General features: G+C 42.1%; 1 protein-coding gene and 1 non-coding gene across 12 annotated transcripts; both read left to right on the plus strand.

The window, feature by feature from the left end:
* Positions 1-25,703: 25,703 nt before the first annotated feature.
* sox5 (SRY-box transcription factor 5) lies at positions 25,704-217,760 on the plus strand. 11 transcript variants are annotated; one of them, XM_042335601.1, is made up of 16 exons: positions 25,704-25,912; positions 39,971-40,028; positions 94,314-94,548; positions 103,197-103,407; positions 144,149-144,235; positions 148,810-148,982; positions 152,260-152,328; positions 170,920-171,049; positions 174,173-174,261; positions 186,616-186,762; positions 188,656-188,836; positions 190,343-190,515; positions 204,519-204,633; positions 205,390-205,563; positions 215,064-215,280; positions 217,015-217,760. In XM_042335601.1, exons 3-16 carry the CDS (start codon positions 94,315-94,317, stop codon positions 217,319-217,321), a joined length of 2,307 nt encoding a protein of 768 aa, XP_042191535.1. In that variant the 5' UTR covers positions 25,704-25,912; positions 39,971-40,028; position 94,314; the 3' UTR covers positions 217,322-217,760. The 11 variants fall into 11 exon arrangements, with proteins under 11 accessions (XP_042191535.1, XP_042191534.1, XP_007895490.2 ...); XM_042335600.1 differs by lacking the exon at positions 25,704-25,912 and adding an exon at positions 26,230-26,310; XM_007897299.2 differs by lacking the exons at positions 25,704-25,912; positions 39,971-40,028 and adding an exon at positions 64,990-65,008.
* On the plus strand, positions 172,986-173,058 carry trnav-uac. Its single transcript has one exon. It is a non-coding gene; the product is annotated as a tRNA-Val (tRNA).
* Positions 217,761-288,358: the final 70,598 nt, after the last annotated feature.

Here is a 288,358-nt window from a genome sequence, read left to right on the forward strand (position 1 = left end):
CACAGCAATGTCCCACAAACAGTCGTGGATTGAAAATGACCAATTTAATTATTGTTTTTGGTTTTGAAGGGATTATTATTAGGCTCTGTGTGGAGTAAGGAAACTTGCCCAAGGTTTCGCCCTCTGCCTGGAATTGAACTCAGGTCTCTCTCTTGCAAAGCGAGTGCTCTAACCACTGAGCTACAGGACTCCACGTCCTGTGGAGTCCTTATCACGTTATTCAGATGTCTCAAAGCGCTTCACAGAATATACTGTAAAGGGTAGTGACTGTGTATTTTGCGGGCGAAAGGTAGACTGTGTGATTTGCTTTGTCGTGATTTGTACCGAGTTTGGAGCAGTATGGATACAGCTAGTGACTGTTTTAAGAATGGCAAATTGCCATGGATTTGGCCTGCATGGATCGAGATATCACACAACTTAAAATTGTCAGCAAGCGTTCATTGATGGTTCAGGCTGTCAATGGATAGCAATATGTGACCAGACCTATTCTCTGACTTCCAATTGCACGGAGGATTAAAATTTCCCTTTGGAGACCCAGCAATGGAGTTGCCAATTCCATTAAATTCTCTTTTAAAAAAAATTCCCCCCGTGAATCAAAGGAGCTTGGATCCCTCTCCTCTGGTATCAGGAATAAGTTACGGAAGTCACACCATGGATTTCTGTTGCTGTACTCGAACATTTTCCACAAAATATCAGATAGACATAGAAAAACTAATGTGTCTGTCTGTTTTTTATGTGCCAAAATTCTCTGGAAAGTTTTTCGTTGTGGCTATAAAGCGAATGCTGGCAATCACCTCAGTAAAAAAAACTACAACATACTTTTTATTAAAGCTCACTTGATTTAAAGCATTCTTAAGTAAACAAATAGTTTTTTTCCCCCCACAGAATTCATTGCACCCAGGGAACAATATGGCGTGTCCCTGATAATCATGTGATGTTGTCGGCCGCCTTCTCTAAACCGCAGCTGCTTTCAGAATCTTTACCAGAGAGGGTTTTACTTCCTAATAAGCTGCAAACACACAGCAAACCCAACTTTTTAAAAAAAAAATTAAACTAGCCATTCTTATTCTATGTTTTGCTGTGCGCAATTGGCTGCTGCATTTTACCCATACAATACAGTTAATTCACTTCACAGTATATTCTGTGAAGCACTTTGTGACGTCTCGACGACGCGATAAGGCGCTGTATCAATTGCAAGGATTACTATTACAGAATCCAATAAAAATTGAACTAAACATGAAGTGATCTTATGATTCATAATAATAATCCTTGCATTTGAAGTAGCACCTTATCACGTTGTTGAGACGTCTCAAAGAGCTTCATAGAATATACTGTAAAGTGTAGTGACTGTATAATTAGAAGCCCCAAAGGAAGATAAAATAGGATATATACCTTCTATATTGTAATAATTGTTCTAAAATACAGTTTATATAATGATAAACGATGCGGATGAATGCAGACTTTTATATCAACCTGTACACAACTTGTCTTGTAAATTCTCCATTTGATACACTTTTCATTGACTATCCTGTGGGACAATAAAATGTTGGGTTTCAATGGTTTACAAAAGCAGCTTAAAACATTATTAAACTTTCAATTATCCTCTTCTCCCCAGTCTTTGTTTTAGTATTCTTGATTTTTAAAATTTTTTTGCATTAAAAAGGTTATTGGATGGCTCACTGGTTTGGTTTTTAGCACCTAGACAAATTAAATCCACATCAAATGCAAGAATATAAGAGCTGCTGCTATTTCTTATTTATTTCATGGCCCGAAGTTCACAAGGAGAGCCAAGTTTGCAAAATGGGAATATTTTTGTGTTGCCACATATAACAGGGAAAAGCATTATATTGACTTGTCGAGACATAAAAGAAAATTGCAACGGTAGAGCACTCGTTTTAGAAACAATATTTAATGTGTGCATTTGTTGCTTTTATCGCTTATATTGTTTGTTTTATGACACATTAGGTGAATGTCTGGCCTGTGGGATTGGGTTTTATGCAGAAATACTCAGTCTCTGCAAATCCCAAAGATACTAGGTGCAGTGTACGAGGTAAACAAATAGCTCTTTATGTTCAATGTAGTGTTGACTCAGTATTCAGTGCTCTGGGAATAGAACGGGCCTCTCAGAACCTGAACTAGCAATAAATTCATGTCAGTGTGCTAGAGATTTTGCTGTATGTTGTCCAGAGAAATCTGTTTCAACCCCCTCTGAGAGTGACTTCAAGTGGTTATGGAAATCAGCTTGTGTCTTGATACAGGTTTGAATCAGCATCACTCATAGTCGATGCATAAACGAGAATCATGGCAATAAAGTTTCAACCCGTTATTTCTGGTAACACATAAGGTAGTTAACAAAGCTTCCCAAGGTTGCTTCACCACTGTTTCTAAACTTCTTCTGTTGTTGCCAATAGTCTTGCAAATGGTCAGTGTTCCAGGGCACTCACGGCTGATAATAGCCCAGCCCAGCCTGGCTCATCAGGAGGTCTGGGAAGGGCTGACCGTTCACTGGCAGGGAGTCATCTCACTCAACTCCTGCTAACCCACAACCAAAGCCCTAATGATAGAGTGGTCCTAGCTGGACAAGCAGCGGGAAAGCTTACCAAACAGCAATATCAATGGCAAGCTGTGTGGGTTTAGCTGGTTAGACTCCGGCAGTTTCCCCAACACACACTCTGGGCTCCCCCCAAGCCTTTAACAATTGGCAGATAGCTTCACACAAAGTCCTCCAAATCCAAGTGCAGAGCAGAGCAATGTATAGATAGCGGGATAACTCCAGGATACCAGCTTGCTCTATATTGAACCAATATATATACCAATTAATGGAGGCCTGTAGCTCAGTGATTAGAACACTCGCCTTGCAAGCGCGAGGAGAGGTTCAATTCAAGGCAAAATGTTAGGCAAGTTTCCTTACTCCACACGCCTCTGTTTATCCAGCAGTAAGTAGGAACCTGGTTGTTAGTCGATTGGAGGATCACTTTGGTCACTACATCTATCACGGTTTGTGGGACACTGCCACATTTCATTCACAAACCACTTAATCACCACACTCTACAGTATATTCTATGAAGCGCTTTGAGACATCTAAATGACCCAATAAGGCACTATATCAAATGCAAGGATTATTATTATTATTAATTAAAAGCAAGGGTAGTAAAATAAGATTCATATTGCCCCAGCACCATTGGCACTGTCTAGATCAAAATCTGCTGCCCCTTATAATATTACTGCTGTTAAAAAAAACGTATGTATTATTTATAATATGACATGAGATTCAAAAGCATGTCACATCTGGCAATTTTATTTATTTATAATTTCTTGATATAAGTTTGGCAATTTTGTAACCACAATATTTGCCGATTTTAATTGTAGATCAGCATCCAAACCTCACAGTAGTATTGTGTTATTAGGGTGGAATTTTGATTCTTAATTACTACTTGAATGGACTGTGATTAAAAGGTTATTCATTTCTACAGTTGTGTATGAGAGAAGGGGGAAGTAGGAGGGGATGAGTCAGTGTCTAGTGAATGCTGGGGAGTAGACGCAACGTATTGGGTTCATACATTTGTAAAAGCATAACAGTTTGCAAAATTATAATTTCAAATGTAAAATCCTTTCCTTGGCTTGTTTCCATTGCACAGTACTTCAAGCTCATCACCTGGGCTAACACTCCAGTGTATTGCTGTGGGAACGCTGCAGTGTAATAATAATATTAATAATAATAATAATAATAATAATTATCCTTGCATTTGATATAGCGCTTTTCAGGTCTTCTAGATGTCCCAAAGCGCTTCACAGAACACACTGTAAAGTGAATTGACTGTATATTTGTGGGTGAACGCGGCAGCCAATTGCGCACAGCAATGTCCCACAAACAGTCGTAGATTGAAAATGACCAATTTATTATTGTTTTTGGTTTTGGAGGGATTATTATTAGGCTCTGTGTGGAGTAAGGAAACTTGCCCAAGGTTTGTCCCTGACCTGCCTGGAATTTAACTCAGGTCTCTCACTTGCAAAGCGAGTGCTCTAACCACTGAGCTACAGGACTCCAGGAGATAGGTTTCAGATTACTGTGCCACAAATCCACTATTCTGCGCGCGTGCGTGTGTGCGTGTGTGCGTGTGCGTGTGTATGGGGAACCTTCTGATCTCTGGATCTCTGATACACTTGAAGCTTTTCAACCTGAAACCTATCGCTTCCAGTTCTGCTCTGATGGCTTTAGTTAAATAGCTTGCTTACAACTACACCATCATCTTTACATTATCTTTACTTTTCATTGCAAGGTAAAGGCTTTCGAGACGTGAAAGATCGGGATCGTGTCCCTCCTCAATCACTTTTCTAATAAGGACGAGTAAGGACTGTGATCCTCTGCTCATAACCTGCAGCTCCGAGTCCCGGTCCTCTTTGTTGTTCATCTCTGAACTGCCTGCGATGCCTGTCTCGACGTTCCTTTGTCCGGGTGCAAAACACTGCATTCCCAAAACCGGCCATTCACTTTATGGCTGCTTGTGACAAATTGCTGTGTCCAAATTGTCTGCTCAGTTTGCCTACAAAATATAATGGTAATAATAATCCTTGTATTTGATACAGCGCCTTATCACATCTTCCAGACATCTCAAAGCGCTTCACACGATATATTGTAAAGTAAATTGACTATATTTTGTGGGCAAAACATGGCAGCTGTCTGGAATTTTCTTTCCTATTTCCTTTTACTTTTTCCAATAATCCTTTTAGTTAATCTGGACTACCTTTATATTATTCCCATATCTCTCCTTTGAATGAGTGGATGAATGGATGGATAAATAATCCTTGCATTTGATACAGTGCCTTATCGCATCATTGAGACGTCTCAAAGCGCTTCACAGAATATACTTGTGTATATATATGTGTGGGGATATGCCTTTATTGCACACACCAAACTCCACACACACCTCATACGTGGAATAAATATCCACACAAATTTCAATCATTGCTCTTCCTTGTTTAGTGTTTTCCCGCAAATTATCCCCCTCCCAATTCTCAGCTGAATGGGACACTTGTTATGGAAACCTCTAACAACTCAATGAGGTATTAAGATGTCCGTGGCAGCCACCGAAATAGTCTCTCCCTTTGTTCTGTGACTTGCTCTTGGGTGTTTAACTAAGCTAGAACCATGTGGAGAATTCAGACCACAAATCTAGACTCCCCCACTCCAAAAGCAGCAAGAAATATAGCAACAACAATTTGGATTTACACAGCCCCCCCCCCCCACACACACACACACACGTCGAGCCGGGGAGCTGAGGGGGGGGGGGGGGTGACCAAAGGCACGGTCGAAGAGGAAGAAAGGGGCAAGGCAGTGGGATAGTGTTCTAGAGTTTTGGAAAGTAGCGGCTGAAAGCGCGGCCACCGATGGTGGAGCGGAGGGCACGAGGGACAAGCAGGAGGCCGGAGCCAGTCGAGCGGAGGCTGCGGGTAGTGGGTTGGGGAGTAAGCAGGTCGGAGAGGTCGGGATAATTTTACATTTGAACAGATTAACTACTTCTCTTTCTATCGCAAGGAAAATAAGTTTTGAAATCCCTGTGGAGCCGCTGAAGCTTGAAGACACTGAGCAAGCTTACCTTGAGATGAAAGCGATTTTATCACAGATTGTCCTGATGAAGGTTAGTGTCTTGGCGCCGTACAAAAGGTAGTTATATTCGTCCAGTCTCAAAACAGAATAGAGATGAAACATGTTTTTTCTCCGCAAACTATCAAGAGACGGCCTGTGCACCACAACTCAGGGACCACAGCCTCACTAAGAATTCCCAATTGACTTTAATGATGGTGTTGGGGCTGTTGCCGAGATCAGAAGGATGTAAAAATTGGAACAGTTGCACTGATCAATTATTGACTAATGAAACTTGGTGTTCGACATCCATCTGATCTTCGGGAGGTCCCACTGGAGTCCAGCTGCCTCTTAAACTCATTGGAGAGATTCAGCAATGCTGCCAAATGGAAGCGATCTGTCTCATTTCAGTAAAGTGTCTATTGCATCATTAATAGCATTGCATTGATTAGGTCCACACACAACAGCGGTTTGGAGACTCTCACTCCGTCTCTGCCTGAATTGACTGTTTCCTGTCCATCGAGTAATCATACTTCTTCACTCTTGACCGCTTCACAATCGAAAATTATTTTGCCCACAAAACACACAGTCGCTACACTTTACTGTGTAGGCTGTGAAGCGCTTTGAGACGTCTCGGAGATGTGATCAGGCGCAAGGATTATTGTTATTATTATTCAAGATCTTAACAGTGCTTAACATTTGACCAAACTTGAAACAAACAAAAGCTGCATGTTCAGAACACCAGAGAGCTACACCTGTACAGAGATAGCCACAAGTCTGGTCCATTTACCTTTCCTTTACAAGGAATAATGATTGTGTGAATTATTTCTCAGCAAGTCTTCAGTGGAACGCATTGGTCATTAATCCTGCAGTCTGGACTCCTCCAATTTGCTTGGAGAGTAAACACAGCACACAGAGAAGCATAAGGCAATGATATTGCAGGTTTAATCTCAGTTAAGTGAACTCAGCATGGTGATGAGTGTGTGTGTGTGTGTGTGTGTGTAAGAGAGAGAGAAAGAGAGGGAGGAATAAAATTGCATCCAATGTCCCCACCTTAACAAAGAGGGAAAAAGCAGCGAGATATAAACAATAAAAACAACTTGGGGGTCCTGTAGTGTAGTGGTTAGAGCACTCGCCTCACAAGCGAGAGGACCTCGGATCAAATCACGAGCAGGGCGAAACTTCACACGCCTCTGTTTCCTAGCGGTAAATAGGAACCCAGTTGTTAGTTGATTGGTGAATGAATAATAATAATTTGGTCATTGAACACATGACTGTTTGTGGGACGCTGCTGTGTGAGGTTGACTGGCGCAAAATACACAGTCAATTCACTTTACAGTATATTCTGTGAAGCGCTTTGAAATGTGATATGGCGCTATATCAAATGCAAGGATTATTATTATTATTATCCTGCATTTCTGCGAGTATCACCTCACGTGTGAACAATGATTGCATTGGTAATTAGACACGCACTGAAAGTTGTTTCCACTGCAAAATCTGCCTTCATCTAAAAATAAATAACAGACACAAACAAATCATTCCATTGCAATAAGCTACTAACTAGCTGGATACAGGTAACAATTGTACATTTTTAATAATAATAGTGATAATAAATCTTGCATTTGATATAGCGCCTTATCACGTCTTCGAGACATCTCAAAGCGCTTCACAGGATACAGTGTAAAGTGAATTGACTGTGTACTTTGTGGGTGAAATGCTATTTTTTATTTTAATTTCTCCTTGCCACAATACAGGATTCACTATACTTGACAGTCTAGCCTGTGAACCTCATTGAGACATCTTCCCAATGGGAAAGGCGCAAGATCAAATATAAGTATTATTGTTATTATTAGTGTGATTTCCATGTAAATGTTTTTCTCTAACTGTTCCAGGAGAACTGTGGTTAATTGAAACATCCCTACTGTCCCCAAACTGAACAGAGACGGGCTTGAAACTCACACTGTTCAGATTTAACACTTCAGTTACACTCTGTGGTAGTATTTTTAGGGCAGGCTATTATAGATATAATTTTTCTATATTATCTACCCACTTTAACATTAATGATTAGTAAACACACTGAGAGATCCATTTCCTCTGTTTAATGACAGATGAATCCAATGCAGTACACTTATGTCCCATTTCGCCCACAAAATATACAGTCACTCCACTTTGCAGTATATCCTGCGAAGCGCTTTGAGACGTTTCGATGACATGATAAGGCGCTGTATCAGATGCAAGGATTACTATTGTTATGAGACGTCGTCTTCAGGAGAAGAGATAAAATCGGTGGAGAAAAAACTATGATTCTGTTAAGGGTCGAACAAAGAAAAGCTTGTGCTATTCCTCTATAATACAATACCTGAAACTGAGAAATTACTTTGAGAAACGGTTGATTTGCTAACAAGTAACCCATTTGGATGAATTATAAAATATATTTGAATCCAAAGGTACTCGTGGTGCACAGTATTTGATAACATTTTTATTCGGAAAAAGACAACTTCTAACATGCATACATTAAAGAATTCAAAACTCTGAGGATATGAGTGCTACAAGTGCCAGAATACTTCAGAAACTGAACATATTAGACAAGGGAAGAAGTGAAAGGGGAATATATCCTGTGTGCTGCACTGAGCAGCAGGGTTTATTTTTTAAATATGAAATTGTAATTGGCTACCCACATCAAAGGCAAAATGGCCTGGATGTAAGAGTGGTGAAAATTTATAGTTTTTTTTCACAACTCTTCAAATAAAGTGAGATAAATAAATAATATTTTTGCATTTCGAAGCAGATTTTAGAACAGTGGTTCACGTTATGGCTAAAGTATATTTTTAAAAATAATAATAATTATTATAACGTTTGCCTTATCGCGTCGTTGGGACGTCTCAAAGCGCTTCACAGGATATACTGTAAAGTGGATCAACTGGGCGAAATGCAGATAAATCTACAAAATATAGAGAAAATAGGGGCTGTGAGATGCAGGTGGGGGCAGAGAGGCTGAAGGCCTGACTGCCGATGGTGGGGTGGGTCGGTCGGGGGACGTCTAGCAGGAGGGAGGGAGCAGACAGATCTATATAGAGTTAGCAGGTCACAGAGGAAGAGGGGAGCAAGACTGTGGAGGGCTTTGAAGGCAAAGAATGTAAGCAGTGCCCTAGAACCTCGTGGGATTAGCATGTACAGGACAAAGGGTAAAAGAGCACAGAAATACACTTAGATGTTACACAGTGCACAAATTATAAATAAAAGTTGTTCTATTATTATTTTAAAAAATCTAATGTTTATTTCATTAAAGCCAAACAAAGCTTCCCGTACAGTTAGTTGCACTGATATACTTTAAAATCAATATTACTTTTAACCGTAAATAGATGGGATGTTAAATTAATTCCTAAAAGTCCGCAATCCGTATGTTTTTAAAAGTCCACTGTAAAAATTATCTTTAATTTATAACATGATCTGGGAGGTTCTGGCGCTCAGCCAGGCCTTCTTTTGAGACATTTTTGCTGAGTTTTTCCCTTGCCCAATGACCCCGCTAGTCTCCATCCTCCAAAAAGGTTCTTAATAAATGTTGCATCTTGTAAAATAATTCCCCTTTTTTCAATACTATCTTCTGCAGTGCACAGCAGATTAAATTAAGGTTTTGAAGCTTAATTGGGATCTGGTCTATATTGCTGTGTGCTTCCCAAATGCTTCAAACAACAAGATCTCTGTAATAAACTACTCGGGTCCTTTATTCTAAGTTGCATCCATCCACGAGTCTTTTTCGACTGAGTCACAGATCTTGTGCTCATATTCTTAACTGGAGTCAGGCGCCCAGAGACATAGGGTAGGCATAGCTTACCCAACACCGAGTTCCCCTCCCAGGGATCCATTCCCATTATCGGGGCACGGACGCGCACACATTTTCTTTTTCATACCATCTGCAATTATCTGCAATTTGAGTGAAAAGGAAGCTTCCCTCCTGTAGCTAGAGATTGCTCTTTTGGGAAGAGAGGATGGGTCTAAAAGCTACGAGGAAGGAGTCTATAATCTGAGTGAAAACAGGTAGCTACCCTGTGACGTGACATTCAGACATAGTCTACATTCATAACGGTGGCCGTCAGAAGCTTTTGTTGAGTCTAAAAGGCCATGACTATAGCTATAAATATAATACTATTATATAATGCATTATTTCCTTGCTCACAGTGCAGTATTAACTCATCTGAAAATTCTGTGCAATGGCCTATGGCGTGCTGGATTGTACTTGCATTATCATACCAGGTTATAAGGTTATACCAATGGATTTCCATCACTGCACAATATTAAGAGTGGTCAGCATGGACTACAAAGAGCATCGCTCAATGCGAAATGTAATTACTCAATACTATTTGTGTCTGGCTGCTACAGCTGGGAGAGAATGTGACTTGTTCATTTGGCAAACAGCTGTGTGTTGGTATCTCTGCTCAGAGGGCCCTGGCCTGCTCCACGTCCCCCCGCCCAGCTCCCCCCACCATCGGCGGTCAGGCCTTCAGCCTCTCTGCCCCCACCCTTTGGAACTCCATTCCATAGTCCCTTCACCTCATCCCCTCCCTTGCCTCCTTCAAGGCATGTTTCAGGACCTTCCTCTTCAACCATGCCTTCTTATACCCTCCTACCCCCACCCTCCCTGCCCTCCACCCCTCCTGATCCCAACCCCCAGCTCGGGTCCAAATCACTGACTGTTCAGCGCCTTGGGATGACCTACCGACGTGAAAGGTGCTGTGCAAATGTCATTTATTGTTGTTGTTGTTGTGATCTAAGTGCCCCGTAACATGATTGTTTGCGGGACGCTGCTGTGCGCAATTGGCTGCTGTGTTTCACCCACAAAATACACAGTCACTATACTTTACAGTATATTCTGTGAAGCGCTTCAAGATGGCCCAATCACATGATAAGGCGCTGTATCAAATGCAAGGATAATTATTATTATCATAAACTCTTAAGTGCTAAATCTCATATTCCTGGAAAGTCTTGTCAGTGTAAAAAGGCATCTCGTTCTTCTGTTCTGTCTGTACATGAGGTGCAAACATGTTTCCCAGAGAGCACAATAACATCTTGTACAATGGCAGTGCTGAAGATTCATACTGTTAGCTAATCCAAACACTGCATCAAATCATTCATATGTCAACACCACGCACAATACCAGGCAAGATCACAGCTTATTCATTGATCTATCTGTTGATTATTCACATAAAGAAAAACTCAAATGTTACTTCAATGTTTGAAGCATTTTGGTGACAACAGGAAAATATGGAGCTTTGATCAGATCCGCACTGCATTTCATAATAATAATAATAATAATAATCCTTACAATTGATATCGCGCCTTATCACATCATTGCAACGTCTTAAAGCGCGTCACAGAATACACTGTAAAGTGTAGTGACTGTGTAATTTATGGGCGAAACGCGGCAGCCAATTGCGCACAGCAGGGTCCCACAAACAGCCGTGGAGTGAGTGACCGATTGTTATTTGGGGGATTTGTTGGCCAGGACACCGGGACAGCTTTTTGAATCATGCTGTGGGATCTTTAATGTCCAGGAGAATTCAGGACCTCTTTGAGACCTGGAAACCGTAAGAGATGCTTTAACTTGCTCCATCAGCGTCGATTTTCCAATTTCTTACATCAGGCGTTCACATGGCCGGCTGGGCTGAGTTACATTGCCAATTTGTGATGAATTGTGACTTGTTTTGTTCTCGGAATCAGTGCCCATTAATAACTGGCTTGAGATTCTCCAGACAAAATTACACTTCAGGACATCAAGGCCGGCAGAGAGAGAGAGAGAGAGAGAGAGCAGACTGTCATCTCAGTGTTCTTAGTCTGGATCCAAGTTAAGTTCCCAGAGGTACAAGTACAATACGCTGTGTTACCCAGTCTCTTACTTTGCTTCTATACATTTTACAATCTTACTCTACCATTTCTTCCAATTACCCGCCTTTGCTCCATATCCCTTGAGGGGGATACGTGGGGGAGATGGGGCAGGAAAAGGCAGCAAGAAAATGAATTCCCCAAAACGTGCAGGTTTGTGTCTGCAAATTCCTATATAATGGAATCTTCCTCTCAGGTACGCCAGTGGAGGGAGCTGCTGGGTGCAATTTCCCACACAGCAGAGCAGGCAAACATCTGTTCCTGAGTTTGTCTCTCCTGCCTTTCCCCTACATATCACCAACTCAAGCCTCAATCCAAAGTTACACTGGACCATATTAGCATCTTTCCCACCTGGGCCGTTGCTCAGAAAAGGTCCTTGCACCAGCGAGACCTAAACATGAAGGGAATGCAATACAGGACGAACCAGGAATATGGCAGGCCAATATAACCTTAATTAGAGCTTGGTTAATTAGTTTTTTTCTCTTATTAATAACAAAAATAATCCGTGCATTTGATATAGCGCCTGATCACGTCGTTGAGACATCTCAAAGCGCTTCACCGAATATGCTGTGTGAATTGACTGTGCATTTTATGGGCGAAACGCAGCAGCCGATTGCGCACAGCAGCGTCACACAAATAGTCGTGGATTAAGTAACCAAATTATTTTTTTTTTGAAGGGATTATTGCCCCCAGAAAAGTGATCCACCAATCGACTAATAGGTTCCTATTTACGGTTAGGTAAACAGAGCCATGTGGAGTAAGGAAATTTACCTAAGGTTTCATCCTGCACAACAACTTGCATTTATATAGTGCCCTTCACACGAGGTAGAGTCCTGGAGTGCTTGACGTTGGCAGGGTCTGACACTGAGTCAGAGGCAGATGGAGTGGGGAGGTGACCTAAAAAGTCTGTAGGCGGGCCCTCTCCCTCCTGTAATGGAGGGAGAGGGCAAGGCGGAGGATCGGGCGAGAGAGCTCCAGAGTTTCGGGCCGTAGTGGTTGAAGGCAAAACAACAACAAATTACATTTGCGAAGTGCCTTTCATGTCTGGAGGACGTCCCAAGTCGCTGGACAGTCAGGGATTTGGAACTGAGCTGGGGAGTTGGGATCAGAAGGGTGGAAGGCAGGGAGGGTGGGGGTAAGAGAGTGGCCAAATGCGCAGTCGAAGAGGAGGGTCTTAAGACATGCGGAGACAAGAGAAAACACCGTCAAGAGTTAAATATGAAGATTTCATGGTTGCGATCACACTGAGAGGTACCAGCTTTGACTTTAAGAAATGTGTAGGGCATTTGAAACTGAATGTTAAAGCTGTGCCATTGATGGTGCCACCTGGTACCCTTGTCTGTTTCTATGGTGATGGGTATAAAAAAAATCACAGCAATAAGGCTCCTGACACCTGTAACTCTTCTGCCAAATTTTATTCTGATTGTAATGGTACATTTCGTCTCGTGTGTTAATATTGACATCAACGGCTTCACATTTCACCATTGTGTTGATCTCTGATATAGGGGACCAATGTATAACCCAGTGATCTAATCATACGAATGTGAATCAGGGATGAAAAAAAGGCCATTAGACCCAGCGAAGCTCGTCCCTCCAGTCCATTAACTCTTCCATCATGAATTTCATTGCTTGTTGAATAACCCCAATATCTTTGCCACTATTCCCTTACTTGCTCGATTATCCAGGATTGAACACTTTTTTGGGGGTTGTATTTTTTTTCCCTTGACTGTGCTTCCAGGCCGGTGTGGAAATTTACCAAAATTTATCAATTGCCTTCGAAACATCCAATTAAATTTGATTCATCGTCCATCCACCTTTCGTTCAACGGTTTAGCTACCTCCTCAAAGAATTCCAGCAGTTTTATGAGGCATGACCTATTGCTTCTAAAACTATGCTGACTGCCACTGACTACACTGTTCTCTTTGGATGAGCATTTATGCTGTCCTGTGAAATTCTCTCAAGCGTTACGTTCACTATAGATGCCAGGCTGGCTGGTCTGTAGTGTTCAGATTCAGACTTTACTTCCTTCTTGAATAATTGAACAACATCCACCATTCTAAAAATACACGTAAAAAATAATTTGGTCTCTCAATCTACCACTGTTTGTGGGACGCTGCTGTGCGCAATTGGCTGCCGGGTTTCGCAGCACAAAACATTACCGTCAATTCACTTTACAATATATTCTGAATTGAGTGACCAAATTATTATTTTTTTTAAAAATTTATCCCTAGTAAAGTGATCCATCAATCGACTAACAACCAGGTTCCTACTTACTGCTGGGTAAAAAGCGACGTGTGGAGTAAGGAAACTTGCCTAAAGTTTTGCACTGCCTGGGAAACAGACCCGGATCCTGTCGCTTGCAAAGCGAGTGCTCTAACCAATACGCTGATTTGTTTTTACCAATTTGCTGTTTGGTTATATCTTTTCAAATATTTCTGTTTGGCCGTGAGGTGAGTTTCAGCTGCTTATTCAATCATTATGGCTTGGTGTCTCTACGTTTCTGTTTACTCTTTTTTTGGTAATGTATTTTTCTTCCCAGCTCCTTTAAAACAGGCTTAAAATAATTCAATTCATTTCTCTGTTATTTTTTGTCTTCTCCCTACTTTAATCCTCCCCGGAACTCCTCTGATTGCTCCAAAGTTGTCCCTCCAAACATTTATTTCCCTGTTTTTTTTTGGCCTCAGCTTTGAACCGAGGGTCAAATCGGACTGTTTGTCGATGCACAAACTTGACGTGTTCATTTGCTTGTTTCTGGGTTTCTGATCATTTGCTTGCGATGCTTGGTCCCCTCTTGCTGGAGGAATAACAGTCACAGTAATTACAGGGAAAAAGGGAATTAGTAATGTAATTAAAAGGAATTAGGTCATCACTAGTTGCCATTTAATAATTTATCAAAGTTTGCTAATACTGTTTGACGTATCGTAGCGTTTCTGTGAAAGGGATGTAACAGATCTCAAAGGAGCAAATTTCAACTTCCTGGACATTTAAATATCAAAGCCCGCTTGCAAATCTCTTTTAGTTCCAATACCTGAAACATAAGTTAGCAGCACAGCAATGCATTAACCCATTCTGTTAGTAGTTGTAATAATAATAATCCTTGTATTTGATAGTCTTCTTGACGTCTCAAAGTGCTTCACAGAATAAACTGTAAAGTGAATTGACTGTGTATTTTGTGGGTGAAACGCAGCAGCCAATTGCGTACAGCAGCGTCCCACAAACAGTTGTGGATTGAGTGACCCAAATTATTATTTTTTAAAGGGATTATTATCCCCGAAAAAGCTATCCGCCAATCGACTAAACAACCAGGTTTTTACTTGACGCGAGGTAAACAGGTAAACAGGTAACAAAACTTCCCTGTTATCGCTCAGCCGGGGAATCAAACCCAGGTCCTATTGCTTGCGAGGCGAGCGCTCTAACCACTACTCTGCAGGACTCCACAGTCTGTATATATACAGCATATGCATACACAGTGATTAAGTAAAAGAATTAGTACAAAAGAAAAAATGGAAGGTTTACCGACAAATAGTTTGACTTTGCAAATCAGTACTTTTCACCACAGTACAGTGAGTCCTCTCTCTCTGTGTCTCTCTCTGTTTCTCTCGTGATCTGACCTGCGGCTCTGACCTGGAACAACACCAGTCAAACCATATTGGAGGTTTGGCCATACCTCAATAAGAGCCTTTGATCTTTACTGGCTATCCATTGTGGTTAGAGTTGGGGCTTGAAAGGACTCATTCAATTTGAGGTGTGAAAGAACATGACTATTGTCCTTGGCACCATGTCCTCGACTACGATAGCTTTCAACATATTCGGACGTGAATGGACATTCAGAAGACAATGCTCTTTCAAACATCTTCCAGACATCACAAAGTTGTTGACTGCTGGATTGTTGTTTCATACTCTTAGTGGCTTAATAGCTTACAATTGAAATATCTATCACATTCCTCAGGAGATTCTTTCTTAGTCACTACCAATTTCGAGTAGCCACACCCGGCTTTTGCAAGTCAACTCGCAGTGTGTGTTGTTTATGTAGGTAAATAAGGATAATAATATTTATATTTGTCGTAACGCCATTCATGTTGGGAGGGTGTCCCAAAGTGCTTCACAGGACATTCTGTAAGGTGGAGTGACTGCGTGTTTTGAGGTACAGAAAATTAGAAGCTCAGACAAATCGGGCTGGCAATAGGCACTACTCTTCACTACACACCTGTTTGTGAGACGCTGCTGTGTGCAATTGGCTGCTGCATTTCGGCTACAAAATACCCAGTCAATCTCCTTCACAGTACATTCTGTGAAGAGCTTTGAGACCTCTTGAAGAAAATAGTGATGTTCCAATGAGAGAAATGGGAAAGAAATCGAAATAGGTGTAGAAATTGATAACAGGGCAACTACGGCCCAAGTTGTCGAGAATTTTAGTTTAATTTAAAACTGCTTTTTGCATTCATTTCAGTAGCACAGAGATCAGTATTGCTCAATAATAAAACTATTTTCACCAGTATAATGTGCGTTTCTCTACATCGGGAAGGATTGTAAAATAAAACAATGCATTTCTTGTAAAATACTCAAAACCGCTGGTAACAAGAGAAACGTTACCCTTGGTCACGAGCTCCCACCACAATGGAGCACGGAGCCAAACTCTGTGACAAAGTGCTTTCCCCAGTAAACCGTGTTTTATGACATATGTGAGAAGTGTATATTCTACGTGCTCTAACGTTCCAGTGTGAGTGAGCTGCATCAGAATCCCCACATTGCTCCTTAACGTTCAGAAAACAGTAACGCGAATGAAACTATGAGTACTATGGTCTCCGTAAACAAGAGAGCTGCCGCACAGGGACTTTAAACGGTGAATTGCCACTCGATTGTCGACACTTTGTCAATTGTGAGGCTGCTGGGTTTCCATTTGAGTTTAAAAATGGCTCTATATACCTAAAAGGCACGCTGCCTAAATTTATTGGCTGTGTTTTTTTTGTCGTTCTCAAAGCTGCTCAATACAGTACTTCTTTTCACTAAAATCCCTTGCGTTTCAAATAACTTGGCCATGTCTGTGGTGTGAGCAAGGCTGAATAACACCGGGCAGCCTTCAATGTGGCACTGTTGACTTCGAGGACTGACTGAAGTTATTAAAATGAACACATGCTGTCATGCTAACTGTATTTGAAAGAACAAGCTCTGGAACCAGTAGGAGATTTGTTTGTGACACTTCCCATCTTGTGGAGTCCCATGGCTGAATGCTTAGAGCACTTGCCTCGCAAACCAGAGGACCCGGGTTCGACTCCCAGGCAGGGCTAAAAAAACCTTAGGCAAGTTTCCTTACTCTACATACCTCTAATTACCCAGCAGTAAGTAGAAATATGGTTGTTAGTCGATTGGTAGATCGCTTTTCCAGCGATAATAATTCCTTCAAAAAAAATTGTTCACTCAATCCACCACTGTTTGTGGGACGCTGCTGTGTGCAATTGGCAGCTGCATTTCATCCACAAAATACACCGTCACTCCGCTTTACAGTATATTCCGTGAAGCGCTTTGAGACGTCTCAATGACGTGATCAGGCGCTATATCAAATGTAAGGATTAATATCATTATCTTCCTCTCGTTTTCGTTTTTGTTTCATGCCACATTAACTTCTGTGTTCCTTTTTTACGGGGAAGGTGGGAGGAGAGGAGATGTCAAACAAAGAGGGTTTTTCAACTAATGCTGAGTTTAGACTCAAGGTTTTATTCAAGTGTAACACACTGAAAACCTTGCTCCTTGTACAGCCCCAACACTCGAAAAATTCAGATTTTGCTTGTTTTGTTTCTGACGGTGTATGGAAACATTGACGTCAAGTCAACGCTGTGTCAATATCAGGCAACTTTCTTCTGGGACTTTTTAATTCATTTCTGCTGCCATTATTTAGGTCAGGAAAACTATTGCCCAAGTTTCCACTGATGTCAGGAATATATGACGCACACACACACACAGGGTGCTCGACACAAAGATGAAGAAAGGCCTTTAAAAGTAAAAACCCAAGGACGACACAAAGTGCAAGTCCAGCTTTCTCCCTTAAGCATCAATCCACACGTTTCTGTTTACCTAACAGTAAGTAAGAACCCAGTTGTTAGTCGGTTGGTGGATTGCTTTTCTGGGGGTACTAATCCCTTCAATTTTTTTTTAAAAAATAGTAATTTGGTCACTCAATCCACAACTGTGTGTGGGACGCTGCTGTGCGCAATTGGCTGCCGCGTTTCACCCACAAAATACACAGTCAATTCACTTTACAGTATATCCTGTGAAGGTCTTTGAGACGTCTCGAAGACACGATGAGGTGCTGTATCAAAGGCCAGGATTATTATTGTTATTATCGGTTAGCGTTGCACGGAGTAGAATTGATCTGCCACCTTCTTTTTATCAACTAATTTATCAACTAAACCACTGGAGAGACTTCCCGTTTCATCCACAGAAGTAAGGTGCGTTCATTTTGACCTGCTGTGCACTGTTTATTCAGGTACAGCATCTCTCCTCATTCCCGCAGCACTTCCTTCGTGAAGCAATGTGTGTGTGTGTGTGTGTCCATCGGCAATATTCAGCCTCAGTCTGACACGGATGCTGTATGACAAGAGGAGGCGGAAAATCAACAGCGATTGAAATAACCCTTTGCACACGAATGTGATTTGCAACCATGTTGGACTGCCAGCAGGAGATAGTTGTGTGATATCACTGCACAGTCAGAGTGCAGCTCACGACACTTTACTTAGTGAATTCTAATTTGGATCTGATGCATATCCGATGCAGAAGTGAATTAGCAGCAGCAGTAACAGGGTCTAACAACCCATTTAGGCTCCCACTTGCCCTGAAGACATTTTGGATAATCCATTTTGAAGTGCATTACTTTTTTTCTCGCTGACCTCTTTCTCTCTCTCTCTCTCTCTCTCTCTCTGCTCTGTGAGGAGGAATCATTCATTCATCCAATTGCAAGTTCTCTCTGTCTTATCCAAACAATCTGAGAAGCCGAGCCTGGGGCAGAGATTCCAGCAGTTTGTATTTTGCCCCCCCCCCCCCCACCCCCCCCCGAGCGAGTGACAGAGATTCGTGTGGAATTTGGAATTGGCCAAGTGTGGAGTCCTGTAGTGAAATGGATAGAGCATTACGCAAGCGAGAGGACCTGGGTTCGATTCTTAGTCATCTTTTTGCACATCAAAATTGGGGACACGACGTGTACAAGCGACTGCCAGGATGGCGGAAGTCGAACTTGGATGGACCTTGGTCTTCTTTTGCCCAGCAAGTCCTTATGTCCTTATAACGTACGTGAATTAAATCCACAACAAGTCGGTCATCGTCGCAAAGAGTTTTAGAGATGAATGGGATCACACATAGCTCCTTATCACGTCTTCGAGATGTCTCAAAGTGCTTCACAGAATAGGTTTTGTCAGTCCATCTAGTCAAACAATCTAATTTCCCATAGAATTTTCATTAATGTCTCATCAGTTTTTCTCTCATTCTCTCTCTCGCTCTCTCTCTCTCCTTCTGCTACACTGTTCTCTAACCAAATGTGTGCATGAACCTGCTTGAAAATACACCATGAAACAATTGTTTTGTTAAAATATTCAGGAAATAGATAGTTATTAACTGTGATTAATTAGAACCAGCTTTCATCTATCACTAATACTGTATCATTTGTAATTGTTTGCTGTTTACCAGCAGTAAGTAGGAATCCGGTTGTTAGTCGATTGGCGATCGCTTTCCAGGGGTAATAATTCCCTCCAAAAAATATATCTAATTTGGTCTCCCAATCCAGGACTGTTTGAGGGACGCTGCTCTATGCAATTTGCTGCTGTGTTTCACTCACAAAATACACAATCAATTAATTCACTTTACACTATATTCTGTGAAGCGCTTTGAGACGTCGCAACTACGTGATAAGGCGCTATATCAAATGCAAGGATTATTATTAATTGCATATCCTTGAAATTTTCTACATAGTTCAAAACTACCACTAAACGCCTGAAAGTAATCAAACATTTTAGTGTTTATGTAATTACATTTTTCCTAAAGTATATTCTTCCCCCTTCACCATGTGTTCTACATTAACATCGGTCAGATATCTCTCTTCAATGTTTTCCATACAAAGCTTTGCAATATTCCAGGGCTGTAAAACTATCCTAAAGAGCTCACTAATAATTTCATGGAATGCTAGTTGGAGAAAATACATGGTTAGATTAAACCCACCACATTTGGTAGCAAAGTGAATAAATTGAAAACAATTACAGGCTTTGCATGTGTTACCGAGGCTTTCAGTTCCTTTTGATTAAAAAAGAATTTAAAACCACACACAGCACATCAGATTCTAACCAGTGGGATCTATGAATTGAATTATACCCCCATGAGGTTAAGAAATGTGTAAGGGGGTTTTAAACATAAAAGCTGAATTGATAGCAAATCCATTTCACGTTTGGAAACATTTTAAATTGGGGTTTGACATATGAAACAATCGACAGAGACAACATGTGCACATTAGGGTGGTAGCGCGCTAGAGAACAGTTTAACAATTTCATGGGCAGAAACATGTTCGACACAAGTCCTCCTTATATATTCGCTTGTCGTGCGGATGCCTTACTTGGCAAACATTTTATAGTACAACTAAATTCAAATACAGTAAAACTCGCCCACTAAATACACAATCGATCCACTTTACGGTGTATTCTGTGAAGCGCTTTGAGACGTCTCAACGACGTGATAAGGCGCTGTATCAAATGCCAGGATTATTACTATTATTATAAGTCTGATCTGTATAAATCGTATTGTCGCCCAAGTCCCATTCGAGAGTTTATATTTTACCAAGTTTGACATGACTCACACTTTGCACAAGTCATATTAAATGATACGACTTACGCGAGGTTTACTGTATAAGTGAAAAGATTATTTTTTCAAAGGAAAAGGGAGCACAGATAGGTCAAACACCACTTCTCTTAGTTCATTAAATGATTAAGCAAGCTGGCTTTATCTTCCTTTTGCACAGAAACTCGCTCACAAAGAATGTTCTCTCACCTTGCTGTGAGGAGGGACAGACTATTGTATTCTCAACAATCAGGTTAGCCATCAATTGAATGCAACAGGTTTCAATATTTTCACTAGAATTGAAGGTAACGCTGTAAAAATTCTCAAAAATAATAATAATTTGGCCACTCAATCCACGGCTGTTTGTGGGACGTCGCTGTGCGCAATTGGCTGCCGCGTTTCGCCCACAAAACACACAGTCAATTCACTTTACAATATATTCTGTGAAACACTTTCAGACGTCTTAACGACGCGATAAGGCGCTATATCAAATGCAGGGATTATTATTATTATTATCAGATATTACTTCTTACAGACCCTTATTTTCTGCCCATTTTACATCAGTCGTAATGAATTTTATTCCATTGTTCAAAGTCGTGGCTTCTGTTTTCTGTTAGTGTCACCATGTTAAGAGAATCTCATTAAGTGGCATCAAGACTTAAGCCATACAACCACAAAGTAACATTAGTATCACGTCTTTCACGTCGGGAAGACGTCCCAAGGCGTTGGACAATCAGTGTTTCAGAATATATGCAGCTAAAGAGCTGTTCGAAACCAGATCCTATATCTGCAGGGCTCACACAGCAGAATAGAAACTCAATTGAATTTTGAAAATATATGAGAACAGGAAATGCTGAGCTGTGTCAATCAATCAATCAATCAATCAATCAATCAATCAATCAATCAATCTTGCTTCCTTTCTTTCCTATGTTAATAATAATAATCCTTGCATTTGATATAGCGCCTTATCACGTTGTTGAGACATTTAAGCACTCTGGGACACTGCCCTGCATGAGAGGAGCTATATAAATGTAAGTTGTTTTTGTTGTTGTTGCGACACCTCCAAGCGCTTCACAGAAATACACTGTAAAGTGAATTGACTGTGTATTTTGGGGCGAAACCTAAGGACGGGATATAGCTTTGTAGTGCCAAGTAAATAAAATTAGTTGCTAGTCAGGAGAGGTTAAAAAGAGTTGGGGTGGGGGAGGTGGGGGGGTGAGGGGGGAGTCTGTCTGTGGGGCTGAATGTTTCAGGGCGGTGCAATTAAATCATGTTATTGTTGGGACTCAAACAGGATGCACCGCCTGAACTACATTTCCTTCATTGCACTTGGTTTAGCTGCAAGTATTTCTGTGTCTAGCAATGAGAAAAAAGTTGTTCCTGACCCCGGTTACATCTCACAGAGGCCGTGTAATCAGTGTGTGCGGAGCATTAGCAGAGAGGTTTAGGGCGAAGGCATTTTATTTCAATCAAAAGAGGAATAAACCTTGATACAGCGCCTCATCACCTCGTTGAGACGTCTCAAAGCGCTTCACAGAATATACTGTAAAGTGAATTGACTGTATGTTTTGTGGGCGACACACGGCAGCCAATTGCGCACAGCAGCGTCCCACACACAGCCATGGGTTGAAGGAACCAAATTATTATTATTTTCTATTGTTTATATTGAGAAGAGAGGAGGGAGTCAGGAGTCAGTAACACACACACACTCACATAGCTGTGTGTTGTGCATTGCGTTTGTTAAACAAAAGAGGAGTTGAAAGGAACAATGAGTGTTTACACTAAAATAGGGAACAATAACAACAGATTGATTTAGGGAGAGATTGTGTATGGAAAAACACATAAAATTAAGTCTGTTTTAATAGCATTTATAGAGGAGTTATTGTTGTTGCACAAAATACCAGATTGAATGAACGATACCTGGAGGGAGAGAGAATTTTATTTTATTTCCCTATTTTTTGCCCTAAATTCCTTCCCAAGACCTGACCCTTCGTCTTTCCCATCGACTTACTAAGCAGATTGTGTTGCTTTTGATTTTATTGGATCTTGTTGGGGGGAGTGAGGGGGGGGGTCGGGGGGCAGAGAAAAAAGAAAATAAATTGTTCAATGGGATATCTCATTATTTACAAAAAAATCTAATAAAAGTTTGACCCTGCCTTCAATAATAATCATAAAGTCCTGTAGCTCAGTGGTTAGAGCGCTCGCCTCGCAAGCGAGAGGACCTGAGTTCGAATCCCGGCAGGTCAGGGCGAAACCTGGGACAAGTTTGGTGACTCAATCCACGACTGTGTGTGTGACGCTGCTGTGCACAATCGGCTGCCGCGTTTCGCCCACAAATATACAGGCAATTCACTTTACAGTGTATTCTGTGAAGCGTTTTGAGACGTTGCAATGACGTGATAAGGCTCTGTATCAAATGCCAGGATTATTATTATAAACTACAGCTATCGAAACGATTTGCAAAGAAGCTTTACTTATCAAGAGTTTGTTTGCAGAGAGAGAGAGAGAGATGTATGTGTAACACAAACGTCTAGAGAGAGATTTATTTGCTAAAATAGATTATAATGAACAGGTGGGGGGTGTCTTGAAGGCAAAAGAGAGACAAGATTGAGAGATTGAGTGGAGGAACAGAGTTGATGGAAGGTGATAATAAAATATTGAGTGAGTGAGTGATGGGAGGAGGGAGAGAGAGACACACAGAGGGACATGGAGAGAGAGAGAGAGAGAGAGGGACAGAGAAGCAGAGGGAGAGAGGGACATAGAGAGAGTGAGATAGAGAGGGACAGAAAGAGAGAGATACAGAAAGGGAAAGAAGGATAGAAGGGGGGACAGAGAGAGAGAGAGAGGGGGATGGGAGACAGAGGAAGATAGAGAGAGAGAGAGAGGAACAGGGAGAGAGGGAGGAAGCCCATGTCAGAGAGAGATAGAGAGGACAGACTTGGCTCATGTACTGTTCTGGGTGATCAGAGATGGTTTAGGGGAGAGCTCATGTCTGGCTGTGGTCCTCTGACTCTCTCTCTCTCCCCCCCATCAGCTGATGGAAAAATGCCACACACACACACACACACACACACACATATATATATATACACACAGACCCTTCTCTCAACCACAACTGACTGGTCATTGATCTGCTGCTGTTCTGATGCTATTACTGTGGGAAAGGGTTTGAGTGCCCTGTGACATGGCCGCTGCCAACTGATGGCTGGTCCTGTCTTTGCCTTTGGGAAGAGAATGACAACCAGGAACACAGACAGACAGACAGACAGACAACACAGCAGCCAGAGACAGACAGACAGACACACAGACACAGACAGAAACACAGAGACAGACAGACAGACACACAGACAACACAGCAGCCAGAGACAGACAGACACACAGACAGACAGACACACAGAGACAGAGAGACAGACAACACAGCAGCCAGAGACAGAGAGAGAGACAGACAGAGACAGAGAGAGACAGACAGACAGCACAACACAGCAGCCAGAGACAGAGAGACAGAGAGAGAGACAGACAGAGACAGACAGACAGAGAGACAGACATACAGAGAGAGACCCAGAGAGACAGACACACAGAGAGAGACAGACACACACAGAGAGACAGACAGAGAGAGACAGACAGACAGAGAGACCCAGAGAGAGAGACAGACACACAGAGAGAGACAGACAGAGAGAGAGAGAGAGAGACAGATACACACACACACAGACAGAGACACAGACAGACAGAGATAGAGACAGAGTTATCAGTCTCTCTGGGTCCCCTATACACTCTCTCTCACTCTCAGGCTGTGCCCACTGTGTGTGGGGGTTCTGCCCACTATTTGGCACCTTCACAAGGACTCCTTCCCACCCACTTAGCAATCTCCCCCCTCCTCTCCCCCCTATCCCCTCCTCTCCTCTCCTCTCTCCCCTCTCCTCTCCCCCCTCTCTCCTCTCCCCCCTATCCCCCCCTCTCCTCTCCTCTCCCCCCTATCCCCTCCTCTCCTCTCTCCTCTCCCCTCTATCCCCTCCTCTCCTCTCCCCTCTCTCCTCTCTCCCTCCTCTCTATCTCCCCTCCTCTCCCCCCATTCTCTCCCCCCTCCTCTCTCTCTCTATCTCCCCCCTCCTCTCCCCCCATTCTCTCTCCCCCTCCTCTCTCCTCTCATCTCCCTCCTCTCTCCCCTCCTCCCCTCCTCTCTATCTCCCCCTCTCTCCTCCCCCTCCTCTCTATCTCCCCCTCTCTCCTCTCCCCTCTCTCTATCTCCCCCCTCTCTCCTCTCCCCCCTCTCTCCTCTCCTCTCTATCTCCCCCTCTCTCCTCTCCTCTCCCCCCTCCTCTCTATCTCCCCCTCCTCTCCCCCTCCTCTCCTCCTTTCTCCCTCTCTCCTCTCCCCTCTCTCTCCCCTCCTCTCTATCTCCCCCCTCTCTCCTCTCCTCTCCCCCATTTCTCTCCCCCCTCTCTTTAACCCCTCCTCTCCTCTCCCCCCTCTCTTTAACCCCTCCTCTCTATCTCCCCCCTCTCTCCTCCCTTCCCCACTTTCTCTTCCCCACTCTCCCCTCTTTTTAACCCCTCCTCTCTTTCTTTCTCTCTCTCTCTCCCCTCTTCTCCCCCTCTCTCCCCCCTCCTTCTCTCTCCCCCTCTCTGTCTGTCTGTCTGTCTGTCTCTCTCTCTCTCTGTCTGTCTGTCTCTCTCTGTCAGAACACTGCGCAGAGTTGTGTGAGTGTTGCTGTGTGTGTGTGTGTGTGAGTGTGTGTGTTGCTGTGTGTGTGTGAGTGTGTGTGTGTGTGTTGCTGTGTGTGTGTGTGTGTGTGTGTGTGAGTGTGTGTGTGTGTTGCTGTTGTGTGTGTGTGAGTGTGTGTGTGTGTGTGTGTGTGTGTGTGTGTGTGTGTGTGTGTGTGTGTGTTGCTGTGTGTGTGTGTGTGAGTGTGTGTGTGTGTTGCTGTGTGTGTGTGTGAGTGTGTTGCTGTGAGTGTGTGTGTTGCTGTGTGTGTGTGTGTGTGTGTGTGTGTGTTGCTGTGTGTGTGTGTGTGAGTGTGTGTGTGTGTGAGTGTGTGTGTGTGTGTGAGTGAGTGTGTGTGTTGCTGTGTGTGAGTGTGTGTGTGTGTGAGTGTGTGTGTGTGTGTGTGTTGCTGTGTGTGTGTGTGAGTGTGTGTGTGTTGCTGTGTGTGAGTGTGTGTGTGTTGCTGTGTGTGTGTGTGAGTGTGTTGCTGTGTGTGTGTGTGTGAGTGTGTGTGTGTGTGTTGCTGTGTGTGTGTGTGTGTGTGTGTGTGTGTGTGTGTGTGTGGTGTGTGTGTGTGTGTGTGTGTGTTGCTGTGTGTGTGTGAGTGTGTGTGTGTGTGTTGCTGTGTGTGTGAGTGAGTGTGTGTGTGTGTGAGTTGCTGTGTGTGTGTGTGAGTGTGTGTGTGTGTTGCTGTGTGTGTGTGTGTGTGTGTGTGTGAGTGTGTGTGTGTTGGTGTGTGTGTGTGTGAGTGTGTGTTACTGTGTATGTGAGTGACTGCAGCGTTTAAAAGGCGAGAGAGCAGAACAGCTGCTCTTTAAAGTGACTCCAAAAAAGAGAGAGAGAGAGAGAGGAAGAGAGAGAGAGGAGAGATGTGAGTGAGTGAGTGAGTGAGTGAGTCAGTGACAGCTTAGCCCTGGCTCTCTGGATACTAAGGTAAGGAGAGAGAGTGAGTGAGTGAGTGAGTGAGTCTCTTTCTCTCTCATCTCTCTCTCTCCATCTCATCCCTCCCTCTCCCTCTCCCCCTCTCTCTCTGTGTCTGTCTGTCTGTCTGTCTCAGTCACACAGGGGCTCATTGTCCCCTCTCTCTCTCTCTCTCTCTCTCTCTCTCATTGTTGTTGCCTTTTGTTGTGGCTCATTGTTGTTTGTCTCAAACCGCCTTATGACCATCTCAGGGATTTCACACAGTCCTTGACAGAGGCTGAAGCTCTCACACACACCACACACACAGCACACACACATCTCTCTCTCTCTCTCTCTCTCTTTCCCTTTCTCTCTCTCTCTCTCTCTCTCTCTATTCGCCACGTCGAGGGAGCAAACATCAACCCTGGCAGGTAGGAATCTCTCTAGAAACTGCATTACTTTTTTTTATTTCCAGTTATTCCATTTCTTTTTCCTCTCTGCGTGTGTGTGAGTGTCTTTCTCTTTCTCCCTCTCTCTCTCTCTCTCTGTCTCTCTCTCTCTCTCCCTCTCTCTCTCTCTCACATATCTGTATATATATATATTTAAAAAAAAGCTGATCCAATCACTGGGAGACAGACTGAGAAATTCTCTCTCTCTCTTTCTTTTCCTAAGACAAGTTGCTGCTGGTGTTGAATCTGTGGGATATTTCTGATCCAGTCAGTACTTTGCTTTGCTCTCCTTTTAATATCTCTCTCTCTCTCTCTCTGATTATTGCTGTTTCATTTACAACCCTTAATTTTTATTCTATGTTATTTTGTTTGTGGGTCACTGAATTGCCTTTCCTTCCCTCTCTCTCCTCTCCCCAAACAGTGAGTGTGTTCGTTAGTGATTTTAGACCCTCTTTATACCCTCTCTCTGTCTCTCCGTCTGTGTGAGTGTCTTTCTGTCTCTCTCTGTATCTTTCTCTGTGTGTGTGATTTGTCTCTATCTCTCTCTCTCTCTCTCTGTGTCTCTGCTTCTATCTCTCTCTCTCTGGTGTGTCTCTAACTCTATGTGTGTGTGTGTGTCTCTATCTCTGTGTGTCTCTATCTCTATGTGTCTCTCTCTCTGTCTCCATCTTTATGTGTGTCTCTGTCTCTATCTCTATGTGTCTCTCTCTCTGTCTCTATCTCTATGTGTCTCTCTCTGTCTCTATCTCTATGTGTGTCTCTGTCTCTATCTCTATGTGTCTCTCTCTCTCTGTCTCTATATCTCTATGTGTCTCTCTCTGTCTCTATCTCCATGTGTGTCTCTGTCTCTACATCTCTGTGTCTCTCTCTGTCTCTATCTCTATGTGTGTCTCTGTCTCTATCTCTATGTGTCTCTCTCTCTGTCTCTATCTCTGTGTGTGTCTCTCTCTGTCTCTATCTGTGTGTGTGTGTGTGTCTCTCTGTCTTTATGTGTGTCTGTGTGTGTGTCTCTCTGTCTCTATGTGTGTGTGTGTGTCTCTATGTGTGTGTGTGTGTCTGTCTCTATCTGTGTCTGTATGAGTGTCTCTCACAATCCTTATTGATTGAGATCTGACTGACTCTGTTTCTCTCCACATTACTTCTGTGGCTAATCCGAAACAAAACAGATGTTTGCACAATATTTGTCGCTTTCTTATTCCATCTTATGAACTGTGTCCAGTTTTTTAAAAGGGTTTTTATTATCATTATTATTATTATTATTATTATTAAGTACAAATGTTCTGATGTCTTAGCAGTATCCCAGACTAATGTTTGAAGTGTAACATTTCCTGACACACAATGTATCCTATATTATTATTATTATTATTATTATTATCCGGATATTTTTAAATCAGCAATAACAACAATAAAATAGTTTCATTTTAGTTTCATTTTCCCCCACTCCTCCTCCAGTGAGGATTTGATAGGATAGTTTAAATATGCTTTAAATATGATTCTGAGAGTTTTCTCCAGTGTTTGATTTGAAAATGTGTGTGTGTGTGAGAGAGAGAGTGAGAGAGAAAGAGAGAGTTTTTTTTCAAAGGAAAAATAAGTTGATTTCCTCCCCCAAAAAAAACTCCACAAAAAAAAACACAATTTTGCCCCATTGGCTGCTTTTGTATGTACTGATAATAGAAAAGGACTGAATGAATTCTAGTCCTGACAATGGAGCTGGAATAGAAGCACAAAGGAGGGGAGAAATGAAGTATTTTGAAATAGAATATTATGTAGTGTTGGGGACGTAAATGAAAGGTCAGACACTGGCTTTATAGAAGAGCTATTGTGTAAGAGTTTGAGTTTCATTCTTTCATTTATTCCCTTCAACTCTCAAGACTTGGTATCTTGTATCCATTTGCGAAGTCTTTTATCTTCCCCATTACCAAAGCATTTGAAGTCTATGTTAGTAAGAGTGAGTCGCTTTTCTTCAGCGTTAGAAGGCGCCGGTGCAAACTGGTCGGTAGGTAATATATAAGCAAATGACTTGAGAACCGAAATAAATATCGTAATAATAATAATAATAATCCTTGCATTTGATATCGCACCTTATCACATCTTCGAGACGTCTCAAAGCGCTACTGCAAAGTAAATTGACTGTATTTTGTGGGCGAAAATGTATTGTCATTATTAAGACGTGTGTGGATTGGGGGAGTGAGTTCCTTTAATGCCAGGACGAGTCAACAAATTCCTGTCGTGCCCTTACTTGTTTGGGTGATAAGTTTCATTTTGTGATCTGAAATACCTGCGATTTATATGAGAGAGAGAGAGAGAGAGAGAGAGAGAAAAACAAACAGAAGGGAAAGTGCTGGGGATATCCTTTGCACCGACCGCTTCGTATTATTATCATCTGGTTTTAAGCTCCGAAAAATACCCTTCAGGGATTTGCGTTATAGCAGGAAGAAAGTTGTTAAGTTGCTAACAGTAGAACATGCTGTTTCTTGCGATTTCAACTTTCCTGGAAGCTTCTGTCTATGATTCAGATCTCTTTGATCAGAGGATGTTATTTAAGACACACAGATGGGGACAAACTTTTCCTTTATTTTTTTGATGGGGAGTGTGGTGGGGGGGGGAAGTAACTCATTTGTTTGTTTGCCTTGCAAAACCTTCTCCAAATGCACCTTTTCTGCAGTCACCCTGGAGTGAGGGAGTGAGTGTTTGTGGGGTTTTATTTGAACATCTCACACAGAGTTAGACTGCTCTCTGCCTGATAGGCATCTCTGTCTGATCTCCCCCTTTTCGCATGCTTTCACTTTTAAGATCTCGCCTTTATTATGTAAAAAAGGCAATTAGACTTGTATCTGTTTGTTTAAAACAAAATGTCTGTTAATTAGCGTGATCAAAAACTCTTCCCTTGTAGACCTAGGATTATTGCTTTATGTGGACTCCAATTGCCAGACTAATTTGCTACCGCTTCTGTTTGCAACCTGGATTTCATGTTGTAGCCTTATTGCTTCTGTTTTCAGGATCAAACCCGTGGTCAGACCTATTGTTTAATGACATTCCCTGGTTTCTCAAACTGCACCACACTGCTGCTGTTTACACAGGGAATCTGAATTAAAATAGGATCAACTCGAAGCGAGTGGGTTTGAATTAAATTCCCTTCGCTCGTTTTGACTTAGTTTTAAGCACTCTTGCCTCTGGGCTAAAAGGTTGTAGGTTCCTGTTCCACCTTAACTTTACAGTGTAGGCTGATACTTTGGTGTGTGTGTGTGTGTGGTGGGGGGGGTGGGGGAGTGCTGAATTGTCTCAGAGTGCTGTCTTTTGGACGAGATGATAGACTGAGTGAGGTCGTAGGAATCTGCCTGCTCAGGTGGGCGTTAAATATCCCGTAACACAATTCAAATATGAAGGAAATTTCTTCCTGATTCTTCCAGGTTAATTGATCATTTACTTTCATAGGCTATTTATGGCAACTTAACAGTACATGTGGCTGCTACGTTTTTGTACAACAAAAAAACTTCACATCACATGATAGTAATTAGCGGTAAAAGACTTTGAGATATTTCGGAGGGTGATAGAATGCTGTAAAAATCCAAGTGTTTTTTTGTCTATTGAGGCGTCACTTCCTAAAGCTCTTCACCCAGTGATCTGGTCAAGAATTAACAAAGTTTATCCACGGCTGTTTGTTGAACGCTGCTGTGCGCAATTGGCTGCTGCATTTCGTCCACAAAATACACGGTCAATCCACTTGATGGTACGTTCTGTGAAGCGCTTTGAAACGTCTCAAAGACGTGATAAGGTGCTACATCAAATGCGAGTATTATTATCATCATTATTATTATTATTCCATTTGTGGCAGAGGTTTTCAGGTGACTGTGTTCATACCAGCCCTGTGAAGAGGTCAGTGATTTGTGGCAGAGAATTAATCTCGAGGCCAGTCTGAGATCCTTTTCGCAGCTCCAAAGATCAAGTCACTAGACTCTAGTGACCACAGGCCAGTCACCTCACCAGAACATGCGTCAGCAGTGAGGACAGACATAGAGGTTTTGACATCATGATGCATCCAAGAAAGGAAAGTGCCAGTAACCTCTAAAGTGACAGGAATGTTTCACCTCTACTGTAAATATATTCTCTCATTTTCAAGTGAGGAACTCTGATCCTCTCCTGTCACAGATAGTAAGAGTAACCTGATGGAGTCCGGCTCGCTGACTCTCCCACACTCCAAAATAACATTTAGCGCAAGGACTCGAACCTGCTTGGGATGTTCGTATTCCCGTGGATGTCAAATTAGTATGTTTTATCAAGAGTGCACTCAGTCTGATCAGCCATGTTTCTATTGCCATGAAAAATCTTTCCTAAATAGCGATTTGAGGAATGCACATTGGTCTCTCATAATTTGTCACTAAAACATAATCGTATGGGAACTCCAGTCCAGTATTGTATCTTAACTCTCCTCGAATATCATAGCATCACAGACTCTTCCAGCACAGAAGGAGGCTATTTGGCCCATCGTGCCCGTGTCGGCTCTTTGATAGAGCTGTCCAACTAGTTCTGCTCTTACCCCATAGCTCTGCACATTTTTCCTTTTAAGTCCCTATCCAATTCCCTTTTGAAAGGTACTATCGAATCTGCTTCCACCGACCCTTTCAGGCAGTGCATTCCAGATCGTAACAACTCTCTGGGTAAAAAAATTCTCCTCGTCTCCCCTCTGGTTCTTTTGCCGATTATCTTAAATCTTTGTCCTCTGGTTACCGATCCACCCACCAGAGGAAACAGTTTCTCCCGATCGACTCTTATCAAAAACCCCTCATCATTTTGAACACCTTGATTAACCCAAACCAATTAGAAAAAAAAACTATTAAAACGTATTAGTTAGGAACTGTTCTGTGGATGTATTTCTCTAGCTCTATTTTCATATTTTCTATTTTCAGCGTTAAGAAATATTAAGAGAAAATCATTTTAGCAGATGGTGTAAGTTAGGAAATGATTGCGCATTTTGAAAGGTGCAAAGACGTTCGGTCCTCGAACATTCGCGTTACCTTTATTCTCACTGCATCGCTGGTGTAATTTGAAATGGGACCGTCCACTCACACACACATACGCTTGGAGCAAGTCTTGTATGGCTCAACGCAGTCACCTCTGGGATTCTCGTGGGTGAACGCTTCAAAGTTTTCAGGTCTGCTTTCAAATGAAGACTGCATCTCTGAGATATCCCCATTCACTGGGGCCAGCACACAACAACAACAACTTGTATTTACACTGTGCCCCTCACACGGGGTAGTGTCCCGGAGCGCTTGACATTGATCCCCGGCCGGGAGTGGGGAGGTGACCGTAGCCATGGTTGAAGAGGAAGGAAGGAGCAAGGCAGGGGGATAATGTTCTAGAGTTTGGGGGCCTAGTGGCTGAAAGCACGGCCTAACTCGATGGTTGAACGGAGGGCACGAGGGACAAACAGGAGGCTGGAACCAGTTGAGCGGAGGCAGTGGGTAGTGGGTTGGGGGGGGTAAGCAGGTCGGAGAGGTAGGGAGGTGCCAGGGCGTGAAGGGATTTGAAGACGAGCGAGAGGATGTTGAAATCGATACCTGAAGATTACAGATCACAAACCCTCTCTCTAAGGGGTGTGTGATGTGCTGCTTTGTCCTTTACCACAGCATTGAACTGGGAGTCGAGGGTTGAGGATTAAATGGTCATTCATTCCAGTATCGCTCCAAGCTTCATACTTGTGTAGAAGTCATCATGACATGCAACTATGCTGGTCGTCAATGTTTTGCTTTGACTCTGTTTCGCTCTTGTGTCTACACTTCATATCAGAGCATGATTTATAGTGTAGGAGGAATTCTGGCTCACACTCAACGAGGACTTTTCATTCTCCATTTGGATCTGATGTCTATATGAACACCCAGTGTTCTGCCTGACTGAGCATTATACGTTCAAACTTGCTGGAGTTGTCGGACATCACTGAATGCACTTTTGGGGGAAAGTGTGTTAATCAATCAATCAATCAATCAATCAATCAGTCAATCAATCTATGTGTCAATCAATCCATGTGTCAATCAACCCATGTGTCAATCAATCCATGTGTTAATCAATCAATCAGTCAGTCAGTCAGTCAATCAGTCAATCAATCAATCAATCAATCAATCAATCAATCAATCAATCAATCAATCAATCAATCAACCAATCAATCAATCAATCAATCAATCAATCAATCCATGTGTCAATCAATCAATCCATGTGTCAATCAATCAGTGTGTTAATCAATTAATAATAATAATAATAATAATCCTTGCATTTGATATAGCACTTTTCACGTCGGGAGGACGTCCCAAAGCGCTTCACAGAGTACACTGTAAAGTGAATTGACTGTATATTTGTGGGCGAACGCGGCAGCCAATTGCGCACAGCAATGTCCCACAAACAGTCGTAGATTGAAAATGACCAATTTATTATTGTTTTTGGTTTTGGAGGGATTATTATTAGGCTCTGTGTGGAGTAAGGAAACTTGCCCAAGGTTTCACCCTCTGCCTGGAATTGAACTCAGGTCTCTCGCTTGCAAAGCGAGTGCTCTAACCACTGAGCCACAGGACTCCACAAATTAGCCAGTCCCGTCAGCCATCTTCTAAGTAGCTATAGAACATTCTCCACCAGGTACCTTCCTCAAAATTCGACAGACGTCACCTTTCTCACAGTAATTAAAAGGTCTCTCACGATAAAATGTGTGCAAAGGTTAGCCTCCGCGAGTTGTTGTTGTTAGTTATTCACTTCATGGCACATTGTGGGATATCTGCACAAATTGGCTGCTGTGTTTGCCTTCGAAAGTTTGCCACAGTCCCTGGAGTTTAGAGTAAATCCTGTCAAATGTTTTGAGACGTCCTCCCAATGTGAAAGGCTGGGTTTCACCCACAAAATATACAGTCAATCCACTTTGATGCGTTTTGAGACGTCTGGAAGACGTGATTATGCGCTATATCAAAAGCAAGGAATATTATTAGTATTGTCATCAAAATAGGGATTTGTTTCTAAATGTTCAAATAGTAGTAAAAAAATGGCCCTGGAACTGAGGCAGTAACTAAAGCAGTTTAATTGCAAGGGTGCAGTTATAGACTTTTCCAAATGTGATGAATAACACTTCATTCACCAAATCAGTCCCATGGAATGAGTCTTTTCCGTGTTATTATTGTGGACAAGTTCTCAGTTAGAGATGAAGTCATTCCAGTATAATTCTGACTCAGGACTTTAAACCGCATTCGAGTAAGACAGCTGGATAGATCACTAGGTTTGTGTAAAAAATTTAGAATACGCTTACTCAACATTAGAGGGACTGAGGCTTTGCTTCAAAGTCCCTGGTATCAACCACACACGGAGTTTGGCAACCTCATTTGTCTCTAGATTTACACTTGTTTCAATTTCATTTGATTTACTCTGAAATGTCACTTAAATGGCATTGATTAAGCTTCACGGCAGCCATCAAGATAGTAATAACTGTTGAAAAAATGGACTGGTGGATGGATGGTCTGTCGGTCTGCGAATCAACACATATGTCTTTGGGAAAGCTTTTTAAACTAGGATTATAAAGTTTTAACAAAAATATGTACATTCCTGGCTTTGATCAAATAAACAATAGCACATAACAAGTTCGTACAGTGTCTCGGAATCAAAGAGCTGCATTTAAATACGATTGGGTTTCATGTCTTCCGTCTGAGAGATTCACTTAATCAGTATTTTATATTTATGTACGAAACAACTTAATAATAATAATCCTTGCATTTGATATAGCGCTTTTCACGTCAGGAGGACGTCCCAAAGCGCTTCACAGAACACACTGTAAAGTGAATTGACTGTATATTTGTGGGCGAACGCGGCAGCCAATTGCGCACAGCAATGTCCCACAAACAGTCGTAGATTGAAAATGACCAATTTATTATTGTTTTTGGTTTTTTTGGAGGGATTATTATTAGGCTCTGTGTTGAGTAAGGAAACTTGCCCAAGGTTTCGCCCTCTGCCTGGAATTGAACTCAGGTCTTTCACTTACAAAGCGAGTGCTCTAACCACTGAGCTACAGGACTCCAAACTTGCAGCAAGAGCAAAAGATTTCTTTAAAGCATTTTCTCCTGAAGGCAATGGATGAGTAATGTTGGGAGTACGTCTCCACAAGTACAGGCCATTCTCAACACCTCACCCAAGCGGTTATTCTTCGTGTTTCAGGCCGGTTAGTGAGTGTTGGCTTGGGTGAGACTGGAGGTGTATCACAGCTAAGCTCCATCCTGTCCTCACCTGGATGTCTGAACACTTGCACATTCAGTCACTCTACTTGCACATTCCAGCCACAGCGACTAGAAAGTGACTCTGGCTGATTTTTCCTATCCTAACTTGGGTCGGGTTACGCCAGTTATAGCACCCCAACGCCACCATGACATTCAACAACAACAAGTGACGTTTGCCTAGCGCCTTTCACGTCGGCCGGACGTTCCAAGGCCAACCACTACGCCCCGAAACTCTGGCACACTCTCCCTCTATCCCTCCGCCTTCCCACCTTCCTTCCCCATCTTCAGGTCACGTCCTCTTTGAACGTGCCTAAAATATTCAGTCACTATACTTTACAGTGTATCCTGTGAAGCGCTTTGAGACGTGCTCCCAACGTGAAAGGCGCTACATCAAGTGCAAGGATTATTATTATTTTTATGTGTGTAATATCTCTCAGTGTCCAGCGCCTTGCGATGTCCTCCTGACGTGAGAGACGCTATATAAATGTAAATGGAAGTCTGAAAACTACTAAAAATATACCTTAAGAAAGATCAAAACTACAGTTATGGAGGTTTCAGTGCTGAAAATTGGCTATTCAGTGCCCCTGTGGTTACAGAACATATATTGTTATAAAGTACATTTATTTAGTGCAGGGGAAAGTTAATTTCTGTGTTATGGGCGTAGATTAGGTTTTAGCACCAGAGCTAAAAATATCAAATTAGCTCACATTCCCAAGACTAAAGAATACAATTTGCTCATTACATTAATTAATTTGGAGTAAATTGGAGCTTTTCCAATATTGTAAAACTAAAACTAATGATTGAGGAAAGGGGAGTGCATTTGATGTTCACTTTAATTACTTCATTTCTATTGTTAAGTCATTCAGTAGTTGTTAAATTTAATATGAACAGCGCTGAGAGACAATCCTGTGATTTTTTTTATAGATTATGAACACTTACAAAAGGCAGCAGCTTTGTAAGAGGTGCCTGGAAAATGGATTGAAATTATGTCGCTTTCTGTGTTTTTACGCTAAGGGACAATAGGTGCGGTTTTGCTAACCTCATGCTGGCTCATGTACCCAGGCCAAGTGTCAGTTTGAAACTGGGAATGAGAAGGGTTGAGTAACCCCCACAAATAGGGTCACTCAACCCACGGTTGTTTGTGGGACGCTGCAGTGCGCAATTGGCTGCCAGGTTTCGCCCACAAAATATACAGTCAATTCACTTTCAAAGTACTTTCCCTTCAATCCTGTGAAGCGCTTTGAAAGATTGCAGTAGGGAATTTATCGAATACCATTTAACACAAATATCACTGTAAAGACAGTAGTGTGACTCTAAGGAAGAGTTTTCACCATTGGGTACTGATCTCACAGCAGAGTGTTAAATAACATAGCTGTACATGGCCTGAACACAACTTAGTTTGTTCTGGAAGTGACTTTATTTGTCAGATGATTTATACGTTGACCTTTTTCCCAGGCAAAAAAGGGATTTGGTACATTTTAAAGTAGTGCTTTGAAGGGAAAGTACTGATACTGTAAAGTAACTCTTTGAAGGCAAAATATTCATTTGTCCTGTATGGAGGGCTTACAGTCACATTCTGGCACAGACTCTTCTAATGTTGGGTGTGCTGTGCGTTTGAACTCGCGTGTTGCTGTGTGTTACCTAACAGAAGCAATGTCACCACATGGGCCTTCTATAGGAGGCCAAGCACGCTGTTCATTGCTTTTTGAAGAACCAGTCTGTCTTCATCCATGGATTGGGATCGTTTGACTTCAGTGATCTGGCACTTTAGGCTGATCGTTAAGCAGAAGCCAGCGTCTGACTGGACTGAGAACGGGCTTGGTTTGCGTCACCTTTTAAGATAAACTAGTCAAATAACTACTTCTGCAAACTGCTCTACCAGTTGTCCATCAATTAACATTACTTCTGAAATATATGCATGGGTAAATAATTTATGTCAGGCTGTAGTTTCATGTTTACTTCAAACACTTTCCAAGTTGTAAATAACACAGTATTGGCTTTTAAGACCCCTCTTTTATGTCTTATAGAATCAATATTGTCTGCCGCAGATGGCAGTCTGACTGTGATAGATGAAGCATTCACTAGCCTCCAGTACCAAAGTTGACTTTCATGATTCTTGGTTGTATGACACATTAATATTCTTCTTCAAAAAGCCTTTTGTAGTTCACACCACAATGCTGTAATGCTGACAACAGACCAATTTCTATGCCATTTATAAATCCTTGTGTAGTTACTCTCTTTTGACCATCTCTTACAGCGACAGCCTGGTAAATTAAGACTTGATTTTCGCACCCATGCATTTGGGAGACAAATGATTATTTTGGAAAGAGTGTCTGAAAGAATTCAGCGATCCTAACGTCTTGTACGCTCATACTATCCTTAGCCCCATACGAGAGGCGATTCATGTTTGATTGCTTCCTTCTTTTTTCTTAACAAGGAGCCGAGTCAATAATATGTCAGTAATAATAATAAAAGTCAATAATAATAATAGTAATCCCTGCATTTGATACAGCGCCTTATCACGTCTTCGAGATGTCTCAAAGCGCTTCACAGGATATATTGTAAAGTGAATTGACTGTACATTTTGTGGGTGAAACGCGACAACCGATTGCGCACAACAGTGTCCCACAAACAGTCATGAATTGAGTGACCAAATTACTATTTTTTATTTTCTGAAAGTGATCCTCCAATCGACTAACAACCGGTTCCTACTTACTGTTAGGTAAACAGAGGCGTGAAGAGTAAGGAAACTTGCCCAACGTTTCACACCCTGGCCGGGAATCAAACCCAGATTGCTTGTGAGGGAAATGCTCTTGACCACTGAGCTACAGGACTTGAAAGTACAATTGTAATATAATATTTTACTGCAAAAAAATGCTGTTGCTGAGAGGATTTTGTGAGGATTAATTCCCGGTACACACATGCATCATGTCATTGCTAAATACATGAGTGATTATGCATGTGCATTGTACAAACTGCTGAATCACATTAGTGCTGTGGACCATTACGACAACCCTCAAGGAAGTTTGGAGGCAAAGTGCTCTCAAAAATTAATTCTCTGACTTTCAAAGTGAAGGTCTTCCACGTTTTTAATTTCTTGCCTCGGTTTTTCAAATGTTTTCTTCCCCTTAAAAAGTCTTCTGTTGCACGCAATTGCCGCAATAATAATTATAATGATAATAATCCTTTAATTTGATAGAGCGCCTTATCACGTCTTCGAGACAGACGTCTCACAGAGCTTCACAGAATATACCGTAAAGTGAATTGACTGTCTTTATTGGGCGAAACGCGGCAGCCAATTAGACACAGCACCGTCCCACAAACAGTCGTGGATTGAGTGACCAAATTATCAGATTTATGTTAAGAAATAATATCTGGGGGTACAGTCTATAGTTTGGGACATGGTATGTGCGTGCGACTGCCAGGATGGTGGAAGGCTAATTGGATTGACGTTTGCCTTCTTATCCCAAGATATTATTGCCTAAACGAAAGACTCCACACTTTCTGCTTCCACCATCTCCCCAGGGAGCCCCTTCCATACATTTACTCCTTGCTCCCTGAGGTAGCGTTTCCGTAGATTTGTTCTGAACTTTGTTCAATCGCAGGCCATGTCTTCTGATTCTGGTTTGTGGAGTCCTGTTGCTCAGTGGTTAAGGTACTCGCCTCGCAAGGTTTGCTTCCTGGCAGGCGAAATGTTGGGCATGCTCCACACACCTCTGTTTATCTAGCAGTAATTGGGAACCCGCTTGTTAGTCGATTGGCGGATACTTTTCTGGAGATAATAATCCCCCACCCGCCAAATTTTTAAAATTATAATTTAGTCACTCAATCCATGACTGTTTGTGGGACGCTGCTGGGTGCAATTTGCTGCTGCGTTTTGCCCACAAAATATACAGTCACCGCACTTTGCAGTGTATTCTGTGAAGCACTTTGCGATGTCTCGAAGATGTGATAAGGCGTTGTATCAAATGAGAGTATTATTACTGTTAGAGCCAGTGCTTCCTTTCCTAATCACTAGTCAGTGCAGTGGGAATTGGGTGTTGGGTAAAGACAAGTTGGTCAAATAACCTTGGCTCAAATAACAAGGGAAGTCACTGTTTGGGTAAGGCACGTGGAGAATAGCTACTTGGGTAAGAAAATCGGTGACTTGAGAAATCAGTCCCTCGGAGAGCAGAGAGGGAAACTCGGGTGGAGTGAAAATAATTTATTCAGTTCTTGCAATACAAAGCCCACAGCTATGTCATTGCACTGCGTTGTACCCACACCTGACGTGATAAGTGAGTAATGTTGGCAATATGTTGTGCGGAGGCATCACTCACCATTAGGAATGGATACTGCACAGACTTTGGAATGGCTTGTTGGGAAATTATACCGGAGTTGGTTTGGACTGAGTCCAGTTTTGCTCGGATGTTTTTTTTCACTCATCAACTAAATCTCCACTGTTTTGCATAGAACTTTAGCATTTCGAAGCAGAGGTTTATTTAGACCGCATCTAAATGAAGAGCCCGCAGGTTAATGAAGCTACTGTTAGTGATGCAATGGGAAGATGGTACAGTGCCAGCTGCCTGCTGAACTATAAGGTCTGTGCCAGAGCAAAGCTGGTGAGGATAGAACGTGCAGACAAACCTCTTCTGTGAAATCCCGTTCTTCAAAACTCCTCACACCGCAGCTCTTCTGACGCAGAAACTTACTCCTATCACAGTGGGGTGCACAATGGCTGGTGCTGGCTGGCACAGCGTAAATGTGGGTTGGGAACGATTCTACATTTTACTTGTGGCATCCGGCAGCAACCGGTGCAGTGGGAAGATGTTCCTGCACTGCTTCAGCCACTGCCCCCCGAAACTCTGGAACACTCTATCCCTCCACCTTGCCCCTCCTTCCCCATCTTCAAGTCACGCCTGAAGTCCTTTCTCTTCGATCGCGCCTACGGTCACCTTCTCCCTCCCCCTGGCTCGGGCTCCACCATTGTTAAGTGCTCTGAGATGCCGTCCGGCGTGGAGGGCAATATATAAATGCAAGTTGTTGTTATAATCAAACCCGTGTCCTCTCGCTTGCGAGGTGAGTGCTCTAACCACTGAGCTACAGGACTCTATGTCTTCCACCTGAAGAGCAAATGAAGTTAGGACTGTATTGCACATTATTCAGAGTAATGCATCTGTGATGATGAAATGCTCCCCCAGAACTGTGCTGGACTGTCAGCTTGGTCTATGAGCTGAAGTCCCAACATGGGGGCTCGAACCCATGTTGAGGCTTGAGAGTGCTGCAAACTGACCCCCAGCTGAAAGAAACCAGTGAAGGTTGGAAATTTGGAAGAAAGTCAGAAAATGCCTCTCAGATTACTCGGTCCCAAAACGAGCAATCTGATGATGCACCTAAAATCCACATTTGTCTTTCTCTTTCAGATGCTGATTGACTTCTTGTGTATTTGCACCACTTCCTGCTTTTATTTCAAGCCCTAAGGTAGGTCTGATTCACTTTGACAATGATCTTGGAACGATGTAGACCATTGCCTGAAAGGGTAGTGGAAGCAGATTCTACAGTAGCTTTCAAAACGGAATCAGATATGTACTTGAAAAGAAAAAAAAATGCAGGGCTATGTATGGGGTAAGAGCGGGGGGAGTGGGACTAGTTGGTAGCTCTTTTAAAGAGCTGGCGCAGGCACGATAATAATAATAATAATCCTTGCATTTGATATAGCGCTTTTCACGTCGGGAGGACGTCCCAAAGCGCTTCACAGAACACACTGTAAAGTGAATTGACTGTATATTTGTGGGCGAACGCGGCAGCCAATTGCGCACAGCAATGTCCCACAAACAGTCGTAGATTGAAAGTGACCAATTTATTATTGTTTTTGGTTTTGGAGGGATTATTATTAGGCTCTGTGTGGAGTAAGGAAACTTGCCCAAAGTTTCGCCCTCTGCCTGGAATTGAACTCAGGCCTCTCACTTGCAAAGCGAGTGCTCTAACCACTGAGCTACAGGACTCCACTATGGGCTGAATGGCCTCCTTCTGTGCCGTAGGATTCTATGATTCTCTATGATCCAGTGGCCACACACTGGAGGCCCAAAATGCCAGCTCGCGAAACATCCATTTTTGTTCTTAACACTTAAGATCACAAAGAATCGTGGAAAGAATTAAATTCTTAATTTTGGAAAGTTTAAAAAAAAAAAATCTTTTTTAAGAACTGCTGCACCTGAGGTCAAGAGCAATTCTTCTCTCAGAGGGTTCTTGAAGAGAAAGCTGCGCGCCAAACAAAAGCGGAATCAATAGGGAGGGATGTTTAAAAGAGATACTTGCAGAGTGGAAGTGTTAAGACTCTTGGCGAAAAGGTGGGCTGGTGGGAATTAAAAGGTCTGCCAAGATCTAATAACTTCACCCACAAAATATAGTCAATTCACTTTACAATATGTCCTGTGAAGCGCTTTGAGATGTCTCAAAGACGTGATAAGGCGCTATATCAAATGCAAAGATTATTATTGTTGTTATTATAACCTGGAACAGGCTTGATGGCTGAATGGCCTCCTGTTCCTGTTTTCCTATGAAAGAAAATACCAACAACAACTTGCATTTATATAGTGCCCTTCATGTGGGGCAATGTATCGGAGGGTTTAACAGGGGCAGAGTCTGAGACTTTCAAATTAAGTGAATTTTTGAATTAAATTGATTTGTCAAGGTAAGGCTAAATGTACGATTTGCCTCAATTTTGCACTCGCACACAAAACAGACTAAGAAGACAGGTTTGAATTTTGCTTTCTACCGCAAACATCTCTCCTTTTCCTTTTTACTGCACCTGTCATATCCGCAACTCTCTCTAACTGCTAAAAAAAAGTCATTTGTCCATTCAGGTGTTGCTCTGTTCACTAGGCATGAAAGAATAAAAATAGACATATTGCCATGTGGACTTATCCTAATGTGCGTTCACAGGCAAACAGAAACAAAAATAAACTAGCGCCTCTCTCTGTATCCCTGGGAAAGGTTTACTAATCCACTCGGGCAACCTAGACTGGACAGAGGTCTGATTGCTGCTTTAGGACTTACTTACTATCACTGAAGCAGTGGAGTTGAGGAAGATATTAATGTGTGTTCTCCCTGAAAGGAAGGTACTCGGAAGAAAAAAACACCAATATGAATTAAACAAAAGCGGAATCAGTTAAACGCGGAGTATGAATGTATTCGTTGACTCATTTTCTTCCATTACACAGTTGTCTCTGGCTCAAATCTGCTCCGTAGAATTAGTCAGAATTCAAAGTATTTACCGAGTTCCACTGATATAAATGAGGCAATGTTTAATGTTACTGTGGCAGAATGTATGATGTTGTCAGCTCGTCTGATGTCTAATTTCTTGCATTGTTAATTGAAGTAGGCAATTGAGTAGCAAATTAAATATTCATATAATTTAATTTAACCATTTGTTTGAGGCTATTAAAAATGTCATGTTTAACGGATTTACTGGCGCTTGATAAGCCGATATTATTGTACTGTGCGGTGTAGCGTGCGGGAAGGGGGAAAACTGCTTATAGTTTTACCAAATGGTCGGGACAAAAAGCAAAAGCTCTCTCGTACGGCAAGGCTCAATGCCGAGTGTTTGGTTTGATGCTCGTCACCAGTTGTTAGTGACCATGGATACAGTTGTGTCATTAGTCAGAAGAAACGGGTGATGTATAAACCACTGAAAGAGCAACACAGCTGTTCTTTATTTATGCTGCGAATTTTATAAAACGGCACAAATGAGCTTTGTCACAGGCCGCCCCACTTACCTTTATTTATACTTCAAACCTATGTCTTATACAGTGCGCATTCATCCGCAGACTTGTGATACGATATGTAGGTGGTTTAAAAATAAGGCTAGACGGAATAATATTTGCCAGGGCATAAATTAGGGGGACTTTTTAAAGCACCTCTTTTCACTCTGATTGTAAAATCATGAAGTCCGTGCTTATGCGCTTAACGTCTGCCGAGCCAAACCCAATTTGGTTTCAATGTTAGTGAGCTTTTAAGGCAAAATATTATCTTAAATAATGTAAAAGAGCTCCCTCCCAATGGTTCAGTGGGCAATTGAGATGCCTGGTGTGGAATCAAGCCATGCATAGCAGGAAAGCACAGGTTCCAACTCTGTAGTGAGTGGGAAGGTGTCTATCCCACATATGTGTCAGACTGGCTCAGTCAATACTCTAGCCTCTGAGTCCCAAGGTTGTGGGTTCGACTCTCATGTCGAGACCAGACTCATAGTCTAGGTTGACAATCCAACGCCTTTTTTTTGCTGACACGTGCGGATACCCATCGCCTTGATTAAGCGTCTCCAAACCAAGCTGAGAATTCCACGCATCCCACCCACACATAGAAATCCCAGAGAGAGATTATTGAAATGGAATGCGCTCTCTCTCTCTCCCGGAAGGGATGCACCCTGTTTACCTAATTCTAGAAAGTATTAGGCGCAGGTTGGCAAGAACCAAGGCTTGAGGCGAGCCCAGAGTGCGCGTTGGGGTAACTGCTGGAGTCTGACCAGCTAAACCACAATCCAGTGCTAGAGAGAGCTACATTGGCAGACTTTTGGATGGCATTAAACCAAGGTCCCATCTGTCTGTTCAGGTGGACGTTAACTATTTAAAAGCAAAAGGAGTTCCTCCCAGTGTCCTGGCCAACAATCAAACAAAACTGGTCATTCTTGGCTGTTTGTGGGACATCGCTGTGTACCGTTTGGGACACAACATCCGAATGCGACTGCCAGGATGGTAGAAGGCGAACACCAGACTCATAGGATTGCAAGGATTATTATTAACGTTAAATTATATTATCATTATCTGAGGCAGTAATATGCGATAGCTGCAGTCTTGCCTCGGTTAACCTGGGCTGGAGAAACGGGATGGTGGGGGTGGACAATCGGCTACCGCAGGTTTCTGCTTGTGATGACTACTGTCGTGAGTTCTGCTGGATATACACTTCATGTGTGAGGTCAGGGTATGGCTGTGATGACCTCTATAATAATAATAATAATCCCTGTGTTTGATACAACGCCTTGTTACGTGGTTGAGATGTCTCAAAACGCTTCACAGAATACACTGTAAAGTGAATTAACTGTGTATTTTGTGGGTGAAACTCGGCAGCCAATTGCACACAGCAGCGTCCCACAAACAGCCATGGATTAAGTGACCACATTTTTGGGGGAGGGATTATTGCCCCCAGAAAGCAATCTGCCAATCGACTAACAACCGGGTTCCTACTTACTGCTGGTAAACAGATATGTGGAGTCCTGTAGCTCAGTGGTTAGAGCACTCGCTTTGCAAGCGAGAGACCTGAGTTCAATTCCAGGCAGAGGGCGAAACCTTGGGCAAGTTTCCTTACTCCACACAGAGCCTAATAATAATCCCTCCAAAACCCAAAACAATAATAAATTGGTCATTTTCAATCCACCACTGTTTGTGGGACACTGCTGTGCGCAATTGGCTGCCGAGTTTTGCCCACAAATATACAGTCAATTCACTTTACAGTCTATTCTGTGAAGCGCTTTGGGAAGTTTACAAGACGTGAAAAGCGCTATATCAAATGCAAGGATTATTATTATTATTATTTATTATGTGGAGTAAGAAAACTTGCCCAACATTTCGCCCTGCTTGCGAGGCGAGTGCTCCAGCCACTGAGCTGCAGGATTCCTCTGTAGCTGAGTGGCCTGCCATCATCCACTGCCCTCGCTCCCAGTTGAAGAATGACCGTTTGGAGAGGGAGCAGAGAGATGCAAGCATGAATCACAGCTTTCCGGAAAGCAGCAGAGAAAATCTGAAAATAAATTGACGACATATAGTTTACAAGAAGTCAAAGAAAAATGATTGTGAATCGATACCCAGTGGCGCTGGGTGGCACTTTAGATTAACGCACCCTCCTATCACCTATAGACCTGGCTTTAAATTTCCTAGATGAATGGGATGAAAGTCTTTGCCTGGTGTTCAGGCTCCTGTGATGTTGCATTGATATTACAGCCTGCATTTTGACAGCAGATGTGTCAATATAAATCAAGTGGCTCTGTCTTCAACCACCTCTGGAGGCTACACACTGCAGACAGGAGCACTGGAAGAGCTTGCTACCATGTTTTACTGGCCACAGGTTGAGAGGTTAGTCAACCTGTATAATAACAATAATAATAACAATAATAATAACATCAATAATAATAATCCTTGCATTTGATACAACGGCGAGTGCTCTAACCACTGAGCTACAGGTCTCCACAGTCCTGTATAAGTCACAAATGCAGTTGATCTTGAGTTTGGAACTAACAGAACTAGACGTGAGTGTTTGTGTGTGTGTGTGTGTGTTTGTGTGTAAACCTGCAGATGTACACTTGTTTCTGAGCTGCTGCTACTGCTGCTGATTGTACTTCACAAAGTAAAAATAAACATTTAAACAAATAATAATTTGGTCACTCATTCCACGACTGTTTGTGGGACGCTGCTCTGCGTGATTGGCTGCCGCGTTTTGCCCACAAAATACGCAGTCAATTCACTTTACAGTGCATCCTGTGAAGCGCTTTGAGACATCTCAAAGATGTGATAAGGCGCTGTATCAAATGCAAGGATTATTATCATCGTGATTATAAAAGAGCTAAAAGTGGAAAACTAGTTCTACCAACAACAACAATTTGCACTGAGCTACAGGACGGAGCGCTTGTTGAGCGCTTCACAGAATATATATTGTAAAAGTGTAGTGACTGTGTATTTTGTGGGCGAAACGCGGGAGCCAATTGTGCACAGCTGTACCCCATAATCACTGAATTGCGTGACGAAATTACCCCCTGGAATGTGATTCGCCAATTGACTAACACCCGGTTTCCTACTTACTGCTAAACTGGTAAACAGGCGTATGGAATAAAGAAACTTGTCTGAAACTGCTTTATAAAGTTAGAATTGTAGCCCGAGCTGGGAAAGATGGGGGCAGTCAAAGTGAGCCGTCTTTAGATGGGTTTTCAATATAGAGAGGGGGCAAGGTGGAGGGATTTGGGAAGAGAGTTCTAGAGGGTGGAGGCAATTTGCAATTTCCAATTGTGGAACGATCTCTGATATAACCATAGCTTTCGAATGAGAGGCATTGAGAAACCCGATCTGTGCTGTTGTAGGTAAGCAAGTTTAATTATGGAGTTTCGTGGTGGTGAATAGAGCAGCTGTAAGGACTGCGGTGTTGAATCCGACACTGTATTACATCTTTAGACCATGCTTGGCAGTAATTGGAGTTTTAGTGAAGGAGCCTGGTAGATTGTATCATCCTTCCAGCTGTTCGGGGAAGGCATGCTGTGTGGTGAAATAGCCCAGGCTGTTGCTCCATTGTGAAGTCTCTAATATACAAACCTTTGAGATCCTTGCTTCACATTAAGCAGCAGTTATGATCTTCTCAAGTCCTGCCTGACTCTTTACTGGAGGTGAGTAAACAGCCTCTTGTGGAACCCAAAAGCCAAGCCAATCAAACTGATAAACCGTGGATTCCTGTAGCTCAGTGGTTAGAGCACTTGCCTCGCAAGCGAGAGGACCCGGGTTCGATTCCTGGTCAGGCCGAAACCTTAGGCAAGTTTCCTTACTCCACATGACTCTGTTTACCCAGCAGTAAATAAATTTAAAAAATTGATTACTCGCTCTATGACGCTGCTGTGCGCAATTGGCTGCCGTGTTTCGCCCACAGAATATACAGCCAATTCACTTCACAGTGTATCCCGTGAAGCGCTTTGAGACGTCTCGAAGACATGATAAGACGCTGTATCAAATGCCAGGATTATTATTATTAATAAAAGCAAGATCGTTTCCTTCAGTGTGTCTCACTTCCAAGCTTCTTGCTCACCATTTGAGCATTGTGGTCAAGCTTCACCACTGCCTGTGCGTGGATATGAACTTGGAAGTAGGTAAGGATTCCAATTCATGCTAAGGCCAACTCTGCACAGATATATGTAGGACAAGTTGTGCCTATTATCTGGCCGGCTGCTTAATCCTGGCATGGCTAACTCACCACAGGGTAAACGTCAAAAACCATCTCAACACAAGATGCTTCCTTTCCTCCAGCTAACATTTGGAGTGGCAACGCTTCCAGATACTGGTGAGGAGCTGATGCTTACTGTTCACTCGTTTTTCTGCCCAAAGGAGACTTGGAGTTGGACAACTTATCGGAAAAACGGGGACAGACGTGAAAAAGAAAGGGAAAGGAAATGGAGGAAAAATTTAATTGATTCAAAAACATCTGGATTTGACAGAATGATCAGTAAATCGATAAAAATCAATGTCGTCTGCTGTCTCTTAGCGACACTGGTTACGGTGTTAATCTCTTGGCCTGGGTCGGTCTGTGTGTGGGTGGGATTTAATGTGAAACTCACTGATTTTACAGGGTTATTTAAAACATCTTTGTGCTAGGAAGATGGGCACCTTGAAGAAATAGTGGCATAATAATAATAATAATAATACTCGCATTTGATACAGCGCCTTATCAAGCCTTCGACACATCTCAAAAAGCTTCACTGTAAAGCGAATTGACTGTGTAGTTTGTGGGTGAAACGGGGAAGCCAATTGCACACAGCAGCGTCCCACAAAACAACAACGGCATATTAACCCATTCCTGCTCACCATCAAATACAGAAGGAACTCAGAGCTAATTAAAAAGAAAATTAAAGATTGTCTTGAACATTTCCGCATAAATTTATAATGAAATGTTAATAATTTACAAGTTCACGATACAGATATCCAGGATCACATGACCACTGGCATCAAATTTAGGATCTTCCCACGAGTTTAAAAATGATGGCTGAAAAAATTGAAAGAAAATAGGAAAATGATCCCAAAGCACAGCTACTCGACTTAGAAAAGTCTGCATTGTTAAATGTGGAATGAATAGGAAACGAGAATTATGGTTTTGATGTTGAAGCCCAAAGACAATTTCCACCTAACACAGAAACGCTCTTAAAAAGCAAAGATTGAATCAGTCAGTAATAATAGATATGAATGTCATTACAATGAATCATTTTGTTAGTGAAACACTACTTATTTTTCGCCACAAAAAAATGCCTAAAAGCTTTCTTGTGTGAGTGGATGGGATGTGCTCTGGGTAAATAGAAGGACGTAGAGGGGATGACGGGTGTGATGTGCAGTTAAAGGGAAGTTGAAATGATTGAGGCTATTTGAAGACATGAGGGTTGCATCCTCCTGTGTGAGTAGGGTATAATTTACAGAGCTGAAAGTGGGAGTGAAATATCTCCTCAATATCTGTGTTTGGCAGTCGAGATGAATGCATACATCAGGAAACAATGTTTACGTGTTTTATTTCCTTATTCTAGCCTGTCAAGCTGTCAGGAGTAGCTAATGGCCACAGAGACAGCAAGCCATGAATGCAAGAATGGGGAGGCTGTAAAAGGGACTTTGAAGAGGCTGTTGTTGTAGTGGCCACTTAATTTGAAAGGAGCTGAAATTACACAGTTTATTAAATTAGATGTGCTTAGATGTGGGACTAGGATTTGGAGACAGAGGCACAGGCCTGCGTTTTAAATTGACCAAACATATGGCGAAGGAGGTTATTTAAAATCCTCTGAAATTATCTGTATCCCATTCAGATTACATGACCCGTGTGCTCTGTTCTCTCTGACTCCAGCGAAGAGAACCCCTGGTTAAAACACCCTCTTGTGAAAAAGGAGCCTTACTGATCTTTTCCTTGAGAGTCGTTATTGGGTGCACAAGTCTGATGGACTAATTTAAGGCTGCTGAGATGTAAATCAAATGTTGCAGGAATAAAAAAAAGCACGCCTGTATATGCCTGTCATTAAAAGATGTCAGAAATAGCTGTACGTTATCATCGTAAAACCTCTGGCTGCAGTTAAAAATGATGAACAACATAATTACAATGCTATTTGTGCCATCATCCTTTTTTCCCCCAGTGGAATCTTTCTCTACTGATTCTCGAGTTTTTCTAAAAAGTTGTATCGCTTGCAAGAGAGAGCGTACTTAAAAGATGGGGCGATCGCTTTTGTCTACCAGCGCAGATGAGGCTGTAGTGACCTTCCTTGATTGATATTGAAGAGAAAGATAATGAATATTTTGTGGGAAGGCAGGAGATCATACCAGAGGCTCTTGTGCACATGATAAACTTACAAAGGGATCAAAAAGGAACTTCCAAGAATGTTTAATTGAATGTCAGTTTCTTGTACTCTATTTAATAATATATTTAGTTTCAAAACGCTGTACAAAGACTTGATTTTCACTGTGTGATTTCTATTTCATTGAAGCCGCACATACTGACTGCTAGTGTGAGGATATGTGGCATCCAGAATTAGCCATAATTGTAAATTAAGATGTGTATTGGTTAAAAATGAGGCTCATTCACAAGTGTTAAACAGATTTGTAATTTATCTGCTATTAAATACTCTAATCTCATGGATAAATTGAAGGATAAATATTCGGGGGAAATCCATTCTGATGTCTGGCATTGGCTTTTTAAATAGTTTTGGAGATCTGTGTAAACTTATCAAACGGAAAGCCACTTTGATCATACAAGTTCCTAAAAGTCTTTTGCTTGCTGAGGTTTCAATAGAATTCAAGATGTTCCATGGTGATGAACAATTAAAACACTGTGCGTGGGTTTGTGTGCATACCTACATTTGGTTTTATATTTGTGTGTGTGTGTGTGTGTGTGTGAACAGCGATCTAGGTAATCATTTATAAATTCCCTTATCTTTTACTTGTGGTCTTTGAAATCTATTGACGTTAAAAGTTTGCAAAAGGCTTGTGGCAGTTTTTATCCTGGTGTGTGGGGGGGGGGGGGGGCGGGGGTGGAATTTGGTTTCTCAATGCCATAGATTAACGATCAGGAATGGATAGATTGACTGAGGTGGATAGATATTTGTTAGATCACGGTATGAAGGGATGTGGGGCAACAACAACAACAACAAATTTACATCTGTATCGCGCCTTTCACGTTGGGAGGACATCCCAAGGCGCTGGACAGATAGAGTTACGGACCCGAGCTGAGGGTCGGGGTGGGGGAGGGGGGAGGGCGGGGGGGGAAGCAGGGACATTGAAAGCACGGCCAAAGAGGAGGGTCTTGAGGTGGGTCTTGAAGGTGGCGAGGGAGGGGGCGAGTCGGAGGGACTGTGGCATGGAGTTCCAGAGGGTGGGGGCAGAGTGGCGGAAGGCACGGCCACCGATAGTGGGGCGAGCGAGGCGGGGGATGTGAAGCTGGCCGGAGCCCACAGAGCGGAGGGAGCGAACAGGGGGTTTAGGAGGTCGGAGAGGTGGGGGGAGCAAGGCTATGGAGGGTTTTGAAGGTGAGGATCAGGATCTTGAACTGTATCCTCTGTGTGATGGGAAGCCAGGGAAGTCGGGTGTGGTTGGGGGTGATAGGGTCACGGAGCCCGGTGTGGGAGAGGACACGGGCTGCAGAGTTTTGGATGATCTGCAGCCCTGTGGAGGGAAGAGTTGGGGGCCGACAAGCAGGGAGTTTGCATAGTCGAGCCTCGATGTAATGAAGGCGTGTAGGAGGGTCTCGGTGGCCTGCAGTGTGAGACAGTGGTGGAGCCGGGTGATGTTGCGGAGGTGGGGGAAGGCAGAGTGGGTCATGGCGCAGATATGAGGTGGAAAGGATAGTTAAGTGTCAAACAAGACCCCAAGGTTCGGGACTGGCTCAGGGAGGTGGACAACCACGGATGGTGATGCTGTCAGTGCCTGAGGTGAGGAGGTACTGATGGGATCCGATAAGGGCAGATAATTGGAGTTTAGGTGCAGCCCTGATCTTATTGAGGGTGACCAAAAAATTGTGATACCATCACAATGTCTAATCAGTCTTAAAGGAATGATGATGTGTATATATATATATATATTTATATATCTATTTAGATGATAGGGTAGACAGCATGACTTTTTGGCCCTGTAGAATGGCGGAAGAGGCTCGAATGGCCTCCTCCTCTGTTTCTATGTAAGTGAGTCACTGAATAGACAGATAGAGCAGGTGACCCTGTGTGAATTGTCATGATTACCTATGAAACAGAAACACTTTGGGGGCTACCTATTCTCTCTTACTGTTTACACAACCTGTGTGGCTGTGCCTTCCCATCTGGTGCTGAGCTTTGGCACCCGGCTAGTTGATAGGGTGTCAAGAGTACTTCAGCTTCAGAAGGTAAAGAGAAAGCCTTTCCCAGTTTTCCCGAGCACAATCCATTTCCGAGCAGGTTTTTCACAATTCTCTGCACATTTGCATCACCTATTGATAGCTGATCTTTAAACTGTTTATTGTGCTCTTTGTTTCCTGCTTGAGTGAAAACAAAAAGCTTTACCGGTCGGTCGCTGCGAATGGGAGGATTTGCATGCGGCTAGCATCACCCGAGGAAAATAATTGCTAATACATATTTATGCGGCACAAATTTGCCATTTGTTTATGCATAAAATTACCAACACCACAGGCTGTATATCCAGAGAAAATGGTGACCTTTTTAGTTCAATAAACAGAAATAAGCCTTTAGTGCTCAGCGAACAGATTTCAGTGTCGAGGGTTGGTGGAGAAATGTAGATTTTTTGCGGATGATCCCGATGTAGCTGATAAAATTGGGGTGGGGGAAAGAATTACTTGACCCTTGTGCTATTGTGCTAATTTTTTTTCCCCCTCTGCAGAATCTAGCGGTCTATTTTAGGGGGCTCTCGAAACAATGAGTGCATCAGGGGCCATTCTGCCTAATTACTTCAAGACAGGAAAGCTAAAGAGGAATTAATGACAGTTGACAAGTGCAATTAATAATTAAAGCAAGGCTCGGAGTCATGCAATAAGCAGATGACAATAGCTGTGTAACTGTACATGACAGCTTTCATCCGTTTTATCCAAGGGGCCATGTGCAGGAGACTGCAACACTGAGCATAAAACAAGTGCCTGTAATCTGGTCACTTGTGTACAGAGAACACCTCCAGCCTCCCTGGTCATATAACCCTGTTAGCTTTCACAATCAGGTGTTGACAAGGCTATTTAATATTCATGTTTTAGATTGGAGGGGGAAAAAAAGTGAAAGGTTGTGGAAAGCTGGATCTGAAGTGGTATTTCCATATCAAAGACAAGGCTTTGGGCCTGAATGGTAATTAAACTGCCCAGATTTGATCTCCCTGGTCTGCCTATGTGAAAAAAATCATGTACGTTTTATATATATATATATATACATATATTTTTGCCCTCCTGTTTTAACGGCCATATAAAAACAATTCATAGTTACAGTGTGCGTTTGTAGAAACTGTTAGCTTTTGATTGAAAGGCAGATATTCTTCCCCCCCCCCACCCCCACGACCCATCAAAGTTCATTTAAATAATTTTTCCGTCAATGTGTTGAAAACAATAATAATAGCCCTTGCATTTGATACAGCGCCTTATCACGGGTCCAAGACGTTCCAAAGCGCTTCACAGTATATACTGTAAAGTGAATTGACTGTATATTTTGTGGGCGAAACTCAATTACCCAAAGCTGCCGTTAATAATATAAAAAGAATTTAACACGCTGCGCACCTATTGTGCTCTTTCATTTGGTTTACAGGGATCGATTTATCAGTGGAGAGAAATTACTCGCTGTAACACAAGACAGAAGACAACAATCAGAATGACATTTATTTTGTACTACAAGGAGGCTCTCTAGTGTGTTTCCATGTAGCATGGATATTCTAGCTGTAAAAAGCCTTGTAACTAGGTTTAGTGCTGTGATTACATTGTCTTACAGCACCTCAGTCTTAACAAGGCAGTTTGCTCTTGTGAAGAGTCTAAAGGGACTGGGTAGGGGGATGTTAAAAGGAAAACAAATGTAGTTTATACATTTAATACCTACATGAAATTTCGCGTTTCGCCCACAAAATACACAGTCAATTTACTTTACAGTATAATCTATGAAGCGCTTTGAAACATCTCGAAGACTTGATAAGGCGCTATATCAAATGCAAGGATTATTATTATTATTATTATTATTATTACTACGTTGCAGACATTTTGGTGTATGTTCACATCGAATTCCCGCAGGGTTACATCTGATATAACCACACTTCATCTACACAATGGTTTTCTCCTGTCATAGTCCAACCCCGTCCCTGTGATATGCTCTGAGATACTGCCCTACATGACGGGTGCTGTACAAATACAACTTGTTGTTCCAAATTAAGAGCCTTTCCTTGATCTGCAAAAAATGTTGCTTGTTGCAATTTTAGCCTTTTGTTCCTATAATAATAAAACTACAATATTGATCCATGCATTTGGTATAGCGCTTTATCAGGTCTCAAAGACGTCTCAAAGCGCTTCACAGGATAGACTGTAAAGTGAATTGACTGTTTATTTTGTGGGCGAAACATGGCAGCCAATTGCACACAGCAGCGTCCCACAAACAGTCATGGATTGAGTGATCAAGTTATTATTTTTTTTGGAGGGATTATTATCCCCGGAAAAGCGATCCTCCAATCGGGTTAATCACCAGGTTACTTCTAGGTAAACAGAGATGTGTGGAGTAAGGAAACTTGCCCAATGTTTCGGAATCAAACCCGGGTCGTCTCGCTTGCGAGGCGAGTGCTCTAACCACTGAGCTACAGGAATAATTGGGCTGTTGGGATCTGCCATATTGGGAGAGTTAGTACACTACACTATGGGTTTTGAATGTGATGGATCACTGTGTCTCAATCTTCACTATGTTCAAAGGCAAAGCGCACTCACAACCAGGTGGGCATTGCCCCCGACCTGAAATAACTTACTCTACACGAGGAGCAGTTAGTGGCTTTATTCCCGAGGGAGCCTTTGCCAAGTTGTACTTCTATTGGAAGAAGGAAACCATGAGTGGAAGGTACCATATTATTCAGCTATTTATTCTATGAATTGCACCATCCAAACCTACTTATTGTGCCAATTGTGTGAAGCAGTATAGCAGTGCAAGGCAGTACCTCACATGTATGTGCGCGCATTTGTGCTCATAATATACCATCTGCTCTCCTCACAGAACAAGGAGAGCTTAGTCAGTATCTGTGCTCCACAGGAGCACCACACCACAGCATGAAGCTTCACCACCTTCACTTGAAACGAGCACCAGCACAGATACACGCACTGTGGGAGATTTGAATTGAGTTGAGGAACACAGGGTGAGAGATTGAGCACTTGTGAGGAAGGGTGTAGAAGTGTCATATGGTGTTGAGGGGACAGCTGGTACAGGGTGAAAGCTTGGTTATGCTGCAGACGATAAGTGCGTACCCATAGCCCATGCAACCGAGGTCTCCATTGTTGAGCCACGGAACACCATTGAGACGTTATTTGGTTCCAGTCAGACAATAATGATCTGGATGTCTGAAGGATTCCAACATTCAGGTACTCTGTACCCCCTCTCACATGGCTAATGCAATTGAACCCTGGTTGATTTGCACCGCAGTCTCTTTTTGAAGATGCACTGAGACTATTGGAACCTGTAAGGGAGACCTGGGTTACATTACGCAGATTATAGGCAATATAGGAAGAGTGTCATAACTGATCCCATTGTTAACATTTCAAGTAAGTAATGGGTCTGTGACAATTCTCTCAGTAACTGGTTAACATTCACCAGCAATGGTTGACCCATCAAAGCACCTCACAAGTTTCCCCATTAAACCACACCACACAGAGTTAGGAACATTTGGACGAAATGACCTCAACTGCAGTAAAACTGGCATAAAGTCTGATCCGTGTAAATCGTTTAATCGCCCAAGTCGTCCATCTGCCCGAGTTCTCGTGAATTTCCTACAACTTTAGGAAGTGTGACATAACTCATTGCTTTGTAGAAGTCATGATAAATGTATGGTCCCAACTGATACGACTTATTGAGGTAAGTTGCCTGGATAGCACATGTACAGCTGATGTGCTTCCTATGACATTGTGTGGTACTGAACAAATTATAGTAGAGACTGTCTCTAATAACATTGAACCCACAGCATCTAAAGCTTGTGACCATCTCTATCCTTTCAGCAGATCCATTAGATACAGAGGCCAACTGTACCTCAATTATACTCCAACCTCCGTCATTGAGGTGAGCAATTAGCAGGATACACAAAACAAAGGAAACATTCACAGGGGCAAATGCTTGAGCAAACCTTGCTAAACATATAAATCACCAGCACTGCAGAACTTAATAAATTGATGCTCATTTTAAAATGTCCTGCGATGTGGCATTTTTTTTTAATTGTGTAAAACATGAATGGGTCAATTGCGGACGATCAAAGCCAACAAAAGATGTGGAGGAGGTGCCAGAAAGCAAAACCATCAAATAGCAGCAGTTCAATGACTGTGAAAAATAAACATGTCGTTTTGAAAATAATATTGCCCAACCAGCAATTGGCAAAAGAACCAGAAGGGAGACCAGGAGACATTTTTTTTTTACCCGGTGAGTTGTTACGGTCTGGAACACACTGCCTGAAAGGGTGGTGGAAGCAGATTCAAGATTAGCTTTCAAAAGGGAATTGGATATGTAATTAACAAAGGAAAAATTTGTAGGATGAAGGGATAACAGTGGGGGAGTGGGACTAGTTGGTATCTCTTTCAAAGAGCCGGCGTGGACACGATGAGCTGAATGGCCTCTTTCTGTGTTGTATGATTCTATGGACTGCAGACCTCACTGGAACATAGGAACAGGAGGAAGCCATTCAGCCCTTCGAGCCTGTTCCGCCATTTAATTAGATCATGGCTGATCTGGACCTCAACTAATCCTTTCAATTCCAATTTCCCACTTTCTCCCCATATCCCTTAATACCCTGAGCTCCCAAAAATGGGAATGTCAGAAGCTACTTGACTCCTAACTGTAATTTGTAGACTTCTGATGTACTATTTACCATCTATCCTGTTTGAACGTTCATGGGGAGAAATTCCATCTCTGTCTATCTAGATTTACTCTTATTTATGTAGCATCTCAGAGCATCCGGAACTTGGCAAAATCTTAAACACAGACTTTAATTTGAGTCCAGTTTTCTGTTCATTCACAGGATAAAGGTAAAGTGAATTGACTGTATATTTTGTGGGCGAAACGCGGCAGCCAATTGCGCACAGCAGCGTCCCACAAACAGTTGTGGATTGAGTGACCAAATTATTATTATTTTATATTTTTTGAAGGGATTATTAGCCCCAGAAAAGCGATCCACTAATCGATTAACAACCGGTTTCCAACTTACTGCTAGGTAAACAGAGGCGTGTGGGTGGAGTAAGGAAACTTGCCTAAGGATTCGCCCTGCCCGGGAATCGAACCGGCTCGCGAGGCGAGTGCTCTAACCAATAACGCTGCAGGACTCCGCAATGCAAGATCATTTCCCTTGCAGATGGACAACTGCACAGTCTTCCGTCGCAAGTGCAATTTGTTTCCTTATACTTTCAGTCAAAATTAAAACCCCAAACCAGCATCGCAAGTGGGAAAAACACAGATGATACTCACCTCCAAAGAGAATAATGGCAATCGTTGTTGTACACGATCTGTTTATGAAGTCTGACCTTGTTGTAACCCAGGTGCATGTTGATGTAAGACAGCCTATTATTTAAGTGCTTCACACAGATAATAACTGTGCAAATAATGTGCAGTGGGGGTGGGGTGGGGGGGGAAACGTACCACCCACTCATCAGTGACTTAATGACAACACATTAGGTAGCGAGTCCCATCACAGGCTGCCCTGCCACTTTCAGACCCGAACTCGGAATTTATTGCGCGTCCTCTTTAAGTGTGTGTGTGTATTGAAACGGCGAAAATTCCATTCCGCGATTGATTCGTTTCAATGTAAAGCCGGGTCTGTCATTGTTGACGTCTGGGGGGGGGGGGGGGGCGGGGGTGGGGGTTGCGGGGGGGGGGCGGGGAGTTGTGGGGGTGGGTGAGAGAAGTTAGAAGAAACTGCTTCAGAGTTTTTTTTTAACTCGAAACCTCTTAAAAGCATTTAAATCTGATGTACTGTCCTGTGTGTAAAGACTGTGCATTTATTTGTATGTGAATGTGGCTGCCAGGTTTCCACACACAGCAACGGACTACAAACAGCCATAAGGTCTATGGCCGATTATATTCCCAGAATTGTTGTCCAGAACACTGGAGGGAAACTCCCTTCTCTTTTCAGGTAGTGCCAAGGAATCTTTAACGTCCATCTCAACAACTCAGGAACTTGCATTTACACAGCGGTCCTTGCGCAGGCGCGCGACTCACAGGGCGCTTGACAGTGGTGAAACACGAAGCTGGGGGAGTGGGGAGGTGATCTTTGTTTAATATCTTATCCGAAAGGCTGTAGGGCACCTTCTGATCCTGTGGACCTGTAAACCAATATGACTCACTACCTTCAGGAGGGGAGAGGAGGATATTGCAGGGAAAAAAAATCTCCTAATGTTTTAATTGTATGGTCTAGTTGATTTAAATATATCAGGTTAACATCTGATTATTTACTAACTACTGGTGCCCAGCCCTTGTAAATATCATACTTTTAATGTCTTTAATTGGATTCCCTTGTTACAAAAATTAAAGAGGATGTTTTATAGTTTAGTTTTCATATGACCGCATCCTTTATATTTACTTCCCTTATGAGTATTCTTCAAGTCTTGTGCATAAAATAATAATTTGGTCACTCAACCCACGGCTGTTTGTGGGACGCTGCTGTGCGCAATTGGCTGCCGTGTTTCGCCCACAAAATATACAGTCAATTCACTTTACAAAATATTCTGTGAAGCGCTTTGAGACGTCTCAATGACGTGATGAGGCGCTGTATAAAATGCAAGGATTATTGTTATTATTATAAGTTTGATTGCTCACTTTGTGAAGTTCGTGAAGCTAGCCATACAACGCCGCAGGCAGGAACCAAATGAAGGGAAATTGGCCTTGTTGGAGACCTGCATACTGGACAGCTAAAGGCATTAGAGATTAGAGGAGAGGGGTGGGAGTTTATGGGTGAATATCCTTAAACAAATACCTCTTCCTCAGAACAACTGCTACGAGCTAACGCTGTCCTTTCTGTTTATTTACGATCGATTAAACCATTGCTCATGGCGTGGTGTAGGTCCGGGAAGACAATCCAACATCATATAATTGAAATAATTAAGCTATTATTTCTTTTTGGTCAGCCGGGTGTCTGACACATGCTGAAACCCATCGCCGTGCTTAAGAATATCCAAAACAAACTGAGAATTCCATGCATCCCACCTACACGTGGAAATTCCTGTTTTTAGTTATTAATTAAGTGGGTTTACGAGATGGTCATAGTCTAATAGGAGAAAAAACCTTTCTTGAATTGATCAATTTTTATGGGTTGTTTTCCACACTACATTTCTATTTCTCAGTGTAGCCTGGACTCAATTAATCCACCAAATTACTGTCTGCCTTGCAAAACTGAACATGTTTTTAGTCAATAACCTTAAAATTAATTCCATTTCTTATTCCGTAATTGGTTGATTGGTTAACTAGTCCTTTGGACCTGTTTGTCAAAATATGCTAAACAAAAGCGCCAAATCTGCTAATTTTCAGTTACTTAGCAAGAAAAATGTCTTGTAGAAAAGAGTTAAATATTTATTGGGTATTAATGAAGTCAAAAATATTGGCCATTGAAGCTGGATTCAGACCAGCTCAAAGTAAGTTAGCTTTAATGGGAATGCTATGTTTGTTTTGCTCCATTGTGCATCCTCTGCAAGATGTGAGAGGCACAGCACAGCCCATCCCTGGGTGAATAGAACAAGTTGTGAGTGAAGTGAGATTTCCATCAGTAGCACTGAAACCTTTAGAGAAGAACGACACTAAATAAAAGGCTGTTTCCTAGGCAGTCACGGGTCAAGAAGCTGTACAAAAAAAAGATGTTTTAACATTTGTATCGTGCTTGAATATTCAATTCCATTCATATTTACAATAGAAAAGAAATGGACTGCCTCGTAACCTGTAAAAATTATATACAGGCAATTCTGCATTTGCTTTTACAAGCACAATTACTCCTAGAGCCTGCTTTTATTGGTGCAAGGCTCCTGCTTTTGACGATACCTCACTCAGCCTGTGAATACGCCATTTGATGAATAGATTGATGTGTGTAGAGGTTACGCATTTTGTTATACTCCAGACAGGAATAGACTGACTGTGAAGACCAAGGGACAACAATAATAATAATAATCCTTGCACTTGATACAGTGCCTTACCATGTCTTCTAGACGTCTCAAAGCTCATCCTGTAAAGTGAATTGACTGTACATTTTGTGGGAGAAACACGGCAGCCAATTGCTTACAGCAGTGTCCCACAAACAGTCGTGGATTGAGTGACCAGGTCATTCTTATTTATTTTTTCCAACAATCTCACTGTTGTTGGTAAAGTTGTGGAAGCGCATGATAAATCTGTGCCCCAGAGTCCCAGCTGAAAATCAAAGCTGAGCGAGAGTATTTACGGCTATTCTACAACAACAACTTGCACCCTCCACGCAGGGCAGTGTCTCAGAGCTATTCTAATCTACATTAGCGGGCAAATTATTGAACCCGTGACTGGTGGTTGGCTGGTGAGTGCACATTTAATCCCTGTTAAAAATGTGCATTGTACAAACATTGTTCACGTTGTAAAAAGCCGTGTAATACGGATTCTAAAAGGGGCCACAAAGGTGGATAATGGCTACAGTCTATGAATGTGCAGGTCCTATTGTAGCAATGGGGACCTCAAGCTAATTAAAGTACTCCGTTAAAGTCCCTTGGTTTAATTGGGGTCAGCCCTGTAGCTCGGCACAGAACCTTTGGGGTCACACACTACAGCCATATTGAAGAGCGATTCAGGATACTTAGTGTGAGGTAGCTTAAACAAAGACAGACGGGGAATGACACATAACTAACTGGTAACGGTAACTTTTTGGTGTAAAAGAACTGTCAGCGAGGAGTTTGGCTGAGTTAACTCCCTGGAATCAGAGGGTTTCTGGTCAAATATTGGAGGGTATTAATGAATTGTTCCTTGAGTAGATCATCCCCAAATCAGCCACCCCTCTCTACTGAGCTCCTTTGAACAACTTCTATTGCAATTTTCTTTCATTGTATATTTTTTTTACCAGAATAAGGTAGACCTCATGAATATACCTCAAGGTTCACGATTCTTCTAGGTTTACTTCCAGAATGTTTCACCATCGATGGCAAGTGAGTGCAACGACATCTTTAACCACCAGCGGCAAATAATAATAATAATAATCCTTGCATTTGATACAACGCCTTACCACGTCTTCGAGACGTCTCAAAGCGCTTCACAGGATGTACTGTAAATGGTATTTTGTGGGCAAAGGGGGCTGACTGACTGATGTTGAGATTTTGTTCCTCAATAGAAGCTCATCAGGTAGACTATAGAGCTAGTGTAGTTACAGGAAGCAACAGCTGTGGTATATTGTATTGTGACAGCCTGTGCTGCCATATGATATGGTAGAAACAAATGTATGGTGAAGGGTTTGCATTGTTTTGTATTTTTACTTATTTTTGTATTATTCATCAAGCACAATGAAAGGCACACACCATTTTTCTACATAACAATGGGCGGTATTCTCCACACGCCAGTATGTCTAACGTTCTCTGACAGCATGCATGCTTAATGGCTTTTCCCATCTATAAGCGCACAATGTCATAATTTACCAGCATGCAGAACTTCACTAACAAAGTATTATATCATCAACTCAAAGCGTTCCATCAGGCTATTGGCAGGTTAACAATTTGCGCTATTGTTAATGCTGACATTATGTCGATATTGAGTATTAGAAGTCTTAACTCCTAACGATAGCAACTGGAAGGTTTGATCTTGCATACGCAATTGATATTTAAGATGTGATTTATCATTTACCTCAGCAACGCAGCTGTTGTTTTCCCAGAATGAGATCTAACATGTACTGAATAAAAAAACAGATTAATTAGAACCATTTGGAAGTAAATGACATCTCAGTAGACTGTGTGAGTGATAAGCTGCCGAAATAAAAATGGGGTTGGTTGAAATGATTATATTGGAATGGTCAGATATATGTCCTGTAGTTGAGTAGCTCAGTGGTTAGACCACTCGCCTCGCAAGGCGAAAGGACCTGGGTTCGATTCCCGGGCAGGGCGAAATCTTGGGCAAGTTTCCTTACCTTTCCTTTCCGGTTGTTAATCGATTGGCGGATCACTTTTCTGGGGGTAATAATGCCTCCAACCCCAAAAAATTATACTTTGGTTACTTAATCCACAACTGTTTGTAGGATGCTGCTGTGCGCAATTGGCTGTCCCGGTTTGCCCACAAAATATACAGTCATTACCCTTTACAGTATATTCTGTGAAGCGCTTTGAGACATCTTGAAGATGTGCTAAGGCACTATATCAAATGCAAGGATTATTATTTATGTCTCTGTCTATGTTATGATTTGGGAGAGAATTGAGCACAGAAAGCCACATTTGAACTGACAGCAGGGACTGACCTGGTTGATGTTGCCTATTAATTTCAGTTTATGTTTCAATTCTGAGTCCAGAGATAAAAAAACACACTTGTCTGACCGCCATTGATTACTGAACCTCCCGAATTTATTTTAAAAATGAAAACAAATGACTCCCACTGCAAATGATCATCACCGAGGTAATCTCAGGCATGGCTTTTGGTTGGGAAGGATTTTTTGGGGTCAGCCAGGTGTCTGACAAATGGGGAAACCCATCACCGTTGCTTAAGAGTCTCCAAATTAAGCTGAGATTTCCAATGCATCCCACCTACACAAGGAAATCCCAGAGATAGATTGTTGGAATGGAATGCTCTCTCTCTCTCTCTCTCTCTCTCCTGGATGGACACATCCTGTTTACCTAATTCCAGAGAGTGTTAGGCGCAGGTTGGCAAGAGCCAAGGCTTGGGGGGAGCCCAGAGTGTGCGTTGAAGTAACTGCTGGAGTCTAACCAGCTAAACCCACATAGAATGGCCATTAAGAGTGCTGTGTGGCAAGGTTGGGAGGGAAGAGAAGGGGAGAGAAGTGGTGGTCACTAAATAGCATTTCTAAAACTTGTAACTATTGTGAATGAATAGAAAAACTGATATTGCTTATCCAGGTGCACTCACTCTTTAACAACTGTCGTTTTATTGAAAGGAATCTCCCTCTAAAGTCAACTGCTTTACAATGCTCCTGATTTTGGTTATTTCAATAGACGATCATCAGGTGGACTATAGATCTCGAGCAGCTGAGTGTCGAGATTGAGCCAGGACCACTCTATAATCCACTGGGAAGCAAGACAATGCTCTCGAGAATGGCCTGGTTAACTCACCAGCCAATTCATTGTCTCATCCAGTGAAAGATCCTCATCTCTTATCAATGTGTCCCAACAATGGCAGGGAAAGATTGACTTGGGGAGTGGGAAATCAGAGCTCCTATCTCATGTCTGACTGTTCTGAGTCATTGGATCCATCGCCACATCTTGCGGCTCTGTTGCTCATTCATCTCCCGTAAAAATAAAACGGATTATTGATTAGTTATTTAAAGCTGCTTAGTCCGTAACTATTTAAAGTTTATAGGTCTCGGGTTCGATTGCTTCGATTATTTTTACGCTGTTAGCTGAACTCAACTGGGATGACAGTGGGGCTCTTCAAACGACCTCGGCACCTATGAAGTAGGAAGGGGAATAATTCAGACAGTGTTCCCACTCCACTGATTGCTATTCAACAAGGCCTGTTAATAATAATAATAATAATCATAATCCTTGCATTTGATACAGCGCCTTATCACGTCTTCGAGACGTCTCAAAGCGCTTCATGGAATATACTGTAAAGCCAATGGACTGTATTTTGTGGGCAAACCGCAGCAGCCAATTGCGCACAAACAGTCGTGGATTGAGTGACCAAATGATTGTTATTATTTTGCGGGCGGGGTGGGGGTTGGGCGGTAAGGGATCATTAACCCCGGAAAGCGATCTGCCAATCAACTAACAACCAGGTTCCTACTTACTGCTAAGTGGAACTAGGTAAGGAAACTTGGCCAACGTTTCGCCCTGGCTGGGAATTGAACCCGGGTCCTCTCGCTTGCGAGGCGAGCGCTCTAACCACTGAGCTACAGAACTCCACAATCACACATTGATATTGGCTTAGGATTAGAGAGAGTTTTTAGGCTGCATTGTCATGTAGACTGGCAACACTTACTACCTACGCTCACTCACAGAGAGAGAATCGTCACGTGGGCGATGTACTGGAGGGCAGTTGGTGCCGTGAAATAATTGAGTTAGGAGAGGAAATCATGTTTTTTTGAAGAAAGAATTGAGCAAATTATTGTATTTCCTTTTGCTACGGGGACCCAGTTTCCTTTCCTCTCGTGGAGCTGGTGATGAATGTTGAGCTGGCACAGAAGCAATTGGAAGGGTTTGGCTCAGGATATGGCACTCCACGCGGTTTGATCATTTCTATGAAATTGAAAGGAAAGGGAGTCCCACTCTCCAAGAATAACAAAAACAAATACATTGAAATAATTTAAACCTTGCAAACAAACAAAATGGGGAGAATGGCTGTCAGGCTTCATTGTGCTTTCTGCTGGCGTGTCCCGGAGCCAACAACAACAGCAACAACTTGCAGTTACACAGCGCCCCCTCACGCAGGGCAGGGTCTCAGAGCACTTGACAGTGTCGGAGCACGACACCGAGCCGGGGGGAGGGGGAAGGTGACCGTAGGCACAGGTCGAAGAGGAAGGTCTTCAGGCCCGATCTGCAGATGGGGAAGGAAGTGGCCAGGCTGAGGGATAGAGGGAGAGTGTTCCAGACTTTGGGGGCGTAGTGGCTGAAAGCGCGACCACTGATGGTGGAGCGGAGGGCACGAGGGACAAGCTGGAGGCCGGAGCCAGTCGAGCGGAGGCAGTGGGTAGTGGGTTGGGGAGTGAGCAGGTCGGAGAGGTAGGGAGGGAGGTGTCAGGACAGGAAGGGATTTGAAAACAAATATATAGTAATCACACTGTACTGAATTTCATATTAACTGAAACTTTGGTACTTTACATCATTCATTTATTGTGGGATTGTAATGTTCAAATGATGACACATCATTGCACCAAGTTTGTGCTGGAATTTGCACGTGTGAAATCGCACCCACTCTGTGCATTATTGCAATAGATACAAACCGGGGGGGGGTGGGGGTGGCATTGGCTGGGAAGCTGTGTTGTGTGATTGATGTCTCCGTGACAAACTGTCAGAGACTAACGCCCTGTTTATAAGGCAGAGAGACATACTCTTGATCTCTGATACAAAACATCACATCCCACCCTACAGAAACCCGTTCAAAATCTAATTTCTCCGAAGCAATCAGGCTTAATTGTGAACTTTAAAAGCTCAAATAGTTGATTACAGGAGAGGCACTTGGGACTGGATCTTTCGAACACAAAGTACCTTCTCTTGGTATGCGCTTATTATGCAAATGCTCTTCCAATGAAACATTCACCGTGACAACCATTATTTTCCTTGGGTCACTTCTGGTGGACACGGCTACTCGTACTAAGAAGCAGATTGCATCCATCTACCTCGGCAAGATGATAGGAAATCAGTATTGTAGCTGTGAAAGATGTAAGATAATTAATAATAATGATAATTTGCTCATTCAATCCACGGCTGTGTGTGGGACGCTGCTGTGCGCAATTGGCTGCCGCGTTTCGCCCACAAACTGTTCAGTCGATTCGCGTTACAGTACATTCTGTGAAACGCTTTGAGAAACGTCTCGAAGAGGTGATAAGGCGCTAAATCGAATGCAACGAATGTTATTAAACTATAGCTGATGGGGAACAAAATCCTAGAATAGAATCTCCTCTGAAATAATGTTTGTGTGTCACTTTCCTCTGAAACCAGATTACTTTCAATTGATTTCATCTAATAATGACCCGGGTTAGAAACTAAGGACCCTATTCTGCTTCCATTCTAAGTCACCGGATACAGAATAGACCCCAAAATGGGGATGAGTATTTACTCACGAATCTCCTTTAAAGTGAGCACGATTGAATAATTTTTTTTTAATCAAACTCAGTTGCACATTGTACAGATAAACAGAAAGACGTGAGAATTGGTTGAAAGAGCGAAGTATAGAACAATTCACAATCCCACACATGTGGACAGACTGTATGGTATCTATGTTGCTCAGCCAGTCATAAATTAATTAAAAGTTGAAGTGAACCGCAGTGGAGAGCAGATCCTTTTACTGGTAAATAGCTAATTCTTTTGTGGCACTTAGCGCTATTTCATTTCTGCCATCATTGTCTTCATTGTTATGTTTAACAGAGGGGGTCTGGGCTGGGAGCAGCCGAGGTCTCAGCTAATGACAGGAAGTCTTTAAAGTTTGCACTGCATTTCATCTTCTCAACAGGAGTTTTTGGACGCATCTATCGTTTGATCCCCACAGTGCGAGTATTGCTGTAGTTAATTAACAGATCCCTATTACTTGCACTCATCTGAAAGCATAGAGAAAGCCTGTGGATATTAATTCAAGGCCATTCCAGTTGATAAACGCTCACAGGCAGAGGGTGGATTTTTGTTGCAGGACAGATGTCCAGGTAATATTGCTGTTCATTTCGGGGGCTTTTGCCTTGCTTTGCTTCGCTTTGCTTAGCTTGGTTTAGCTTGCTCTCAGGGAATGGGAGAGGGGGGCTTGTTAAAGAGTGTGTGTGTGTGTGTGTGTTGTGTGTGTGAGGGAGGGAGGGAGGGAGGGAGCGAGTGAGGGGGGCGGTAACTGCTGTAAGGGTTAACAGAGAATGTTAGCATCTCGGCAAACTGCTGCTGTGTGTTGAAGTCCACACATGGCTCTGCTCTGCTCTGTCTGATTCACTGCATCTCGGGGTGAAGCTGATTTTATTCTTGAGAAACAAAACTGATTTGTCTTTGAAGCGCTTTGAGATGAACTCCCGACGTGAAAGGCACTCTCTCTCTCTCTCTCTCTCTCTCTGTCTGTCTGTCTGTCTGTCAATCAATGTACATTGTTGTTGTTGAGGTGACATCAGTACATTGTTGTTGTTGAGGTGACATCAGTACATTGTTGTTGTTGAGGTGACATAAATCCGTTTTGGCTTCAACAATCGAAAGTGAATGAGGAGTGGAACAAATCAAGATTTTTTTGAATAACCTGTACCCTCCTACTCTTATCTCTCCCCCCCCACAACCCCCAACCCCCTCCTCTCATCCAGCCAGGCAATGCAAACCTCGCTGACAATTTGTGCTGTTGTTGTAAGCAATTAATGAAGCAAATAATTTCACCAAATGAAACGAACTTGCAGTGAAATAAACCGAAGTGGGGATTTAAATACAACTTAGCCTTCGCCAGAGATCTCAGAGCTGTAATAATAGCTTTTCTAGTGAACCAGGGGCCGTGAGGTGGGGGTGGGAGGGTGGGGGGGGGGGAGGATTGGGGGGTGGGGGCGTCAGTGAAAACATTAAAGGGCATTCTCATCTGGTAAATTGTTTTGTGAGACAACTTACAGGGTTAGTAAATGGAGTGATATGTTCATCGTGACACCGTCACCCATTCCATCTGCTGCTTTAAATACATTTCTCTTTCTATTGTTTTGATTAAAAATACGCATGGGAAAGAGTCAGGCGTGTGGCCAGGTCACAGATAAGGATTTTTTGGGGGTGGGGGGGGCGGGGGCGAAATAAAAAGCTTTTCCCCAACCAACTTATGTCTGAAGACTTCCATTTTCCCCTTGCCTGGCCTGGAAATAAAGGTGCATGTATCTGACTATAAACAGGGAGTGGGGGTAAGAAAAACTCTGGAACACTCTCCTCTGTCCCTCCGCCTTGCCTCCTCCTTCCCCATCTTCAGGTCATGCCTGAAGAACTTCCTCTTCGACCGGGCCTACGGTCATCTCCCCCCTTTGCCCCAGCTCAGTGTCGCGCTCCGCCACTGTCAAGCGCTCTAGGACGCTAACCTGCGCCAGGGGGCGCTGTGTAAATGCAAGTTGTTGTTGTGGTGGTGGTTGTTGAGGGACACGGACATTAAAAGACTGGGCATTGATGACCGAGTGACCAAATGGAAACAGTAGTAATGTAAGAACGGCAGAAGATTCCTGATGTGACACTTATTTTATCAAACAGTTTTATATAAAACAAACGCTCTCTGGTGTAGAGAGTGCTATAAGCCTGGTCCTCAGTGGGTTAAAAAGTCGATTTACATTTCTTTATGTCAAGTAATGGCCAACGCTTAGTGGATGGAAGAGCAAAGTGAACACTCCTTTGATGTAGCTGTCTGTCCTACCTGACAGCTAAACACTACTGCTTGGGCTCTGGCTTTGTTAGCAGAGTTAATATCTGTGGCTAACAGTGTAAAATGCACGTAGACAACACTTGTGTGAAAGCTCCATCAGTGAGTGGACTTTTTTTCCTGGATTGATTGAAAATAGTCTAAATTATAAGTTGTGCTCACAGCTATGAAGTGCTCTACATAAACTGAATAGGGCAGTTTGTATGAAGGAAGTTGGCCCGTTATTATGCAACGCTTCTGTGTTGTTTATCATTGTTGTTACTGCTTTCACTCTAACTGTGCCGGGAATGCAAATTAACAGTAATTCAATGTGGCACGTCATGTTCTTTCAGGGATATAACAATATCTAACCACCGGCACTCCCTTGTCGAGCGACTGTTTCTGTTAAACGGTGTCAGTTGCCATTGTGGGGCGACTGATGGATAAGGTACATTGGAGTCCGGTAACAAACTGTAGAAAGATGTGTCAGACGATAGCCAAGGCTTCCTTGAATGTTGACTCATCTTGATCACACTTCACATAGATCCTTTGCTGCGGTTTCCCTCCACTCTCCTTCCTCGGTCATCGCTCCGTCTTAAAATGTTATTTCGTTCGAAATAATTGTATGTACAAATGACCCATCTGTATCCAAATGCCACCTGCTCTCCTTTGTCAAAGGCTCAAAGGCTGCTTAACCTACTGGGTTCAGCTGGCCTGTTGGCCGGTGTCCTGTAGCTCAGCGGTTAGAGCACTTGCCACGCAAGCGAGAGGACCCGGGTTCGATTCCTGGACAGACCGAAACCTTAGGCAAGTTTCCTTACTCCACACACACGCCTGTTTACCCAGCAATAAGTCGGAACCCGGTTGTTATTTATCCGATGGGTGGATCGCTTTTCTGGGGTAATAATCGCTGTAAAAAAATAATAATTTGGTCACTCAATCCACGACTGTTTGTGGGCAAAATTGATAATGCTGCCGTATTTTGCCCGCAAAATATACAGTCAGTTTACTTTATGGGAAGCGTACTGAGACGCTACCCCGTGTGGAGAGCGCAATATCAGTGCAAGTTGTTGCTGTATATCCTGTGAAGGGCTTTGAGACGTCTCGAAGACGTGACAGGGCGCCGTATCAGATGCAAAGATTATTATTAATAATAATATTACTGCAGAACCTCATAGCGTAAAGTTAACCTTCATAGATGAGAGGAGTTCCTGGCAGGGTACTGCAGTCCTGACAGAAATTGCCATGTGTAGGTGGGGATGCATGGATTTGTCAGTTTGGCTTTGTATACTCTTGAGCACGGTGACGGGTTTCCGCATGTGTCGGATCCAAAAAAAAATCCCTGACGGAGAGATAGACAAGTTGAGGCCGTGTTTGTGTCTGGGTCACATCTGAGGAGCTCTGTGCTGTCGTTGGGGGAGAGAGAGAGAGTCTTTTTTTTTTCTGCGCCGTGCCACCTTCAATCTGCGCAGTTAAGTGATTGAAAGAGACTAGGCTGCTGTAAAGGAAACAGGACCTGATTTGTTCAGGGTCAGTAGATGTGGTTGAAACCATCTTGTTTGTAGATACCTCTTCAAGTTATTAGGCTGTCAGTTTGCTAGTCAGCCAGGATTTACCGCTGTTAGGTGCAGGAGGGAAGGCAAAAGGATAGACGAAAAAAGACTTTGCGGTTGAACTTTAAGCCTGACCGTATTCCTAGTTAGCCCCTCACTCTCGGTTTACCTTTTTACATTGATCCGGCAAACTTAAAAAGGAGATAATTCTGCAAGGGCCAAAGGTTATGTTGATAAAAAAACACACAGCGCAGATAGCCGTAGGATCAGCAAAGCTCTCGGCAGACACACTGAATTCCCTTGTACATATGTAATTGTAACCAGCCGAGTGTGAACAGTGTGGAGACTTCACCGTAAAAGTAATACAATTACAAACGGGAGAGTGAGACCGCTAGTGCTACCAGATTGCATCAATGTAATGAGTTGTTGAATAATTAGATTTAGTGTTAGATGCAAATTTCCCTTCTTTCCGTTGATATCATTATTTCTCTATTGCCACACGTGACTCTTCTGTTGAACTTGTAATAATAATAATCCTTGCATTTCACACAGCGCCTTAACACGTCTTCAAGACATCTCAAAGCGTGTCACAGCATATACTGTCAAGTGAATCGTGGGTGATATGCGGCAGCCAATTGCGCACAGTAGTGTCCCACAAACAAATCACATCCCTGAGACGTCTCAAAGCACTTCACAGAATATACTATAAAAGTATTACCCCCGAGTTATGTCAAACATGCCTAGAGCATAAACTCTTGAATGGGACTTGGGCAGATGTACGACTTAGGTGGTTATATGATTTCTGCAGATCAGACTTGTAGTTTGACTGTAATTCTTCAGCGAACTTCTGTGAATCTGAATCTTATTTGAAAAGAGTGGGAAAGAGAGAGTTAAAAAGCAGTAACACGATCTCATGGTTGAGGTAAAAGTGCATGAATGGGTTTAGTGAATACTCCTTGTTTGCTTGTTGCCCCTCCACCCCTTACCTGTTCAGAATTTATAATTGCCGTACGACATTCTCCTGTTACTGGTGCTAAACTCCGGTTACATTTTCCTCTGTAATGCATCAAAATGAAGAAAACATCAGGATGAGTGCAGAACTAATAATCATTCCCAGCTCCGTTTATAATCTCTCTAATGAACCGTATGGAATCACAGCTGTACAGCAACATGGCTTTATACCTATAAATGCACATATATTACTGCCATCTTTATCCCCCCCTTGGCAAAGGCTGACATTGGCACTGTATGTGAAGTCGATGTCCTTAGCTCTCACTTGAGGTGAAGATCAGGTGGACACCGTTGTGGCTGTGCTCTTTACCTCGTTCGATTTCAAGATCCTCTCACCTTGACACCTCTCTACCTCTCTGACCTGCTTTCTCCCCACTTCACCCCCCGCTGCCTCCGCCCATGCTGGCTCCGGCCTCCTGCTTGTCCCTCGTCCCCTCCGCTCTACCATCGGCGACCGCTCGTTCAGCCCCAACCCCCTGAAACTTTGAAACTCTCTCTCCCAATCCTTCCGGCTCGCACCTCCCTCCTTCCCCTCTTTTAGATCACGACTGAAGATCTTCCTCATCCGCCGTGCTTACGGTCACCTCCTCCCTCCCCCCAGGCTCGGCGTCTGTTAAGCAAGCGCTCCGAGACACTGCCCCGTGTGAAGGTCGCTGTGTAAAATGCAAGTGGCTGTTGTTGATCCATGGAACAGCACAAACATTATAGAGACTACTGTTCTCTTAGGGAGGGAGGATAAAACAATACGAGGAGCTTTGACCGGCAGGACAAACAGAGATATCTGAACGAAAATACATATTTTAGATGTGAGAATTGACACAAAAAACTACAAAAAAAAGATTGAAAGGACATGACTGTAAACCAAGGGGAATAAAGGAGAGAACATAAGAATTTGCTGGCAAAAGAAGACCAAGGTCCATCCAATTCATCTTCCACCATCCCGGCAACCTCTTGACATGTCGTGCCTCAAACTACACACTGTATCTCTGGATATTATTTTCTAGCAGAAACCGATCTAAATTGTTCTTGAAACAAACAACCACTTTACCTGGAGAAAAGTAACAGGTACAATTAACCCTTTAAAATTAGAATTGCCGTGCAAAAACAGATTAATTTGCAATGCTGCCAATTTATTACGGTTCAAGACGACAGTAAACTCCACCTAATACACCTCACTGGGAGTAAAAACACTTTTTGTGCTAACGTTTCGCGACGAGAGTGAAAAAAAACCTGAGTCGGTCCATTAGCTTTGCTTTTTATTAATTCCTCAGTTCCATGAATTGATTTCTCTCCAACTCCCCCACCCTCGCCTTTTATCTGACTAAGTGTTTGTTCTGAACTGCGCTATTGTTATGGCAGACGTCACCTGGCAGGTAATTAAAACCTGAAGCTGCTCTGCTACTGCATTGTAGTTTGTTTGCGTGGCATTCGGAAATCTGTGCCTCCAGCTGTGACTGAGCGCCTTCTGAGCGAGTCTGTCCCTTCTCCCTTCAAGTGACTTTCTGCAATGCAGGGGCTTCATTTACAGGAGGGTTTTTTTTGGTAACAAAGGCTGCCTGATGACACTGTCTTCATTTTAATAATGTTCTCCCTTCAGCAATTTGAAGGTGGGGGAAAGGGTTCTTCTGTCTCTACACTGTACTAATCCTTGCATTTGATACAGTGCCTTATCACGTCTTCAAGACGTCTCAAAGCGCTTTAAAACTTGCCTAATGTTACATTGATGCTGGTACAAGGTGAACTCCAATACACGCCCACAAAATATAGTCAATCCACTTTACAGTATATTGTGTAAAGCGCATTGAGACATCTCTCAACAATGTGTTAATGGGCTACATCAAATGCAAGGATTATTATTATTATTTCTGTAATTTCACTGCGGCGTTAAATAGTGACTGCTGACTAGTTGTGGAATCATATAAGCTATAGAGCGATCTTACATATACCAAATACATTATTGCTGGAAAAACACTGAGCTCGACCCAGTATGAGTCGAGACCCAGACAGGAAAAGGCACATAGAGTGTTATAGTTGTGTTTCGCTTAAGAACAGAAATGATTCTAAATGGACGGAGTGAAATTAATCCTTCTGGGCAAAACTATACCTCCACCAAATGGAGAGGTATAGGTTAGAATAGACCCCTCACTCTGGTTAGCAATATTGTGGTGTCATTTTATTCTCATCAGCTATCTGACAACTAGCAAACATTTTGTGTGCACACAACGTGACTTCCACTGGAGTTTATACCTGTGACCCTACGGAGATATGAGGCTGATGTGATTTTTTTACTGTGCATCAAAGATACCCAAACTTACGCTGTGCTATCCATAGGAGCAATAATTCACCATTGCGGAAAAGAGAAGAGCAGTGTGTAACCCAACTGATGCATCTGAGAGGGTGGATTTATCTTTTTTTGAACTAAATTAGGCCGGGAACCGAGGGCGCTTATTGTAGTACATTTTTTGCAGGTTCCTTGTTTCTGCTGTTAAATCACAACCACAATGAGAGACTGAAGCAGTGGCAACAAAGGTTCAAATGATAGCCTGCTGTTTGCAACTAGCAGCATGGTTCGACTGATAGTCTGGACATCTGGTAACAACAGCCTCTCCTTGTCAGGTTCCACCTCATGCTGTGGTGAGGCAAGGAACAAGAACACTTTTATATACGTTAACTCATTGAATACCTCAAGCGGGTTTACACAGTCTGCGTTCAGTATGTGTATGTATGTATTAGGGTGGGGGGAAGAAATGAGTTGATTTCCGAATATCACAGAGAAGCATTTATGTGACGCCCGCCAAAAAAAAAAATTCAATTTCTAGGAACGAAACTGGACAGAAATAAGATTGTTTTTCTTCTTTCCTTTTCTTTCCCTGAATGTGCTCCAGTCTCACTCACTGGAGAACAGTTGGAAAAAAGATTTGGAATAGATTTGTTGAAATAATATCAGAAGGGAAACGTTGAGATGTTTTTCAGTCAAGAAGTATGAACGAGGTTGCGACTTGTATTTCCTGAAAAATAATAATCCTTGCATTTTATTAATCCTTGCATTTGATATAGCACCTTATCACGTCATTGAGACGCCTCAAAGAGCTTCACAGGATATATTGTAAAGCGGATTGACTGTATATTTTGTCGGCGAATCGAATTGTTGGCAGCCAATTGCGCACAGCAACGTCCCACAAACAGTGGTGGATTGAGTGACCACATTTTAAAAACTCTTCTTTCTAAACCCAAAAAGCAAGTAACACGCACATTAATGATTCCATTTGGTTTTGCTCCCAACAAATGACCGCCTTAAGTCCTCCGTTTCAGCATTTAATACAAAATAGTGTGTGTCATTTCTAAAAAAATATATGTCGCTGGATTCGATCAAATCGCCACATCTATTAGAATATCTGTTGACTCACTCAGGCAGTGGGACTGATACGCACACTTGTCTAATTTTATTTAAAAGCATTTTTTCCTTTTCTTTCCCCCTGTTAACATTGTTGCTTTTGCTCAGACAGTAATGGGCTTCCTGTATGCCCAGGACTGTTATGATCATGTAAATTTATTGGTGCTTAGAAGAACGAAGCTATTAAAACATTACAACAGCCATTACTGTGTGTGTCTGATGTCTTTCTCCTAACGAACATATGCTTCCAACTGAATGCCTAAACTCTTATTTATGGATTTAATTTAATGTGCGGAAAGAATTCAAAATTAAATTTTGTGCCTGCCTCCGGAGAGTGTCAGTGTATAATAACATGGTAATTTTTACACATCTTTATGAGAAATGGGAAAATTAATTCTTTTTGACAAGTTGTAATTATTCGACTTGGAACTGTTGCAGCTGAGCAGTTTGTGAGCGAGCCTGTTGTTTGGTGTGGTGGTGAGAAGGTGGTGGGGGAGGGAGTGGGGAAGACGAGGGAGGAGGGATGGAGAGAGAGAGAGAGAGAGAGACATGTTTGTGTATTGGAGGGTTTATAATATGTGACACACTTCCACTACAAATTAGCGGTGGCTGCGTTTAAAGAGATTGTGAGCTTCCCCCACCTCCCCGACACACCCCACCCCATCATTGAAGATCCCAGAGAAAGTAACACTCCACTGACCCACTTTTTGTGTTCTTTTTGCAACCCTCCTTCCTTTTAATTGGGTTGTGAAACAATTAGGAGATTCAAAGTCCCTTTTCAAACTCCCTCCACTACCACCACCAAAGACCAAAGATTGCCTGGCCTGATTGGGTGATCAGCCTCTGGTTTATTTGCTGGAGGCTTGAGTTCAGATGTAAACATTTTGTCTTATCTCGTTCTGTTGTTCTCGGCCTCTGTTGTATTGTTACATGTTTTTCCTGTGCTTTGATCTGCCGCACACCAGGTGTTTGTGTCCTGAATTACACATGAAAGAGTCCGTTTTCCCCGCTAATTAACTAGAAAAATACTGTCTGTCCGTGTGTGTGTGTTATTGTTTCTCTACGCTCTCATCTCACCTCAACTTAAAAGCAACCAAGTTCAACTGTAAATTAATATTTTGTTGAAAAAATAATCTGTCCGGGAGTAATATGCTACAATAATAATAATAATAATAATCCTTGCATTTTGGGACATCCTCCTGACGTGAAAGGCGCAAGACAAATGTAATTTGTTGTTGTTGCATTTGATTGCAACCTTATTACGTCTTTCCGACATCGCAAAGTGCTTCACAGGATAAACTGTAAGGTGAATTATACTAAAGTGAATCGACGGTATATCTTGTGGGCAAACACGGCAACCAATTGCGCACAGCCATGTCCCACAAACTGTCGTGGATTGAGCGACCAAATTATTATTTTTTATTTGTTCTGCTGGATTGAAAGAATTTGTCATCAATGCCTTTCTCAGTTGTACCAATGGTAAACTTTAATGAAAGGGTGAAAGGGTGGAAGAAGCTTTTGTCTGTCTGTGACCCTTTCTTTAACTCTGCTTCCTCAACTTAATTGTTTTCTGCTTTACCCTTTCCTGGCCAGGGTCCATTCTCATCATTCTGGATTTTTTTGGGGGGCGGGGGTTTGCCCTTAATTAAAGTTGTTAACCCTAATAGGGAAGACTTAATGATCTGAAAATCCCCATTCAATGGCTTCTGCGCCAGGCCTGAGCTTTCTCTCTCTCCCTCAGTTCAGTGGGATAAAAAGAATGGAGTTTGTCATGTGCAAATATGGTGCATGTAAATCTGCTATAAGTCTCGTCCATTGTCCAACAGCTCTGCTGTGAGTGAGTGAGAGAAAGACGGAGAGAAAGAGACATTTGATAGAGTTGTGTAGGCAGGTTGAATAGACATGGATGTCAGCCATTGTCCTGCATTGATCTCATTTTGGTACTGTATAGACCCTCTAATGCACTAACTTAAAGTTGCAACGAAGCAACTTGAACTATATTAAAGATTTCTGGCAAGCAGTTGGTTTCATTTTAACCGTTTACGAGGAGCAAACACAAACAAACATTTAGAAGTTACACAAATGTTAACGCTGAAATGGCATTTTCTTTTTAAATGAAAATAAATAATATCTTTAGTTAATGGCACATTACAGATGTGACTTTACTACAGCTATGCCACACATATGGAAAACAAATGAAACACTGGCTTTATTCATAAAACTGCCTGGGCTCGAGATCTCAAACAAGGGCTTAATTACAGCAAGGTAAACCTCAGTCATTCAAAGCTGGTAAATGTAGGGCGAAACCTTAGGCAAGTTTCCTTACTCCACACCTCTGTTTACCTTGCAGTAAGCAGGAACCCGATTGTTAGTCAATTGGCGGATCGCTTTTCCAGGGGTGATAATCCCTTCAAAAAAATATTAAAAAATGAATAATTATTTGGTCACTCAATCCCTGACTGTTTGTGGGACGCTGCCGTGCACAATTGGCTGCCGCGTTTCGCCCACAAAATACACAGTCAATTCACTTTTCAGGATATTCTGTGAAGCGCTTTGACACGTCTCGAAGATGTGAAAAGGCGCTATATCAAATGCAAGGATTATTATTATCATTATTATTATTATTATGATATAGATCTTTGCAAACAGTACCTGGATTCCGGGTTTCCTTTGAAAAGTCCAGGTGAAGCACATTGATGAGCTATTTGTACTGCTATGTTGCAGGCAGTTTCAGGGTTTGGGCATTTAGGTGCAATTTCACCCTTGTTAGCTGAATGCTTGCAAGCGACTGTTGTCAAGGGGACATAGAGCAGATACATTTCAAACTGTCGCTGTTTAGTGACCCCACAAAGCTCTGCCTCTTCCATAGACTGTTAGCGATAGGAGCTCGGTGTGTATATTTTACGCCAGCCAAAAGTTGCACAGTCAGATTCCGTACCTTCCATAGGTTTGACGACTAGTCGTAGTTTCGTGGCAGTACCTCACATCAGAAATCAAAAGTGGCTCCAATCCTGGGTATGATTTCCACCCCGGAGTGTGGTAAAATCATTATCAACTGTTTCCCAAACTTTGACAAGCACAGGGACAATGGGGACCAGTGTTCGATCCATCCAGGTTCCATGGCTTGTCTGCATTACCCTCCGAAACCAGTCACAATATGTTTGCAGTGAGGTGATGCTATTGCTGGATGTTTAGTGATGAGAGACAAACCATGGAAATGAGAATCAAAAAAAATAGAATCGCTTTTAAGTACTGACCTGAAAATTGCAGCTTCTTTGCTGCTTCTTTGGTCCTATCGAACAATACCTTTGTTTGATTTACTCTAACCTTTGCGATGAGATTGTCTAAACTGTGCCAGTCATATAATTGACTCTCACAAATATATTCTTTTATTGATCATGGACAACATTGTTGTTTGATTTTTATTTTAGCAGATTATTCCCTGAGCCTTTTCTCAGGATTGCAAACCTGTGGAAATAATAATAATCTTTGCATTTGATATAACGCCTTATCATGTCATTGAGACATCTCAAAGCCCTTCACAGAATATACTGAAAAGTGAATTGACTGTATATTTTGGGGGGAGAGTATTACTCCTGTAGCTCAGTGGTTAGAGCACTCACCTCGCAAGTGAGAGGACCTGAGTTTGATTCCCGGGCAACAAGTAGGAACCTGATTGTTAGTCGATTGGCACATCGCTTTTCCAGGGGTAATAATCCATTGAAAAAGGAAACAAAAATTGGGTCACTCAATCCATGATTATTTGTGGGCAACCGCTGTGTGCAATTGGCTGCCACGTTTCACCCACAAAATATACACTCACTTCACTTTAAAGTATATTCTCTCTCAAAGACGTTATAAAGCGCTATATCAAATGAAAGGATTATTATTATTATTCACACTGGTTTTACAATTGTGTCTGGATGGAGCACAGAGCGGCAGATTTCTCCCATGTAGACCGACCGGTGGTAGTAGTTCTACGCATGCTTTGTGACACAGTCTGCGGAGTTTGCCTTGTGTAATTATAGCAGCAGGTGTTGGGGTTTGGTTGGTGACACTCACGTTTAAAACACAGGCCAATGTTTTTTTGGAGTTCGCCATTTGTTTACGATGATTCAGTTTTTTTTAAAAAACATGCTTCCCTGAAACGTGTTGAAAGTCGTATACAGAGGGAATGAGTCCCTTATGTAATAGAGCAGGGTATCGCTGCAACACAAAGCAACTGCTTACTTGAAATATAGGAGGCTCAGTGTGTCGGGGTCGTGCTCAAGCACTGTCAAGCGCTCTGGGACGCTGCATTGCGCGAGGAGCTGTTGTAGTTGGTGTTGTGGCTCCGCACTGAAACTTTATCCTTCATTTCTCCTCTTTCACCTGTAAGTCTGTTCGGCAGAGCCTGGGTGGGAGATGGCTTTCTCTCTTGAAGCACAGCAGCACCTCAGGCCTGGCGACACGTGGCTTCAATGGTGTGGTATGACATTGAACCCAGTGCCAAGTTATGTCTGAAATAGTGACTGGATTTGACCAACACCTACATAACGTCTATAAACCAGGTTAAATCCACTGTGTTTGAGGTCCAATAGTACATGATTTGTGGGATTTTCCCAATCTTCAGTAAATAGTCTAGAACTGGATAGAGCTTATAATAATACTAATAATCCTTGAGTTTGATACAGCGCCTTATCACGTTGTCGAGACGTCTCAAAGCGCTTCACAGAATATACTGTAAAGTGAGTTGACTGTATATTTTGTGGGTGAACATGGCACCCAATTGCGCACAGTATTCATGCATTCAGACTTCTACCATTTTTTCTACCTTTATGTTGAAGCAATCTTCTCTTGTACAATGATAGATAAGGCTGTCACGTTTGACAGACCTGGGTGTAATAATTCACGGTTGGCCCTTTAAGACCGTGTGAAGGAGCCTTTGGATACATGAATAATGTGCAGTGTTACAAGCAAGTGTTTTGGGAGTGGCACAAACACTCCTTGCCTATTTTTATAATGAAAAAAGCTTGGCAAAGTGTGCATTTATGTTACAATGCAGATGTACAGTGCTGATTATACTGTATGTAAATCAGACATTCGGTGGCGCCCACTTAATCATTGCAATGGTCTCATAGAATGTAAATAAAAGTGAACCTTTAACAGTGACAAACGTCAGCTGAATTCATTCAAATCCAGGTTATGTTGGTTTAGACGATAGAACTATCCTGTCAATCCCTTTTTAATCTGAAGTCAAAAGGAAGGAATTTAGTGATTATAAAGTTAACAGCAATTATTATAGACATTGATTGGAATGAAGCCTTGATCAAAAAAAACACGAAGTGTATCGAGAGTTCCGACAGCCTATCTTGGGGATTTCCATGTGTAGGTGGGATGTGGGGAATTCTCACTTGGTTTGAGACTCTTAAATATGGTGATGGGTTTCTGCGTGTGTCAGACAATAACAACAACTTGTGTTTTTTAAAGTACACCCATCTGACCAAGAATAAGATGTCTAGAGAGTAAACAATATTCTCAAACACAGTCCTGCTGAATAACATACATGCTGAATGATAATTATCACACAAGCTTTGGGCTTGTCCCACTTTGACATTGTTATCTGGAAATACTTTGTGGGAGAAAGCTGTAACTTGGTGGATGGGCTGCCAAAGGCAGAGTCCAAACATTGGCTGAATTCTCAAATGACTCATCAAAACACTTTCCTTTGTAACTGATGTGGTCAACAGCTATTTTCATTAGCAATTGAAGTGCCTAATAATTGCCTCACAGTCTTTGTATATGTACTGTATCACTTCCACACAGACTGACTCCATCACCAATCTTTCAAGTTGATATGACTGTGTGCCTCATTGCACAAAGCAGGCTTTCCCAGTAGAAGCCCTGTTTGTAATGGTACATGGAGCAAAGTCCGAACGCTTTATATAAGGGGGATAGGTTCCCATATCTGCTGCAGGTAAAGTTGAACAGGTTCAAGGAACGAGTCAGATATTTCTTACAGAGCGCACACAAAGACATTGAGCTATTGGAAAAGTTCAAAATGCAATAAGGATGACATTGGTGTCTAAAAAATAATTATAATTTGGTCGACAAAGAATAATAATTAAAAAAAATAGTAATGTGGTCGCTCAATCCAATCCACAACTGTTTGTGGGACAATGCCGTCCCCAAGTTGCCCACAAAATATACAGTCAATTCACTTTACAATATATTTGGGACGTCTCAACGACATGATAAGGCGCTATATCAAATGCAAGAAATGGTGTGGTGTGGGGGGGGAAGGAGAATTAGAAAATAAACAGTGAACAAAAGGCTTGGGTTCCTACTTCAATGGATTTGATCTTGTTTTGTTACCAAGAAGAGAGCTAAAGAAATTGGTCTTGATCATGGTGCCTAACTGGAGGAATGCGATGTGTGGTCTCTTCTCTCTGCTTTGTGACAAAGCTGTTAACCATCACTCACTCAGATTGGGAAACAGACACCAGGTTTCACCCACAAACACCAGCGACTGACTGCTGCAATCATTATTCCAGAGACGCACTGGGTCCATGTTTAGACTGATAGCATTCAAGTGTAAAAGCAGCCTTTTTCCCGCTGCTCCTGGCAGGAGCCTTGACGCTGGGTTTACAGCAAAGTAATGTTTTACTAGCTTTCTCACCGGCGGAGTCCTGTAGCTCAATGGTCAGAGCACTCGCCTCGCAAGCAAAAGGACCCAGGTTCAATTCCAACACACACGCATGTGTTTACCTAGCAATACGTAGGAATCCGGTTTTTAGGCAATCGGCTGATCACTTTCCGGGGATTTTAATCCCAAAGAAAAATAACGATAATTTGGTTATTCAATCCACTGCCGTGTGCAATTGGCTGCCGCATTTCGCCCATAAAACACACAGTCAATCCACTTTACAGTATGTTCTGTGAAGGGCTTTGAGACGTCTCAATGAGGTGATAAAGCGCTATATCAAATGTAAGGATTATTATTGTTATTATTTGACAAAATATAAATAAACAGAAAACTGTTAGTGCTGGAAAAGTTGAGGGAGGATAAGAGTGAAGACTACATTCAGGTAAAGTGACTAAAGTTTACTGTAGTGACTGTATTTGCAGGCAAATGAGACAACCAATTTTTTTTGCAACAATGTCCCACAATAAGCCATGAAATGAATGACTATCTTATCTGTAGGATTGCTGGCATGGACATTAGGAGAAAGTCAGTCCTGGTACGCTAAGTGAACAAGAGGTAAAACTAGCTGATGACTGCCTTGCTCTGAACACCACAGTGCCTCTAACTCTAATCTCGCTCCCTCTCTTACCTAGTTCACGACCTGTCTCAAGACCCTCTTCGACCGTGCCTTCGGCCATTTTCCTACCCCTACCCTCCCCGCCCTCCAGCCCTCCTGATCTCAACCCCTAGCTTGGTTGCGGATCCCTGACTGTCCAGCGCTTTGGGACGTCCTCCCGACGTGAAAAGCGCTGTGTAAATGTAATGTGTTGTTGTGGCTGTTGTTGTTTACCCTCAATGGACAACCCTCACCACACATCTTCTCAGCAAATTAGTTTCATTCAGTGTGGGTTAGGTTTAGCAATAAATGAAACATGGGACCCAATGGAACTTTTATATGTTGAGATTCTGGAGCGGAAAATGTCCCCGGAATTTTATAGCCGTGTAATGAATTGACTGAATTGATTAAGTTCCACCAATACCACTTGAGACAGCTTGTTGGACAGGATTAGCGCAGGTCAAAAGAATAACAGATCTGGGGTATCAGCGTGTTTGCTTAGTCTTCCAATAGGCTTCCTAGGCGATGTTTGCTTTTTATGCCCTTGCTGGTAAAGGCTGAAATCTTCAGTCAAAATGCAGTACACATCAAAAGCTTTCACGGTTTATTCAGTTGATAAAGCCCTGGCTTGTGAAATCAAAGTGGTCCATCCTGATGTTCCCAGTTGGCCTCTATGTTCTTGGACCAGCGAGGCTTTAATGGCCCCGCGCTTAAATAATAGCCTTCCAATAGTCAGCACTTAAGTTTGCACGTAAAGAATCTTCTCAATACCTGCTTCCTCTTTCAGCTCCATTCATCATCACCAGTCTCTCCTCTCTCCCCTCTCTCGCTCTCTCTCTCTCTCATGTCTCCTTCTTGTCAGTTTCATCTCCACCGGTTGAGCTTTAAACCACTTTACCACTGTGCTTTGGATCTCTCTGATAATATCTCTTTTTCTCTCTCCCGCTCTCTGTTTCGTCTACAAATCCCTCCCTGAGCTTGTGCGGTTTCAGACATTTATTGGTCTGGGTGGCGGTGGATCAGAATTTTCCTGAAAACGCTGATGTTTTGTTGTTGTTGTTGTTGTCTGTTTAAGCGATCCGAGACTCTGCCCTGTGTGAAGGGCTCTATATAAATGCAAGGTGTTGTTGTCTAGTGCAAAACAGATGAAAGACATAGACAATGATGTGAGGCGGTGCAGTCTGTTCTCAGTAACATCTCTGAGTGAGTTACGGTTGTACTACGTCCTCACTTTGCTACGGTTTTCTAAAGTTAGTGGCAGCTGCAAACACATGATGTAGTTGTTGTGCTAGGCTGAGCCTCTCACGCTGGGCTGGTTGAGGGAACTTGCTCCCGGTATAATTCATTTCAAATACTAGTCACATATTGCTTTTTAGTTTGGACACATCCTAAATTAGGAAGCAATTTGGGTTTAAATAGTCGACGGTTACTTTAATGGTTTTAAAGCCTGAGGTTAAAAACTGTCATCCCTGAAAGCATCTCTGAATGAAGAACAGAGAGAATGACAGGAGGTCAAACTTTCCTGTATATTCATTCCCTGTTTAGGGCTCAGTGTTGGTGTATTGTGTGGCCACCTCAAGTTTCATTGCAAAACAAAGTGTATCTCCCCGTCTCGTGCGTAGACGATAAGTAGGAATTTATCACTGATTTGTAATTTGTACTTGAATATCTTGTAATATAAACTGCAGTCAATTTGCAATAAGTGGGGGTGGGGGGTCGGGGGAGGAGAGGTAGGAGTCTAGTTCATTAAAATCCATCAATTTGAATTAACTTGACCTCTTTGTTTAAGTTGGAAGCTTTATTATTCATTCCATAGTGGCTCCATTTGCCCATGCAAATAACGCTTAACATTTGATGCTATCTTGTAATACTGGGTGCAAGAGTGTACCCACACAACACAGCAACTAGTGTCATTGGAATCGCTCTATTTAATTCTTTTGTTCGTTTACTTGCTCTGGAGGTGCATGTAAACCAAATTCATTTGATGTGAATGCATCCGACTCCATTTACCTTTATAAACCACTTATTGTCATGCTAAGTGACAATAATACAAACTGTCTCCTTTATTAGAGTTTGACGGCAAACCTTTTGACATGTCTTCTGTAAGAAATTTTATTGAAAAGACCCCCCACTCCCCCCATTCGCCGTAACAAGTTGAATAAATAAACATTTTGGGACCATATTTTATGAGCCTGTGGGAACGTTGGCAATGCATGGCCCAAATAAAAGGAAGCATTTGTTTTCTAGTCTACACGTCCATCAGTACAGCTTCAGTCAGGAAAGACTTCATTAGCACTTCCTACACGTGGGGCCCAGATGTGTCTGAGGAGCAATTGAGTGGATTTTAGGTAATAATCTTCCTTTTTGTTTTCTTGACGTTGTGTAAAAAATTTGGCTGTTTTTTTCTCCATCTGCATTTCCCTTTTAAAAAAATATAATTTTGGTCACTCAATCCACGGCTGTTTGTGGGACGCTGCTGTGCGCAATTGGCTGCCGTGTTTCATCCACAAAATACACAGTCAATTCACTTTACAGTATATTCTGTGAAGCGCCTTGAGACATCTCAAGGATGTGATAAGGCGCTGTATCAAATGCCAGGATTATTAATACGATTATTATTATTTCAAAGCTAGTTCACAGACTAAACAGATACATGAACCACATTGACTAGAGTTTGCATCTCTCCCCTTTATTCAATAGTACTAGAATGAATAAAGAAAAGAACAGGACTGATCCATTAAACACTGAGAAGAAGATGGATAATGTTAATTAATCTACATTTTAAATTGTAATTATGTCATCCCAGGAGACCCACAAACAGATCAAATTAAAAATTAAAATGTGATTCAATCTTCAGCAATATGAGATAGGTACGTAGTGGTATCCTTTGCTGTATGAGTTGGGAAAACAGCACTGTTGGGTGAGTTTTAACATTGAGTGGCAGTGCCCGGATATTTGGAGCAGACTCCCCTTGCACACGTAGATCTGATTTGGGCTATAGACGTATTGACTGGCATTTATAACAATAATAATCTTGGCATTTGATACAGCGCCTTATCACTTTGTTGAGACGTCTCAAAGCGCTTCACAGGATACACTGTAAAGTGAATTGACCGTATATATTTTGTAGGAGAAACCCAGCAGCCAATTGCGCACAGTAGTGTCCCACAAGCAGTCGTGGATTGAGTGACCAATTTTTTTTCAAAAGGACTATTACCTCCGGAACAGTGGTATTGACTAAAGCCAATCGACTAACAACCGGGTTCCTACTTCTGCTGGTAAACAGAGGCGTGTGGGGTAACTGTACAGCGCCTTGGGACGTCCTCCCGACATGAAAGGCACTCTATAAATGGAATCTTGTTGTTGTTGTAAGGAAACTTGCCTCAGGTTTTGCGCTGCCCGGAAATCAAACCCAGGTCCACTGGCTTGCGAGGCGAGCGCTCTAACCACTGAGCTACAGGACTGCTGACCGGGTCACAGATTTGTTACTGACGGAGTCCATTTTCAGCTCCCAAAGAAAGTGACCCGCTCTTCCTGTTTTCTGCGGGTTGTTGCAGAGAGAATGTACAGACTCTGCACCCGGTTCCCAGTGGGTTCACTTGCTTGTCTTTTCCCACGGCACCAGGGCTTACAGGTGGAAATAATGCTTTGTTGTTGTGGATTCAGTGGAACTAAATCCTCCGTCTTGATTCTAACGTGGAATCTTGCCTTTTATTTTTTTCCCTCCTCTCCAACTTGAGATTTGCCAGTACTGAGCCAGGCAGCATTTGCCCATTGTCTCCAGATCAGACGGGGATCTTCTTTATGATATTAATTTTTTAACAAAAAATATATGGGGAAGGGGGAGCCGGTGGGGGGGAAGGGAGAGAAATCTGCAGGGAACGTGCTTTTGTCATCTGCGCTAATTAGTCTCTTCTCGAAAAAGGTAGCGACGGTTAGAAATGAACACAATGTGGTCAGTCTCCCGGTCTTGATCACCTTGTTACAGTGGGCAGCTTTCAAACCGACATCTCCTTCTTCGAGTGAATTGATTAAGCGAGTCCGGAAGAAATTGAAATCCTTTGATTTGACCTTTGTCTGGCCTGAGAGGTTGCAATTCACATAACAATTTCCTTTTTGTTCTTTGTTTTAGTTATTAATCCAACATGAGCCTCACATTAATCGGGGGTGGGCTAATGTGTGTTGTTACCTTTCTAATTCACAGCTTCCTCACTGTTTGTGTCGTTTTTAATTAAAGTAGAATGATAGTGCGCCGATGCTGGCCTCCCTGCTCATCGCACAGAGGGAAAAAGCTAAATTGACCAGATGAGATTAGTCTTAGGTTTCACTTAATTGTTTTCTTCCTTTTAAATAAGGTCTGCAGAGCGAACAAGCTAATTCTAGGCTGTGACATTCTGGGGGAGTGGGGAGTGTGGGGGGGGGGGGAAGAGTGTGTGTCTGTGTGTGTGTGTATAGGGGGGTGTTCTAGCCTGTAATGGTTTGAAGGACAGTACATTTTTAATGCTCGAGCCATTTATTAAACCTCTCTCTCTCTCTCTCTCTCCCTCCCCGCCCCCTCTTTCTTTTGCCCATACCCCAATGGTGCCGTTTGATGTGATAAAAGAGAAAAGTGTTGTCTAACACTCTGAAGGCTGTTTAATTTGCACTAACTAGATGAAAACAAATGCAGTACATCATATTTCATTAGCCATCCTGCTTTGCTGCCCTTCATTACTAAGTGCATCCCAGCTTCACTCAGAGAAGACGTGTGATTAGACCAGAAATAATGCCATTTTCCACTTCCATTGTATTGTAAATTACCTTTTGGGCCTTCCAGTCTACACAGAGTCAGGGTACAGGACTCCGTTCTGATACATTTTTGACTACTCTGTATACATAAGAAGAATGGGGATCATTATGTGGCCTGTATTTGAGTCATTTTTATTTAAGATGTCAAACAATAGGCTGTTGATTGGGGGAACAAGAGGAGAACAATAATGTTCTGTGTCACATAATACACCACCATTTTCAAGCTCCGCTTTAGAAGGGCCCTCTTTATTGTTTTGGTATAAAAATGGATCTTAGAAGGAGGAATATTTTCCTGAGGTATGTCATTATTTTGCAAATTTCTATTATCTCATCATGTTGTCTTCATTGTGGAAATGGGGCTAATTAGGAACCTAGTTAGAGCATGGGCTTTGAGGCTGGCCTGTTGAAAGGAGAGCACAGATTACTGCACTACAAGAGAGGAAGGAATAGAAAAAGGAGATTAATCTGGTTACCTTGGCAACCCTCACTTCCATCTGTGAAGAACAATACATTTTTGTTTCCTTGGCTCAGTTCAAATCTGTTTTGTTTGGAGAAAAAAGGTGGCCTCTGTAACAATACTGGATTCTGTCTGCCTGCCTTACTGGGCTCAATTTCGCTGCAACTTAGGGTCTTGAGGGAATAGAAAGATGAAAGAAAATAGCTTGAAGGTTGTCAAAGGTTATGACCTTGCCACACAAAGCCAGCAGTTTTACTCCCAAATCCCTTCTTCTGAAAAGCTCTTAATGAAATAATATACCACGGTTTTTGAACACCTTATAGTCTTTATTAAACAGTGAGGACCCTATGTTTTGAATTAAGATTTTTCCATTATGCTTTACTTCAATCAGCCTTTGACCTGAAAGAATTATACAGTGGGATTAGTTCGAATATGATAACAAACTTTCATTTTAAGCAATATCCCACTTCTTTGCCATTGTACTCCGAATGTTAGAAATTCCTAGCGTTTGGTAAACTATCGATTGATCTCGCTTAGAGGACCTGAAATATAGCTATGCATGGCTGGATTTCTTTTGTCATCTTTAAAGCAAACGCTTTATTGTTTCTAAGGCTCTCCCAACCTGTGCTCTACCATCTGTAGCCCCACATGGTGAACTGATATCCTCTGACAGGCTGCTTAGGTGGCCTTAACCATCTACACGCACAGTGGCATCCACATCAAGCGTGTGGAAAATATGTGCGTGTGTGCGTGTGTGTGTGAGAGACTGGGGGGAACTAGCATGTCAAATGCCTTTGACATTTTCAGCCAGAATGTATGTCTGTACATGGTTTGGAATTGAACAGTATGATTCAGTTCAATCAATCAGTCAACCGCGTTATTAAAGACATCAAGATTCCTTTCCAATACTGTTTGAAAGAAGCACAGAAACTTCCAGAAGCAAGTCCGCACAACTCTTTTCTTCTATTCTTAGCGTTTTTGGTCATTATAAATAGTGTCATGTTTCCGTTTATAATGGACAGTCCAGATAAGGTACCACACATGAAGGGCGAGGAATACTCAGTGAAGCCATTGTATGTGTTTCATTTTACCTGATCTTTCTCTGCTGTTAGTGCAGGTAAAAACCACAGCTTCAGCTTATTCTGGTGTTTTACCCCTATGTTCTTGTTCACTGGTTAGATAGATTTGCATATAATAGTTGTAACAGTAGGATTACAGAGTCTCAAAGCTTTGTACCCTAACCTCATAACTTTTAGTTCATTTTGAAATGCTTTGGTTCCGAAGAAGGTTTTAGTTGCTTTTTTCTATATTATATTAAATGTTTTAGTCCAGCAAAGAGGATGGTGTGCTTGCTGTCAAAATCAAGGTGCTGATTCCAACAACTATAGGTTAATTTTTTACGCATGTTTTGCCTGTTAACACGTCAGAATTAATCCCAGTCTTATCTATTGCGGAAGGTACAGAGAAGAAACCGCTTTACGCTGCTGAAGGTTGATAATTGAAAACAAACCCGCTTTGTGTGTACAAAACTACCAAAACTGCACAGAGTGAACTTAGCAAGTAAAATTGCTTGTCCTTTAGGGGAAGCTTATAGGGGAAAATTATCCCTTATACAGAGTGACCAAAAAGTCGTGACACCATTACAATGTTTAATGAGTCTTAATGAAATGATAATTTTTTTTAGATAGGTATGTAGGGGAAAAATAAGATTTTTTTGGTTACCAAGTATAATATTTATTGTACTTGTGGTGAAAGTGAGGTTAATAACAATCCTTGCATTGGATACAGCGTCTTGCAGACGTCTCAAAGCGCTTCACAGGATATACCGTAAAGTGTTGACTATACTTTATGGGCGAAACAATTTTGTAGTTAAAAGGTTAGGTGCAGGCACAGGCGTGGGACTCTGTGTGTGTGTGTGTGTGTGTGTGTCTGTGCTTGTGTAGAGTATTTACTTTTTAGTATTTGCAGTTGCACTGGAGAATGTTGACGGTGGACAATGAAAGCTTTTCTTTCTGTTGGCAACGGTTACCGTAGCGCCACTGACCAAGAATAGTCAATATTTGCCGAAACCTTCCCAGTAATTGGAAAAGATTCCACTTGTGCACTTTGTAATGGATGGTTTGCCTATTGCGGGGGTACGAACGAAAGGCAAAGGAATGTTTTCCTTTGAACGTAATAAATATTTCCCTGATAAATATGTGGGCAGAGGAGAGGGGTGTACAAATGGGTTGACTTGCCTCAGATCAAGATGGAGACTGCAAGCCTTGTCTGGCTCTTGCCACAACTGGACCTAAGCATTGGGCTGCGGTGTGTGTCCTGTGGTCTGAAAACCCCTTAATGTTGTCCAGCTGCAAGGCAAAAAGTCTGGGTTTTATTTTTAGTGTACACAGTGCCAGCATGGACATGGGCTGCTGAGACTGTTGAGCCATTGTCTACTCGATTTCCCAGAATAGCCGAGTTAATCACTTTGGCTTTAAAGGGTATTTCCTCATGGAATTCTCTGCAGAAAATCTAATCAACTGACCTGCAGGATTCAACAATAAAAGCCTTTTATTTGGGGCGGGCTCTATACTGTAGCCTTTTGTGCGAAATGAACCCTCCCAATAGGAGTGGATAGTTGGTCTGTGTGCGCTGTGTGTGTGTGTGTGTGTATGTGTACAGCCTTGTATGTACTTGTGACCAGATGCTGAAGTGCATTGGCCAATTTAGACTGTGTGTGTGTGTGTGTGTGTGTGTAATCTCTTGTCAGGTTCCATTACCTGATTACCTCAGTCACTAGTCAGATTGTATCTAGAAAACAACGATATTATGACTATTGCATTTTGCTAGCTTTTTAAACTCATAGCTGCACCGTGCTTCTCTCCTTATCTGTAGCCTCTTGGTTAGGAGAGATTAAAGAGATTTAGGACTCAGTTCTTTCTCTCTCTCTCTCTCTTTCTTTCTTTCTCTCTCTCTCTCGCTCTCTCTCTTTCTCTCTCTTCGTGGTACAGTTAACTGTTAAATATTGGCACGAGGGGCTATGCTTTGCCTCGTCGCTGGGATGCTTTTTTCCATGGAGGTCGTGTTTAAACTTGATCCGATGACTTAGAAATCTCTGGCCAGTAAATTCACACCACTCTGTCGAACTTGTCCTCCCAAGAAATAACAAGAAATCGCCGACAGGGGTGAGTGACATGTTGTTTACAGGTTTCCTAGAAGGGGCCTCTGCGATATTTCATCTGTCAAAGTTGCTTTTCTTCTCCCCTAACAATGCCTGATTGTTTTGCGGAGAATACAGGTTCCAAACGCAAGAGAATGCAGAGCTATATTTTCCTGCCAAATTCCTATCTGTGTTTTCTTTGCATACGCTCACAAAGGAACCCGTAACTTACCATCAACTGTGAGCTTTTGCCACAAAGCTCTTCTGTTGCTTGGCAAATAAGCATTTTTGGACAATGAGGAGCCAGCCATCCAGTCAGTGTGTCTGTCACGGTGCTCGAGGTGGTGAGCAAAACTAGTTAGATGTTCGAGCAGTGTGAGCATGTCTAGTAACTCGCAGCCTTGAAGGTCCACAAGAGGCAGCTTTGCAGGCAGTCAAGTCAACAGATTATTTTTATTTTGAGGGAAGGCGGGGTGTGGTGGTGGGGTGGGGGGAGTGTGGAGGGAGGGTTAACTTAACATCTTGCCAACAGGAGCAGCAGATCGAGCATCAGTTACATACAGCGAGGGGTATGTACAATTGATAGATTTTAGCTTGAAGAATTCTTGCTGCTTGTTTTGACAGAGACAAGAGTGCTTTCAGCATGCTAAGTGGCCCTGAATTACCTCAGGAATTCAAAAGGTGAGTTATAAACTTCGGGAGGTGAAAGAACTTTTTTTTTAATAGAACGAATCGTTTCAGAAACGCTGTTTTATTTGTGAGGACGGAAAGGTTTTTCACGCTAACTTTTTTTCGTTTTCATTGTGGGCTTTGAGAACGGAACGGAATGTGTTTTTCAATAAGTCCTTGAATTTCTAGAGTGTTTGTGTGGCTGTGGTTAATAATAATATGAATAATAATAATCATTGAGTTTGATACAGCGCCTTATCACGTCTTCGAGACGTCTCAAAGCGCTTCACACGATATACTCCAAAGCGAATTGACTGTGTATTCTGTGGGCGAATTATTAGTAGAAAAGAAAGCCTAGCCGTTTACTGTCTTTTGTTGAGATTTGCTCATATTTGTCAGCTTTGTGTTGTGTTCTCATTTAAGAATCTGCATTTCGATCATATTACAGTAATAAAAGTCTGTTAGCCTGTGATATTTCTTAACATCTTAGGGTTTGCAGCGTTTGAGTGTGTGGCAAGCTGTTTGGTCGGTCTTGAGGCAGCAACACTGACTTTTGGTGAAAGTATCTGCAGAGAGAAAAAAAAAGAAATGAAATTAAAAAAAAGGACTACATTAGACAATTACACTTGGATCTCAGTCTGTGGTGTCTTCACGTGACCAGACAATTGACCAATGCTGCACGCACTGCGTTTGTGAGAAGTTATATTGGCTGCAGAGCCAGGAATGCTAATGTTAGGAGAGAGTTCCTCATCTTCCTGTGTGTCTACCAATGTTCTATTGATAATTGATGGCACTATGACATTAAGGACTTTGTTCTGGCTGTTTTGTGGGCAAGTTGGACAGGAAGCTAGGCTGGCAACCTCAGCTTCGAGCAGAAGAAAACAAAGATTGCTTTGGTTTGTCTAAGGGAGGAACAGGGCTGCACGGGAGTGATGGGTTATATTATCATAAAGAGCGTTTCTTTATTCCACCAGGTCCTGATACAATTACTCCTACATCTGTAGCTTTTTATCTTGCCCCAGTGGCTCCTGTGGTAACTGGAGTGAGTTTTGCATAAAGCGCTTGTTCCACTTATTGCCTCCCTTTGAATGTCAGGATTTTTTTTAAAATGTAAAAACATGGCAGAAAAGCTCCTGGCTACCGTTTGATAACTCTTGTGTCATAAAACAAATGGAATGCATAACTTATTTATTGATTTGGCAGATCTCGCAACTTAACGCAAAAAAAACTTGTGTTCTTGTGAAGGCAAGTTGGAGAAAAAAACCGAGTGCAAACGTTAGCGCTAAAACCCTCAACAAGTAAAGGCATGAATTGTTCCATTGAATCAAAAAAAAGGTGCAACTGTTTGACACGTAAAATTTTTGTCTGCGTTGTTCTGTCAAGGCATGTCACTTGGGGCATCAGACGTTGTGGGACATTTGTCTACAATCTTATTAAAATTGGGAACACACACACGCACACACACACACACACACACACACAGCCCCCACCCCCCACCCCACACAGAAGCAATAGTTTTCTTTACACCTACAAAGATCTCTTTACAATTTTTCTTGGCAACGGAAGAAAAGTTTCTATTATGTTCAAAGTAAAATAAACAAATTGTGATGACTGATGATTGTTTGTAAGCTTCCCCCCCCCCCGGTATCTGAATTATTGGCATTCTCTCCCTGCTGCTGCTTTGCAGAACAGCAGTTTATTCATCTGGGGCCCATTGAAATTTTATGCGTACAACAACACAGATGAAGTGAGACAGAAACCACCGAGTGTCGAAATCTTTGGTCTAATCCTTTACACAATAAAATTGTGATTAAATGTCACTATTCTCAAGTACAGCATATTCAATTGAATGCAGAATGAACCACTTAATGCAGTGTTATAGTCAGAATGCTCATATATCTGACTTTTGTGCCAGGGGTTTAGACAAAACGACAATGGCAAGCGATAACTGATTAGGAATAATTTAATATAATTCTAATACATGTACCTTGAGAAAGGGGTTTCAGACCAAATATTTGTAAAAAGCGGTGTGAAATTATTAAATCCAAGTAATTGACTGGTATTTAGTGCTTTGGGTATTGAATGTCCTTTGGGCTTTAAGTATGTGAATAGGCTTTTCATCACATAAAATGTTCAGAAATGATATAGAAAAAAAATTAGACCGCTTAATACTGTCAAAGAGAATGGAACTGAAGTTGAGGTTAGAGCAGAACATTTCTGGATTAACAGTTTGGTTACTGGGAGCTCTCCTCTGCTCTCAGTAGTTACCTCGGCTTTTGCTCACCCAGAAGATGATATTGAGGATGTTGTGAATCCATTTCAGTTTGAGAACCACTTTAGATCAAACCATTTTGTGTCTGTCTGCATTAAACCCATCACACATTTTGTGCAAAGATGCTCCCATACTATTGATGCTGAAAAACTTTGAACTTTAAGATTGCATTATAATTAAATAATAATCTTTGCATTTGATTTAGAGCCTTATCAGGTCTTCGAGACATCTCAAAGCGCTTCACAGGATACACTGTAAAGTGAATTGACTGTACATTTGTGGGCATTATGTGTTATGATGGTGCGAAAATGTTCTCCTGGTCTTTGGAAAATCAACCTCTGGATATCTTGTAGTGGAAATTGAAATGATGGGTATATTGAGCTTATTTATTTTTACAGAGACTTGATGCAGTGTATAATGTGAAAGCACAGCATAACTCCATAATAAATTTGGCATTAAGAAAGTTTTTCTGTCCGCATTACCTAAGGCAAATCATAAGTAGTGTTTTAGTGATTTACCGTCACTGCTTACAGTAAAAATATCTAAAAGCAGAGCATGAATGAGCAAGAGGTGTGAGGAAGCAACAGGGTTATCTGGTACTAATCTGAAGAAAGGGAGAAAGGTAATGTCAGGGGTCACACTATTCTGTACAATTCTTTTTTCATGTATGTTTCTGCCGGGTTAATAATAATAATCATCATCATAATTATCCTTGCAATGATACAGCCCCTCATCATGTCTTCGAGTCGTCTCAAACAAATGGAGCTTCACAGAATATACTGTATATTTTGTGGGAGAAACGCGGCAGCCAATTGCGCACAGCAGCGTCCCACAAACAGCCGTGGATTGAGTGACCAAATTATAATTTTTTAAAATTTATTTTTGGAAGGGAAGGGAAGGGATTATTACCCCCGGCAAATCGATCCGCCAATCGACTAACAACTGGGTTCCTAGTTGCTGCTGGGCAAACAGAGGCGTGCGTGTGGAGTAAGGAAACTTGCCTAAGGTTTCACCCTGCCCGGGAATCGAACCCGGGTCCTCTCGCTTGCGAAGCGAGCGCTGTAACCACTACATCATGTTTAAAATTCATTATTTATCTTCTTTTCTCTTAAAGCCACGTGTGAGGGAGTGAAGGGGGGAATAACAACTCAAGCTGTGGGCATCTCCGCAGATAACATCGACGCAATTTTTCGCGTGCTCCTAAAAATGATCTTGCTTTTTGGCTCGTGTCCCTTGAAAAAGGGCCAATGCTGCTTTTTCTGGGACTGTTCAATCAGTCTTCAACAATGCCACCAGCCTGTTCCTCGAAAATCCCTTTTCTCCCCAAAACAGATATCGATCACTGTGACGTTTCGTGATTCGATTTACAGAGAATTTTTTTTAAGGGGAAAAATATATATTTTGTCAATGCAGGCTGGATCATTGTTGTGTGGTGTGAGCATTAAGTTTGCTTAACAGTATATCCTGTGAAGCGCTTTGAGACGTCTCGAAGACACGATAAAGGCACTGTATCAAATGCGAGGATTATTATTATTCTATTGTTTCTCTTGTTCCTGGGAGCTGTTAAGATCAAGTCCTTATCATCTCCCAAGGATGAGAATGGCCCTTTTAAAGTGACAAAGTAATCTTGCTATGTTTCCCTTTCCCACAGACACAGATAGTGACAGCTATCTGTGTGCTGTTGGTGGATGTAGCAATATGTTTTTTTCTGTCAAACTCCTGTAAAGGGATTTCCTATTCTACGCTTACCACAAAACACTTGGCACAGATAGTGAACAAAGCATTGGTCTGAGAATGTGATACCTTCTCTGTAACAAATGTCAAGCGTATAATATAGCTCCTTGGTGCACCTTGTAGATGGAAATCGGGAGTTGAATCACAACACGCCACAAACATACCTACAGCATGTTTATCTCCACAACGAGTAAGGAATTCACAAGATGCAAATGCCCAACATTTGATTCTGTTTACAGTAAATGAGAGCGCACTTGCTGAGAGCCCTAATTAAAAGGGAAGTAAAGTCTAGGCGGAGTTCTTTCTGTCGAAGTACTTCCCTTCCACGCTTTCCTTCCCGTTTGAACAACAATTTGACTTGAGTTACACTCCTCTTTGCGTTTGACCAGAGAACCAAAGAAGGAGCCATTCTGCAGATGCCAGGCCTCAGTGGTCAGTCAGGGGAACATGCCACGCATAGCAAGGTTTTTAATTCCATGGTTTAAAGTTGTCTCCCTACTGTAGGTCAAGCGTTGGTTAGAGCAAAAGTGTGTGCAAATACTAGTTTGCAGGATTGATGCCCACAGGCCTGAATGTGAATGTAATGTTTAGTTCTGTTAGCACTGGACAGTAGTAAAGCAAATTAAAGGGACAGCATTGATTTCATAGCTTTTCACAGGCCAGACAACTTAACTCACGTCTTTAACCTCTACTTTGTCAGAAGGTTTTTACTGTGCTGCAACTTAATGACAAAGGACAGCAAGAAGTTACCCCAGGTAACAGAGACTGGAGTTGCATTTCTTTAAAAGTTAGACCCAATGAACTTTGAAAGTCTTGCCTGAGTAAAAAGGGAGGCGGTGAATATATTTCTGTCAGGTATGTTAGTGACATGGCTTTCCGTGATCAGAACAAGATGTGACATGTTGAACGGTACAATCGATAGCACTGTATCAGTGTTTGATGAAGAGAATACAATGCAAAATTATATTTGTAAAGCGACTTTCATGTCGGGAGGACGTCCCAAGGCGCTGGTCAGTCAGGGATTAGGACCCGAACAGCCGGGGGTGGGGGGTGGGGTTTGGGATGAGGGAGGGTGGAGGGCAGAGAGGGTGTCCAAAGGCACGGTCGAAATGGAGGGGTGCCTTGAAGGAGGCAAGGGAGGGGGTGAGGTGAAGGTGTATGTAGGATGGAGTTCCAGAAGGTAGGGGCAGAGAGGCTGAAGATCTGACCGCCGGTGGTGGGGTGGGCCGGGCGGGGGTGGGGGGAGAGGGAACAGGCCAGAGCCTGCTGAGCGGAGGGAGCGGACAGGTTGATAAGTTACATTACTTCTTTTTGTTTCTCTTCCTAAAGGATGTCTTCCAAGAGACCAGCCTCTCCATACGGGGACACAGATGGAGACGTAGCGATGGTGACCAACAGGCCGAAAGTAGAAGATGGAGAAAGTGATGGACACTCCGCTTTTCACCTGACTCTTCCCCCGAGCTTTTCCAACAACAACCCTCATTCAGAGGAGCTGCACGCACTGCCCACGTTAACTAGAGAGACTCTTTGTTGCGGAAGTCCATTGTCTCTTCATGACCCAGTGGTAGGTTTATTTCTTGGCCGTCAGTTGAAGAAGATGTTGTGTCTCTATGATCTGCCGAGGTGTCATTATTGAGAAATAATGGTTTGAAACCGTTACAGTCTTAAATAGAAAGAACGTACTTGTGTTCCTCGCCCTTACATTTACAATAGACAATTCACACTGGATGTCTCAAAGCGCTTCACAAACATTCTTATTATCTGGGGATACATTATATAGTTTGGGACACTGCAAGTGAAAGCGACGGCCAGGATGGTGGAAGGCGAACTGGATGGCCCTTGGTCATCTTGAGTCCAGCAAATTCTTATGCTCTTAAGATTGCCTGGGAGCCCCAGCTTGGGGGAAAGTGGCAGGCGCGGAGAGTGGGGAGGATGGTCAAAAGCACGGTCAAAAAGATACATCTCGAGGTACGGTTCGAAGGTGAGGAGGGAGGGCAGCAAGGCAGAGGGACTTCAGTCCCAAAGTAGGGACGTCCTCCTGATGTGAGGCGATATACAAGTGTAATCTTGTTGTTGTGTTGTTGTTGTTGTAGGGCAGGATGATTCAAGGCTTGCCCACCAATGGAGGGGCAGATTGGGGAGGGACATGAAACTTGCCTAAGGTTTCGCCCTGACTAGGAATCAGACCTGGGTCCTCTCGTTTGCGAGGCGAGTGCTCTAACCACTGAGCTACAATCATTTTATTTAACTTAGGTTAGTGTTTGCTAAGTGGAAGGAGTGACTGGGGAAGTAGCGTCACAGGAAGTCATGGAGGTAGGACACAAGCTGCAGAGTTCTGGATGGCCTAGGCCTTGTGTAGAGAGGAGGTGAAGGGTCCTCATAGGTTAGTCTATGGACAACATCACAACATGAAGTATGTGGAAAGGGGAGAGATGAGGGAATCCTGCATGGTGGATGAAGAATCCATTGGAAGAGGCTAACTGAAAATGCTGGGATAGATAAGAATGAAACCTGGAAAGTACACAGCCCTGAGGCAATGAGGAGAGAATGGAGAAGGATAGAGAGAATGCAATAATAGTAATAATGCAAGGAGAACGAGGAGGCAAAGGTAACTCTGGTTACAGATGGAAAGAACATCATTGATGACTTTAACCAGGCTGTCGTGGTGCAGTGGCTGGAGTGGAAACCAGGTAGGTTTCCTCAAAGGGTCAAAAAATAAGAATAATTTGGTCACTCAATCCCTGACTGTTTGTGGGACGCTGCTGTGCGCAATTGGCTGCCGCGTTTCGCCCACAAGATACACAGTCAATCCACTTTACAGGGTATTGTGTGAAGCGCTTTGAGACGTCTTGGCGACATGATAAAATGCTGTATATATCAAACACAAGGATTATTATGAGCGTAGAAAGGGAATAGCTGTATTAAGTCCCAAAAATACATCGCCGGAAAGGCTATCAACAAACGCAGCGCGAGTTTGGTAATTCAATTACGGATTGCTTTAGCTCAGAAACAAAAGATAGCTGATAATAAGACAAATTTAGGTTTGATCACACTTCTTGTAATTTTTTTTGTGGATGAATTATTGTGTTCCCCACGAGGTGAGACTCTCAACAGGGAAGGCCTTTCCAGGTCAACGTTTGCATGGGCTTAGATGTAAAATAAAACTCTCAACAACTCTCAACCTCTGCAGAGCACATCATACTGGGATAATTCTGTTGCCCATTAGTCATTATTTCCAAACAAGACTGCAGCAGTTTAGTGCCAATTTGTGCTACTTTCGTGGACAGTTGTTTTTAGCTGTTGATTCGCGAACAATAAGAGATGGCTTAGACCTTTTGCCTTGCATTCTTGTAGCCAAGCAAACAAACATAAGCAGCCGAAGCTGAACAGATACTGTGCTCACTAAGCCATTCACCTCCCAGCATATTCAAAATAAATCCGGTCCAAAAGAATAAGCAACCAATATGCTGACCAACAAGCTATAAAGTTATGAGTTGCATTATTTTAGCCATTACTTGATATATTAAAAAAATTGGTCACTCAATCCACGACCGCTTGTGGGACGCTGCTGTGCCCAATTGACCGCCGTGTTTCGCCCACAAAATACACAGAAAATTCACTTTTACAGTATATTCTGTGAAGCGCTTTGGGACATCCGAATGACAAAAAGAGCAACAAGAAATTACACTCGTATAGCGCCCTTCACGTCGGAAAGATGTCCTAGGGCGCTGGACAATCGGGGGTTTTGACATGATAAGGCGCTGCATCAAATGCAGGTCCTCTTCTAAGGATTATGATTATGCAAGTATCGCTGGTCTATTTGATTGTGCGGAGGTCTCAGACCTGAGCTGATCTTGTTTCACTTGAGGGCCGCAGACATTCACCCTCCAGGAGGTGTCACTGGATAACATCCGCGAACCTAAGGAGCTGACGCGATTTGTTGAAGTCAAGCGCCTGTGTTAGGTCAGGCCCACAAACAGCAGCAAAGCCTGGGAATCCAAACTCAAAATGGACAGCTTTGCCCTGCACTTCACGGTGCCTTTACCTATTAGGCCTTTGCCGAGTTATAAAATATAACCGTGATGTATTCTAAAGGCGCGCGACTGAGCCGCTGAGCTATGAATATTCTGTGAATAATCAGAACAAACCTAATATTGACCTGTTTTTTTTTCAAAAGAAAAAGTACATCAATACCAATCTGAGGGGACTCGCTGGATGTTTGTGAATATCGTAAAATTCCTCAGCTTAGACTTTTACCGTTTGATAATTCATTTTCATGTCTGTCACAATATTCGCATCTGTATTTATGGATAATCTTCTCGAGTCTAACCAATGAGACACTTTGTAAGCTATCATTACTCCAAAAGCAAATCTCCGAACATAAAATGTGGCTTAATCGTTCATGTTGGATGGAATGACATCAACCCAGCAGATTGTTTAATGTCGGCTACAAAAAAAAGCTGATACCGAGGCAGGATCAGTGGATTATTTAAGACCTAAACATCTTCTCTGAGGCTTGTGTCCATTCACATGTGTAAGACATTAAGTTTGCATAGATTACCTACAACCCAAATCCATTCTGACTGGCAGAGAAGTTGAGAGAGATTTACATTAGAGACTCGAGAGAACTCAAGGGCTTTGTCACAGCAATTGTATAAAGTGATATACAGTGTAAATCTACTGGTGCATCCCTAGATAGTGTGGAGCTTACAGACTCTCAGAGCACAGATTACTGCTTTATCTTGTCATACTGAATTAACGCAGTAGAACACAGTTAAACAGTGGTGACCTCTTCATCTTAGAAAATTGCTGCCGAGAGAAGATGATGTAGTGATGGTATTTAAATCTCTTTGAAACAGCAGGGTGTTCCTGGGTTTGGTGGCAGTATTCACAAGGTAGGGAAACATTGGCACTTTCTTTACTGACTCCTTTAATTAACCAGTGCTTCTTTTTATATAGTATTACACATTCAGACTTAAAACATTACCCACCATATCCCGATGTATGAAGGTAAAAATTCTGTGAGTTTGTAAGATAGCTCCCTTGGGATTAAAAAAACGTTTAATCGCAGAAAGGCTTCACTGGCGAAGGAATCACTCTGCAAGTAAACCAGTAAGAGACATTCTGTTTTCAATGCAAAATCAAAGTATGTTGATTTGACATATTAAAGTTCACATAGTTGTGTGTGTGTGTGTGTGTGTGTGTGCAGGGGTTTGAAAAGAAGCCTTTTGATTTCAACAAACCCATCACTGTATGTACAAGTGGCCAACATTATTGCTCAAAGGCATGTTTGACGGCTGCATCTGAAACCTCATTCTACGTTTTTACTTCATTGTTCAGTAGCCCTATTGAAAGTTCCTTCTGGATTCTTTCAAAAATAGGATCCAGCTCTTTCAATAGATTTGCTACATCACTAGATTATTTGGTCATTCAATCCACGGCAGTTTGTGGGACGCTGCTGTGTGCAAATGGCTGCCGCGTTTCGCCCACAAAATACACAGTCAATTCACTTGACAGTGTATCCTGTGAAGGGCTTTGCGACGTCTCAAAGATGTGAAAATAATAATAAAAATAATGATCCTTGCATTTAATATAGCGCTTTTCACGTCTTCCAGATGATGATAAGGCGCTATATCAAATGCAAGGATTATCTATTTATTGTCTGTGATATTTTCGTTTGGCAAATTGGCTCTTTCAAATAATTTTCCATATTTATGTTCTTTCTGCATTGAAACCCTTTCACGATTTGGCATAGTGGAGCTATCATAAAGGAGGATATTAGACAAAAGCGCTGTTTACAGGAAGGAAACTTTAGGGAGTACTGCTTCAATGGCCTGACCCCTTGTTTCATTATCCTGACCTCTTGTCCTGAGTTATTGTCCCAAGTGCCTTCCTGTGGTTATATCATAAAATGATAATTATTGCCGATGTTGGTAAATTACAACTTCTGCAAAGCGGCCACCTTCACTGGTGGGCAAGGATAATAATAATAATCCTTGTAGTTGATACAGCGCCTTATCACATCTTCGAGACGTCTCAAAGCACTTCACAGGATACACTGTAAAGTGAATTGACTGTATAATAATAATAATCCTTGCATTTGATATAGCACTTTTTACGTCGGGAGGACGTCCCAAAGCGCTTCACAGAACACACTGCAAAGTGAATTGACTGTATATTTGTGGGCGAACGCGGCAGCCAATTGCGCACAGCAATGTCCCACAAACAGTCGTGGATTGAAAATGACCAATTTATTATTGTTTTGGTTTTGGAGGGATTATTATTAGGCTCTGTGTGGAGTAAGGAAACTTGCCCAAGGTTTCGCCCTCTGCCTGGAATTGAACTCAGGTCTCTCGCTTGCAAAGCGAGTGCTCTAACCACTGAGCTACAGGACTCTGTGGGTGAAACGAGGCAGCCAATTGCGCACAGCAGTGTCCGTCCCACAAACAGTGGTGGATTGAGTGATCAAAATTTTTTTTTTTGGAGGGAGTATTATCCCCGGAAAGCGATACGCCAATCGACTGACAACTGGGTTCTTACTTACTGCCGGGAAAACAGAGGCGAGTGGAGTAACTAAACTTGCCTGAGGTTTTGCCCTGCCCGGGAATCGAACCCGGATCCTCTCACTTGCAAGGCGAGTGCACTAACCACTACTCTTATTTAGATATAACCATCGCTTCTCTGACATGAATGAGTAGACAATGATATACTTGTGACCTTGTGTGAGTGTGTGTGTGTGGGATGGGGGGGAGCGGGTAGAGGGTGAGGGAGTTGTTGGGGAGAGGGTGATACAAGGGAAGAACGAGAGACGCATGCAACAAGACTTTCTCAAACGCTTTGGAAAATTAAGTCCATCATTTTGCCAATTTGACACTACTTACAGTCCTTTCTTAGTTAATTAAATTAAAGTTGAATGCCACCAGCTATATGCACAACAGACTCTTTAGTTTTCATTATAACTACCTGCTTGGACAGCTTGCTGTGGGCTCAGAGTTCAGTCTTATGTTGCACTCGCTTGTGTGGGTGTGTGCATTCAACCACGTAAATGTGAGTCTTCATTAAAAACATCCCACCCCCCCCTCCCTAAAAAATAAAACATATTTTGCGCTGTTTAACATTTGACATTCGTTTAACATTTGAAACATAAAGATGGAGGTGATAGGTGTTTCTACACTGTCCTCCTTTCATATATGAATATACTGTGGAAATGGGGAAACAATTTCACTAGATATTAAACTCATAGATTAAACACAGAAGATAAAAGCAAATATATTCAGAGATGTCTGTTTCATTAGAGTGGTAGTGGGAGGCTATTCAGGGTAGTATAAGTGGAAATTAATTGGAATATAGAGGAAACTGGAATAGAATGGGGGAAATTTAGCACAATTATAACAAAATGTACGGAAATAAGTTATTCTTGAAAGGCCCGGCTAAGGCAATTCACATTTATAGCTCTAATATGAAATTAGCAAAAGGCCCATACCCCCTTAGCCTTAAAGTCACTTTTTGGTACCTAATTACTAAATGTATCAGCTTTATTACGCAGGCTATTAAAAATAATGTGTTTTTATAGTTATGCTTTTCCCTTTGTGTTCTCGAGGATTTGCCAGGAATGGCCTTTTTTATTGGATAAGCAATAAAACATTAATGCTTTGCAAATATTCCCTTTTATAATTTATAGCCGGCTTCATAATTTGAACTAATCCATACTTTAATGGGGATGTGCTGTCTTTTTTTTGTGAATGTGCAGGTGCAATGGGGTAGGGGGTAGGGGGGCAGGGAAGGAATGATATTCCTGCCTGGGGATAGCCAGGGACCATAGTGTTTGCAAACTACTTCAGTACCAAAGTCAGGCTACATCCAATGCCCTGACTACTTCTGAATATAATAATAATAATAATAATAATAATAATCCTTGCATTTGATATAGCGCCTTATCACATCATTGAGATGTCTCAAAGCACTTCACAGGATATATTGTATTCTACATGTATTGTAATATACTGTGAATTTTGTGGGCGAAACGTGGCAGCCAATTGCACACAGCAGTGTCCCACAAACAGTCTTGGAATGAGTGACCAAATTTGTGGGGGGTTTTGAAGGATTATTACCCCAGAAAGCGATCTGCCAGTCGAATAACAAGCGGGTTCCTACTTACTGCTCGGTAAACAGAGGCATGTGAAGTAAGGAAACTTGGCTAAGGTTTCGCCCTGCCCGGGAATTGAACCTGGGTCCTCTCGCTTGCGAGGCAAATGCACTAACTGCTGAGCTACAGGACTACACTATGTCATTATAGAGCTTGGGGGATTCAGATCAACGTCTTCAGACAAACATAATTTGTGTTGGAAATCAGACAGGAAATTCAAACTGAGTTGGGCTGGAAACAAAACAACTTCTAGTCAGGTCGTGATATAGGTGCCTGTAGGAGACTTGCAGTTTGCAGTTTCCAGCAAAATACATGCCCCATAAGTGAAAATAAACAAGGCATATCTCTTATATAGGACCTCTAGGCATATATATACATGATTTGATACCAAACCTTTTGATTTGAACTGGCTTAGATTTCCTGTATCCTGACAAACCTTCTGTAAGTGTAGGATTTGAGTCCTGCAGGCACCCATTACTTAATTCAAGCCACTTCAGTTTGATTATGAGTTTACTCATCTCTTGTTGCGAGTTCTTCCCCAATGCTTTACATCAATTCTTCTTGAAGCAGAACAGGATGCAAGAAATGCAAATAATAAATAATAATAATCCTGGCATTTGATACAGCGCCTTATCACATCTTCGAGACGTCTCAAAGCACTTCACAGGATATACTGTAAAGCGAATTGACTGGGTATTTTGTGGGTGAAACGTGGCAGCCAATTGCGCACAGCAGCGTCCCACAAACAGTGATGGATTGAGTGATCAGAGTACCTGCTACAAAGAGGGTAAAATATAGAGTAAAGTTTCCTCTAATGTGCTTCTCTCTTCCACCCAACAATGTGCTTTCAACCCTGTCTCTGAAGAACAAGAAAAACTATACTATAGTTCCATTCTCCTTAAGGTTAGCAATTTAGTGCCACTTGTTTGTGCTTTGGGCTCCCATCCAACAAGAACTGGATGGAGACTGCCCAAGCTCATAAGACCCTTACAGCTGTCTGGCAGAGAGGAAAAAAAATGTCCTCCCATCAAGTTGGGGCTGGATTCAATCCCAGGTCCGAAAAGTGAAGAGATAGAAAACTAGCCAACTGTGCTACCAGCTAGTCTCACAATTGGCATGTTAATATTTCTCGTCATTCTGCCAGCAATCAAAATACATTTTAGTGCCAGGATTCTTGGCAGCTAGCAACAGTACCTGGGAGGGAGCGAGTGAGGAAGAATATTGGCCATCATGTTTTCCCCAACTGACTCCCAACACAGGGCAAGACAAACTCTAGATTTCCTCTTGACTTGCTTGTGCTATTTTATTTCCTCACTTGTGATCCCTATTAACAAACACTTAAGAAAGCCCAGACAGTCTGGCTAGGTGTGAGCTCTCTCTAGACCCCAAGACTGCTGCTGTTCCTTTTTTGGCGGATTCTCTATCTTTCAGTAAGATTTCATCATGATTTTTCTTGAAATTATTTGCTCGGTGTTGATCAACCCAATGTGACGGTTTGACTTCTCCTATCAATCAGACAGGTAAAGACATGATAAATAAATGCAGCGGATTAGGTAAAGATTAACGATGATTAACAAAGGCAGGTCAGTCCCTTTAGCCCTGAATATCTGAACTCTTTTATAATTAAGTCTTAGGAAAGCTATCCACCGCTTGCTTGTGGCAAGTTATCACCTTGAGTGACTTGGATATGTCTCTTTCCTTACTCCACACCCCTCTGTTTACCCAGCAGTAAGTAGGAACCCGGTTGTTAGTCAATTGGAGGATCGCTTTTCCGGGGGTAATAAACCCTTCCCCCCCTCCCCCACAAAAATAAATAAATAATAATAATAAGTACTGGTCACTCAACCCACGGCTGTTTGTGTGACGCTGCTGTGTGCAATTGACTGCCGCGTTTCGCCCACAAAATATACAGTCAATTCACTTTACAGTGTATTCTGTGAAGCGCTTTGAGACGTCTCGATGTTGTGATAAGACGCTATGTCACATGCAAGGATTATTGCGATTGTCATTTTAAAATAATTCAACCATTTGCCTTTTCTCTACCCCACCCCTTAATGTTTTTTTAGGATCAAGACTGTAATAAAGCGGTGACTTTATTTCCCACACACAACTCATCTACCTCACCTCTCAAGACTGAAGAAGGGGGTCGACAGTGCAACGAATCAGGGTCGAGCACAGTGTTGGGGACCCCAGAAAGGCGTAAAGGCAGCCTGGCTGATGTAGTGGACACACTGAAGCAGAAAAAAATGGAAGAGCTCATCAAAAGTGAGCCTGAGGGTAAGTCTGCGTTTGAAAGGTGTTTGTGTTTTGGGATCCAGAGGAGGAACCCACTTCTGTCTGTACACATACTGCTGTTTTATTCACAGGCAACAACGTGAAAGGTCTATGTGTTAATATACTGTACTTACTGCCAGTCAGTTCAAAGAAAATTCGTAGAAAGGTTTTTGTGGCAACTGCATATGCAACACCTAATCTCTCGTTGTGGTAAAAGCATCTATCACTCAGCTTTGTGAAGTCCTCATTCGCATACACTCTGTCTTAATTAGACACTGTCACCTATGCCAGGTCTATGTACTGTATCTTGCATTTGCTAAACTGCTCAGATGAACCCGACCAAAACAGGCAAATGGAATTTAATTGCATTTAGGTGTACTGTAAAACACTTTAAAAGACGGCTATCTTAATTATATTTATTAATTATTTGCATGAAAAGCTACATTTATGGGGTGACTTTTAAAAATATACATGTATACATTTTGAAGGATTTATTCTCAACTGAAATCAGATGGTTGTTGTGGAGGGAGAATGGGTAGGCTGGGAAGAACTAACTTTCGGAGAAAGTAATAATAATAATAATAATAATTCTTGCATTTGATATAGCACCTTATCACATCTTCATGATGTCTCAAAGCGCTTCACAGAGTATACTGTAAAGTGAATTGACTGCGTATTTGTGGGCGAAACGTGGCAGTCAATTGCGCACAGCAGCGTCCCACACACAGCCGTGGGTTGAGTGACCACATTATTATTATTTTTGTGTGTGTACTCGCTTAGTTTTGTTAGTGCGGTCACATTAATAGGGACTAAAAAAATTATTGCGGTTACCGGCACAGATGAACAGTTTGATCAGTAATGATGCCTGTGGCAACCTGTTTTCTTTATTATTTTAATTACGCTGTATTTCAATGGGCATCTGCCCAAATTATTTTGTTTTAAGTTGTTGCCAAAGGATTTTCGCACTGATTTTAAAAAGCCATCAAACAGGTGGCGTGGAATACAGCACACCATCATTAAAGTCAATTAGAAAATCTATTTTACACTTCCTATTTATAATCTGAATATTGTTATGGAAAGCCAAGTGGCTTTCCAAAGCACAAGGCTTATTTTTAAGGTTAAAGCCTTGCACGAAAAGAATTCAAGAACTTAAGAGACACTCAAACGAGATGGAGTTTGAGACCCATCAACCAAGTTTCCAGTGTGCATTTTCTTCTATTCCAATAAATATTCCGGAATATCCATGCGTAAGATGGGATGCACGCAACTATAGGTGGAAACTCCGATTAAACCATCACCATGCTTAAGAGTATCCAAACCAAACTGAGACTTCCACGGCTGTTTGTGGGACGCTGCTGTGCGCAATTGGCTGCTGCGTTTCGCCCTCAAAATATACAGTCAATTCACTTTACAGTATATTCTATGAAGAGCTTTAAGACGTCTCAAAGACGTGATAAGGTGCTGTAACGAATATAAGGATTATTATTATTATTACTATTGTATAGCTGGCGAGGTGTGTGGACTCTGACATTAACGTGACTACCAATACAAAACTGCGGGCAAAAAGCCGTTGGTCTGCTCGCCGGCTCGCTCGCTAGCTCACTTCGGAACACAAGTCGGCTTCTCTGGTGTTAAAGAATAGTTTATCTCTAGGTCATCGGTTCCTATGAATGTCAGTACATGCTTGTTGCTCAATGCACAGAGAGTGAGATTGACAGTGACCTGATGACCCAGAATTTGGCTATTTTTTTAGTGCAGGAAACCAACTGGCTTTCTGCATGTACGCACAGTGAATGTGGAAGAACTGACTGGCACATTGTAACACCGTTTGGGGTTTTACCACCATGTTATAACAAGGCTTTACTGTAGGAAGAGGAAAGAATTTACCCCCAATCTCCCGACCAAGTATCAATCCAGCAGATAGATGGATTGTTTCACCCGAGGGCTTTTGTGTCATGTCACTGTGCGTGCTGCAGAGCTGCTGCGTTTATAATCCTTGCATTTGATATAGCGCTTTGGAGGACGTCCCAAAGCGCTTCACAGAACACACTGTAAAGTGAATTGACTGTATATTTGTGGGCGAACGCGGCAGCCAATTGCGCACAGCAATGTCCCACAAACAGTCGTAGATTGAAAATGACCAATTTATTATTGTTTGGGGTTTTTGGAGGGATTATTAGGCTCTGTGTGGAGTAAGGAAACTTGCCCAAGGTTTTGCCTACAAAAGTCACTACATTCGACAACAGTTGCTTCAAAGTGGCTTTGTGGTATTTTGATGTGATAAAGGTCAATGAAGATTCCCCTCTTCGATTTCTTTGCACTTGACATCAGTGGACAGTAGCAACCAGTTGTGGCCATAGAGTTCAGACAAACAGACACAGACAGACGGACAGACAGGGCAGGGCAAAGTCCATTTGTAGAAATGATCAAAATGGCACAGAAAGGTATAATAAAGGAGTTTTTTCTGTAATATTTTCAGTGCTAATCTAACTGAAGTGCCGAGCAGAACAGTGATAATCTCATCACCTTATTTTAATGCTGATAAAAATCAGTACTTAGTTTCATTGTCTCTCATGTTTTCCAGTCAGTCCTTTGCATTTTGCATAGTTGTTGCACATTCTGTTGTGTTATTACAGGAGATTCTTATCTTGCTCTTTTTTTTCTCTCTCCTTAGTGAATTGAACGTTAAATGCCCTTCACAGTGTGTTTGTGTGTTGCGCTAGTTTGCCACAAATGATTACGTGAATAACTGTTAATGTTTTTGGCGTGTCACTCCACATTGAGGTGAACATGCAACACTGAATGATATTGTGTCTGTAGCGGGGGAGCGAACATACTCCAGAGGGCTGTGTTACAGGGAAGGTTACAGTTATATATTAGAATGGTTACCGAATCTGCACATTATCTCTACTGGTAAATGAAATGGACGAACAAAAGGCATGAGGCTTCTCAAGCAAGAGCGAGAACAGGGTTTACACAAATGGATGTAGCTGAAAATCCTTTATCCCCCAAGCCATTGTTCTTTTGTTTCCCAAAGGCCATTAAATCGCATAGCAGGTTGTGATGAAAATTTAATTAAGGCGTAGTTAAATCATTACTGAAGTGGCACATTTTTGCTCTTTTTTTTCCCCCCCTTTCGTGTTGCCTTTTCCCCCCCATCCCCCTTCCTTTTTCCACGTCCCTGCTGGAGCAAGGAGTTAACAAGTTGAGAAGTTAGTGGAAAGGTTTTCTGAGTGGAGCTGCGATGGTGTGGAAATACTGTATCCTTGGGTAACTCACAGCCAGTTACTGTAGTTCAGGCAGGACTGATGCTGGATGTGGTTTTCAGTAGATTAGACTTCGTTACCATACTCATTCGGTGCCAAGCCTGTTCATTTGTATGCATTTGTATAGCAGTGGAGCGCATATTGAGTACAAATGGCATATCACAATTGACAGGGAAGAAACAGCTTATTCATGTTCAAAATTGTCGGGGCAAAACCAGGCTTTCTTTCTTTCTTTCTTTCTTTCTTTCTTTCTTTCTTTCTTTCTTTCTTTCTTTCTTTCTTTCTTTCTTTCTTTCTTTCTTTCTTTCTTTCTTTCTTTCTTTCTTTCTTTCTTTCTTTTTTTCTTTCTTTCTTTCTTTCTTTTTCTTTTTTTTTGCATTCTTTCTTTCTTTTTTTCATTCTTCCTTAATATTTTCGGCTCTGTGAACGTGAAAGCATATTTTGTTCATTTTCAGCTCTACCGAGGAGATTTTTCCTCTTTGTCATACAGCTGCTTACTGTAAAACCGAACAGAAATTGAAACTCCGAAAATTGTCCAAAGGAATCTTGTTGGTGGTATAAAAAATACAGCAGTATAGTTACTTTAACATTTGACTTCCAACAATTCCATGATTATTAATTTGTGCATATATTGGCACAGATAAGTGGGATTTCTGCTCCGTTCATCAGCTTCAATGATTTCTCATTCTTTTGCCCACAAAGTACACAGTCAATTCACTTCACAGTATATTCTGAAGCTCAGAATATTCAGATGTCAGAAAGACGTGATAAGACGCTATATCAAATGCAACGATTATTATAAGTAACTGTAAAACCCTGATAAAGTTTTCAAAATATAAATAAAAATACATCAGTAAATCTAAAATAGTCATTATAGTCATTTACAAATGAAAAATGACAACGTTAAGTAATAAAAATAATTCTTGCATTTTGATTTGGTGCCTTATCATGTCGTTGAGATGTCTCAAACATACTGTAAAGTGAATTCACTGCGTATTTTGTGGGTGAAACGGAGCAGCCAATTGCATACAGCAAGTATTGAACCCAGGACAGTGGCCCCAGTGCATTGCAGCAAATTTGCTCTCTTTAATTGAAGGAGCTGAGTAATTCCACAGGAAAGCTGCCTGTCACTGTGTTAGGTCTGATGCCAGTATAGGGAGCAAGTTCCCACTCTCTGTTGTCATAGCACAGTGTACAGGGACAAACTTGGTACACTCACTCCCTTAATAACCCCATGAGGATTGATAGCATTGGGAACAGCTTTTTTTGTTTGACTCAATCTTATTTATCCCCACGTTGAATAAAATAATACAATGCACCAGATGTCACTGAAGCCACCATACACAATATGGGCCTTTAAGGTTAGGGTTTAGATTGTAGAATTAAACAAAAGTCTTAGCTGAGTTCCCAATTTCATATGTGTAACTCATATCATATCATATCATCTCACTTCTACTTTACTTTGATTGTTAATTGCTCATTTTAAACCTGTTGTCTTGCACGTACACACACACCTACACATGCGACCACACACGTACACACACACACACACACACACAGCCTGAGATTTTTGGATCCTGCCTTCATGTCTCAGTGCATATGTCATCAATGGAAGGAAAAGCATCATATGGCTCAGTTTTGGCAACTCTCCATACAGACTCAGTTTAATGGTGGCGGGCAGGCTTTCAGCCAGATTTTATAACCAGAGGCTGAATGAAGACCATAACTGTCGTAATTTTGAATTGAACACCACTCAGGTAAACATAAAACTCACTGCCACTGTGAGTCCTGGAGTCCTGTAGCTCAGTGGTTAGAGCACTCGCCTTGCAAGTGAGAGGACCCAGGTTCCATTCCCAGGTAGGGTGAAGCCTTCGGCAAGTTTCCTTACTCCACCTGGCAGTTGTTAGTCAATTGGTGGATCACTTTCTGGGGCTAATAATCCCTTCCAAATAATTCTAAAAAAAACATTTGAAAAAAAAGATGATTTGGTCACTTCAATCCACGTCTGTTTGCGGGACGCTGCTGTGCGCAATTGGCTGCCACATTTCACCCACAAAAAATACAGTCAATTCACTTTTTAATATATTCTATGAAGCGCTTTGAGACGTCTCAACAACGGGATAAGGCGCTATATCAAATGCAAGGATTATTATTATTATTTCTCAATGAAAAGATGGATTGGAGTCATGAGCAAAATGTTTTTATAACATCGACCAAATATCGCAGCTTTGGAGTTTGGGAAAATGAAACATTGCTCAAAGTAAAATCCTGTAAAGTTACTGCACTCTCTGATTGTTCTCTGACTGAGTGACACCCATCATTGCATCTAAAGTCTGTCTGGCCAAGATAGTTATGAGTTTATTTAAGATTGTAAGCATTTAAGGCTTTCAGAGAAACTTTTTGTATTCATATAAAGTGCTCTTTTTTTGACAGAGTAAGAAATTAATCTAGAATTGGGTGAATAACACAAGGAACCAGGCGTAAATACTCTCTTTATATCACAGAACCACTTCAGGAAGTAATAATTCTGGAATAGACCAAAGATGTAAAGCCCGCACGCTGTATATTGAGAATTAGTGTCCGTTTTACTGTATGTGGCAACAGACAAACTTCACAAGCAAAAGTCACAAGTGGTCACTTTATTTCTTGGTGGCTGTATTTCTGCCAATAGCTGGATAAGGTCCACACAGACCAACACCACCAACAACTAGCATTTATATAGCGCCCTTCACACGGGGCAGTGTCTCAGAGCGCTTCACAGTGGTGGAGCCTGACCCTGAGCCGGCGGAAGGGAGGAGGTGCCCGTGAGTGCGGTTGAAGAGGAAGGTCTTCAGTCGTGGTCCTAAAGAGGGGAAGGAGTGGGCGAGGTGGAGGGATTTGGGAATTTGGGAGAATCTTAAATATAGCCTTGATTTCAACACTTTATGACTGCGCGACTGTTTGTGGGACACTGTTGTGTGCAAACTGGCTGCTGCGTTTCGCCCGTAAAGTACACAGTCAATCTATTTTACAGTATATTCCTGTGAAGCGCTTAGAGACTTCTCGATAGTTTCAGACCGAAAACATCTATTCCACATTCTTAGTACCTTGGGTAGCCTTCAAAGGCCCTGTATTTGAAAACAGTGATACCAATAATAAACAAAAACAGAAGTGGCCGGGTACACTCAGCAGGTCGGGCAGCATCTATAGAGAAAGGAAAGTGAGTCAACGTTTCGGGTCCACGACCCTTCGTCAGAACTGGGTTTGAGTTCTGCTTTTGTTTCCTATTTCCAGTATCTGCAGTATTTTGTGTTTTGTTTATAACAATAATAATTGTTGAACTTGATACAGCGCCTAATCACATCCCCGAGACGTCTCAAAGCGCTTCACAGAATATACTGTAAAGTGAATTTTTGTATTTTTGGCGGGCGAAACTTACTAAATAGTTTATGTTTTTCAGGCTAAAATTAAACCCAATTGGCTTGAAAATGGTCTTGTTTTTGTCAGTGCCGTCAAAAATCAGAAACCTTCTCTCCTTCGCTGAGACTCTTTATTCCCAGGAGGACTTTGGAGAATTTATTTTTGACACTTGGAATCAGCTTATGCAGATGCACCAACAAATGGGCGCAGCTTTAAGTCACCTTATTGCTGCCCTCGATGGTGTGGCATGTCATGTGTCTCCTGTGGCAGGTCTAGGGTTGTTAAACGAAACTGAAGGGATTGTTGTTTTTGCATTATTTACATACGTAACATTGAACTAACCCGGTTGCTAAGATTCTTCATCCATTTAGAGGCTTGGAATCCGCTAATACTATTGTAGTATCATTGCCACAAATCTAGAAGGGCACAGGAGATTACACAATATGCTAACAGCTATAGGGATAGCAGTGTTTACTTGGACAGATTGCACATAGCCGGCAATTTGTGGGGCCTTTTATTTCGGTTTAAGAGAGGACCACCTGCTCCGCCATCACTTGTACCTTAGATCAAAGGTTTTGTTTGATACTGCGAGAGAGGTACAGTGGAGGTAAATTTACTCAGTCACTCAGTCATTCACTCACTCAGTCACTCACTCACTCAGTCACTCACTCACTCAGTCATTTACTCACTCAGTCACTCAGTCACTCACGGGCAACTTGCCTGAACATACACACTGTGTATCTGCATGAACAGAGGTTATCTGGAGCTCAGTCAGTTGTTTCATACACAAGAGCTTTACCATGACTGTGCATATTAATTTAATCAACAAAAACATCCTCCACCCCTTGGTTTGGGTTCCTCTGTGCTGTAAATGAAGAGCTTCGTATCGAACATTCACTGGAATTAAAGAGAGCCTTGGGTGGTTTTGTTCTAGTGGGTGCTTATCTGCTATTTTTAATAACAAGAGCGAGACCACAAACACGATTTGGACTAGAATATTTTGGAGAGCTTACTCGAAAGTCATCTTTACCAGCTGAGGCCAAGGGACCAGGACCTCAAACGCTGCTGTGTTGTTTCAAACTCTCTTTCATTACACTACTCGGGGGCTTGTGAGTTTAATAAAGAGTGCAAGTCTCCAGTGATGTTTAGGGAAGGGAGTGAGTGGACTGACTCTTTGAGCTTAATTAAGATGGCCTGTCAGGCCGATTGATCAAGGCCTCCTCAAGAATGCACCGCTATCAATATGAAAATGCATAAAGTGCAAAATCTGTGATGTACGAGAGATAGTGAAAGGCAAAAAAAGGCTCATATTTTTCTTTTCATTTCACATCCAATATTCTGTTTTAAGTTTGGTTAACAACAAGGACGTGTTTCTTGACCTGCTCCTCTGCTTAACAACAAATCTAATAGGAACAACAGTTTCTCTGTGTAATGATTCCCACCCCAAACCATTAATATCTATGGTACCAAATTACCTTCGCAGCTACTCCAGACAACATTTTATTCTTTCATCATTCGGTACATGTGTCACATTTATCTATTACAATTTCCTTTTGCTTTGAGAGTTTCTTTTGTATGTTCCGTTTCCTAAGAGCAATTTTGACCGCCATATAAGATATGCTGGAAAACATTAATAGTTGAAACAGAATTTTTGATAAGAGCGTGTTTGTCTCGAACTCTTCGTTCTGACGAGAGACAGAACCATAAAAAAACCTCCGTAGTATCTGCAAAGATTGCTTTAACCTGAGTAAACAGACGCACACAATTATTGGGGAGACTCTCAAAGGCATATGGACTGGCTCAGTTAGAAGCAAGGACAAGTGAGATAAATTACCTACAGGAGAGAGGTACAGCAGTTTTCTGATTCAATAAACTCTGGTGTATAGAGCACCACTGAATCCTGTCCACATATTAAATTCTATGGATTATAGCTCACACTAAAGTCAATAGGCTCCACTGAATCAGTGCACACACTAACATTTCTTTTTGGTCAGCCGGGTGTCTGACACATGCGGAAATCCATCACCGTGCTTAAGAATATCCAAACCCAACTGAGAGAGAATTCCATGCTTCCCCACCTACACATGGTTATTTTCCACTCTCTTCCTGGAGGGAAGCATCCAGCTTAAACTTGTCTAACATTTCACCCTTCCTGGGAATCAAACCCAGGTCCTCTCGCTAGCGAGGCGAGTGCTCTAACCACTGAGCTAAAGGACTCCAAATGGTGCCACTTTAATTAGCCTGAAGCTTGGAAGCAAATTAGTCAACTAGGAGTGAGGGCAGTGAAACACATCATCTCTGGACACCTTTCTACAGTAGTGTTTTCTCACAGCACCTCTCTATCCTCAACGATGCATGCTATTGGCATAAGGCCCACAATTTAGGTGGTCTGGGATACAACAAAGTGAAAGGTACTCAGAGTCCCTCCAAATTCACCTGTCGCTTCAAGCTGGGTCAAACTTGGACCTTCTGAATAGGAACCAGCTTCCCTAATTTGTTTGTTATCTGATGCTACAAAGAGCAGGAGCCTAACTGAGGGTGGGATTTATTGATAGGTACAATTAGCCAAAGTGCTCTTGGCCAACTTGCATGAATGAGCCTAACTTGAACTAGAATGTGATTTGAAGACTAAACACTTAACACACGGAACCTTTTTTTGTTTAATGCTGACAGCAAGAGAAATAATTAAGTACGTTTAACTAAATTTGTACCAACCTGCTGACTCAATTTTATGTTCTCTCTGTGGAGTCCTGTAGCTCAGTGGTTAGAGCACTCGCCTCGCAAGCGAGAGAACCTGGGTTCGATTCCCGAGTAGGGCGAAACATTGGGCAAGTTTCCTTACTCCGCACGCCTCTGCTTACCTAGCAGTGAGTATGAACCCAGTTGTTAGTCGATTGGCGGATCGCTTTTCTGGGGGTAATAATCCCTTCAAAACAATAAATACATTTTAAAAAAATAATAATTTGGTCACTCAATCCACAACTGTTTGTGGGATGCTGCTGTCGCAATTGGCTGCTGTGTTTCACCTGCACAATACAGTCAATTCATTTACCGTATATGCTGTGAAGCGCTGTGAGACGTCTCAAAGACATGATAAGGTGCGATATCAAATGAAAGGATTATTATTATTAGGTTCTTCCATTGTGCTATACACAACAGACCATACTCTTGGCAGTTGGTGAGGCCTGAGTATCACACACACGTTGACATTTTGCCCTCACTTGGCAAAATGCCAAGTCCGCATTTGCATCTCTCTAGCAGCCAAGGGACATGATCAGTAAGTTTGTGTGTGAAAGATAGTGGTTGTGAACCCACATCCTGTATTGCATGACACCACGTTAGCACCTTACAAACCTCATCCCAGTGCTGTTGTACCAGACTATTGCAATTCTGCCTTGTATAGTTGACCAGTGTAACCAATGTCTTTCTTGTCTAAGGTTTTGCCTTTTCTGTCTAAAACGGCGTACGACAATTGGAAGACGCAAGATACTGAGGATAGCAAAGCGCATTATAGAGAATGCAGGAGTGATCTTAAAAGAGTGATAAGACAGGCTAAAAGATCACATGAGAAGAGGTCAGTGGGTAACATAAAGGGGAATCCTAAACTATTTTACAAGCACATAAAGGAAAAAAGGTTAGTTAATAACAATAATAATCCTTGCATTTGATATAGCGCTTTTCACGTCGGGAGGACGTCCCAAAGCGCTTCACAGAACACACTGTAAAGTGAGTTGACTGTATATTTGTGGGCGAACGCGGCAGCCAATTGCGCACAGCAATGTCCCACAAACAGTCATGGATTGAAAATGACCAATTTATTATTGTTTTGTTTTGGAGGGATTATTATTAGGCTCTGTGTGGAGTAAGGAAACTTGCCCAAGGTTTCGCCCTCTGCCTGGAATTGAACTCAGGTCTCTCACTTGTGAAGCGAGTGGTCTAACCACTGAGCTACAGGACTCCACAAAGGTAGTTAAAGGTAGGGTGGGGCCAATCAAACCATCACTGTGCCTAAGAGTCTCCAAACCCAACTGGGAAAGTATCAGGCACAGGTTGGCAAGAGCCAAGGCTTGGGGGGAGCCCAGAGTATGCGTTGGGGTAACTGCTGGAGTCTAACCAGCTAAAAACCACATAAGCTTGCCATCGATTGCCTTAGAAACCTACTGGGAAATGAATCAAGCCCCAACTTAAAGGTCAGGACTATTCAAGTGAGAAATGACTTGTGGCTTGACCTGTATAGTTGCAACCATGGCCTGGCATGTAGTTGCACCTTCCATGCAGGTTAATGTTGGTAGTTGAGGTATTTTAACTTCAAAATAATGGTGTTATTACATGGTCAGTTTTGTGTGTGCCATGAGGTGAGAGATACAGAATGCTTTGAGGCCGCACAAGAGGATGCAGTGTCCAAATGATGTAACACTGAGCTATATGGACTGGAAGGTTGCAAGCTTGATTGCTGATCTGCGCTGTATTATCTGATCTCAGTCGGGGAAACAGTTCCCATTGCTGGTGACTGTCCAGTGACCCGTGCTGAAACGTTTGCACGTGTGGATGTCAGGCGAGGACAGGATCGAACTGGGCTGTGAGCCTCTCTCTCCAGCTGAATAGGCTGCCATCACTCACTGTCTCAGCGCACGCATAAAGAACAGCCGAGGTACTGGAAAGCTCCCAGAACCTGTGGAATTATAGCTCTCAAGGTCCTAGATTCCACCTTGTATTTGCCTGGAAGCCGTTTCGACCCAAAAATACAGTCACTACACTTTATTCTCGATGCCATGATAAGGATTATTATTATTAAGAACATTTGGTCCTCAAATTTAAAAACAAGCATAATTGAGAAGAATTCTTAATAATTCTTAATAATAATCTTAATATTTGATACAGTGCTTTATCACGTCATTGAGACGTCTCAAGGCGCTTCACAGAATATAACGTAAAGTGAATTGATTGCATATTTTGTGAGCGAAATGCACACAGTCACATGCACAAAGAACCCAGAGTCCTGTTTGCCTGAGGCCTCAGCCATCGATTAATCGGGAGGTGGAAAATAATTTGAAAATTTAAGAACCGGGATTTTCCTCTGCTAATCCAAATGGGTGCTGGGTCCCTCTCCCCCCTGTGTGCTGTCTCCTCTAGCCCCCACTGTCTCCACACCGGCTATGCCCTGCTGATCGCTTTGTCTCCAGTTTTGGCTGCCGCTCCCAAACCGAGTTGCTTTCTCCCCAAACCTCTACTCTCCATCACTCACTCCCGCTCGGTAATTTGTTGTTGAGCCATACAGGCCAGAAGGTTTGAAATGCCACCCTTTAAGATGGGGCCACTGAGCTATGGTCGAGAGAGAGAGAGAGAGAGAGAGAGAAAGAATCCATCGTGTTCACAATTACCATTAACTGACCCAAGTGCTGAACAGTGTTTGCGTGTGGGCATCAGGTGAAGCCACGATCAGGCTTAGCTGTGAACGTCCCCCTCTCCACAGTCCCACACAGCACCCTGCTGACACTCGCTGTCTACGTTGACACATGAAGAATGGCCACTTGGGCGAGGAATTGGAGAGCTGTCAACGCCTGTGGAATGTTGACCCAGCAAGCCGTTGGTTCAGAAGAGGAGCGAGGAGAAAAAGGTGGAGGGATGTTTTGGGGAGGGGGGGGGGGGGGGGGAGGAAATGGAAACAATAGTCACAGATAAAAAAAACTATTCGATAAGCTTTCGATTCCGAAAGTATTTGCACATTAATTTGCAGTAAATTGATCTGCGGCAGTACATTAAAGCATAGAGCAGTAGAGTAAGTACAGTGACAGATATCTGGAAGCTATTCGTAGAATTGTTAAGATTATTGTAACAATTTGCAGGAGTTCGATATGTTCAATATCTCGATAGCAGCAACAGCCTGACCATAATAGATTTGCACCTGAAATCATACGATCATTATATTAATAATAATAATCCTGGCATTTGATCCGTCTTTGAGACGTCTCAAAGCGCTTCATAGAATACACTGTAAGTGAATTGACTGTGTATTTTGTGGGCGAAAAGGGCAGAAAAGAATGTATTGAGTGATATCCAGCATCATGGGAGAGAGAGAAAGAGAGAGAGAGAGCAATAAAGTGCGGTGGTTCTCAAACCTATTGGAAGCTTGGCTGATAGACTGATAAGTTAATTTGGAGCTTTGAAATCTGTGGTTTGCAAAAAAAAGAGTCATCCACGACGTTCTTTCCATATTCTGTTTTGGTGAAGGTTCTGTGAAATGTTTAGCCTCATGTTAATTTGTATGGCAGCTTAATGCCCAACAGACTAATGCAGTGTCAATGTAAAATGCATCACACAGTGTAATTACTGACTGCAGTGGCAGTTGAAAATGGAAGGCAGTTGAAGGCAGTTTCCCATGAAATCTCTGCTTTGTTCTGGGGACTGTTGAGAAAGGCATGTACAAGCGAGTGTTGATTTATTTAAGGGGCGTCCAGTAAAAGTTCCTTGGGTTATTGTTTATGAAAGCCAGATTTTCTTGGGGATTTGTTTGTACGAAGGCATTAGTGGTGTTTTCTGGATTCTCTTAACCTTATAGGGCCATAGTACCAGCCTTTGTACCTTCAGTATTTCCACCCCTTTTGCTCTTTAGTCTGTGTGAGTGCAGCAGCTTGCGTTTTATCAGTGTCAGTCTGACTGTTTTGGGTATTGACACAAACTTGGAGTATTGTTTATTTCAATTCAAGCAGTGACATGGTCTGATGGTGGGGAAGGATTACTAGCACTCCAGATGGAGTATAACAGGATGGCAAGATGCCTTGCAACTAATCTGATACACAACTCTGAGCTTCCCCTAGTATTCCAGTGTCTGCCCCCACCCTCCTACCCCAAATCTATGCGTTAGTGACAACCTGTATCGTAAAGCAAGGATTTCACATCTCTGTTGTCTTTACACTGGGACGAGGCAATAAGGTGAGAAGGCGACAAACAGTTTGCGGTGGGATGAAGCAGGGATGAGAGGAACTGAGCTGTTAAATTTAAGAGTAAATCACGTACAGCGTGTGTCCTGGGCTAAGGGGTAAGTTACCTATTGCACCTCAGTGTTAAAAGTAGTGAGAGGAACCGAAATGAGTGTCGACAGTGAGTGCCATTTTTCTAACCAGGGAACATGCTCAGATCCTGTATACTTTTGATTGGAGGTGAATGGCATTTCCTGAATTTATCAATGTATGTTTTCATGAGCATTTCAACAGGCCAGCGTTTGAGCCCAGGATTTATAGACAGTGTGAGGATCGAGGGAGAGGAGGGAGGGGGGTAATGCCAGAACTAATTGAACGAAATGAGCCCTTTTAACTAGTCTCATCCATTACATTAGGGCAGCCCTCAACAAACGAAAAGATACTGTTAATAAATGTGATAGGATGCAGATAGGCGGTGAAATCAATTTGAATAGAGGCAAAGCTAAGTCTTGCCAGAATCCATCGGGGGATTTTTGCTTTTAAAAGTAATCATCCCTTTGCATAGCTTTGTGCTGAACAGTTACTCTGAAAGTGGTGGCGTGATTTTCTGTAATTATAGTTTCACTTAGTTGCCACCTATATTTATGACCAGGCAAAATGTGTGGAGTACAAAGCACAATTTTATTTAAATTGATTTTAGAACTGGATACATTATGGTCTGTTACAGTCCTACAGAGACCCAAGGTTCAGGGTTTGAGATCTGGGTTATGGTGAATAATAATCCTTGTAATAATATTAATAATCCTTGCGTCTGATATAGCGCCTGATCACATCTTCGAGACGTCTCAAAGCACTTCACAGAATATACTGTAAAGTGAACTGACTGCGTATTTTGTGGGTGAAACGCGGCAGCCAATTGCACACAGCAGCGTCCCACAAACAGCTGTGGATTGAGTGACCACATTTATGTTTTTTGGAGGGATTATTATCCCTGGAAAGCGATCCGCCATTCGACTAACAACAGTTTTACCGGCCAAAAGTAGGTGCAAATTCATGCCTAGGATACAGTCTTGTCATGTTGAGCCCATGCTTATGCACGTGTGTGTATGTAGTGTTCTCACCTACTGATTTCCACACTGGAGAATTTTCCAGTAGGGATAACTGGATTGCAGTCGAAAGTAGGAATTCTGGCTTCATTTTCCACTCCTTAGCCCAGGGGCACTGAGGCCAATTGGAGTACTCTAGCTGAGATCTGCCCAGACTAGTAATCAAACCTGCTACCTTCTGGTTTGCATAGCTTAGTGCTACGCTGGTGTCTTTCCTCATCCGAGCTTCAAGTGAATCAGACATTTAATAAACGGCGTTTATAAGGGTGAGAATTGAAGCTTACTGCATAAGAGCAAATTGTACATATGAACTGTAAAAATGTCCCCACAAAACCATCTTTGTTAGTCTGCACTTAAAAGACCAGGCCTCCGCAGAAATTCACGGGGAGGGAAAAGGAGGGCAAAAGGGAGTTTGGCTTCCAGACATTCTTACAGGGTAAATAATTTAATTAAATTAACTTAACTAAAGCAAGCAATAGGGACAGTGGCAGAAGTAACATCAAGCAGTGCTGTATAGAGGAAGGAGGGGGAAGGAAAGGGAAGATGTGTGTGACAGAAAGGATATTTGTGCTGTTTCAACAAGACTAAAACTATGTTCTGTACTTTAAATGAAGTAAAGTTTGGCACCTTTTCACGTCACCGCACTTTACAGTATATTCCGTGAAGTGCTTTGAGACGTCTCAACGAGGTGATAAGGTGCAGTATCAAATACGAGGATTATTATTATTATTATTAAAATATGGCTCGAACTGAAAACCAGTCATTCACTATGCCAAGTGGTAGGTCATTGTGAAGGACAGACACCCCTGGAACAGGCAACGAGGTAGGAGGCAGATGTATTACCTGAGTTGCCAAGCTGTCAATGCTAGAACTCGTGTTCAAAGTGGTGAGAAGTTTGCAAGGTGCTGTGGAAATTTCCATTCCCCCCAAAAAAAACTTCAAGCATTTATTGAGAAGGTCAAATCTCACTGTAGAAATTCTGCAGGCAGATTGTGCTGTGCTCTGAAAATACTTTTTTTTGCCAGGCTGTGCTGTTTCTAGATTTGAACACTTGCTCGACAGTAGAGAGGGTTGAAACAAAAAAAAAAGCCTTTGAAATCGAAGTTGAAAACTACGCGAGTTTTAGAACCTGAAAAAAAAAGAATCTGAAACAATTGTCACTTGAACACGTCTAATGGAAACAGATGGTTGTTGGTCTAAATGTTAGCGTGGGAGATTTCCACATGTGATTTTCACCATTTGGTAGTAATTAGTTTGTGGAATAAATTAACATTAAGTAGAATCTTCTTCAGGCATTGTTTGTAATTATCTTTCCGAAAATCCAACATGCTTCTGAAGTAGAAAAGGGAAGAATCGCGGAAACCTTTTGAAGGGGATGAAAACCTGCCAGGGCTATTGATAATTATTTTACCTTAAAACACTCAGAAATTGGCAGGCTCACAAAAGAGTAGAGAATTGAAAACCAATTGTAGAAATGAATCGGATTAGCCCGCGAAGCTGACTGCAAATATAACAGGCCGTTAAGAAACGATTCCTTGCCAATTTCTTCCCTCTTTCTCCTCTTCTCACTGTAGAGCACAGGGCCACGCATGGGTGATGGTTTTCCACTGGTATCTCTGCCAAGTGGTCATTGTTCCTGCTTGAGGTTTGACTGAGTGCGGGCGGGAGCTCGACCACGAGGGCACAACGCGTGCGCGCCCGTTCCTGTCCTCAAATCAATGTCCACTGTCTAGCAAGGGGTTGTTGGATAGCGATAGCTGACTCATTTTGCCCTGCATTTGTAGCATCCCTAACTGTTGCCCCGTGAAATGGACTAACTTGGTGCAGGTCAGTGATGGCATTCCTTGGCTCAGCTAGCCAGCTACTGTGGAGTCCTGTAGCTCAATGGTTAGAGCACTCAGCTCGCATGTGAGAGGACCTGGGTTCAATTCCCGGGCAGGGCGAAACGTTAGGCAAATTTCCTTACTCCACACGCCTCTGTTGACCTAGCGCTAAGTAGGAACCTGTTGTTAGTCGGATCGCTTTCCCAGGGGTAATAATCCACTGAAAAATAAAGACATAATGATAATAATTTGGTGACTCAATCCACGACTGTTTGTGGGGATGCTGCTGTGCGCAATTGGCTGCCGCGTTTCGCACACAAATATACAGTCAATTCACTTTTCATCGTATCCTGTGAAGGGCTTTGAGACGTCTCAAAGACGTGATAAGGTGCTGTATCAAATGCAAGGATTATTATATTCATTGGAAGAGCTTACCCCTCCACGGAGCGAGTCAGTTATATAGCCGGTCATTAAAACCAAACATTTCTCCTTTCGAACCTGCTTTGCTGTGCTGTGCTATGCTCTGAAAAGGTCCAAGGAAATACAGCATGTGATATTTTGCAAGGTCATCTAACATTTACATAGACTTTCACTTGGCTTTAACACTTAATACTACTACTACTAATAATCCCTGCATTTGATATAGTGCCTTATCACGTCATTGTGATGTCTCAAAGCGCTTCACAGAATTTACGATAAAGGGAATTAATTGGCTGTATATTTTGTGGGTGGAACTTAATTGGAAAACTGCAAATTAATTTGATAGTGTAGAAAAAAAAAGTTCTTTAGAAGTGTCAAAAAGTACATAATACATAAATACTGTGAATATCTGGAGTGGGGGAATGTTATTCTCCTAAAATGATAAGAGTGTCACCAGAATTCAGGTATATCTTGTTTCGAAAATATTTTCTTACTGCTTTGTGATGTGAGGGTTTGATCTGCGAAAACATTTTTTAACTCCATGATAAAAAAAATGTAGAAGATGTTCCCAAAAGTTTTGATAAACATTGATTGCACTCAAGATATTTTGATGTGTTAAAATGCAAGAGTTGGCGAGACATGAACTACTGAGAGGCAAAAAAAAACAAGAGAGAGACAGTGAGAGAGAGCATCAGTGTCTGAAACACAAAGAGAATACATTATTTAACCCAGGAGAATTGGTTGCATGTTAGAGACAAGATTCAGTGCTTTGAAATGTACTGATCGGTGTGCAGCGTTAGGTTTTAGTCTGGGATCTCCGANTTTTTTCTCCCCTTAAAAAATGGTCCGAATGCGAGACAGATGTTCAGAGAGAGAGAGAGGTGACCAAACCCCATGCAATTCAACATCCGTTACTTAAGGCAGCAGGTCCCATTACACTAGGGATTGTTTGTGCAGAGTAATTCTGGCTCGGAAAGCGTGCAGCAAAACACACAGCCTACCTCGCTGCATGGCCCTGGTAGACTAAACAGGTGTTATCTACTTTTGATTTCAGTGCATTTAAATTAATCCTGTCAGCTCAGCTGTTAAAACAACTGTCATCTCCAGCTGTTAGCCATTTTCTGTGGATCTTTTACAGGTTTGCCAGCTCCTAAACATACTTTGCGATCTTGCTCCAATGCTGAAGTGATTAGAGTAAGATTTTTTGCACTGCAGGGTTTTAATATATTATTGAGGCCTGCCTTCCTTTTTTTTCTTCTTTTTTTTCTCTTTTACGTGACAAATATTACAATAATAATCCTTGCATTTGTTACAGCTCCTTATCATGTCTTCGAGATGTCTCAAAGCGCTTCACGGAATATAGAGTAAAGTGAATTGACTGTATATTTGTGGGCGAAACAATTGCACACAGCAGTGACTCACAAACAGCCGTGGATTTAGTGACAAATTTATTATTATTATTTTGGAAGGGGTTATTATCCCCGGAAAAACGATCTGTCACTCGGCTAACAGCCGGGTTCCTACTTATTGCTAGGTAAGCAGAGGCGTATTGAGTAAGGAAACTTGCCCAACATTTCGCTCTGCTGGGAATCGAACCCAGGTTCTCTCGCTTGCGAGGCGAGTGCTCTAACTAGTGAGCTACAGAACTCAATATATTATTGAGGGCTACCTTCATCTGATTTTTCTTCTCTTTTTTTAACTTGACAAATATTCTCCGTGAGACACATGTGGAGTAGCAGTCATCCGTCCAGAAAGGTTCAGTCGGTCACACATCGTGTTGTGAGATACCAATCATAGTTAGAAGGTCACTATGTTAATAATTATTTTAATGTTGGCTGGTAATTCAGACATTTATACATGTCTCCTATTAGTCCTCATAGGTATGAAATTACAAATTAAAAGATCTTCGCCCTGACAAACACAGGCTAATTTGCTGTCGTCTCCCTCGCTGCCTCTATTCTTTGTTAAATCATAATGAAAGAGTTTCCATTGTGGTTTGGCTCCTCTCACCGTGACCATTGGTAAATGATTCTGCATTTATTATGATCACAATTGATCCCATTTCATTCTTCCAGAATATCCACCCACCATCCTTCCCTTTACAATGTCTAGCTGTTTCTTAAATAATAATTCTATAATAATAATAATAATCCTTACATTTGATACAGCGCCTTATCATATTGTTGGGACGCCTCAAAGCGTTTCGCAGAATATATCGGTAAAGTGAATTGACTGAGCATTTTTGTGGGCGAAACGCAGCAGCCAATTGCCCACATCAGTGTCCCACAAACAGTCGTGGATCAAGTGACCAATTTTTTTTAAAATGAGTCCAGTGTTGTGGCCTTAATCTGGTAAACTGTAGAGTCTGTTTGCCGTCAACCTCAGCCACATTGTTGACTTCCGCAGTCATCTTGCCTGACTCAGTGTGAAGGCATTTATGCCACATGGAATTAGATGGATCGATGTGTGAACCATAAGACTTTTGTCCTTTCGGGATGTCTTCAAGCCTCTGATGACATTTCGACACCAGAGTTCAGAGTCAGAGGATGAGAATGACCACACAGCCTGCTGCTAGTTAAACAGAACCATTCACCTCTTCATAATGAACTGTCAGAACCCCTCTAAACAGTAGTTAGGCTTTGTGCAAATGGCACCATGTCTGTGTCTCCTACAAGGTGGGAATATACACCATGAAGCTCAGGCCCCTGTCTCACTCAGAAAATAACAGAATACTATTGCGGAGTTCAGACTTAGTCTTAATTTAATCTTTATGGTTCTACTTCTCCTTGGTAGTGTTGAATTAAAATCCTACACTGATGATAATGGGTTGCTAATTTTTGAGGTACCACCATCATTTCGCCCACAAAATACACAGTCATTACACTTTACGGTATTTTCTGTGAAGCGCTTTGTGACGTCTCGAAGACATGATCAAATGCAAGGATTATTATTATCATAATGATCATGTTGTTCAATGTACTTCACTGTTTCCCAAATATTTATAGATCCTGCCCCAAAATGTTCCATTAGAAAAGCGTATTTATTGATTCCTAACATTTTGTATTTAACACTGCAGTTTGGAAAGCTGAAATCAGAAGCTGAAAGCTGATCAAGTTAACATAAATACGTCCTAGTATGCGTGCTGTCAGGTAATAATAATAATAATCATAATAATATTCCTTGCATTTGATATAGTGCTTTATCGTGTCTTTGAGACATCTCAAAGCGCTTCAGATGCAAGTTCATTTTACAAAGCATTAGCCTCTAATAGTGAAACACAGACATATCACTTGAGGGCACTCCCTATCACCAGGCTTCCTGTCATTTCAATATGAATATATATATATACTTACCGGATTAAAAATATCTTCAATGAAGGCTATGTGCAGAACTTAGAAATGATGATATAATTCGGTGATTGTGGGTAATGACTTGGGATGTTTGAAAAGTAACCAAATAAAAATAAGTAAAAGAAAATGTGGTGAATGATATTCAGCACCTTGGGACGTCCTCCCAATGTGAAAGGCGCTGTATAAATGTAATCTTGTTGTTGTTGTTTACTGCCTTTTTCCCGCACACATCCATTATCCAGTGACCTATGCTGGAAAGTGAATGGGTGTGGACATTGGGTGAATAGGACGTGTTGTCCCCCGTCGTCAAACACCCTGCCCAATGTCATTGCTTAGCCTCACATGTGGAGACTTGGGTGAGGTACTGGAATTAGCCAGCCAATGCCAAGAAAACAAACAGCAGGATACGTCAATGCTTTCAGGTCAAAAATGAGCGAGAATAAAAAAGCCGATATTTTAAAAAAGGGAATGTATGAAACTTTCGGCAAAGTCAGTCAGTCATTCTTTCCTGACAGAATTGAGATATGGCCACAGTGCAGCCAACATAGAGGGATACTGCTAACCTCGCAGTAAGTAGGAACCCAGTTGTTAGTCGATTGGTGGATCGCTTTCTGGGGGTAATAATCCCTTCAAAAAAAAAATAATTTGGTCACTCAACCCACAACTTTTTGTGGGACGCTGCTGTGCGCAATTGGCTGCTGCATTTTGCCCACAAGATATAAAGTCGATTCACTTTACAGTATATCCTGTGAAGAGCTTTGAGACATCTAGAAGACGTGATTAGGCGCTGTACCAAATGCAAGGATTATTATTTGTTACTGTTGTCTCTATATATAATCCTTAGGTTTTTCTACATTTTTTGCTAGTTGTTGAGTTATTCTAGTCTGTGTTATGCATTCCCCTCTTCCTCCCTCCCAAAATGACTGTTGCCAAATTTCTTGATGGGAAAGTAATAAAGATTAATTCATCTGGGCCTCGCCTGCTACCACTTGTTTTCCAATTAATGAAATGACCTGTGTTGGGGGTATGTATGTGTGTGTGTGTTTGTGTGTGGGGTGGGGTGGGGGGAAGAGTGGGTGTGTGGGTCTGTGTTGGGCGCATGTGTGTGTGTGGGGGGGGGGGGGGGGGGGGAGAGAGTGAATGATTACTTTAAGGTACCCCCCACCACCCCCCGGTAATGGCAACAACGTCAGTATTATCACAACAGTTGAACTAATAATTCCATTCATAAATCTTGAAAAAATACAAATCTCCCAAATACTCTGACCCCGTTTCCTAAAGTTGTTTGTGAAACAATTATACTTTGACTCTGACTTGATTACAGTCTATGGAGTGGAACTGCCTTAGGGGCCTCTTTCCTGTGACCCCCCCCCCCCCCCCCCCCCACACCCCAACCCTCGCTCTCGCCCCTCCCTTCCCCCCCAACACACACACACACACATTAAACACACACGTCTCAGAAACACAGCGCTACACAGAACTTTTATTATTCATGGAAAGGAAAACTTAATTGGGCTTGCAAGATTTAAACTGGTGGCAATAAACTGGAGAGATTTAATTTAAGGGTCTGCCATGTAATTTATAAATGACAAAGAACAGTGCAGCGTATTATTAGTAACAAAGGGTGTCACCACGGAAAAAAACATAGAAAAGAAAATTTGAAAACAGCCTCCCAGGAAAGCCAAACAGTTTGGCCGATGTCTGAAAAACGGTGTTCTACCAGGAAAGCTTTTTTTATTGAGAAAAATCCCTCCTGAAAACCTCCCCGCTACTTGAGTCTCTCCCTTTTTTATCCCTTCTCTCGCTCTCGTTCTCTCCCTCTCTCCTTCTTCTGCCCTCCAACCCCACCCCCTTCACTCCCCCCCACCACACAACACACAACCGGGAGGATTTAAAAAAAATCAAATTAATTTGGTCACTCAATCCACGGCTGTCTGTGGGACGCTGCTGTGCGCAATTGGCTGCTGCGTTTCGCCCACAGAATACACAGTCAACTCATTTTACAGTGATAAGGCGCTGTAGCAAATGCAAGCATTATTATTATTATTATTTATTATTATGCTCACCTTAAGTATTCCTGTTGGTTACTCGAGGGATGGAACTTTTCCATTGAGTGTTAAATTGAGGAATAAATTGATAAAAGGCACACAGTGCCTTTTCAATGAGTTTTGAAACATACTGCAAAATGGTCACGGGGTTCACGTTTTTCCATTTTGTGTAGAATTTTGACAACAGTTTTCAAAGAGGTAAATGAAGACGTCTCTTAAGCATTAAAACAGTCTTTGGTACCTTAATTAATTTTTTTCCATTGGGTGGAAAATTCGCATGAAGGTAGTCTTTGACTCACATTATTTCAGGATGATTCTTTTCATTTAGTTTCTTGCGTCGGGAGCTGGTTTTTCTGGAGTGAATGACCATTTTGTCACTTTGGCATGTTTCCTGGACGATAGAGAGAGTGTTAAAATGGCCTGTGTTGACAAACCAATACTGGTGGGACTGCATTAAAGGAGCCTTTCAGCCTCTCGTACACTGTGTGCTAACATTCTTCCCAACTTAAATTGCATTCACATTGAAACAAAATCTCCAGGAAATTTTGTCGATTTGCTAGATTAAACATGATACTTTTATACATAAACATATAAATAACTTCAATTGAAATTCCGTGAATCACGTTCACTGTCTAAACCAGTCCCAACTTTTCGTTCAGACAGTAAAAGTAATTCACAGATTTTCAGTTTTAAATAACAAGAAATGCAAACTTGCTGTTCTGAGCGCACTGGACTAGATGTGCCTTTTGTGGAGTCCTCTAGCTTTGTGGTTAGAGCAAGCGAGAGGAACTGGGTTCGTTTCCCAGTCAGGGCAAAACGTTAGGCAAATTTCCTTGCTCCACAAGCCTCTGTTCATTTAGCAGTAAATTGGAACCTGGTTGTTAGTCGATTGGTGGATCGCTTTTCCAAGGATAATAATCCCTTCAAAAAAAATTATTATTATTTGCTCACTGAGTCCATTGACTGTTTGTGGGACGCAATTGGCTGCTGTGTTTCGCCCACAAGACATACAGTGTGTGTTCTGCGAAATGTTTTAAGACGTCTCGAAGACGTGATAAGGCGCTGTATCAAAAAAATGCAAGTTTTTTTTTGGTGTGTGGAAAGTGTAGTATGTTAAACAGGGTGTTGTGTTGGTGGGATTATGATACCTGTGAATTCCCGTTTAAGTAAGCCAATTAACAACAGCACCATATCTTTAATTGTAGAAAATATAAACATTGGGGAACTGAAAATTAATCTGTCAACTGGAATTATTGGAGCATACTTAAAGTAACTGGTGTTCAATGAACTATCCATTTCTGCTTGTAATTATAAAGTAACAGCAATTTGTCAAGTCTTTTGGGCATTTCAGTCTGTCAGAGAGCTTCAACAGTCACTTTTGAGACGAGACGGAATGTGGAAATGAGTTCAGGGTAAATTGCTAAATGTGGATCAATCCAGTGTTTGTGTTCAAACCACAAAAAGCAACCCCCCCCCCCAACCCCCACAGAATACACCCACCCTCACACACACACACACATACACAAACCACCTGAGGGTAGAACACTCTTATTCAAGAGACAGTTAGTAACTGTATTCCAGTGTTGGGCTCAGCTGCCAGTTTGGGCTTCAGTATTCTCTCTTAATCAGGGAATCGGGATTAACGTTATTTTATACAGGTCCTGATTCATTGGGGAGGGTTTGTAACAAAGGGTCACTTTCCTATAACAGTCTTTGCCCACTATTGCATTGTGCACAATTTGCTGTTCCGTTTCGCCCACAAAATACGCAGTCAATCCTCACTTCACAGTATATTCTGTGAAGCGCTTTGATGCGTCTCAACGAACGTGATGAGGCGCTATATCAAATGCAAGGATTATTATAATTATTATTGTTTTATTTCTTTCCCAATGTTTGACTGTTGTCTTGCTGCTTGCCTTTTGCATTGTTCACCGGAACCTTTCAATATCTCACCTAAATGGTCTATTTTAAGTGTGAGACTAGACCGTGATTATCAGTGGGCCATATTGCCTCGGGAGTGCCAAAGGGTGGGGGGAAAGAAGCTGAAGGCCCGACCTTCGTTGATAGTGGTTCGATCCCAAATCGGCAAAGTGGTAGTCCCCGCTATATATCAGAACACTGCGTCAACACTGGAGCAAAAAACACACAGCACTGCATCCATCAAAACGTTGCAAGATAATCCTTTTGTACTTATTCCAGTTTAAACCTGTTCATTTGGGTAATTACACCTGTTTCCTAATATAGTCTACTCTACTTAAGTGTACACCTGTTAGTTACTCAAAAGCCAACACTGTCGTCATTCATGTTTCGGGACGTCTGCTCCGTTAACGGCATAATCATACGGCTAATTTTCTGTGAAGTGTTCAGTTTGGCAATCCACTCCCCCATTCTTCCCATTGTAAATGGTGATCTGTTAATTGTTCATCTTAAGTACAGATGAGCCAGGGTAAACACGGCTCTTTCAGCAGCACTAAACTGCACTGTTTTTTTCTCTCTCTAAACACAGCGCTATAGTCTGTGGTGTAGACTTGTCTTATGTGTTCAGCCCGAGAGTACACAAGAACACAAAAAAAACCTCTCTCCACGACTGCTGTGCACAATTGGCTGTCGCGTTTTGCCCACAAAATTCACAGTCACTGCACTTTACTGTGTATTCTGCGAAGTGCTTCAAGGTGTCTTGAAGACATGACAAGGTGCTATATCAATGCAAGGATTATTATTATTATTATTATTGTGTTCATAAAGTCATAAAAGTAAGGGATGATAAAAGGACATTCGTTCAACTGAAGCTGATTGCACTTCAATCGTGGTATCAAGTAATAGTTTGAACAACCAATATAGTTGTCAGTCCAGCTCAGTTGCGAGCATGCTTGCCTCTGAGTCAGGGAGGGATTTTGAGCTAATAGTATAGCCTTAAACTTCAGTGCCGTGTGAAGTAGCAATCCTCCAGATAAAATTGATCATTCATTTCATAGTTGTCTAAGGTTTCGCCCTGCCTGGGAATCGAACCCAGGTCCTCTTGCATGCGAGGCGAGTGCTCTAACCACTACGCTACAGCACTCCACTGTGAATACCAACTAGCCTCCCCAGACAGTGAGCTATTCAACCTCTTGACACTTCCAAGCCCCTTGTCTCTCCCCTTGCTCTGAGTTTATCTGTAGCCACAGCAGTATTATTACAGGGAGATTAGTATGCATGACGCTTTTAGTGTTACCACTGACAGTTGGACAGGGGAGAGATTAGAGATAACAGTTAATCCTACAAGTTAATAGCAGCTCCATGGCAAAGGCTGGGGGTGGGGGGATGAGCCTTTGATGGTTTGTTTAGGTAAAGATGTTGGCAAAGGCCACTCACACTACAGAGAGCTGAGTGACATTCACTGAAAGGTTCAAGTGGATTCTTACAGTACATGACAGTCACCAGCAGAAAACGCAACAACAACAACAACATTAACAACCAAATGACATTTACACAGCGCCTTTCACGTTGGAGGATGTCCCAAGGCGCTGGACAGACAGGGATTTGGACCCGAACAAGGGGTTGCCATCAGGAGGATGGAGGGCAGGGAGGATAGGAGGGTGGCTGTCAAAATAAATGATTGAATGAATAATCCCATTTCACACGGAACTTGAAATTCTCTTTTTGATTTCCCGCCTTCAACGTCAACCGTTTTTTCACTGTTTTCACTTTATTTAAAAATATGTTTTGCCCAGCCGGGTGTGTGTCTGACACACGTGGAAACCCATCACCGTTGCTTAAGAGTCTCCAAACCAAGCTGAGAACTCCATGCCCCCCAACTACACATGGAAATCCCAGAGAGAGATTGCTGGAATGGAATTCACTCTCTCTCTCTCTCTCTCTCTCTCGCTTTCTGCCCCTGGAGGGACACATCCTGTTTACCCAATTCTGGAGAGTATTCTGAGCTAATCTCTTGTTCTAAATAAAATTGGCCACTGATTTTGTTCATGCATCAAAAGTGCGGGGAATTGTAGCAATTCTACAAAGCACCTTTCCAGAGAAAAGCAATCCTTGTTTTATTTCAGATATCCTTAACCCCATGCCAATTACAGGTTGGTAAATTCAAAGACCCAAGTATCACTGCATTTGAGGGAGATTTGGCGTACAGTCAATGAATGCATCAGAACAACAATAACTTGCACTTATCTCGCGCCCTCCAGGCAGGGCAGCGCCTCAGAGCGCTTAACAGTGATGGAGCCTGACTCTGAGCTGGGGTGGGGGTGGTGGGGGGTGTGCTGGGGGGAGGTGGCCGTAAGCACGGTCGAAGAGGAAGGTTTTCAGGTGGGACTTGAAAGAGGGGAGAGAGGGGGCAAGGCGGAGGGATTAAGGGAGAGTGTTCCAGAGTTTTGGGCGAGTAGTGGCTGTGCAGAAATGTGCAGAAAACACAGGACTGCAGAAGTTAGCGAATGAGTAAGTAATGTTTAGTATTGATCTTACAACTCCACTGGAGAACTATTCAGTTTAATAAAATGAGAAGGAAAGGCTGGGGGTGAAGCTCCAGGGATAAGCAAGTATTCTGGGTGGTTTGTACTTAGGGTCAGAACATTTATGGAATTTAGCGGAGGGAAACCTCATTCTCTTCTGGTTCAATCATTTACAGACCTTTATCGTAAAATCGGTTGCAGAATTTGATTTTTTCTAGAGTTTTCTGGGAATAAATAATCCCTTAAAAAATATTGGTCACTCAATCCACAGCTCTTTGTGGGACGCTGCTGTGTACAATTGGCTGCCGTGTTTCGCCCACAAAATACACAGTCAATTCACTTTACAGTATATTCTGTGAAGCGCTTTGAGACGGAGAGAAGATGTGATAAGGCGCTATGTCAAATGCAAGGACTATTGTTATTTATGACCTTGGTTAAAATGTACCTACTGCCTGTATCTCTCAGGTTGCTATCTCTTTTATTAACTGGAGTTTGCTCTGTCAGTACCTGAAGAGCTGAGAACAGAAGTCAGGTTGAGGCACTATCTATAACTGGCATCCAGTCACAGTCCCTGGATGTGTGACGCTCTCCTACAGCGATGATTGACAGCACTAAGTAATAGAAGTACCGTGCCATAGAAATATTGCAAGTACAGCAGTTCTCTTAAGGGAGACGTTGTCCTTTAGCCTAATGTCCAAGGGCATTTTAGAAAGAAAGCAAGTCACACAGACACAAAGGAAAACACAAATAACAGCAAATCAACCAAAATGACTTAAATCAGTGGCTCAAGCGATTGAAAGTGTATTACCTCTTCACATATACCGAATAAGCTGAAAGTTTAAAGCTGCCCCACATTTTGGGGGGGAAAAAAACTAGCCCAGAATGTGGTAGAATATTTGTAATTTATTTCCTTCTTCTTCCCGAACTGCCGTTGCTATAATTTGATTCGATTTATTTTGCTCGTTCGGTGGTCGCACAGGATCATGTTAGGGTCTTGCTGCAGTGTGGGTCCGTTCTGCATCACTTCATTCAACGCAGCTTGTTCCTGCTCAGCCCTGCAGTGGCAGCAATGCAGGGAGAGCAGTGGAAATGCATTGCAGCCAACAGCACGTTCCGAAATTCGCTCCCAAGTTAAAATCCTACTGTTCCACATGTCATTGAAACCCATCCATTCTCGGGTGCAGTCCCTAGTGTGCTCGCCCATCGACTTCGTACAAACCAATAAAAAATAAAACAATCCTTGCTTATTATCCAGCACCTTATCATGTCGTTGAGGCCTCTCAAAGCGCTTCACGCAATATACTGTAAAGGGAAGACCTGATGCAGTGGGTGGAGGAGTGGGGTGTGAGCTGATCAGAGAGGTAGGGAGGCACCAAAGGTGTGAAGTGATTTGAAAGTGAGGATCTTGAAATGGATCCGTTCTACACTATGGAGCCTGGGGTGATGGGAGGAGAAACTCGACAACAACAACTTGTATTTACACAGCGCCCCCTCACACAGGGCAGCATCCCAGAGCGCTTGACAGTGGCGGAGCACGACCCCGAGCTGGGGAGGGGGGGGTGACTGTAGGCACGGTTGAAGAGGAAGGTCTTCAGGCAAGACCACGGCGAGGCAGAGGAATAGAGGAAGAGAGTTCCTGAGTTTCAGGGCATAATGGCCGAGGGTGGAACAGAGTCATGCAGCTTTCCAGCAACTTATGTAGCTTAGCACAATGTTAGCGACTTCAAGAGAGGAGAGATCTGAGTTGTGAAAGGATGAGGGTAGGGGGTGGGGGTGGGAGGGTGTGTGTGTGTGTGGGGGGAGAGAGTATGCGTAATTATACTAACAATGTAAATTCGCCTAATCTGTTACCATAGTAATGGCAAGACCTCAGTGGAATCAAAGACGTATTTATTTAAAAATACTTAAACAGGTTAATTTTCATTGGACTTATATAAAAATGTATGTTTGGAGGCAGTTGTGTGTATATATACAATTATAAATAACGACTAAAGCACGCACGTAACACACAAAAAGGCAAAACTTGACAGAGCTGTTGTGATGTGACATGGTGATGTTTAAAAAAAGCAGTGGCAACAGTTCTCTCGCTAAACATCCCAAGTGCTCTGATACACTAAACCGTTGTGTCAGTTTGGCTCAGTGTTAGCACTCTCGCCTCTGAGTCAGAAGATTGTGGGTTCAAACCCTATGTTGGGACATGGAATCACGTAGTCCAAGCTGACACTCCAATGCAGCGCTGAGATGTTAAACCAAGGTCCCATCTGCCTGTTCAGGTGGATGTTAAAGATCCCATGGAGCGATTGAAAAGAAAAGGGAGTTTCTCCCTGTTTCCTGGCCAATAATCACTTGAATAAAATTGGTCACTCACTCCATGGCTGTTTGTGGGACATTGCTGTGCTGTGCTGCCATGTTTTGCCCACAAAACACACAGTCAATCCACTTTACAGTACATCCAGTGAAGGGAATTGAAATATCTCAATCACATGATAAGGTGCTATATCAAATGTAAGGATTATTATTATTATTAGTATCTACCCTAAAGAGGTCTGGGTTGAGATTCTGGTCGTTTCTCAGCTGGGAAGAGTGACAAGAAAATACAGAAACTTTCAAAATGCTGGGTCCATACAAAGCGTGTTTGCTGAGACCATTTACACAGTTGTGAACATCAAATATTTTTTTCGAAGTAGCAAGCGAATGGACGTTTTTTTTCCACATTGAGAGCATGACAATCACCCTTTCCCGTTGCATCAGCTGGAACATTCACAGGCCGGTGGAAACAGCCATGCAGACTCACAATTCACAGCGATAAGGAGACAAATTGCTTACTTACCACTCTGTGACTGAGCATATATTTGATGATTTTTTTCTCGTAAAGCTGAAGGGTTATTAATAATAATGATAATAATTTTGCATTTGATATAACGGCTCATCACGTCTTTGAGACGTCTCAAAGCGCTTCACAGAATATACTGTAAAATGAATTGACTATATTTTGTGGGAGAAGTGCAGTAGCCAATTGTGCACAGCAGCGTCCCACAAACAGTCGTGGATTGAGTGACCAAATTATTATAATATTAATTTATTCATTTTTGAAGGGATTGTTATCACCGGAAAGCGATCCACCAATTGACTAACAATCAGGTTCCTACTTATTGCTAGGTAAACAGAGGGGTGTGTGGAGTAGGAATCTTGCCTAAGGTTTTGCCCTGGCAGGGAACTGAACCTGGGTCCTCTCGCTTTGCGAGGCGAGTGCTCTAACCACTATGCAGCAAAAGTCCCTCCAATTTGCCCCAGAATGTGTCACAGCTCCAACAACAGAGCACCCAGTACGTGACGTTCTTATTTCCTACGACAGTCCATCCTGTGAGCTCCCACTGCAGGAAGCTTGACAATTTAGGGCAATTAGGGCAAAATGAAGGGTAGTTTTACACTGTGAGCCCATGCTTACTAACAGCTGGAGTACAGCGGCCTCCAACTCCGTTCAATTAGAAGCCTTACAGCCAACAAAGAGGGACTCTTTTCATCACATCAGTCAGACCAAAACAGGCTTGAATAATATTTTCTGTTCTAAATTGACCTGACAATGTGGCGTTCAAAGCCGAACCAGCGCACGTTGTGCCAAGTGATTTTCTCGCGGGTACCAAGATGGCTTATTTGCTGTAAACAAGTCCTCTTTTTTTAAGGTGGAAAAAGTCACAGGCATTCATTCAGAGTGGTCTGCATAGCTTAGAAAAACACTGGCGAGATCCTGTGAGTATGAGGTGAGGTGATCCAGAAAACCAGCCTGTTTGCGGCATTGATCTCGCAGTAACAAATAGAGCAAAACAGCACTCTGTTAGCAGTCATCAACACAAGGATCCAAAGCGATCCATGTCACTTGGCTGTTTTGTTCTACTCGGTATTGATTATTTCTCTGAAAAACAGAGTGTGGAGAATCTAACACGTGCGTCAGAGCCAGCTTTTTTTTCACACACTGATGTTATAACCAGTGTCGGAGCAAATCCTCCATTCAGTGAAGGAAACCGTATCTGTGTAGCAGAAAAGCCTTCGGACAAAGGACGCTTGTTTATCCACGCTGCTTCCAGTTAAAAGCAACTGAAGTTGAGAAGCCAACGGAGCCCATTTTAGATTTTTTTCTAGTTCTTGCTAACTGATTTTTGCAGCTGTGCCCAGCGTCGCAAAGGGCATTTCGAGCGAGAGCTACAAAACAAAGCTATTTTAGACCCTGGTGACAAACACGTGGATGTGGAGATGGCATGTGAGTACCGGAAGTGGCAAAAGAGGCAGCAAAACATATTATGCCAATTTAGTGTAAAGCGTAGTGTTCAGACGTGCACATGTGAAATTATGTCATTATATTTTTTATTCTAATTTCTAAATAATGTACAGATCAGAACAAGGTCAGATTAGCTCTTAAGAACACCTCAGGAATCAGAAATGGTTAATTGTAGCTATATTATTAGTAGCAATCCTTGCATTTGATATAGAGCCTTATCACATCGTTGAGACATCTCAAAATGTTTCACAGAATATATTGTAAAATGTTTTTGACTGTTTATTTTGTGGGCAAAACGCGGCAGCCAATTGCGCACGGCAGTGTTCCACAAGCGGTTAATTTCGCCCCACCCGGAAATCGAACCCGTGTCCTCTCGCTTGCACTAGCCAGTGCGCTAACCACTGAGCTACAGGACTCCATGACCTGTATTGCCTTTCACCTTATTGGCACAGATCTATTTTTCCCAAGCGTTTCAGTCAAAATGGTACTTGTGCATTCACAGCACTGGAAGCTTAAATGCATGTGATGCTCACTCAATGGCAATATGGTTAAAAAAAATATGAGCTTGCAATCTTAGGCATAAGGGCTATTTGATCCCTTGAGCATCAATATTGCATCCTGTGGTAGAAAATCTAGAACAAAGCTCAATATTTGGCAACTGATTTAAGGAATAATTCATTTGATCATTGATTAGGGGAGAAGTATCTTGCATTCTCCATCCTTGTACTGCAGATTCTGAGACCATTAGCCTGAAATTCCAACTGGTCTGGGCTTGTGAGATGGACCATTTTGTGTTCAAATTTAAGGTTGCAACACAATTGTGGAAATGTGCTAAATTCAGTGTCAGGCTGGAAGCCGGTTTTCTGCATTTATCAAAATGAACAGTAAATGTAAGAATTTCTAGGCAATCTCAAACTTTTAAGGCGAAACGATCTTCCAAGCTTATACCAGGTGGGATTTAAGGCCTTGTATTTTGTGGGGGTCACAGAAAGAAGATGATGCGAGAGAGCTAAATCAGAGACATTCCATTTTAAGCACAACATGCCAACCCTATTTTGATCTTGCTGATGTTCAGCATTGTGGCGCAAATGTTAAACATCCTGCAGTGGGATGTCCAAGAAATTGCTGTTGAATTTTATTAATCGTCCATTGGGGATGGGTCATTTGGTGTGAGTGGATTAGTGGAGTCCTGTAGCTCAGTGGTTAGAGCACTCCCCTTGCAAGTGAGACACCTGGGTTCAATTCCAGGCAGAGGGCGAAACCTTGGGCAAGTTTCCTTACTCCACACAGAGCCTAATAATAATCCCTCCAAAAAACAAAACAACAATAAAATTGGTCATTTTTCAATCCACGACTGTGCGCAATTGGCTGCCGTGTTTCGCCCACAAATATACGGTCAATTCACTTTACAGTCTATTCTGTGAAGCGCTTTGAGACGTCGAGAAGACGTGAAAAGCGCTGTATCAAATGCAGGATTATTATTATTATTAGTTATCCGCTTACACCAAATGAATGGCACGTAGAGTGAGGTAGGAAACCTGTGGACAAATGGAACTCAAGCTCTCACCAGCCTGAAGGAAGTTGTGGCGGTTTGTAAGACGTCAAACTTGAGCTGAGCTGGACTGCTTCAGTGTAAACACAAAATACTGCAGATGCTGGAAATGTGAAACAAAAACAGAAGTCGCTGGGAAATAATTTTCCGCCATTTCCGGCACCTCCAGCGTGATCCAACCACTAAGCATATCTTTCCCTCCCCTCCCCTCTCAGCGTTCCAAAGGGACCGTTTCCTCCGTGACCGCCTGGTTCATTCCTCCATCACCACCAACAGTTGCTCTCCTCCCCCCGGCACCTTCCCATGCCAGTGCAGGAGATGCAATACCTTCCTTTTCACTTCCTCCCAGACCACTGTTCAGAGCCCCAAACACAATGTTCAAGTCAGACAGCGATTTCCATGTACTACCACCAATGTATTTTGCTGCATTCGCTGCTCACGATGTGGTCTCCTCTACATTGGGGAGACGAAACACAGATTGGGCGACCGATTTTCTGAATATCTCAGTTCTTTCCGCCAGCACAACCCTGAGCTTCCGCTTTCTTGCCATTTCAACTCTCCCTCCCACTCGCACTCTGATCCCTCCATCCACGGTCTCCTACGCTACTCCAATGAGCCACAGCGCAAGCTCGAGGAACAGCACCTCATTTATGTCTGCCAAGGACCTCACAGCCCTCTGGCCTCAATATTGATGTGAACAATTTCAGACCATAACAACTCACATTTCCCCTCCCTCTCTTCTGTGACCATTACCACATCATCTGGGTCCCAGACATACCGTTTCTCCCCCTAATCTGCCTATTTTGTTGCAATTCTCCCCCCCCCCCCACCTTTATTCTCCTGTTTTGTTGCAATCACCCCCCCCGTTTGCTTTGCTTATTAACACCCCTTTAACCCATCATCCCCTGTCCTCTACCCCATTTTCTCCTTTGTCTTCATTGCACTGCCTCCCCCCTCCTCTCTGTTAGCCCTTAAAAGCCTCTCCCTCGCAACATGCCCCAGTTCTGACGAAGGGTCATGCACCCGAAACATTGACTCACTTTCCTTTCTCCATAGATGCTGCCTGACCCGCTGAGTGTTCTCAGCTCTCTCTGTTTTGGTTCAGTGTAAATACGGATGACAGATCGGCAGAGTGGGGGAGAGGGCTAGTATTTCTCCAGCTTGTAGAAATCTGGGATGTGCTTTTCCTCTGCCAGTAACAGCATCTGCAAAAGCAAATTAGAATAGATTTCTTTCAGGAAATAATATCTTGGGATACCAGGACATAGTTTGGGACATGACGTGCAAGCAACTGCCAGGATGGTGGAAGGCAAATTGGATGGACCTTGGTCTTCTTTCATCTAGCAATTCTGATGTGTTTATGTCACCGTACCCCCAATACCCCACTAATTCAGTCCTCATGAACTCAGGCAGCACAGGAAAATGACTGGAATCCTTCCTAAACATGATTTCACACCCATTGCATGTGAGCTTACTGGTTTGTTCCCCAGATTTATTCTCCTGACGTGAAAGGCGCTATACAAATGTAATCTGTTGTTGTTGTTCCATCTGGCCAGCCCCAAAGTAAAACAAATAACTAATCCTACTCTGCTCTATGTCTCGTACCGCTCAATGGATTTCTCCGCCAAACAGCTATCTTTTAATTCTCTCTTGAAATTGCTGACAGCATCTGCCTCCACCGCTTCTCTGGGTGGTCTATCCCACATATTCACCACTCTGTTATGTTTGTGATTTTATCACATTTGATATAGTGTTGTGAGCCTTCTTTGTTTTAGAAAAAAAATTAAACGTTTGTTATTTCTTCCTTTAGTCCATGGTTACTTTTTAAGGGCAAATTGTGCACAGCTCAGACATGGATTGAGTGACCAATTTTGTTTCTGGTGGGTTTATTACCCATGGAAAGCGATCTGCTGCTAATCAACTAACAAGCGGGTTCCTTCTTACTGCTAGGTAAACAGAGGCATGTGGGGTAAGGAAATTTCCCTAAGGTTTCGCCTGCTCCCTAGACCCCATCTCCACCCCTCTCCTTAAATCCCAGCTCCACCTTCTTGCCCCACTATTCGCCGACATCAACAACCTCACCCTGTCATCCTACCCCTCTCAAAACAGCCACTATCACCCCCACCTTGAAGAAACCTTCCCTTGACCCATCACAGCTATCCAGCTACCGGCCCATCTCCCACCTCCCTTTTCTGTCAAAGGTCCTTGAGAGAGCCGTTGCCTCCCGTCCAGCTTCGCTCTTTCATCTCCTCCCACTCCCTCCATGAACCCCTCCAATCGGATTTCCGTGTTGCCCACGGCACAGAAACTGCTCTGGTCAAGGTCACAAACAACATCCTGACCATGTGTAACCAGGGCTCCCTCTGCCTCCTCGTCCTCCTCGACCTCTCAGCTGCCTTTGACACCGTGGACCATTCAATCCTCCTCCACCGATTCTCCTCCCATCTCAACCTTCAAGGTTCTGTCCTTGACTGGTTCAGGCCCTACCTTTCTCACCGCCTCCACTTCATCGTGGCAAACGGCTTCTCCTCCAGTCCCCGCACCGTCTCGTGCGGTGTTCCTCAGGGCTCTGTCCCCTCCTCGTCACTCTCTACATGCTCCCCCTTAGTGATGTCATCCGCAGACATGGGGGAAATTTCCACATGTACACGGATGACACCCAACTCTATCTCTCCACCCTGAATTCCAGGACTACTGCCGTCCTGGCCGACTGCCTGTCCGACATCAAGTCCTGGACGAGGGACAAGTTTCTCTAACTCAACGACAGCAAGACCGAGGCTCTCCTAATCTGCTCATGGCAACGCCTCTGCATCTCAGGCACCGGCAGCATCAGCCTCCACAGCTGCGCATTCAACCTCACTAAGCCATTCAGGAACCTGGGTGTCTTGTTTGACCCCACATCCGTGCTATGACCAGCACTGCCTACCACCACCTCCGCAACATTGCCAGACTCCGCCACTGCCTCACCCCTCAGGCTGCCGAAACCCTCACCCGCGCATTAGTCATATCAAGGCTCGACTATGGGAACTCCCTCCTCATCGGCCTTCCCAACTCTTCCCATCACAAGCTGCAGATCATCCCAAACTCTGCAGCTCGTGTACTCTCACGCACCAGGCTCCGTGACCCCATCACTCCCACCCTCGCCCGACTCCACTGGCTCCCCATCCCCCAGAGGATCGAGCTCAAGATCCTCATCCTCACTTTCAAGGCCATCCATGGCGTTGTCCCCTCCTTCCTCTCTGACCTACTGACTCCCTACCAACCTGCCCCCTCCCTCCGTTCAGTGGGCTCCGGCTGCTCCATGTCACACCCCCTACCATTGGTGACCGGACTTTCAGCCTCTCTGCCCCCACACTCTGGAACTCCATCCCACGGTCCCTTCACCTCGCTTCCTCCCTCGCCTCCTTCAAGGCCGGTCTGTCTCAGACCCTCCTCTTTGATCGTGCCTTCGGTTGCCCTCCCACCTCTCTGCCTTCTCTCACCCCTACCCCACCCCTCCCCCACGCTCGGGTCCTGACCCCTGACTGTCCAGCACCTCGGGACATCCTCCCGACGTGAAAGGCGCTCTATAAATGTCATTTTGTTGTTGTTGCCCGTTAATCGAACACAGGTTCTTTCGTTTGTGAAGCGAGTGCTCTAACCATTATGGTACGGGACTCCACTTGAAGATCATTACCATCTGAAGGTCATTTGAAGCCCAATATTGAAGAGGGAAGGGAAGGAAACACACAAGTTGCTTGACAGATTGGTGAATATCTATACAGAACCTTGCTGTAGATGAATTAGACTTCCTCCTCCCCAAGGCTAAAGCATATCTTTAAAATATTTGTTATCAGTTACATGAAAATGTGTACAGAATAGCAAGCCCTCAAAGCTAGTGAGCTCCATGGTAATACAGTGTCGTACAGGGTCAGTTACAATGTCAGACTGAGCAATGATCCCGTCGAGTTTGACACTGACCTGGTGTGCTTAAGGGAAGCAGAGTCATGGGGGCAAGACAGCCATCGTGTAGAGATAGGCTTCAGAGATAATTCACAGATTGATCATTCTTGTTCATCTCTTTGTTGTTGCTTTTATTCATTTTTAAAATGAATCACAAAAGTAAAAGTATTTGGGGGGAATACAATGCAACATGGTTATAGATGAACGCACGCTTAATTCTGTCCAAACCAGATAGAATATCGACAACAACAACGTGCATTACACAGCGCCCTTCACATGGGGCAGTGTCTCGGAGTGCTTGACAGTAACGGAGCCTGACTCCGAGCCGGGGGGGAGGGAGGAGGTGACCGTGAGCGGTCGAGGAGGAAGGTCTTCAGTCGTGATCTTAAAGAAGGGAAGGAGGGGGCGAGGCGGAGGGATCAATATTGAATAATCAGAAAAGAAAAGGTCTTTCTACCTTCTCACCCTTAATATTCTTCCTAATCGGAAGTTGAGCTCTCTTTGTTAGGTCAGGGTATTAAGCGCAAAGGCGGATAATTGCACTTGAGGTACAGATCAGCCATGATCTTAAAGAATGGTGGAACAGGCTCGAGGGGCTGAATGGCCTCCTCCTGTTTCTATGTTTCTTCTATGACATTTATTCCCAGTTCCTTGGTCCTGGCAGATCCTGGGATGAGCCTATCCCTGGGGATATAAGACATTTCTCGCTGTCCAGTTGGAATTTTCATTTTCCACTTGACAATTCGTTGAGCAATGAGAATGATTAACAAAATGAAAACACAGATCCTGTAAATATTTTACCATCTCACAAATCAGTACTTCTTCTCTTCGTTCACCTCAAAGTACCACCTTAATATTTCTACCAGGAATATTTTTCGGATTACTACACAGCACACGTATCAGGCAACCTGGCCTCCTATTCCGGGAGAGTCCTAGGAATCATTCTTGTGAAGCGATGATCTTTGAAATTTCTCATCTGCGGAAGGCAGTAAAACTGATAATATCTTAATAATAAATAATCCTTGCATTTGATATAGCGCCCGATCACGTTGTTGAGGTGTCTCAAAGGCGATTCACAGAATATACTGTGAAGTGTAGTGACTGATGTATTTTGTGGGTGAAGCGCCAATTGTGCACAGCCGTGTCCCACAAATAGTCACGGGTTCAGTGATATAAACTTTTTTTATATAATAAGGAACTTTTTTTTGAATCTGGAAGATTTGAATCTCCAACGAGTTTGTTTTTTATTCTTCCTATACGTGGCTACGTAAGAAATTGTTGCATTTATTTTTGGGAAACTTTTTCTTGCTTGGCATTTAATAAATTAACGTTTGAAAAGTTAATAATTACTGATAAGCAACAGGAGCAATTTAGCGCCTAACTTTTGTGGAGCCATATTATTTCACAATTATTGACCATTATAAAAGTACAAGGATGAGGGTCAAGGATGCAGTGACTTTCTTGAGCTAGGAGAGGCTGCAACTTAAAGCAACAAGGAAACTTGACAGGAAATATAGTATTGAATTAATGTGGTTTTAAATGGATCTAAGTCTAAAACCTCAGTTTTACGTAAGCAGTGAAGAGAAATAAGAGCCATTGTGCTTTGTTGCTGTGGGATGTTCAACACATAGTAGGTTGTAAAATGTAAATTCAGCACGACGGGGATATGACACTATGTCTGGAAGAGGATGAAACACTCTGGGAATACTGTAACTATTATTACAATTTGCAAAACCTTGAATAAATTCAGCCAGCGGTTGTATAATTGGTTATTCAATCTCGACCCCTGTTTGTTAGTTAAAGCCAGGAACACGCTGTTGAGTTGCCAAGATGATTGAATGTAGTAACTGTATTCGGCAAAGACTAAAACCGGAGCCTGCTTTTTCCTGTGAGTTCCTTTTCACCCCTGTCTGAGACTGGCTCAGTGACAGTAGTGCTTTTGTTGCAAGGGGCTTCGCTTGTTCCGATCTGTGAAATGCCCACCACCACAGCTTCACAAATATGAGATAATAGGAAAAAAGACTAAGGAGGTTAGCTGTCCATGTCTCTTGTGAAGTCAGGAATGTTTCCGAGGTGGAAAGAGAAGAGAGATTACATTGTCAAAGCTACTCCCCAAGTCCGCATAATGGAAAATGCTTAAATGATTTCTTTTTATGTGATATATAAGAAAAAGAAAAGAAATCTTAAAGCTCTTTTTGTTAATCTCCCGGGTGCTGCTGTTCGTACTTTGACTGAATCAAAATGCATATACTTTAGCAAGATACATTTCTTCATCGTTCTATATTGCTTTTCGTTTCCCTTGCAATTCAGCAAAGCTCTTGAATTTCTGGTTGAATACAAAGCACACCTCTATGTGGAATTTTTACCTCTCAGATGTAAATTAAGGTCATACGGTCAAAGAATGACCCATTCTATCTCTTAAATGACATAAAGCGCTCCTTTTATGAATCCGACATTGACTATTCATTGGCCTTCAAACTAATTAGAGTTACATTTCTGAAGTTGTGTGCTTTAATCATTCCATGAAGTGTTTTGATGTAGTATTTAACGACCTTAATGGAAAGCATTATGGAGCGGATTCTGTATAAAGCAGATTTTTTATTTTTACCTTGATGTTTCTGTGGCTTAAGCAAGCTGTGTCTAGCTTTGGCAACTTTTATATCAGAGTGCCACTGAATAATGGCATTGTATTTAATTTAATTTTCTGATCTGTTAAATTCCTTTGTAATACTTTCCGCAATTCACTATTTCTTAGGTGATCAGCGGAATTTCCTCTTTCTACCTCTTTCATCGCACATCTCGGTCCTGCACAAAATGAAAAGCTCATGTCACAAAAGCCTTTCAGAGCCACCTTTCTCTGTCTAACCGCTAGGCTGATAGTATGCTTTTGATTTGGCCAGTTGACATTATAAATTATCCAGTTCGAGATGGAAGACATTCATTAATGTTGAACTTTGTGGAGCTGCTATCCGACTGGAACTACACTCCCCATTTTTTATTAAAAGTTAAAATGCCCTAGCTGTCACAGGGGGACAATACAACATGTTAATAAATAAAAGTAATTCCCATTACTATGCACACTGAGCGACCTGAGGAGAAATGCATTGCAGGGCCATTTGTTATTTCTTTTCAATGTCAATGCAGTGGCTTAAAAGCTTTGGCTATTGTTCGATGTCTAATAGCACCTGTTGAGTTGATGGCAGGGTGGACACAGGACAGCTGTTAAAAAGCACTAGTGACTGGTCAAATAATATCTGGTTGAGTACAGCTGCACTAGGAAATCGAACCAGCAGACTCCAGTAAATTGGGTGAGGCTTCACTTACACAGTAATAGAATCTTCTGTAGGATTGCCTCGTTTAATAAGTACATTGTAAAGCTGGAAAGACAGGAACTCTCAGCCATTTAGCTTCGCTCAAAGACTGGAGGTTGAGTGAGTGAGTGAGTGAATGAGTGAGAAAATTGGCTGGAGAATCAAGTCATTAACCTCGTCAGCAAAGGCCCTGGTATTTGGCAAGTGTTAAAAAAAAAAAAAAATTTTTTTGCTGACAAGTAATGATACAATGACAAGCGAGGAGAGGTGCTGTGTGTTGCCTGGGGTGCCTTGCTCACTTATTCAGCTCAGAAGTTTTTTTTAAAATAAAATAAAGTGCTGTATTTTTAATGGACTAGTCCCCGAATACAATATAACCAGCCCTCTCTTTTCCTGGCAGCTTTGGTGAACCGCTTTGTCTATTGACAATAAACTAAATGGGGAAGCGGTCTGGTATTTTCTGCCTTGAGGCACTGTGCTTTTTTTAAAATTCTTCTTCTTATTTTCGGTTCTGGATGTATGTATGTAGGCAGCACTTTATGGAGATTGTGCTATTTTTTTCCCCCCCATCTCTCCCCGTCTTTCTCTCTCTCTCTCTCTCCTGTCTGATGCTGAGAAGCAAAAGTGCACCCTGCACTACAGACCTATAATCTCATCTTGCTTTGTCCTATAAAATGCTATTGCTTTGTTTGTGGGTATAGGGTAATGATTTTCAAAGAGCAGGTGATTAAACACATTCTTATTCTTATCTGCCTGCTGATTAAATGTATTACCAAAGTAGCAAGACGGGAAGAATTGCTTTCGTCTGCAAATGGACTTTGCATGTGTTTGGTGGTAGATTAATCCTTTCTGATTTTCTCCCCCCCCCCTCCCCTTCTTCGTTCCTCAGAAACTCCGAGTATTGAGAAGCTTTTATCGAAAGACTGGAAGGACAAACTCCTTGCCATGGGCTCAGGGAACATCGGAGAAATTAAAGGTTTGTTAAATTATCAGTGCAGCTTAACCTCCTGCGCATACTCCCTCTCCAGCTGCTAAGACTGTGGTTGCGGTTGGGTTTAAAATGAATCCTGTCGCTATTTGTTTCTGTAAGCGTTTAAAGAGAGCGAGACGAGGAGACTGCAATCTGCTGAAAATAGCCTTTAATGGCCAGACGTGTTCGCGACGATTCCTTCTAATTTGAATCTTCTGTAGTTTTGCGTGAAGTTGTGCGTGTGGGTGCGTTTCTAAGCTGCGTTCGGGAGTTTTTAATGAGGGATATGGATGGCACTGTCGCCATTCATTAATATATTACATTAGAAATACAACAAGTGGAAGCTGATGTATCTGTATGTTCAAAGCAAATTTGACAAACTATGAGAAATACTCGGTTGTTATTCGATTGGCGGATCGTTTTTGTTATAATCCCTCCCCCCCCAAAATGTGGTCACTCAATCCACCACTGTTTGTGGGACGCTGGTGTGGGCAATTGGCTGCCCCGTTTCACCCACAAAACACACAGTCACTACACTTTACAGTATATTCTGTGAAGCGCTTTGAGACGTCGCAATGACAGTGATAAGGCGCTAGATCAAATGAAAGGATTATTATTATTACTACTACAGTAAATGACCATTCTATTAATGGTCACCAAAAGAAGCCTCAATTACTGTTTTTAAGCAGGTTTAATAATGTTGTGTTTAAGTTGCACACTCTGTTTATATTGCATTCTCTTTGAATAATTAACCTAAAACTAATGTCAAACAGGATAATAATCAAAAATCTCAATTTAGGAGATGTCCCCTTAAATATTTTAATAACACTTTTAATCAAAGCCAATTGATCTTTCCAAAGTGTTTTCTTACTCTTTTCTGCATTTATAGAAAAAAAAGGGTTTTTTGCAATCATACAAAATAGCAAAACTTCTTGTAATTGTTTGTTAAGGTTTTGAGCGGTTGCAACTATGATTAAAAATAGATTTTATGCTGTTACATCTTAATTTTTTTGTGGTGGGTTGATCTGTATGAAAAATTTACGTTCTAAGAGAACTTTTATATTTTTAATCGGGGCCTTTTTTTTTCCCTCTCGTTGTGTCTTTTGAAAGATTTAGTTGGGAAAGCTGTTTTGTTTGGGGCTGAAACTCTGTATGAGGGTTGGAAAAAAAACCCTGAAAAGACAGTGGGGTAGAAAAGTAATAAATCCCACATCTTTACGATGTTCTGCTGGATATCAGTGTGTGTGTGTGTGTGCTGTCCTTATGTTGGGTGAGGGTAAGCATTAGAAACTGGCTTCACATGTGTCAGGAGAGGAAGACAATCAACATTCCTTGCAGCCTGCTTCTTGCTACCATGAAAGAAGCATTTCTTTTCTAGGCTGACATTTCAACAGAAGGTCCTTTCTGTTTTGGAGTTCCCTTCAAACCTACATCTAAGGCTCATTCTAGGCAGCGAGCTGTTAAAACAGCCACCGGTTTATTTTTACTGCAGACTGCCGTGACAGTTGCAATTATTGTCTATTGTTGAGAAACTTGCCCTCAAGGGCCAAGTGAATTTGACTAGCACCTTCTTGTGGGGTCAGGCTCTATATTGATTGCTTCATACTGAAGAATTCAGTCTCATGCCACCAATGAACTGCGCTTCCACATAGAGGGGGTACAGATTGTTTGATATACAGTTGCGCGATAGATAACCCCCCCCACCACCGCCCTCTCCCCACAAAAAAAGTGTAAGAATGTAAATTAAATAAATCGTATCTGTTCTGATTACAGAAGGCCATTGTCACTAGGAGAGTCTGGCTCGCAGGCCAGACATTTTTATACGCATAAACAGGGGCCGGGTCAGGGGGTCTCAGCAGCCACGTGAATCAATTGCAATTTTGGCTTTTTGAAGAATTACACGCTGCGTGCTAAAATTCTTCAGGGCAATACCACTTTAAGAGGCTGCCCATTGTGTAAGGAGATCAAACTGTATATAAAAAGGCAGTTAGACTGAGAAAACTGCCAAGCCTCATCGCAACAGGGGAACTGATTTTTATCTGAGATCTGTAAGCGAGTACTGTCAGAATGCTTCGGAAAGCCAAGGAGGCAAACCACGTGGGTAACATCGTAGTGGTTACAGCACTCACCTCGCAAGTGAGAGGACCCGGGTTCGATTCCCGGGCAGGGCGAAACGTTGGCCAAGTTTTCTTACTCCACACGCCTCTGTTTATCTAGCAGTAAGTAGGAACCTTATGGTTAGTCGATGGGCGGGGGTAAGAATCCCTTCAAAAAAAATTAAATAATAATAATTTGGTCACTCAATCCACGGCTGTTTGTGGGACGCTGCTGTGTGCAATTGGCTGCCGCATTTTGCCCACAAAAAATACAGTCACTACACTTCACATTGTATCCTGAGAAGCGCTTTGAGACGTCTCGAAGACATGATAAGGCGCTGTATCAGATGCAAGGATTATTATTATAAAAGCTAGATGTTACCAATCGTGGTGGCATTAACTTTAGTGACTATGGACTATATATCTGTTGTGGCACTTTAAAGAACATGACTTGAATAGTTCAGACAATAATATTTTCATATGAGAAACTTCTAGATGGAGATTATAGTTCGGAAACTAATGTTCAATAACAGTTCACTTGTTAGGGTCATGTACGTTATATAAATGCATTTCAAGCCAGTATTCCCAAACTCCCCTAAAGCTTGACCTTGTTATAATAGAGTCACTGGCTTGCACGTTAAATATTCCTATTAAAAGTGCCCCTCTAAGGCTAAGTTGCAAGTTATTGAAAAGTAAATAAAAAACTTTTAACGCAGTGGCAGCAAGGGATAATACCCTTGAGGTAACTAGAGTCCTTTGGGCTATATGTTCTGGGTTAAAGAATATAATGCGGAGTATTCATAACACAGAAATTGCAATTAAAACCATTTGGCTAACATAAAGGAATAGACTGGGTGTAGAAATGTGCTCCAGTATTTAATTAATATTCACTCTGGGCGCTGAAAGACCGTCTTGATTTAAAACACACGTTTCATTTCAAACGTCTTCAGAAAATTATTTGCTGTGAGTTTCTAATGATGAATATTATTACCCGAGTAACATTTCTCCAAACACAGAGGCTTCGAACAATCCTTAATTCCTCATATTCCCTGGGGAAGGCTGAGGAATAGCCTTGTTGAGGCATTCACTTTGATGCGGAAATGATATCGCAGGCAACAAAAGATTAAAACAAATATTTGCTTCTGAAAAATCTAACACCTGATGTAACAGTTTTGATTGTAGGGCACCCTTTTATAGTTTTTGCACATTAACTCTTATTAGAAAAAATACGCTAAATAGTTCATAAACTCTTAGGCATCTTAGAAAGTTTATTTGCTTTTCCCAAAGCCCATTATGGAGGAGGAAAGGTAGATAAATATAATAATCCTTGCATTTGATATAGTGGCTTATCGTGTCGTTGAGACGTCTCAAAGCGCTTCACAGGATATACTGTAAAGTGAATTGACTGCATAATTTGTGGGCGAAATGGGGAACTGATTTTATCTGAGATCTCTAAGCAAGTCGTAGTGCTTTGGAGAAATAAGAGGTAAGCCATATGGGTAACAGCTTATAAAAGCAAGATGTTACCACTAGTCGGCCATTAACCTAAATATGCCCAATGGAATGGGACACCTTAATGCCTTATCATTGAACTAAATTCAAAAAATGTAATTCAAATATGTTCAAAGATAAAACAAGATACTGTTCAAATATTTATTCACACACGGGTAGAGGTACAACAATAACGTACCTTTATATATCGGCTTTCACATTAGGAAAGATGTCTCGTAACACTTCATATGGGGAAAATGAGCTGGGGGAAGCAAGTGACTAAAAATGCAGTAAAAAGAGATAGATCTTAAGGTGGGTTTTGTTACTAATTATCCTACTCCAGTTGATCATGGATCTGCGCTCTCATTTGTGACAGCAGTTGGGTTTCACTAATGCACTGACCCGAGCAGTAAGGATATACACACACTCTATATTTTTCACACTCTACTCTTTAATTTGTTTCCTGGTTTCAGGTTGATTCACTGCAAACTGAAATGTGCTCAACGTGGACAAGACGGTTATAATAATAATTCTTTGCGTTTGATTTAGAGCCTTATCACCTCATTCAGACGCCTCAAAGCGCTTCACAGGATATACTGTCAAGTGAATTGACTGTATATTTTGTGGGTGAAATGTGGCAGCCAACTGTGTACAGCAGCGTCCCACAAACAGTCATGGAACGAATGACCAAATTATCATGATTCATTTTTTTGTAGAGGAACTATTACTCCCAGAAAGCCATCCACCAATTGACTCACAACCGGGTTCCTACTTACTGCTGGTAAACAGAGGCCTGTGGAGTAAGGAAACTTGCCTAAGGTTTTGCCCTGCTCGGGAATCGAACCCAGGTCCTCTCGCTTGCGAGGCGAGTGCTCTAACCACTGAACTACAGGACCTCAGTCACTTTGCTCTTCGTTATTTCAGGGACTCTCGATTTCACAGCAAGTTCAAAGATTTCTATCTAACCCTTCTCCTCTGTGTCGCTTGTTCTAGGGACGCCAGAAAGCCTAGCGGAGAAGGAAAGGCAGCTTATGGCCATGATTAATCAGCTGACGAGCCTGCGTGAACAGTTGCTGGCAGCCCACGATGAACAGAAGAAATTAGCGGCCACGCAAATCGAGAAACAACGACAGCAAATGGAGCTCGCCAAGCAGCAACAGGAACAAGTGAGTACAGATCAATCGGTTAATCACATTTACAGAAAATTAATTGATGCAAAGCTACAGCCACTGAATTAATTGGTTCAAACAACAGCTCCAACTCAAGGAAACCCAAATCCGCAGCGTTTTGGAAACCCACTTGGAACAATTTGTAAATGTCTCTTTTTTTTATATATAAAAAGAAGGCCTTTGGATGTGGGTGTCAAATGACTTCTGCACTATGACCCATGCCTTGACTACATATTTTCAAAGGTTTAAAGCTTTATGACTGAGCTAATACAATAAAAGCAATAAAACATTGTCATGTGAGACATTTATTGTAAGAACACACAAGGGTTGTGGGCACAGGCATGAGAAATTCTCGAACCAAAAATACAATCTGATTTTCACCCTTGTGCTTCCTCTGCACTCACTCCCCTTAGCCCCACGTTTCTGAACAGCCTGGGATAACCTTTGCATGAGTTCCAGCCATCCTGGAAGTGCTCTGTGATGCGCTTTGAGACGTCTCGAAGATGTGATAAGGCGCAACATCAAATGCAAGAATTATTACTGTTATGATTATTATTATCCTTTGGTTTCAAGCTCAATGGCCATTCTTGAGCCTTGATACTGAATGTCCACACATGCATATATCTAGCGGTGTCATGATCAGGAATGGGAGTCTTGGCGACTTATCCCTTTCCATTGCCTGGAGTGTTTTTTTGGGGGGTGTCAGTTGGGTGTCTACCAATCGTGGAAACCCATCACTTAAGAGTATCCGAACCAAGCTGAGAATTCCACGCATCCCACTTACACGTGGAAATCCTAGAGGTAGATTGTTGGAAAGAGCCAAGGCTTGGGGGGAGCCCAGAGTGTGTGTTGGGGTAACTGCTGGAGACTAACCAGCTAAACCCACACAGCTTGCCATTGATGTAACCGTAGCACCCCAACTAGCACCCCTTGAAATTGTCAAGACTGGACGTTCTCTGAGCCACGGGGGATGTTTGTGCTCATAACATTTCCAAAGGTGTTTGTTTCTGTCCGCCTCCCGCCCGCGAGGGCACAATTCCATGGATTGTCTTGTATCTCCAGGCAGGGCGAAACCTTGGGCAAGTTTCCTTACTCCACACAGAGCCTAATAATAATCCCTCCAAAACCAAAAACAATAATAAATTGGTCATTTTCAATCTACGACTGTTTGTGGGACATTGCTGTGTGCAATTGGCTGCCGCGTTCGCCCACAAATATACAGTCAATTCACTTTACAGTGTGTTCTGTGAAGCGCTTTGGGACGTCCTCCCGACGTGAAAAGCGCTATATCAAATGCAAGGATTATTATTAATATTATTATCTCACCCAATGAACCAGATGTGGAAACAATATTGCTTCTTAATATGATTGATATCCACCATTTAGCTTCATCTTTGTGAGTCCTAATGTGTGTGGTGTAAAGACATCCCTTTTATTCACCTCAATGGACAGCTGCACTACTGTATATTGATACTGGACTCTAACAGATGACAATGGGCAAGTTATAAGGGTTAGACAGATTTCACTGTTTAGGTAACATACTGCCTGTTTGATCCTTATCACAGTCTGTCATCCAATCTTGTTGTGCCTTGTAACTCATTGATAGCCATTCATAATTCGAGAAGCATGATGGTTACATGGAGAAATGTACAGAATTTACAGGTAGGAAGGATTTGAGCCCTATCAGTCCTATTTCTGTATGAAGCAATAAAATATAAAAAATATATTTCTAGAATTGGCACAACGTAAAATGCCATTATTATATGGACCTTTGAAATGCCCGGAGGAGCTTGTGGTAGAATTAGACCTATTTATACACTTCAGATAACGTGAAAAATATGTAATAATAATAATAATCCTTGCTTTTGATACAGCGCCTTATCACGTCTTTGAGACGTCTCAAAGCGCTTCACAGAATATACTGCAAAGTGTAGTGACTGTGCATTTTGTGGGCGAAATGCGGCAGCCAATTGTGCATATATTGAACTTTAAATGGATATTTTAGTCCATATAATTCAGTTAGAATTTTTTGTGGGGGGTTAATATGCAATATGATGATTTATTCACATCGAGAAGGCATTGAGTCAGAAAAGTACCATTAGAGTTTGATTCCATGATATATCAATGCATTATTACTGTAATGCTCACTCTACTTATGCGAACAAATCAATTACTGTATTCCCCTTCAAAACAATACAATGTACTTTAGGTCCTTTGTTGAAATGTGATGAAAGTCCAGGTTTCCTGCATTTTAAAACTCTCTTCATTTATACAATAATATCTTTGCCATAACAATATTAAATTTGATATTGCAGATACTGTTTACCCATTTTGCTTTTCGCCCACAAAATGTACAGTCAATTCACTTTGCAGTGAATCCTGCAAAGCGCTTCTGAGATGTCTCGAAGATGTGATAAGGCGCTATATCAAGTGCAAGGATTATCATTATTATTAATATTACACCTTTCAAAGTGTCATGGGCTTCATTAATAAAGAGAGCTGGGGGATCTCCGCAATCTATGAGAACGCATTTGCTTAGTTTGTTTGGCTGGTGTTAATTGTGCTGTGATTAGAAGCCATTGTTACCTTGAAACAATCTGTTGCCAGTCAACAAAATCAAACCAAACTTGCCATGAACGAAGCAACTGTTCTCATAAACCAACAAATCACGTCCAAATAATTAGCATTATGTCGTTTCACTGTATGTCTTCAGCTTTGCTTTGGATCAACTATCAACTTCTCAATTCCATTCAAATTCTGGTCAGAACTGTACATTATTATTATTGTTGCACAGAAGGCACTTGAGTTCTCGAGGCCTGAAATTCCACCTCATCCTAAGTCTGTATTTTAAAATATACCAATGCGGAATATCTATAGACCGAGGGGAGAGGTGGGCATTTAAAAGTACTTTATGGTACCCAAAATTTCAGCCCGTACAACCATTCCCACAAATCTGTGCAGCATTCTTCAATTCAGTCTTAATTTCAAAGTCTGTTTTCTGCAGTTCTTTAAAGAACCAGCTTCCAAATTAGAATAATTGTAATATAATATAATAATCCTTGCATTTGATACAGCGCCTTATCATGAGTTTGAGACGTCTCCAAGCGCGTCACAGAATATACTGCAAAGTGAATTGACTGCGTATTTTGTGGGCGAAATGCGACAGCCATTTGCGCACAGCAGCGTCCCCACAAACAGTCGTAACAACACGGTAAATTTAAATAGAAAGTAAAGTGATTTTGTTTCTGTTTTCTCTCTCTCGCTCGCTCTACAGATTGCAAGGCAACAGCAGCAACTGTTACAACAACAACACAAAATCAACCTTCTCCAGCAGCAGATCCAGGTCAGAGTCCAAACCCTTTGATTTGTGTCGTGTCAGTGAAACACTGTTTATCGCGGGGTCAGAGGAACATTCCTAAAGGACCCTTGTGGGGAGTGGGAGTGGGGTGGTGGGGGTTGGGGGGGGTGTGGGGGAGGCTACTGTGAATTCTCTAAACAAACTACAGGAAACAAGAACATAGAATTTTTTTCTTTGAACCACAAAAACCTGTTGTTTGCATTTCTCTGTAGCAGCACAGAACATAACTGAGCCGGTCAACCCAACAGGGATTCAGCCTTTGGCAGGCAGCTTGTCTCTGTGCTTGTTTCAGTAAGGTTGTCCTGACCATCACTGCGATGATTCCCACCGTCTGCTCTCTGTGTGTGTGTGTGTGTGTGTGTGTGTGGGGCTGTTGCCTGGTCGGCCCCACTCACTCTCTACATTGCTGCAATTCTTTGCTTTCCCGCCTGTTTTCATTGCATTCAGATTGTACATGTTCTTATTTGGGGTCGAGGGTTGGTGGGGTGGGGTGGTGGGTGGAGGGATGTGGGGAAAGAGGGGAAAGGAATTAAGTGTATTTATCTTTTCTCTCTTTATAAGCTTTGAGAAGATCAGATTTCTCTGGTTCGCATTGATGTGATGGGAATCTGATGGGATTTAGTGAGCAGCTTTAGTTTGGTTCGGGGAAGCTGTGCTTTATCACACAGCCTGGGTTCAACGTGGCTGACTTGGACAGAAATGGACTTGCAAATACTGTACATACAAGTTTTTCAGCCGCATTTTATAATAATAATAATCCTTGCATTTGATATAGAGCTTTCCACATCTTCTAGACGTCCCAAAGCGCTTCACAGAATATACTGTAAAGTGAATTGACTGTATATCTGTGGGCGAACGTGGCAGCCAATTGCGCACAGCAATGTCCCACAAACAGTCGTGGATTGAAAGTGACCAATTTATCATTGTTTTGTTTTTTTGGAGGGATTATTATTAGGCTCTGTGTGGAGTAAGGAAACTTGCCCGAGGTTTCGCCCTCTGCCTGGAATTGAACTCAGGTCTCTCGCTTGCAAAGTGAGTGCTCTAACCACTGAGCTACAGGACTTCAACCACTGAGCTACAGGACCCCAACCACTGAGCTACAGGACTCCATCTTATCTTGGAACCAAAACTTGATGTCCATATCCCGATTACGTATTAAAATAAGCCCAGGTGTTGGTAGCCTTATCCATGTAAGGTTTTGGAGCCCTGTGGCTTACTGGTTAGAGCACTTGCTTCACAAGCGAGAGGACCTGGGTTTGATTCCCGGCTGCTGTGCGCAATTGGCTGCCGCTTTTCACCCCAAAAAACAGATTTTTCACTGTACAATGTATCCTTGAAGCGCTTTGAGACGTCTCGAAGATGTGATAAGGCGCTGTATCAAATGCCAGGGTTGTTATTATTATTATTAATATAAACTCTGAATTCTGGTTAATATACTAACTCTTCTGGTTCATAGACAGGGAATACTTGGCTGTGTGTACATTATGGAGACAACTGCAGACTGGTGGGCTGATTGTTCTCCTGTGGGAAGGAATCTGTCCGATTCCATGAAAAGCTAATTTGGCAGGGTTTATTTTTGTTTTGTTCGAGATTCAGTCACCGCGTCTTCTAACCTTGTGGTTTTACTAGTTGTCAGGAGGTGCTCTAACTGTGCCCAATGTCACAAAACTAATCTGTGAACGAGACAGGACAACAATTCAGATTTATTCTGATAATTGAACTCAAACTTGTCTGTAAGGCAATTGACCTTATTGATGTCAGGTAAATGGGGGTGGGCGGGCAGTGAAAGAGAACTGGATTCAAAGGTGAAACGTGTTCAGACAGGGGTTTAAACCTGTGACCCTCTGGTAAGGAGTTTTTCAAGCTCCCATCCCTAGAGTTACCCAGACAGTCTGGTTTGCTGCCCTGTGTTTACTCGTTGCTTTATTTATACTGTTGTAGATAAGCAGTTTATGTTTTAACTCGCTGTTCTTGGTGTCCGTCATGGCTTGCTTGTGGCCTCGCTACCATAAAGGGTACTGAGGAGACGCGAGCAGCAGACCCATACCCTCTTGCCTCGGAGATTTTTTTTTTGCGGTAAATCATCTTGTGTCAACAACAGCTGTTTCATAAAAATTTAGATGTTGACTTACATTATTCACTGAGGCAGGCTGGACAGCTCAAAAAAGAATCCGAGCGGTTCCCATGACTTTGCAACCTTTCCCCCAAACAACTAAGATTTCAGGCTTACTCCTCGCCCATTGTTTCTCACACAAGCCTTCTGCAGCTGATGTGTTATCAGTTACCAGAAGGGGATGCACCCAGAGTGTGTGGATGCCATACTCCATTCCAGTCAAAGGCCAGTTGAGTGATGCATGTTGCAAATCGACTCCTGGGAAAGGAATGCACAAATCAAGAGCAGCAATTCCGACTGCAACTTCTTTTCCTTTTTTATTCGGAACGTGTCACTGCCTTGCAGTGGAATTTTATTTAAACTGCGAGCGATTCAGATTACACCTGGCTGCTTAAAGTATTGGGCAGTCAATCCCCCCCCTCCTCATAAAGTGAGCCAATTTAATTTAATTTAAAATGTTATCACAAACTGCTGTTGGGTGCATCTTCCCCCCCCCCCCCCCCTCCCCTTCTTATGTTTGTAACTCAGTGCTTTTGAGTAAAAATGATTGTGTGTGTGTGTGTGAGTATCTGCTTGTGTTCTGAGTACTTGCATTCATACGCTCTGGGTGTGCATATATCTCACTGTCTGTCTGTGTGTATTTGTGGTTGAATGTATACTTCTGTATGTATTCGTCTGAATACACAGTGCAATCTCTACGTAACCCAGGTCTGTATACTCAGATGTTAGCAGCACTTCCTGCGTATAGCGGGCACGCCTAGCATGCAGGAAGTGACATCAGCGATAACCTGACAACCTATAAGATGATCATTTTCTAGCGTGGGAAGCTAACTTGTCAGCACAGGGAGACAGGTGTTCAGTGGTACCAGTTGTACTGAAATAGCACCCGTCCATAACACACCCACACTGTAAGCTATGTCTCATTGTTTCTCAGCTCTGTGGAGCATCTTACCTTCCTCGGTATTCTCTGCCACCCAATACCCTCAAGCTAATAATTTGCCATCACCACATTTTTAAATCTACCTTGTCCTATTTCATGCTGTTTCACTCTGGGTGTTGGCTGTGATTCCCCCGCCTAAACCTTTCAATTGAGGACCGTGCTTACAGCCACCTGCTCCCTCCCCCACCGGCTCGGGGTCAAGTTCAGCCATTGATAATAATAATCCTTGCATTTGATATAGCGCTTTTCACGTCTTCTAGACGTCTCAAAGCGCTTCACAGAATATACCGTAAAGTGAATTGACTGTATATTTGTGGGCGAACGCGGCAGCCAATTGCGCACAGCAATGTCCCACAAACAGTCGTAGATTGAAAATGACCAATTTATTATTGTTTTTGGTTTTGGAGGGATTATTATTAGGCTCTGTGTGGAGTAAGGAAACTTGCCCGAGGTTTCGCCCTCTGCCTGGAATTGAACTCAGGTCTCTCTCTTGCAAAGCGAGTGCTCTAACCACTGAGCTACAGGACTCCATTGTTAAGCGCTCCGAGACAATGCCCTGCGTGAAGGGCGCTGTGTAAATGTAATTTGTTGTTGTTGTTGAAGACCCCATTTTATTTCTGGGTGGTAGAGACTGTTGGTTGAATGCTATTGGAAGCATTTTATTGATGCATAGTTTAGATGTTTAGACCATGAAAAAAGACTAAACCATTGGGTGACACCGCTGTGCAACAGTGAGATCACCTCTGCAGAAATACAGTTGTTATGTCTGTTCTTCAAGAAGCCACACAAACAGCACCCACTGTCCATAGTGCTTCATTTCACACACTGGTTTCATAGGAAAATTGTCAGCACATGGACGGCAAATGCAAATGCAAACCCTTCATTAGGCCCAACCACTTGATAGTCTGAATAAACTTCAAAGACTTGGGAAGATTAGCACGCAACTGTCATCCAATAACTATAAGCCTGTCATAACACGACAAAACTCACAAGCTTCTAAGTGTTCGGCAACGACATGACTGCGGGCTGAAATCCTCCTGGCCTTTGTTGAAAGCTTTCTTTTTTGTGTGCTTTTAAACAAGACCAACTTGCAGGAGGCTGCAGACAGCTGCGAAGAACATAAGAAAGCATGGAATCAAGACAGGGCTATTTGGCTATTAAGCTTTTTCCTTCCACACACCTTCCAGAGACGACTCGATTTTGAACTCCGCCTAATCTACTTGATGCCCAAGGAAACATTTCCCTCCCTCACATACAGAATCTCCTCCTAAACGTACAGTATCTCACACTGAACAGTTGCCTTTCTTAATGTGACAGTTTTGTAATTCCAGCAACTCAAGAATCATAATTCAATTCCAGGAAAATACCATAAAAATTGTATTTTGTAGGCACTGGTGCTTTTATGATATAATAACATAATAATAATCTTTGCATTTGATACAGCGCCTTATCACATCGTCGAGACGTCTCAAAGCGCTTCACAGAATATACCGTAAAGTGAATTGACTGCGTATTTTGTGGGCGAAATGCAGAAGCCAATTGCTCACAGCAGTGTCACACACACAGTGGTGGATTGAGTGGCCTAATTATTTATTTATTTAATGATTTAGAAATGGTAACAGAAATCGCACATCATGAAAGGATGGTTTTAATATACGCTGAGCAGCAGCGAAAGAGGAGGGAGCTAAAATTAATTACCTGAAAATCTATTATGTGTTGTAACAGCAATGCCCACTAATCTAGGTGGGAAGTGGGGACTGTAGAGATGATGGATCAATGCCCAAATTGGAGACCTTCCTGAGATTTGGGAACAGTACACAATCACAGCCACACAAACAAATGTCAAAGTGACATTAAAACGCACTTCAATGCAGCGTTGCCTCACTTATAAGGCAGATAGGGTTTAACCATATCGAGATTCATCACAACGTACTGTTTTCTCCTCTCTTCTCCTCTCCCACATGGTGATTGAGCAGCGTGTTGTGTGAGCAGTTGGACAACTTTCAAAGCACATGGGCCTCAGGGTAATGTCAGGAGAGGTGGAGGGCAGGACAGTACAAACTCACAGGTTTTTTTCTTTGACTCTTTTAAAAATATATAACCCCTTAATGCTACTTTTGGCTCTATATTCGATCACTGTGTCCGTGGTTTCGTTATGCTTCTCCTTTTTGTAGGGATGCACTTCATTTACACAATTTACATCTCTTGAAACTGTGTTCAGAAAATTCCATTGTTACTTGGTCTTATTTTCCATTTCCCATTTCCTATGAATCTTCCTCTTCTCATGAGCTCTTCCACGAGGGTCTAACTACTTATGCTGCCACAATGTTATTGTTGGTGTTGGCCTCAATTTCGGTATCTCATTGAACAGTGCAATGGTCACTGGAGCCCATGAATTCATCTAAGCCTTTGTAGAGTCCTGTACTGTAGTGGTTAGAACACTTACCTCGCAAGTGGGAGGACCCTGGTTTGATTCCCGGGCAGAGCGAAACCTTAGGCAAGTTTCCTCACTTCACACGCCTCTGTTTATCTAGCAATAAGTAGGAACCGGTTGTCAGTTGATTGATGGATTTCTTTTCGGGGGTAATAATCCCTTTAAAAAAATTGGGTCACTCAATACACGACTGTTTGTGGGACACTGCCGTGCGCAACTGTCTGTTGCGTTTCGCCCACAAAACACACAGTGAATCCACTTGATAATATATTCTGTGGAGAGTTTTGAGACATCTCAACGAAGGTGATAAGGCGCTATATCAAATGTAACGATTATTATTATTATCATCAAACAATTCTGATGGACTACTAAACCCTGAATCTAATATAGTTTCCACCTCTCCTTCTCATTTTGTACATCAGTCACTGGTTTTCTCTGTGAAACTTTTTATGATTTCAGCCCTTACTTCAGATTGTTCCTGGTCTGTTAGCTTTTCCAGTGATATGGGCCAATTGTTCACATTGCGCATTAAAATGAGCATGGTGGGTTAGCCTGGAGAACTTGGGCCAGGTTGATGGAAAAGTCATATCCATGGGTTTTTCTTGCGCAGTATGTCTAATTGCCAAAGATGTAGAGGGTAAAAGAGTTAATCTACTTCCACACCACATGCTTTGGACAGAGTTTTCTATTTGTTTTCTTTTCCCTAAGCATCTAATGTCTGTGCATGTATGTGTTTGTGTGTTTCTAAGCCGAATTTTCGTATTTCTCAATGCAAACATTGATAAACTGCAGTGTTTATTGGCAAGAAGATAATAAAAAAGCAGGGCAGTAGCAGCACTGACTCACTGTCTGTGAATCGCAAATAACTCTAGGGTATAGAGCTGTCACAGAAACGGGCTCTTTTTTCTGTTGGAAAAATCTCAGCAACGTTGAAGGCAGATAAACAGGGGATTCGAGCATCCGATGTAAGGTCACATTCCCTTCTCCCAAAGCCTTTCTGTAGAAAATTGGGGGGGAGAGGAGGTTGGAACATCTGAGGAGACTGTAAATTTGTTTATGTCTCCTACTCTGCAATAATCATTTTCAATTTCACTCTGCTAAACTATGGTAGGAAGCTCATCTACATAAACCACTGATGTACAATAAAATAATAAACCTATTTATTTATTTGTTTGTTTATTTAATAATAATAATAATCCTTGCATTTGATATAGCGCTTTTCACGTCGGGAGGACGTCCCAAAGCGCTTCACAGAACACACTGTAGAGTGAATTGACTGTATATTTATGGGCGAACGCGGCAGCCAATTGCCATAGCAGTGTCCCACAAACAGTCGTAGATTGAAAATGACCAATTTATTATTGTTTTTTTTTTTGGAGGGATTATTATTAGGCTCTGTGTGAAGTAAGGAAACTTGCCCAAGGTTTTGCCCTTTCCGTGAATCGAACCCGGGTCCTCTCCCTTGCGAGGCGAGTGCTCTAACCACTACGCTATGGGAATCCAGTGACCAATCCAACTGCCATCATCGACTCCCCTCCCCACTGGGGACCTGTTTGCCACAATCCTATACGTAGAATGTCACAGCACGGAAACAGGCCCTTTGGCTCAATTAGTCCGTGCCGGTGTTTCTATATACTCCACGTGAGCCCCTGCCTCTCTTATCCCCTTTTCCATAACTTTATTACATAACCCACTCAACATTTAGCAACAGATGGAAGCAGTAGCTCAAGCACAATTTATGCTTCCCATTTAATAGCAGTTATTTCAGGAAATTCACACTCCAACATATGGCTACAAAGATATGCCCACCCACAGGTAGTCTTGACGTAAAGACAGAAGTTGACTGCTAACAGAAGGGATGTAGCTTGGTTGCTTGCTTTCTGTAATAATAATAATAATAATACTTGCAGTATTGCAGTATATAGCGCCTTAATCATGNTTTTTTTGAGACGTCTCAAAGCGCTTCACAGAATATCCTGTAAAATTGAATTGACTGTATATCTTGTGGGTGAAACGCGGCAGCCAATTGCGCACAGCAGCGTCCCACAAACAGCCGTGGATTGAGAGACCAAATTATTATTATTATTTTTTTAAGGGGTTATTATCGTAGGTAATAATCCTAGGTTTACTTATTGCTAGGTAACCAGAGGTTTGTGTGTGGAGTAAGGAAACTTGCCCAAGGTTTTCCCTGGCCAGAAAGCAAATCCAGGTCCTCTGGCTTGCGAGGCGAGCAGGTTAACCACTCCGCCACAGGACTCCTTTCTCTGAATATTTCATTATCAACTGTAATAGCCGATAATGAAATAATCAGAGAAAGGGTTCCTTTGTCCTGTGTAATGTTCTATATGGAGAATTGGGATTAAGTCACGTAAGGGGTGCCAAAAATTATCCTCCGCGCAAGTGTCAGAAGAAACGATTACAGACAGTTTGAGAAACTGGACACTCAATCGCACAGAGGCAGAGATCGCGGTCATAATGGAAATTGTGCCTCGAGGGATTTTGTACCTTGGAAACCAGAAGCTACTCTGCAAATATCCCCTCACTGTGTGGTTGGTGCACACATTGGAGCCAGTTTAATGCTGTCATGTCAGTGAGAGCACACACATCAGCTTTGGCCTGGATTTAAAAAAAAACATCGTGTTTTTTTTTGACAGCTTCAAAAAGTGAAACCATTGTACATTTTGTTTAGTTGGATCTCTCAGAAATCTACTTAGGCTACCTGTTCACCGTGTGTGTGTATATATATATATATATATATATAAAGATCCCAACACACCCACAGAGTTCAAATGATAATTTTTTTTTTGTTTTGCACTCACTTTTAATGGATTTGTTTTGTAATATTAGAATAATAACAATAACACTTGCATTCGAGACAACGCCTCATCACTCGGTTGAGACGTCTCAAAGCGCTTCACAGAATATACTGTAAAGTGAATTGACTGTGCAGTTTGTCAGCAAAAGGTGGTAGGCAATTGCGTTCTTTATACATACTTACAAACATATATAACAATACTTACATTCGATGCAGCGCCTTATCACGTCTTCGAGATGTCTCAAAGCGCTTCTTAGGATATACTGTCGAGTGAATTGACTGTATATTTTGTGGGCGAAAAGTGTGTATATACAGTATGTATAAATATTCCCTCTTCCTTCCCGGCTTCAGTGCCCGTCATGCCCCAGACACAGATCCTAGGACATTGCCGTTACAGGTAATGCCAACTGTGTCTCTGGCTTGAGACAGCGCCAAGCCACGGATTCTCTCCACCACCGTCCGTCCCCTTGTGCTTTATGCCCAGACAATCTGCCTGAAACCAGCCCCTGGGGGAAGCCTGCAAGTGAATGTCAGTTAGCACGCTTGACTCAGTAATAATCTGAAATTGCTTCACTAATAGCGAAACAGCAGAGAACTGTTAAAGGCAGTTCTGCATTAGCTCATCAAGGACTACTAGTAATGTTTTTGCATTACAGTCGAAACCTCTTAATGGGAACACTTCAGTGGAATGCAAACTGTTTCTGTTAAGCAAAGTACATTAGAATGTCTATGGAATGAACTGGGGCAAGAGGAAATGTTTCTTTTAAATAAATATTAATAGGATTATCCTAGGATCATGGGCGCTGCATTTTTTTTACACTGTTTTGGTTGCATTTTCTTGCATGAGAAAAACTCGACTTCTAAAGAATACATTATGTTGTGATAACGTTAAGTCAGTACAGAGGGAGCGGAAAAAATTAGAAAACATTTAGGAATATGATTGAGAAAAAGTTGTTATGTATTTTAGATTTTAACAATATTTTCTTTACTCACTCTCGTAAATGTTAGGATGTAAAGGTTTCATTACTTTTCTACAGCATGAGAAATTCTGTACAACAAATGTTATTAATGCTCGAGACTGTTACATGTAGAAAATACAATATTGTGTGCAGAAGATTATAATAATATTGTGAACACGATTTGGGGAGATTTAACGTACATCATTCTCATAACTGAGCAGATGTTCAGGGCTGAACATGGGTGAGGAGATTCTCTGGATAACATGAGCTAACTTGTGGATTTGTATTGTTTGTGAGCTTGCTTGTGTTCAGACATTTTTTTAAAAATCAAAACAATTTAGGAACATAGGAACAGGAGTAGGCCATTCAGCCCCTCAAGCCTATTCCACCTAGATCATGGCTGATGTGTACCTCAATTCCATTTACCCACTTTTGCCCCATATCCCTTGATCCCCTGACCTAACAAACATCTCTCCACCTCAGTCTTGACAATGTGAATGGATCCACCCATAATCCACAGCCTTTTGGGGAGAGAGTTCCAGACTTCCACTACCCTTTGGGTGAAAACCTGCCCCTGATTTCACTCCTAAAAATGAAATCAGGAGTCCTGTAGCTCAGTGGTTAGAGCACTCGCTTTGCAAGTGAGAAACCTGAGTTCAATTCCAAACAGGGCGAAACCTTGGGCAAGTTTCCTTACTCCACACGCCTAATAATAATCCCTCCAAAAAAACAAAACAATAATAAATTGGTCATTTTCAATCCATGACTGTTTGTGGGACATTGCTGTGCGCAATTGGCTGCCGCGTTCGCCCACAAATATACAGTCAATTCACTTTACAGTGTGTCTGTGAAGCGCTTTGGGACGTCCTCCCGACGTGAAAAGCGCTATATCAAATGCAAGGATTATTATTATTATTATTATTATTATTATTATAAAAGGCCTGGCTCTAATTTTAAGATGACGCCCCCTCTTGTGCTGGATTCCCCCACCAGAGGAACTAGTTTCTCTGCACTGTAGAAAAACTATTTTTATTTATCGCAACTGAAGACAAATCTAATCATGATCAGAGCGTGAGAAATCCAAAAGCGTTATCGTCAAAGTTGGATAAAAATAAAATCTCTGCCACCCATTTTGTAATCTTTTTCAGGTTACACTCTTTGAAGGAGCGTGTTTAGCTTCTGTTGTACATTTGGCCTTGGCTTTTTTCTGGTCTGAGAAGATGAATTACTATCAATCAGATCGTGAACTCGTAGTTTTCTCTTGCTTTTTTTTAAGTTGAAATGATGAAGAGACTTGCTCAAAGAAAGCTAAGCTCTTTAACCACAACGGACATTTGCCGTAGACTTGCAGACAGTAAGGAGCTCAGCAGTGTTGATCGGTCACTAGCATTGACCAAAGATAACAGCTGAATGAGGGCAGGAATTCAGGAAGCCGAAACAATAGCTTATACTATTTCGGAATTAACACCATTAACATATGGTTAGTAACAGATGACAGCATCGTGCAGTGAGAGAAAGTATCACAATATCATGTTTGGAATTTGAGAAGAAGCCCTTTAAATTGTTTCCTATTCCTACCCCACCGCCCCCTCCCCCCAAATTGGAGTCCTGTAGGTCAGTGGTTAGAGCACTCGCCTCGCAAGCGAGAGGATCTGGGTTCGATGCCCAGGCAGGACAAAATGCTGGGCAAGTTTCCTTAATCCACGCGCCTCTGTTTACCTAGCAATAAGCAGAGACCCGGTTGTTCGTCGATTGGTGGAGCACTTTTCTGGGGGTAATAATCTGTTCAAAAAAAATTATTAATATTTTAGTCACTCAATCCACGACTGTTTGTGGGACGCTGCTGTGCGCAATTGGCTGCTGCGTTCTGCCCACAAAATATGCAGTCAATTCACTTTACAGAGTATTCTGTGAAGTGCTTTCAGAAGTCTCGAGGACATGATAAGGCGCTGTATCAATCGCAAGGATTATTATTATTATAATTGAAAATATAAATTCTGTCTGTTAACAAGAAAAGGAATTGAGATCTTATAATTTAACCAAAGAATTTGCAGCCTCAGACAAACAGATGTGTTCACACTACATGTTAATTACTAACAGTTGTGTGTTATTCACAGAACCAGCTCTCAAATGCTTGTAACCTGCCTTCCTTAATGAAACCTACCTGTAATTTGTGTAATTATACCAACGGACAATTTGCTCCCTCAATCGTTTCAGTGTGAAGCGCACACACTCGGCTGCCAAATTAAAACCCATTTAAACGTAATTTATAGTTAATCGTTTATTTGAAAGAAATGTCACTTTATTGCCATGGGAAGGGAAAACGATAGTAATGACCGTGCGGTTATTTTCGTGAGGCTGTTTTGGGTTTCGCTGTTCATTTGTGGGACATTTGTGCCACGCGTACAACAACAACAACAACAACAACGACTTGCATTTATATAGCTCCTTCCACGCGGGATAAACTCCCGCAGCGCTTGACACATGCCACTGGAGGTTGAGTAGGGTCAGATAGCAACATCAGCGGAATTTAACCAAACCCCGCGCACAAAAAAAAAATTGTTGTGTGTGGAGTTGGAGCATACAGCTGTTATTGCTGGGATTAGAAGGGTTTAATGGAGAGCACAGATGGAACCAATACTATTGTCCAGAGTATTTCAGGGCATAGGCTAAATTTAAAGGATGAGAAGCGTGAGCTGATTGAAAAATCTCCTTGTTTAGTACATGCTAGGGATTGACATTGTCCAGTGGGAGGATTAAGTGAAAATGGACTACAGCTTTGGTTGGTGTGTAATAGGCATTGTCAGAAAGACTACAGGTTGTTAAATAGCTTGCAGCTGTTTCAATGATTTCTACCAAATTATTAAAGGCTTGGACCGAACACACTGTTGTTTTTTTTTCATTATTATCCGAACAACTGTTATTATAGTAAGCCACAACAAGTCTCCGCAAACAGTCCCAGTGCATTACGCCGTCTCTAAGGTATAGGTGGGGTGCTTGAGCGGCTAGTTCTTTTTTAATCTAGTTAAAAAATACTGCTAATCATCTTTTTCAGTGAGGTGAAATTGGCATTTGTTTCTCCCCCCAGCACCCCCCCGCCTCCCCCCCCCCCCCTCCCCATATCAAGAGATTGTGTATTCCTGTATGGCACCATTTATGTAATAATGCACTCCCATATAGTCCACTGCATTGAATTATTTTAGCTGTAATTTTCAGAAACTGTAAGGGGAATGGCTAATTACTTAATTATAAATTGCATATTGAAATGGATACACACTCAGGTACCACAGAATTAGCAGTACACTGACAACAACGCCTGCAGTTTACTTCACCCGCAATGCTACAGATGCAATATTAACCTGCAGGCTCCTACCTACAGATTCAAGTGGATTCAAATGGACTTTCAGATTTTCAGTAGGCTAAAGGTTAACACTTCATTTTGCTCAGATTTAAATTAGGTGTGACATGTTTACTCAGTAAATGTTATCAAGTATTTCCAAAATGTTTTATTAGATGTACTGCAGGTACTCGTGTAGAGGCTTGTCGTACGATGAAAAAAAAGTCATATTTTCCCTAGTATTATCTCAAAGGTTATAAATGTTGGGTTTAATGGGATTGTTGCACCTGATTGCAAAATTATTTTAAGTGATTTCCTTCCCCTCCGCCTGCTATTACCACCTCGTCTCCTGCTCTGCCCAGACTGGGGAGTTCTTCAGTCACCATCCACATCAGTCAGCAAAGCAAGTAGACAATGACAATAATAATAATAATATTACTTGCATTTGATAGAAACACCTTATCGTGGCTTCGAGATGTCTCAAAGGGCTGCACAGAACATACTGTAAAGTGAATTGACTGTGTATTTTGTGGGCAAAACACAGCAGCCAATTGCACACGGCAGCGTCCCACAAACAGCCGTGGATTGAGTGACCACATTATTATCATGGATCAGGATGAGACCAGTGGAGCAGTGTGGGGCCACTGTGTTCTCTTGCACCAGTCACATTTGCTGAGACCCTCTTCCAAAGGCCACATCGCCCATGTGGAGTCCTGTGGCTCAATGGTTAGAGCACTCGCCTCGCAAGCGAGAGACCTGCCTGGGTTTGATTCCCGTCAGGGCAAAACCTTGGGCAAGTTTCCTTACTCCACACGCCTGATAATAATCCCTCAAGAAAAAAAACCAATAATAAAGTGGTCACTTCAATCCACGGCTGTTTGTGGGACGCTGCTGCGCGCAATTGGCTGTCGCGTTTTGCCCACAAATATAGTTAATTCACTTCACAGCATATTCTGTGAAGCGCTTTGAGACGTCTCGAAGACGTGAAAAGTGCTATATCAAATGCAAGGATTATTATTATTATTTCACTTTCTGGACGCTCACCTCACCCTATACAGTTGTTACTCCTCAGTCATTCTTGCCCACACTCATCTTCCTTGTGCCCACTCTGGCCCACCTCACTCCCTTCCACATTATCGTTCCCCACCCTCACTCTTAATAATAATCCTTACATTTGGTACAGCGCCTTTCACGTCAGGAAAACAACTCAAAGCGCTTCACAGAATAGATTGTAAAGGTGCAGTGACTGGTGCAGTTTTATGGGCGAATGCAGCAGCCAATTTCTGCACTGGAAAAGCCCACAAACAATCATGAAATGAATGACCAATTTTATTTGGGGATTATTGGCCAGAACACAACAGCTTTCTCTACCGGCTCCACCATGCCAACCCCATCAGAGCTTCTCTCTCTCTTTTTCTCTTCTCTTCCCGTCTCAGGAGTGTTCCTCCCTCTTGCCCCTAACCCTTTATTTATTAACCTTCTAAAATGCTGCTGGCTAGTGTTGCTGGGCTGATTTCCCTGGTAATCTCTTCTCGTCCATTCAGTAGATCACTTCAGACTGAGTAAAACTGCGAGAGTACATAAATTCAGAGATTTATCTCAGAGTCGGCGCTATTACAATCACTTGGACACTCGATGAATTAAGAGCTTGCTCTCTGGGGGACCCCAACAGACCTAGAGAGTTCCAGGTTTTAAACAATTAAATAAAATCAAATGTTGTCTCTATTTTGCGGTTGTGCCATAAAACTGGTAACCATCTGGCAGAGGGGAAAATGATCGCACAGTTGGGCAGCTGACTAGCCTAGATGGTTCATCTAGATGATGGATAGTCAACTGAATCAGTGAGCTGGAGAGTTTCAGTGGCATCAGAATCATCACCTGATTTTCCAGCAGTCAGCTGTTTGAGAAAGTGGCTCTCACTCGACGCATGAATCAGCCATTCGGCTTCTTCTTCTCTTCTCTACTTTGTGTAATTCTTTTGTAATTCTGGCGCGTAGATTCTTGCACCTCCACAATGCCATGCAGTAAATTCTATCCAAAGGGCAGGGCAATTTGATGATAACCTTTGATAATGTCCTGTGATTTTGGAGTCCGGTAGCGTACTGGTTAGAGTGCTCACCTCGCAAGCAAGAAAAACTAGGTTTGATTCCCTGGCAGGGCTAAACCTTAGGCAACTTTCCTTATTCCCCACACCTGTGTTTACCTAGCAGCAAGTAGGAATGTATTTGGTTGTTAGTCGATTGGCGGATCGCTTTCCAGGGGTAATAATGCCATGAATAATAAATGAATAAATAAATAAATAAATATAATTAGAATTTGGTCGCTGAATCCACAGCTGATGGTGGGATACCACGGTGCGGAATTGGCTGCTGCGTTTCGCTCACAAAATACACGGTCACTACACTTTACAGTATATTGTGCAAAGTGCTTTTGAGAACGTCTCAGCGACGTGATAAAGCTCTATGTCAAATGCAAGGATTATTATTATTATCATTATTATCATTATTAACTTGCTGCGTGGGGTGGTCAAGGAATAGTGGGTTTGAAGGCACTCCCTACCAGGCTGGTGCTCTCACACAATGTGCTTCTGAGGAGGTCTGATTCCATCACAGGGCTTAGCCAGCGTTGTATAACAAATCAAACTTATATCCTACCCGTCGAGAGGTATCTCTTCCCAAGCTGCCAAAACCCCAGATTTCGTAAGGACTTAAGATCAGCAGCGAGCTCCATTCCATAACCCGTTTTATTATCTGAAGTCAAATGACCTTGGGTGGTATAATCTGACAACTTGTCTAGTCGGAGAGAGAATTTTTCTGGTGGGTCTGTTAGCAAATGCTCGTGTGAGATGCTTCTGTAGTATGGTGTACTCCCTGTTGTGCAGGCAGTCAGGTTCAAGTGCTGACTTGTGTTACATTCTAATCTCTGTATTGACAGGTTATGTTTTTTCTTTATTAGCCCTGGAGGCAGACTAACACTTGCAAAGGCAGCGGCAACATTGAATTCATCTGAGAACTTTCCAGTCATTTTCAATAACATCATTTTTTTTTTCCTCTAAAACATTTTTTTGCGTGTTGGCAGAGGAGTCCCTCGTAGGAACCATCTGTCATTCTGTTTTTTTTTCAATGCGCCGTTCTGAATCTTCGTGCTTGGCAAAGTCACTTTTATCTCCGAAACCTTTAGAAGTTTTGGGGCTTCCTGCCGATGTGATCTGTGTAGATCTGCACAGCTGTTTGTTTTATTTTATTCTATTCTGTTCTATCCTCCGCGAGACGATCTGCGATCCGTACGGCTCTGCTTGAAAGGCGGCCGAGTGGATTTTGTTAAGAGGTAGAGAAAAACAGATGCACAAAAGGGGGTTGTCCTCTCGCGAGGTCTAACTAAGCCTGATCGCTGATCAGACTTCCTTGTATTAGTGGAGCAGTTCTGTTCATGTGTGACGCACACACACAAAAAAATCCTTAACAGCAGATTTTGCTGCGATTGTTTTACTTTGTCCTGAGTGAATGTGCCCAGGTCAGCTATCACATAGGATGTCAGCTCAGAAAGGGAGTTGATTTTACACTGGTTTAGGAATACGGTTTAACCCAATTCTTAATAATAATAACAATCCTTGCATTTGATATGGGGCCTTATCACGTCGTCGAGACGGCTCAAAGCGCTTCGCGGAATATACTGCAAAATGAATCGACTGTATATTTTGTGGCCAAACTCAGCAGCCAGTTGTGCACAGCAGCGTCCCACAAACAGTCGTGGATTGAGTGACCAAATTATAACCGAAATATATTTATTGATTTATTTTCCTTGAACTGAACTTCTCTGAATCTGATTGACGTTAAGACCTCAGAAAATGTTTCGGAACAATCAGGTGGACCAGTGTCAAAAACCAGGGATTTGTTTCCATCTGCAGTCACTTAAAATGACAGAAAACTCACATAGCCATGGCCTGGAATTCCACATCGCCTTCGCCAGAAAAAAAACATTTGGTCTTGAAAAACGTTAAAATCGTAAAGAATTGTGGAAAATTGTTACCGTCAGTCTCAATTTGTATCAGAGCATTATATACTGGAGCTGCTTGAGATTGATATAAGATGCCCAGAATCAACAAATGGATCATTCTCAACACTGACAGCCTCTGTCTTGATGATAAAATTCACCTTCCTGTAAAACCAAAAGCTCCTTTATTCACATAATCTATCTTGTCGATGTTATTTTCCGGTGATCAGCTGCAAATAATTTCAGCCGTTAAATCCTCCTACGAAATAATAACAAAATAATAATAATAATAGTTTGATACAGCGCCTTTTCATGTCGTTGAGACGTCTCAAAAGCGCTTCACAGAATATACTGTAAAGTGAATTGACCGTGAAGGGCTTTGGGACCTCCTCCCGACATGAAAGGTGCAAGGATTATTATTGGCGACTCAAGCAATCCCTGCACTGATGTTACTCCGTAACCAGTGGCTAATATCCCATGGGAATATTATCTCTGGGAGAACTCTCCCTTCAGCTCTCCTTCCCACGGAGAAACACTTCTTCATTACTCACAGCCACATATGGCAGCGTGGCTGAGACAGAGAGCTCAGCATCTGGAAATTTACAGGCATGAACTCACATCTAGTTTGCTGTAACGAAGCACATTAATGATTTTCATTAATGTCAGCAGCCCACCCTGAACTGACTCCTTACGCAGAGCCAAGATGGAGTCAAACCTTTTGACTTTGAGATTCCGTGTGTTTTCTTTCTCTTTCCTGTTTTGTTGCTGACCAAACACCGCGCTGGTTGTGCTTTGTGGAACGTTTTCACAAATACTTGGCCCGTTCCCAATAACTCCACAAAGTGCCTTTACTTGTCATATCCGCTGTGCATCAAATATCTATTCTTCCCGATACTCCCACATGTGCATTTTTAAGAATGAGCTTGAGTCCTAATTCTATTAAACTTATTCATATCGACTGGGGCCGCAGATTAGAAGTAAGTTTCTACTGAACATAAAAGAGGCTTATTATGCAGACAAATTATGCAGTGTAAAATAACTGCATTGAAAGTCATGCCAAAGAAACTAGGAGACTATGGGCGGGGCGGAATAAGTTTCCTTATTCCACACGCCTCTGTTTGCCTCGCAGATTCTGTGAAGCGCTTTGAGACGTCTCAACGACACGATACGGTTCTATATCAACTGCAAGGATTATTATTATTGTTATTATTAAGGGACTGGGACTGCAAGTTGGTACTGGCTTGCTCTACTAAGCTATCACTTCTGTAACATTGCCATCAGTATGATACGTTGAGGAATTGGATCTAGTAAATGGACCTAAATAATGGGGGATTGAGGATTATATAGATTAAGTACAGATCGAGGAGATTAATGGCTGTGTGGAGGATGACTAATCTCAGAAAAACCCTGTTGAGAGAGACACCTGACCAGGAATATGACACATATGATTGTTGGCTTTGGGGGAGGATATGTGCAGAAATGAAATTAAATGAAATGGTTTGTGTATCATGCATGAGAGGTGAGCGGAATGGGCTTTTAGTCTCTTATGTTCATTCCATCTCTCTGTAGGTAATTTTGGACATTTGTATATAATGTAATAATAATATTAATAATAATCCTTGCGTTTGATTATAGCGCTTTATCACTTCGTTGAGACGTGTCTCAAAGCGCTTCCCAGGATATACTGTAAAGCCAAGTGACTGTGTACTTTCTGGGCGAAACGCGGCAGCCAATTGTGTGCACAGCAGCGTCCCACAAACAGCCGTGTTCTTATCCCAGGGAGCGTTTCAAATTAAATGGCCAACTTTCTGCGGGTTTTATTGATCTTTGGTAAAGTAAATGTCCCCCCCCCCCCGAATCGTGCTATAACCGAACTAACCCAAGTTAGCATCTCATGTCAATTTAAAACAAAAAAATTGAAGTTCTCAGTCTGCGCTGAATTCAGATGTGTTTCCAATTTTGATTTGGTGTTGTTTGATCTTTAGCAGGTTCAGGGTCAGCTGCCCCCGTTGATGATCCCAGTATTTCCCCCAGACCAGAGGACACTGGCTGCAGCAGCAGCCCAACAAGGATTTCTTTTGCCGCCCGGATTCTCTTACAAACCTGGAGGATGCAGTAAGTGTTTGCAGTGTGTGCGTCTGTGTGTTCGTGTGTGTGTGTCCGTCTGTGTGTATGTGTATGGAGCAGCTACGCTCGTTACAAAGAAGTTCTCTCTCTGATAATAATAATAATAATAATAATAATAATAATAATCCTTGCCTTTGATATAGCGTCTTATCTCGTCCTCGCAACAACCACAGCAACAAATTGTATTTGTACAGCGCTTTTCACGTCAGGCGGACGTCCCAAGGCGCTGGACAGTCAGTGAAATGTCTCAAAGCGCTTCACAGAAATACGCTGTAAAGTGAATTGACTGCGTATTTTGTGGGCGAAACACGGCAGCCAATTGCACACAGCAGCGTCCCACAAACAGCCGTGGGTTGAGGGACCAAATTCTTCTTATTTCTTTATTTTTGAATGGATTATTACCCCCGGAAAAGTGATCCGACAATTGACTAACAACCGGTTGCTACTTACTGCTGGTAAACAGAGGCGTGTGGAGTAAGGAAACTTGCTCAACGTTTCGCCCTGCCCGGGAACCGAACACAGGTCCTCTCGCTTGTGAGGCGAGTGCTGTAACGACTGAGCTACAGGAATCTCTTGTCAGAGTAGGGCAAGTTCTCAGTGGCTCACAGGGCAAAAGCCACATCACGGTATGTTGTGGAGTCTGTCAGCAGACACGCTGGCAGATTTTCAGATGAGTAAGACAGGGACGATGAAGTAATTTAAAGTAGCAGCAATGTTCTGCTGAGGTGTGAAGCTATCACAGCTCATCCTTTGGGCAAGTGGGTGGAAAAAAACTATTCACTTTTTATTAGCTGCATATTTGAAAGACTGAAATACTATCATGCAGAGAGGCACAGATCACAAGTGGTTCCACGTTGCTGTTTAACTGGTATTACAAATGGCACTTTTGACGTGTGGAGTACAACAGTATTTAATTCTTTTTAATGCCTTGTAAAATCATTAGCTATGACTGAGTAATTTTAAATGAGAAGGGATGTATCACTTCGGATACATGCATTGCTCAGATTAGTTAGAAGGCTTCCTAGCCAACGTGATTGAGATACAATTTTGCTTCTAGTACTGCATTGAAGAACAATTTAAAACGCGTGTGGTACAATGACAAATACTATTAGGTTATTTCTTCTATTAATATGAGTGACAGAAAATTAATATTTTATATTAATTAAAAAACATGCATATAGAGAAATAAGCAGGCTATATGGAGGCTATTCAGTGAGTAAGGTAGCTAGCTTTCATACATTGCTCTCTGCAGATTGCAATCATTATGAATTCTATGGGACATGAACCCTATGGAACATGGAGCATGTATGGAGATACATATATGATAGTGGTTCCATGTTATATGCTGTTCAAATTGGACAAGGCCTCAGGTTGGAATTTGATGCCCTAAATTCACACAGATAGGACTGTTGATGTTCAGCAGTAAACAGCAACTGATGACAATAAAACCAGTTTAATTCAGATTAACAACATTCTGATTGAACCCAATTTAAGAGCGTAATTGGCAAATTAACTCATCAGCTACTGTAGGCACCGTAGATCTGTCACAGTCCCTGAACTCGGAAAGAGACTAGATGGTGTCCTATTACAGCTGTGCAAGTGACATTTCAACGGTAGTGCACTGTGAATGGTGTTAAACTAGGCAAGAGTAAAAACAGTCGGAAAGATTAGCCTGTCAAAAGTGAACACCTGATGACAAGTCCCAACAACATAATGATTTGGAGCTGAACCTGTGTTAAGAGAGCTAGTCATAAAAGACCACCTGATATGATTCAGACCTGAATGTGGTCATTATAGTTTCACTGTGTAATATTCTCACTGCGAAATACCCAAATGGTGCAATTTTCAGCAACTTTCATTCTGGAAGTTGGAAGTCAAAATTCAAATTTGGGATCAGGGTGTCTAAAATGAGATAGTTTAGTGAAGTCCTGTAGCTCAGTGGTTAGAGCACTCGCCTTACAAGTGAGAGGACCCAGGTTCGATTCCCAGCAGGGCGAAACCTTAGGCAAGTTTCCTTACTCCACACGCCTCTGACACCTCTGCTTACCGAGCAGTGAGTAGGAACCCAGTTGTTAGTCGATCGGCAAAAATTTCAAATAACTAAATAAATAATGAATTGGGCACTCAATCCATGACTGTGTGGGACACTGCTGTGTGCAATTCGCCTACAAAAAATAAAGTCAATTCACTGTACCGTATTTCCCGTGAAACGTTTTGAGATGTCTCAGCGATATGATAAGGCACTGTATCAAATGCAAGGATTATTTTTATTATAATTGCAATTTCCTTTCAGTGAACGTCAGATTATGAAATTTGCAAAAAGGCAAATCACGCACATACCAATATGGCAAAGTCAGGAAAAAGAAAGCTGGCAAAGAAAAATGTGGAAAACGTGAAAACATTTGGCTCAATGGTTTCTGTCTTTCAGACTTTGCTGATTTGGAAAATGTTTCAAATTTTGCAATTTCGTGAATTTTACAATCCGATACGGTCGCAAACCAGAAGTCGCAGTGAATGGAATTTGCCAAGTGAAAATTAATCGATTAATCAAATGCTTACGTTTGATACAGCGAGCTTCACATTGGGCAGATGCCTCAAAGCGCTTCACAGGACATACTGTGAAATGGAGTGACTGTACTATGTGGCAAAATGGCAACTAATGCAGAAAATTAGGTTTGCAAATATCGCATTCAGACACTCCCCCACCACATACACGTAGCAAACAGAAATGAAAAGGTGCAAAATACAGTGACCTCATTCACATCAAAAAATAATGCTGTGAATCACTTTGAGATATGCTCCCGCCCTAAAAGGCCTTATATCAAATGTAAAGACTAATTAATTTAGTCATTAACTTTTGGTTTGCAAATTCCTCTCATGAGGGTGAATGTTTGAATTGAGAATTCATATAATGGCAACATTCGAAGTAGGGATTATTTATTATTATTATTATTAGTCACTGCACTTCACGGTAACAATAAATTCTGCAAAGCACCTGAGAGAGCTCCGACAAGATGATAAAGTGCCAGATAAAAGGCAAGGATTATTATTTTGACTTGTAGATGGGGGAGCATGTAATGATTCTGCAACCCAGTCTCTTCTTGTTCTCAGATGAACCCTATCCTCTTCAGCTGATCCCAACAACCATGGCTGCAGCGGCGGCAGCTGCTGCCCCAGGACTTGGCCAACTCCAGCTACAGGTAAGACATGGGCCGGTATTGTTGGCATGGACACTTACGAGAGAGTGCATCATATAGACCAGGGTGGTCCAACTGGCGGCCCGCGGGCTGCATCCGGCCCCCTCCCCTTATCTCCATTTCATCCTCCCAACTCCCTCCACAACCCATAAATGATACGCTATGTTTCCGGAAGAGAAACACTGCAATATTGCTTATGCAGCTCTCAGACGTTTCTCAAATAGGGTGTGCGGCCCTCATCAGCCAAAAGGTTGGACCCCCACCCTGAAAAGACCACCGTAAGCTGTTTAATCTTGTCCAGAACAGTATAACCAGATGACACGATTTCTGCGATTGAAAGGGGGGGTAAATTCAGAACAAATCTGCGTACACACTATTTCAGTGAGCGAGTAATGGAACAGGCTCCCTCGGGAGACGGTGGAAGCAGAAAGTGTCGATTCTTTCAAAAGCAAATTACATAGAATTTAGGAAATAATATCTCGGGGATACAGTATATAATTTTGGGACATGACACGTGCAAGCGACCGCCAGGATGGTGGAAGGCGAACTGGATGATCCTAGGTCTTCTTTCGTCTGGCAAATTCTTATGTTCTTAAGTAAGGATGAGTTTTTGGAAGAGTGTTAAATAAAATTTCAGGCGTGAAAAACAACTTGGATAAAACATGATAATATAAGTCAAGAGACTGCCAGGGATAGATTTATCAAGATGTTCAGTCTCGTACCTAGGGCTGTTTATTTCACTGTATGATCAAAATTGGATAAATTTAATAATCAGGATGTGAGCATGCATTGCATCTAATATACTTTTAGGGTAAAGGATTTTTGGGTGGGTAACAAGCATCAAGGAACAAAATTGGAAGGCTGGATCCCAAATACAAAATGCTGAAACTTAAATATTAATAAAATTAAGTAATGTGAAAAATAATAAATTACAACAATTGCATGTTGTAATATTTTCGTCTATGTTTTGAGAAAATGTCTTCTTATAACAAAGCACTTGACTGCAATTTGTAATTTTAATTCACTTTAATAATAATAAAAAAGTTTTAACTTTCGCAAAAGAATCAGAGGGGAGACCAGGAGAATTTTTTAAACGCAGTGATTGTTAGTCTGGAATGCACTGCCAGAAAGGATGGTGGAAGCAGCTTTGATAGTAACTTTCAAAAAGGAATTGGATAGGTAGGTGTAAAGGAAAAAAATTGCAGGGCTTTGGGGAAAAGAGCGGGGAAGTGGGACTATTGGTAGCTCTTTCAAAGAGCCGGCACATCCAAATTCTGAATGGCCTCTTTCTGTTTGTGGGACGCTGCTGTGCGCAATTGGCTGCCGCGTTTCACCCACAAAATACACAGTCAATTCACTTTACGGTATATTCCGTGAAGCGCTTTGAGACGTCTCGGAGGCGTGATAAGGCGCTGTATCAAATGCCAGGATTGTGATTATTATTATTATTATTATTATGAAATGATGCTACTTGCACCTCTCACTCTTACACATTGGGTCAATGAAATGTGTCTCAGTGCACATGCCAGCTGAGCAGAATACCTGAATGAAGGAGCTTGTCTGTGCCCTCTTCCTTCCTCCCTTCCCCCCTTAGAATGCCCACAGCCACTGCTTGCCTCAGGCTACATGTATGTTCGGATGAGATCTGGCTTCACCCAGGCCTCATCAGCGTGTAGCTGACAAAGAACTGTTTTTAATGGCAGCATTAACAAATCCATCAGTGCTTCAGTATAGCACTCCAGAGAGAGAAAGAGAGAGAGAGAATGCAGGATTTTTATAATCCAAATAAAGTGGAGTCCTGTAGCTCAGTGGTTAGAGCCCTCGCCTCGCAAGCGAGAGGACCTGGGTTTGATTCCCAGGCAGAACGAAACATTGGGCAAGTTTCCTTACTCCACACGCCTCTGTTTACCAGCATTAAGTAGGAATCTGGTTGTTGGTCAATTGGCAGATCGTTTTTCCGGGATAATAATCTCTTAATAAAAATTTTCATTTAAAATAATAATAGTTTGGTAACTCAATCCACGACTGTTTGTGGGACGCTGCTGTGCACAATTGGCTGCTGCATTTCGCCCACAAAATGTACAGTCAATTAACTTTACAGTATAGTCTGTGAAGCGTTTTGAGATGTCTCGAAGGCGTGATGAGGCGCTATATCAAATGCAAGGATTATTATTATCATTATAAAATATAAAATCTCTAAAACCCAGAATTAAGGTTTTAATTTTTACCTTTTAATAGTGGTTTTCGCTCACATAACTGAAATCGCCACCCAGGCACGATGACTTCTGCGCTCTCCCATTTTACATATTTTTTTAAAAAAAAAACTGGGACACTAAAGATTTCCACGCCGTTACTTTTATTTTCCAAACACAGAATAAATTTAAATTCTGCCCATTTCGCACAGTTTCCGAACCAGTGGACAATGGCCTTGTTAATCCCCGCCTGCTTGTGCTGTTTCTAAACCTGGCAGTCATCTGCACGAGTGAGTTTCCTTGTGAGGTGAGCTGCGGAAGCCAGGCTGTGATCTTGACTCCAGCCTGTAGGGCAGGTAGATCAACAGCACAGACGATTAATGCAACACAGCTGCAAGCAAGCAAATCATTTGCATATGTATTCATAGCGGAAAATAGAACGAAACAATTACATCCAGCACCATTCTGCTTATTGAAGAATACACTTCGTGGTAACATAATGCAATGTAATGTAATCGAGAGAGAGCACTTTTATAAACTCTCTTTCACGCGCTACATCAAATGCAAGGATTATTATTATTATTATAAAGTGACCATATAGGGTAAAAAGCCACTGTTTTAAAAGACAGTGCATGTGTTTCTAATAATAATAATAATAATCTTTCCATATGATACAGCGTCTTATCACGTCTTCGAGACGTCTCAAAGCACTTCAGAGAATATACTGTAAAGTGTAGTGACTGTGTGTTTTGTGGGTTTAAATAGCTGTTTGGAGATATCTGCTGTATTTCTTTCGCGGTCTTTGCATATGTAAAAGAGCCCCAGAAGTGTTTAATTGTTGCAGGTGCCTTGAAGGAGTGTCGGGGAGATAATAAATTCACTATAAATTTAGCTCTCAATGAGCACTACAGGCTGACTGAATGTCAACAAGACCTTCATTTAGAAGGTTGACCTGAGAATCTTGTCACATACAGAGAGCATGTCAGACAGGTTACAGTCAGCACGTGTACAGTCCATCTTGCTGATAGGGTGAGTGACAGCTCCCGTGTTGCAGAGCTCATAAACGATGTGTAAAAAAAACGTGAACAAAGATGAGAGAGGGGGAGAGAGAGAGGGGGAGAAAGAGAGAGAGAGAGAGAGAGAGCGAGAGAGAGAGAGAGGAGAGAGAAAAAAATGCCAACCAATTTGTGGTTTGGCTGCTGGAAAATAAATGATGAGAAAATTATGCTGAAGAATGAAAGAAGACTGCCTGTGCTTGCACAAGTTCGGTTTTGAATGGAGATGTATTTACTGGTTGATGACCTGAGGATGATGTGAGCACCCTACTTCTGTAATGAACAGGAATCCGAAGCCGTATAAAGAGGGTCAATCGAATAGGTCATACATCATATGGGGAGGCAGATGTTGGAACATATTGTAATGGATTACTATTCTGTACAAGGATTGGCTTGTGGTGAGCAGATCAGCCGGTGCTTAATACTTTCACTCTAGCCTAGGAACGTAATGAATTTACCTCAATAGCAGCAGCTGGAGCTGTTATCCATGATACAATATGCTGCCCCTTTTCAAGGGTAAAAAGCAAGCAAAAACGTTAGGTACGACTAATGAGAATTATCCATCTACCTGTTGTCATTTTCGCCCGCAAAGATATACAGTCAATTCACTTGACAGTGTATCCTGCAAAGAGCTTTGAGATGCCTCAATGATGTGACAAGGCGTTATATCGGTCATTTTCAACCCACGACTGTTTGTGGGGACGCTGCTGTGCGCAATTGGCTGTCGCGTTTCGCCCACAAATATACGGTCAATTCACTTCACAGTCTATTCTGTGAAGCACTTTGAGACGTCGAGAAGACGTGAAAAGCGCTATATCAAATGCAAGGATTATTATTATTATTATTTAATTGCTATCGTAAAATTCAGTCTTAACCCTTGACAACTAGTAAAACCACAAGGTTAGAAGACGCGGTGACTGAATCTCGAACAAAACAAAAATAAACCCTGCCAAATTAGCTTTTCATGGAATCGGACAGATTCCTTCCCACAGGAGAACAATCAGCCCACCAGTCTGCAGTTGTCTCCATAATGTACACACAGCCAAGTATTCCCTGTCTATGAACCAGAAGAGTTAGTATATTAGCTGGAATTCAGAGTTTATAATAATAATAATAACAACCCTGGCATTTGATACAGCGCCTTATCACATCTTCGAGACGTCTCAAAGCGCTTCACAGGATACACTGTACAGTGAAAAATCTGTTTTTTGGGGTGAAAAGCGGCAGCCAATTGCGCACAGCAGCGTCCCACAAACAGTCGTGGTTTGTGTGACCAAATTATTATTATTTTTTAAAGAATTATTAACCCTGGAAAAGGGATCCGCCAATCGACTAACAACGGGGTCTCTACTTACTGCTCAGTAACAGAGGCGTGTGGAGTAAGGATATTTGCCGAACGTTCCGCCCACCGGGAATCAAACCCAGGTCCTCTCGCTTGTGAAGCAAGTGCTCTAACCAGTAAGCCACAGGGCTCCAAAACCTTACATGGATAAGGCTACCAACACCTGGGCTTATTTTAATACTTAATCGGGATATGGACATCAAGTTTTGGTTCCAAGATAAGATGGAGTCCTGTAGCTCAGTGGTTGAAGTCCTGTAGCTCAGTGGTTAGAGCACTCGCTTTGCAAGCGAGAGATCTGAGTTCAATTCCAGGCAGAGGGCGAAACCTTGGGCAAGTTTCCTTACTCCACACAGAGCCTAATAATAATCCCTCCAAAACCCAAAACAATAATAAATTGGTCATTTTCAATCTACGACTGTTTGTGGGACATTGCTGTGCGCAATTGGCTGCCGCGTTCGCCCACAAATATACAGTCAATTCACTTTACAGTGTGTTCTGTGAAGCGCTTTAGGACGTCCTCCCGACGTGAAAGGCGCTATATCAAATGCAAGGATTATTATTATTATTAAAACAGTGGATACTGCGAAGCACTTTGTAAAGTTTGACGACTTGTTAAGATGCTATATTGAATGCAAGGACGAATATTAAAATAATAATAATCCTTGCGTTTGGTGTAGCACCTTATCCCGTCTTCTAGGCCTCTCAAAGCACTTCATGGAATATACTCTAAACATACAGTCAATACTTTCTGAATTGTTATAGTTGAATATAGTTTGTGGGCAAAACAATAAAAGTATATTATTATTGTTATTGCTACTCTAAATGGCTCACGTTCATTTGCCCCTAACTTTCACTCCGCTTATGGGAGCTATTTACTGCTTCTCCGCTTAATTCCTTTGCCCTCCGCCACAACTGTGTTTGGGGAACTAATAGTAATTGGACTCAATTTCTAAAATACTTGTAACCACTACAAGGCTATTTGCAGGGCTTGCACTTTCCCCATGTGCTTGCCTACTCCAGAGAATCATTGCTTGAGAGTTTATAGCTGTGAAGTCTCTGTAGCCTGGCAGTTTTTATCCTGGCGTTCATAAGGTTTATATATATGTGTATGTATGTAACAATTGCAAAAATATTCACATAACAATACAACTGTGCGGCATTTATCTTTACACCAGTTTTCAATCTGCCATAAGGAAATGTCGCAAAGCATTTTTCCTCATTTTTGGAGAATTATTTGAAGAATGAACAAGTAAACGTATTACCTCCTACACCCACAGGGCCTGTCCTGGTGCACAGCTGTGAAAATATCGACACTTCACATGTTCCAAGTTGGCGAGTTTTTCCTTCCACTACTTGCCAGCTAGTTCCAGGGTCCCTCGCGGCGGTTTAGATGATGTGAATGACATGTGCTTTGGCATTCCTGTCATTACACATACATTAACATAGATTAATCACAAAGTAATTCACGCAATGAGACTGGAGTGTCAGAAATACGCAGAACAATGCCACGTAAGGAAAGTTCAAGTGATTTAATCTTTTTTTGCTTAATGTATGGAAATGTCAATAGAGGGAGCGCAAAACGTTATAACAACAGATACGTACTATCTGCGAGTTACTCAGTCAAACAAAATAATGAGCTGTAATTTCCAGCCAAACAAATTAATAGCTGACAACAAAAGACAGTCAGTAAAGGAGGAAGTGTGGCAAAGCTTGTTTTTAAACCTCCTGTTGGATTCATTTGAGCATCGATAGAGAAGTTGGAATAAAGAGATAATGAAAGAAATATAATATGACCTCCCCTCCTTTCCCCAGCAAAAAAAAAGACTAACACGAGTCTCAATAGGTCATGCAACCTCACAAACAGAGGGCAAGCAAAGAATCCAAGGTCTCCCGGGTTCATCATATCCATCACTGAGCTCTCACATCATTCCTTCCAAAGGCTCATTCAGTCGCAAACACAGCGGAGGTGAGAGGTCAAACAGTGCTTGTAATACTCCAGAAAAGGAGTTTTGGCTCGTTGATCGACTCAAACTGGGCAAGTTTCCACGGTGACTAGACCTAAGCAGATTGCAATAGCATCACTGCTCTGGTGCCAGAACACCAAATTCCCTTCCAAGCTGTGTACAGTAACAGATCAACAATGAACCCATCCTGGGATCAGAGAACTTCACAAGAGAGAACAAATAAACAACGCAAGGGTAAGTCTTGTCTTCCTGGTCCCAATGATGGTCTTCAAACATTTACGTACTGATGCCCAAATAGCCAAAGACTCTGGAGGAGAGAAACTCTCATTGTGGAGTCCTGTAGCTCAGTGATTAGAACATTTGCCTTGCAAGCGAGAGGACCCGGGTTCAATTCCCGGGCAGGGCAAAACCTTAGGCAAGTTTCCTTACTCCACACGACTGTTTGCCCAGCAGTAAGTAGGAACCCGGTTGTTAGTTGATTGGTGGATTGCTTTTCCGGGGGTAATAATCCTTTCAAAAAAAATTTCCAAGATTGGGTCACTTAATCCACGGCTGTTTGTGGGACGCTGCTGTGCGCAATTGGCTGCCGGGTTTCGCCCAAAAAATATTCAGTCAATTCGATTTAAAGTATATTCTGTGTAGCGCTCTGAGACGTCTTGAAGACGTGATAAGGCGTTGTATCAAATGCAAGGATTATTATTATTGTTGTTGTTCGTCTGAGGAATAACGTTAAGGTTATTCCTATGGCATATTTTAAGGGAAGTTGAGTTCACAGACACATAAACAAATGACAGAGAGAGAAAAATATAGAGCGTGGAGTAAAGCAGCTAAACTCCGCAGCTCCATCAGTGGCTGCATAGCTTTGGCAAGCATATCAGCAGTTGACATAGAGTGATGTATCCAGAGAGAGCATTGCACTTCCCACCTTCAACACAGCATTAATGCTGAAGGGATTAATAGCAGCCAGATCCAGCAAACGTGTGTGGCATCTCAAGCCCTTGACAAGCTTAAGAATCTCTGGCCTATGTTACAAGGAACTTTTAACAGTTGGATCCATTTGCGAAAAAAAGATTAAGAAAGTGAGCAAATATAAACACATGCATATGGGTATTTTGCACGCAGGAAAAAAGCACTGGCAGAACGGTTTCAAAAAATTGTATTACATGTATCCTTGGGTGTTCTTCAATATGTGGAACAGTTATTTTATATACTGACCCTATCCACTCTTTATTTTGTCAATAATATTCAGGTTACTGGCACACCTATTTAGACCCAGTCCCATTATTATCAATAATAATAATAATTGCTGCATTTGATATAAAGTCTTATCACGTCTTAGAGATGTCTCAAAGCGCTTCATAGGATACACTGTGAAGTGGTCTGACTGTGTTTTTTGTGGGCGAAATATGGCAGCCAGTTTGGGCATGGCAGTATCACCACAAACAGCCATGGAGTGAATGACCAATTTTATCTGTTGGCCAGAACACTGGGAGAAAGAAACTCCCTTCTCTTTTTGAATAGCGCCATGGGATCGTTAACATCCACCCGAAATACTGCAAACAAAAAAATGGTAAAATTAATCTTCCGTTGTTGGAAGAGATTTTTTGGGTGGACTGATATATTGGGTCAATTTGAACAATAGACCAGAAATTAGACCAATGGAAAAAGAAAATCCATCCTTGAGGTGAGAAATGTTTGGATGAGGGTTTCAGCAGAATTGGTGGTGAGGTGAGGGGCATAAGCACAAAATGTTCTGGAGGAGATGGAAGAAAAGGCTGTTGTGGCGATGGATTTCTTGTGGTAAAGCAGAACACCAATGTTATGCACCAGGTGGTTTCTCATGAGCAAGCAAGCAGCGAGGGAGATTGATTGTGTCATTCAGCAGCATGTCGGCGCTGGTGAGAATCAAACAAAAAAGGCTTCAGTCTTGTTGACGTTCAGCTGCAGAAACTTATGCCTCAACCAGGTCTTGATGTCAGACAGGCAGTCGTACATCAAGGCAGCGATGCAGAAATAGGGTTGGGTATTATCAGCAAACATATGGAAGTTAGTACCATGTGTGTGAATGTTGTTGCCAGACACATAAGAGAGGATGAGGAAAGGTCCAAAGGTGATCGGGCAGATATGGGACAAGGAGCCATTGTGAGGAGTATGGAAGCTTAGATTTCTTTCAGGCTGAATGAGGAGAGGAGGGAGGAAAATTTTCAGCAAGAAAGCGGATTGAAACTGGTTGCTGAGGAAGAGTGATAAGATGCAAGAATAATAATAATATTAATCCTTGCATTTGATATAGCGTCTTATCATGTCATTGAGATGTCTCAAAGCGCTTCATAGAATATACTGTAAAGTAAATTGACTATGTATTTTGTGGGTGAAACGTGGCAGCCAATTGCTCCCAGCAGTGTCCCACAAACATTCGTGGATTGAGTGACCAAATTATTATTATTTTCATTTATTTACTTACTTTTGGGGAGGAATTATTAGCCACATGATGTGATCCGCCAATCGACTAACAACCGGGTTCCTACTTACTGCTAGGTAAACAGAGGTCTGTGGAGTAAGGAAACTTGCACAAGGTTTCGTCCCGCCTGGGAATCGAACCCGGGTCCTCTCGTTTGCGAGGTGAGTGCTCTAACCACTACACTACAGCACTCCAATTTGTACCAGCTCAGGCAAGATCAATATATAATGTATCCAGATTGGTTGATCACCGCTCTAAATGTGGTTGATGTAAAGACGAACAGCAATTTGTAGAGTGCAGACAAATTATACACTGGTGTGATACACATCGAGATTCCTTTGATGTTTCTCCTGAAGTTCTTGTGCCTAGAGGTGGAGATGAATGAAGGTTTACCAGATAATTATCTTTAATCTTTCAAGTTGTCAGGTGACATGTATTGTAATCATTACAGGAATTGAAGCGATTCACCCAGAGTGACTAAACAAATCATTTGGTTTAAATAAAAATTAATTGTCATATTGGCAGAAGTGATTTCAGTCAGTGGATTTGAATGTGGAGAGCTCGATGGTTATAATGGTATAAGTGGCGGCCTGTCACCTTTGGAAATCTGGGTTTGTATACATAGCCTTAGGATCCGTGGTAAAGGTCCCTTCCCTTCGAGAGGCTATTCTTAGCACAGTTATAGAGGAGTTGAGTTTACAGCGCAACTCTGCCCGTGGAGTTCACTGTAAGTAAAAGAATGATGTTGGCTTGTACTTGTGTCAATTGGTTACATTGTGCGACTTAAATGACGGGGAATATTACTTTTCTTTAACCAAGCCGTCGGCACTAAACGAACAGCTGTATGTATGATTTACCATTATTACAGGTGACTGCTCCGCTTTTATTTCTACCTTGCTTTAACGTGACAGATCGGATAAAGATGTCTTGCCTGCCGAGGACCACTCTTAGTAATAGCAAGTTCCTTACGAGTGTTCAGAAGCTTAGCAGCTTCTCTTGCACTGCGAGCCAGGATTGCTTTGAATCCAAAAGGCTGATGTGCAGATGTTCGGACCTGTTCTGGGTTAGAATTTAATACTCAATTTCCTCTCAAATGAGATCAATAGGGAAGAAAAAAAACTGGTGGACTAGATTGCTTTCTTTTTTAAAAAAATACATAATAGCTTTTTTACAAGGGCATTAGAATAGCAGGGTCAATGAGTTGTATCTCCACACACACTCACGACTCCCCCCCCCCACCAAAAAAAATAAACCTTACACAATGAAATTGCTGTGTTATCTGTCACTCTATGTTAATGTTCACTTGTATGATTTGAGACAGCAAAAGAGCCTCATGAATTCCCCTCAAAACAAGCGCTCAGTCCTCCAGCCTTGCTCTCAGGAAAAAAAAGAGATAGAATTTAAGTCTTTCTCTACCTCATCGTGACCCAGATTTTGTCTGTCTCTCTCTCTCTCTCTCTCTTGCTCTCGTAATAATTTTTTTTTTTTTTGCATATTTTTTTTTCCTTCTGGTTGTTCGTTCGGACTGTGCAAAACCACGGGCCTGACCCACGGGCCAGATGTGTCACATTCTTTATCTTCATCTCCCGCTTGCGTTTGAGCCACTTTCAGAGCATTGTTGCCAATGAATGCTTCATGCAATAGTAAGTGGCTGTCAGTCTGACTATGCCTCCATTCAAGCTCCTGAGTGATATTTATTGGCCCCGTAATGGAACTCAATTCAAAGAGCAAATAAGCTTTGAACCAGTGGACTGGATACCGCAAGATGTCAGCAATTTAGTATGCATCAACTCACTGAAGAGCATGTTTATTCTCGCACACACACTGCAGCAATCAGAGGAACAAACTGGGTGTAATTGGACTGAAATTACCTAAAATCACATTGCGATTTAAAAGCAAACTTCCTTACATGTGAGCATTATATTTGCTATTGTTTGGGGAATGATATAGTGCGTTGGCACATGAGGAGATAGAGAGAGAGAGAATAAAAAAAGGGGCCATTATAATTTTATTTTTCTCTCTCCAGTTTAAGAATTGCTAGGCTGGGGGGAAATTCGAGAGATAAAAGGGAAGTGCAGCTGCACAACATCATGGATTTAAGCGAAACAAAAGTCTGCAAATAATAAAAAAAAACCTTCTCGCTGGCCTTTGTTTGTTGAAACGGGTGTAAATGTAGAATTCATTACGCAGCAAAAATCTATGAAAATTGTGGTTAATGCTCTCTTCCTTAAAAATGAGATTGAGGTTGAGAAAAAATGGTGAGGGCTTGAGATTGCAAGGACGTGTACAAAATGTGGCCTTTAACCCTTCAGGAGCTGGTTTTACTTCACATCAACAATCCAACCGTATTAGGAAAATGACATTTGCAGTCCATACTTCACACTTGTGTTCATAATCTAACCCTCGACCACTGTTAGAGCTCCGTGAGGACTACCCATTAGCTTCATTGATTGAGCTTGTGACCTCAAAGCAGACGGTTGCAGGTCGTTCAGTCACATAGTTGCTAAGCTGGGGTTCTGCATGTAGCAGCAGATGATGATTGAAGAACTGAGAGACCTGACCTACCATGCTCAACCACCACAGCTGCCCTCTCTACACCATCCAAATGGACAGCAGTTCTGACAGTGGTCACAGAGATTAAGTCCATTTGCCCGCCTGAAAGGGTGGTGGAAGCAGATTCGATAGCTTTCAACGGGGAAATGGATGTGTACTTGAAAAGAAATAATTGCAGCTGTGGGGTAAGAGCAGGGAGTGGGACTAGTTGGGGAATGGGACTTGTCGGTAGCTCTTTCAAAGAGCTGGCATGGGTATGAATGGTCCGAATGGCATCCTTCTGTGTTGTAAGGTTCAATAAGTCCATTTGAGACCAACAGACCCTCTCCACGGTGGGTGTGGGACAAAGTGGGGGGTTTAAATACTTGATTTTTCAAACTCACCTGAAAATGCAGATGGCACAAGATTTACAAAGATGATTTACAAAATGCTCCAGTCATTTCAACCCCAGGTGACAAGAAAAAGACCCTCTTCAATTCACTTTCTGACTTATTCTGGACATTAATTGATCATGTGTGTTGCTTTCTCGGTAAAGTTCAATCTGAAAAGAACATAATTGCTTGGCGAAAGAAGTCCAAAGTCCATCCAGTTCGCCTTCCACCATCCTGGCAGTCGCTTGCACATGTCATGTCCCAAACTATATACTGTATCCCCAGATATTATTTCTTAAAATAAATCCATCCAATTTGTTCTTGAAAGAATCGACAAGGAGGAAGATAGCTAGTCCGTCAAGTGGAAAATCATAAGGAATTTTTGTATTCTATCAATGATATATTCATCTTGTTCATAGCAGCTGTATGCAGCCCAACTTGCTGCTATGCAGGTGTCTCCTGGAGCCAAGTTACATGCGATGTCGCAGGCTAACCTAAGCAACACTCAATCACCTAACAACATGCAGACAGAGAAGAGCAGAAACACCCCTCCACCGAAACACAAGGTACTGTGACCGTTCATCCTATCCTGTTTCTAGTCTATTTCGTCAACAAGAGAAAATTTCTAAGGGACGATGTGTATGGCTCAGTGTGATGCTGGAAGCTGCTTTTATCGTGATGGTGGCTGGCCTGTCCCACCATCGGCGGACGGGCCTTCGGCCTCTCTGCCCCCACCCTCTGGAACTCCATCCCACACACAGTCCCTTCGCCTCGCTCCCTCCCTCACCTCCCTTAAGGCACGCCTCAAGACTCTGCTCTTCGGCCGCGCCTTGGGTCACCCTCCTACCCCTGCTCTCCATTACTCATGATCCTGCCCCCCCCCATCCCTGACCGTCCAGCGCCTTGGGACGTCCTCCCGACATGAAAGGCGTTGTACAAAACTAATTTGTTATTGTTGTTGTTGATCAACTAGGCCACTGTGGGAGCTAGCGAATGTTTTTCCCAAGCAAAGCAAAAGCTATTATTGTGTGTAATGATATGTAGACTTTGTGATTTTGTAGAGCCTCAGACGAGCTTGAAGATTTGTAAGCATGAGTAAACTGTGATGCCTTGCATCGATTTCCCTAAGCATCCCCACTGAGCCTGTGTCAGAGTTCACTTTCAATGGAGAAGAAAGATATAATTCAAACGCTGACAGGAGATGACACACATTTTGTTCGCTATCGATTTTGATCTGGAAAAGGNAAAAAAAATATGCATGGAATAGTCCTAAATATTCTTGGAACTTGTCTACAGACATAATACAAGAATATAGAGGGTACATTGAATAGGAGGGATGATAGGGAGGGATTGTAATCAGAATTTATACACTGAGCAAAAGACCCATTTCACTTTCAAAACGTTATTTTTCTCAACTTGAAGCTCATCCAGTATTGAGGGAATAAGCTTGAACTGGGACAATTAGGGATGCTGCCCACTTCTGCTTAGGAATGTCTGTGTTACCAGGAATCAGTATGTCCTGAGTTATATTAAAAACATTTGAAGAACCCAAGGCCATAGCAACCCATGATCATTTGCTCGTCTCCACTGCGAGTCCACTGGAAGTTACACATGAAACCACTTAGGGTGTTAAGACCTTCAGTCATTCTGAAATGACACGGAGGTCACCCTAAGGGATCCATTTGACCTCAGCAGAAAAGGACCAGGTTAATGTGAATGACCTTTCGTTCATCTGCAAGAACATGAAGGACTTCTCATGCTGCACAGCTTTGGAAGGTGGTCTGTGAGCGCTATTGAGGGAGCGTAGTTCACATCAGGTTGAAATTTAAAAGTATGCTACAGAGAAAAAACAGAGAAGGCAGCCAAAGCGGTTGGAGCGTTTTATTTTTTTCTCTCTCCTCTTCCCCCTATTGTTCCTGATAAAGAAAATCCCTGGTCTGTGTGAATAATAATAGCAATAATAATAATAATAATAATAAGTACGCAGGTTCCTGTAGAATGAAAAAGGCTGTGGATAGTTTTCTATACGCACAAGATGTTGTTTTGAGTTACAACCCCCTCCTCCCCTCCCATGAACTAATTGTCATCTTATTAATCAGTGCGGGAGTGTGTGGGTGCAGCTGCAGATGAACATTATCTAATTCAGCCATCCTGTCATGTGAACGTCCGATCCTCATTTGATGCAATTATTTCATCAACGGGATGATATCAGTAGCGTGATTAATTTATCAACCATGTTTTGCAACTGAATGTACCTCTTTGATTCTCATTAACTGCACTGATAACGCTAGAACGAGTATTTATGAAAAGACTGCCAAATTTTATCTGTTTATTGGTTTTGGAGCTGTAAGACGTGGCATTTAATATCTTTCTCTCTCTCTCTCTCTCTCTCTCGTGCTCCTGCTTGCTGATTGACTTATTTCTTCTGTTTTCCTGTTTTGTGCTTAAACCCCCGACAGGATGAAGTTGCGCAACCACTGAATCTTTCAGCCAAACCGAAAACGTTAGATGCCACGCGATCACCTGCTTCTCCAACTTCCCCCCACGTTCCATCACTGAAAGTGAGCATGGGGTCTGCCCAGGTCAAACCCACCACCTCAGCCACATTAACCAGCCCAACTAGTAGAATGACATCCATAGGTAAACCCTTGGCTTTTTATCTGTGTCTCTTTTTATCCTTCCGACTAAACCTCTTGAGTTTTTTTTCCCACCAAACACTGGATTTAATGGACTGTTTACCAGATTAATGGATTTATGAGGCAGATGTTCCGTATTCTAAAAATGGATTACTTTGCGAAGTTTGCAGGAATCCGTACAACATGTTCGGAGAAGCAGGGTCATTTGTTGTGTGATTAGTCTCTGCCTTCTGTAGAACAATTCCTCCATCTGTCAGGATTTCGTATCATGTCGGATTTAGCTTCTCATAACAAACCGCACCGGTTTTGGATCCGTGCTGACAATAAAGTAGAACAGAGGCGTCGGCCCTCACAATTAACTTGTATTGTGCGAGTAAATTCCATTTCCCTTAGTGCGTGTCATTGAGTGACAGGCACGCATGAAGTAACATGTTCGGGGAGAATTTTAGGGCAATATTTTCTAGATGCACTCACAGCTGTCCTTTTATTTTTATTCATCGTTTCAAACCCAAGGTCTCGCTACCTGTAAAGACTTGCGGAGAGGCACGCACGGAGAACAACTGAAAGAATGTGCTTGTTGCCACTGTCAAGTTGTAAATCATTTGCACTTTCTGCAAATTCATCTAATTCTCTGGAATTGCCTCTCGGGTGTTGGGGGGAAAAAAAAGAAATCTCTCTCTCTCTCTCGGCTAGGTTGAATCCATCAATTTTACATTTACAATAAGTGGCATGCTGTTGATATTTTCTGGTTTTATATGAAACTAAATGACATAAGTACCTGGAGATTTACATAACGAAGCCTGATTTCCTCCTCCTGATATGGGGAGTTATTGCGCACTCTTGATTGGCCTGGGTTCATCTGACCTTTATGTTGTTATTGGCACAATAGGCTTTTCAGGGTGAGGATATTTTTTTATGTTTCTCACCTCCCTTTTCCTATTTCTTATTATAATGTGATTCACAGCCCACTTTCCTGTTGCCGTTAGCATTAAATATCTATTGGACACGGAGCCCTGTAGCCTGTTGTTTAGAACTCTCGCCTGGCAAGCGAGAGGATCTGGGTTTGATTCCCGGGCAGGGTGAAACCTCAGGAAAGTTTCCTTACCCCGCACGCCTCTGTTTACCTAGCAGTGAGTAGGAACCCGGTTGCTGGTAGATTGGCGGATCGCTTTCCAGAGGTAATAATCCCTCAAAAAAATGTGAATTCACGACTGTCTGTGGGACGCTGCTGTGCACAATCGGCTGCCGCATTTCGCGCAGAAAATATGCAGTCAATTCACTTTACAGCATATTCTGTGAAGCGCTTTGAATGGTCTTGAAAATGCGCTAAGGCTCTATATCATATATAAAGATTATTATTATATTATTTCAACTGATACCTACAAAATTATCAGTCAATTAATTGAATAAAGGCAACGAATTGGATGTCCTCCTGACGTGAAAGGCGTTATACAAATGCAATTTATTGTGGTTGTTGTTGAATGAGTTTGTTCCTTTCTCTCCATTCTAGACATCCTGTCCTCCATCACGTCCTCCGGTTACTTGAACGACCACGATGCCGTGGCTAAGGCGATCCAGGAAGCAAGACAAATGAAGGAACAGCTCCGGAGGGAACAGCAGGCGCTTGATGGGAAGGTTGCAGTTGTTAACAGTCTGGGGCTAAGTAACTGCAGGATGGAAAAGGTCAGTTCACATGATAATGCCGTTGCTCTTACTTATGTGGTTCATTTTCGTCACAAGCACTGTTTGGTTTATTGTGGTTCTGCCTCTCGAGGGACAATATGCCTTTTATTTGGAAATCCAGTATACACGTCATTCCCCGTTCATTGGCACTTTAATGAAATTTAACATCTGATTATGTGGGGACTTTATTTTTAGTGTGAAGGCCTTACACAAACAATTCAGACTGTCCAGCACTGACTTTGTTTACTCGCTTGAAAAGCACATTGCTGATTTCATTTTTAAGTTTCTAATTAAATTTGGTCATGATTTGCTCCCAACAGCCAGAATTACCCTTTAAGAAATGAAGAATTTTGGAAAGTTTGGTACCCAAACTATAGACCCTGTGCTCCAAAACAAGTTCTGTTGCTATGTTTGGCAATTTGAGGATTTTTTTTTTAAACAGATAAATCCAAATAGTAGTCCTAACAACTTTCGTAACATTCAGTTAAATAAAAGATGTTTTATGATTCTATGTGTTGCATTAAAATAATTTTAGAAAACTGCCGTGCGCAATTGGCTGCTGTGTTTTGTTCACAAAATACACAGTCAATTCAATTTCCCATATATTCTGTGAAGCGCTTTGAGACGTCTCGAAGGCGTGATAAGGCGCTATATCAGATGCAAGGATTATTATTATTACTCTTAAGAAACATTGTAATTTTCAATAAATTGCTAAAAAAAAACAGCAGTGAGAATAAAAATTCACCCCCCCCCCCTACCATATCAGCACGTACAAAGGCCAAAGCAGGTTCCAAGATTTTCACCCCCGCCATTGTAGTCCTGCTAACAGCTGCAATTGTTGACAAATTTGGAGCCAGGAATTCGATGTAATTTCTTGAGATACTATTTTACTGCAATCTGAGATAAACCAGCATCCTGAACTTAAACTTAAATGCCTCAAGATTAAATTTACCCTTCGTTGTATCACCAACCACACAGTGCCACATGTATAACTCAACATACTCGCATTGTATTTATGAGCATAAGAATTTGCTGGCGAGAGAAGACCAAGGTCCATCCAGTTCGCCTTCCACCACCATCCTGGCAGTCGCTTGACATGTCGTGTCCCAAACTCTATACTGTATCCCCAGATATTATTTCCTGACAGAAATCTATCTCAATTGTCCTTGAAAGCATCGGCACTTTCTGCTTCCACCGTCTCCCTCGGGAGCCTGTTCCATAGATTTACTTCTCGCTCACTGAATTAGTGTTTCCACAAGAAATTTGATGTTGCTTTGGACCACTTTGGATGAGATAGGGTTAAATCTGTTTTGAAAAGACCAAGGAACAGAACCTTTGAACTTTAGGCTCGGGCTTGCTGGAATAGTTATTATCAGAGATACAACAACCTTTGTGGAAAGGCTAAAAAATACAGGGTAGGATCCTGTGAAACATTGTATTTTTAGACCTTTTTTTTTAACGTTGGCATGTTTTTAATGGATTTACAAAAAAAAATCCCTCTTAATCACAACATTAACCCTCCTATTATTGAACAGGGCGTGTAATTGTGTAATTGTTAAAGGCAGCTCTTATAATCAGTAAAAAAAAATCTTAAGCTCTTCCTAACCCAGCTGTGTTTAGGAACGAAGGCATAAGACAGCGCTGGATGCTAATAAAAAGTGAATAAAATGTTTCTTGGAAGCTCAAGGAAATTGGAGTTATTTGTTAAGTATATTCAAGTCAGCTGTAGATACAGCAGTTGGCGTGTTTGGAGAGCATCTGCACTAGGTTTCTGTAAAGAAGAGACATGCTTGCATTCCCCCGTGCTACCAGCTGGGAATTGTCAAATGACAACCTACAAAATACTTTCAGACAGGAAGCCTTCATTTTGAGTTTTATGTACTTGCAAACCAGGCTGTGTGGTTTGATTTGGAGCCCATTAAAATGTCTTTGATGGTATGGAAATACATCTTCATGAAGTCTCCAGCTCAAATACGCTGTTCGTTGTAGTTACAGATCAGTCATTCACAACTAATGGCAGTAATTGTCCTGACTGCTTGTATTGCAATACACTGCATTAAAATAATCCAACCCCTTAGTTTTGGCACTGCAAGTTAATCTTCTTTAATACTGATCAGCTGTTACTCTCCCACATGACTTCAGGCAGAGCCAGGCGACTATTCACAGTGTTTTGATTAAGTTACAAAAGTACAACCATCTGCCTTCACATCTTTCTCGTTCAATCACTTTCTCTGCTGCTCACAGCTTTCTTCCCTCTCCGTTCCACTTGTTTTCACGATAGTCCCGGTTTCTTGACTTGAGAGTCAAATGTAATTAAACATGGACGTTTAATACACACGGGTCAGTGTCCGTTGTTTCAAACAGTCTATTTTGACACGGGTTTGTGGAATGTGAAATCTCTTTGAGTTTTTCCTTCTGAAATGTTTGATCTCCCAACTCGATGTGTTTTGTGTGTGTGTGTGTGTGTGTGCAAGCGAGTCAGGAACAAACTACCAGGGTGGGCCAGTGTGATGGGCAAAGGAACTCCTGCCTCCTCACCAGATGGCTGTGAGTTTGTGTCTCAGGGCTGCTTGTCACTGTTGTGCGAGAGGGAGTTTCATAATAAATTCATGACCAGCTGATAAGGTGAAACGTTGTGTTCTTAGCGTTCGGCATCTGTGTGGAAGGGAGAGGAGTGGGGTTTGGACACGGTCATCTTGTCTCAACTGAATATACACCACCTGTCGGACAATCTCAGAGGTCCGTTGACAGCCTAGGACTGACCCCCTCTCCCTCGCTGCCTCACTCCCTCCCTCATCAAACAAATGTAACCATTTGGCAGCAACCATCTCCTGTGGGGAAATAAAGAGGGCAAACTATAGATGAAGCAAAGTTCTAAATTGATTGCTGGTCGTGGCCCGTCGGACCTCTGCTTTAGATCCACCGGTGGCATTCGGTTTGAATGACGCATCGAGCAGCTTGAAGCCTGAGGGATTTTTGAGGCGTTGGTTCATTTGTTTCAAGAGCACGACACCAGGGACCTGAAAGATATTATAACATTGAATGCGCGAAGCGTAGACACACAGACGGACACACAGACGGACAGACAGACAGACGGACGGACACACAGACAGAAGAACGAGTGTCCAACCTGAGTAAGCAGATCTGCATTGCTTCTACTTGGCAAGATTGATATTGATATAGTGGGAAAATGGAGGAGACAAGGGCACTAATGTCTCATAGAGTGACAGTAATGCCTCACACACTGCACCTGGCATGTGTCACTGCCCATTTAAGTGACTTCATCCCTTTGAGAAATGTAGAAGCAAAGAAATATATGTTCTCATTTTCTCCTGGCTTTAGACTCAGGATGTAGGTAGGAGCAAAGCTGATTGAGTACCTCTAATTCAATCCATTGCATGTCCTTGTGCTTAATATAGGGAATAGCCTGCCCAATTCCCGAAGTTCCCCCACGCACACTCCTGGCTCCCCCCTAAGCCTTGGCATCTGCCAACCTGCGCCTAATACTCTCTGGAATTAAGTAAGCAGGATGATTTCACTCCAGGGAGAGAGAGAAAGAGAGAGAGCAAGAGAGAGAGAGAGAGAGCGCATTCCATTCCAACAGTCTATCTGGATTTCCATGTGTAGGTGGGATGCGTGGAATTCTCAGTTTGATTTGGAGACTCTTTTAAGCATGTGTCAGACACCCGGCTGACCAAAAAAAAAAAAAATAGATCGCTGAGGAGATATCAGAGAAGTTCAGTGTTGGCAAATTCAAAAAATTTGGATGTATTTTTGAAAGATGAAGGAGATGGAATATCTTTGATGTTTGATGGACGAGAGGGATCTTTTCCAATTGTGTGTGTACATTCGCTGTGTGGTTGTGACCATAGCAAGGAGGTCGCTCAAACTGTTGGACCTACTTTGGTATTTGAGCCTCTGTAGGGGTTTGGGATGAGATGGACACAAAGTCACAAAGCCATGTCTACACTCAGTGGTGCTATGTTTTTAGTTTTCCATCCGATGTAGATGTAAGCAAGATAATAATGTTTTCCGCAGATAAAGCCCATTTGAAACAGGTTTTTAATCTGTCTTTGTCAGTGTGGGTATTTTTAGTCATTTGATGGCCAAGCCTTTGTAACAGATGCACTTCATTATATTACCTTGTGCACACCCACAGTAGGCTTAATGATTTTTTTTCCCACCCGCAATCAATTTTTTAAGGCATAAATTTAAAACTTCTTTCGTAAAGATTGATCTATTTTTTTCTCCATTCTCCCAATTGCCGCAGATTGTTCTGTTGTTCTACTGAAAGACGATTGTTTGATCCGGGCAACTAGCAGCGAAACACGTTGAGATGCAAGGCAACAACAACCTTGCGTTCGATACGGCGCCTTATCACGTCGTCAAGACGTCTTAAAGCGCTTCACAGGATACGCTGTAAAGTGGAGTGATCGTGTACTGTGTGGGTGAAATGCTAAATTTAGAGTCACTGTACCAATTGGAAACGTTATTCTTTTGATTCATAATTTGGCTTCAAACACTCAGTCACTATACTCCCCGCAGTAAAAATAATTCCTGTCAAGCGCTTTAAATAATTTTAACAGCAAGATAAGGCTCGGCAGCAAGGATTTTTATTTACCACTTTGCATGGCGCAAAGGTGCGAAAGTGGTAACTAAAAAATTTGCAGCTTCACCTGTGTGTGCTAATGCAGATTTTTTTTCTCAAACGCAGAAGGGGACAATACACTGAATATTATTTATCATAAAAGGATTCCAGTCGCCCACTTTGAAGTGTACGTTTCTGATGTGGTGCTGAGAATATTTATTCATTCTTTAGCAAGTGCAATTTCAGGGATGGTAATAGAAATAATAGGCGCTCTGGTGTACGGGCTGATATATTCAGTGCCTCGAGACGCTACCCCACGTGAAGGGTGCTAGATAAATAAATGCAAGTTGTTGCTATGTTCATCTGCCTGACTCGGGGAAAAAATACATCCAGTTGAGTTGCATGTTGCTCAACTGAGGACATTCGTCTGAATGATAAAAGAGTAAATAAGGATAAAGCCCGCACTTTAGCAAGCGATTCGTTTAAAAGAGGCTAATCCTGCTAGATTCAGCAAAAAGTTGAAATGGAGGAAGTTAGACTGGCATGTATGTCATACAGACAAATTGTGTCATTTACGGTTAAACGGGTGCTGTGGGATATAAGCAAATACAGACTGGGCTGATAATGTGACCTCTGGAAAGAAACTTGGTGAGAGGAGAGAAGGAAATAATATTAATTATAATAATAATAATCCTTGCATTTGGTATAGCGCCTCATCACATCTTCGGGACGTCTCAAAGCGCTTCGCAGAATATACTGTAAAGGGTAGTGACTGTATATTTTCTGGGCGAAAAGTGAAATATCTTTGCATATCTGCCAAAAAATGCTAACAGATGAAAGCTCACTGCGATCAAAACTCGCTATGTTAGCTCTCTATATGTGAAGCCTTACCTACTGGGAGCATTCTTCTCAAGCACACCCAAGAGCAGTGCTAAACCACCGTAATCACAGAAACGTGAGTTTATCTCCTGGCATTATATTAAAAACATTAGATGTCCTCAATCCAATCAGTGTTTTTTTTCCCCCAGTTTAAACTCCCGTAGCGTAGCAGTTAGCACGCTCGCCTCGCAAGCGAGAGGACCAGGGTTCGATTCCCGGGCGGGGTGAAACCTCAGGCACGTTTCCTTACTCCACACGCTTCTGTGAGCAGGAATCCGGTCGTTAGTTGATTGGCAGATCACTTTCCAGGGGCAGTAACCCCTCCCCAAAAGAATATGGTCACTCAACCCACGGCTGTTTGTGGAGACGCTGCTGTGCGCAATTGGCTGCCACGTTTCACCCACAAAATACACAGTCAATTCACTCGACTAATACAAGGATTGTTATCAGTATTATTATATTGTAAACTACGTTTAAAACGTTGCTGCCTTATCGCATGAAGCCACGAAGGCGACAAAGAAGCATTAGCAAACATGACAAAATAAGAGTTAAAGGAATTCCTCTCTGAATGGGTTGTAAAGAACTTGGGGCCCCAAAGGGAAGGTTTACAGGTAGGGATTAACCTGGTTGATCATTGCTTTTATTAAAAAAATCCCTTTAATAAATCAGAAAATTACACAGGGACAGCTCTAAATCAACAGAGAACATCGCTATGTATTTTGTAGTTCACTGTAATCTTGTCACAGCATTTGGAATTTTATTGACTGAAATGAAATAATAATAATAATCCTTGCATTTGATATAGCAAATTATCACGTCTTCGAGACGTTTCAAAGCGCTTCACAGAATACACTGTAAAGTGTAGTGACTGTGTATCTTGTGGGCGAAATGCGGCAGCCAATTGCGCACATCAGCGTCCCCACACACAGTCGTGGATTGAGTGACCAAATTATTATTATTATTATTATTTTTTGAAGGGATTGTTACCCCCGGAAAAGCGGAGGGGGAGGGGGTGCGGGGAAATGTACTGTCGTTATTTGGAGATAAATGGTAGAAACTGCAGGTTAGAGACATACACACACACACAGAGAGAGAGAAAGAGAGAGAGAAACCCAACTCATTTAGGTTGTAGCTGAATAATTTTCCCCACAGCTGGTTAGCTTGACACTGTCAGTTGAGAAGCTGTAAAGTCACACTTTAGTAACTGTGAAACCTGACTGCATTTCACTTGCAAAAATCCTGGCTAGGAGCCGCTTGCATGTGCTGCGCTCCCATCTCTTCGAGCTGTTAAATGAATCGAGTGCTTCCTTTTTTTTTACACCCCTCCAGATCTGTGGCAGGAATTTGCATGGTGTGGTTTAACAAAAGAGCTATTTGTAACAATATTTATTCCAGTGTCGTGAGCAAGGGCTCAATATGTCACTTCAGCTCGAAGAACGATAGTCCTATAACTATTTCTCTTAACAGAGCGCTGGATCCAGGCTGACAGTGACCAATGTTGACTTAATGTGGATGTTTAATAAAAAGCATGTCAGTTCCACAGTTAGTTACAAATGCCAGTAAGTGCCTTGGTGACAGCTCTGTAATAATTTCACATCCATCATCATCTTGATGCATTGGTGGCTCTGTGATGAATGAGGTGGCTGAGATTAACCCTCCAGTTTATCGTCTGTCATTCTGGGTGGGACATAATGCTTTCCGCAGTCTGCTTTTCAACTACCTGAACGAGTCCGTTTTTTATCCCACGTTTGGCAGTTCGGCCCCTTGTGGAAATTACATTTATGGAACCACTGTGTCTACTTCAGTAACAATATGCCTCTGGCGATTAAAACGCAGCCCACTGGACACAAAGGGAACGCAGTAGGTTTGAAGACAGATTTCCTTCTTTTTGGAGTGTTTCTTCAGCAAGTGTTCCGTCCACAAAATACACAGTCAATTCACTTTGCAGTATATTCCGTGAAGCGCTTTGAGACGTCTCAAAGACATGATTAGATGCTATATCAAATGTAAGAATTATTATTATTACTATTATTAAGGTTTAAGCTGTAGAACAAGCCCTGTTTTTTGCTGTGTAGTGACATTAATTTCCTACATTGTACAATTATTGAACTCAGTCGACTCCCAATAACATGGGGATGTCTGTTCAACCAGACACCAGGCAGAGGAGTGGGATTTATTCAGGTTTCACATTTGGGATCAGATTATTCTTATGTTGAGCCTGAAATCAGTAGCAATGCTATATCAGGTTGGTGGGAATTGGATTCATAGATATCTACTCATCTTCCCACATCATAATGATCCTTGCATTTGATATAGCGCCTTATCGTGTCTTATCATGTCTTCGAGGCGTCTCAATTGTGCACAGCAATGTCCCACAAACAGTCGTGGATTGAGTGGCCAATTTGTTAATAGAAAGCTTGTCATGGCAGCCACCAACAGCCCTTGAGATGTGTTCTCATACCAAATCTTCTTAATGGTGTAAACTTAAACCATTCTAGTCCTGTACTGTAATGCTTTTGGGGTTTATGTCAACTTCCAGAATGAGGCAATGCAAAAACTGACAGTGCAATGAGAAATTGCAATAATCCAGTTGAATTCAATTTCCTTAACACTTGGCAGTAAAGTAAGATTGCTATTACATCGCTAGACACAAAGAGGAAGGGAAAGGCACAAATGTAGTAAGTCACATTCCATCCCTTTTGGGCAAACATGTGCAATAAAATGGTACTATCTATAAACAATATAATACTATCTTCCGCCTTCCCACTGAAGCAAAAAAGAAGATACCGTTTTTGTAAAGTGCAACAGCATATATGTTATATCTAGTGTATAATATAATAGATACAAAAGACACATGCATTTATTTATGGTGTTATTATAATCTGAGGAAATGTTCTGAGTGAACAGTAACTTATGTTTAATGGGACCATTAAATCAATCCACTTTGCAGTATATTGTGTGAAGCGCTTTGAAATATCTTGAAGACGTGATAAGGCGCTGGATCAAATGCAAGGATTATTATTATTGCTTCAAAAGATTCCTGCAGTGAGTGGTCCATTCCCACAGCCACACACACGTTCTCCGTCTCTGCTGGAACATAGCTTCGAAATCTATGGGTCTCTCAAACATGGCTCGGCGCATTTGATGGGAGAGGGCCATTTGGACTGCACTGTGCTTCCTGGATTATTCATTCACTTCATTGCCTCGGGGGTAATTATAGCCCTGGTCAAGAGATTTGATTCTGGAGCCATGAGCGATACAAATGTTTCTGCACCATTTTTGTACTGTTACGAATCTGCAGGCGTCCACCCACAATTACACAGTGGCTATGCTTCACTGCGCAAAAGAATAGTCACTCAATCCACCACTGTTTGTGGGACGACTGCCATGTGCAATTGGCTGCCGGGTTTCGCTCACAAAAATACACAATCGATCCACTTTACACCACATTCTGTGAAGAGACGCCTTTGAAACACCTTAACGACGTGACAGTGCGCGAGCTCAAATGCAAGCATTATTGTACCCCGTGAACCGCTTTGAGATGGTTTCCTGAGGTAAAAGGAGCTGTAATAAATGTAAGGGTTATTATTTATTAATATTTATAGCTTAGAGAAAAAACTTCACGTTTGCGGTGCTCTTTGGAACCAGCAAAACGTTGGTCCATTTACTTCTGAAACTCCCTCTGTCTAAATTGTGTTAATCAACCCACACTGATGCAATGTTTGAGCAATCCTCTCACTTTATTCAACAATAACAACGCCAACTTGTATTTATAAAGTGCCTTTCACACGGGGTAGTGTCCCAGAGCACTGGTTCCCCATATTAAGACGCAAGGCCTATTTTTAACCATCATCTGAAACCAATTGACGGTGGGACTGATTTGGCAGAAATTGTAGTTAACTGAGATTCAGTTGGGAATGGAATAATCTGAACCGGATGCAAGGTTTTACTTGTTCATCCAAGATTTCAACAGCATACACCCAACATTGCATCACATTCCTTTGATTCTTCTTAAGGAAAATGGAAGTGAATTTGAACTCCGGTTGCAAATGAGCCAAGCTTGCCAGTATAGAAACGTCTGTTAAACAAGCCAGTTGTGGGGAGACAGAACATGGAAGAACAGTCCCTTTGCAATAACGGAGACTGCAGCCACTCGAGTTGACAGTGCAGGGCACAGAAAAGGTTTCTATTAAGAACGAAATGAGCATCACTTGCATAAAACACTTTATTTAACGACTGTGGGGAAAAAATATTAAGTAGCATTTCGCTGGCATGAATATGATCTTGGCACTCAGTAAAAGATTAAGTCAAGACCAGTGACTTCAGCAAACTTGAAATCAAAATCTCACCGATGCCAATCTTTTCACAGTTTTGCATACTAGTAATAATATTAATAACCCTTGCATTTGATGTAGCTCCTTATCATGTCTTTGAGGCGTCTCAAAGTGCTTCACAGGAGACACTGTAAAGGATACACTGTGAATTTTGTGGGCGAAACTTGCCTAAGGTTTCACCCTGCCCGGGAATCAAACCCAGGTCCTCTCGCTTGTGAGGCGAATGCTCTAACCACTGAGCTGCAAGACTTACAGTTGATGCTGAAGATATGCCCAGTTTCACAGAGGCTGTCATGAAGGTGGCTTGTTATTCTGGTGTCGGAGTGGGGAGAGAAAAATCACAAGGCAGGGATTATAGAATCCATCACCACCATTGCCTTTGAGACCGACATGTTACAATAGGCTTCTTTTGTCATTGGGGAATTCTGCTAAATACAAGCATCAGCCATCAAGTTGCCAATCAAGTTACACAATATATTTAAACAGAATTTATATTCATTTGATCACAGTTGCGGGGGGGGGGGGGGGGGGGGAGCGATATCTGTTTCTTTGACGTTTTTCTGCCCGCATCTTGTTTGTTTGTTTGCTCTGATCTTATTTTTATTGATCTATGTAAAGGGTTGGTGAAAAGCTTGAGAAATCCAATGTTTTTCCCTCCACCCACTGCCCCCCACCCGCTCCTCCGCCTCAAATCTACACTACATACAATCCATTAATAATTGCAATATTCAGTCTGGGCTGTGGGGAGTTTAGATTCACTGTTTTTCTGACCTGTGTGTTTGCTGAGCAGATTGTAATTAAAAGCACACACAAGCATTCCCTGAGTGACTTGAGGGTTAATTTAAGTCAATGCACATCTATGCGCAATAAAAGTAAATCTGACTGTACATGACACTAACCATCTCAATCTGACTTCCTCTGAGGATATGATCTGAAAGGTAGCCAATTCTGGTTATATTTTTCAAAGCCAAGTCGCTTGATACTGTTGGAAGTTTTAGCACATTTGTGGGATGTTATTCTACACAAAGTGAGTCCTATCTACTCTGTTCTCATATGAGCTGTTGTTTTCTTTGTGTTGGATGTTGATTTGGGAGAGAATAGTGTGTCGTTTACTGTTGGGAAAGGAAGATTTTTACTGTAAAATAGTCCATTTGTTGAACTCTTACTTTATTAAGTAATAAAAAAAACCTGGTCACGCAATCCATGACTGTTTGCGGGACACTACTGTGCACAAATGTAAGGATTATTATTATTATTAATACCAAAATGTATTTTACTGACAAACATGAAAGCTAAATCTTTAACATTTTGCAATATAATTCCTCTTAATTGGTAAGTATATCATCACAGCAGACCGATTGTGTTTCTTTTTAAACTTTTCCTTTAATTAGAACACGATCCATTTATTAATGGTCCCGATTTTGAATTGAATTGAACTGAATTAAATTAAATTGAAGGGACGAGATTGAACTGAAATGAACGAGCGGTTAGGACACGAGATTTGTCAGTTTCGTTCGACGTTTTTATTTGTAATCGAAAGCAGAATCACAAAAGGGCACCGTTCACTTCGCAAAGCAGCGACATCGCAACAACAAACAACAACAACAACTTGCGTTTTACGTAGCGCCCTTCACACAGGCTAGCGTCCCAGAGCGCTCGACAGTTTCGGAGTCTGGTGCACATAATACTCTCTCTCGGGTGTTTGTTTTGAGAATGTATGTTGAATTATGTACGAAGCTTAGGCTTGTTGTTTTCTTCTGCTGCCGGTTTCCAAATGAGATGTGATGTGTACAAGTACAGAAGCTTTGTTTTACTGACTGGAACACAAGTGGCACAGCCCAGCCATATGTGAACCGCCTGGTATCACCATGTGCTTCTTATTAAGTAAGTGTCAGAGTCGAGATCTTTGGAAAAGAAAGCATGAGTCGCAGATGTTTTGCCCAGGACATTGGAAGCATTGTATTGGTGATCAGTAGCAGACTACAGAGAAGCAGATAGTATTGCGTTTGATGAAATGAAATGAGAATTGGCTGACGTTAATTGGCAAACCCGATGCAGTATTCAAGCATCCTGTTGTTCTGTTCTCTGTTACGCTCCGGAACTTAAGGCTGCAAATACTTTACGGTGTGTACAAACATTGGAATGGATTTTCTGAAGAAATGTAGGGTTTTTATTTTAAACTTAAAAGAGATACACGATGTGGGTTTAAATTTGTAAAGATCCATAACCGCACTCTTGCTAACCAACATAAAAAGGCACGACCTTATTAACTACTATTGCAAGTTTTGAAAGACTATTATTTTAAAAGTTTAAAAAGAATATTTCCTCAATAAACATCTATGTTATGGGTATAATTAGGGTATTTATGAAACATCAACCCATGTTGATAGCAACATAAATCAGTATTTTGAAATCAATAATAATAATATTCCTTGCATTTGATATAGCGCTTTTCATCTCTTCTGGACGTCTCAAAGCGCTTCCCAGAATGTACCGTAAAGAGAATTGACTGTATGTTTTGTGGGCAAAACTTTGTTTAATCCTGTTTATCATGATTAAGGCTTTAGCAAAACATGACTCTAGTTTTGAGCTTTCTCTGCAAATTTCCCAACAGAAATTGCTTACAAAGGGAATGACAAACATATAAATACGGTTCTGGAAAATTAACTGACCACCCACTTAAACCTTAAATTGCTAAAATTCTTTAGGATATTTCAGCACATATCCACATCACCTGAACCATTTGCCATAATATTTTCTGTCAAAGAATGTTTCTGTCTTCGCACAGTGTGTCGAAGAATTGACAGGATTTATCAAAGATTATATTGAGTTATCCTGCATCTCCAAACTATTGTGCATCACTATTTATGCTTTGACAGTTCCACAACAATAAGATGTAAATAACTTCATTGATAGATACTTCTGTCTTACATTTTCTTTATTTTTTTAAGATCTATTAGTCCCCCTATAAATATTTAAATTCAACCTGTATCAAAGACATTAAATTATTGAGATCTGGTTACATTATTGATGCAACTCTAAACCACTGACATTTTTTTAACCCTTTACCTCAAAAACATACCATTTTCAGTAAGAACTTGCTCAGCGAAAGAAGACTAGGGTCCATCTGGTTTGCCTTCCGGCGTCCTGGAAGTCGCTTGACATGTCGTGTCGCAAACTATATACTGTATCTATCCCCAAATATTATTTTCTAGCAGAAATCTATCTAGTTTATTCTTGACACAATTAATATTTTCTGCTTCCACCATCTGACTCCCAAGGGAGCCTGTTCCCGAAGTAGCGTTTCCCCAGATTTGTTCTGAATTTACCCCCCCTTCAATCGCAATAATTGTAGTTGTTGAGACCCTGCTAAAAACTGGAAAAGATTTCTTTTTTTATATACATATGAAAAATAGAACCTGCCTTTATAAATAAAACACGATTCACTGCATACTAATCAAATGTTTATCGTGTTTGCCTTTTGTGTTAGTCCTTGTCACTTCACCTCACTGTACGTAAGCTCAAGTCATTTAGTATTGTCCATTAGAAAGAAAACATTTATTTTTAGCGTTTTTGTCTTCCGTTCGGTTGCCCACCATCTGGCAAGGTGGGATCATTAAAAGGAGCTCTAAAGAGCATCATTTAAAGTACACGTAAATCCTAATTTGGCTCTGCAAGTTGTTCTCAGGTATTATCGCAATAGCCCTTCATCCTCTAAGCTCACAAGCAATTAGAAGCCTGGAAGCCATTTAAATTCAAATTTGATTTATGAACAGTGACAGGTATTCCTTGCTTCTGAAATACTTTCTTTAAGTGTGTAATGAGAGTCGGAAAATTGAATTAGGACTACTGTCTTTTTTTGTTCAAGTTTGTCTTCCTTTATCTTCATAGTATTCTGACAGCTTTTGAAATATAATACAACATCAGCCTCTATTATTAAAGGTATTTACAAAATGCAGCATGGAAATTGTTTTAGCGACTCCATGGGATGCTGCTGTGCGCAGTTGGCCCCCAAAATAGTCAGTTCACTTTACAGTGTATCCTGCGAAGCGCTTTGAGACATCTCGAAGACGTGAAAAGGCGCTGTATCAAATGTAAGGATTATTATTATTATTGTAGCGCACATTGGAAAATAAATATTCCACCTGGAAATTCAGGGCACACAGTTCGGTAGTGATTCTTACCCTCTTTGTCATCTACAGATACAGGACAAAACAACACTGGAAAGTCTCACCCAGCAGCTGACCGCAAAGCAAGCAGAAGATGGCAAGTTTGGTCACGGGATGGTAGATTTTAACATGAGTGGCGAATCAGATGGTGAGCGGTCTATAAGTCTATCGTGGAGAGGTTAGAGCACTCACCTTGAAAACCAGAGGACCTGGGTTCGATTCCCGGGCGGGGCGAAACCTTAGGCAAATTTCTTTACTCCACGCGCCTCTGTTTACCGAGCAGTAAGTAGGAACCCAGTTTTAGTCAGTTTAACGGATCGCTTTCCGGGTGGGTAATAATCCCTTAAAAAAATAATAATTTGACCAATCCACAGTTATGTAGAATTGGCTGCCGCGTTTCACCTACAAAAGATGCAGTCGATTCACTTCACAGTATATTAACAACACGATACGGCGCTTGGTCAAATGCAAGGAATATGATAATTATTAAGACCATTTTCCAAAATATCGCAATCTTACATTTCACGACAATTTTACTAAGCCTGAAACTCGCATGAAGTTAGGGGTTCTGGCCTCTCTCATTTGTATGTCTCGGAATCCCATACTGAGGCATCCCATTAAAAAAAAACACAAATCAGCCCCTTGTTTAATCCCGTTATAGTATTTGTATAAATATCTGTAGTATAAACAGCAAGTATAAATATTGTAAAAGTGTCTCACTTTCTACCATGAACCTTAAAAGGCTTTATCCCATTTTACACCTAGAGTAGGAACAGATGAAGATGGGGGAAAGACATTTGCATTCAATTAGATGCTGGCATCTGTTTCTTTTTTAAAAACATGGTAACCAATGTAAAAAGTGCCTCGCACTAAACGTTCCTGTTTCTTTAATGCGGTTCGACAGGAAACGCAGGTGTGTCGGAGCCAAGAATCTACCGAGAGGCTCGGGGCAGGAGCAGCAACGAACCACATATCAAACGTCCGATGAACGCGTTCATGGTCTGGGCTAAAGACGAGAGGAGAAAGATACTTCAAGCTTTCCCTGACATGCACAATTCCAACATCAGTAAGATACTCGGTAAGAGATTCTCCCCGTCGGCTCGCAGAGTCAACGGAATTAATTCCTCAATACAGGTTATTGTGTGACTGCTTGTTGGCAACAATTGTTTGCACGTCAAGCACAGCTTTGTTAAAAGAGGACGGTGGTAACACAGCAAAGTTCATGCCTGTCTTTTGCTCAGTAGTTTTGTAATTAAATACAGCACTTAGCAGCACTGAAACTGAAGTTTCATTGTCAGGTAGGAAAATGTAAGCGCTGTGTCGATATGATTAATTAATAAGCGTGAGCAAAAACAGCATCCCTTTGAAGACAAAAGGCACACCGAATCCTTAAGGAGATAATGTTCATGTAATTCTCTCTGACAGTCTGACAGATAACAACCGTGTAACTCTTTTTGTGAGTCACCTATTCTTTGACTTTGCTAAATTAAATTACAATTTTTTTTTGTAAGAAACAGCTTCCTTAATGTCAAAATACAGAGATAACTCGCCCAATAGCGGATTGGACTGCGGGAAACGTTCGTTATAATTATTGCCTCTTAAAGGGTTTTTAAAGAGCTGTTTTTATCACGAATTTCTAGTTAAAAGCATTGCATGTAAACAGGGATAAATCTGGAGGCATCAAAAATCGTGACGGCTGGCCAACGGCACCGAGCATAATTACTGTATGTTTTGTGAAAAGTTTTAAATGCGCACGGCGGATCTGAAACTGACCAGGTATAATATTCTTGCGAAGATTTTTTTAAAAATTGGTCCCTCCCGCGTTTCGCCCACAAAATACACAGTCAGTCGCTTTTTACAGTGTATTCCTTGAAGCTTTTTGAGGCGTCTCGACAACGTGATAAGGCGCTATAATCAAATGCAAGGATTATTATTATTAGCCAATTTCCATGATTTGCTTTATTTCCTTCATTTGAGTGCCTCACTTTATAATATATTTTCTCCCCTTCTATCTACCTGATAGTCCCTCCTTGTGAAACGTCCACCTTTTCACACCTGTTCTCGAGTTTCTACCAATGTCAATTTTATGAAACACCGAACACCATGTTGTAATGGGAGGTAGTTCTGCAGCATTTAGAAGTGGATACAATTCTTGAGGATAACATCTTAAAGGGTATTGGGAAAGAGGGGGGACCACAACAACAACAACAACAGGATTGCATTTATAGAGCGCCTTTCGCGTCGGGAGGACGTCCCAAGGCGCTGGACAGTTGGGTTGGGACCCGAGCATTGGGGAAATGGTCAGGGTGAGGGGAGGGAAGGGAGGGAGCGAGGAGGGGGTAGAGAGTCGAGAGCGGAGCTGAAGGCACGGTCGAAGAGAAAGGTCTTGAGACCGGCCTTGAAGGAGGAAAGGGAGGAAGCGGCGAAGGCACTGGGAATAGAGTTCCAGAGCCTCAGGGCTGAGAGGCTGAAGGCCACCGATGGTCGGGCGGTTGGGGCGGGGGATGTGGAGCAGACCGGAGCCAGAGGAACGGAGGGTACGGGGGGGTAGGGAGGGGGAGAGTAGGTCAGAGAGGTAGGAGGGAGCGAGGCCGTGAATGGCCTTGTAGGTGAGGGTGAGGATCTTGAATTCGATCCTCTGGGGGATGGGGAGCCAGTGGAGGCGAGCGAGGGTGAGGACGAGGGTGAGGGCGAGGGTGGGAGTGATGTGGGCGCGGTGTCTGGTGCGGGACATAACACGAGCTGCAGAGTTCTGAATGACCTGCAGCTTGTGGAGGACTAAGAATAGATAGAGAGAGAAAATAGTAGACAGTGGGAACAGAAGCACCTGATATGGAAAGAGCAGAGGAGCAGGATTAGAGTGACTAGCGTCATTGGAAACTAGCGCGATTGCAAGCACTATGTGGAATGGAACAGGGGAATGGGATTTGAGATCATCCCCTCTCCTTCAAGTCCCGTCTGAAGACCCTCCTCTTCGAAAGTGCCTTCGGCCACCCCCACAACCCACTGCCCCCCACCCCTCCTGACCCCAACTCCCAGCTCGAGTCCAAACCCCCTGACTGTCCACCACCCTGGGACGTCTTTCCGATGTGAAGGGCGCTATACGAGTGTAATTTGTTGTTGTTGTAGAGTGGGTGGCTACAATGGGGGAACTAACACACCCGCATCAAGTGCCAAATGATTTCCCCCTGTTCGGTTTCCGCCCCCCCAACACTAGGTACCCAACTAGAGACGCTGGCCACTTTGTGAGATGTCTTCCTGACATGAAAGGCGCCTCGTGACTGGACACTGTATTGTATTGGGTTACGCAATTTGTACGATTCTGCAAAAAAATGTACTGAATTTTCACCTCGGCAAACCTCATCATCCTGACTGACATTAACAGACGTTTGTCTCTATTTGAAAGCTCACCACATCATTCACTGAAGGTCCAGTGATTTCAGCGAGCAGAAAACCCCAAAGGTTTTTCTCCTACAGCGTGAGTGAGTCCTTCAATCACCGCAGTTACTGTTTCAGTCTGAGGTGCTGTATTGCTACTCTGAAATCAACGTCACTGTTTTCTGCCCAGAAAGATCTTGACAGCTCCACAGTGAATGCAGACAGAGAGCCTGCTCGTAACCTGCACATGCGTGGGGTTTAGCAGTTTACGTCTGTAGCTTCCACCTGGGAGGGTGTACAGAATCCTCAGCTGACTCTTCTGAGGTGGATAAGAAGCAGTTGAGAGGCACACATGCGTATTGTCTTCAGAAGGTTAGCAAGTTGAGATCAGATAATTCTGATTATTAAACGGCAGAGACTGAAGAACCGGTTAAGTGTGTTGTAAAAAGCTACCGTATAGAGCCACAAACTGGAACTAATGTCAGCAATGGAGTAGAACAATAAGCTCAAAAGTGGTTTATTGTACAAAGAAGCGTATGTATTTGTAAGACTGACATTTTACATAGACTCCAGAGATTACTGGTGACATTTTGAACAGCTTCTAGAATGACTCTATAATATACAAATAGTGAGTATAAATATGCCTCTCTGTAAGGGTTTTAACCAAAGGAATACATTTCGCATTAAACATTTTCTTGTCCCTCTGGGTATGCAAAGATTGGAGATCTTTCAGGATTAGACGGGAGACGAGGTTTGATACTAGATTGTCCCAACGAAACCAAAGAGGCTGTAAAGAATGTATTTTGGTTTGAAGCCGTAATCAATAATGAATGCAATTTTCTTTCCATTGTTCTTTCTGCATTGTGCTTTGTGTTATTTGGGGCCTTGCTGGAAGTTATATAAGCTTGTTACACAGCTCTTATGACGTACATCCAAGAAAGTTGACTGCAGCAACTAATAAAGAAGCCACTATTTAGCAAAGAGGGAAAGAAGGATTAAAGTGTGACTAAAGGAAACAGCACGTCCGAGATGGAATTATGAAAGCATAATGCACCATCGTTCTCAGAAGGTTACCATCTTAAAAAAAAAACTGCGGTAAAAATAATTGAATTGAAAGTGCGCAGAGGCTTTATTGAGTTATTTATTTGTTTGGAGAGGGGAGAAAAACTGAGAAGAGGGTTAAATCTATTGGTTTTACGATAAAGGCTTTGAAAGGAGACGGCATTTTGAGGGCACGTCATCATGTCCGTCTTGATATTTTAAAAAAATAAATACAAAGCCGTTCTCTAAAGCTTCTGAAAAAAAGAATTCTAAGCTGGTCTCCTTGTTCATTTCCTTTTTGTGAATGTGTAAAGGGAGTGACTGTGGGTCAGACAAAGGAGTTACTGTGTTAGCTGCGGCAATTTGGTTGGATGGGGGTGGGGAGGGAGGAAACAGCTGTCTGCTTAAAGAGAGGCCTTCCATCTTTACCTCACCTTTTATAAATGAATTTACATTGGATCATAATCTCGCGGGTGGGGGGTTTTAGGGGGTAGACATAGTGTTTTTACCACAAAATGCACAGTGAATTCAATTTACAGTATATTCTGTGAAGCGCTTTGAGACGTCTCCAAGACGTGATAAGGCGCTACACCAAATGCAAGGATTGTTAGTTATTATATAGGAACAGGAGGAGGTCATTCAGCCCCTCGAGCCGGTTCTGAAATTCTATTAGATCATGGCTGATCTGTACCACAACTCCAATTACCTGCCTTTGCCCCCATATCCTGACCTAACAAACATCTGTCCACCTCAGTCTTGAAAATGTGAATGGATTCCAGCCGTAATCCACAGCCTTTTTGGGAGGAGAGCGTTGCAGATGGCCACTGCCCTTTGTGTGAAACAATGCTTCCTGATTTCACTCGTAAATGGTTTCAAACAACGCTTATGAGCATCATTTGCCCATAAATAAAGCCACTCCACTTTGCAGTATATCCTGTGAAGGGCTTTGGGACTTGAAAGACTCTGTACCAAATACAAGGATTATTATTTGAACTCAGAGAGCTGATCGCTGTCTGGGTGCCAATGCCACACCCAGGTCTCCATTATATTTTTATAATTATAAATGTGAATACAACAAAGTGAGTGCTGAGCAAGCAAATTGCTTTGAGGGAGTCGCTGGGAACCTGACAGGAGCAGAGCTTGACATGAGATGATTGTAGAAATCCTCTGAGTTAAGGACATGGAGTCCTGTAGCTCAGTGGTTAGAGCACTCGCCCCAAAAACAAGACGATCTGGGTTTGATTCCCGGACAGGGTGAAATGTTAGGCAAGTTTCCTTACCCCACACGCAATCCAAGACTGTTTATGGGACACTGCTGGGAACAATTGGCTGCTGTGTTTTGCCCACCAAATACACAGTCACTTCACTTTACAGGGTATTTTGTGAAGAGCTTTGAGATGTCTCAAAGAACTTAATAAAGGCGTGATGCCAAATCCAAGGATTATTGTTATTATGTTCAGTGGATCTTACTCTTTGTGGTGAAGTTACTTCTGAGCCACCGTTGTTTACGGTGGAACAGTTTCTCGGGTTTACCCTATCTTTGGTGTGAGTTTCATTGCTAATCAAAACTCGAGTGCGTTCCCCACGATGACTAAAACAGACTAAAACAATTACGAAGCGGGCAGGCCTGCCACTGACTAATGGCATGTTTATGTGACATGAGCCACTACAAGAAGGAGTTCTGCGGTAGTGCCTCGGGCTTGTGTGGAAACCGTTTCCATTTCCATCGCAGGGCGGTTTCCACAGCGGTCGGGAAACAACAGATAGACAACAGTGATTCCCCACAAGCTTATGCACGTGCAGTGGCGTAGGCCACAGCTTTGTTGCTGGCAGCTGGATCTTCACCCACAGGTCTGCAAAGGCGGGCAGAGCTATCCCATCTGCTGGCACCTAGAAACCAGGGCCTCCCTCCTTCAACTCTACAATGCAACCTCTCCGTTTGCAGAGGGGCCTCATTTGCTAACAAGCACTAGCGTATCGGTCAACTGGTGGTTCTGTACTGCACTGAAAATGCATGCAGGGAAGCACCTTGGAAGTTTGGCGATACCTTTCTCTGATTAAGTGGCAAATATCTGCCGTAAATATCGTAGCGAATATAAAACACCAGTGTCATTGACTCCGATACACTACTTAGAGCAGTTTTAGGATTTCCAACAAAAGCTATTGCTGTGCGAAGAACAACAACCACTTGCACTTATATAGCCCCACTCACACAGGGTAGCTAGGTCCCAGGGCACCTGACAGTGTCGGAGCACGACACCGAGCCAGGGGGAGAGGTGACCCTAGGCACGGTCGAAGAGGAAGGTCTTCAGGCATGACCTGAAGATGGGGAAGGAGGGGACGAGGCGGAGGGATTGAACAAGAAGCCTTGACCTCGATGTCAGCATCAACACACTCAACACTAAAGTGTTGGCCTAAAATGCAAGTTCAAATCTTAATACAACAACAACAACAAGATTACATTTGTATAGCGCCTTTCACGTCCAAGGCGCTGGACAGAGTACAGCATTTCAGACCAATATGGGCTCGATGGAGAGTCGCGAGAGCTCGAAACTGAAACGGGCTGAAAGAATTGATCTGCAAATAGAAATGTGAACTCGTTTGTCATCAGCACCGAGTCAAAGCCATCCCCAGACAGACAGGAGTGACAGAAAGCACTTTTTTATTTAACGTCTTCGATAAAAGGTAAATAACTTCTATTGATATTTACATAATAAAAAAAGATTAGCAGTTAACTTCGCTGCTAATATCTTTCTATAAGTTGGTGTATGATGTTTTAATAGGACTTTGGGAGGAAGGCCATGATGTTGAAGATCCTCAACAGGATCCACCTTGAGAGGAGGGTCACACATTGGCCATGTTGGCACTCAACGATGCTCACCAAAGCCACTATTGGAGGTCTGGCTGCTGATGTCGCTGAGTTATGTACAAAGAGGGTGGCAGGTGGTGGACCTGTATAGTCAACAGACTGAAGAGACAGGCAACCTGCTCTGCTAACTGGTCACAGCCAACTGCATGGTGTGATACAAGAATGTCATTGTGCAGCTGGTGGGAGCTCGTCTGCACCTCATCCAAACAGTTTGGGTGTTGGGAGCCCTTGGGATACTCCGGCTGCTTCCAAAATGTGGGATGGAGGAGAATCGGAGGCGGGCAGGGGTGATGGGGGGAGGGCTCGAGGGAGCTGGCAGCTCTCTCTGGCTAATGTGACTCCTCTTGTTTTCCAGGTGCAATGAAGAACACTTCCTTCCTCCCGCAAGGGGCTCTGTGGAGGCTTTTGCAAATGAGACGAGACGAGAGCTCTCTAGTCTCTCTCTCTGTTGTTGGCTGGCTGTGGTTTCGCTCTGTGAATGTTGGATCCTATTCCACGTTTCCCAGAGTGCCAACCCGCCTCTTCCTCAACTTCTGGCTTCCTGTTTTCATGATCATCCGCAGGCAAGACAGTCAGACCTTCTTCCAAAGCGTTGGTAGGGACTGGCATTGCGGATGAATCATATGTGGAGATTTATGAACTTTATGAACATATGACTTTAATAAAAATCCTTCAAATGATGGAGACCCCAAAGACTGCTGAATAATACAAGGCAATAAACAGCATATTTTTGTGGGTGTTTTAATGTGTTCTGTATTGTGCTTTAAACCAACAGTGTGTTTAATAGTTCCACACAGGGAGTGAAATACTGTGTTTGATTTATATCGTTGACCAAAATATGATTGATTCTAAGCCAAAAGCAGAGCTTGGCTGAACCTGAAGGTTGGTGGGTATATGGCCAACAATGCTTCTGAAAAACAAGGTTGCACAAGGCATTAGGCCCTTAAACTGTTTAATTTACATCGCTATGCCCAATATTCCGTTGTGCGGTACAATGGCCAGTCAACAGGAGCAAGGAAGAAACGTGCAGAAATTGGTTGGGTCGTAAATGCATGGAACCTGCTCCCTAGGGAGAAGGGGAAGCAGAAAGTGTTGATTCTTTCAAGAACAAATTAGACAGATTTCCTTTAGGAAATAATATCTGGGGATACAGTGTATAGTTTGGGACATGACATGTCATGACATGGACCTTGGATCTTCTTGTGTCTAGGAAATTCTTATGCTCTTATGTTCAACCAACATTGCTTCCACTCCTTCACAATGTTAGGCCCACTACAACAACAACAACAACGAGATTGCATTTATTGAGCGCCTTTCACGTCGGGAGGACGTCCCAAGGCGCAGGACAGTTGGATCAGGACCCGAGCCGGGGGGAATGGTCAGGGTGAGGGGAGGGAAGGGAGGGAGCGAGGAGGGGGTAGAGAGTAGAGAGTCACCATCTTCTTTAAGCCAGTTCCCCTGTAAAGGCATCATCATTTAATCTTAAAAAAAAGATTTTTTTTCTTTTAGACAATCAGTTAAAATAATCGAACTGAATCAAAATGACTTGTAACGGCCTCATTTTAACTAGGTGCGATTTTCAGCCATTTACCATTTGAACACATCTCACTGTCTACGTACTGTAGCAGAGGACTGTAGTTCTTATCTTCATTACCCTCCATTAGAGCTACTTTGCTGCCTTTGATTAATGATAGAGAGAAGGGTTCAGTTCACGTTAAGGTCACTGCGTACTTCTGCAGATGACTGGTCCGAAGAGCCTTCCTCCAACGGCAGCCTTTGACCTTTTGGCCAACATCAATCATGCTGAGGTCCGTGCGTTCTGACAGGCTAGATGGTCAATCTGGGCTTTACGTTGCTTGTCAAACGCATAGAGCAATGGTACCTCCAACTCTGCTTCAGAACAATGCAACTAACTCAGCTATTTAGATTGAACACCTGAGGTGCAAACAGACATAACAATATTGTGCACCGTTTTAAGAGATGTTTTGTATTGTGGCTGGTATTTGAGATTCTTATAAAGGAGAATCGTTGCCAAATGTAGGAGCTGTTGAGTAGGCTGAGATCCAAGAACAACCTGCTCCACAAACTCAGCTCCCACTGTGCCACCTTGGCCATTGATAAAGATGTGAAGTGTAGTAAAAGTCATACAACGGCACAGCTCGGGTATAACTAACTAACATCACTTTTGTTTTATTGATTAAGTACCAAGCGAGAGGACCTGGGTTCGATTCCCAGGACAGGACGAAACCTTAGGCAAGTTTTCTTCCTCCACACACACGCCTCTGTTTACCCAGCAATAAGTAGAAACCTGGTTGTCAGTCGATTGGCGGATCGCTTTTCCAGGAGTAATAATACCTTAAAAAAAAATAATAATTTGGTCACTCACCATGACTGCTTGTGGGGCACTGCTGTGCGCAGTTGGCTTCCATGTTTCACCCACAAAATACAGTATAGACCAGTTGGGTCGAATGGCCTGTTTCTGTGCTGTGTATTCCAATATATTTTAATGTAATGTAGTATACAGTCAATTCACTTTACAGTATATCCTGTGAAGCGCTTTGAGACGTCTGAAAGAGGTGATAAGACGCTATATCAAATGCAAGTATTATTATGGTTATTATGTGGCAACCGATTTCTCAGTGGTTGGCAGAGATATCATCTGCTGGGCATGAGGCTAGAGTTAAGTGAATAGACATACATTCTGAGAGCTGCTTTCTATGTCTTGTGATTATTAAGAAACTCAATCCCAACGCTAAACCCTCGCAATGGTAGATGAACTGCAGAGAAGCAACTTTTGTGTTTGTGTTTCACAGTTAATTGTGCAAAGGCCACATGTGATCTTTTACACCATCTCGTACTTCACGGGTCAAACGCCTCGCAGACCAGCAATGGGCCTTGAAGTGAACAGTTCAGCTAAAACCTTTAGGGCTGAAATTCCTCTCAACGCCTTTGGAGATGTTATGTTACTATTGGGATTTCCCTTTTATAATCAAACATCTTCTAAAGGCACTTTGCAGAACTACGACTGGAATTTCAGCACATTTGTGTGCAGTGCTTATTACTTTAGAGCACTGAGTGACATAGAAATATGCGCCAAGTATTCCCCTTGCGATGTTTAAGACACTGTTCAAGACACCAGCACCGTTGAAAAAGTAACAAAAGAAAATGAGGTCAATGGTGCCGTTCAGGTGATGCCAAATGCGTGCCTGTAGATTGTAGAGCCAGAGATGTGAGGAATTTCCTTGTGTGAATTTGACTGACCTGTAAAACCTTCTTTTGTGATTACACAGGGTCCCGCTGGAAAGCCATGACAAACCTGGAGAAGCAGCCCTACTACGAGGAGCAAGCCAGACTCAGCAAACAGCACCTGGAGAGATACCCAGACTACAAGTACAAACCAAGGCCCAAACGCACTTGTGTTGTGGACGGCAAGAAACTGAGAATCGGTGAATATAAAGCACTGATGCGGAGCAGGCGTCAGGAAATGAGACAGTTCTTTACTGTTGGGTAAAAATGGTTACTCTTTCTTTCTTTCTTTTCTTTAAAATAAGTCAATCTATTAATCCTTCCCGGCCTGTGGTTATAAAGAGTCGATTGGCGCTTTTCCCGCGGGTAATAATCCCTTCAAAAAAATATATATATATATACTAAAAAAATTAGAATTTTTTGGTCACTCAATCCACCTCTGTTTGTGGGGCGGACGCTGCGCGATTGGCTGCCGCGTTTCGCTCACGAAACATACAGTCAAGTCGCTTTACATATATTCTGTGAAGCGCTTTGAGACGTCTCAACGACCTGTTAATAATAATGATAATGTTATTCTGATAACTGATTCTGATTCTGTTATTCTGGTATATCAAATGCAAGGATTATTATATGATTATCGTCATTAAAATTTCAAAGGCAAGAGTAAAACCCTTTTTTTTGAATTCGCTGTAAATTCGCTCACACGATTCATAGCGTTTGTCAATTAATCTGTAAAGAGGACATTTGATGTTCTTTTTCTCTCCAAAATGTCTTTCCACCATGAAAACGACAGGACTTCTGTCAGTTCAGCAGTGACTCATCTGGAGGACTAAGGCCCGACTGGTGACATTGCAGTGTTGCCAATATACTGCAATTTACTGAGGCCCATCTGCCTTGCAGGCTGTTTACATGACAATGTTATAGATCAAACCATGCTAAGGCAACATTAAAGCTCAATCACTTATAGGTTGGGTGAACAGACAGTGTGGTGCATCTCAAGATATTCTGGTCAGCGAGTTGCCGTATACTTTGACAGAAGGGCAATGTTGGTTTCATTGAGAGGACGCTGACATCTGTCAAAATAGCTTACAGGGGAAAAAGGTTATACCTTGTGGGATCTGCTATCTGTAAATTCTTACACATTCGACAGAGTAATGGATTGTCAACAGGGTGTAAAGGGTAGTGTGGGAAATGGGAATGTAGGGTGTAAAGACAGCATAACTACTGCTGCTCTTCAGTGTGACTGAGATGCACCTGGAGAGATGGCGTTTCATTCAGTAATAACCCTTACATTTGATATAGCGCCATATCACATCGTTGAGACGTCTCAGTGACAGTTTGGTAGGTAGTTTCGGGCATATGTGCCTGCGACCACCAGGAAGGTGAACTAGATGGACCTTGGCCTTTTTTTCGCCTGCATTTCCTATGTTCTTGAATTGATTGTATATTTTGTGGGCGAAACGCAGTTGCGCACAGCAGCGTCCCGCAAACACTCATGGATTCAGTGACCCAAAACAAATGTTTTTGAAGAGATTATTACCCCCGGAAATTGTTTCCCCAATCGCCGAACAACCAAACACCTTACTGACTTACTGCTGAGTAAACTAGAGGCGTGTAGAGTAAGCAAACTTGCTTAAGGATTCACTCTTCCTCAATCCCTCCGCCTTGTCCCCTTCTTCCCCATCTTCAGATCGTGACTGAGGACCTTCCTCTTCGACCGTGCCTACGGTCACTTCTCTCCACCCCCCACCCACCCCCCTCCCCCCCGGCTCTGCATTTTGCTCCGCCACTGTCAAGCGTTCTGGGATGCTACCCTGCATGAGTGATGGGGGGTGGGTGCCGCTATGTAAATACATGCAAGTTGTTGTTGTTCATTGAGGGGGCGTGTGCCATTATTAACGGATGTTGCCCCTCTGTGTGTGTGTGTGTGTGTGTGTGTGTGCGTGTACGTGTGCGTGCATGTGTGTGTGTGTGCATATCTGTGTGTGTCCGCAGGCAGCAAAGCCAGATTCCTCTGACGACAGCTGGGGTGGTGTATCCGGGGGCCATCGCTATGGCAGGGCTGCCTTCGCCTCAGATACCCTCCGAACACTCGAGTATGTCCAGCAGCCCGGAGCCCAGCCTGCCCGTCATCCAGAGCACTTACAGCCTGAAGTCAGGGGACGCCCGAGTGAAAGAGGAGCTGAGGATCAGCGACATGAACGGAGAGATGTACGAGGAATACGAGGATGAGGACGAGGACGATCCGGACGCAGACTACGCCAGTGAGAACGAGAATCATGTGGCTGCCCACACTGACTGACGGGGGGGGGAGTGGGGGGGTCAGGAGACACCTGGTGACAAGACAAAGCTCCTCATCTGGTCCATCCTACCAGAGGCCAAGCACATTAGGACTATCCGATACACTGACTGTTACTTAAAACTATTAGTCTTAATAAACAGGATATATAGTCAGCACTCGACTGACAACTGGACTTCGGGCCTATGGTACGGGCACGAAAACAAAACGATAAGCTATGGGTAAAACGGTGCCAGTAAAATCAGCTGCTACCCCCCCCCAAGCACTGTGTGTCTTACCCTCCCGAGCTACGTCTATACTTGCAGTTGTTGTTCTGCAACATTTCTATAAATTCTCTCACTCAGGTACACAGTGCCAACAAGTGGCTTTGTGAATGTGTTTTGTTGTTTTAGTGCCACAATAAAGAAAAAAAGGTGTTGTTTTTTTCCCCCCTACCCCCTGTTCCCCCTCCCTGTTTCTCCACCCCCCCCCACCCCACCACCTGTTTTTATTAGTGACGGATGAAAAGATTAAAAAAAAAGTCCAGTGTGGTTTTTTTTCTTCCCCTCGAGTTACCTTTGTTTCAAAGGAAATCTATTTTCTTGAGTATCGATGAACTTGTTGCACCCTCACAGAGTAATTTTCGTTTGTTCGTTCGTCTGTTCGTTCGTTGCACACCGTTTTAAAAAAAAAATGCAACTCTTTAGCAAGTGCCAAATTTGTAATTGTTGGAATAGTTTAATGTGTGTTTTTTCCTACAGTCTTAAGCTAGGACAGCATTATGTTTCTTAGACAATCCCATGTATCTTTCAAACCAGCAGCTGGCGAGATTCGTAGGAAATAGGTGCAGTTCTCAGGTGAAAGGGGAGATGACTGAAGACATGAGAAACTTTGTGGATTCCGTGTGTGCGTGTGGGTGTTATGGTACTTTATAAGATGTCAGACCAGTTAATAGCAAGGCAGCATGTGTGTGAGGGGGGGGGGCGCGGGGGGGGGGGAATAAAATTCCGCATCGTCAGATTCAGCGCTTCAAGACGTCTCGAAGACACGATAAGGCGCTGTATCGAATGCAGGGATTATTCTGATTATATTATTACCCACTCCCAGCTCTTCTGTTGTGTTGCTGTGATTCCTGATCTACTTTCCCCAATGGCTTGCGGAGGCTGCTTCAATGAACACCAAACTTTTTTCACGTGTTCGTAAGCACTTAAGAATAACACAATGGATCCTTGAGAAAAGAAAGACAGAGAGCTATTTCTGTTGGCCGCTGTCTGATGTGTTTTGCTGAAACTATGCCAGTCAGGCATTAAATCGGTATGTGAAACAGACACAATACCTCGGATGGTTTTTATTTGGGGGTGGGGGGGGGGGGGGGGTGGGGTGGGGAGGGGAAGGGGAGCGAGAAAGAGAAAAGAACTCGCTTGGAGAATTTTGTCTCCGTCGTTAGGAAAAAAAAAGGTTTTGGATTAAGTGGAAAAAAACTATTGCTTTGGTGTTAAAAAGGTGGAGTAGCTGATCATATAACTGCATGTCAGTGTTTCATTTGTATTTTTTGACTGTATTTTTCGATTTTAACTGCCTCTTAATAGTATAATGATGGTCAGCTATTCCCCCCCCAGTTAGTAACTTATGTATAATTTATTTCCTCAGTTCTTCTCTCTTGATTGATTGATTAATCGGTCGGTCGATTGATTGATTGATCGATCGATTGATTGATTGGCCACACAGCATTCCTGTAGTTGTAGATATTTAAGCCTGGTATTTCGATATAAACTTGTTTTTTTTTGTTCTTTATTTGGGTCCACGTGTTGTCATGTTATGATGTTTAATCAAACGGGAGTGAAAATAATTTTGACAAGAGTGAAGTGAGGATCTTTCTCTCATCCAACTCATTTCTATTTAATTATCACGGTTTATCATTTTAGAACTGATTTGCTGAAGCACTCTATAACTGAGAAACAGAACTGAGAAAAAAAAAGTGTTTTTTTTATATCACTTACTTGATGTAAAATGTGAAAACGTTTTTTACTTTGTTCGACTGCGTGAATCAAATTTCGGACTCGTGTCGTGCGAGAGATTGCCTTGCGTCGAGCGGATTTTCTTTCACCATTTTGTTTTTGGACACGCTGTTTTATTTATGTGACTCGAGACGACAAGAGTACTTTGTTTTAGCTCCATGAATGGCTTTCCACCCATGGCGTCATGGTTTGTAAGCCGTTAGGGATCTATACGCCAACACTGGGAGGCTGTGTTGGACTTTTTTCATTTCCTTTCCCTTTATATTTCTTGTGCGTTTCGCTGGCATTTGCATTCTGTAATCCCACCCCACCCAGCACCCCACCCCACCCCCCGCCCACCCACCCACCCACCCACCCCCAATCTCCAGACTACTCAGTTCTACTGATGCTGTACTGTTGAAACATATTTATTAGCCATCAAGTGGCTCTAAAGGTATTAAGACACAGATTGTGTTGAGGAAGACAATCAAAAACAAGTGGAGCTTAAAACAAAGTAAACTGAATCTACCATCTCAACTTGAAATTGAAAAGAAAGATATGTAAATATAACATAGAATTATAGATTTATATTTTGTTCATAACACATAGTGTAATATAAGTTGTATATTTTCATGTTTTTTCGTTTCTGTTATCATTCATGCCACAATAAAAGAGAGAGTCCTTGTACTCTGTGAAAAAAACATGTGTTAACACCATCTGTTTCTGCATTATCCCCTGCAGCCTTTTTGCAGTTACAGCCACTAATAAAAAAAACTTCAGTATGTTCCTGATCTCCTTGTGCTCTTTATCTCTCTGACTATATCTGCACTCGCTGAAAAAAAATACATTAACAAAGAGCAAAGTGGAAAATCGTGGCTCGATTGAGAAGTGTTGCTTTTCCCCCCACATTACCTTGTGAGTACAACCAGGTGACCCTTTGCCCCGTGTTGCTAATTGAGAGGTCAGAGAATAACCCAGGTCTGCTTCGGTCTGACCTGCGGTGTCGATGGTGTGATGTCTGGCGTCTGAACCAGTGCTGGCATCAAGTAAAACTAACTCTGGTCCAGTTTCACAGTGAGATTGAGTCAGTCATTCAGACTCAGGCTGATGTAAACCACTTACACGCCAAGCTCTCTTGTCCCGAGACTTGCATTCTTTTGGCACTTTGACAATTTTATGGGAACAAAAGATATTTATTCTTCCTGAAGAAATGGCTCCACACGTTTACACCCCTTCCTTCAGTGCTAAGGTAAACTGCTCAGCCCATTTCTCCAGTCTCTGTTCCCCTACCTGGCCTCATTTCCCACTCACTCATTCCATGTTTGACTCTCTTTAGTATCCTGTCTCTGTTCTTCAAGAAACTGACTGGTGTTCTGCGTCAACCTCAACTCTGCCTGCTCTCTCTCTCCCTCTCTCTCTATCAAACTTAGCACAACTTGTATATGGTATTGGTGATATCACGAGATTTAATGTGGAACATTCACCAAAAGAACAGGAAGGATTAATCTTGAATTTTGTGCCAAAAGTCTGGTCAGAAAGGCAGAGAACAGAATGCCATCTCTGCAGATCTATCCCTTTTTTTCATTTGGAAACTGGTACCTTATCCTAATTCCTTACCTCCTTGACTATCTATGCCTTCAGTCAGCACCTTGATCAATGTCTCATCCCACCTAATGTAAAGTGCTTCAAGATGTTCTCCTTACATGAATGAAGCAACATTAATAAGTGCAAGTTGTTGTTTGTCAGTTTTTGCACATTTTCAACCAGCCATTGAGCAAATATTCTCTAGTGAATTAAACAGTAAGGAGTTCTACCCATTATTGTTACATTTATCATCAATTAAACTCCCATGTTTTGAATATCATGCACTCAGCAGGAAGATTATAAGCAGAAAGAAAAAAGACTCACTGAATTTGGCTCAATAATAATATTAATAATCCTTGCATTTGATATAGAGCCTTATCGCATCTTCGAGATGTCCCACTTTGTGGTTGAGACTTGTTTTCATTGGTAAAACAATACCTGGAAGGGGACCTGATCCAAATGCTGAGTGAATTGGATAATAATAATAATAATAATAATCCTTGCATTTAGTATAGTGCCTTATCACGTCGGAATGGGACTATAGAATAGAAGATTTTTTTCCCTCTATTATCAATGTATGTGGAGCTGATTTCCAGAAAAAAGCAATTAACACAATAAATGTAACGCCTTTTACAAAAATGTAATAGGATAAATATCTGGCTGGAAATGGGATTGAATGTTTTAATGTTAACTACAGATAGAGATAATAAAATACATTTAAGAGCACAATGGTTTCTAAGCTGCTGGGGCAATGGAAATGTCATGCTTTAGAAAGCAGGAGGTCAAAGATGAATAATGTAGGATGTAAGGTTAGGGAGCTATTCTCAAATTGTGCTCAATTGACTTTGGGGAGCATGGAGAAACTTTAACAAATCTTCTTTCAAGAGACTGATATATTGCGTAGTCTTTGATAGGGTAAGTTGTACATGCTCTACCCCTACCTTTCTGACCTGCTTTCTCCCCATTCCACTGCCTGCTGCCTCCGCTCGGCTGGCTCTGGTCTCCTGCTTGTCCCTCAACCCCTCTGCTCCACCGCCCTTTCAGCCACCACACCCCGAAGCTTTGGAACTCTCTCCCCCAATCCCTCCACCTTGCCCCTACCCCTTCCCCTCTTTTAGATCACGACTGAAGACCTTCCTCTTTGATCTTCTCTATATTGCGTTCATAATCACTACTTACTCTCCAATAATAATAATAATAATCCTTGCATTTGATATAGCGCTTTTCACGTCTGGAGGACGTCCCAAAGCGCTTCACAGAACACACTGTAAAGTGACTTGACTGTATATTTGTGGGCGAACGCGGCAGCCAATTGCGCACAGCAATGTCCCACAAACAGTCGTAGATTGAAAATGACGAATTTATTATTGTTTTGTTTTGGAGGGATTATTATTAGGCTCTGTGTGGAGTAAGGAAACTTGCCCAAGGTTTCGCCCTCTGCCTGGAATTGAACTCAGGTCTTTCACTTGCAAAGTGAGTGCTCTAACCACTGAGCTACAGGACTCCACAATGCATTCTTCTTTCCACAAACAGGACCCTTTACTTAACTGTGCTGCCCAGTCATATTCCCCACCCTCACAATGACTGCTGTCTACCTGCTAGGAATCATTATGAAACTGGTGAATGGATTCACACCGAAATGTATCCCCTTTTGTCCTTTATTTTTGCCCACAAAATATACAGTCAATTCACTTTACAGAATATTCTGTGAAGCGCTTTGAGACGTATTATTAGACGTATTGTATTGCAAGTATTATTATTTATTATTTTTATTATTATTGCACACAATATTCTGACATGAGCAGCTCTAAAGAGAGTCCAGAGTAAGGTATTGGGACTCAACACAAACTCTTTGATACAGATGGCACAGGTGTATTGATTACACTGGTTTTCTTCCAAACATACTGTTGGCTATTAACGATTGTTACAGCAGCTGATGGAGTTTTCTGACCTTGTAGATACAGAATTTCCATTCGATAATGTAAACCAATAGATATTTAACTAGCATCGAAGGTGAAAAAACAACACAGGTACTTGCTGGTGGCAGCTGACTTTAAGCAATGGTGAGAAGATAGAATAATTATCTGCCGAAGGCCTGATAAATTTACTCCATCAACAGATGAATTGTATATATATGTTCCCGTGGAGTTAGTATGAGACACTTTATTGCACATTAAACTAATTAATTGTACAATAGAATCTCAAATACAAGAGAGAGCAAAATCACTACCGTTCAGCAAACCATTCAGGCAGTGGTATAAACACTTAACGTTCACTAAATATTACTTGCTCAGTGAAGAGCATTCAATTATCTCTTTCCATTCTTATCGTGTGTCAGACTGGCTCAGTGGAGGCAAAGGGTTGTGGGATCAAGCCCCACGTCAAGACCAGGGCACTCATGTAGACTAGGCTGACACTCCAATGCAGTACTGGGTGGAAAGGTGTTATATTGCTGGAGATGATGCACTTCGGCTGAGACAGTAAAACAAGTTCCCGTCCGCTGGCTCAGATGGATGTTAAAAATCCCATTGCACAATCTGTGAAGAGGAGGAAATTTCTCCCCACATTGTCCTGGTCAACAATCCACCAGTACAATTGATCACTCACTTCTTGGCTGTTTGTGGGACGTTGCTGTGTGCAAATGGCTGCTGCATTCGCCCACAAAACACAAAACAGTCACTGCAATTCACGCTATATCCTGTCAAGCACTTTGAGATATGTTGATGCTGTAATGAGGCACTAAATCAAATGCAAAGGCACTGTAAATGGAAGGATTATTATTACCTTTAGTATTTGCAATGCTCTAATTAATTTACGAAGCAGGCGACATTATGTATTATTCCAACTCCTTTTCTCCCTTTCCTTACCCCACCCTAAAGTTCTCTCCTCTCGCTCCTGAACGTGCTGATTCTTGCTGGAATATGATAGCAGCAGTCACTGGCACCCTCCAGTATCTCGTCCAGATGGTTATTCTTCTTGGGAGAGCCAGTGCTAACAGAGTACGCAACTCAGGGGAATAACAGCATCGCCTTCAATCCCAATCTTGTGCTCACACCAACATCCACATAAACACACAGAAATGTTGCCTTTCAAATCAGTCATGTTCATTGGGCAATGGCTGCTGAGGAAACATTGGAAGAGATGTATGAGCAGGAGCATCAGCTCCTGCAGAATTGTCAGCCGTGTCTCAGTTTCGAAGCAGATCTGCCTCAACAGTTCATGGCACCGTATTTTTTAACCACTCTGCTTTCACATCCGTGCAACTCTTTTCCAGTTGTGCTGAAATCCTCACCAACTATAAGGAATAGACTGGGGTCCGCAATAATAATAGTAATAATAATAATCCTTGCGTTTGATATAGCGCTTTATCACACCATTGAGACATAAAGCGCTTCACAGAATATACTGTAAAGTGAATTGACTGTGTATTTGTGGGTGACAGGCGGCAGCCAATTGCGCACAGCAGCGTCACACAAACAGTCGTGGATTGAGTGACCGAATTATTATCATTTTTTGACGGGATTATTACCCCCAGAAAAGCGATCCGCCAATTGATGGTAACAAGAGGGTTCCTACTTACTGCTCGGTAAACAGAGGCCTGTGTGTGGAGTAAGGAAACTTGCCTCTGGTACCCACCGACACTCTAATTAGATTCACTTTTTCCATGCATTTGCATATCCTAGTTTATACAAACTCAATTCCCAGGAATGGCTTCTTAAATAGCTTTCAACAACCTGTTAGCCTGAGTGCTGCATTATATCTCAGGAATATTTTGATGTTGTAGGAGACTTTAAGAGACTATACAATATCGAACTGGCTGTTTCGTTAGACCATGAAAAGTTTACCTGCTGTAACTTTCAGTACTGTTCACTCTCAAACTCTCCCAACTACAATCCTGCAATTAAACTCTTATCTCCTGGTATCTTGGAGCATGTACTTATGTTAACAGTTCTTGCTGAGTGTCTTCCTGGTGTTAACCAATGCCTCATGCTATCTCCCTACTGGCTTTTAGTTGACCATGGGACATCCCATCAAACTTTCTTTGAAAGGACACCTATTACCACACATTCCAGGTTTCCTGAGAGCAAACTTACATACCAAGTTTATAGCACATTATTAAACTAACCAGTCTAACAGCACGGGTTATTACAGTATCAAAGAGAAAGTTAAGAGGTAATTTACTTGTTTAAAATAATAGAACTATTTGGTCCTTTTCAAGCTCTACTGCCTTTAGGCTAAAATTCCTTTTTTCGAGCACATAAAACTGCTTCATTTATTTCTTGTTCTCACGACTTTTCAGTCTGCAGTGGCTTTACAGTGAGTTTATGTTGGTATGACGAGTGGACTGTACATTCCCTCCTGCAAACATGTGCTTTTTTATAATATTATTAATAATCCCTGCATTTGATATAGCACCTTATCATGTCTTTGAGGCGTCTCAAAGCGCTTCGCAGAACATGCTGTAAAGTAAATTGACTGTATATTTTGTAGGCGAAACGTGATCTGCTAATCTACTAACAACCAGGTTCCTACTGACTGCTAGGTAGACAGAAGCACGTGTGTGGAGTAAGGAAACTTGCCTAAGGTTTCACCCTGCCCAGGAATCGAACCTGGGTCCTCTCACTTGCGAGGCGAGCGCTCTAACCACTTACAGGACTCCAAATAGAACAATGTAATGGTGAGAAGCCGTACCTCCATTATACAAAGAGATAACGACAGCACAAATCATTTCTCTACAAAGTCAAATTTTGACTTTGATTGTGAATGGGATTTCTAAGTCTCAGACATTTTGACGGAGATATTCTGTGTGAACAGTGGCACTTCAAACAGTGTAAATTGCTTCCCCTTTCATATAATTCACATCTAAGTAGCTACTCAAAGTAGTACAAAAGATTCCACATTCAACACTAAATGGCTGATTCAGTTCACAAGTTATCACAATTCTGTGAGACTAAATTGAACTAATAGCTCTTTGATCTCAAACAACAAAGAGAATTCTGTGCAGAAAGTTTCTGAGTTGTTATAGTCCACAGTGGTGGACTCCTAGGGCAAGTTGTCATCTCCAAAGTACATCAAGTGAAAACTCTCTAATATATTCCTCCATTCGCCATCTCAGCTATTGAACTCTGACCTTCTTCCATCCGTGACCACATTCTCCGTCCTCTCCCAAACTCCAGCAGCACAAAATCCATTGTGTCCTATGATGAACTGATTAATCTCAAAGTGTGGCCATCCTTAAAAGAACAACAACAACTTGCATTTACACAGCCCCCCCTCCCTCCCCCTTCATGTAGGGTAGCATCTCACAGCGCTTGACAGTGTCGGAGCACAATGCCAAGCCGGGGAAAAGGGGGGAGGTGACCGTAGGCACTGTCGAAGAGGAAGGTTTGAGGTCCAACCTGAAGGTTGGGGAAGGAGGGGGCAAAGTGGAGGGATAGAGGGAGAGTGTTCCAGAGTTTCGGGGCTCCAACAATCTCCAATAACTATACATGAACAAATACATATCCCAGTTGAGTTAATAAATGCAATACTTGTGTTGGGAACCTGATCCACATATTCACTGCTCCATAGGAAAGCAATCCTCCGATCCTCTGGTCCCACTTAAGGTTTGTTAATTTTAAACCTGTTGTTTGATGCTGAGGCTCCAAATCAAGTAGCTTGCTCAGATTTCTATCCTCCCTACCTCCCAGCATTTAAAGATCTTAATCATGTCCCAACTCAATCCGCTTTTCTTCAATGAAAATAAATTCAACTTTGTTCGCCTCTTTTATGAACACCTGAACTCCAGAGAAATACTCTCTCAAACATCTCTCACTCAGTAAAAAGGATGTTTCCTCCGCAATCCTATCCTAGAAAGTCAGAGGTTTATCCTAATAATAATAATCGTTGCATTTGATACAGCGCCTTATCACATCTTCAAGAAGCCCCAAAGCGCTTCACAGAATATACTATGAAGTGAATTGACTGTATATTTTGTGGGCAAAATGCAGCAGCCAATTGCACACAGCAGCGTCCCACAAACAGTCGTGGATTGTGACCAATTTTTAAAATGATTTATTTATGTTTGAAGGGATTACCCACAGAAAAACGATCTGCCAATTGGCTAAAAACCGGGTTCCCACTTACTGCCAGTAAGTAAAAACTTGCCTAAGATTTCGCCTTGCCCCGGAATCGAACCCAGGACCTCTCGCTTGCGAGGCCAGTGCTATAGCCAAATCGCTACAGGTCTCCACAATTTAAAATGGATTCATCGGATAAAATGGATGTTCTTTACATCAACCTGATGCAGCCATGTAAATTAGGCGTCAGTGAACTTAAAGGGAAGCTGAGATAATTGTGGTTGTCTCCTTAAAATGTGTCTGGCTGGAGTAACAGGAAAATACACCAGTTTATTTATAAAGCAGGCAGGGAAAAACAGAATTTAAAAAAAAATTAAAACACAATCCATTCGCATCAGAAACAAGTGGTCCTATCGTGTGGTAAGGAACACAGAGCAGAATTGAGCGCTTGACTTAAACAAACCATCTGTGTTTCTGTCAGCTGCGCTTCTGCTTCCTCTCGTATCCGAACTGCAATCTAATACATCCCTAATTTATAAGTTTTCACATTACAAATAGACCCATCAAAACTGAATCACAAACGAGTGTCTATTTCGGTGCCCCGGTAAGGTTCAAGATCATGTCACTTTTGAATCAAATATATAAGAAGAAAGCATTCCCACTTCACTAGTGAGTTCCGAGTAAAGTTAGTTCATCAAAATATTTGCAAGAAGCTACAGAGAGTTTTGTGGAAAAATAACATGGTCACTCAACCCACGGCTGTGTGTGGGGACGCTGCTGTGCGCAATTGGCTGCCGCGTTTTGCCCACAAAATACAGTCAATTCACTTTACAACATATTCTGTGAAGCGCTTTGAGACGTCTGGAAGACGTGAAAAGGCGCTACAGCAAATGCAAGGATTATTAGTATCTATTATTATATTACTGTAGTGTTGTTGAAGCCAGAAAGCTGGGATCATTTAAGGAAACATCTGTAAGGGTTGGTAATCTGGAGGGAAGCGATTAAATGACCACAAGAGTCCCCTCAACCCACACCTCTGGCGATCTCTTGAACGACCTCGCAAATCAGTTGCCTTTTGTGGTTTGAGGATTGTCATCTTTGAGATGTTTGATGAACTGATCATCATTGTCCGCGTTAATCGAAACGTTCTATTTAAAAAAAAGAGACTCTGATGTGAGAATATTTCAGACAGTGAGAACCGACTCTGTGAAGTTCATGTCTCTGGTTCCTACACTTTTTGTTTCATACGCACGGCCGTCTTGAGTTTTACAGAAACTCAGTGGTAAAAAAGCAGGAAAAAGTGGTACGATTTTCAGAAGTTACCGAGGAGAAACAGCTTTCAGATTGAGGAACACTGAGACTAGAAATTTGTGGTACGTGATGTGATAATTATCACATCAAATTGAAGCAAATTCCAATGTTGCAAATTTATAGTTGCAGTGAATAGAACATTTTGTTGTCCTCTTTGACGTATTATGTACAAAATGTTTCCCAGTTTTTGTACAGGAATAATAAATACAGGGTGGAATGTTGAGCCAAGGGCTGCATTGGTGACTGACAGTTTGTTGACTTTAGTTGAGGGCGTTATTGTAGTCTTAATCTCATTTCGGTAACAAAACAGGCATTTGATTACTGTACAGTCCAAGACTGCAGCCAATATACTCTGGACTAACATCCATATATAATACAACAAACCTTTCAAATTCAGTATTGTCAGCCATTCATAGCATCCAGGCTCCACTGTGCAAACTCGCTGCTTGTCGGCCCCCAACTCCTCCCTCCACAGACTGCAGATCATCCCGAACTAACTCTGCAGCCCGTGTCCTCTCCCCCACCGGGCACCGTGACCCCATCACCCCCATCCTCTCCCCCACCGGGCACCGTGACCCCATCACCCCCATCCTCTCCCCCACCGGGCACCGTGACCCCATCACCCCCATCCTCTCCCACACCGGGCACCGTGACCCCATCACCCCCATCCTCTCCCACACCGGGCTCCGTGACCCTATCACCCCATCCTCTCCCACACCGGGCTCCGTGACCCCATCACCCCCATCCTCTCCCACACCGGGCTCCGTGACCCATCCCATCCTCTCCCACACCGGGCTCCGTGACCCCATCACCCCCATCCTCTCCCACACCGGCTCCGTGACCCTATCACCCATCCTCTCCCACACCGGGCACCGTGACCCTATCACCCCCATCCTCTCCCACACCGGGCTCCGTGACCCCATCACCCCCATCCTTTCCCTCACCTTCAAAGCCCTCCATGTTCTTGCTCCCCCCGACCTCTGCAACCCCTAAAACCCTACCAACCTGCCCGCTCCTGCCGCTCAGCGGGCTCCGGCCTGCTTCACATCCCCCGCCTCGCTCGCCCCACCCTCTGGAACTCCATCCCACAGTCCCTCTGTCTCGCCCCCTCCCTCGCCTCCTCCTAATTTGTGGGCGAAACGCAGCAGCGAATTGCGCACAGCAGCGTCCCACAAACAGTCGTGGATTGAGTGACCGTATTATTTTTCCACAAAACTCTCTGTAGATTTTATATTTTGATATATTTTGATGAACTAACTTTACTCGGAACTCACTAGTGAAATGGGAATGCTTTCTTCTTATATATTTGATTCAAAAGTGACCTGATCTTGAACCTTACCGGAGCACCAAAATAGACACTCGTTTCTGATTCAGTTTTGATGGGTCGTTGATTGAGTGACCAAATTATTATTATTAAAAAAAATTTAAGGGATTATTACCTCCAGAAAAGCAATCCACCAATTGTGGGCAAAACCCAGCAGCCGGTTGAGCACAACAGTGTCCCACAAACCAAGGTGAACTGAGGGAACAAATTATTATTTGCCCAATGTTTTGCCCTGTCCGGGAATCGAATGCAGGTCCTCTCGCTTGTGAGGCGAGTGCTCTAATGCTCTAACGCTACAGGACTCTACATATATAGACTCAATCTCTGCAATGTTTCAGTTTCATTGGTTTCCAAGCATCACGTACTGGAGACTATTTGTTGGTAACATAAATTATCATGCAAAGGAGACCAATTTTCAAATATTTTGTGTAAAAGATGAATACAAAGGCCTCGTGGGACTGGATTTATATCCAATGCAGCAGTAATTTGTGGAGGTCAGCAGCATACTTGGGTACAGATCATATCTCGTGACTTCCTCTCGTGTATTCTGTTTATATCTGTGAATGTTTTTATCTGTGAATGTGAATGCAGGAGCAAAATGTCAGCAACGGGTTGCAATAGTGACAGTTTAGCTGAAGACGTTTAGCTGAAGTATGGTCTTTGTCACCTCTATAACAGAACAAGCATTAGTATGTCGTGCAGTTGGGAGACTAAACGTCCAGCCGGTGTTTGGTTTACTTTAACATGCATAAGGTAAGGCACCAATCTAGTAATTGACGGATATGGATATGTTGATGTCACTGTGACCCGTAACTACTTGTTCCCAGTCGTGATACCGTAGTCATGATATATTAAAATTACAGACTAAAATGTTTCCTTCGTTTTTATACCTGAAGCAAGTGTTAATTTCAGCTAAAGACAATAATAATAATAATAATCCTTGCACTTGATACAGCGCCTTATCACTGCGTTGAGACATCTCAAAGCGCTTCACAGAATATACTGTCAAGTGGGTTGACTGTATTTTGTGGGCGTAAAGCGGCAGTCAAGCAGCCACGGAGTGAAGTAAAGGCAAGAAATATATTATATTAATAATAATAGTATTGTCAATCGCAGTTGAAAAATTACGCAGCAGTTATCTTCTGCCCCAAATTCCACCGAGTTTTAGTCAACGACGCAAATGTGTCATCAATTTTAAGGATTGTGCAGAGGCCTTGAAAAATGTTAAATTCAGTCTTCAGTTGGAAGCTGTTTTTCCACAGTTACTAAAAAGAACCAGCTTCCAAATTAAGACAATTTATGAATTTACAACAATTCAATGCAATCTTAAGATTTAAGACAAGCTTGACTTATAGAGAACAAAACAACAGCAAAATTACATGTGTATAGCGCCTTTTATGTCGGGAGGACATCACAATGTACGAAGATCTGATGAAATCCTGGGTCTCTTGTCTGTAGAGTTATGGTAATAATATAGTATCTGTTTACCACAGATGAGGCTCGTAAAACAAAGTCAGTGTCGAGAGAGCACAGAGCAGCCAACTTTAATACATGATTGTTGTGCTGTTTCTGTGGCCTAATTTACTTGTGGTTTGAAATCATACCACAGCCAGCAACTATATCCTACCCTGTCCCCCTCTCTCTCTCTCTCTCTCTCCCTATTGTCTCATTCGATGCACATAATATAAAACTGAAGCCGAGTACCATAATAGCAAACTCCCTTGGGTTTCGAGAATAATCAAGAGTCTTTAACATTGCCTGAAGCCAAGCCCCAAGGCTTTTGATATTACATCCAGTCTCTGCAGCTTGAGAAGCAGTGACTTACTCTGTACCAACTAGTGACTATCCTCCTCGGAGTGGGGTGATGGGGTGGTGGGCAGAGGGGAGAGGTACGCAGGGACTATTTGGGGCTCCGAAACACAGTGATGGGTTTCCGCACTTGGCAGACACTAAGTGGCTGACCAACAAAAATTACTCTAACCAAAAATGGCACTCAATCTCTTACTGTATCTCAATATTGTATCTCATACATTTATTTCAATAATAATAATAATAATCCTCGCATTTGATACAGCGCCTTATCATGTCTTCGAGACGCCTCAAAGCGCTTCACAGTAAAGTGAATTGTAATGTGAATTGACTATTTTTTGTGGGCGAAACGCGGCAGCCAATTGCGCACAGTGCGATAGGAGTTATTGGACTGTTTTAAAATAACAAAGTTCAAGGACTGACAGAGGCGAGGAGTAAAAAGAACCAATTCATATAAGAAACAGCTTGCTGCCTGGTGGGTAATCTGCAAGATTGAGATCAAATGGGCCAAAGGGACTTCTTCATCCGAATTGCTTTTGTGTTTGTTATTTATTCAACATTTATTTCTTGTTCCATTAGAAATGGACTCAAAATGCTTTTAAAGCATGTTTCAAAGGGAGATGAATTAAGACAGATGAGCATTTAACCATGCTAGAGGCTGTCTGTCTAAACATTCTGCCTCTCTTCCTGCGTGTCTATGTTTTCACTATAATTAGCAAACAAAGAAACTCTGAGTTCATAGATTGTATATGCCTAAACTCTACAGCAACCATCAAACATACTCCACAAGTCAAATCTGGCACAAGGTGGAACCCCCTCCACCCAAGGGTAATTTAACAAATGTTATCAGAACCTTAAGCAAGTGAAGACAACTTGCATTTAATGACAATTCTCCCTCTAAATATACAGTCAATTCACTTTACAGTACATCCTGTGAAGCGTTTTGAGACGTCTCAAAGACGTGATGAGGCGTTATATCAAATGCCAGGATTATAATTCTTCTCATTATTATTATCATCAACAGTATCTTGTCCATTGTTAAGTGCTCTGAGCCGCCAGCCTGCGTGAAGGAGAGCTATATAAATGCAAGTTGGTGTTGTTGTCAACTGACCTGACTCATTAAAACCTATCGGTCACTGACAGATATCAGTGAAACAATAGTGAACAGCTTAATATAATATAAAATATACTATCCCTCTTTTTTGGACAACAAAACGCAATGCAGATTTCTGTTTCCCCTGAGAAACATTCAAAGTTGTCTTCAACCCATTTACTTGGAACTGAGCTGAACTGTCTCTAACTTAGCTGACGATTACAAAGATCACCCAATGGTTCCTCCAGAATATTTATTTAATTGGTCGGCAAGTTATTAAAGAGCGAAAGGGCAGCCATTGTGCTGGGGCTGAGGTAAATTACAGGGAGCACAAAACTTCGTGTGAAGCCTGCAGCCGATTGTAAAGGAGTTTGAAAGTAAAGGCAATTAATTTTAGTTGTTGACTTAAACTGCTGTTGATAGGTACTTCATTTCCTGATTTTTTCTCCTATAAATAGATTAAGGGTTACATGAAAGTCAAGTTGTGCTCATTTGTCCTCCCTGCAGACAGATTTCCCAGGACTGCTTATCCATCAGTTCCCCTTTAACGCAATTTCTCTCAAATTAATTTATCCCAGTCTCCGCAGTTGTCCAGCAGCAGAAGACTGCTTCCTGTTGCTTCCTTTTAACTATTTCACTGTTTTCTCACTAGACCGAGGATTAGAGAGAAGGGTTTCCTTTGAAATGCGCACACATACAACAGAGATGATGCTAAGCAGATCAGTGTAGCTTCTGAAATGTTGCCATAATAATAATAATACTTGCATTTGATATAGCGCCTTCGAGACATCTCAAAGCGCTTCACAGAATATACTGTAAAGTGAATTGACTGTATATTTTTGGGCGAAACACAGCAGCCAATTGCGCACAGCAGAGTCCCACAAACTGTGTGACCAAATTATTATTACTTATTTATTATTCATTTTTTTGAAGGGATTATTACCCCCGGAAAAGTGATCTGCCAATCGACTAACAACCAGGTTCCTACTTACTGCTGGGCAAACAGGAGTGTGGAGTAAGGAACTTGCCTAATGTTTCCCTCTGCCCGGGAATCGAACCCAGGTCCTCTCACGAGAAAACACGAAGAAAGTTATGAAGGAGAACCTTCAAGACAGTTTATGGGATATAAGTTAAGATTAATGACGTGAAGAATCTTAAAGCTTGGAGCAGGAATGAGGCGGAAATGATCTATCTTGTCATAAGTAAAAAGGGGAAAAGGGTGTTAATTACTCCCGTGGGATTACCTTATAATTTTTCACAGCTGTACTAAGTAAAATATTACCATAGAAAGTGTAACAATGCTACGACAAAGATTACTTAATACAGTGTCTGTGATATGGAAGGGGACTTCTATACACCCAATTTTTAGTGTGCGTATGAGACAAATGGTGAAGGTATATGAGTGAGTGAGTGAGTGAGTGAGTGAGTGAGTGAGTGAGTGAGTGAGTGAGTGAGTGAGTGAGTGAGTGAGTGAGTGAGTGAGTGAGTGAGTGAGTGAGTGAGTGAGTGAGTGAGTGAGTGAGTGAGGTGGAGAAAGAGAAAATATTGAGCGAAGACATGAGCCTGGACAGAGATAGACTCAAGGGAGAGGAACTGAGAATGTTGTGTGAGGCAGAGATAAGAGAGGACAGAGATAGAGAGAGAAAGAGATTGACCGTGGACAGGAAGGGAGATAAAAGAGAAATGTATAGATGCAGAGAACGATGTTACAGTCTTTGTGACAAATGATGAGAACACAAAATAAGTTCCCCTTAAATGGAAAGAGATTCGCTGAAACTGGGGCTACAATCTTATTTCATAATCTCGAGGCAAATCCTTCCCACGCCACATCAGATAACAGTGGCTATGGAATCACATCACGGATAATGTGAATGCCTGAGATGCGAGAATGTGATCACCCAATTACCGCACCTTCCATAAGTTGCTAAGTAGTAAAAGACCTTTATTCAAAAAAAAAGGCCAACTTTTTCTGATGAAACATATCATTGGTGGAGTCCTGTAGCTCAGCGGTTAGAGCACTCACTTCACAAGCGAGAGGATCTGGGTTCGATTCCCGGGCCGGGCGAAACATTTGGCAAGTTTTCTTACTCCGCACGCCTCTGTTTACCGAGGAGTAAATCGGAACCCGGTTGTTTGTCAATTGGTGGAGCACTTTTCTGGGAGTAATAATCCCTTAAAAAAATAGTATTAATTTGGTCACTCAATCCACCTTTGTTCGTGGGACGCTGCTGTGGGCAATTGGCTGCCACATTTCACCCACAAAATATACAGTCAATTGACTTCACAATATATTCTGTGAAGCGCTTTGAGACGTCTCGAAGATGTGTTAAAGCATTGTATCAAATGCAAGGATTATTATTGTTAATAATATTATTATGTGGTAGTGGTAGCAATCTGGTCTAAAAACTGCTAGTCTACTATTCTTGACCCACAGAAGCTGTGTGAGCTCCTGGGAAAATGGAGTATTAGCCAAGGTGATGCCTGAAGACTCAATGAGGAGTGTTCATCACTGAAAGGTGAATCATTTTCTGTCTACTTAGAGATCCCTGATCATCCATCAAACAAGCCTACGGCACAAAAACATCACTCAAGTTGCTCGGTAGCAGGACACTGCCTCCCAGGGAGCCAACGACTTGATGTAGAGAACTTATCCAACTCCTGGGGAAATTGTGGAGGCAGGCTAGTTTATCCTGTTCCTTCAGATGAAACAGGAGTAGGCCATTCAGCCCTTCGAGTTTGTTCCCCCAGTCTATTAGATCATGGCTGATCTGTACCTCAACTCCAATTACCCGTCCTTGCCCCATATCCCTTGATCCCCTGAACTAACAAACATCTCTCTGCCTCAGTCTTGACAATGTGAATGGATCCAGCCATAATCCACAGCCTTTTGGGAGAGAGTTTCAGATTCCCACTACTCTTTGGGTGAAAAACTACCTCCTGATTTCACTCCTAAATGGCTTGACTCTACTTTTAAGATGATGCCCCTCTTGTGCTGGATTCCCCCACCAGAGGAGATAGTTTCCCTGTCGAATCCCTTTATTATTTTAAACACCTCAATCAGATCACCCCTCAATTTTTAAACTCAAAGGAATACAGACCCAGTTCATGCAACCCACCTCATAGATAGATCGATTCTGTTAGGTCAGGGTATCAAGGGATATAATAATAATAATAATAATAATAATAATAATAATCCTTGCATTTGATATAGCGCTTTTCACGTCTTCTAGACATCCCAAAGCGCTTCACAGAATATACTGTAGGTAATTGGAGTTGACATGAAGATCAGCCATGATCTAATAGAATGGTAGAACAGACTCGAGGGACTGAATGGCCTCCTCCTGTTCCTATATTCCTACACAAGGGTCACTGTCTCCGTACCAAAAAAACAAAGAGAAAAAATATTTTTTGAAAAGTTGGACCAGGAAGTTATACTGCAGTGTGTTGTCCTGTGTAATTAGTTTATACAGTTTAGAACATAAATTGAAGAGAGCCTGAAGTTTCCCTTTTATATTTATCAGTGGTAAAATTAAACATGGAATTATTGTAGAAATAAATTACAAAACTGTCAGTTGACAAATCATAACAACATGTTTAGGAATCTATGGGTTGAATTTCACTCGGTGGAAGGCAACAGAGAGTATATGGACATAGACTAATAATTTACTGATTATTTAACTAATGCCAATATTCTATTTTTGGTCTATGTACTTATTTAAAATCAACCTTAAGTGCAGTACTATTAAAGTGTTGTTTATCAGTAACATATCGCTCTGTATGCTGTTTCCCTCATGGAGCCCTTGAATTCAGCACATTAACAAGCACAGAAAGGTCTTTTGGTACCTTAAGTCTTACGATAACTGGATTTGGCTTATTTTTTTATTTAGAATTGCCAACTTTCACTTCACTTTCAGGTATATTCTGCGAAGCAGTTTGAGGCGTCTCAAAGCAAGATGTGACAATACACTATAAATTGGTCACTTCACAATCACGACTGTTTGTGGGACGGACGCTGATGTGCGCAATCGGCTGCCGCGTTTTGCCCACAAAATACACAGTCAATTCACTTTACAGTGTATCCCATGAAGCGCTTTGAGACGTCTCGAAGACGTGATAAGGCGCTGCATCAATTGCAAGGATTATTCTTATTTTTATTCTTATATCGAACGCAATGATTATTATTATTTTTTTTCACCCCGCTTATAAATCATTGGTACAAATTTAGCCTGCTGAACGCTATCTGCATTTGAAGTCATATTTTTCTGTTCTGTTCTGTTCACATGTGATATTTTAGCACACTACCTGGCTGTGCTCCAGTGATGCAGAGCTGGATTATGCTGGCAGGAAGCCACACTCCACAGAGAGCATGCACTCAAGGTCCAGCTTCCAACTCCGTCCAATCTTTTCTGCCTGATAAATTAGTTTATGTTGGCAAATCCCTCTTTTTCAGTTGTTATTTTCTCAAATATTTAAACATCTGATACGGTGGATTAGGCAATAATTTGTAGCCTTTCTCGTAATGTGATGATATCTCTATTCTGTCCAGTACTTAACACAAATTGTTCATTGTTATATATATATATGTATATGATGGATTGCTGGAGTGTAGCAAGTATCTTATTTATCTACTCTGGCCCTGCTTTACTAAGATACCAAATATGTGTGCTTTCAATGTGCTTGCGATAAATTTTAGGGATAATAAGTCCATGAGAATTTTAAATAGTTGATTGGTGGAGCATAATGTTGCCACAGGAATCTGAATTACAGTCAACATTACTGTAAATTCTCTGAAAGCTTCTATTAAGTAAAGCCATTCCACTGCAGAATAATTGTTTCTGGCATCTAAGTGTCCTAAGATGTTGAGAGCCAGTGGTTTCAGAGATGAAATAATGAATATGAGAGAAAGTGTTTAGGTAAGTCAGTGTAATTTTGCCAATATTACCTAACGGTAATATTCTGCTTCATAACAGTCCCATAGCATCCATAAAACCTGATTGTCTACATACTCTGGACTGCAGTAAATGAACTGTGTTTGATGGTAGTACCTTGTAACTGAAACAAACAATTTTATGGGCTGTCCATCAAAGTTGCAAATAATTGTCTACTCTCCGCGCTAAAATTAGATCTCCTTTCCCATCTATTAGTTGACAATAATTAAACATAAAAACGCAACAGAGAGCATTTACGCATTTTTACGTTTGTGCTGGATGATATGTGGCCCTCCATAATGTCTCCAAATGGATAATATTTTATGTACATTGCTAAATAGCTAAACCCAAAAGTCTAATCCTTACTCATCTGCGAGTATTCGCAAAGATAATCTCTCTTTTTACAAACCAGTAAATGGTCGGACTGTACAAAGCGAGAATATAGAGCTGCCCTTTATCTTTTTTTAATGTGTTTTGTCTGGCAATGCAAATGTAACCTTATAAACCCAGAATTTACAGCTTGTATGGATAGCCAAACACTTTGAAGAGATGTCATTCAATGAACTCGAAAGGCCAAACAATCAACAGCTCTGTTTTCAAAGAGTTTGTTTATTTAGATTCGAGTTAAATTGCATCCTGCGCAGATAGAGTACTATGATTAATACAGGACACCAATTTACAATGCCCGTGTAATTTATCAATCAAGGCTTTGTTAACACAGCAACCTTGAACGGGACGACTTAAGTAGCCAACTTACCGTGCTGAGTTGGCAAGTTATTCCTTCGAAACTGTCAAAAAAAATAAGCTGCTCAAGCCCAAACCCTACAGGCAGTGCAGAGGAGAACCAAGAGAATGATCCCTAGTGTTAGAGGAATGAGTTACGAAGAATGATTAGACAGGCCAGGCCTCTTCAGCCTTGAAAATAGATGTCTCGGAGGGGAACCTCATAGAGATAAATAACATTTCAAACGGGATTGAGAGAGTAAACCTACAGCATTACTTTTCAATGCATTGAGTCAGCAGGACCTGCAAAGAGGATTCAGGTTAAGAGTTGCATCTGACAATTTCAGGGCAGACACCAGGAAGTATTTCTGAGTGCAAGGGTTATTAGGATTAGGGTGATTGAGGCTAGGACACAGCTTGATGTTGCAAAGGGAAGGTGGGTATTCTGGTGAGATGGAGTTCCAAAGGTTGGGGACAGAGAGGCTGAGGGCCTGATTGCCAACGGTCACCTCACTTGTGATGAAAGGTGTAGCGTGAGCAACAGCGTCTTATTCAATGTGATGTGGAGAGATGCCATCAGGTGGGGAAGAAGTGTGCGCAGGAGATTATTTTCATGGCTTGAAATGGTTTAGTTTATAAGGATCAAAAATGGTAAAGATGGTGTGGAAAAGGAAATTAATTCCCTCAATGCAACAAAGTGCCTCCTTTGTTGGCTATTTAAAGCTTATTTATTTACTGAGTTCATGATTTACAAGAACCTTTCAGGATTAGAAAAATAAATCCAGATAAAAAAAACACTCACACACACAAGGAAAACCAATAATGTTGTACTGTGAAATCAGAGCGATGATAAATGTCACGAAATTGTAGTCACACTTACTCGTTCAATCTAGTTTCCTGTTTCTACAATATTTGGTTAAAAAAAGCGCAAGAAAGAAAAAACAAAATAATAACGATAATAATCCTTGCATTTGATATCGTGCCTTATCACGTCTTCGAGACGTCTCAAAGCGCTTCAGAGAATTAACTGTAAAGTGGATTGACTGTATATTTTGTGGGCGAAACGTGGCAGCCAATTGCGCACAGCAGCGTCCGTCCCACAAACAGTCATGGATTGAGTGACCAAATTATTTTTTTTAGGAATGTTTAAGTTTACAGGGCAGATCCTTGGAACATTGATAACTTTACTACCAGACCAGTGGAGTTCACAAGTTGAGGGTACCTGTGACCTGTGTTAACGCCACTCCACACTTTCCAGTCTAAGGCTGAGACACTCAATGATTCCTGAACGTCAGCTAAAAAACACCATGTCAGACCCAATCCATTGAATTTCATTAACGTGGCATATTCCAATACTGCAAAACGTTTGCAGGGCTCAAACTCCATAAGTCACTTTTCTGACCAGGTTTTATGAGCGCTGACAGATTTAAGGCAACACATTTCATACGTTATGCATCGTGAAACATGTAATAAATGCCTTTTCCGACTCTGATAGTCAGTCAAGTGTCTGCAATGTCCCAGCAAAATTATATAAGCCCTTTGTTCTGAGTGGTCACATAGATAATGCGACCACTTGCAGCATTTTTGCGAGATAAAATAATTCATGTGCTTTAAATGGCCCGAGCCATCCAACCTTCGGCATTTGTATATTAATGAAATCAGGAGCCAGAGGATGAAAGGAGATGAGCTTGAACAGTCACTGTGCTGCAGGTCTCAGATCTGCACATGAAATAGGAATGGAGAAGTGACTTGAAGGACAGAAGAAAGCTCTTCTGAAGCAATGATTACAACAAATCTTGTTTTGCTAACAGTCTCGGATTTCACAGGTAAATAAAAGGAAACGTTTTTGTACTTTCAAGGTATAGTAAGTACATAAAAGAGTAATTAATCACACGGCTACATGTCTTGGTGAAATAAAATCACATAAACTTCTCGATTGATAGCAACTAATGAGAAATTCCAGGCTTATAGTATAAATAAGCCTGGAGACCTGTAGCCTGTTGGTTAGAGCACTCGCCTCACAAGCAAGAGGACCTGGGTTTGATTCCCGGGCAGGGAGAAACCTTAGGCAAATTCCTTAATCCACCCGTCTCTGTTTACCAGCAGTGAGTAGGAACCCGATTGTTAGTCGATTGCTGGAATTTCTGGGGTTAATAATGCCTTAAAAATTGGCTGCCGCGTTTCGCCCACAAAATATACAGTCAATTCACTTTAGAGTATATACTGTGAAGTGCTTTGAGATGTCTTGAAGACGTGATAAGGTGCTGTATCAAATGTAAGGATTATCATTATTATTAATATTATAAATATAAAATAAAGTATAAAATACATTGTACATTCCACCCCATGCAATCCACATTGGATTACATTAAGGACTAGTGACCCACTTTTAGCATTTCTCTACCTTTTTTTTCCTGGCATTTCTACCTGAAAGGTGCATTTTTACATGATATTCTCATTAATAATTATGAGTTTCATGTTTAATCAGAAGTACTGCTAGATAATCCATATTACAGACATTCAATCTCTTGGTTAACCACAAGTATTGTTATATCTACATATTAATATTAATATGTCCTCTAATATCGCACTCTAATTAATCAATTTGCGTTGTAAACTAATCCATATTACTATGCACAGTGACTTGCTTAGACTCATTCAAAAAAACAGCTTGATGCTGCATATAGGAACAAGAGTAGGGTCGATGCTCTGAAAGAAGAGATCAAATGAGCTGAAGGGCTTTCTTCATTTTTTTACCTCTCTTGAGATCTTCATACTAATGTACCCATATCAAGGTTCACCCACAGCCCTGTCCAGTTGTGAGCACACACCATTCTAATCATGCCCTGTCTATACCCTTGTCACAATAATTTCATACAACAATAATAATAATAATCCTTGCATTCGATACATCGCCTTATCACGTCTTCTTGACGTCTCAAAGCGCTTCAGAGTTTGCTGTAAAGTGAATTGATTGTATATTTGTGGGCGAAAGGAAGGAAGGAAGGAAACTTCGGAGTGCATATTTGATATTAATTTAGCTTAGTGTAGATTCCATCCTCTCAGCCAAACTTTTAATCTGCTGTGCGCAAATTGGCTGCCGCATTTCGCCCACCAAATACACAGTCACTCCATGTCACAGTATATTCTGCCGAGCACTGTGAGGCGTCTCAATGACATGAGAAAGCGCTACATCAAATGCAAGGGTTATTATTATTATTAATTATAATTATTTTTATTTTCAAGCCAGTTCTCCTGGTGTACTCCTGTTAGAAGTAATTTATTGACTTATTTCAATAAAAGTTTTATATGTTCAGCGAGGAGAGAAATCCTCTTTTGGATATTGATTATTTTTATTATTTATTATCTGGGGATACAGGATATAGTTTGGGACATGACATGTCAAGCGACTGCCAGGATGTAGAAGGTGAACTGGATGGACCTTGGTCTTCTTTCATCTAGCAAATTCTTACGTTCTTATTTCTTTATACAGAAACATACAAATCCATGAGACTTTACTGGTTTAACAGACGTAAAGGGACAATATTTTCTAACCCACTTTGCCAAGGAGCCGTAATGATGTTATTTAATCCTTGCATTTGATACAGCGTCTTATCACGTTGTTGAAACACCTCAAAGCGCTTCACAGAATACACTGTAAAGTGAATTGACTGTGTATTTTGTGGGCGAAACATGGCAGCCAATTGCGCACAGCAGCGTCCCCATAAACATCGTGGATTCAGTGACCAAATTATTATTTTGGGGGAGGGATTATTATGCCCGGATCCGCTAATCGACTAACAACCGGGTTCCTACTTACTGCTGGGTGTGGAGTAAGGAAACTTGCCTAAGGTGTAACCTGTTATAGTCCTTCATCACGGCTGTAAGTGCTGTTCGTTTGGAGGAAGCACAGCGGTGAGTGGCAATGCACCTCCATATTCAGGAAAGCAGAGAGTTCTCCCTTTGAAGCTTACCCTCCACTGGCATCACTAAAGTCATTCGGTTGTTGGTTTCTCCCATGATGAAGGAAGAAAAGGTCCTTTAAACTTCCTGCAGTAATGTGAAACCATTTTCTCGGTGGAGATCTGACACATATATACAGCAGGCAATATGCAAATCAATTCATGAATATGCATTTGGAGTGCTGACCTGTTCTGCGCGCTAGCAAACACAATTGTTTTGCCGCTATGTGTCTCGGAAATTGCAATGGGTATGGTTTGAATTTTTGACCTCATTCAGCTACTATTGTACATGAATGTGCGTCAATGGCTCACAAATCACAGCTTCCAAAGTGGTTCAAGTAATAATAACAACCCTTGCGTTTGATATAGAGCCTTATCACCTCGTTCAGACGTCTCAAAACGCTTCACAGAATATATTGTAAAGCAAACTTTCTGTGTATTTTGTGGGCGAAACGTGGCAGCCAATTGCGCACAGCAGCGTCCCACAAACAGTCGTGGATCAAGTGGCCAAATTATTATTTTTTTGTTTGGTTAATCAAAGGGATTATTAACCCCTGGAAAAGCAATCCACCAATCGACTAACAACTGAGTTCCTACTTACTCCTAGGTAAACAGAGACGTGTGGAGTAAGGAAACTTGCCTAAGGTTTCACCCGCCCGGAAATTGAACCCAGATCCTCTTGCTTACAAGGCTAGAACTCTAACCAATATGCTACAGGGACTCCATAAAATCTTTGTATCTATGCAGATATATCCAGATATTTAATCTCAGTTACGTTTTTATTGATCGTATCCTAAAATGATATGATCTGATACATATATAGCAAAAAATATATCAAATCACCCTCATGTTTTGTGACTTCAAACTGCGTTCCAATGTAAACAATATCTGGAGAGATGAAGTGATCATTTGGTTCTATGGGACATGGGGAAAGAGCATGAATGGATGGATGGAAGTTTCCTGGGGAAGCAAAAACAGACACAAAGAAAATGGGCCGACCAGTTTCCTACTGTGTCCTACATTCCCACTGTTCCATTTCCTGGCGTGTTTACTACACTGTAGTGAGAAACGGAAGGCAGGCTAGGCTGTCTGATTGAACGAGGAGACGAACATGTTGAGTACTTTAATCCGCTCACTCACCGCACACCTGTCACCGCTCTTCAGTTAAACTCTTTACATATTTTGTTTAATTTCTTCCTCCTCCAGATTTATTGCACTCCTCTCTTGAATGTACTGACACATGCTAGGATGCAGTTTTATGAGCACCAGACTCCCAGCAGTAATTGTTGTTGGTCAAGCCGAGTGTCTGACACACGTGGAAACCCATCACCGTTGCTTAAAAGTCTCCAAACCAAACTGAGAATTCTATGCATCCCACCGACACATGGAACTCCCAGAGAGAGATTGTTGTGTGGTTTTATCTGGTTAGACTCCAGCAGTTACCCCAACGCACACTCTGGGCTCCCCCCAAGCCTTGGCTGTTGCCAACCTGTGCCTAATACTCTCCAGTATTAGGTAAACAGGATGTGTCCCTCCAGGGGGGAGAGAGAGAGAGAGAGAGAGAGAGCGCATTCCATCCCAACAATCTCTCTCTGGGATTTCCATGTGTAGGTAAAATACACGGAATTCTCAGTTTGGTTTGGAGATTTTTAAGCAACGGTGATGGGTTTCCGCACCTATCAGACACCGGGCTGGGCAAAAGCAAATACAGCCGCCTATTCCCCCTTATGTCACCAGTTCTGTTAACCGCAAAGATTATGCATGAACTCATTACATCGCTTCAAACCTCAAGTGTTCAACACCCTCAGGAATCAAAAAGCTCCTGCCACCTGGTAAAGTGTGTGAATCAGCCCTGAATCAGATCCAGAAACAAAGGTGGGTGCAGGAAAGTGATTGGTGATTTGATGTTATCGTGTCATGAATTCTGCAGCCGACCGTGACATCTTTCTAAACTTTAAATGAGCACTAAACACAACACAAAGGTTAGACTGCCGCAGATGATTTATTAATAATAGCAATCCTTGCATTTGATAAGGCGCTGCATCACATCATTGGGACGTCTCAAAGCGCCTCACTGGATACACTGTAAAGTGAATTGACTGTATATTTTGTGGGCGAAATGCGGCAGCCAATTGTACACAGCAGCGTCCCACACAAACAGTCGTGGTTTGAGTGACCCAATTTTTTTAAGGGATTATTACCCCCGGAAAAGCAATCCACCAATCGACTAACGACTTCCTAGTTACTGCCAGGTAAACATAGGCATGTGGAGTAAAGAAACTTGCCTAACTTTTCGCCCCACAATTTAGCAGCTATCAGCTAAAGACCGTTAAAATTGTTTATCAATTTTCACTGATAAATACCTGTTTTTGTGGCTGAACGTCAACAGGTTTAAAAAAAATTTCCACGTGAATTTCCTACATTTTCTTGAGTTTACCGGGTAGGGAGTTAAATTTCCCCCTCAAGTTTCTGCTGTTTTTGACAGAAAAAAAAGGTAAAAAAACAGAATTTTGATTTGGTGTATACTAACTGACTTTAATGTCTTTGCAGAGCTTACTCCGCCAGTCAAACATGTTGTTATTTATGACGTTTGCGGAGCAATCTGCCTCCGTCTGTTTCAGCAATAGTCTGACATGCTCTGGCACCTCTCCGACTTGCTCACTCCCCAACCCACTACCCGCTGCCTCCCCTCAACTGGCTCTGGTCTCCTGCTTGTCCCTCGTGCCCTCAGCTCTCCACCATCGGTGGCCGAACGTCCAGCCTGGACGTCACAAAATTCTGGAACTCTCTCCCTCTACCCCTCCGCCATATGCCCTCCTTCCCCATCTTCAGCTCGCGCCCAAAGGCCTTCCCTTCGACCGTGCCATATAAAAAACCACTTCGCCCCGAAAATATGGTGCATTTTGAGACGTCTCGAAGATGTGATGAGGCACTATATCAAAAGCAAGGATTATTACTATTATTATAAAACTGCACCCATTCAAGATCCTAGTCCTGCAGAAGGTTTTATCTGGATGTATCTGTATAAACCGTTAAGTAGATCAGCATGTCTGCCCATAAATCAGATTTCATGACATTTTCATGTGCGATTAGTGCTGTTCCTGTTTATCTTCCTGCATTCCCTGCTTTGTGGTGCAGTGTCCACAGACCAATTTTTTAATGGAATAGCAGTATTTGAGCATCTTAAATGGGGCCAAGGTTCTTTCCCCTGGAAATTTCCACTGCTTCTGTTGCTTGGCAAACAGGGTGAAAGGTACTTGCAGTTTCAGGTTAAAACAGCTTCCCAAGCCATTTGAACTATGCAAAAGTGTTTCTATTTCAAAAGCGGCTTCTAAACGGGAAGGTTAAAAAAATAGCTTGACTGTAAATATTGTGTCAATTAGTGTATAAAGTAGAACTGTACTCAAGTCAATGGGCTCCGGCATAATAAACAGCTCTTTGTCTTTGTCTGATCCAACTTATTCCACTGTGTAAACAGGGACAATGATTGTACACACACACACATGGAATTAAATAACATGCACAAATTTCATCTCCCCACTCTTTCCCCCGAGTACATCGCACCTTTCCTTCAGCACAAATCGAATTTAAAATCTGTTGCGATTGAGTGTAGTTTTATACAAAAAACGGTTAAAAAAAAATTAAAATGGTATCGTGCAAAGTCCTGTCCTTTGGTTGACTCCATTGCAAGAACAAGTTTGTCCCTCATTTATCATACGTGTTAATACCGATCACAAATAAGGAGACAGAATAAATTGTCTTGTCCTTCCCACTTGATGGCTGTTTGGCTGATCTGTGTCATGGAGCTATTTTCCTGCAGAGTAATTTACTCCCCACAATCTGTTATCGCAGTTATTTTCATTCCTGCACTGCAGGTTTGCTTTACCTTCACCGTGAGCAGGAGGTATTCAAGCCTTTCTCACAGCTTTGCTTGTGTGTTACTGAATCCTATTAAGATTCCAATTCCTCTCCTGCACTGGGTGGGTCAGGTGGAGTCATGTACTCTGGAACTCCATCCCAGGGTCCCTTCGCCTCGCTCCCTCCCTCCCTCGCCTCCTTCAAGGCCGGTCTCAAGAGTCTCCTCTTCGATCGTGCCTTCGGTCGCCCTCCCACCTCTCTGCCTTCCCTCACCCCTAACCCAGCTCTCCCCCATGCTCGGGTCCCGTCCCCTGACTGTCCAGCACCTTGGGACGTCCTCCCGATGTGAAAGACGCTCTATAAATGTCATGTTGTTGTTGTTGTTGTTGTAGCTCAGTGGTTAGAGCACTCGCTTTGCAAGCAAGAGGGCCTGGGTTTGATTCCCGGGCAGGGCAAAACCTTAGGTAAGTTTCCTTACTCCACGCCTCTGTTTGCCTAGTAATAAGTAGGAAGCCAGTTGTTAGTCGATTGGCGGATCGCTATAATAATAATCCCTTTAAAAATAAATAAAATAATAATAATTTGGTCAGTGATCAGTGACATTCAAGTTGACGGAGGGTAAGTTTTTAGATGCCCTGGGTGTTTCTGTGCTTTTTTTCTGGTTGAATAAAATATACTTCCAAAGTAAAAACTGTCCTTCTGCAAAGTGGCACACAGATTCCTGGTGCCAATATTTCCTTTTTTTTGCCCAGCCTGATACGTGCGGAAACCCATCACCGTTGCTTAAGAGTCTCCAAACCAAGCTGAGAATTCCACGCATCCCATCTACACATGGAAATCCCAGAGAGAGATTGTTGGAATGGAATGCGCTCTCTCTCTCTCTCTCTCTCTCTCTCTCCCCCTGGAGGGACGTATCCTGTTTACCCAATTCCGGAAAGTATTAGGCATAGGTTGGCAAGAGCCAAGGCTTGGGGGGAACCCAGAGTGTGGGTTGGGGTAACTGCTGGAGTCTAACCAGCTAATACCGCAATAAAACTCCATAATAAACAGCATAAACTTCCTGGTCTAATGGTTACCGAGGTGCCTCAACATCTCAGGCTCTGGCAGCATCACCCTCCATGGATGCACACTTCAACTCACCAAGCCAGTAAGGAACCTCGGTGTCTTGTTCACCCTCAACTGTCCTTTCCCCCCACATTCAAGCCATGACCCGCTCTGCTTTCCCTCACCTCCGTAACATCGCCCGACTCCGCCATTACCTCACCCCTCAGGCGCTGAAACTCTTGTTCATGCCTTCATCACCTCCAGGCTTGACTATGCAAACTGCTTGTTGGCCTTCCCAACTCCTCCCTCCGCAGACTGCAGATAATCCAGAACTAACTCTGCAGCCCGTGTCCTCTCCCGCACCAAACTCCATGACCCCATCTCCCCCACTCTCGCCCGACTCCATTGGCTCCCTATCCTTCAGAGGATCCAGTTTAAGATCCTGGTCCTCACCTACAAAGCCCTCCATGGCCTCGCCCCACCCTACCTCTGTCACCTCCTAACCCCCTACCAACCCGCCCGTTCTCTCCGCTCAGCCGGCTCTGGCTGCTCCACGTCCCCCGACCCACCCGCCCCACCATTGGTGGGAAAGCCTTCAGCCACTCTGGCCCCAACCTCTGGAATTCCATCCCCCAGTCACTCCGCCTCACCCCCTCCTTAGCCTCCTGCAAGTCCCACCTCAAGACCCTCCTCTTCGACCATTCCATCGGCCACCCCCCTTCCCTTCCCCTCCCTCACCCCCCAACTACAGCTCGGGTCTGAAATGCTGTCACTGTCCAGCGCCTCGGGAAGTCCTCCCGACGTGAAAGGCGCTGTACACATGTAATCTTGTTGTTGTTGTTACTATGAACTAATTCCCTGGGAGCTCAGTCATCTACGTTTTTCAGATTCTTCCAATCTTAACAACAATATAATAATAATCCTTGCATTTGTTATAGCGCTTTTCACATCTTCTAGACGTCTCTAAGCGCTTCACAGAATATGCTGTAAAGTGAATGGTCTGCGTATTTGTGGGCGAAACGCGGCAGCCAATTGCGCACAGCAGCGTCCCACATACTAGTTGAACCTCCAACACCCTAGTAAATATTCTTATGTTCCCTTTTATAAATAAAAACTTCAGATTCAAAGAAATTCTGAATAAAACACTGATCAAACAGTCAATTTAGTTAAATGCCCATCTTTAAAACGAGTCACTTAAAGGATTTATATCAGGTTGGTCATTTACAATGACTGCTTTTTTTGTGTATTGTATATATCCGAGGAGTACATTATTTACTTACTGAAATGCTGTGTGTACATTATTGCAATCAGAATTTATAGAGCCTGCATGGCATTGCAGGGAGGTTTCATACTAAAGACACCTTTACATTAATTGTTCATCAGATGGAAACATAAATCGCAGTTACAAACTTAAACCAAATTGTCATGTTAGTGAAATACATCCCCAAATGTTTTTATTTTGTTTACCCACGAGACCCAAATCATCCCATTAGGATGATACAAATACCATATTTGGGAAACTCAGCTGGACTCACTGCGTAGCCTCAAAGCTCAAATGCCTTACCTAATATATAAAGTACACAGTGAAATTAAAATAACTTGCGATGGTCTTAGAAGATATGTGGACATGCCTGGCAATCAGCCAAGTGGTGATAACTAAAGACTACATACTGGATGTTATTCCTAATGACCCCAAACTAGTTGAAAATGAGAGCGTGTCAGTAGCTTCAAATAAATTAAATACAATGAACAGGAAGTCCATGGTTTGCTTGTTGTCTATATACTGGAGCTGTTAAACAGCTGTGGTGACCAGGCTGAGACCACACAAGTGAGTGAGGGCAGTTACTTTCATTTTGCTCCAACATATATCTGGAACAATCTTAACAACGCAGATTTTAAGAACTGTAAATGGCACTATTTGACCTTCCAAACTGTAAATTTGAACATGTTTATGCTCTATTGTCACAACCGAACATGACCACAAACTGATTTTGGTTTCCATTGGATTTTGGTTCATTTTCTTTTCATCTGTTACTGTGTTAGCAAACCACAAGTTCAGACAAATGGTTTCATTCCTTGCAGTGATTCAAACTTCCATTGTAGTTCAAACAGACTCATGCTACAGCTTTTCCTGAGGTTCACGTTCCTCCATGTGAGTCATTGTATATATTGCCAATAAGAGTTTTTCCTAATCAAATTCAGGATTATTATTATTATTATTATTAATCGTCCCAGCCCTGTAGCTAAAAAGCCTCACTACAAAGAGGTATGTGTGTGGGTATGCTGTTTGGATTCTCGTCCATTCATTTGCTAAATTAATCACTTTCTAGGAGGATGACATGACCTGGAAGGATGACATTCTGCTGGCTGGTAATGGTACCAATCTCAGCGCAAAATAATAATAATATTGTACTTGTATTTGATACAGCGCTGTATAACGTCATTGAGGCGTCTCAAAGCGCTTCACAGAACATACTGTAAAGTGAATTGACTGTGTATTTTATGGGTGAAACATGGCAGCCAATTGCGCACAGCAGCGTCCCACAAACAGACCAAATTATTATTATTTTCCTTATTTTGGAGGGGTTATTATCCCGGAAAGCGATCCACTAATCAACCAACAACTGGGTCCCTACTTACCGCTCGGTACACAGAGGCATGTGGAGTAAGGAAACTTGCCTGAGGTAAAGGTAAGGTTGGAGAGGGTGTGTCTCAGGTAGATGTCATTAGCAACTAGTAGATGTTTACACCCACTCTCTTACCCCCCAGGTCTTCCATTCATTGCTGAAATTATACGTCTATTCTTTGGACAGTGGAATCATTGTGGGCCTGTTGTTAACAATGAGTCATGTCCTGGTATGTGTTACTTTATCAATAACATGATTTGCTCTTTTCATTTGTTTTCATGCGATGACTTGAAGCCGTGACCTGCGCTATATAAATCCCAGATCTATTGAACAAGATCAAACAGACAATGCATCTGGGTTGGTGAAACTGTGCAGCTCTCCGTGATAATTTGCTTAATCTTGTATCTGCTTGTAAAACACTGCATACATTTGCTGTGCGGTTCTCTATTTGTTCTTTATTGATTTCAACATGTCTTTTCACGTGAAGAGATTCCAAAACGCTGCAGTAACCTGCGCTCATTGTATTTTTTAACTGCTGCGTTTAAGTCACTGTAAATCTGTTTGACCTTAACCTCACTGTTTGGAATCCAGAAGCTATCCATCACAGTGTTGTTAACCGTCTCTGACAAACTCCTATCTTGAACGTCTTCATAATTGTATTCCCCCTTAATTTTTTACAATGCTGGTTTATATACTCTGTGTCAACTCTGTTGCACCATCATCCCTTAAACAAGCAAATCTTCACTGAATCACGGACATACAATTAAAATACATTTTGTTTATCTCAACCAGCGATTTCCTCTTACCACAGAAATAGAAAGGTTGCAGGAGCAGCTCTCTCCTACAGAGTACGAATCTGTCACCTTTAGAAATCACAAGATCGCGGATTATTCAATCATACGGCATTGTGCATTTTTCCCTGCAAAAATCACAGCACACGTTTGGAACCGACACCTTTTAGTTTGACAGAATGAAACGCAGAGTTGTTTTACCTGTGTGTTACTCAATGCTGGGTCTCTGACCACAAATTGCTAACACTACTCATGGCTCTTTGACACAATTTATCCTTTGTTCCCCTCACTTTTTATATACTTGCCATCTGCGTGTACTTAACAATGCACAGTCAATCAGCACCTCCTACACACACTGAATCAGGGCACAGCACCAAAACAACATGCCGTGAGCTTATCTTATTTGGAAAGATTGGCCTCAGTTACTATGTGGAGAATAAAAGGAGGGTGGGAGTGTGTTACAGCCTTAAACAGTCTCCCAGACATATGTTTTTATCTATACTCATATGCAATCTTTTATGGGATGAGGTGATCCCCAGTTTCCTGTTGAAATATATGTTTCAGTTCTGCAGTCAGTATTTCAGTGGTATTATAATAATAATCCTGGCATTTGATACAGCGCCTGATCATGTCTTCAAGACGTCTCAAAGCGCTTCACTGAATATACTGTCAAGTGAATTGACTGTATGGTTTGTGGGTGAAATGCGGCAGCTAATTATGCACAGCAGCGTCCCACAAACAGTCTTGGATTCAGCAACCAAATTATTATTTTTTAAGGGATTATTATCCCCGGAAAAGGAATCCCCCAATCGACTAACTACTGGGTTCCTACTTACTGTTGAGTAAGCAGAGGAGTGTGGAGTAAGGAAACTTGCCTAAGGTTTTGCCCTGTCGGGAATTAAACCTGGGTCCTCTCGTTTGCGAGGCGAGTGCTCTAACCACTACACTATAGGACTCTGTGTTGTGTTGTACTGAGTTTATTCCTGTGTATGTGGTAAAAACATGTAGCAGATGACAGTGAGAATGAGCAGAGAAACATTTGACTTGTTGAATGAATGCATCTTCCAGTAAACACTTATTGATCAGTCACTTGACATCGCACTGGTCTTTATTTCAATCTTTACAAAATGTCCAATTCACACCCCTGGGTGTCTGATGCCCCTCTTCACATTGTAATTTTAGTGTCAAGTCAAGTCCCTAAATCCAATTTTAGGCGTATCAATTTTATTTTAAGCCAAACTCCTGAAACCATCTTCGGGAGGGTTTGGAATGAAATCGTTGTCATTAGCCGAGAATAAATCCCGTTATCCTCTGGTTCCTACTTACAATGAATTCCTACTTAAAATGAATACATTTAGAAGTTCTTTGGCAGCCCGGTGGACTCTCCTGATGGTTTTCAATGTGAGCAGAAAACCTGGTTGCCCTGCTAACTCCTTAATAACATTGGAACATTAACCATCAGTCAGAGACTGTGAGTGAGCTTTGCACAGTGATTGGAGTGGGAAATGTAAAATTGGGCTCTTCCTGCTCTACTCTTGTCACATCACTTTTAGTCGTGTGAAAGGGTATTACTGCTGAAAGCTTACCACTGAGGGTGACTCTACAGAACATTGCTGTGATTAATGAAAGTGTGACTTTGCCTCAATAATATTGCCTCCCATCATCCAATATTCACAGTCAATAGTGCTACAGTCTGCTGGTGTATGATGGGAGTCCTGTAGCTTAGTGGTGAGAGCAACAACAACAACAACAAAATGATATGTGTATAGCACCTTTCACATCGGGAGGACGTCCCAAGGCGTTGGAGAATCAGTGTTTTGGACCCGAGCTGGGGGTCGGGATCAGGGAGGGTGGAAGGCAGGGGGGAAGGAGTCTGACTGAAGTCGAGGATGGGGGTGAATGGGTCGCAGAGCCTGGTGCGGGAGAGGACATAGACTGCAGAGTTTTGGATGATCTGCAGACTCTGGAGGGAGGAGTTGGGGATGTAAGGCAAGTTTCCTTACTCCACACGCCTCTGTTACCTTGCAGTACAGAGGAACATGGTTGTTAGTCGATTGGCAGGCTGCTAAAGACTCCACAGGATATGGGGCAAGGGTGGGTAAATGGAGTTGAGGTACAGATCTGTCGTGATCTAATAGAATGGGTAGAACAGGCCCGAGGGGCTGAATGGCCTCCTCCTGTTCCTACGTTTGCGATTTCAGGAAACGTCCATCGATACATTTTACATTCATATATTTTAGTCTTTCTTTGAAGAAACGTTCATGTTTTAACACACTGGAAAAAAACCAACAGTCTCTTTGGCTTTATTGTAGGCCTCATGATATGAGACCAAAGTAATTTGTCTCAGTTTAGTTCGCTATGCAGGCAACCAGGACAGTTTTTGGATGGTTGCCTTGAGAGCGCAAGTTTCTCTCAGTTTACCCCCAGTAATATAAAAGGAATAATTCCTATCTGGAGCATTATTTTGGTTGCTTAGAAAATATCTTTGCCCCACTCCCATTTAGTTTCTGAACCATTTAATCATAATAATAATAATTCTTGCATTTGATACAGCGCCTTAATCACGTCTTCGAGACGTCTCAAAGCACTCCACAGAATATACTGCAAACTGAATTGACTGTGTATTTTGCGGTAGAATTTAAGACACTAACTTTGCTGTTCGATATGTTCAAGTTTGCATTTTAAATGAGAACAATGTGTTACAACACTGTTTCTTTCACCGCGGGTACCTGGAGTTCAGTCCAGCTCAGACAGATGGAATGAATACATCCTCTCGCTCGCGCTCTGTCTCTCGCTGACAGCTGCTAAGAGTCCTAAGTAAATGAGCTTGGACAGTTTCGACCATATTCCCAGTGAATACCGAACCAGAGAATAAAACTGACCGCAATTCAGCATCAAATAGCACTCTGCTTGCCATCAGAACAGGCTGAGGAAGTTCTGCTTTGTAAAGCTTTTTAGGCAGCAATGTTACAGCAGGCGATGTGGCAAATATGGAAGAATAATACCTCATGGAGTTCAATTACCATGGCTCTCTCTCTCTCTCTCTCTCTCTCGCTCTCTCTCTAAATATATTTGGCAGGAAATGTGAAAATCAGTCAGTCTGCAAAGATGAGCAGAAAAAAAAACAGCTGAAGTAATTCATTAATTAATATTTAAAAAATACCTAATGACAATTTTAAAAAAAGTATTCGCAAGCTGCTCCTGGCTGTCTAACCGTGGCTCACGCTGTTCATCATTGTTCTAAGAAAGCATCAGCAATATTGTTCCTAGCGTCAGGGTCGAATTTACTCCTGGTCTATTTATAACATCACACCCACATTTAGAAATCTTCACCTGCTAATTATGACACTGCATTGTGCTAAATGCTTCTAAATACAACAATAATAATAATAATAATCCTTGCATTTGATATAGTGCATTAGGACGTCTCAAAGCGCTTCACAGGATATACTGTAATGTGGATTGAATGTGTATTTTGTGGGTGAAACGCGGCCGCCAGTTGCACACAGCAGTGTCAGTGTCCCACAAACAGCCATGAAATGAGTGACCGGTTTTATTTGGGAGAATTGTTGGCCAGGACTCTGCTGGATCTGACCTGTGAGTGCTTGATGTTCACATCTGTTCGGGTGATTCCTTCCTATATTCGTCTCACCTTTCGTATGTTTCACTCATTTGTCTTCTGTGCACTTCTGAATAACCTCAGTTCAATTTATTTATAATTAACAATGCATTATGACTACATCAGCGAAGAACAAAATTGTACGTTAAATATTGTATTAGACCTATTTAGAGTGTTCAGAGACAAATTTGCAAGGTCATTCCAAACTGAGTATAAAGCATTTAACCCATTAACTAGATAAAGTGCAGAATAATCTTCTGGATGTTCCTACCATTTATACCTCGATATAACCCTAATTTAATCTCACTTCACAATATATTCTGTTGAGCGCTTCGAGTCATCTCAACGATGTGATAAGGCGCTATTTCAAAATGCAAGGATTATTATGAAAATAACGTTCACCCCAAATTATAGTTCTAATTAAATAAAAATAGAACGGACAGAGTTGGGAATAGGGAGAATAGTAGCAATAGGACAAGAGTTTAAAATATATTACTTTTAATTAGAATTTCCATTTCAGATTAAATATTTTAGTTCTGTCGAGTTGCGGGAATAAAACATACTCGTGCTGCACGTGTACTGACTCGTGGTTTATTTGCACATCACATTATAATATAATAATAATATTAGTAATAATATCACTTGCGTTTGATATAGCGCCTTACCTTAAAGTGCTTCACAGAATATACTGTAAAGCGACTTGACTGTACACTTTGTGGCTGGAACGCAGCAGCCAATTAGGCGCATGAGCAGAAAACATAAAAACGGTCAGCTATTTAATAGAGAGAGACAGCTTCCCTATCAATCAGTTTCTGGTGCTAATAACTAATGTACAGTATTCCGTCTCCTTTGCTCAACAATTGGCAGGAGTGCAAAGCGCAAAAGGCTGTGAGAGCTCACAGGGTATTTACAGCAGCAGGGAAATCATCAACCTCCAAACTCAATAAATTCTAGAGCATATGCTTCCGTTCTGTCCTGCTGGGAAAGCAGATTATCTTTTTTTTAAATAATTTTATTTTTGCGTGAGCCATGCGATGAGGCACACAAACAATAATATGGGTATCTGAGTGCGTGGTTTGAAGGTAGGATGGTTTGTCACATGCAGAAGCCGCAAAATATGGAGATACTGTTGTTATTAATACACTGGGGATCTTATAGGTGAAGGAAATAAAGATGTTTAATTTGTTGACAATTGAAGTTCTAGTCAACAGACAAGGAATGTGTTCCTGTCTAGACTGTTTACGTGTATTACCAAAATATGTCTACCATTGTTGATTTAATGCCTGGTTCCTGAACTTTTATAGGATTGTGTAGAATGGGCTGAGTAGATTTATTTAGTAGAAAACGAGGTGGCATAGTGTTATCAACAATTTTGTTTATACAAAGAGGAACATTTCAATCAACTGGAAGCAGATTCACTAGTAGCTTTCAAAAGGGAATTGACTAGGTACTTGAAAAGGAAAAATGTGCAGGGCTATGGGGTAAGAGTGGGACTAGTTGGTAACTCTTTCAAAGAGCCGACACAGACAAAGGCGCAATGGGCCGAATGGCCTCCTTCTGTGCTGTAAGATTCTAGGATTCTAACCCTGATTTCTCCTGCATTGCTCTGGCCCCATTTAGACCGTGGGCCGGAGCCCTAATTAACTAACTTGCCGGGTTTAGGAAGGTCCACACGCCCATCACTCCAGTTCTCCTCCAGCTCCAGCTCCCTGGTTTGACTTCCCAAGCTCCGCACCCTCACCTATAGATTCTTTCATTCCCGAGCACCTCCCCGTGGAGTGCTGCACCTCCCTGTGTGGAGGGCGCTGTTTAAGTGCAAGTTGTTGTTGTTGCTGAAGGTTAGTGGTTAGAGCACTTGCCTCGCTAGCGAGAGGACCTGACTGTGTGACGCTGCTGTGCACAATGGCTCCTACGTTTTGCCGACAACATATTACAGTCACTTCACTTTACAGTATATTCTGTGAAGCACTTTGAGACATCCCAAAGATGTGATAAGGCGCTGTATCAAATGCGAGGATTATTATTGCTATTATTATTGTATGAGGTTTATGAAAGGAACGGCTTGAAGTATTGAATAGCCTTTTCTCATTCTTTGCTTTTTTTTATATAAATGTTCCAATGATTTGAACGATGTATGAAAGGTAACTGGTTGGTTCACAGTAAGATTATGGATTTGGTATTGTTGAAGCAGCAATACTTTAGGATGCGTCTGTCTGTTATCTTAACTCTTCATCAGAAGGTGTAATATTTCAGCGACAGGTTTGCTCATATGTTTCTCATTTTCAAACAAAATAAGAACTGCGATTTAATCCATTGATTGACAAGTGGAGCTGTTCATCTCTCTCCCTGGATATCTTGTCTTTGTCGTGGATATTTATTCACCTTCAAAGTCTTCCCGGTGAATCTTTGTTCCCAAGAACAGACGGAAATTCCACAAAGAGACAGAGGAAAGAGAATAACCTGAAACAAAAGGAGTAAAAAAAAAACTACAAAGAGAAACATAGAACAAAGAGTGTTCAGAAAAAACTTTGAAAATAGATCAACCTCTTCATAGCAAAAAGACAAGCCATCAACAGACACTTACACATCCATCAAGGGACTAATTAATGTAACACCAATGTAATACCAAGGTCATCTTCTTTCTCCGTTTTGAACAAGTTATTATTATTGTTAAACAGAAATATTTGTATATTTTATCTCAGCTACTTCAACATTGAATAGAAATAAGATCCTGTGTAAACTGCGAGGTGGGGTTGTGGGTAAAAATAATATGGTTATCAAATGTTTTTTTTCGTTTTGCACTCACTTAATCGATTTATTTTGTAATGTTATAATAATAATATTTGATACAGCGCCTCATCACGTGGCTGATACGTCTCAAAGCTCTTCACAGAATACACTGTAAAGTGAATTGGCTGTATGTTTTGCGGGCGAAACGCGGCAGCCAATTGCGCACAGCAGCGTCCCACACACAGCCGGAGACTGAGTGACCAAATTATGAATATTATTTTTTTGGAAGGCATTATTACCCCCGGAAAAGCCATCCGCCAATCGACTACAACCGGGTTCCCACATGCTGCTGGGTAAACAGAGGCGTGGGGAGTAAGGAAATTTGCCTAACATTTGTCCTGCCCGGGAATCGAACCCGGGTCTCTCGTTTGCGAGGCGAGTGCTCTAACCGCTGAGCTACAGGACTCCACGATCAGCAAATGATCGGCTAGCACTCCTAACATTGCTCCTACAGTGTCTCAGAAGGCCTTTACTATTCCGCCCCACCTCCTTTCGACATGCTGTTTAAGTCTTGGTTGCTCACTTGAACGCTATAACATGATGCATATAATTCAAAGATTGGATTATGGTCTGTCAAGGTTGATGATTTCTGTCAGCGCTGTGACTTTATGGCCACCTGAAGTGCCCTTTCCTTGTGTTATGCCTTCTGTTTCCATTTTTCATGTCATCCAACTTTTCATCTTGTCAATCTGCTTTTATGATTAACCGACTGTCTCTGGAGCTGTGCGGGCTGCAGTCAGTTGTTTAATTTGTTCCTTATGTGGTCCAGCTGTTCTCAAAATGCTCCCATTTTCTATCCGATATGTTACAGAGCAGCTCTCTGACCATATATATATATATATTAATATATATATATAAAACTCTTTGACTATTTCTCTCCCTTTGCGAACACAGTGGCTGCCTGCCGTCTCTACTGATTGCTTCACTGTTGTTTTCAAATGCATTGTAAAGGCTGTCAGCGTTGTAACATATCCACGGGGTTGTGTGTTGTTACCGGAAGGATACTTCTTATAGAGACTGGGTCTGAGGATTGAGGATGTGCAGTTGTCTTGCACAGCTGGCCATGGATGTGGATACGCTCTGGGAGTGTGAGGCCATCTTTCACTCATGTGAAACACACAGGAACATGTGGCATTGAACATAATGTCTGTGTGTCTTCAGTGAACCAGCATGCAAACATTGAGTGGGCAACTGGGTAGACAGACCTCCCTTACCGCTCACGGTGTCTGTGCGTGTCTCTGTGCCTGGGGGAGCTGAGGCAGGGCAAGAACTTGACTTCATTACCATTGACAGAAGAAGCTGGAATGAGTTGAAATAGAGGAAAAGGCAAGAGTTTAGTTATGCCTCCATCTGCAGGGAGTAACATTATTGCCCTCTACCCCGGCAGTGAAACAGATGCAATTATACCATCACTGTGATCATCATTACAAGATGTCTGACAAATTCTGGAGTAGATCAGTGTAATAAAGCCCAGATCAGAGTAAAAACAAAAGCTCAATATAAGCCCAGAGCAGAAAGACTGGCATTTAACATGGTGCATTGATTATTCAAATCATAGTAGCACACCGACCCTTCACAAGAGAGATTTGGATGAAGACTGGCCCGTTGGCCCATTTAATCTCTTCCTTTCAGAAGCTCCACCATAGCAACCTCCCACTACAACCCCTTTAGAACTCCTGTGGACAACTGACTGCCACCTTTTGCCCACAAAATACACAGTCACTACACTTTACAGTACATCCCGCTTTGAGACCATCTTGAGGACTCGATAAGGTGCTATATATCCTGTAGCTTAGGAATTAGAGCACTCGCCTCGCAGGCGAAACCTTGGGCAAGTTTCCTTACTCCATACGCCTGATAATAATCCCTCAAGAAAAAAAAACAATAATAATTTGATCCCTCAATCTACGACTGTTTGTGGGACGCTGCTGTGCGCAATTGGCTGCCGCATTTCGCCCACAAATATACAGTCAATTCACTTTACAGTATATTCTGTGAAGCTCTTTGAGACGTCAAGAAGACGTGAAAAGCGCTATATCAAATGGAAGGATTATTATTATTATTCATTTAAAAATGATTTATATTTCCAATTACTGAATCACCATCCCGAGAAGAGATTGAGGAAACCTTGATGAAATACTGAACGAAAGAAAGTCCAAGGTCCATCTAGTTTGCCTTCCACCTTTCTGGCGATCGTAGGCACATATGTCTTGAACTACTGTGTACTATATCCCATAATGTTATTTCCTAAAAGAAAACTATCTAATCTGTCGACATTGGAAGAAAGAAACAAACTTTGGCTAACCCGGGCGACAATAAATCCCTCCACCTCGCCCCCTCCTTCCCCTCTTTTAGATCACGACTGAAGACATTCCTCTTTGACCGCGCTTACAGTCACCTCCTCCCTCCCCCCAGCTTGACATCAGGCTCCGCCACTGTTAAGCGCTCCGAGACGCTGACATGTGTGACTGGTGCCGTATAAATGCAAGTTGTTGTTTATACACAGTTCCTTGACAGCTTTCAATTTAAAAAGTTGTCACAACCCAATCAATATTCTTCCCTGCCCCAAAAAGGTAACTCGTGCCTTATTAAGTCCTGTATACCCTCAGCGATGCCCCCTTATTATTTAAGCTCACTGGGCAGCATGCTCTCGTTATAGCAGAATCATCAAGAATATCTAGCTGTGAAATAACTGCTGGTTTTTTGACACTATGCCATGTTTAAGAGGAATTTACAGAAATGGTCTGATCGATTTCAATCAATATTTCAGTTTCAGTTCTTCAATGAGAGAAAGTTTGCTTCCATCGCCTGAAGCACAAACACAATGAGATAATAATGAGTCCCTGATATCTAACAATGCTTTGTGGTAAAGAAAAAAAATCAAATCCGTATGAACAATCTGGGAATAATCATAGAAGCATAGAATCATAGAATTGTACTGCACAAAAAGAGGCCATTTGGCCCATCGAGTCTGTGCAGAATAGAGCAGTTAATGTCAATCCCACTCCCCAGTCCTTTCCCCATAACCCGCAAACCCGTCCTCCTCAAATACCCGTCCACCGCGTTTTTAAAAGTAGTTATCGAATCGGCCTCAACCGCCCTTTCAGGCAATGTTCCAGATTCAAACAACTCGCTACGTAAAAACATTTCTTCTCACCTCTCCGCTCGGCTTCTTTTAGAGACTATTTTGAATCTGTGACCTCGAGTCACCGACACACCCACCAGTGGGAACAGTTTGTGCCTTTTTAACCTATCAAATCCCCTCATGACTTTGAAGACCTCTATTAGGTCCTCGTCACCTTCTCTGCTCCAATGAGAATAATCTCAACCTCTCCAGCCTTTCCTCATCATCACGGTCCCTCATTCCTGGTACCATCCTCGTAAATCTCCTTAACATCCTTCCTATAGTGTGGGGCCCAGAACTGGGCGCAGTATTCTAACTGAGGTCTAACCAGTGTTTATGTGGGTTAATCATAACCTCCTGACTCTTGTACTCTATGCCCCTATTTATAAAGCCTAGAATCCTATTTGCCCTTTTTACAGCTTTATCTGCCTGTCCTGCCACCATCAAGGATTCAGTTACCTGCCCCCCCCAGGTCCCTCTGTTCTTTTACCCCCTTAAGATTGTATTACCGCCTATATTGCCCCTCATTCTTTCTACCAAAATGCATTACTTCGCATCTCTCCACATTGAAACTCATCTGCCATGTGTCGCCCATTGTACCATTCTGTCTATGTCTTCCTGCAGTTGATTCCTATCCTTCTCACTGTTTACCCCCTCCCTAACTTTGCGTCGTCCGCAAACTTGGAAATGGTGCTTGCGATACCCAAGTCCAGATCATTTATCTATATCGATAATGATATTGATCATATTTAGAAATAATTTTCACACGCACACACGCATGTCAGTACACTTCTGTGTCAAGCCCAACACACATATCAGTCTGTTTCGTCAGCTGCTGTGCACAATTGGCTACTACATTTCGCTCCCAAAATATAGACATTTCACTTTACAGTGCGTTCTGTGAAGCGCTTTGAGACATCTCGACGATGTGATAAGGCGCTGTATCAAAGGCAAGGATGATTATTATTAATTATTATTATTATGCCTATCACGCTGGAATTCAAATCTTTGGGAATTGGAATTCACTGGGAAGGCATAATATGTCCAGTTACCAATGGCCTTCAGCACGGCTATTATCTTTGTGATTATATTTAATAGAAAATCACTTTAAATTTTAAACTCTTTAAAACCACCTGATTAATTTTTTTTAAGTATAAAGTCTTAGAAGTGTCAGTAAATCTGGCAAGAGCCCAATAGAGTCATTTTCCTGGTTTCTCATTTGTCATTTGGAAAAATTCCAATTGTGCGTTTGAAATTCAAGCACTTCTAAGGAAATTAATTATTCTTTTTCTGCCGGAGTGGACTTTTAATGTAATAGGTGCTTTTAGGTTCTTTATGATTTACAAAATGGGTGACTCCTTGGCACTTTCCCCTATGATCTGGAAGGTTAAAACAAATGTGAGATCAAATAAAATATGTAATTGTCATTTCTCATTTAGCTTATATTAGTTACACATGAAATACTGCATGGAAAGCCTGTCGAAAAGCATTTCAACCTAGTGCTTTCTAGACTTCTGAGAATGACGTCCTGTAGCGTTTTGGTTAGAGAGATCGCCTCGCAAGTGAGAGGACCTGGATTCGATTCCAAGATGGGGTGAAATGCTCGGCAAGTTTCCTTACTCCACACTCCTGTGTTTACCCAGCAGTAAGTAGGAACCTGGTTGTTAGTCGATTGGCGGATTGCTTTTCCAGGGGTAAAATAATTCCTTCAAAAAAAAATAATGATACGTTGGTCGCTCAAACCACGACTGTTTGTGGGACGCTGCTGTGCGCAATTGGCTGCCGCTTTTCACTACAAAACAAACATTCACTACGGCTTTACGGTATAATTCTGTGAAGCGCTTTGAGACGTCTCGAAGACGCGATAAGGCTATATCAAATGCAAGGATTATCGTTATTATAATGCACGATAATCTTACGTAGTGTAAGTGACTTTCCATGATCGCATACCTTTTGCAAACTTCAATCTGGAATATCAGCTTCCATCAGAGATTCATTATCAGGGCGGTAATGTGATGTGATAATCATCACCGGTTAATGTGTGCAGAAATTAATAATCCAACTCACTTGTACTACCAGCTGATGAAGCTACAGTTAATTGTTAAAATTGCAGAAAGGGAGAGAATTACTAGGCTTACGTTGGATTTACTGACAAGAATGTTATCAGGAACGAGTGGATACGGCTATCAACAAAGATTGGATAAATTGGAACATTTCCAGTATTTAAGATTGTGAAACCGTTCGATAATGTGGATCTTGATAAGCTGTTTCCACTCACTGTTGACTCCAAAACCGAAGAGTATAAATACAAGATTATTGTATTAATTATTATTATCATATAAGATAGCTGATGATAGATCTAATAGGGAGTTTGGGAGGAATGTCTTCACTCAGAGGCTGGTGATGACGTGACAAGCTGTTCATTAAAAATCGTACAGATTAGAAGAGGACAGCTTGCGTAATATCTCTTCCCAACTGGTCTACGAGGCAAGGGATCTTTAAAGAGGCAGAGGAAATATAAAAATGTGGAGAATTTATGAAGCCACTCTTTTATTTTTAAAGAAGGCGCCTCATCGCAATATTCATTCCGACCTCACAACTCCGTTTTGCAAGTTGAAGACCTGTTAGCAAGCGAGAAAAATAAATTGGAGTGGGTATGGATTTTCAGTTCTGGTTGACCTCAGTTGACCCCAGTGCAATAACTCACTAAATTCAAGGCTGGAGACAACCCCAACGAAATTGCTGTGTCAGAGTCAATTGTACTGGCGGAAGTTTCTGGAAGTTTCAGATCTAGGCGTCGCTCCTTTTAGGTTTAACTATAGAAGAAGAATTTATAAAAGTTACGGTTTACAAGGAATTTAGATCCAACTAAAAACAGACAGATCAAAGACCTAGCCTGACCTGAACTGATTATAATAATAATAAATAATAATAATAATCCTTGCATTTGATGTCGCGCCTTATCATGTCTTCGAGACGTCTCAAAGCCCTTCTGAGAGTATACTGGAAAGTGAATTGACTGTATTTTGTGGGCGAAACAGAGGGTTGATTGAACTGGATATGATCAGTTAGGTTTGACCTTTCTGGTCTGCACCAAATTCACTCCTAGTACTAGCAACAGTGCTCTAAAGGTCAAGATGTACTGGGATCTTTGCTGTGAGAAGGAGATTGGCACACATTTCTTGTTAGTGGCACGTCCTCATAGCTTGAAGAGACTAAGCACTGTGCACACAGAAGTCAACAGGGCAAGCTCTCCATTGGAATTATTCAATTATTCTTGTCATGTTTGTTTCACTGAACATGAGAGATTTCCATACTTTTCTACAGTGCTAATGAGACGTGATGTGTGTTTGGGGTAGCCGGTGGCTTTAGAGTGAAGCGCTGCCTGACAGGGAAACCAAGACACACATACTCCACCTAATGGACTGGCTGCATAAGGAGGGAGAGTCAATAAGAGCATTCTACAGTATTTAAGTTAAAGTTTTTTTTTGAGCATGAACTAAAACACATTCATTTATATAATAATAATCCTTGCATTTGATACAGCGCCTTATCATGTATTCGAGATGTCTCAAAGTGATTCGCAGAATAGACTGTAAAGTGAATTGACTGCGTATTTTGAAACGCGGCAGCCAATTGCGCACAGCAGCGTCCCACAAACAGTCGTGGATTGAAGTGACCGATTTATTATATTATTTATTTTTGGAGGGATTATTGCCTCCGGAAAAGCGATCCGCTAATCGACTAACAACTGAGTTCCTACTTACTGCTGGTAAACAGAGACATGTGGAGTAAGGAAACTTGCCCAACATTTCACTCCACCCGGGATTCAAACCCAAGTCCTCTCGCTTGCGAGGCGAGGGCTCTAACCACTAAGATATAGGACTCCACATATATCTATATATCTAAAAGGGATTCATTTACAGAATTGTTTTTTCTATAACACTGTTTTGACCCTGTATAGTTTTTCTTTTCAAGAGACTTTTTCAAGCACTGTGCACACAGTTTCGCTTATATCTTCCTGGATATCATAGTTTGTTTTATCGGGCAAAATGAACTGTTGGTAACATCTGATTTAAGATGTTATGATGGTTAAGTCAGGAATTGTCATCCATTTTGAAAGCATCATTTGATTTAAAAGTGTTTGAGTGGGCTTAATGCAGTTACGTTTAAATAGAGCCAAGTGGATTGAATGTCTATTATAGTCAAACTGTTAAACTAGCTCAAAGGTGCTGGGAAACAACAAAACATAACTCATCTTAGAAGGTCGTTCAGCACTCTGATAGAACAAAACAAACCAACTGGAATTGGGCAAAATTCTTTAAGTTTATCGAAGCTTCAATTCACGGCTAGTTATAATAATCATCATCCTTAATAATAATAATAATCCTTAATAACAATAATAAGCCTTGCGATAACAACTTTTAAGAGAGAAATAGATCATTATTTGGGGAGAATGTGTTTGCAGGGCTATAGGAAGAGCGCGGGGGAGTGGGATTGATTTGGATAGCGCTTTTCAAAAAGCCGGCACAGACACGATGGGGCAAATAGCCTTATTCTGTGCTGTAAATGTCTATTGCTCTATTGTTCTAACAGCAAATCTGATTTCCTGAAGAAACTGTGAAGGAATGAAGCCGTTGGTTTTAATACTGATGTGATCGCCAATTATTTTGATTGAAAAATCAGACTTTTTTTTTCTATTTGCAAGCGTACAGAATTAGAAAAGAACTTCGCAATAATTCAGCGCAGGTGTAGTGAGGAATGACTAATCGTGGTGGAGTTTGACTGTACTTGCAAAATGCAGGTGTGAACAATTATGTTCTTTTTGAAAAGGTCAATATAAATCACACAGAGGTTTTTGTCTTTTGTTTGGTAATAGAATATTTAGGATGTGCCAAAATGTGGCTTCCATTTAAATGTTACACTTTGATTTTGTCGCACACATACTTAATAATAATAATCCTCCCTTTTCTGTATAAGGTCCTCGAGAGAGCTGCTGCCTCCCACTCCCTCCATGAGCCCCTCCAATTGGAAATTGCTCTGGTCAAGGTCAATGACATCCTGACCATGTGTGACTAGGGCTCCCTCTGCCTCCTCGTCCTTTCCTCCGCCTTTGACACCATGGACCACTCAATCCTCCTCCACCGCCTCTCCTCCCACCTCAACCTTCAAGGTTCTGTCCTTGACTGGTTCAGGTCCTACCTTTTACACCGCCTCCACTTTGTCTCTGCAAACGGCTTCTCCTCCAGCCCCCGCACCGTCTCTTGCAGTGTTCTTTAGGGGTCTGTCCTCAGTCTCCGCCTCTTCACCTTCTACATGATCCTCCTTGCCTTCGGTCGCCCTCCCACCTCTCTGCCTTCCCTCACCCTTACCCCACCCCTCCTCCATGCTCGAGTCCTGACCCCTGACTTTCCAGCACCTTGAGGCGTCCTCCCGACGTGACAGGCGCTCTATAAATGTAATTTTGTTGTTGTTGTTGCATTTAATTTCGCGCATTATCATGTCTTTGAGACGTCTCAAAGTGCTTCACAGAATATACTGTAAAGTGGATTGCCTGTCTATTTTGTGGGCGAAACGCAGCAACCAATTGCGCACAGCAACGTCCCTCAATCAGTTGTGGATTGAGTTACCAAATTATTTTTGAGAGATTATTACCCCAGAAAAGCAACCCACCAATCGATTAACAATGGGTTCCTACTTACTGCTAGGTAACCAGAGGCACAGAGTGTGCGTTGAGGTAACTGATGGGATTTAACCAGCCTCAACATCATAGTTTGCGATTGAGAGCCCTGTCTGGCCAAGCTTTCCCGCTGCTTGTCCAGCTTGGACCACCCTCCCCATTAGGGCTTTTGGCCGTGGGGTTACCAGGAGCTGAGGGGGAGGATTCCCTGCCCCCAGTGACTGGTCGGCCCTTTCAGGTCCTGCTGATGAGCCGGGCCGGGCTGTGCTGCCATCAGCAGTGAGTGCGCGGGAATACTGAGGTCTCTCCTGACTCAGGAACGGGACTAGAGACCGTCACAGCGGGTGGGGGGCGCTCGATTCCAACATTCTTATTAGTTGTATCTGATAACTGTGTGAACGTAAAGCAGTTTAGTGATGCACCTGTAGCAGTAGAAGGTTATCCCATATGTAATGTATATGAAATACTGTACTTTGTGTTCAGTATGCAAAACATACACTTTGCATAGTATTTTACATGTGGTTTAGATTATAGGGTATTTTACATCCACGTGCCTGCATGACTCCTGTAATTCTGTTGTTGTGTATATTTGAGGGTTCTTTTGATCCAGTAAACATGAATAGAAGTTCATTCACAAGCGCTGGAATACGTAGGTTTGCAAAACAGTTACACTTGTGAGCATTAATCAGTAACCGAAATGGTAGTGTTAATGTCATGCCCCTAAAATTTGTCATCTCGTTTTGAAACACTGTCAGCCTGAACATGTGTTACATCTCAGTTCATCGACAGTTCCCCTAAACATTAAGCCATTACATCCGCTATAGTTAGGGGAGTCTTCTTTTCATGCGAAAATCAGATGCCTGAAGAAGGGAGTCAGGAACGGAAGGCAGATATGTATTAGACTTATAACTTTGATGACCTTCTCAGGCAAATAATAACAAAATCTTTGCATTTTATATAGCGCCTTATCACGTCTTCGAGATGTCTCGAAAACTTCACAGAATATATTGCAAGTGAATATTGTGTGTCCTACAATGTCCTACAGTGTCCTACAAACAGTGGTGGATTGAGTGACCAAATTATTATTATTTATTTATTTTGAAAGGGATTATTATCCCCGAAAAAAGCGATCCGCCGATCGACTAACAACCAAGTTCCTACTTACTACTAGGTCACCAGAGGCATGTGGAATAAGGAAACTTGCCTAAGGTGAAGTTTGGGAGTCAAACACACACACACACACACACACACAAAAATGCAGACACAAACAGGAGAATGTGGTGATATTTAACCTCACTTATTGTCAGCTAAAACATGGCAGCCAAGGTGTAACTGCTGCTTCAGATGATATTAATGCCTTTACACATGTAACTTCGATATAAATGTAATCAAGTGATAAATGCTTAATGCTGGTGGACTAAAGCACCATTATTTTGACATAGATCAAAACCATACTGCATGCTTTGAAATAGCAAACACCACTAGTGTTATACGTTATATAGACAAACTCCAAAAGAGTTATAGGTTATGTAGACAAACTGTGTCAGTTATATGTTATAGACAAACAACTGTAGAGTTATGGATTATAAAGACAAATTCCACCAGAGTAATCCATTATTCAAATAAGACCTTGGGATCTACAATCCAAACAGTGATTGTCTGGTACTAACGACTTGTCCAGTTCCGATGAAATCTCTTCAATTGCTTCTAGAGATGTTCTAGCGATTAACAACATCCTTTCTGAAAATAGGAGCCCACAACTGGACAGAGCAGTAGCCAAATGTATGCCGCTAATCAGGTAAACTTTACTACGTGGAGTCCTGTAATGTATTGGTTAGAGCGCTCACCTCGCAAGCGAGAGGACTCGGGTTCGATTCCCGGGCAGGGTGAAACCTTAGGCAAGTTTCCTTACCCCACACACACGCCTCGGTTTACCCAGCAGTGAGTAAGAACCTGGCTGTTAGTCGATTGGCGGATCTTTTTCCAGGTGTAATGATCCCTTCAAAAATAAATAAATAATAATTTGATTGCGCAATCCACAGCTGTTTGTAGGACGCTGCTGTATGCAATTGGCTGCCCAGGTTTTGCCCACAAAATGCACAGTCAATTCACTTTACAGTATATTTTCTGTGAAGTGCTTTGAGACGTCTCGAAGACGTGATACGGTTCTGCATCAAACCTAGAGTTTGTGAACCTGCTTTTTCTTTTAGCAGCAGATTTTTCTTGCCCCGGAATCTGCGGCCTATTCGTCTCTTGGACCAGTATCTGCTCGGTTTCTATCCTCAGGTCTGATCTCTTAGAGCTCTCCTTTGTGACACTGCTCTGGAGCATATAGGAGATGGATTTGATGTACTAAAACCAGCACAGCTGGGACTCCCATCAGCAGAGAAAAGAATGCTCGACAATGTGCTTTTTCTATCTCCAATTAGGAGAATCTGGTGTGTGGAAGAGAAGCTGCTCATATTCTGATGGCAAGAGAGAACTCTGCATTGCTCACCACCTGCCCATACTCTACTGTGGCCTCCACTGAAGATCTTCCTAGGAATCTGGTATTTAAGCGCTCCGAGACGCCCTCTGGCATGAGGGCGTTATATAAATCCAAGTTGTTGTTGTGGTTATCTGTAATGGGAAACTTTAATTACTGTGAAGACACATTTCTGCTGCCACTTGACTAGGGAAAGATTACTGTACTGTAGTGGTGCACCTTTAGACTCAAAGCCTCTGGGTATTGATAATAATGTCCTGCTGACGAGCCAGGCCGGGCTGTGCTGTCATCAGGAGTGAGTCCTGCGGACCTGCCTGGCTCAGGAACCGGACTAGAGACCGGCACAGAGGGGGCGCTCGATCCTAACATAGCATTGCCAGTTCAACTCCAAGGAGACCCCCACTTACCTCCCAATTACGTACCAACAATGGAAAGAAAACTAAGTTAATTCAAGGTAAAGAGAAAGAATGAACTTTGTGGAGAAGTTCACTAGATTTTTTTCTGTTAATGGTTAAGGATCCCACCCCAATCTTTTTTTCCTTTTTGTAGCCATGCCAACGGACACTCCTTCACATGACGCTCCATCTACCATTCATAAACCCATCTGTTTCCTTTTCCTGCTCCCTTTGACTGCTATTAATCAGTCACTATATTTGGCCGGATAGCTGAGCATCATCAGGAAATTAAAAAAATGACAAGAAATAACTTAATTTAGGAAATATGATATTTATTATTTTTGAATTACTTCCACAGCAGGAGACAAAATGGATTTTTGCACGATTCTATTAGTAATTTTTCCCCCAACTAGCAGTTTTTCCCATTTCTCCTCACTTTCTGCTTCCCATTGCCAAGCCAAGCTTCCATACAATTAGCTAATTAGTCATGTTCTGCTTTCTGTGGTAAAACAGTCTTCAACCCATTTAACTAATTTGCTGGATAGATCTGTGTTCACCTGAAAAGGTCATCTGTTTTCTGGAATCTTCCGTCCTGAAACGTATTGCTTGGAGTACTTGCCTCGCAAACGAGAGGACCTGGGTTTGATTCCCGGGCAAGGCAAAATGTTAGGTAAGTTTCCTTACACACACACACCTCTGTTTAACTAGGAGCAAGTAGGAACCCAATTGTTAATCGATTGATGGATCGCATTTCCAGGGGTAATAATCCCTTTTCAAAAAAAAATGGTCACTTAATCTGTCACGATTTGTGGGGCACTTCTGTGCGCAATTGGCTACTGCGTTTTGTCCACAGAATATAGTCTTTACAGTATATTCTGTGAATCACTTTGAGATATCTTGAAGATGTGATGAGGTGCCTATATCAAATGCAAGGATTATTATAAGACTTTCTTGTCAATGCTGCGTACAAATGACTACACAAGCTACCAAAGGTAATATGTGAAAGATGGGACCACATGGATTCTGAATGGTAGGAAAGGAATCTTCTGAACAGTGATATTACATCAGTGTGGCTATGTGCATTTGGTCACTTTATCCTAAGGAACCAAATCAGAGGACTTCACTGAGTGTGTAAATGTTTGAATGTGTGCTCTTTGTGGCATCTGTGCTTCTAGATATAGGAAAGCCATCCAGATTGGCACTTGCAACTTGTAAGTGTAAAGATGGTGGAGGAATCAGCAGCCTTTCCAGTTGTCAATGCATCAGGATGAAGAGTCTTTTGAATCATTGCCATTGAGGCCTCAATTTCTTCGATGGCCAATGTATCCAGATTTGTGGCTAAGGCACTCGGCACTGTAGCTCTCAATCTCTTGGCACCTACATTTCGGGTTTCATTCCAGTTCTCTGCAACCACTCCAAATGGCCCTCAATCTGCTTGGCTGAGGACACATCACTGACTAACTCCGCCAACTCTTCTCTCAAGGTCAACAGCAATCCACCCCCCACCAAAGATCTGCCAATCCCTATCACAGTAGACTTGACACCATTTCCAATTGAGGCGCAGTCACAAAATACTGATCTCCCTAATTTGCTCAGATCTCTGAATCTCTCGGGTCCATTTCACATCAATCATTCAAAATGGTGATCATTTTGTTTCCCATTTTAGAACAAGTAACAAAGAGATTATCGCCGTTAGTAACTGGCGTGCAATAGGACCCACTGTTTACCATAATGTCCTGCGTATAATACTCACTCATGCATAATGCACATTTTTTGACTCTTAAGCATTCAAAAAACAAAGAAATGAGATCTTTCAGCCAAGCTGGTATCGCAGTCTGAGCAGAGTGGACAAAAATGTAGCATGTGATGAATAACACTGATATTATATTGTTTCATTTTAATCTCAATTTATTTAGTCATCCAGGGAGCATTAGCTTTGGCTGCCCTACCCTTTCCCCTCATGGGAATGGGTTTATTCTGAAGTATCTCCTCCTCTCAGCCCCGAGGCTCTGGAACTCCATCCCCCAGTGCCTTCGCCGCTTCCTCCCTTTCCTCCTTCAAGGCCGGTCTCAAAACCTTTTTCTTTGACCGTACCTTCAGCTCCCCTCTCGACTCCCTACCCCCTCCTCGCTGCCTCCCTTCCCTCCCCTCACCCTGACCATTTCCCCCCTGCCCGGGTCCTGACCCAACTGTACAGCGCCTTGGGACGTCCTTCTGACGTGAAAGGTGCTCTATAAATGGAATCTTGTTGTTGTTGTTGTTGAAGGCCTCCCATTGCTCGTTTACTGGTTTAACCTGCCAATCCAGGTTCCCAATCCACCTGGACTAGTGCCCTTGTCAACTCATTGAAATTATCCCTCTTCCAGTTGAATATTTCCACCTGCCCTTGTCCCTTTCGATAACTACTTTAAATCTAATGATATTGTGATCACTGTTGTCCAGATGCTCTCCCACTGACACACGCTCCACTTGTCCCACTTCATTCCGTAAGACAAGATCCAGCACTGCTTCCTTCCTTGTTGGGCTAGAAACATACTGATCAGAAAAGTTCCCCTGTACACATTTCAGGAATTATTCCCCCTCTTTGCTCTTTACGCTGTTTTCCCCTCCAGTCTGTGAGGTTGATTGAAATGCCCCATTATCACTATATTGTTTTTACATCTTTCTGAAATTTATTTGCAGATTTGCTCTTTCATCTCCTCTAGATTCTGTCTTTGAACCCTTAATACCTCAACCCTTTCTAGGGCTATAACAGTATCTTTGATCAATATTGCCAAACCCTCCTTTTTTTTCCTGCCCTATCCCTCCTGAATACATTGAAGCCAGGAATGTTAAACTCCTATTCGTGCTCTTGTTTGAACCAAGTCTCCGTTACTACCACTAAATCATAATCCCATGTGGCAACTTGTGCCTGTAGCTCACCAACCAACTCTGTGTATTTACACACACGCATTCCAAAAGTACCTTAGTCTGCTATGCATTTCTCCCATGTCCGATCTCTCTTATTTTAACTACTCTCTATGCCAACACTGTTTGTCTCTCCCAGTCCTCTATACACCTTGTTTCTCCTCTCCAATGCTACATCCTGGTTCCCCTGCTAAATGAGTCTAAACTCTCTCCCACTGCACAATTTATTCTCCTCGCAAGGCCGTTGGTCCCAGCCCTGATCAAGTGCAACCAGTCCACCTTGTACAAGACCCATCTGCCACGGAATTGATCCCAATTCGTCCAAACTGGTTCCTGTTGGCCATCTATTAAAAGTCACAGGCCGGTTAAATTGTGTTTTTTAACAGGCAAAATTACTTTTTCAAAATATATATTTTACATAAAATAGTGGAATCCTTCTGCCTATCATAATGATATGAAAGGATAGCAAGTGAGAGGACCTGGGTTCAATTCTGGGGCAGGGCGGAACCTTGGGCAAGTTTCCTTCCTCCACACACCACTGTTTAGCTAACAGTAAATAGGAACCCAGCTGTTAGTCGATCTTCCGAGGGTAATAATAATCTCCAAAATTAAAAATTTAATAATTTGATCACTCAATCCACGACTGTTTGTGGGACGTTGCTGTACACAATTGTCTGCCATGTTTCGCCCACAAAATACACAGTCAATTCACTTTATAGTAGATTCCGTGAAGTGCATCGAGACGTCTCAAAGATGTGATAAGGCTCTATATCAAATGCAAAGATTGTTATTAATATTAATATGATAGACCAGGTAGTCCAGGATTCCATGGCATTTAACAAAGTCAGATATTATTATTCTCCATATTGCGCTACAACCAGTTAACGGTCGGCACAGCATGTATCTCAGAACAGCAGCTGGCCATACGTCACAATCTCTTCTCCTTCACACTGTGCAACTGACCGATAGTCCTGTGGCTCTCCTGCTGGTGCTCCAACACTCTAACCCTTGAAGACCAGACTGATGTTTCTGCTGAACTCTGTAGTCCTGCAGCTCTGCCAACAAACATTGGATCTCTCCAATTCAATTTCAACGACAACAACAAATTACATTTGTATAGCGCCTTTCACGTCGGGAGGACCCGGGTTTGATTCCCGGGCAGAGCGAAACCTTGGGCAAGTTTTGTTACTCTACGCGCCTCAGTTAACCTAGCAGTAAATAGGAACCCGGTTGATAGATTGGCAGATCGATTCTGGGGTTAATAATAATAATCACTCAAAAAAAAACATTTTGGTCACTCAATACACGATTGTTTGTGAGACACTGCCGTGCGCAATTGGCTGCTGCATATCACCCACAAAATACACAGTCACTCCACTTTACAATATATTCTGTGAAGCGCTTTGAGACGTCTCAACGACGTGATAAGGCGCTATATCAAATGCAAGGATTATTAGTACTATTATTACTTTCGACATGCCACCTTCTCGTGTTTGATTAACATCATTGATCACAGCTTTACATTGTCTGGAAACCATCAGTAAAGACCACATCCACATCCAAGTCCCTTTTCTTTCTCCACTTTTGTAAATCGATGTGTCCATTTTTGCAAAGGATTCTTTATCCAATTGTCTCGCTGGGTATGCATATGCAGCAAAGAAAGTATTAGCTGTTGAATGCAAGTTTGCAAGGAATGTTAAACAGTTTTTTAATCTTTTTCACTGAAATCTTGTAAACTCAATGATGAGAGACTGTGAGATTTTGCTACTTTTATCTCTACCTTTTTCCTCTTCGTGTTCCAGGTGTTATACATGAATGGGCAGCTTTGACTGCATTCAATGGGGTTTATTTTGCGATGCTAAGCAACCCGTGCTAGGAGGCAAAGTTTCAGGTCTCATTCCACAAAGCAGTTTGAAATGGGTTTAGTACTTTTGGAATCATGCATGAAATCCTTCCATCTTTGTATTCAGCAGCCTTTTCAAACATCAGGTATGCCAACACCTTTAGCAGTACTCGCTCAGGAAACCAGTTTCACTTTAGCGGACACAAAGTAAATGGTTAACAAATTGGCAGACTGGATGTATTAAGTCTAAACTACACCGTAGAGTACATTTCGAGATGAAAATATCTATTTCTCTCTGGTCCAAAGAGAAGTGTGTATGCCCTTCATGGGGCATTACTGACATTCTATGTTTATTCTCCAATTTTTTTTTCCTTATTCCTCTTCGCTTGAAGCCACAGCTCATACTGGGTTTTAATTTCACAGGCAGTCGAGAGCATACAGGAGCTTGCCATTTGCTTCACATGTGAGCCTAGGTGATTTGTGCCAGCAGATCTTTCCACTCTAGTTCATAGCGACTGATCTTGACTGATTTTTCACCATTATAAGCGCTTTGGGACGTCCTCCCGACGTGAAAAGCGCTATATCAAATGCAAGGATTATTATTATTATTATGTCCTGTCGCCGAATGGATCGATTTCAAGATCCTCTCACTCGTCTTCAAATCCCTTCATATTCTAGCACCTTCCTAGCTCTCCGACCTGTTTAACCCCCCAACCCACTATCTGCTGCCTCCACTCGACTGGCTTCGGTCTCCTGTATATTCAGTTCAGGACAGACACCAATATGTGTATGCAGACGCAGGAGATAAGGGGAAACTGCTTCCACTGGCGGGTGGGTTGGTAACCAGAGGACACAGATTCAAGATAATTGACAAAAGAACCAGAGGGGAGATGAGGGGGAAAAAATTTACACAGAGTTGTTACTAATTGGAATACATTGCATTTTGAGGCTGGTGGAAGCAGATTCGATAGTAGTTTTCCAAAGGGAATTGGATATTTACTTGAAAAGAAAAACATCTGCAAGGATATGGGATAAGAGCAGGGAAGTGGGACTAGTTGGATAGCTCTTTCAAAGTTCCGTCAAAGACACGATAAGTCGAATGGTCTCCTTCTGCGCTGTAAGATTCTATAATTCTACGATAGTGGACACCGATTTAAAACATCAAACCTCAAGTAGGACTAGAGAATGGAAAAACATTTCTCGAAGAACAATGAACAGATGAGACAGATTTCCAGCAAAAGCAGTTGATGTTGTATTGATTTAAATTCTTCAGGTGTTATCTGGATTACTCAATCAATAGGTTCAAGGACAAAGAGATACCTATGGCATGGCATTCAGCCACTAAACCCTAATTTAGCACAAGTAACAGTAATCCGCAGGATCATCCCAAGATCTCATAAAAATTCTTGGTGCAATGTAGGACATTTTTAGAGCATGGACATAAGTCACAAGCATTGGGATAGAGAACTAGGAGTATTAAAATTCACGGAGTTCATGTTACATTCATGCTGACATGGGTAATAAATAATAATAATCCTTGGATTTCATGTTTTCGAAACGTCTCAAAGCTCTGCACAGAATATACTGTAAAGTGAATTGACCTGTATATTCTTTTGTGGGCGAAAGGCGACAGCCAATTGCATACATCAGTGTCCCACAAACAGACGTGGACTGAGAGACCACTTTTTTTTAGGGATTATTACCCCCTGGAAACTGATCTGCCAACTGACTAACAACCGGGTTCCTACTTACTGCTGAGTAAACAGAGGCGTGTGGAGTAAAGAAATTTGCCTAAGATTTTGACTGAATGGGAATCGAATCCGGGTACTCTCGCTTGAGAGGCAAGTGCTCTAACCACTGAGCTACAGGACTCTACCAAATATTGACCTCTTGTGTCCCATTTGTCTATATTGACCGTACTCCAGTCTGGCTGTACTCTTACACTGGTTCAATGTGCATTGCTAATCACCTATATATCACCTTTTTCGGCACACGCGGGCTCAAAATGATTTGGTCTTCGTTGTTCAAGCCTGGAATTTCCAGTGGCGATGCAGACACATTTCATTACACCACTGTAGTCACAAGATGATTTTACGGCAAGTCAGAGTATAGTGCAATCAGCAAACTGATGTGCGGGATTGAGAAGTGTCCCTGTAATGCAGAGCGTAGACGCCTCTGCCTCTGCTGAAATAAATAGTTCTACAGCCAGACAAATTAACGCTGTAGAAAGACGGAGCGATCACGGGACGGCGCTGTGTAATTCATCTCGCGGTGAAAAGATTGATCGGAAACTTTATGTCACATTAAACAACGGGTCACCTGTAGGTCAGCCTCACACACAATTACATTTGAAGCAACTCGCGCCAATTTAATTAAAAGACAATAGACAAGCATGCTGATAAAGCTACAACTGCACAGCCAGCCAGATTTATTAAGTAGAGAGAAAGCAAAGATTGAGTGCCTTTAAGTAGAACGCACTCAATGCCGCTCTCTTCAAGGATTTCTCAAGATCCAGTCCCCGTCACAAGAAAAAGATTTTTCTTTGGCAAAGTTGGGTTCACCTTTGGGAAATTATTTTCTGCATTTAAGATGTAATGCCCCCTTTAATTACGGTGGAGTCCTCTGGTTAGAGCATTCGCCTCGCCAAGTGAGAGGATCCGGGTTCGATTCACGGGGAGGGTAAAACGTGAGGCAAGTTTCCTTACTCCACACGCACGCCTCTGTTTCCTCTGTACGTAGGAACCCAGTTATTAGTCGATTGGCGGATCGCTTTGCTGGGGATAATGGAAGGGCATCCTCACAAAGGTTTGTGATAGCAACAGCAACACATGACATTTGTATAGCGCCTTTCATGGTGGGAAGACGTCCCAAGGCAGTGATAATTATGTGTATGTATTGTACAGAGGGGTGCTTGCCATGTAAAATGATTCAGCTGCTGCGAATTGACTGTCTTAATGGTTGACTTTTTAACCCAAGTCATTTAAAAAATCCCTGTGAACAATACAAGCATGACTACTAGTTCATGGCGAGAGTCAGAGGATTGTGCATTTAGCGACATTATCTTCTGTTCATGTTTCACAACTATCTGCCTGTGTATTGAGTGGAAATACAATTGCGGTACCTTACCATTGTCTATTCCCTGCGTTAGTAAAATAGATTGCAATGCTATTTAACAGCTCAAGCAGGTGACTCATTGTTCCAAAATCAAAGTAATAATCAGCTCAATCATGCTTAATGGCTGCTGGCAGAGAAGAAGTGTTCTGTTATTTTCCTTCAGTGATCATGTACCTGCTGAAACAATGGAGAACCTTGGATTAAGTAGACTGTCTTTCAAGTGATGTGTTCGCTCTGTTCTTTCATTCATGCAAAGATGTTCATAACTCATTACTGCAGCAACCGCAAGCTATGTGCTCTTTCTCATTCAGAAAGCAACATTTACAACACCCTGTCATTGGGGAGATATTACGATGTGCATCAACGATAAGAGAATCGGAGCCAGGATTCTAAATGTATACGGAAATAAAGAAAGAGCTTTATGTGAATTAAAATCTGGCAGCATGGTCTAACAGCTCCCCATAAAGAGAAACATTTACAAAAATCCACAGCTAATGAATGAGGTCCTTGTTACTTGGAATCCATCCCTCTGGTTCCCAGTCAAGGTGCTGGCTTCAAGCCAGGGTTGAGCAATTTCAAAAGTAGCATTGACACCATGCTACGTATTACTGTAGTTTGTCATTGATAGTGTCAGAACCTCTAGATGTTACCTGATTTCTGCTTTGAAAAAGCACATGGTTAATGCAAACACTCTACCAGAGAAAGCACACATGGTTGCGTAAGTGAAATGCAAATAATAATAATAATAATCCTTGCATTTAATATAGCACCTTATCACGCTTTTGAGGCATCCCAAAGTGCTTCACAGGATATACTGTAAAGTGAATTGACTGTATATTTTGTGGACGAAACACAGCAGCCAATTGCATATAGGACTGTCCCACAAACAGCCGCGGATTGAGTGACCAAATTATTATTTTTAAAAATTATTACCCCTGGAAAGTGATCCGCCAATCGACCTGGGTTCCTACTTACTGCTGAGTAAACAGAGCCGTGTGGAGTAAGGAAACTTGCCTAAGGTTTCGCTCCTGCCGGGAATCGAACCCGGGGTCTCTCACTTGCGAGGCGACCATGTAATCAACAATCCTGAATTATCCTGAATCCTTTTCCATCTTTGCTATAAATTGGGAGTCTGTGTTCATTGTTATTACCATCAAGGCTGCAGTATGGAAAGTTAGCATGCTCATTTTTATTTATACAATACTAAGTGATGAATTTCCCAGCTGAATTGACTCCTACCTCCATTACCAGAAGAAATCTTTTCAAAATCACCAAGAAGCACAACACAAATGTATACAACACATCCTTGCCTTTCTGTTGAATGAATAACTACAATTTCAGTTGATGTTACAAATCCACACTCACCATAATATTTGGACACCGATCAATAAGTGCAAAGGGAAATACTATCTGAATGGTATTTATTTTGCTCTCACCCTTTGGAACTGCATCCCACAGTCCCTCCTTCAAGATCCATCTCAAGACCCTCCTCTTTGGCCATCCTCTTACCCCTACCCTCCCTGACCTCCACCCCTCCTGATCCCAATCCCAAATCCCTGACTGTCCAGCGCCTTGGGACGTCCTCCCGACGTGAAAGGCACTGTATAAACGTAATTTCTTGTTGTTTCTTGTTGATATTGTCTTTCAATACCAAGGCACCTATCCTCCTAGTTAAATTGTATTTGAAAAGTGTCATGCTCTGTGTGCTCATGAACACCTATTAAATACAATTTTAGGTAACAGCTCTCAGTTCAGAAATTAATAATAATAATAATCCTTGCATTTGATATAGGGCCTTTTCACATCTTTGAGATGTCTCAAAGCGCTTCAAAGAATATAGTATAAAGTGCATTGACTGTATACAAAGTCACAACACAATGTCCAATAACTAAACTGCATTCAACTTTATTACTGTTTTGTAATGCCTCAAATGTACAGACGTAGTGAGGAGCCATGCTGGTTGGAAACTCGGAGAAGGAGATTGAGGACAATCCTTGTTGCCGCCCGTCCCACTGACAGCTCTTTATTTTCACACTGTGCTAGGCTGCACCAAAAGTGTTGACGAAACGTGGAGGCAATGTCTGCTCGGACTCGCATTGTTACATGTGATGCAGGCACCAAAATGCACAGAAGATTAACAAGTACTGCTTAATACATTGGACCAATATACAGTCAGGTCATTGCAGTTCTTTTAGGCGAATTTGCTTCGTATTCAGAAAGATCAGTCAGTGTATGCATAATGCAAATATGACTCAAAAAAAGTATCCAGCCAGGCTCCAACCCCAGCCTTGAATCCAATCTTTTTATACCTGATTCGTCAGGGCTTTCATAAGGAGAGTGTCAAGGCTTGTGCTAATGGTGTTGCAATGTAAGTTGATTTATTCCGCACCCATGCAGAATATTTGTCACAAGTAACCCACACAACTGTGGCGTGCCGCATATGTGTTTTTACCCGCAGGTCACAGAACGCAACTATTTCTGTGACTTGCCACCTGTCATTGACGTCTTGGTGAAACGGTGACCTGTAGTGCTATCACTAGTAAATGGCTGCTTTCCCTTACAAAATCAACTGGGGAATACAATCTAAACCTGGGCTCTCGTTTGGTAGGGCATAAGGAGTATTGGGAGTTGGATGACAAAAAATTGAAAATCTTTGATATGAATGTTTTTTTAAAAAAAAATGTTGAAACAAACGTAATTATGAGTGGAGATATTAATCCTGACACCTCAATTGTGTATGTGGGTGGGCTGAGCAGACTGGAGCTACGGGGTATAGGCCCCCGACAATCTGACACCGTTTCTCAAGCAGTACATGGCACAGTGACAGATGCTATCGGGCTCATTTGTTGTGTCTGACACTCCGGGTTCCCACAGAGAGGAGTGGAGGGCATCTGAGGTTGGGTCATCTGGGCTAAGGGAATCAATTCTCTAACTTGACAAATTGGAAACCCACTACTGAACACAAATACATACGTTAAGATATAATTAATAATAATAATCCTTGCATTTAACGTAGCGCCTTATCACACCAAGACGTCTCAAAGCGCTTCACAGAATATACTATATACTATAAAGTGAACTGATTGTATGTTTTGTGGGCGAAACGTGGCAGCCAATTGCGCACAGCAGCGCCCCACACACAGTCGTCTATTGAGTGACTACAATGAAAGGTGCTTTATATTAAATGCAAGGATTATTATTATAAAAATATATGAAGACCTGTGTTGTTATAAAACATAAAGACACAAATACATATGTCATTATAGAACATATTATAAAGTGAAATTATATTGAATTTATATTTAAAAATAAATTGATGAATGAAGCAAGCAGTCCCCTCAAGATGTTTAGTTGTAATCCAACTGTGGAGTCCTGTAGCTCAGTGGTTAGAGCACTCTCTTTGCAAGTGAGAGACCTGAGTTCAATTCCAGGCAGAGGGCGAAACCTCGGGCAAGTTTCCTTACTCCACACAGAGCCTAATAATAATCCCTCCAAAACCAAAAACAATAATAAATTGGTCATTTTCAATCTACGACTGTTTGTGGGACATTGCTGTGCGCAATTGGCTGCCGCGTTCGCCCACAAATATACAGTCAATTCACTTTACAGTGTGTTCTTTGAAGCGCTTTGCGACGTCCTCCTGACGTGAAAAGCGCTATATCAAATGCAAGGATTATTATTATTATTATTATTATATAACTCAAGTATATAGAGAAACAACTGTAGTTTGAGGCTTAATTGCAATTTGGCAACATGATATGTACACAGACTTATATGCGGCAAATGTGGTCCTCCGGATAAAAGTATTTGGAAAACTTTTCTCCTTTGTTTTTAAGCACATGATACAATTATGTAAATCATATTGAAGGATTCTTCAGCACAACTAAAGAGAGAAGACATTGAACCTATCAATCTGGAATGGATGCTCATTCATTCCTCAGGAAAGGGCAGTGTTCTGAATTCTTCGCTACTCAGTTCTCTCCCCTCATTCTATTTTTATACTTCTGAATACTTTAGAATCTTTTAGGCTCAATGTCTATTCACCAACGGGGGCCCACATTGCAATATCCGTAAACACTCTCCATTGCTTAATAACGGAATGTTTAGGAATACTATCATTTTGATCCCCATAAACTTCAAGGAAATATGTGGGCACCTTGACAGACTAGTATATTAGATGTAAAGTTGTAGTTTAATGGTGTGCAAGAATTTTTAGAAGCTACAATATACACAGTACTTCTTATTGTTTGTCGTAACTTTATACCGACTCTTAAAACTTTTATACGAACTGAAATTATTTTGGTATTATACGTTCCACAGTGATAAAAGCTATAGTAATTCTTGTTCCTTCTCAAAAATGCAATATTAAATAATAGCATTTTAAAAAATGGACTACGTCTCCTTAATCCATCAGTAGACATAGTTTGCTAGTTGCATGAGTAATAATAATAATAATAATAATAATAATCCTTGCATTGGGATTGACTGTGTCTTTTGTTGGTGAAACGCAGCAACCAATTGCACACGGCAGTGTCCCACACACTGTCGTGACCAAATTAATTATTTTATGAAGATATTATTGCCCCCGGAGAAGCGATCCACCAATCAACTAATAACCGGGTTCCTACTTACTGCTGGTAAACAGAGGGGCATGTGGGGTAAAGAAACTTTCCCACTGTTTCGCCCTCCCTGGAGTCAAACCCAGGTCCTCTCGCTTGCGAGCCGAGTGCTCTAACCACTGAGCTATAGGACTCCTCAGCTGGTCGCATGAGCACTCACTATACGAGGTGCATGGTATAGAGGATACAATCCACATGTCCAGGAACGCTGGCAACACACTGGCAGCTGGAAGAACCTACTTGGGGAATAGGGAACCTTTTAAGTATCAATTGTTTAAACATTTTAACCGTCAGTATAAATATTTAACCTGCAAAATTTTGAAAAGATCCCCTCCCTGGAGGGATTACTGATTTATTGTGGATTTGTAACTGAGAGTTGGAGCTACTTAGCTCTGTGTACGCAACAGACTCCTGTCCTCTTCCCCACCCCAACAGCCCCCGACAGCGCACGCCGTTCTGACACACAACAACAACGTATTACATTTACACGGCGCCTTTCACGTCAAGAGGATGTCCAAAGGCGCTGGGCAGTCAGGGATTTGGAGCTGAGCTGGGGGTTGGGATCAGGAGGGGTAGCAGGCCAGGGAGGGCAGGGGATAGGAGGGTGACCGAAGGCGTGGTCGAAGAGGAGGGTCTTGAGACGGGCCTTGAAGGAGGCGAGGGATGGAGTGAGGCGAAAGGATTGTGGGATGGAGTTCCAAAGGGTGGTGGGGGCAGAGAGACTGAAGGGATGCACAAGCCAAGTAGCTTTAGCTAATAATATTTGCAAAGTTACAGAACAGCAGGCCCAATTTTCAGTGAGACAGTCATCTTTGAAGCAGCTATTATTTCCAATGTTTGAGTTCTAGATTGACTGACACATCTTCTAGATGACTGCCAGCTATCTACTGAATCACTGAAATTGTCTGAGACAAACACAGCAGGACAACAATCAAGAGTGATTCTAAGTCAAATGGGGAATAAACTATTGCCATCAAGCCCAAGTATTCTGGTATTGGCCGGTACCATAGTAAGCTTTGTCTGTCCCTGCACTAGTGAGTGTCAAAGTGATCCTTACCAGTACTGTATATCCAGCGATGGCAGCACTCATCAAAGTTCAGTGACCTAACAGTCACCAATGTAAAATATCGCCGTGGTATGAATGTATACTTGAGCACGGAATGATCTCACAACATCATATGAGACCATCGAAGATGTCGCTTGCTCGCAAACAGTAAATTAAGATAATAATAATCCGTGCATTTGATATAGTGCCTTTTCACATCGTTGAGGAGGTGACATGTAAGCATGGTCGAAGAGGAAAGTCTTCAGTCGCGATCTAAAAGAGGGGAAGGAGGGTGCAAGGATGGAGGGATTGAGGGAGAGAGAGTTAAGGCATCTTGTCAAATTTTCTGTTAATACAGAAAACAAAGAGCCTTGTGAAAAATATTTTATGAGATCTAGTTTAATTCAACAGTCTGTTGGTTATTTGGCAATTCAGTGTAGAAGAATCTGACTACGCAACTAATAGACACATTTTTACACTTCATCGCACAGGATAACCTATTACAGTAATTCTTGCAAAGTGGCTGGTGTTCTGTGAAATGATCTTTGACCATATTGCGTTGATAACAGCATTATTGTGCACAAGGAGTACTCGATTGAATTTCTCAATAAAATTGAAGAATATTAACCTAAGTCGTCATATTTAGTGACTCTTTAGGCGTGCGTATGCTATAACCACACCTGACATAAGTGTCTCCTTCACAGCAATTCGGTTAATAGAATTTACGCATCAATTACACCCCCAGGTCTCCTCATGGGCACTTTGTATGTAGACAACGAGCTTTACATCACATCAGCCTGCATTGTTTTTATGCTGTATTCCAGTCATACAAAGAAAAAGCAGCACTTAACAAAAAATAAAAGTACCTGCCGTAGGATAAAACAAAGGTCTGGTTTTAGGGTGCAGCAAGAAGAATTCCAATTGCTGCCTGCATCTAGGAATATAGGAACAGGAGGTGGCCATTCAGCCCCTCGAGCCTGTTCCACTGTTCTATAAGATCATGGCTGATCTGCACCTCAACTCCAATTACCTGCCTTTGCCCCGTATCCCTTGATACCCTGACCATCCATCCAACTCAGTCTTGAAAATGTGACTGGATCCAACCATAATCCACAGCCTTTTGGGGGTGGGAGAGAGTTCCAGATTTTAATGCTGACTGTCCAATGCAGTGCTGGGGGTGCGTTGCGTTAATAGAGGTTTCATTCTTCGGATGAGATGTTAAAATCGCGGTCACTGTCTGCTCGTACATACAGCCGTTAAATGTCCCATGGTGGCACTATTCATCAAGAGAAGGCAGTTTCTCCCAATGTCCTGGCCAACAATCCCCAAATAAAACTGGGCACTGACTTCATGGCTATTTGTGGGACATTGCTGACTGTCCCTGACCGTCCAGCGACGTGGGATGTCCTCCCGACGTGAAAGGTGCTAACCAAATGTCATTTGTCGTCGTTGTTGCTGTGCCTAAACTCGCTACCGCATTTGCTTACACATTCACAGTCACTACACTTCACAGCTCACAGCACTTGTGAAGCACTTTGAGACATTGTGATGACGTAATGACTATATCAAACCAATTATTATTGTTGTTGTTATCTCACACCAAATACTGTCAAAGCCCTTATCCAAGCCTCGGTTACCTCCCACCTGCTCCTTTACAAACACAATCAACTACAGTTATTTTGTGGTGATTCAAACTATTATGGAATCCACTCGTTGGTGTAAATAGGAAGGTTTTTGTTGCACTGGGACCTCAGCTAAAATGAAGTGTTGCACCAGAAACAGCAGACACCTGATTTGTTCCACTTTATCGGGTATTTATATTGCAAAGCCGCTTCTTGATTGCGATTGCCCAAGGGTAATCAAAGCCAAGTGTCTGAATTGTTCAGTGGTATATTTTAAGCAACTGTGAGAACTGTGATTTACAATCTTACCAAAACTAACTCACTTTCCCCGACGTGAAAGGCGCTATACAAAGGCAATTTTTTGTTCGTCGTTGTTGTTCTAATCTCTAGCCCTTCTTAAGATATTTTAATAACAATAAATAATCGCAATCCTTGCATTTGATATAGTACCTGTCACGTCGGGAGGACATCTCAAAGCACTTCACAGGATACACTGCAAAGGTGTAGTGACTGTGTGTTTTGCAGACGAATGCGGCAGCCAGGTTTTAACGTTTCACCTCGTGTTACTCTCACCATCTAACTCAAATAACTGACTTAAATCTACGTTATCCATTCCTTTCTGTTAAACACTTGGATAATAATAATAATCCTTTTGATATAACGCCTTAACGTCTCAAAGTGCTTCGCAGAATATACTTTAAAGTGAAGTGACTGTGTATTTTGCTGACGAAATGTGAAAGATCACGCTTCCCCACCAATCTACCTTTCTACAATGAAAACAAGTTCAGTTTTTTTGACTCTCCCCACGTAATGCATGGCTTTAATTCCCCAAATCATCATTGTCACACTCTCAAACCCAGCTTTGTATTTTAGAAGTTAGGGTATTTAAAATTAATCATAATATTCCACAGGTGGCTTCACCGGTGATCTACTCAAGGTTAGAATAGCTCAATTGAACTCACAGTTAAATTCCCTGGAGATGTATTTGATTAGATTTGTTGGCAGCAGTTTCACATTGACTGAAAATATTCAGTGACTGATCAATAACGGCACCAAATCCTTTTTTTCTCCTCTACCTCTTCTAATGAACACTGTGTACATGTTTACCATTTTAATAGGAGTATCTTACTTTGATTGAATTTGCTTGAATTACCCCTAGCACAGGGTAACCCTTTCAGTGGGAGGAGAATGGGAGGAAATTAAATTTAAAAAAACGCAAAAAGGACTAATAATAATAATAGTAATCCTTGCATTTGATACAGCGCCTTATCACGTCTTTGAGACGCCTCAAAGCGCTTCACAGACTGTACTGTAAAGTGAATTGACTGTATATTTTGTGGGCGAAACGCAGCAGCCAATTGCGCACAGCAATGTCCCACACACAGCCGTGGGTTGGGTGACCAAGTTATTGCTTTTTTTGAAGGGAAAGCAATCCGCCAATCGACTAACAACCGGGTTCCTACTTACTGTTGGTAAACAGAGGCGCGCGGAGTGAGGAAACTCGCCTAAGGTTTCACCCTGACTGGGAATCAAATCCGAGTCCTCTCACGTTTGAGGCAAGTGCTCTGACCACTGAGCTACAGGACTCCACTCACACTCACACAGACACAGACACAGACTTCGTTGAGTTTAGTGTAATGTCTGCCTTGCAGTGGAATTTGCAAAAGGGAAATCAAAAGCCAGCAGTTGTGAGCCGGGAGTTGTAATTAATGCGACAAATCTGATTTGAGGATATCTCAAATTACACCCCATTGTCTCTCTATTTTAGTCCTATTTTACAGCAATCATTCTCTCTAACCTCATTACTGTACACCTCTCAGTTAGAAGTTTAACCAATAAATGACGGCGTTATCTTGCCATCAATAGCTCCATCTCCTGGATACATTTAACAGGAGTAACCACACAATTTACTGGCATGAAGCATTTCAGGGTACATGGGATTTGTTCAGCCAAGTCCGCCAGAGGGATAGAGACATATATCAGGCCCCACCCTCCCCCATGTCTAAAATCTACCTTTTGCTAATCACTAAATACAGTAATCATTTCACTACATCTTTGTCATAGACAGCTACCATTATGAGTTAAACCCTAATATCATGCACCACACTTACTAAGGCGAAACCTTAAGTAAGTTTCTTTACTCCACACGCCAGGGTAATAATTCCGTTTTAAAAATAAATTGGTCACTGCATCCACGACTGCTGTGCACAATTGGCTGCCGCGTTTCACCCACAAAATATACAGTTAATTCACTTTACAGTATATCCTGTGAAGCGCTTTGAGATGTCTTGAAGATGTGATAATTCACTGTATCGAATGCAAGGATTATTATTATTATATACAATCACACATTGACCTGAAAATTGCGTCAAACCCAGGAGACAAGTATTCCAACAAGCAAATTCTTTTACTGGGCTCTAAGAGTTAATGTATTTTACATAGAAAACGCTTCAAGTTTTTCTAGTTAAAACATAATCTAGTTTCTGCACAGAAGCACTGTGCTTGTCCATTCAGCTACACAAAGCAATGCAAATAGATTTGTTTGCCGACATGGGGCGAAAGACATTTATGTGGCTTTGTGATGCCTGACAATGCATCACTGAAATTTAAGCACTTGTTTTATATTAGAAATTTTGCCTTGCATTAAAAAAAGAGCTATTAAACCTATTGATTTAAAAACTGCCAGCAATAATGAAAGCAAGTTGAAGTTGAACCGACAGCGGTTACATAAAAGGGATTCACATGTAGGATTATACAGACTTACTTCAATTAATTAAATTTCCCCCCTAATAACTAGCTGAATTGGTATTTTTAAAGTCACCAACTGTAAACATTTATGGCTCTGTTAAACCTATATAGGAATTTGACGGTTAACATTGCTAAAAGTACCCTCACTACCTAGAGTGCCATTTTCCACTTGGCAGTAATTGAACAGTAAATTACTAACGATCCCAATATCTGCTCCTTAATCAGTTACTAAACCAGTGCTTCACGTCTAATCTCAATGTCAAAAAAAAAGCAGATTCAGCACTAACTCCAGATTAGTTGACATTTGTCAAAAAATGTATTAGTCAATAAAGTAATTGATAGCCGTAAGTGGAGCCGGGGAATCAGAAACTCCACTTGTGTTGACTACATCACTCTAGTAGATGTACTAAGCTCTATAGTGCCTTCATTTATAGAGATTCATAATGGACAACTCTCTTATTAGTGGAGAAAACATAGAAAATACCAGCTCTGTAACATGGCTTTAATGGGCTTTTTTGTATTGCCTCTAAAAGCAACATTAAACGAACGTATCATATATGTTTATTAACCATTAGAGGATTGATACTGCTTACATTTCTTGTTGGTCAATTCTTTTGTCCAAAATAAGATGTCAGATTATTCCTTTCAAATTATTCAAAATGTCAAAATTGTCTGGCGTTCAGTATATTTCTTTCATTTTACTTCATAATAATTAACATTTTATCCATCACCATCTTACCATCAAATGGGCATCTTAGTATCTAGTTTAGGACTGTAGATAGGTTCAGCTTCAAGAAAAGAGTAGAAAGGCTATATATAGTTTAGAGAGGGGCATATCGCTGAGATAAAATCCCCCGGAGAAAATTGGTCATTCACTTCGTAGCAGTTTGTGGGACAATGCTGGTTCTGTTTGGCTTCCACGGTCACCTACAAAATACAGTCACTACACATAACAGTACATCCTGTAAAGCGTTTTGAGATGCCGGCCCAGAATTTGTATGCAAGGATTATCATTATTAAATATTAAACCGTATTACAAGGTAACTTAAATATTAGGAGCATTTAAACAGAAATTAGATACTATATGGATAATAAAAAGAAGAAACAAATAAATTTCGGAGGGCTGAAAGGACCTTTCCTCTGTTCTTTTACCAATATACTGAAGGGGTTAACCAGATATTCACAGCTTGCGTTTAGGAAACATTTCAATCCTGTAATGTTTAACTAAACGGGAGTTCAGGATGAATGTATAGCCTTTCTTTCTATTTACTGTATCTCTTCCAAAAATGTCAGTGAACCTCACTCACTCTCAGTACAGACCTGGGTAAGATGTTTCGCTTATTGTGTAACTACAAAAACCTGTGTTAAATGTCAAGGCCGGCTGATAACATGTCAGTGTGTGATAGGTGTGCCAGAAACTCATCCCCTGATCCTCTGTGTGTTTATCCAAATGCTTTCATACCGATCATTCCTTCTGCCTTGCTGGGTGGCGGCACATTTTAAAACCATTCCACTCATTTATTTGAGCTTTTGAAAAAAAAATTGATAATTTCCTCTCAATTTATAACAATAACGATAATAATCCTGGCATTGGATACAGCGCCTTATCACGTCTTTGCGACGTCTCAAAGTGTTTCACAGAATATACTTTAAAGTGAATTGACTGTATAGTTTGTGGGCAGCCAATTACGCACAGCAGTGTCCCACAGACAGTCGTGGATTGTGTGACCAAATTATTATGATTATATGTATTTTTGAAGGGATTATTACCCCCGGAAAAGCAATCCGCCATTCGACTAACAACCAGCTCCCTACTTACTGCTGGTAAACAGAGGCGTGTGTGTGTGGGGAGTAAGGAAACTTGCCCAACGTTTCGCCCGGCTCGGGAATCGAACCCAGGTCCTCGCGCTTGTGAGGCGAGGGCTCTAACCACTGAGCTACAGGACTCCACAATTTGCAA

This window comes from Callorhinchus milii, unplaced genomic scaffold, assembly GCF_018977255.1.
Source record: "Callorhinchus milii isolate IMCB2004 unplaced genomic scaffold, IMCB_Cmil_1.0 Scaffold5, whole genome shotgun sequence".
NCBI classification, from domain to species: Eukaryota; Metazoa; Chordata; class Chondrichthyes; order Chimaeriformes; family Callorhinchidae; genus Callorhinchus; species Callorhinchus milii.

What these genes read in the sequence shown, in the direction of transcription:
- sox5 (XM_007897296.2), top strand. Translation starts at nt 88,953, where the DNA reads ATGCTAAGTGGCCCTGAATTACCTCAGGAATTCAAAAG. An exon ending in TTACAAACCTGGAGGATGCA is followed by an intron (nt 171,050 to 174,172) that starts GTAAGTGTTTGC and finishes TCTTGTTCTCAG; the next exon opens with ATGAACCCTATCCTCTTCAG. An exon ending in GTAACTGCAGGATGGAAAAG is followed by an intron (nt 190,516 to 204,518) that starts GTCAGTTCACAT and finishes TGTCATCTACAG; the next exon opens with ATACAGGACAAAACAACACT.